Source organism: Pleurodeles waltl, chromosome 1_2 (assembly GCF_031143425.1).
Source record: "Pleurodeles waltl isolate 20211129_DDA chromosome 1_2, aPleWal1.hap1.20221129, whole genome shotgun sequence".
Classification (NCBI taxonomy): Eukaryota; Metazoa; Chordata; class Amphibia; order Caudata; family Salamandridae; genus Pleurodeles; species Pleurodeles waltl.
Window position 1 is genome coordinate 412,445,220 of NC_090437.1, and position 288,358 is coordinate 412,733,577.

The following is a 288,358-nucleotide window of genomic DNA, read 5'->3' on the forward strand; positions in this document are numbered from 1 at the left end:
TGCACTGTCATCAGCTCTGGCAACCTAAGCAAATAGCACATCTACATTTATCATTCCCACCTGGGCTTCTGAAGTACCTGACTGATATAGTCAAAATCACTGTTTCCGACACCGACTGCATCACATTGCCATCCTCAGCCCTATGGTCTCAAACAGGCATTCTGTATAGGTCATATTTTAATAATATAATAATAATAATAATATTTTAACTTCATCAACAAATCATGGTTATTGCTCCATCATGGTGGTGCCTGAGCAGAGGTTTGGTTAAACTTCCTTCAAAGTTGATCATGAGGGGGCAAACGCATGCAGAGCTATGCGATGTCACCACATACAACTGCCTCTACTGGGATCTCCAATGTAAAGCCAGCAATGTCTGACTATATAAATGACCTCCTTACAAATTCAATATATTGTCATTTTTCTTATGTGCATATCCTGAAACCATGGCATTGAAACACCCCTTCAGGAGATGCTTCAAAAACACCCCTTCACCAGGGTCACTGGACTTATGTCTTTAGGCCTTACATGCATTCACTTTTTGTGAAGGCGCATATCTCCTTTGCTGACATCTCTACATGGCTAGCACTTGAAGTCTAAACAGTGTGAACATCAATCCCTTCTTCACTATTTTCTAAAGGCACAGAACTTCCCTGTCTTAAAGTTGGAGATCCACTCAGAGGTCAAAGGCCATAATAAATCCAATCAACTTTGGCACTAATAGTTGAATGTAAATATAAGCAGAACATACAAGATCACTTAAAGCAAACTAGAAAGCCGTAGAAGCAGGCCATACAGACTAGACTTATTTACAAGTATAAACGTAGTCCTCAATTAAAATACATGCCAGTGTGGCATACAGGAATACAGTTAAAAATGCACCTTATTATGCACATGCTAAAAACGAGGATAACTTTGTAAAGAATAGATTCAAATGGACACAATTTGGTATGCTGTGAAATAGCAGCAATCAGATAAACAAAGGCCACTTCAAACTGAATTTACAAAAGCATTAGCAAAGACAGGGACTTGTAAAGCTGAAATGTGCCCTGTGCTCACATCCAAAGCGCCCTTATAGCACATCCGGATGTAATCACAAAGACAACACTAAAGTAATTATAAAGTATACTGTCATTGAAGGGAACCACCTTGTGTGCAGAAACGCGTGTTGTGAAAAAGTAAAAAGCAGTCATTCTGTAAAGATTGGGATAAAGACATGTAGAAGGGTGGGACAAACAGGAGTGTAGCTTCGTGGGGGGTGGAAAGTTACACCCCATACATATGTAGTTTGTGATAAATAGTTGTGTGCAGGTGCTTTCAGTTCGATATGGTGAGGTGTCTTCCAGGACTTTACGTAACATAAATAGTTGTGTGCAGGTGCTTTCACTTCAATATGGTGAGGTGTCTTTCGGATTTCACCAGGACTTTTTACACACAGACAAAAACGCACACACACACAGTTCCTCTCTCTGTTTGGAAATACTTTAAAAATGTTGGTTATTTCACTAAATAATGGCTTTCCCTCACTTTGTTCAACTACCAATACGCATTCCTCCTGCTTTCCACTGCCCCTTAAGCCCCTCTTCTGAGCCCTGCTTGTTGTATAATGTATTTTAACATCATGTGCCAGCGTGATTGTCGGAAAATCTGAAGCTAACACTCTCCCAATCATACTAACCAAGCTACGCCCTTGGGGACAAAGAGTGCCTCCTCGCTAGCAGTCATCATGGGTGCGGTTTGGTTGATGTAGCAAAGAAGATTAAGTCGAGAAGGGAAAGCTCAAGAATTAGCAGTTGTTGGAAGGATAGGACGCATGCTATTTTCGGGGTAAGAACAACTGGATTATGAGTAGGCCGCGGAAGGACAAGATAATAGTGTGACTAAGGGGATGAAGTAAAGAAAGGGATAGCATGCTAGAGAGAATAAAAAGTAATTGTGAGAAAGAAGTCAACAGCTGAAGAGGACGGAGTAGTCTTCATGAGGGCGAACCGAGAGGGCAAAGCAAGGATCTAAATTCAGGATGGAAGAGATTAGCAGTCAGAATAGATAACCCAGGTGAGGAGGGACCAGACATAACTGAAGGACTGTTTTGCATTCCGGGTAACAACAATGCTTGCCAGTACAGGATGAATCAGTTGTGGATGGAGAAAAGATAGAATCTGCAGAGATGAAAAACAGAGAGCGCTGGATTATTTTAGATGTGGCAGCAGTGGATCTTGCAGCAGGTGTGGAGCAAAAGAGAGAAGGTTGAGTACATGAGACAAAGTGAAGTATGAAGGGCTACAGCTCCAAGGGGACCTGGAATTACTAACGGTCCCAGTAAGGGGATGTATAGGGGTGTTAGGGTTGTGTGGACTGTGCTGCAATCAGATCTCAGGGAAGTCAGGAAAAGGCAGCAGTACAGGTGGACAAGAGTTTTTGGACTGAGCATAAGGGTTCCGGAAGTAGGAGGAATCATTTGGATGACAATTATCATAATTATGACAAGTAATTCTTCTGAGGAAAAAATAAGTCAAAAACAAATTAGGCTAATAGATGGGTGCTTCTATTTTCTTTTGTACTTTCAGTCATAGACAACATCAGAGGGGAAATGATGCAAATCTGAGGTGCACCATTGGCACTGGACCAACTCTCAGTTCTCTGATATGAATGGGAGGTTATTTAGGAAATAATTTGATCCTGTGCAACTAAAGCAGAGACTGATTTGATAATGTCACTCCACGTGTGCAGCTGCGCCCATGCATTGTTGTAGGTGAAAGCATGAGAACAGGTACAGTACTGCATTCATCTTGCCATCTGTGGAGAAGGCTATGGTATATAGCTTATGCCAATAAGCTATGGTGTCATCTGAAGTGTCAAACAGTGTCAATGAAGTATATCATTTGGAATACACCCAAGAGTGGTAGAGGAACAACCTGTGGGGATGTGCACTGTGTAACCAGACATTAAATATGGCCTCAGCCTGCAGCAGAGTGCAATCTACAGAAATCAGATATGATTGGGAGCAATTGGTGCCACCGTGGAAGCGCTGCCAGTGGGAATCAAAGGCAAATCTGGTAATCCTAGCAGCACTGCTGATTATCTTTCAAGCTGGAGATTCACCCAAAATTCAGGAAGTCCAAGTATACATTTCAAATCAGGCAAACCTTAAATCAAATGCAGCAATAGTAGTACAGCAAATTACATTTTTCACCAATGAGACTGTTCACACAAACATGGGCAGACAGGAATACAAGCTGAAACACATCTTTTCAAAGCTGCCTTTAATAACTTGTCATCGGCATTTGAAATGGTTTTCCATCATTTACACTGAGCATTCCATCATCCTTTTCTGATACTTGGGGATCAGTGCTCAAATGGTTCAGATCTTATTTTAATGAATGCTACAAAGATGTGAAGTTTAAGAACATTTTCTCATACTTTAACATACTTTAAATAAGTAATTTTGTTATCAAACATAGCTCAGTCCTTACACAAACCCTTTTTAACCTGTAATTCTACCAATGTGGCAATGACATACTGAATTGTGCAGAAATAACAAAAACAGAAACTATATATCAAAAATACAAAGCAGGGTGTCTTTTGGGCAACTAAGGCTGAAAATAATATAGTCATTATCAATAATGACCAAAACGGTAACATTACTAATGACTAGTAAATGTAACTATTTGAAGTTGACCTATGATCCAAACAATTGACAACCCTAAATGACTTGATAACACATGGCAAACTCTCCTTAGGTATACAAGGACACAGAAAATGGAGCATACCATCACCTAAACGTTTTGAAATAAATAAATACTTTTTTGCCTGGTGCAGTCCTATAACAGAGTTGCCAGAGTACCCTAACATGCATGGAGCTGTACTTAAACAAGGATCTAGGAGAAAGCAGGAAAATAGATGCAGTCCTGCATGCATCCTGCCGTCCTTGGAGATGTCTGTGACATACTGATTTGGTTAATTGAATATAGCATCCTTCAAAGTGCCCAACAGAGTCAGGAGTAGTATATTCTTTGGTGTACACTGAGTATAGTAGAGGAACAACTCATGGGAACGGGATTATGTCACCAGCTCACAGATGTCCTGATGCAACATAATTTCTCCTCACCCTCCACTGAATGTTAAGCGACCTCTCTCTATATTTGAATGTATAATCAAAACAACAATACCTATGTAAGACCTTGTTTGGGTGCCTCAGGGCAAGCAGAGGCTATTGGGCCTCAGCCATGGGGCAGAAGTCGTTTGCTCTGATGTTCAGGGATTCATTCTATGGCTATGGATCTGCAAAACAGGGCCAAAGACAGCCCCTTCAGCATTTGAGTCTCAGCTGTAGTAACGGCAAGCAGCCACAAACTTCTACGGGAGGTATTCTGAGGGTGAGTAAGGTCAGAACTCAACAATCAACCAGCAGTGCAATAACTGATTGTCCAACCCAGAGTTTTACTTTAATAAAGAAAAGTACTTTAATAAACATGATAAACTCTAATACTTCGCAGAACAGGCTACAGGTACAATTATTTTACTAGCACTTGAGCTGCTGTGCATTGAGTCTTGGCCTCCCTCTTGTCCTCTCCTGGATGTCCCTCGTTTGTGTAAATAGGAAGGTATCCCCTTCTTGGTTCAAGCTCTCTAGGGAAGGTATCAAAGCTCAGCTGCAGATTATCCCTTTCAATAATACGGCTGCTCAGTTATTTCAAACAGTCCTCATGTTACAGTTCTATCCACAGTGGAGTTGTTTCAGTCCTCCTTGAAAAACCAGTGTGGAACCTACAACATCTCCTTCTTACTCCACCTTCCAGGAGGAAACACACTGGCTGGAGGGCCTTCCTGTGTTTGGGCACAGGCTGCAACAAGTAGCAATGGAGACTGCAGCTCAGAGTCCTAGCAGGTGTGCGTTGATGAAACATGCTTCCGGCTGTTGACAAATACGCTTCTGGGCTTGGGTGGGATTAGGCCGTGGGACTCTGAGGTCTGACTCAGGCAAGCACTTGATGCAGTTCAATTAGCCTTGGGTACAGTATCTCAATTCAGCAGCACAGTCCACTCAGGCACAGTCCTTCGATGCAGTTGTACAGTCCGCTTGGGCACATATTCTGTGATGCAGCTGTACCGTCCGTACAAGCCTAGATTATTTCTGCGGTTCTCTGGAACTGTTCATATGGAGACATTGATCCGCGCCCCTTAGGGTTGCATATCTCTCTCCTCAGTCTTCCTTTTCTGGCAGACCTGCACACAACTGAGGGTCAAGCTGCTTCTATCTCTCCCTAGGCAGTTACACCTACTGCATGGTTGACAGGCTACTTCCCTATGTCTGCAGGCAGGTTGGCTTCTAGATGCTTAAGCTTAAAAAAACAGTATGTTTCTTACAGGCAAAACTTCAGATGACGACTCCTCACTTCTGCGGATCTGGCGGTCAGGCAGATATCACTTCTGGTTGCACTGCAGCCCTCTGATTATTCTGCAGAGTACTCCTTTCCTTGGCAGATCAGAACTTGGAACTAGAGCAACAAGTCAATCAGTGATTCCCACTTGCATACAGTCAAAACAGAAAGGAAATGTGAATTCCCTATCTGCACTTTCAGAACCAGCTTGGGGTGGCTTTAATTTCAAATGCCTTTATAGGCTGCAGTCCATACCCATTCTTTGTATAGAATGAAACTTCTCACCGCAGTATAATCTTCAGCTTGAATTGCCCACAACATCAGCAAAAAAGAGGTGCAAGATTTATGCCCTTGTCTATCAACACCCACAGTAAGCAGTGATCAGGGAAGAGACAAAAGATTGACCCTCACTACAAGGCTCCTTTCCACCTTAGCAACATAGTCTGCAGTCCCACACCGCACCCGTGCCACCTATCAGATGGCTGTGTTACAGGATGACTAATCAGCAGCTCCTTTCAGCAGAAGGCCTAATTGATTTCTAAAGGGACCTTGTCTCCTCACTCTCTTCTTCACTGTCTAGGTCTCCCTTTCTCCAGCTTCAAGAATGCCAGCAATACTACCCAACTCTCTTAAACAACAACTTCATCTCCACCTTGTGCACAAGAATAGGTTAGGGACATCTAAAATGGAACACACAGGCCTCCTTTTTACTGGCTCATTCAAACATTCCATGCATGCACAACACAGTCACATACACGGACATGCATCTCTTACACTTGGGGTGTTAGCACTAGGGTCTGGGTTAGCATACAGAAGCAAAACTTTAAACAAAAGGGCCAGTAGGACTCCACTCTGGTGACACAGATAAAAAAGTCTGGTCACAACTATGGATTCACAAAACACAGTAGACTGCCACCGCCTCTCAAAATGCTACGCCCACAATGGAGAAAGTAGTCCATTATCAGTAAACGAGGGCACTCTTGGTGTGCTCCTCCAGGTCACAGGGCACGTCTAGGACCTAACTCAAGCCAAAGGACAGACTTAGGCATCTGCACACAAACTAGATTAGAGTGAACACAGGGCCAAAAATAACAAGCATTCACTATACAATAGGTCTCACATTTGCGAGAGTTTGAGCTACTGGCGTTGTAAATTAGAATGGCTTTTACCTATGTGTTTTGGTTCGGAGTGTACTGGATGTATGTGGTGTGGAGTGGAATTATGTGGTTTGTATTGGAATTGTTAGTTGTGGAATTGTGTGGGGTGTAGTGTATTTGTGTAGTCGAATTATGCGGCACAGTGAATAGATAGGGGTGAGAGCTGCACAGAATAAACAGAAAGGAAGAAAGAGAGGGATAGGTATTTTGTATTTTACACACAGGGTGACATGATATGCATGGGTTTGAGCATGGACTCAGAGTATGGAGTCTCTGTTTCCGCTGGGATTTCAACCCCACAGAAGCATCTCACAAAATAAACAAGAAACTCCGCTCCAGGCGTGACTTGCCTTCGGCACTGTGGGCTTGACAGTCTTGACTCCACCCTTTGCCATATTCATACCTCCTACCCCGTTTCGCCCATTCCGATCACCCCACCCCTCTCATACACACTCATCTCCACCCAACAGAAACATCCTTTGAGGTAGGAGAAAGCCACAGTAGGTGGGTATTGACTCCAAAACAGCCTTTTGGGCTTAGACGGCTAATAAGCATTGGCAGTGCCAGCAGGTCTGACTTTAAATGACTGCTGTATGGTAATGTGAACCATTAACAGTAAACAGCAAAGGGATAGATATGTATTTGTGTGGAAGCAAATAAATGTAGAATAATACTGGTGTATGTTAAAAGGTCAAGTGACAGTTATACTGTCAAACTACACCTACACATGCATGTAGCTTAACAACTGCCCTCCTCCAAACTGTGCGGCTGACATAGAAAAACAACATAAAATATACTGTTATATAAGACTTTTTATAGCATTTCAAAGTCATGTGTGTGCCCCTGAAATATCAGGTTTAGCCACCTGGATAAATAAACAAAATTATCACACCTGTTTTTTTAATTATATTTTTAATTATACCACCTCCCATGGTACCTTGCTGTGAGTCTGCAAAGTGCTTCAGCGCCTTGCTGGTGGTACTGAATGCTGTATAGAATCAATTAAAATAGCTTATTATTTTCTATGAGTAGCACACACCCTTTACATAGAAATTTACCACTGCAACACTTTGGTGCCAAAATTATGAAATACTGTGTCTGCCGCCAGCTGTATAATGTATTCTCTGTTAGTCCAGAGTTTTTCACGATTTGTTACCAGACATGGGTGTGCATACAAATCAGGCTTTGTTTCTTTCGACTTGTCATGAGAATAAAGTGTGCCTTTAGCAAGCATATATTCCACCCACTCCCACTCCTCTCATTCAAAGCCATTTATCATGTTTCCTTCATGTGCAGAGTTGGTACAGCTCTGATATTGTTGCGTTGTCTGAGCAAGGGCTTTGGACGACAACCCAATCAGCACACAATAATACATCATAAATGGATGAATCGTCTCATTTGCCAGCCTACTGTCTGCCCTGTTCACAGGGAAAGGGTGTGTGAAGCCAGGAACATGATTCCCCGTATGCGCCCAAAGAAAAAGTTTGTTAGTGAGATTTTTATTGCCTTCTCAGATACTTTGTAACTGAAGCAAAGCCAACTGTGCTGTGTATTTTCAGGTTCTGAAACTTGATGCATAAGAGTACTTTTGGGCAGTGTTGAATGATCTGATTGCTGAAACGAGAGAGAGAGAAGAGAGAAGAGATATAGATATGTGTTGTGCTGCATTGATGAGAGAGAGAAAAGGGTGTAAGGATGAATAGCTCACAGGTGAGTTTGTAGGGTGAGAATGAGCTGGTGACTGAGGGAGACCTCTGTGCAGAGCCTCTCCTAGGCCCGAGGAAGGTTTTCCACGTGAGCACCATTGCAGGGGTAGGGTTGTCTCGGGCTGGTGTCATGACCATGTGTCTGCAGTGGGTCTCGTCTGTAAATGTTGTTTCAGGTGGGAGTGGTTGTGAGAGGATTTAATGAGCTCGATCATGCTGCAGACCCAGCTTTTATTTTCTGATTTAAGAAGTCGGAGTTCCCTTAGAAAGCTGTAATGGTTAAAAACATCTCGATCCCCCTCCTTATTACAGCCCCCTCCTCTGCTGCTTTCATCTCGGGAATTTCCATGAGAGGCAATACTGTGCCGCGGAAAGAGCTCAAAAACGGAGTCAAAGCAGCCCGCTCCGATACATTTTGTAATCACAGTAATTGTACGCCCTTTTGCACACAAACCCCAGGGGAGAGGATGTAGCCTAATGGCCTGAGGTGCCGACTTTGGAGCTGGGAAGCCAAGTTAGAGTCTCAGCGTTGGCTCAACATCCTGTCATTTAATCACTTAGGCCCTCATTACAACCCTGGCGGACGGCGGTATTTTGGAGAAAGGTACTGCCAACAGGCTGGCGGTACTCTCCCCAAAATATGACATCGGCGGTCTGGCTCTAGCCAAACCGCCAATGTACCACTCCGTCTGCCAGGGCGGTTAACAGCTGCCGGGCTGGAGACTTCAGTCTCCACCCAGACGGCTGTCACTGTCCTACTCGCGGGATTATGACCCCACAAACTGCCATGGTTTTCTTGGCTTTCTTACCGCCACGAGAACCATGGCGGTAGGCACTATCAGTGCCAGGGAATTCCTTCCCTGACACTGATAAGGGTCTCCCCCGCCCCACCTCCCCCTCCCCAGAGTCGTCCCTTACCCGACCCCCCACGACATACACGCACATTCACACACCAACATACATACATACACACACTCTTACCCACATTCACCCACGCATGCATACATTCACCCACACATCCACACACACTGACATGCATACAAGCACACATGTATTCACACAACACAACTTACACACACACTCACACCCACTCATGCACACACGCATTCCACACGCCACACACCTGCATGCACGCACACACAAAGATACACCCCCAAACACACACAACACCCCCTCCCCTGTCGGAGCACCCGACTTACCTGCTTGTAGGGGGTCTTCTGGAAGGAGACGGGACGTGGCGCTGCTGCCAGCAGAACACCGCCAGGGCGGATCATGGGTCATGATACGGTGTGCGGCGGTCTACTGGCGTGGCGCTGCTGCTGGCAGCAGCGCCAGCTTACCGCCGTCCGCCGCCATGACCGTAGCCGGAATTCCACCAGCCTTCTGGCGGAATTCCGGCTACGGTCATAATATGGAGTACGGTAGGTAGCCGCGACAACAGTGTTTTGGCGGCCGTCGCCACGGCGGTCATTACTGCCAGTGACATAATGAGGGGTCTTAATCTCCTTCTGCCTCCCAAAAATGAATGTCTCCTTGTCTAATGTAACCGGTGCTAAAGCACTCCAATACCTTCAGTTGATGGGCACAAACACCACATAGAAATAGCGACACGCCCAAACAACATACCGCCACGGAGCAAGAAGCAAAAGTAATGAGTAGTGCGTGACAGCAAGGTATTTGGCTGAGTGTGCAATAGTCCATGTAACAGGTGCAGTCTCCAAGGCAGTAACAAAGCAGCCTCAAGGCAGGACAAACACAGACCATTCACTTAACAAACCAAAGGAATTTCGAAAGGCAAGCCAAGGAACTAATGAAAGTGATAGGTGTGGTGAAAGACCACACAAATAGACTACATGTCGAGAGACAGCGCATGCGCGCTGCCTAGGCTCAACCTAAAAACCACAGAGACTACTTAACATGGGGCAGGGTAGAAGAAGATCTTTGACTGTTTGATTCAAATGAATAACCATTTATTGACAGGCTTTAGATATGTATAACTCTCACTAAGACAGGTAGGACCACATCTCTGGTAACTCATGCACAACACCAAAACATTCTCAAATAGAACTACACAACAAATAAAACACTGCCTCCCACAAACTTCCTCTCGAGGTAGTGTGTCATCAGTTCAATAATTCTCTTGGGTGCCTCCACAACTGTTGTGACACTATATAAATGCTGCACTTCGAGGGTGGCTAGATGCCTCCATGTCATGGGGCCACGACTTTTCCATTCCAGGACTTTGCTTTCCTAGTTTATTGATATCAGGTGTGCTGGTCCAAAATGGCTCAATTAAAAGGAACCAAAGTAAACTCCCAGAATACACTTATATGTAAAACCAAAGGTCAGGATGGGAAAGTGGTATCCCAGTCACCTGGATGCATCTGATTGCCCTATGCTATGCAATACACGAAATGGGCATCCAGGTCTTACAGCATCTGATAATGCCACAGTCCACTGCAGACACACAGCTTTTCTACCACCTCTTAACTCTCAGCTTGCCAAGTCCCATGGGCGAGCAGCTTATTCAGTGTAGTTCAGGGTTTTTCCCTTGGATCAAGAAATCTAGTTTTATATGTCTATTACAAATGAAGGACTGCACGTCCCATAACGTAAAGAACAAACCAGGAGCGGATAAGCTTATTGCGCATGGGCCTAGGAAGTGTTCTGCCACATGTTTACCTCTGGCATAACTGCAGCCCATGGCTCTGTATCACGAAAAGACGAACTAAAGGGCTCAGGCTAACGGCTTTCAACGATTGCTATTGTGTGTCTCCAGCGGTTTGCTAACTGTGGGCCGATAAAGGGCCTCGTTGGGTCCAGTTTCTCTTCTTTCCGCGGCACACCCCTTCCCTCCTCGCTCCTCCCGCCTTCCTCCCAGCATGCTCATTTGCATGACGTCAGGCTACCTTTCACCTACTTCCCGGTCGGCTCAGCCGAGAAGGGTTACAATCGTTCAAAGCCTGGTTTGCCAGTGCGCATGCTCGCTTTTTGCCCGCAAGTGACCTCGCTGCAAAGAAGCGTGTCTTGGATGGGAGGATGATGCGCGGGGAATGCGGAGGTGGCGATGACTCGTATGAAGAGCGCGTGCCCGCATTGTAATCGAGAGCGCGACCTGCGCTCCTGGGCGCTGGAAGAACAAAGAGAAGCACTTAGAGGCGCGCGTGTCCTTGGGGGAGCGCGCCTGTCCGTACTGCCCTTTTCATGTTATGGAATAGCAGTATCGTTCAACAAGTAGGACTCTAAACTGTTCTGAACTGGTCCATGCTAGGAAACGCGTCGTTACGATGATTTGCAATACCTTTTTTTCACCTTTTATATACACATGCTTCAAAAGTTGAATGTTGCGCATTGATTCATTTAATTAATTATTCAGGTGTTCCTCAAGTCATTACAAATACAGCTATTAGAAGAGCAGTAGATTAGGTTCAAATGAATGAATTAAAACATTATCCCTTTGTCTGTTTTACTTGTCCTAGTCATAACTACATGAGGGCGTATTCAAGCTCTGCTTTCTGTGGGCAGCACAACAAAACATATACCATTATATGCAGTGGCTAAATATTTTTATTATTACATAATATTTTGAATTTGTATATTGAGAGCTTTCAAAACAGCAGAATTAAAAAAACACATTATCATTGTTATCAACATCTAGTCAATAATGTTTTACAACCGTATGAGTATTTGACCTTATTGTCCCCCTACAGATTTCTTCTAAAAGAACCCCATTAGCGTCTGCCTATGAAATATCATTTGTTTGGTAGGCCTTCTATTCCCTGGATATTTCTAGGAATTGTTCTTCGGATGCACATGCTTGGGCAAAACCTTGGCGAACACATTTTCTCAGAGTAGCTGATGCTGACGTTCCCCCATTATTAATTCTGATGCTTGAATATGTTGTGTTCTTTCCAAGTAAATCAACATTGCTTTTCTTACATTTAATGCTGAAATGAATTTAACATCAGAATAAGAACACTTTCCTGTGTTAAATGAAATTGAGATGGAAATGTTGACAGGAAAAACACTCGTGCAAAGAAAACGTATTACTAAATATCCTAACTCTCCCAATCTCCTTACTGAAGTGATTTCAACCAAAAATGCAACCTTTACTGAAAGTTGTGCCAAAGGTGCTGTTTCCAGTTATGATATTACTGGCGCTGATACCTTGGTGATGACTGTCAGAACCAATGTAATTCCGAACCGAAGGGTTTTGAACTGATATTAATGCCTTTTTACTGGGAACTGACAATACCTCTGGCTTTGTGGATGAATGTGTATGTTAAAAAACACCTCTTCGAGATCTAGATTCATCATAAGATCTCCTTTCTGACACAAGTTGATTCACTGACTGCACGGTTGGCATCTACAATGGGATGTAGGGAATTCATTGTTCAGAGTCTTTACAGCTAGTACCTGTCAGGAATTTTCTCCCGGTTCTTGTTTGCATCATTTATTTATTGCAAGTTTCAACTGAGGGTACATTTCAGTCTTACTGTACATAGGATATAAGTCAGATATAAACTATGGCAACACGTTCCATTTTCCATCTAGCTCCTGATCTGTCCACCAGTCAACTGGGCCTCGGAGAATACACCTAAATCGCAATTTACTCTTATTCAAAATTGGCGGGCAAGGAAAAAGGGAAGATGAGGGGAGTGAAAGGGGTGAGATATATATTCGCCTGAGCAACAATGAGAATATAGGGCGGAGAAGACCTCTAGGAACCAAACACACAAGCAAATGTAAACATAGCCATTGGCCCACTGTTTACACTCAAAGGACCTGATTCACAAAGGGCCTCTGCATTTGTGGTGGAAGCCCCACAGTCGTGGGGGAGTCTCCTCACTCGTGGCAGAATCTTGCAGTGAGATTGCTCAGGCCGAAAGTGTGTAGAACATGTGGTATATGTCAAATGGGACTAATTACCGCATTGAAGACTCATGTAACAGCATCCTATATCAGTGCTCATGAATATAGCATAACAGAAGACATATAGGAGAATATAGCAGTTCATCTTGCAGCCAGACAGGTGTGAAGTTGTCTATAATAAACATAGCTGCAGTGATTGAGATCCTGGGGCGAGACAACGGAAGTAAGATATCATCCACATATAATAATGTCTTAAACTCCCCTAACCCTGAATAGCATGGGAATGCTGCATAGCTGCTGACAAAGGTTCCACAGCAAGTAAGAAGATAGGAGGCATCCTAGCCCAGCGGCACACCTTATAATTATAGTTGGGGACATGAAATCTCAATTGATGTCAGCTATGGGAGAGTAATACAGAAGACGTACATTACAGAGGAAGTCCTCCCCTAACCACATCTTGGATAGAAAAAAGAAATACCCATTTGTCTCAATCAAAAGCTTTTTCAGCATCCAACAAAAGGGCTATCATTCCTCAGGATAATTTTTCATCTGCCACAGTAGATGCCCCGGAGTCTGTAAATGATTGAGGGAGAAATGACATGTCACAAAGCCTACCTGTGACTTATGGGCTAGCTGGGGGATCACTTAGCATAACCAAGTTGCCAGTATTTTGGCTATATTCTTGCGATTCACAGTAATCAAGCAGATCAGGAGATAGCTGGCACAAACCAGTGAATCCTCATTTTCCTTCAGTAAGAGAATGATAGTAGCCATTTTAAACAGTGAGCCAGAACTCTCTGTTTCCCGATATACCTGGTGTAACACTGGTACTAATAGGGCTAACTATTCTATAGAACTGACCAGAGAACCCATCTCCTCTTGGTGAACTGCAAATTTGTAAGGGAGAAATTACATTGGCTATTTCCTATTCAGTGATCTCTCCATTTAGAAGTGCCTGGCCCTCATCTAACAGAATGGGGCGGTGTAGAAAGCTGAGAAAAGCATCAATATGATAGGATGTTGCCTTCTGTTCTGATGTGTATAGGAATGTATAATAAGAGGCAAAGAGACCCACTATGTTGAGAGGATGCAGTAAGCCACTATCAGCATCATGTATAGAAGGAATAGCTACGTGTGATTCTCTCTAAGTAGTTGTCAGTGGCGGCCGGCAGCTTTAGGAGGGAGGGGGGCGGGCGGGGCACACACACACACACACTCATTTTTTCACACACAACACGCACGCATGCACATCCATTAACAACACTCATACCATTCAAACATGCACACACGCATCAAACATTCATTTTAAAACATCACACACACTCATTCTTTCACACACGCACGCACATCCATTATCAACATTCATACCAATCAAACATGCACGCACGCACCAAACATTCAATTTGAAACATCACACACATACACACACGCACACTTATCTTCGGCCTCCAGGTCCCAGTAGGGTTGGGACTGCTGCCTTCCCTCATTGGCTGAACTTAGGTCAGCCAATGAGGGAAGGCAGCAGTCCCAGCCTCGTCACAGAGTGGGATTGGGTCAGTGAGACTGCTGACCCCACCCCACTCTGTGACGAAGTGTCACTAATTGACACTCGCCCTGGGCACTTCAGGGCTTAAACTGGAGTGCCCAGGGAGAGTGTCAATTGGTGATGCTTTCCTCGTCACCCGGGGGGGGCCTCGAGGCACCTTTGCTGGGCTGAGGAGATCACGCCCATAGGAGCTGTCATCTCCTCAGCCCAGCAAAGTTCAGCTCAGGCAGCCAGGAATCTGCGCAAATCGCGCATGTCTGCTCCTGGCTGCCTGACCTGAACATGAAGAGTGTCTGTCAGGCTGACCTTTGTTCAGCCTGACAGACACTCTTCATGGGGGGCAAGAGGTGGGGGGATGTGGCCCTTCCGCCCTAAAGGACGGGCCGCCACTGGTAGTTGTGCATTCAGAAGTCTCCTGCTTTCTCCCCTTAATCATACTGCAGCCGAACCAGAGCTGTCTCAGCTTAATCAGTAAACAATGTGTTTAAGCTTGAGTTGGCTACCTCCGATTATTTTCACAACATTGGAGATGGTGTATCTGTGTAATGCACATTAAGATCTCAGATTTTTGTCTCCAATAGCCATTGATCTGTACGAATTACATTTCATTGAAGCTGCATCCCTCATTATCCTTCCTCTCAATGATTCTTTGCCAGTGGCCAGTAGCACTTTTTGATAAGCTATGGAGTCTTCATTATCATCTAAGTAGGAACACTTGGTGCCTAAGTTGTTCTAAATCTTTGGGACTCTTGTAAGCCAAAGCCTTCATGCACCATCTGGCCGGTGAAGGAACCAGAAGTCCAAGATTTAATAATATTCTTACCAGGTTGTGGTTGTTTAGACCTCCCTCGAGGATGTCAAAGTGTGTTTCATAAGACAATAGTTGCCCTTTGAGCAAGTAATAATCTAGGCATGTTTAAGTGCTATGTGGACAAGAAGAAGGAGGCATACTATACTCCCTGCCTAATGGATGTAACAACCGCCAGACGTCGAGCGGAACATGGTCCCTCCGCAGGTCCTGAAACAGACTCTGTCTGATCTGTTATTTGTTTGTGGTCACCCTGATCTTCCACCCAGTTTTGAACCCAAAAACAATGTATTGAATATGGACCCAAAAATCGCTTTGAATATTGAACTTGTATAATTATTCCTTTCTCCAACAAAGTATTCGCTGCCTTTAAAATAACTTGTTTTTTAAGTTCTGATCTTTAGCAATATTCTGGAGTTATGGCTTTGGTGGAAGCTCTTTTTACTCAATAGAATTGCCATCTTAGACAATGGCTAGGCCCAATTGTCCTTGAACACTTCTTTCCATTCCAGGACCAAATACATTCTTCTTCTCCCTATTTCCATGGTCAAGTAGTCAAGCTTCTGGAGGTTGTTGATGTTGCATGCTTTCTTGAAGCTGGGATGTTTCTGCTTGCTCAGTCCCCAGCTTTGGGCCAGGCCACAAAAGGTGGGATGGCTTTCTTGAATCCTATGAGTATGAAGGATTTTGTTTACAAAGGTGCTGTAATATGTTGTAAAATCTTCTTCAGCTGTTTTTGAACAAGGCTCATTTAACTGTGAACCAAATGTTTAGGGCCTAAAAAGGCAATTGATTCCTTAGGGCCCTTTGGCTTTTGGGATGTGCGTTTATGATGTACAGGGAGTCTTACGCAATCTTCTGTAAGGGATATTGGGCCAGATGTATCATCAAGGCCATTTGAGATTCGGAAATAGCGATTTTTAAGAAATCGCTATTTCCGACTTGCAAAGTGCCATGTATCACATTTGCGAATCGGTAATAGCAATTTCTTAAAAATCGCAAATGCTATTACCGTATCGCAAATTGCGATACCGCCCTATTCGCAGCTATGGGCCTCTTGGCCCATATATGCAAATTTTTACCATTTCCAAAATTGTGATTTCTGAACCAGAAATCGCAATTTGGGAAATGCAAAACCCCAGGGTGCTGGGGGCCTAAGGCCCCCTCTGCTGCACCCCAAAACATTTTTGGGGGACATGTAAGGTGCACACATGCCAAAAGGGCATGTGTGCTTTACATGTACAATTTAAAAATGCATTTTAAATGCATTTTTAAATTTTGCACATGGTTACCACCAATTTCAACTTGGTGGTAATTAGCGATTCCTAAATGCCAAAATCGCATTTAGGAATTGCTTCATACATGTGCTAAGGAATCGCAAATAAGGATTCCTTATTTGCGATTTCTAATTTGGAGAGTCGCAATTTGCGACTCTCTAAACAGGGTCGCACCTTTAAGGAATCGCTATTTTAGCGATTCCTTAAAATTACGTTCAGAATGTATTTCATACATTCTGAAATGGCATTTTGCATTCGCAAACGGGCATTCGCACCGTTTGCGAATGCAAAATGCTTTAATACATCTGGCCCATTGTTTATTCACAAATCTGGGAAAACTACTTTTATCAGTAAATTTACATCCATTTTGCTTTATAGGCCCTATGTACAAAATTTCAATTCACGAACAAGCATGGCAAATTGCACACTGACTTTTTATGAATGGAAAATAAATTGCGAACCTACTTGAATAATAATAGTTCAGTTCATGAAATTCCAAATTTTAGAGGGTCACAACCCAACAGACCTTGTCAATATTAATGAGGCAGGTTGCAAATTGCAGCTCACTGCAATTGGTTGCCATCATAAGGATGGTGCACTGAAGAAGCCAGCAGACCGCGTTTGTAATCGTGTTTAAAACAAAAGTTTTTTTTTTTCATTCAGTCCGTTTTTCTTAAAAGAGACGGGGCAGCATTTAAAAAGAAATGTTTTTTTTTTTTTTTAAGGTTGTTTGAAATTTTGAAGAGGTGTCCCGGATCATTGCCTACTTTCCAACAAACTTTTTTTTACATTGTGACTCTATAATTTTTCAAAGTTTTGCGACTGGACTGTGGCCGCAAAACATTGATAATGATAATGACTCTCCATTTAGAAGGGCTGCAATAAAACATCAAACTTGTAATTTGTGAATCACAAGCTTTGTAACGGAAAAATGGCTTTGTGCATCTGGCCCCATATTTTTAATTTTTTGTGTGGAATGGCAGATCTTCTGACGTTGTCATATTAATTACACTACTCATAAAAATCACCTCCAGAACTACAATGGTCTAACTGAAAATCACACACAACCCTCACATGTTTAACATTTCTTGAAATTGTGATCCTTGCACAAATTTGCCCTTTGCCATGGAGTCCTAATTGTAGTCTAACAACTGTCTTTTTGCTAAGGGCAGTTAAAGGCTGAAGTTACAACCTCTGATATCATACACTGCAAATCAGCTCTGGAGAGTGAAATGATGTCTGTCTGTGTCTTCTTTGCCCTCCAGTTCTGTGTGATGCCTCTTTTAGCTTTTTTGTACGCTTTCTGAGTTCTCTGTTTTTTGCCCACAAGAGACTTTGCTAATGGCAGTGGTTCCTGCTTTGATATATTGAATCTCCTCAGGTCCATGACCATGCATGTGTGCCAAAACCAACTGCATGTACACTCGAATTTCAGGCAATTCAGTAGATTGGGAGCACAGTTTTTGTCAGGTTTCCTTTGGGTGTGTCAGAGACTCTTTCAAGCTCCTCCTACCTCAGCTGGGGTACCTGAGCGCGGGGAGAGCAGCTGCTGCACTTAGAAAATACGTTCATTGTAGGGATACACATAGAAACACAGTGAGTAAATCAGAAATAAATACTCAACGCTTATCTTTTATGGAGACACCAAGGTATCCTGCCTGTAACAAAACCATAGGTAAAGGAGGAGATGTAGAGGTTATGTTATGTGTATTTTTATAGCACACTATCAACTGTGAGGGTATCGTAGTGCATTAGCAGGTGTATGAGGCTAATCTCAGGGTTACTTACATGAGGAGCCAGGTCTTCAACTTCTGCAGGATTCAAGAAGTGAGGAGAAGGTTCTAATGTGGTGTGGAGAGTCATTCCATGCTTTAGGAGCGATGTATGAGGAGGCTTGACCTCCTGGTCTGCTTTTGTATGTGCTTGGGACACATACAAGTGAGAATCCGGCTAAGCCGATCTGCTTGGAGGGTTGGTGGAGATGCACATGGCTGTTCAGGTAGGCTGTGCTTGTGTTGTGAATGGTTTGTATGCATGGGTGAGAGTCTTAAAATGTGTGCGCTTTTGTATCAGAAGTCAGTGTTCCCTCAAGTGTGGTGTGATGCAGGATTGGCATGGGAGGTTAAAAAAGAATCTGGTTGCTATGTTCTATATGGCCTGTAGTCTTTTTGTGAGTTGGTTGGTATTTCCTGCGTAGAAGAAGTTCCCATAGTCCAGTCTGCTGGTGATGAGGGCTTGGGTGACAGTCTTCCTTTTCTAGGTTGGTGGCCATTGGTAGATCTTCTTTAACATCTTTAGTGTATGGAAGTAAGATGTGGCATCGCCATTGACCTGGGGGGACATGTCCTGCTTACTGTTGATGATAATCCTGATGTAGGCTGGTCTGCAAGTGGTTCCATCATTTCTAAGCCACCAGGCAGAGTCTCAAGTTGAGCCTCCTTCTGGAAGATCCCAACTTCATTCTTGTCTGTATTCAACTTGAGGCAGTTCGCCTTCATCCAGGTGGCCACAATGATCATGCAGGTGTTGAAGTTATTCCTTATGCAGGGTGTTTTGTTTGAGATCGACAGCATCAGTTGCGTGTCGTCGGCGTAGGTGAATGTGTTGATGTGTGCTCAGATGACGTCTGCAAGTGGAGTCTTGTAGATGTTGAAGATGTTTGGGCGTGGAGACCTCGAGGTATATTACGAAGGGTTGAGGTGTACTAGTAATAAGTGAAAAGATACTAGAATTACTTTTATGTACGCTTTAAGGGGGATGTGTCTTAAGAGGCATGCCACCTCATGCTGAAAGGACTGGGATGAGGAAGATGGCTAAAGGGGTAATGAATTCTGAAGGGCACTTTCAGTGGCCAGAGTGAGGTGTGCCTCTCAGCTCACGCTCATTGGGAGGGTGTCTCCGCGTGGACCCATCTTCACTCAACACAAGAAACGTGCTCCCATTGACTTCCGTGATATCACCCACACTGTAAGCTTTCTTCACCCTTCTCAACATCCAGAAGGTTGGGAGATGACTGAGGGAAATTATGAATTAGGAAATAGGTGTCGGTGCATTTGTTTCCGTGCACATTTATTGAAAATGTTCCCATCCCTCGGGGCTAACCCTGAAACGGGAAGTCTGCTCACGCGCTACTCACTGCAGGACTTGGTGCACGAGACTGGCTTTCTGCACATCAGCAAGGTCTGTATCGGTTACTGCAGCACGAATGTTTTCCCTTTCTGCTGAGTTGCTGTACCAGCAAATGGTTAAACTGCAGGTTTCACATGCGCCCCTGTGTGCGCTCTCTGTTCTTTCCTGCTCGAAGTGAAATAACTCGCTATTTTCATCCCTGGCAGGACAGTCTCTCTCTCTCTCTCTCATGCTCTGCATCGGGTTACTTTCGGTCAAATGCGCAGGGTGTTATTATGTCGCTCGCTTTGCGCTTCTCCTATTTGAAAAAAAAAAAGAAACCTCAAGCTCACTTTTAAAACGTAAAGAGCAGATTTGGTTTAAGGCTATGTCACGTTGTGACTCAATAACAAGTGAGTTGTGGAAAGCTATTGTGCAGTAATACCATTGTCATTTTATGTTTGTGATTATATCTTTGGATAGTTAAAATCAACAGAATAAACACATTGTAGTTAGATCTTGTTACGAAAGGCATCCTGGCTGGTAAATGTTATGCGTGTCTCATGTAATAATAGTTATTATTGTGCTAACATAGATAACTAAAGCGTTAAGCTTCATTGATTCACGTCTTCAGCCTCGACAGAAGGTGAATACGACTGAATTTGCTCTGATGAGGCAAGAGCCAGGCTCCCCTTTTCTGTCTAACCCATAACCTCTAAGCAAGGCTAGCCAGGTAAAGACAGACACTGATACTTTAGATATTTTAGCGCTGGCAGGCATGGGAGGCCTTCGGGTAGGCATGTGCTCTACAAATATCTAATAATAATACTGCTGGCAAATACTGCCATTGACCATGTGACAAAGGCAAGGCTAGTTCTTGACTGGTAAAATAAATACATTCATAAATAAACAAGCATTAACAAAGCCAATAGATCGCGCCTATGCAAAACCTATTGGCTTTGCCTATGTGTCTTAGCTCTTTTGCACACAAGCGTGGCTGCTGTTTAGCATGACTGAAAGTCAGTGGCTTAGAGGAGAGTGGCATGGAGTGTTGTAGAGTGGAATGGCGAAGAGTAAGTAGAGTGTTGTAGAGTAGAGTGGCAGAGAGAGTTGTGTATTGGAGTGGCACAGTTTTGAATCATGTGGAGTGGCATATACTGGAGTGGCATAGAGTGGACTGGTGTAGGGTGCATTGGCGTAGGGTGTTGCTGAGTATAGTGGCATAGAGTGCAGTGGCATTGAATTCCATGGTGTACAATGCAGCATTATAGAGTGCAGTGGCATAGATTAGAGTGGTGCATAGTAGAGTGGGGTGGCACAGAGTAGAGTGGTGCAGAGTAGAGAGGAGTGGCCTAAAGTGCAATGCCTTCGAGTGCAGTTGTGTAGAGTAGAGTGGCATAGGGTGGTGCAGAGTGGAGTGGCATAGAGCTGAGTGATCCAAAGGACAGGGGCACAGAGTAGAGTTGAGGGGCATATAGTGCAGTGGCATAGTATGGTGCAGAGCACAGTAGCATAGACTGTGCAGAGTAGAGTGCAGTGGCATAGAGTGCAGTGGTGCAGCGTCAAGTAGGGTAGAGTGGAGTAGTGTAGAGTGGCTGTAAGGAAATGCCTCCTTGGCATGGTTACCCCCTGACTTTTTGCCTTTGCTGATGCTATGTCTTGATTTGAAAGTGTGCTGAGGCCTGCTAACCAGGCCCCAGCACCAGTGTTCTTTCCCTAACCTGTACTTTTGTTTTCACAATTGGCACACCCTGGCATCCAGGTAAGTCCCTTGTAACTGGTACCCCTGGTACCAAGGGCCCTGATGCCAGGGAAGTTCTCTAAGGGCTGCAGCATATCTTATGCCACCCTGGGGACCCCTCACTCAGCACAGACACACTGCTTGCCAGCTTGTGTGTGCTAGTGAGGACAAAACGAGTAAGTCGACATGGCACTCCCCTCAGGGTGCCATGCCAACCTCACACTGCCTATGCAGTATAGATAAGTCACCACTCTAGCAGGCCTTACAGCCCTAAGGCAGGGTGCACTATACCATAGGTGAGAGCACCAGTGCAGTAAGCAAAACCTTAGGCATTGTAAGTGCAGGGTAGCCATAAGAGTATATGGTCTGGGAGTCTGTCAAACACGAACTCCACAGCACCATAATGGCTACACTGAAAACTGGGAAGTTTGGTATCAAACTTCTCAGCACAATAAATGCACACTGATGCCAGTGTACATTTTATTGTAAAATACACCCCAGAGGGCACCTTAGAGGTGCCCCCTGAAACCTTAACCAACTACCTGTGTAGGCTGACTGGTTTTAGCAGCCTGCCACACTCGAGACATGTTGCTGGCCACATGGGGAGAGTGCCTTTGTCACTCTGTGGCTAGTAACAAAGCCTGCACTCCCCCTTGCAGGAGCTGTAACACCTGGCGGTGAGCCTCAAAGGCTCACCCCCTTTGTTACAGCACCACAGGGCATTCCAGCTAGTGGAGTTGCCCGCCTCCTCCGGCCACGGCCACACTTTTGGCGGCAAGGCCGGAGGAGATAATGAGAAAAACAAGGAGGAGTCACTGACCAGTCAGGACAACTCCTAAGGCAACCTGAGCTGAAGTGACTCTGACTTTTAGGAATCCTCCATCTTGCAGATGGAGGATAGGAATGTGACCCCTTCCCTTGGGAGGAGGCACAAAGAGGGTGTAGCCACCCTCAGGGCTAGTAGCCATTGGCTACTGCCCTCCCTGACCTAAACACACCCCTAAATTCTGTATTTAGGGGCTCCCCTGAACCTAGGAACTCAGATTCCTGCAACCTAAGAAGAAGAGGACTGCTGAGCTGTAAAACCCTGCAGAGAAGACGGAGACACCAACTGCTATGGCCCCAGCTCTACCGGCCTGTCTCCCCACTTCGAAAAGACACTGCTCCAGCGACGCTTTCCCCAGGACCAGCAACCTCTGAATCCTCAGAGGACTGCCCTGCTCTAGAAGGACCAAGAAACTCCAGAGGACAGCGGCTCTGTTCATCCAAGACTGCAACTTTGTTTCAAAGAAGCAACTTCAAGACAACTGCGTTTCCCGCCGGAAGCGTGAGACATGCTACTCTGCACCCGACGCCCCCGGCTCGACTTGTGGAGAAACAACACTTCAGGGAGGACTCCCCAGCGACTACGAGACCGTGAGTAGCCAGAGTTGCCCCCCCCCGAACCCCCATAGCGACGCCTGCAGAGGGAATCCCGAGGCTCCCCCTGACCGCGACTGCCTGACTCCCAGATCCCGACGCCTGGAAAAGACTCAGCCCCCAGGACCTGAGAGATCAGAACTCCAGTGCAGGAGTGACCCCCAGGAGGCCCTCTCCCTTGCCCAGGTGGTGGCTACCCAGAGGAGCCCCCCCCCTTGCCTGCCTGCATCGCTGAAGAGACCCCTTGGTCTCCCATTGATTCCAATTGAAAACCCGACGTGTGTTTGCACACTGCACCCGGCCGCCCCGTGCTGCTGAGGGTGTACTTTCTGTGCTAACTTGTGTCCCCCCCGGTGCCCTACAAAACCCCCCTGGTCTGCCCTCCGAAGACGCGGGTACTTACCTGCTGGCAGACTGGAACCGGGGCACCCCCTTCTCCATTGAAGCCTATGCGTTTTGGGCACCACTTTGAACACTGCACCTGACCGGCCCTGAGCTGCTGGTGTGGTAACTTTGGGGTTGCTCTGAACCCCCAACGGTGGGCTACCTTGGACCCAAACTTGAACCCCGTAGGTGGTTTACTTACCTGCAAGAACTAACAATTACTTACCTCCCCTAGGAACTGTGAAAATTGCACTGTCTAGTTTAAAAATAGCTATATGTGTTTTATTTGAAAAGTATACATGCTATTGTGATTATTCAAAGTTCCTAAAGTACTTACCTGCATTACCTTTCATGCAAAGTATTACATGTAGAATTTGAACCTGTGGTTCTTAAAATAAACTAAGAAAAGATATTTTTCTATGCAAAAACCTATTGGCCTGGAATTGTCTCTGATTGTGTGTTCCTCATTTATTGCCTGTGTGTATGTACAACAAATGCTTAACACTACTCCTTTGATAAGCCTACTGCTCAACCACACTACCACAAAATAGAGCATTAGTATTATCTCTTTTTGTCACTATCTTACCTCTAAGGGGAACCCTTGGACTCTGTGCATACTATTCCTTACTGTGAAATAGTGTATACAGAGCCAACTTCCTACAGTGGCCTAGAGTTCAATGGCAGAGAGTGCAGAGTAGAGTGTCAGAGTGCAGTGATGTAGAATGGAGTAGAGTGGCTTGAGTGCAGTTGCGTAGAGTACAGTGATGCACAGTAAAATGGAGTGGCATAGAGTGCAGTGATAGAGTTCATTGGCGTAGAATGCAGTGGTTAACAGTAGAGTGGACAAGAGCGCAGTGGCATAGAGAGGAGTGGCACAGAGTGGAGTAGAACGGCGTAGAGTGCAGTGGCACATTGTAGATTGTTTCAGAGCACAGTGAAGTGGCATAGAGTGGAGTGGTGCAGATTAGAGTCCAGTTGCGTAGAGTGGCATAGAGTGTGATGGCGTAATGTGGTCTTGCGTGGCGTAGAGAGCAGTGGCATAGAGTACAAAGATGCAGAATAAAGTGCAGTGGTGTAGAGTGCAGTGACATTGAGTTCATTGGCACAGAGTGCAGTGGCTAAGAGTAGAGTGGAGCAGAGTGCAGTTGCACAGAGTGGAGTGGCTCAGAGTGGAGTAGAGTGGCATAGAGTGCAGTGGAGTACAGTAACTTGTTTCAGAGCAGAGTGAAGTGGGAATGAGTCGAGTGGTGCAGGGTAGAGTTCAGTTACGTAGAGTGGCATAGAGTGTGATGGCGTAAAGGGGTGTAGAGTGCAGTGGTGCAGAGTAGGTTAGAGTGGCATTCAGTGGATTGATGTAGAGTACAGGGGCATAAAGTTGAGTGTTCCAGAGTAAAGTGCTTTGGAGAAGAGTGCAATGGCATAGAGTTGAGTGATACGGGGTCGAGTGGAGAGGCATAGCTTGAAGTACCATAGAGTGCAGTGGCACAGAGTGGAGTGGTACAGAGTTCAGTGGCGATGAGTGGTGTAAAGTGGAGTGGTGCAGAGTAGAGTGCAGTCGTGTGGAGTGGTGGAGAGTAGAGTGGCATAGAGTGGAGTATTCATGGTGTGGTAGCACACTGCCATCACAGACAACACATTTTCAATTGAAATGACCATTACATTTGCACGCACATACAGTTTTACTAATAAAACTATTCAGTGCTCAGACAAAAATGTGTGGAATTCGCATCACCCAGTGCAATGATTTGTTTTATTTGCTTAATCATATTAAAGTATTTTTTTCCAACACACTTCAGAAATAACAAAAAATGTGCTTCATTTGTGTTCCTAATTCTGATATATTCTGAAGTACTTGCACAGTCCATTTAAATGTTGTTGTGTGCTAGAAAAAAACTCCTTTTTACCTGAGTATCCAGCAAGATTGTGCAATAAATCCTCTCACTTAGAAGTCAGAGAAAGAAAAGTAAACAAGCGCCCTCAGAAGAGACATTTGACCTTGGTCTTTGAAAGCATAGTCAATGTGACAAGATAAGAACACGATTTACAGGCCTGTTTATAGAAAGGGAGTACTCAGAAGGATACTGTATATAATATTTGGGCAAGGGAAGGTACAAACAAGTTGGTCAGTGTGAGTAAAGGCCTCTTTTGTCATAGTTAGCCCCCACTTTTTGGATGGTATTTGATGTAGTCTCAAAGTTGTTAGTTCCCAGGGCCCCTGCTAACCAGGTTTCCTGGGGCCAGATCTCTTTCCCTAAAACTGTAGTGATTCATTGGTACAGTTTGCAATACCTTTAGCTGCCACTTTAAGTCTGTACTAAATGGAACTTACGTACCCAGGGCATGGGATAATAAAGGTAGGCCCCTGAGGGTAGCAGCGCAGATTGTGCCACCTGCTAGGGCCAGGCATCCAGAAGCACCCAGCACTGCCTTTGCAGGCTGAGTGTTTGATGCAATCCTAAAAGACAAACTCGACCACACACTGCATGCACTGTAGGTAACTCACCCATCTGGCAGGTCTCCCAGCACTAAGACTGGGTGCAATACATTGTATGTATGGGCATAGATGCATGAGCAATATGCCCTACTGTGTCCTTGCCAAACCTGGGAGATAGCACCCTAGAGGTGCCCCGTGAAAAAGCTAACTACCCTGGCATGATTGCTGGCTGGTCACAACCAGCCTGCCACCACCAGACAAGATTCCGGAACCCTAGGTGAAAGATCCTGCTCTCTGGGTCCCAGAACAAAGCCCTTCCTAGGTGGAGGTGCAAACACAACCTCCCTCAGGAATGTGCATTGCCCTGTAGGCGAGCTTTAAAGGCCTTACCGCCCTTGAAACTCAACCACCGTGTCTGCTGCAAGCAGCAGATGGCCACCCCCATTGCAAACCCCCACTTTTGGCAGGAGCAACGGCGGGAAACCACACAAAGGACAAGAAGAGTGGTCATCCCTAGCTTGCACCATCCATAAGGTGTTACATGCGAGGTGACCCCTCCATTTCATTTTCCTCCATCTCATGAAAAGAAAATAGCCAATCAGGTGTAGTGAAGTGACCTCTGCCCACAGGAAGTTGTCACTTAGTGGGTGTAGCTACCCTGAGGTAAAATTTGACCCATTGGTCACTACTAGGTACTCCCCTAAATGCCCACTAAATACAGTAGTTAGCGTGCATCCCTAGACAAGCAACAAGGAAGAGCCAAGGCTCGGAAACTGAAATCCTGCTGCACCAAGAAAAGGCGCCAAACTCTGTCTGCTGCACCCAGGACTCGACAGTCGCTGCTGAGGAATTTCTTGGACATTGGACAGACTCTACAAACCCCAGAAGACCTCTACTCTTAAAAAATCATCAAAGATCTCCCTCCAAAGTGAAGGGATCACTCTCCTGTCACCCAGGACCAAAGACCCAGTGGTGGCCCCTTTTCTTCACTGACCGGCTGCTGACCAAGGAACTGGATGCATGCCGCAAACAAACCAAATTCCACCCGACGAACCTTGAGGATAAACCCTGCAAGTGTGCTTAGTTTGGTGGCACTGCGCCATCCAGAAGCCAAACTGTGCAATAGCCCTATGTACTAGTCACCTCACGTCGAACACCAAGAAGGACAGTCCACTCTGGACTGTAAATGGGCCAGGAGGAAGCACCAGTCAAGGGACTTAAGAAACCACCAGGATCCCCCACCAGAGTTCCCCTTCTGACCTGCTAGTGACCTTCAAAGCAACCTACCTCCTGCTTCTAAGGGCACCTTTGTGAACAGCTCCTGGCTCACCGATTCCCTCTGCACTCAGCTGCCCTGTGCCCTGCACAGAAGATCCAGCTGTGCCCTAAGATTCCCCAGCCCCTTACGACCTTAAAACTTCAAGGGGACCCACCAGTCTTACCTTTACGTCCACCTGTGGAGTGCTTTTCCAGGAGGTCCCCCGCATGGCCTGTCACCAGCTCCAATGACTTTCTACAGCTGCTTCTGCCGAAACCGGGAGCCGCCCAAACATCTCCAGCTGGTCCATAGTGCCCACCAACGACTTCGACATACCTGCAAAAAGAGACATTGGTAAACACATTGCTTGATATATATGCATTTTCAAAGTATTTTCCCCATTGATTCCGATGGTGAGTAATTACCGGCAAAAAGATATTTTTATTCAAACTTCAAAAATTCATAACTGAAAAAATACTTACCCGATTTTGATCATCTTGGTCTTCAAAAGTTTATAAAAAATCTGAAGTATTCTTGTAAATTGGTCTCTTATTATTTTGTTTGCGTGTGTGGTCTCATTTGTTGATACTGTGAATACAACAAAAGCTTTGCACTTCTCCAAGATTAGCCTAACTGCTCGACCAAGCTACCATAAAAATTAGAGCATTAGGTGGTCTAGTTTTTACTACTGTAAACCAACACAAGGTTGCCTGGACTCTCTGCACAGTGTGCCTAGCTTTGCACAGTACATAGATAGCCAGTCTCCTACAGTTAGCATAAAACAAAGCCAGCAAGTGGAAAGCAAGAAAATGTGAGTTACAAACCACAAAGCCACTGGCAAGCAACGGGCAGAATGCATTCCTAGATCTGTTTTTGGAGTGTTCCCAAGATGTCTTTAGCCTGGTAGGCTGTGACCTAAAAAGCGCAGGTCCCCAATTTTTTTAAGGAGGCATCCAGTGCTGCTGAATGCTGTTGTTTTAATTCTACTCATGCCTCTTTCTTCTAACACCCCTGCTTTCTGTCTCTTTATCATTTTTTCCAGGTTCTTTTTCATCTCTGCTCTCTCTCATTTGTCACTGTATTCCTATTATTCTCATCCTCCTTATGCTTCTCTTTCCTTGCTCTGGTACAAATTTAGACATGGAAAAAAAAGTCTGGTTCCCAGTGTGCACCACCTTTAACCACCGGCACAATTTATGCACTGGTCTCGACTTAATTATTATGTTGTATGAACAGACTTTATAATTTGCATAGTGCAATACAACTGATGCTGTGGTGCCACAGTGCCATTTAAAGCCATCTTCACATGACTCAAAATGCGACTGATTGCTTAGCGGTGGGCATGTATAGAGAATACTATGGCCCTCATTACGACCCTGGTGGTGAGTGATAAAGTGGCGGTAATACCGCCAACAGACTGGCAGTAATTACCACCAAGTTATGACCATGGCGGTGAGAACTCCCATAGACAGCAAATGAACCACACCAACCGCCAGGGCGGAAACAAAACTCACCACGGAGGTAGCAGCCAACAGCCAGGCGGAGGACAAAGTACCGTCTACCACATTAAGACACTGCAAACCGCCACCTTTTCCGGTGCGGTACCAACGGCATCAAAACCCTGGCAGAAACGCATCACAGAAGAGAAAGGACTCACCATCGGAGACACAGGGAAGAAGAACGCCGCCATGGAACCCGAACTGCAAGTTTTCCCGAAGATCTTCTACGTTATGCCCCACCTGGAACACCAACGCCGACGAAGATGATGACGGTGAGTACAGCCACCTAGCACACAAGGGCGGGAGGGAGGAAAACAAGAGTGTCACACACACGCACAACACACACCCGACGCACACACCATACACACATCCAGCTGCACACGAAAAACAATTTGCCCTCGATACACAGCAGAATAATGCAAGGACAACAGGAGTGGACGAAAGTGATTATTTTCAAATCCACATTTTAAAAATATATGGATATGTCAATGAAACAGATATGTACACATGTACACAAAGGGACACTGCCCAGTCCAATGTTCAAAGGCCCCACATGGCCAGAGGGCACAGTCTGAGGCCCAAATCGAATCCTGACTTCATCCAGATAGAACTCTGCAGGGGCATCAGTTTGCAAATGGGCAGGCACCTCAGATGGAAGGCAGGGCACCTCAGCTGGATGCGGTACCAAGCGCACTGGTTCTCCGTGCCCATTGCTCTGTCCTGGGGAGCACAAGGCCACAGTCTCTCAGGTGGGTGACTTGCCCACTGGTTCAGGAGGGGGCAACATGCCCTTTTCTCTGACCTGGGGAGTGCAAGGCCACAGTCTCTCAGGTGGGTGACTTGCCCACTGGTTCAGGAGGGGGCAACATGCCCTTTTCTCTGTCCTGGGTAGTGCAAGGCCACAGTCTCTCAGGGGGGTGACTTGCCCACTTGTTCTGGAGGGGGCTCCATGCCCATCGCTCTGTCCTGGGGAGTGCAAGGCCACAGTCTCTCAGGTGGGTGACTTTTCCACTGGTTATGGCGGGGGCTCTATGCCCATTTCTCTGTCCTGGGGAGTGCCAGGCCACAGTCTCTCAGGTGGGTGACTTGCCCACTGGTTCTGGAGGGGGCCCCTCGTACAGCAGCCCCTGGATGGTGGCCTACACAGTGTCCACTGGCAGTGATGGCTGCAGTGTGTTGGCGGATGGAGGTGTCTCCTGGGAAAGCCTCTGCAGTTGCTGATGGCTGCAGTGTGGTGGTGGATTGAGGTGCCTCCTGGGCAGCCTCTGCAGTTGCTAATGGCTGCAGTGTGGTGGTGGATGAGGTGCCTCCTGGGCAGCCTCTGCAGTTGCTGATGGCTGTCTCCTGGTCAGCCCCTGCAGTTGGTGATGGCTGCACTTCCTCAGCTGGAAGTGGGGGCCAGTGACAGCTGCTGGTGGTGGAGGTGTCACCCTGACAGCCTCCACTGGAGTAGAGGGCTTTGTCTCCTCCATTACACAGGGCGTGGATTGCTTACCCTTCCTGGCAGGGGTGGATGGCTCTTACCCTTCTTGGATGGAGGCGTAGGCTCCTTCCTGTTCCAGCCTGGAGACGCAGGCTCCTTCCCCTCCTTCGAAGGAGGAGCAGACTCCTTCCCCTTCTTCGATGGAGGTGCAGACTCCTTCCCCTTCTTCGATGGAGGTGCAGGCTCCTTCCCCTTCTTGCCTGGAGGTGTGGTATCCTTACCACCATGAGCAGTTGGTGCCACCACTGTCCCAGTGGACTGTTTGGCTGAGGTGCTGGGCTCTGTCTTTGGTACCCTGCTCATACGGGCAGGACGAGGAGGAGAGGGAGGGAAGAAGTCAAGTTGGGCAAGGAAAAGCTTTTTAGGGACGGTGGGGCGGGAGGAGGTAGGAGTGATGGGAGTGGAGGTAGAGGGAGTGGTTGTAGGAGGTGGATGTCTGCATGATTTGGGTGCAGGTGCATGGGCTGTATGCTGATGTGAGGTGGATGGCTGTTGGGTGTGTAAGTGTTTGTGTTCTTGTCCTTTAGGAGGGGGGACAGACAGGGTGGGAGAGGACAGAGGGGAGGCGGGCATGGCTGTTGTGGCGGTGTCTGCTAGTGAGATTTGTGTGCTGCTTGGTGTGATGATGCTGGTGGTGGATGTTGATGTAGTGCATGCCGGTGTGAGTCTGGACATGACTGGGAGGGAGGTGGAGGAGGAGGAAGGGAAGACAGTGGAGGCAGTGAATGTTGTCGTGTCTGCAACTGTATGGTGTTTGCGTGAGTGCTTGGATGATGAAGTGTGGTGCTTGGGTTTGCCTGTGCCACTCTTGGGTGTTGTCTTGTGTGCATGCTCGTCTGTATGTGTGCCTGGGATGGGTTGGGGTTGAGGAGAATGGGACTGGGAAGTGGTAGTTGGAAGGGGGACAGCAGAAACAGGGACAATGGCTGCTATCAGAGAGGAGGCCAGAGCCTGAATCGATCTCTGTTGGGCCGCCAATCCACCGTGAATGTCCTCCAGGAATGCATAGCATTGCTGCATCTGGGATGACAGCCCCAGGATAGCATTCACAACGGTTGATTGCCTTACAGAGATGGATCTCAGGAAGTCAATAGTCTCCTCACTCAGGGCAGCAGGGCTCACTGGGGCAGTTCCTGAGGTGCCTGGGGCGAAGGAGATGCCCACTCTCCTGGGTGAGCGGGCACAGGCAACTCACTGAGGTGCTGCTGGGAGGGCGGTGCTGGTACAAGGTGGCGGCTGTACCTGCAGCTGGGGTGGTCACAGAGGTGTCCGCCACCACCAGGGAACTCCCATCGGAGGAGGTATCTGGGTCTGTGTTGTCTCCTCCAGTCTCTGCCGTGGTTACCTCTGCCAGATAATGCTAATGCACACAAGGACAGGATGACAAATCAAGAAGGGGGGAGAGACAAAGGATACACTGGGTCATTGACTGCACTAACACTACAGTTGGCATACACGTCACCGTCACACACAGGGAACAGGCTTAAGCACTATGCATTGCACTACCAGTGATATGGCAAGTCACTAAGGCAAGATGAGGACCACACACCGCCAACTGCAGCAATGCCCTAGCTGAAATGAACTGCTAACAAGCTAGGTTATCTGTATTTGCCATACAGCCATTACCCTTCAGAGCACCTACACTGCAATGTCTGGCCTGGCCTTAGGGGCACCCACTAACACACATCCACCACCCGGATACCACCCCATAAGCCTAAATATGTAATGATACCCACTGTACTCACCCCCTTGTGGCTGCTGTGATTCCCTCAAGCGCCCATCCAGCTCAGGGTAGGCCACCTCCAGAATGGGGGCCATCAGGGGGGTCAGGGTCCAATGGGCACCCCTTCCTCGCTGGGAGGCCATCCCCGGCTTGGCCTCCGTGGTCTTCCGTGCCCAGCGTCTCAGGTCCTCCCACCGTTTCCGACAGTGGGTGCTCTGCCTGCCATAGACCCCTGGGGTCCGCACTTCCTTGATGATGGCACGCCATACTACCTACTTTTGATGGGCACTGACCTGCAGAGGCAATACAGACAGGAGAACACCATTGAACAAACAGTCCAGCCTGTCACACAAATGGCCCACCAATCCCGTTTCCATCACCATTGCAAATACATGGCCCAGCGCACACCATGTACGCTGCCACAAGACATTCCCCCTGCCCCCCCAGCCCCTTATACGATGCTTGCACACACATCTCTTTATATCCTTCACACATACATCATGCCCAAAGTGTACTCACCTGTTGGTCTGGAGGACCATACAGCTGTCCGTACTTGGGTAGGAGCCCATCCACCAGTCGCTTCAGCTCCTCCGAAGTGAAGGCTGGAGCCCTTTCCCCAGTCACACAGGCCACGGTAGGTTCCCACAGGTCACAACAGCACACGCAGTGCAGGTGTTCTCCTGTCGAAGGTCAGGAAACAAGTGAGGAATCAGATAGAAAATGGCGGTCACGTCCGCAGTGGTCTACATCGTCACCTCCGGTGTAGATCCTTATTGGCCACTGTACTCCATAGAGCCCCATATTATCCAATGAGGAATTGCACGGCGGTGCGTGCACGACCGCATTCCACCATGATGCCCAACATCGGCGAAATTAACTCACTTCCACCTGTCCCTAAATAAGGACTGGCAGTCGCCATTTCAAGGGGGGAGTCATATCGACAATTACTGCTTCACAGATTAGATTGGCACATACTTCGCCATTAACACTGGCCCAATACATAAGTGCACCATGTGGACTGCAGTTGTGGTTTCATTGTTCCCAATTGTGACTGCCTACTCACTCTTGTGTCCCTTAGATTCCTACAGCTGTGGATAAATTGGTGGTGGAGACATACCCCTGTGTACAAACCCCTGGAGGACTTAGCTATACTGGACTGATTTTTTCCATGAATACACATTTTCAACACATTAAATACTAGTAATCGAGTTGTGTTCAAGGGTGTTTATTGTAGTGCTAAGAAATTGAGGGAACAGTGCAATGGAATAGGGTGATGGTGGCGGAAAGTACAGGGTATTGTTCCAGTCTGTTTGTAGCACAGGTACAGTGTCCAAGGGGCCACTGGAAGTTCAAAGTGAACAGGGTGACAGTGTGGGACACAAGGGGGAGAATCAGGAGAGTCTGATTTCCTGGCGGTGGTCTTGGCAAGTGTCTTTGGCTTCTGTCTGGGTCGCAGGGAAAATTTGCGAGGTGGTTCACCTTCTGCAGGGGGAGGGATGCTGGTGGCCTGTGGGTCCTGTAGCAGGGCCTCCTGCCCACTAGCGGAAGTGGAGGGCTGGTCAATGGACTGGTTAGTGGTAGAGGCCCGCTGGTGTGCTGTTGCCTCCCTCATGATGTTGGCCATGTCTGTCAGCACACCTGCTATAGAGATCAGGGTGGTGTTTATGGCCTGCAAGTCCTCCCTGATCCTCTGATACTGTTCCTCCTGCAGCTGCCTGTTCTGCACGTTGTCAAGGATCTGGCCCATCGTGTCCAGGGAATGTTGGTAGGCTCCCAGGATCTCTGAGAGTGCCTCCTGGAGAGTCAGTTCCCTGGGCCTGTCCTCCCCTGGTGCACAGCAGTCCTCCCAGTGTCCCTATTGGCCTGTGGCCCTGAATGGTGTGCCCACTGCCACTGACCCAAGGTCCCTGATTGCCTTGGGTATGAGGAGTGGCCTGGGGTCCCTGTACAGGTGGGCACACTGCTGTTTAATGTGTCATGGGGACAGAGGTGTGGGTACACTGGTTGGGTGCTGCGGTGTGGGATACTGAAGGGGGAGGCTCTGTGGTGGTCTGTGAGTGGGCTTGGGTGACCAGCTGTCCAGTGGGTTCTGATGGGCCAGGTAGGTCATCCAGATCCAGAAGTCCAGAGTTACTGTAATCAACGGAGGCATCTTCAGTTGGGGGACTGGATAGTCGTGGCACCTCCTCTCCACTGACATTGGCTGGGGTGCCTGTGAGGATGTAAGTGATGTATTATACTTCATGTGTATGACATTTGTACATCCCTGGCTTCCCCTCTATCGTTGGTGTTGCCCTGCCACCTTTTGCTTTTGTATGGTGATGTATTGTGGGATTGTTAGCTTCCCTATGCCATGCATGCTTTTGTGATGGGTGTCCATGCAGGGCTGGGAGGGCTGCCCATGCATTGGTATTGCATGCAGGTCCTGGCATTGGGGTTAGTCATATGTGTAGGTGCAGTATGTGGGAGTGGAGTGATGGGAGTGAGGGTGAGGGTGTGAGATGGCATGCAGGTGTGGGGGTGATAAGTAGTAAATGTAGACTTACGAGTGTCCAGTCCTCCAGCTACTCCAGCGAGTCCCTCGGGATGCAGTATTGCCATGACTTGCTTCTCCCATGCTGGGAGCTGTGGTGGAGGAGGTGGGGGTCCATCGTCAAACCTTTGTATGGTCAGCTGGTGCCTTGCTGCTATGGGACATACCTTCTCCCGTAGGTCGTTCCACCTCTTCCTGATGTTGTCCCTTGTTCTTGGGTGCTTTCCCACGGTGTTCACCCTGTCCAAGATCCTCCACTATAGCTCAATCTTCCTTGCAATGGATATCTGCTGTGCCTGTGCTCCAAAGAGCTGTGGCTGTACCCTGGCAATTTCCTCCACCATGACCCTTCACTCCTCATCAGTGAAATGGGGGTGCCTTTGTGGGGACATGGGTGTTGTGTGGGGTGTGTTGGTGAAAGTGTGTTGAGTAATGTGGTGGGGTGTCTCAACATTATGGATCCTCAGACAGCTGAGCAAGACAAATATATAGATTTGACTATTAAAGAGAGGTGTTCACGCATTTGCCTATAGTCCAGCAGTCCTGATTCAAGCACAGGTTTAAACACCGTATCAAGTAGTGGCTGGTGATGCCTAATAGCATTGGCTCTCAAGACTGATGGTGCCACAAGATTTGGCATTAATTACTTAATTAATTAATTAATTATGTTTGAACCAGTTCACAGAGGATAATGTCTAGCCTATACAGCGGGTTGATAACGCCCTGGCAAACTTTCCTCTTTATCTCTACAATTGATCTTGCGAATGACAGTAGGACAGGAGATTGGCAAGGCTCAAGACAGATCTGACTTCCATATGGCAATAAGAATACATTGGAGACATTGCAGAGGCTGTTGAACTAGGGGCCAGATGGGTGGGAGCCATTTGAGTGGCTTGCTTACATGCTAGGTCCCATTTGGAATTCATCTGAATTTTGATGGCCCAGAAAAGCGATGCAAGACTGACTATAAACTTAGAGAAGTTTTATTTTTCTATTTGAGTCTGTGTATCAAGATCTGGTGAAACCTGGAAAGACCAAAATGAAGGGCCTTGAACCTTTGCTAATGCTTTGCCAGCTAATGCTCAGACTTCCTTCAGGGACTTAGGATGGTTTCATTCTACTTGACTAAGTTGCTTAACAAACAGATACTGAAAGAATGGTAATAATTTTACACCTGGTATAATATCATTCAGATGTTGGGACGAAGGTCCTCTTTAGTCATCACATGCTAAAGACTAACCCAGACTTTTATGCACTAAACAGTAAAATGGTTTGGAATTGAGAAATAATGTTTAGTAACAATTTAGAAGTGGTCTGAGATCTGCAGAGACTGCGACCATACCTCTGCTGTACAGAATTATTTGTTCATATTTAACAGTCTTTGCAAAATGAGAGTTGTATATTCTTCAGGTGGTTCATTACTGGTTCACTTTGGAGCATTGTGTGGGCTCCAGATTTCCAATCACAATAGCTAGTCATGGGCTTAAACCAGTCATCCTAAGTTGAAACCAGTCCATTGTGGGTTGTCGCATCAGCTAATTCACCTCCAACTAGATGACTACCTCCCTCCAGGTCATTATGAACACTGTTTCCAGTCCTAAAATTTCATGTGCAAGCCTAATGCATTATAGGTCTTGTAGCCTTGTTTTGCTTCCTTTGAATTAACTAAATGACCAGCAGACCTGAAAATAATGATCTTTCAAGTAAAAAGTTCAAGTCTGGAGGCATTGTCCATAGTGACCTGGAGTCAGGTGGTCACCCAACCTACAATCTGGCAGTTTGAAATCTTTTTTGACTTCCTTAAATTGTCTTGGTGGCTGGGAGGTAGGCCTCTCAGCAATGCATTTTACCCTCATTTGAGTTAATGGATGAAAACTTTCCTAAGGTTCACAATGGAAAGTTTCAATTCAATTAAGGACATCAAGGTGAGGATTATGCTCTTCTTTGTTCACTATATTTTATAATACCAGTCCTATTAAACCAAACAAAACTTAATTTCCCACAAAACATAATTTTCCCACAAAACATAATTTTCCTTCAGTTATAAAAAAAAAAGAAAAGAAAAGAAAGGCAAAATTCAAGAAAACAGTTTAGCTCATATGTGTTCCTTTTAATCATCCAATTTTTAATGACAAATTTAAACCAACGTTCCTTAGGGTTGTTGATTTTTAATGGAGTTAGGGAAGTTTGCTGCTACAGTGGTGTCACAAATCAGCACAGTAGTTCTTTCATGGCGATAAACCAATGGCGGTGTGATCCGCTGCGGTCAAAACTCAACTTCAGGTGGACCATCACACCACATTGGATAGTTTGAATACCCTACACCCGACATACCTACACACTGCACAATACAACACACCACCACACAATCCACAATCCTTTGCAATCCTTTGCTTCTAAAACGCCATTCTGAGACACCGACAGCAGGCAATTACATAGAGAACCCTTACACTATAGGCATACACACACCACATGCATCACACACCACAGACCAGCACAACTACCATGTAACACACATAACGAGCACACACATTTCACAACAACCGTCCATCCCACACAACGCATCACCCACACCCCATCACTCACCCAACACTGCACCCTTACAAACACAGCATCAATTGCCAGGATAGTGGAGTTGTGGCAAAGAATAGTCAACAGGGTCAACTCAGTAGGCAACCATCCACGCACAAGGGAGGACATCAGGAAGAGGTGGAACGACCTACGGGGGAAGGTGTGTTTCATGGCATCATGCCACCAGATCGCCGTGCACAAGACTAGCAGTAGGCCCCCACTCACTCCCCCACAGTTCACATCATGGGAGGAGAAGGTCTTGGACATACTGCATCCTGTCAGCCGGACTGGAATACCTGGGGGACTAGAGTCTGATAAGTACCCACAACATCCATGTCACACAATTGTCGTGTCCTGCATGCTTCCTCACCACCCAAATACTCTCTAATTAACTGAATGTCTCACTACGCCTACCTGCCATTCACTTAATGCCCCTCTCCTGCATGCCACCACCCCACACAGCCCTACTGCCCACACAGCCCTTGGCAAAGGCACGAATACCATAGACAAAACCTATCACTACGACTCTCAGAATGCACTAACCCATCAATGTGAAAAATTGGAATGTGCACTGCACATCACATTTCATGTAGCTATGCCTATTGTACTAGCTACACCAACTAGAATGTATGACTGAGGACCAGTACATGGCAATGACAGCAATGCAAATGCACGCCACAATGGCAAGGAAGGCTAAACACAGCCAGAGCTTAGTGACAAATCCAAATGGCCCCCTATCCTATCCCCAAGCCAGAAATGGACTGACCATGGTTTGGAAAGTAAGATGGCAGACTCGATGCACTACATCCAGAGACAGGACTATTATCCTTGCATACTCACATACTATGTTCCCAATGGGACTCCATGGTGCAATGTGCAGTCATATTGTGTGACATCTACCAAGCATGACTATTCAGTAGGTAACAGAGCTGAACAGCCATGTCAAGTATCAGACAGAAACAGAACACATTCACAGTGCTATATGTACCAAACCTGAATGACAGCACCCAACATGGAGTTTGAACTCATGTCACACACTTGTATATGCCACAAGCTATGCTGTGCAGCATCTGTCATTGTCATTGCAGGGAATCATGAAAAGCCACCGTATGCATCTGACAAAGAGTGAACCATACACACATTTTCTAAACTCAACTCTGTATCTCACATCATCCACAGGTAACCCTGCCAGTGCCACCATGGAGAGGATACCAGACACTGACAGCCCTCCTCAGGTGAAGGCCCCAGTGAGAACAACACAGCTGGATGTCTGGAAAGGGAGAACCTACCTGGCCCATCTGGGATACCTGGTTAGTGAACAACTTCCTGCTCACCCTGCCCACATCAATCCCCCCCAACTCTGTGGCATCTACATCACAGCCAGCCATACACCCCCAAACCTATGTCCCAAGTACTGATCAAACTATTGTGTGCCCCACAGTACAGGGACCTGAGTCTGACCTTCACACCCCAGACAATGATGGTCCTGCTAACACTGGGAGTGGGCACACCATGCCAGGGGGACAGGCACCTGGGGTCAGGGGTTGTGGGAGGGATGCTGTGGGCTCACTCTCCTACTTGCAGGATATCTATGTTGAGAGGAGAGAATGTACAATGAGTGATGCAGTAGGCACATATCTGCAGCACATTGTATTCCAGCTCAAAATTAAAATCTGTAGGGGATGTGTAGCACTGCTGACACATACAATACAGCCTAAGGATATGCAATTATTACTCCCTCATAGCTGCACATTGGCTAACATGTAAGTCGGATAGGACATGTGTGACATATGCCATTGTACATGTGGGGGTGACTGAGCAGTCTGCACTGATCACACACACACATATATATATATATATCTATATAAATATATATATATATAGAGAGAGAGATATATATGTGTGTGTGTAATCTACCTATATTTATCCATCGCTTATGTACATCTGAGTAGCTTAACAGAGCTATCAACATATATACAGCCTCAACATGTCATTGAGTCAAGATTGTCACATTATGTTGCACAACCAAGACGGCACTACATAGGTTACACATATATTTGGGCGAGTAAGTGACTGTTGCACTTAATAAAGCACATCCATCGATTGCATGTGCCCAAAATGACAGGTGCCTGGCCTACTGTAGTGGACAGTTGGAAGTGACCTCAGTCTGCTGGCGGAAGTTGTCATGGTGGTAGGTGGTCGCAACCACCGTGATACTTGTCATTGGTTAACATTGCTGCCTATGGCGGACTAGGTCCAATGGCGATGACTGCCGGTGGTGCCAGTCCTGTACGTGGCCACCATGACTGCCATTTTCTGCAGTCTTGCTCACTTGACTCCTGACACTGTTGCTAGCAAGACCTCCACAAGTGGGCTGCTGTGTACTGCCTCTGGGAGCCATCATGCCACATCCTGCAGGTGATAGAGCCCCTGCCTTCACCCAGGAAGAGCTGGAGAAGCTGGTGGAGGAGGTCCTGCAACTGTATGAACAGCTATATGGGGCACCAGAGGAGCAGGTGAGTCCAATGCCCCAGCCATGTATGATAGGGGTCATGTGTGACATTGAATCAGGCATGTTTACTATTGAGGGAGTACATGAATGCAGATGGCATATAGTGAAGGAGTGTGAGCAGAGAGGATGGGTATGGGTGGACACTTGTTGTGACAAATGTGTAGTGACCACTCCTGTTGGTATGGTGCATGTGCACATAACTTTCTACGTTTGGCTGTGTTATCCATGCCGGTGAACTCCCATCAGAAGATGAGGATCGGGTGTGCCATTGCCAAGCAAGTGCGGACCCTGGGGGTCCATAGCTGATGGAGCACCTATTGTCGCAAGTTGTGGCAGGACCTGAGATGCTGGGCCCGGAAGACTGCGGTGGCCCAGCTTGGAATGTCCTCCCAAGCAGGGAGGGGTGCCCATAGGACCCTACCCCCCTAACGGCCCCCATTTTGGTAGTGGCCTACCCTGAGGTGGATGGGCATTTGAGAGCAGCACAGCAGCCACAAGGGGGTAAGTACTAACTTAATCCTGGTACTTGGCTCTGATTGTATGGTGTTTGCTGCCTCATTGTAGCTTCTATGACAATGTAGTAGGTGCTACATGTATGTAGAGTAGTGGAAATCAGTAGTTCCCACTTTGCCTAAATATTAGATGTAGATGTGACATCATGGTTTGCTATATGTTCAATTAGATCACCTGTATACAGACATCTCTATGACTGCATGTGGAGATGCTCAAATGACAGTGGCACATGTGTGACTCTAACCTGCCATTTCAATAGATGTGAGCTGGTGTGTCACCCTACCCATTAAGCATAACCTGGTCCATCCATCAGCATATGAGTGTTAGTGGCTTTAAGGTGTCTGTTCACTCCCATCTGTGTTGATCACCTATATTTGCTACACAGTGACTCACATTTTTGGTACAGGGGCTACTAATATCTAGTACTGGTACAGGTATAGACTCCATGTGAGGCAGCCATCTCATTTACACCACAGATATGGCTTGTATATGACAGTACATATGGGATTTTAGTTGTATCCCCTTTGTCTGTTCATCTTCATTATATGGGGTATGTGAATGTAGCAATGGAAGGATATTCTCATTTAGTTGTATGAATTGATATATTTGAACTCATCATGCGTTTCCATGAGGTTGACATGTAGGCATTTCACCAGTAACCCAATGGCTTTGTTCTAGAGGTGGTAAGTGCCTAGCAGGGCTTGCCTTTGACAATATGCAATGTCAATGCTACGCGCGCCTATGCCTTACCTATTACAGTGCAGCACTGCTTAGTTGCTGCCTATATCATGCTCAATGGTGACATGGGGGCACTTCTTATGAAGTGGGATAATCATTGCTACCCTTGGCCTAGCTAATGTGTGCACTTTGGACAGGAATAGGTTTAGAATGACTTATGGGGTCAATATGAAAATGTTTTAGTTGTCCCACAGTTTCTAATGCAGCCTTTTGTTTTAATGGGATATGTTGTCAGTTCAATAGCATTTATGTAGGTCCATGTGTGCATCATGTGTACATGTCCATTCCGTGTGACGTGTGTTCTCTGGACTTGGATACAGGAAATCACGTCAGAAATGGTGTGAATGATGTTGGTTTACTCATGTTGTCAAGTCGTGCCACTGTAACTGCATGTCAGGTGGAATGTAGGTGCCATATGATGTATTTTGTGGCTACCTGAAGTTTATTTGTCATGACACTGCAGTCAGTGATTGACTATGGATGTATCATGTTTGCTATGTAGGCCATTGCTGCTGCATATGCATGTATGAAGTGATGTGATGTATCTGTGTGTAGCATTTCTCTGTGATTGTGTATGAGTAATGACATGCCTGTTCTTCAGACATGTATTCCACACATCAGATGTCACCTGAATGGGAGTCCCACTTCTCATGGTGACTTCTGTTAATGTATCCATATTGCCATATATGTACAGAGGGTTTGGCAAGTGTTGTGTGGTCTGTTAAATAGAGTAGTATTCACTATCAATGGACATTACTAATGGAGATGGACTGGCCAGGTGTAGTTTCAGGACATGCCTGAAGTGTTGCGACCAGTCACCTGCTCTTCCTATAGGTGATACGAGTGTGGAGAGGTAGGCTCAAGATTGTGCTAGATATTTCTACTTCAGCCAGGGCATGATGAGCATGATCATTAAGATTACTCCAGTTGTGCTAACTTACTTGGCTTTTGATGTACGTGTGAGGGCTGACATAAAGGGGTGGATAGTAGTAACATGTTGTGACATGATGTAGGATATGTGTATTGCCAACAGAGATGGCCTAGTCAAGTGATGTTTACATACAGTTGTGCATGTTTACATGTGTGTATGTGTCACTCCCTCCCCTCTCTCTGTCACTCCCTCCCTCTCCCTATATTTGTGTACATCAACATCGGCAGATGAGTGAGACAGGGCACTGGTGAGTGTGGATGCTGCTGGCCACAGGACCCGGAGAGCTGAGACCCTCTGACAGCAAGGGACCCAGTGGCCCAGAGGGCGAGAGGAGTGCCACTGGGAGACCGGATCTTCTGACTCATCATCTTCAGATTCCTCCTCCAGTCGACACTCCCTGGTGGTGGCAGACCCTTTTGGGACCACTCCAACACCATCTTTGTCCGCCACCCCCCTTACTACCACCACCCTCCCTGTAGCTCCCCACCCAGTTAGCCGTGCTTGCTCACCCAGGAGGGTGGGCGTCTCCTTCGCTGCAGGCACCTCTGCCCCTGCCCCTGTCAGCCCTGCTGCCCTCAGTGAGGAGGCTATTGACCTGCGGTCAATCTCTGTGGGTCAGTCGACCATTGTGAATGCCATCCAGGGACTAGCAGCTCAAGTCCAACAGAGGAATGCATTCCTGGAGGGCATTCACATGCACTGGCTGGCCTACAGAAATCCTCTCAGGCTCTGGCCTCCGCACTGACAGCAGCCAGTTACCCTTTGTCTCCCGTCCCACCTCCACCTTCCTTTTCCCAATCCCACACGCCTCTTCCCCATCCCAGCCAAAGCACACAGACAGACATGCATGCACCCTCTTCAACATCCAAGGGTTCCTCTGTCAAACACAAGCACCACAAGACCCACCACCAGCATGCACACAAACAACACCCACCTGCAGACACACCAACACCCACAACAGACTCCCCCATCACCCCTACCTTCACAGACACTACACCGGATACATCTGCAGACACCACACCCACATTCACTGATACAGCCACAACTCCAATCCTACCCACAGACAACACTTTAGCAGACCCACAGACATCCACCCCAGTCACCACATCTGCAGACACCACAGACACACCCACATGCAGTACATCCATCATACCTGCACTCACCTCAACAGACAGTCACCCATCCACCACAGCATCTCCTTCCCCCTCCTCCCAAGACACATAAATGCCCACACTCACCCAGCCAACAGACACCCAGCACACACAAGCATTCGTTGGAGGAACATGCACCCAAAACATCCCCAAGACACCTCTCACAACCACTCCCTCTCCCCCCACTCCCAGACCCTTTTGCCATGACCATCCCCATGTGTCAAATAAGTTTTTCCTCTCTTAGTTGAACCTTTTCCCTACTCCTCTCCCACCCCATGTGACTCCCCAAAGATTTGTGGTCCTCCCCGTGTCCAGCCCTTCCACCTCCAAGTCCTCCCCTGGCCCTCCTGCAGGTAACAATGCCCGTGCCAAGAGGTCGACCCCTTCCAAAAGTTCCCAGCCCTACCCTATGCCTCGACCTAAACCTCCCTCTCCCAAGCACAAGCCCAAGGATCCACCTCCCAAACCCAAACCCCCCTCGCCCTCACCCCCATTCCCTGAGGTGCCTGCCTGCCCCCTTGATAACCCTACCTGTGGAGGTTGTACGGCAGTCAGGAGTCAAGTAGGGACACAGGAATGTACCATCTAGGCATGCTGCACATTTTAGACTGGCTGTTGGCCATATGTACTTGTACATAGTTATGTTTTTAATTATTTATTTATTCCCATACATATGGGCCAACCAGTTGTCTATTCAGAGATTACTTTTTTGGCCTGCCTTTCATTCCTTCCAGCTGTTTTGGTCTTGCCTTCATACGTTTGTGTGTGAGTACTTTTGGTGTGTGTGTTGATAGTGCTACCAGTTGTGTGTGGCCACCATGTGTGGGTGTGTGCATTGCATTTGTTCCGCTGTGATGGCTGTGTGTTGTATGATGGGCATGTATGAGGGATATGGATTAATGTTGATATTGTGTGCAGTGATTGGGTTGATGTGTTATTTTGAGTCTTGTGTGCCCTTGTGGGTTGTACTGTGTGTGAGAGTATGTGTTGATTGTTATGTCTGATCCGTTATAATGTTGATGTGCATTGGCGGGATGTGACATATGGCTTGTTGTATGAATGTTTGATAGTGTGTGTTGGTTCTCTGGTGTTGTTAGGTTGTGCTATGTGTATGATTTGTCATGTGGAGGTGTGTATTGTGGATGTATGATGGTGATTTCGAGGTGTAGCAGTTGTGGTATTGTTTAGTTGTATTGTGTGTTGTAGTGTTAGACTGGTCCGGTGCTGTGTATCTGGGTGTTGGTGTGTGTTTAGAAAGTGTGTGTGTATGTGTGTGTGTGTGTGTGTGTTGGCCGTAGTGTGTGTACTATCTATGTGAGAGTGTGTGTGTGTGTGTGTGTGTGTGTATGTGGCTGTCTGTGAGTGTGCGTGTCAATGTGAGAGTATGTGTGTGTGTCGCCATCACCACCCGTTCAGGATATGTCTGTTGTGTGCGTGTCTGTAAGTAGTAAGTGTGTGTATTCACAGTTGCTGTTGTCATCATCGCTGGTTCCGAAGTCGTTGGGTGAGCAGGAGCAGCGGGAAGACGTTCAGTTCAGGTTCCACAGTGGCTCCAGACGGGTATGTGTTCCTGAAGCTGAGTGTCTCCTTTTATAGAGTTGGTTTCTGCCAGGGTTTCTTTGCTGGTGCGACCTCAGCGGGAACTTTGGTGGTGTGCAGCCTCATAATCTGTCTGGCTTGAACATCGTCTCTGCCGTCCTGAAGGTGCCTATCACTGTTTGTGGTAGCCTGACCGCACTGGCGGTGCCGGCGGTGCTTTGGCTGTATTGTGTTGTGAATATCGTCATGGTCATAATTTAGCGGGCTTCTCTGCCAGCCTGTTGGCAGTACGACCGCCAACAAGGCGGTCATGAAACCACCGAACTGGTACTGACCCCCTAAGTCAACTAAACATCAATACCCTTAAACACTAAAAAAGAATAACATAAATTAACAAAACTACAATATGCACATTTACTTAAGATTTCAGAGCAGATGATGGTGACATCAGTATATCATCAAAATTCAGTTAACATTCACATTTTAGAGCTGGGCCATCCTTATAACCAACCCGAATTTGGACTTGCATGTTTGGGACTGAGATAATACATGTGGGCAAAAAACAACAGAGAGACAAAAATAATTTGGAAAAATCATCTAACTAGGGTTACTGTCTATAAAAATATGTTGGTGTAATCATCTAAGTTGAAAAGGAAATACAAAACCACATTTAGTATACATCTTTCCTCATGGGACAGCAGACAGGAATGTTTACTCGAACAGAAAGTTCACCTTCTTGTGACATCAAAAGGCAGCAGCATCAGGACAGTGCAGAATACGGGCTGCACACAGGACAAGTCAGCAGTTCAGAATTGATTTGGGCATATTAGTACTGAACAGCATAAGCAAATGGGGCATACAGAACTAGGAAAACTCATAATATAGAAATCAAATATGGCAGAAGGCTTAGAGAAGGGACAGGAGGTGGAGATGACAGCAGCAGCCTTCGCCAGACATCAGCAAGCTCTGGCAGGCAGTGGCAGACTATCTAAAAACTTTTCAAAAGGGTCTTCCTACCTAGAAATGTTCAAGCATCTCCGATTGGTCTTCCATATGGGCTCATTTTACGCACCTGAATCAGCTTCCAATGGTGGCCGCTAACACCATCAAGGTTGCAACTTTTCTGGATTTTCTCAAAGAAAATACATGATCATCTTGATGAATTCATACAGGTCCAACAAAATATTACATTTTCTAATAGTGTGTAACTTCAGGACCCTTTCCTATGGTATACAGGATGAGCTGAACAATGCTCTTATAAAATTTATTAAAGTTTCCTGTCTTGTTCGACAGCTAGAACAAATATTGTTCTTCGTCTTCAATACAGGCGGACATTCAACATCACGTCAGCAACCTAGAAAATAATTCAGGTCAGAGGGAACAGAATAAGCAAGTAATTTTCCTTTACTGCTCAAAATGAATCTTCAGGCCAAGTCTAGCTAAGAAAGCCTAAATGCACATTAATACAATGAATACATTTATAAAACCTATTGCGCACCTTACATTTGGAATCATATATGGAAAGCAAATTATTTGACTGCAAGAATTATTTACAGCATATTAGAACAGTTTAAAGGTGCATTTATTTTTCTGCACAGATATAACTTGTGTCAATAAATTCATTTAAATGAATATAAATATGAATTATTCATGTTCACTTAATTCTTCAATTCTAATATTCATCTAATAAGAAATACTTTTAACATTAACTCATGTCAGTAACTCACTTGAATATGAATGCACTATATCTTTCATGTTAAAACGTGATGTCAAATACGAATGGAGGCCACATTATCCAACATTATTCAAACTTGCACTATTTATATTTCCATGTTAATTTCTCTGTTAGGCCTTTAGATAAAGGTTTGTAAGTCACCCCATGCTAACTTCTATGCCACTAATATTTTAGTAAAATTTTACTCTATCACCAAGGACTTCCTGATGTCTCTTGCATTGTTGCCTGACTTTGTGTTGGGGAATGTGAATAAAGAATAGGAGGGTGAGCAATGGAACCGGGGACTCCTGTAACATGCCATGGGGGTTCATATGACTCTTCTGCAAAGTGTGGCCGGGACCCCTATCATTTTGATACCCATTAATGTACTTCAAGAACAGTTTCAGTTCAGCCCACCTGAATTCACAGCAAAACGAATGCCCTCTTGTAGAGTCTCAGCCAGGCTAATGGACTCAAGCTTTGCCTCTCTTGGGGTTAGTGATGGCTAAAGACTTGTTCAGGGCGCTACTATCCCTTGTTCTAGGTGCTTATATTCATGGCTAGCCTCCGTTTTACACAGACTATAGATGATGCTCTTGTTTGGGCTTCACTTGTACTATAAGACCTCTAGGCTTTATCCTAAGCCTCTCAAGGTTGAGCACAGAATGGCAAAAAAGGTTATTTATGGTGGTGAAATAAATATCCTCCAAATTTAGGAAATCCACAAAACTCCTGCAGACTGATATATGGCTAACTGATGTGGCAAAACTCACATAAATGAAGAAAAAATCAATTAAACTATGTAGTCAGCTGGAAATGTTCAAACTGATACGGAATTACATTTTGGAACAAAATAAATATTAACCACTTTAATTCCCACTCTATGTTAGTAGTTACTGATCTAAACTGGTTGAATTGTTGTTGCCTCTTACACATAATTTTCACTACTACCTTCCTCCCCACCGCTATTTCTGTGGTGGTTGATTTCCTGCCATAGTGTTTCCATGCCCTCACAAACACAGAGGGACTCCCAAGGTTGTGATGATAGCCCACTCCCAGTAGAGATGGCCCACTATCACAAACAAAGGTGGGGGAAGCATAATACTTATAATAGGCCCTCGTGAAAATAACAAATATTCCCAGATATCAGCTTTTCTACCATCATTGCTAAGATTGTGCTTGATGTTGCATAAGGCGTGGCACTTGATGTATGGTACCCTGTTGGAACCACAGCAAACAGGCAGAAGCATCCCCGCATTCCAGACTTCTAATGAAGAAAACGCCTCCCAATAAATTCTGTTATGGATGTGGCACCGTAAAAGAGTCCCTGTGCTGGAACAAGGAGAGAGAAGTAAACAGTGATAACATTTTTACTAGTCTACTGTATTATGCTGTCAATGCACATGGGCACTGTGTCATTGATGCACCAGAAACGGCCAGTCCCCATAGCCATTAACCATGGTAAATCTTGAGTGAAATAGCAACCATCATTTCACCACCCAAAAAAGTACAGTTAAATTCTATTCCTTCAAACTACAGAATACACATTCTTGTCTTCTTGATCAGCAAAAGGGGCATGTTGATGTCATCCTTAGCTCTTACTTCATGTGCTACAACTGTACCACTGTACGTTTTGGCTATTGGCCTCCCTGGATGTAAAGATACAAGATAAAGAAATATCATTCTGTCGGTTAGGTTAGAAAAGAGTTGGCAAATTGAACAAATTGAACTACATAATTGCTTGGCTATTGCAACCGATAACTACCTAGTTTCCTGCCCGTAGCAACAATGTTGCCCAGAGGGGCACATCTCCAAGCTGAGAAGTGAAGTACACATGGCACCCAAGGTGAGGAGTTTGTATTTTGCTTGTTCGATAGAAATTGAGCACTAATGTTGACACCTTCTAAAAGTTATCTTAACCCGCTACAGTAAGTTTACCCCCTCATCTCATTGTGTCTAGAAGCCTCTGAATTAGTATATTAGTGTGTGATCTGATTCATTGTAGGAAAATGACTGCACCGTAAATGGGGAACCCCTGTCTCCTTTACTCGGTGACCCACAGACCATCTTTTAATAAAAACATTTTTCAGACACAACTGAAACCTGAAGTTGGCGCTCTCTTCCACAGTTAATGTTTATGACTGCATTTTTGCCTTTTGATTTTTAGACGTCTCGGTGGTATGCCATCTACAGATCAATGGTGCATATTTTAGGGCATGGCTGATGGGGCTTCGCCACTTTCCTTCGACATTCAGACAGCTGAGGTGGGGTCTAAATACCAGATAGCAGCTTAGCTAATGCCTGCCACTGACGTGCACACTGCACATGACTGGAGGGCGACTGAGCCATAGCCCACTTTCAGCATGGTGTATGCATCTAAAAAACCTAGCTCCATATTTATACTTTTTTTGCGCTGCATTTGCATTATTTTTTGACACAAAAGCGGTCAAACTCAAAAAAATACAATTATATTTTGTAAGTTTGCGCCGCTTTCGCGTAAAAAAATGACACAAATGCGGTGCGAAAAAAGTATAAATATGTGCCCTAGTTCTGGCAAAACCAACAGTTCTTGCTTTAATGAGCTAATGCAAGGAAACAGACATGCATGCATGCGCACAGACTTTTTCTGCTGTGTCAGTGTGCACCAGCTCTTTTCAGTGACTCCTATGCCTGCAGTGCTGCCCCAGTGCTTATTTTGAGCTGGTGATTGCAGGTGTGGCCTACCAGTACTCATTTTTGGGTACTAGCATATTTATACTTTTTGGTTCAAACTACACTAACACAGTTTTTGCATCAAAAAGATTTGCACCGGCTTGCATCATTCTTGTAGCCGCAGCCAGGCACCATATTTAAGGAATGGTGCAAGCCGTAGCAAAGGGTAGGCTAGCGTAAAAAAAATGACGTTAGCTGGGTGGGGGTGACGGTATGGGAGAAGGGGGTTTTGCACCAAAAAATGACGTTAGGCAGATTAGAGTAAAGAAAAATGACTCTAACCAGCCTAGCATCATTTTCTGATGCAATACCATCTATATCTCATGACTCCTGTCTTAGAAAAGACAGGAGCCATACCCACTAGCCCAACGGCCAGCACAGAGGACCAGGGTCCCCTGGGCATGGCCACTGCACCCAGTGCCATGTAGGGGGGCCCATTTCATGGCACTTAAAAAAAAAAACTTACCTGTACTTATCTATAATTACCTGGGACAGTGTCCCCCATTCTCTGCTGTACCTCTGGTGTGGGTGGGGGTGTCCCTGAGGTCTGGGGAGGGCACCTGTGTAGTTATTCCATATTGTTCCTTCATGGAAATAGGCCCAGGAGTCCCCTAAAGCCTGCCCTGTCCCAGGTCTTAAATGATGGTGCAAAGAAAGCTTTGCACCATTATTTGACCCCTCCTCCCCCTGTGCGTGATTTTAGCACGGGGATAATTATGACACCAAGGCCATAGAGTCATTTTTTGCACGGGAACGCCTACCTTGCATCTCATTGACGCACAGGTAGGTTTCCACGTCCAAAAAATGACTTTAACTCCATAACTTTGACGCTAGACAGGTCTAACGTCAAAGTATAAATATGTACTTAGTTTTGCACCGAAATTGTGTAAAAAAAATGATGGAAATTTGGCGCAAAACAAGTATAAATATGCGCCTTATTTTCTTTGCAATAGACTTGTCTCAAGAGCAAGGGAGAGAAAAAAGCAAACGGGAAAAAGAAGAATGAAGCCACAGATGGAAAACCGTGACATAAGGAGAAAGCGGGTTGAAAAACAACCAGCAAGAGTGAGATAAAGAAGTAGGATGGTGTCTGACAGTGGATTAAAGAGTCATGAGGTGGAATCAAGCCTATGCAGCTTTGGTATTCAGCACTGCCACTTTTAATAGCGCTGGACACGTTCTTCTGAACAAAACCTTGGGCCTGGCACATTTTCTTTACCAAAATAACCCGTGGCTGGACCCAAGCTTGCAGTGCTGTAGGGCACCTGTGCCACAAGCTTAGTAATTAGAAAATTGCATCACCACAAGCTTGGTAAATAAAATCAGGGTAAAGACATAAAAGGCACAGCCAGGCCCTTCCATGTGGCTTTTAATATTTTCATGCTCTCAGAGATTAGATGGAACAGAGATGTGCCTACAAGAATATTGCACAGGTATAGTCAGCAAAATAAGCAAAGTGCAAAACTGCTATGCAAAGTGAAAGCATTTCCCCGCCACTACTAATGAGCCTCTGTGGTGGGTTCCTTGGGGAAGAGGGGATTGTTTGTTTACTTGGAAGACATAACATGAGTTAATAGCTCCTTTACAGACCTCTTTATTTTCTTGAATTCTTCCGAGTAATATGAGGAAACAAAAAAAAAAAAAATATTAGTTAATGTCCTGTTTTGGTGTTTTCTCTTCTTTTTTCGTTTATCTTGTGTTTTTCTGATATTCTCTTTGACTCTGATTGTCATTCGCTATTGTCTTCCTCTTAATTGTCCTTTGTCTCTCCTTTTAGGGATTTCCTCTTTCATCTCTCAGTTCCATGATAATGGTGTCATCATGTAGAGGATCGAGGGGCAAAATGAAACAAACCGTGGAAAAAAAAAACATAAGGTAAGTGGGCTTTGTTTTATACTCGGTATCTCCTATGATTATAATGGTGGGAAAAGAGAGAGTGCTCCAGAGGGAAGTAGGGAAAGCACCGAGAAGAAAGGTATATCCCATGATGGTGGGGAAGAGAGAGAGTAGATATATAAGTTTTTATCACCTCAGTGAAAACAGATTTCTTTGAGAAGTGCCCGTCCTCATTCCTCTTTTCCCGACTTCCCTTTTCCCTTCCTTATTCTCTGGTTATCCCTCCTCCACTCCCTCCTGGTTGTCCCTCGTTCCTCTCCTGCCTCCCCACCTCTGCAAGAGCCCGCTGGTGTTTGGAAGGTATGCACGTACCTGCATAAGCCATGTCCCTCCGGGGACATGGCTGGGTCCTCCGGTCTGTTTGGTGCGTGGTTCCGGGTCTCCGCGTTCCGACACGCCGTTGGCAGCACGCCTCCCTCTACGTCCTTCTTCGTTGTGACCTTGAGCTCTTCTTGATGTGTTCCGTACTGCTCTGTCTCTCCTGCCGCGAGCGTTTCTTTCTGTACCTTGCTCTTGTCGCATCTTCTTGTTGTTAAAAATGCCACATTCTGGATATCCGGGATGCCGGTCTGGTCATCTATTCTCTCTATGGGACCCCCGGGGCACGAATACAACGGCCCTTCGTGCTTTCTGGAGACAGGATTCCGTGACCCTGTCACACACCCTCCCCTATGAGAAGTGCTGATTGAGACCTTGGTCCACGGGGTGTCTGAAGAGATAGCCTGCGGTTGACAGCTGGCAACCTGGAAGGTGTTGAACCTAGAATACAAATGGTTAGAGCTCCATAAACCATTGCAATATCATCGGATCGGTATTTTTATGTCTGGCCAACCAAGTCAGAGGGGCATGATTGGTATAGAGGATAAATGAATGCCCCAACAAATAATATTGAAGGCTTCAAATTGCCCACTTAATTGCCAGCCATTTTCGTTCTATTATTGGGTAATTCTGTTCTCTGGGTAACAATTTTCTGCTTATATACACGATGGGAAAAAGGGCATCTTGTTCAGGTTTTTTCTGGGATAGAACCTCTCCAATGCCGATGTCAGAGGCATTGGTTTGCAAATAAAATGGTTGTTAAAAATCAGGGCATTGCAAAACTGGTTCTATTGTCAAAACTCTTTTTAATGTCTCAGAACTCTGAAGCTGGTGGGGAGCTAACTCTTTGATCTTGGTGGGATTGCCCTTTTTCAGGAGATCAGTCAATGGGGCAGCGAGGGTAGAGTATCTGGGTATGAACCGACGGTAGTATCCCACCATTCCTAAGAAGGAACGTACTTCTCGTTTGGAGGTGGGTTGTGATATTTTCAGGATTGCTTTTACTTTATCTAGTTGGGGTCGTATTTGTCCCTTTCCTTTGTGATACCCTAAATAAGCAATAATATCTCGCGCAAGGTTACATTTTTCCGGATTAGCAGTTAGCCCTGCCTCGAGTCACGTTTGGAAGATCTTGCTTAGATGGTGTAAATGATCCTTCCAAGTATTTCTATACATTACTATATCATCAAGATAGGCTGCTGACATCCTGTGTGTTCTCTTAAGAGTCTGTCCGTTAACCTCTGAAAGGTGGCTGGGGCTCCATACAGTCCGAACGGAAGGACTGTAAATTGATATAAGCCCAAGGGAGTAGAAAAAGCTGTCTTCTCTTGTCGGGGGTGTAAGGGAATCTGCCAGTAACCCTTGGTTAAATCTAACATTGACATGTACTGTGCTTTTCCCAATTGTTCTAATAGTTCATCAACTCGGGGTATAGGATATGTATCACACAGTGAAATTCTGTTCAATTGTCTAAAGTCGATACAAAAACGGATAGAACCATTGTTTTTTGGAACTAGTACTACCGGTGAGCACCAAGGACTTATCGATGGCTCGATAATGCCTGATTGTAACATACTTCGGACTGCCTGTTCTAGTACGTGTCTCCGTGCTTCTGGTATTCAATATGGTCGGAGTCGTATAATTTTACCTTCTTGGGTTTTGATGGTATGATGAATTAGGGACGTTTTTGCTGGTGTTAGGGAAAATAGACTCTGATAACTAAGAAGGACAGACCTTAATTGTTCCTGTTTTTCCTGTGAGAGAGTGGAGTGTACTGGAGGAAGAACCTCAGTGTTTTTCTCTGCCTGTGGGCATAGATTAATTTCGAGAGGTTTCACACTGTTTATAAAGAAACCTGTCTGTATAGTTCCAGATAGGTCGTCTGTGTCCTCCCACTTCTTTAGGAGGTTAATTAGATAGATTTGGGTTTGTTGTGTGCTGTTAGATAGTTCTACCTCATATGTGATGGGACTCACCATTTTTGTTACTTTCTATGGACCCTGCCATTTTGCTAATAACTTATTCTCTGAGCTGGGAAGCAATATTAATACTCTATCCCCGGGTTGGAATGTTCAAAGGGATGTGTTTCCATCGTAATATCTTTTTTGTCTCGTTTGGGCCTCTTCGAGGTGTGTTCTAACATCTTCCCATACACTGTGAATCTGTTCTTTCAAACATTGGGTATAGTCTAGACTATATTTCTCTTCACTTTCAGTTTCCTCCCATTTCTCTGCAGCTGTATCTAATAAAGTCCAGGGTTGTCGTCCAAAAACTAACTCGAAAGGACTGTGGCCTGTGGATGATTGGACATGTGTTCTAATGGCATAAAGTACCAGGGGTAGTTTTTTAACCCAGTCTTTCCCTAAATCAGCTACAATTTTCTTTAAGAGAGTTTTCAGGGTGTGGTTGTATCTCTCTACGAGGCTTTCTGACTGTCTGGGGATGATAGACAGAGGTACGGATGTGGGTTACTCCAAGCATTTGGCAGATTTCTGACATTAATCAGGACATGAATGGTGTCCCTTGATCCGTGAGTAATTCACAGGGAAATCCAATCCTAGAGAAAAACCCAATCATGGCTTGTGCTATATTTTTGGTGGTCATACTACTTAAGGGGATGGCTTCAGGATATCTTGTAGCATAGTCTACTAGAACAAGGATACACATGTTGCCTCTCCAGGATGGAGTCAGGGGTCCCACCAAATCCATGCCTACCCGTGAGAAGGGAACATCTATGATAGGCAGAGGAAAAATAGGTGCTCTTCTGTTTGCCCCTGGGTTAATGAGCTGACATTTTGGGCATGATCAATGTGGAAAAAGACACCTGCCCAATAAAACTGACGTAACACGTACTCTTCTGTCTTTTCTCTACCGAAATGTCCACCCCCTACAAGGCTCTGGGCCAAATGTAAAGCCCGGGTACGATATGCTTGAAGTGCTACTAGCTGTCATTTTTCTTGCTCTTTCTGTTGTATAACCCTATACAACAGTCCATTTTGAACGAGGAAGTAAGGACCCACCTGTCCGGTTTTTCCATTACGGCTGCTTCCCACGCATGTCGTAAGGTAGGGTCCTCTCTTTGGCTGTTCTTAACCCCTTCGCTGCCAGACCTTTTCCCCTCCTGTGCTGAGCCTTTTTTTGGCTATTTGGGGCAGTTCGCGCTTAGGCCCTCATAACTTTTTGTTTACATAAGTTACCCATGCCAAATTTGTGTCCTTTTTTTCCAACATCCTAGGGATTCTAGAGGTACCCAGACTTTGTGGGTTACCCTGAAGGAGACCAATAAATTAGCCAAAATACAGTGAAAATGTTGTTTTTTTTAAAAAAAAGTGCTGCAGAAGGCGGCTCGTGGGTTTTTCCCTGAAAATTGCATCAACAAAGGGTTTGTGGTGGCAGGATCACCATCTTCCCAGCTTTCAGGAACAGGCAGACTTGAAGTGGAAAACCCAATTTTTCAATACAATTTTGATATTTTACTGGGACATACCCCATGTTTACTATTTTTTGTGCTTTCAGCCTCCTTCCAGTTAGTGACCAAAATGGATGAGAAACCAATGCTGGATCCCAGAAAGCTAAACATTTCTGAAAGTAGACGAAAATGCTGAATTCAGCAAGGGGTCATTTGTGTAGATCCTACAAGTGTTTCCTACAGAAAATAACAGCTGAAGTAAAACAATATTGAAATTGAGGTGAATAAAATAGCCATTTTTCTCCACGTTTTACTCTGTAACGTTTTCCTGCGATGTCAGATTTCTGAAAGCAATATACCATTACGTCAGCTGGACTCCTCTGGTTGTAGGGATATATAGGGCTTGTAGGTTCATCAAGAACCCGAGGTACCCAGAGCCAATAAATGAGCTGCACCTTGCAATGGGTTTTTATTCTATACCGGGTATACAGCAATTTATTTGCTGAAATATAAAAAGTGAAAAATAGGTATCAAGAAAACCTTTGTATTTCCAAAATGGCCACAAGATAAGGTGTTGAGAAGCAGTGGTGATTTGCACATCTCTGAATTCCGGGGTGCCCATACTAGCATGTGAATTACAGGGCATTTCACAAATAGATGTCTCTTTTACACACTGCCTTACATTTGGAAGGAAAAAATGTAGAGAAAGACAAGGGGCAAAACACTTGTTTTGCTATTCTGTGTTCCCCCACGTCTCCCGATAAAAATGGTAACTCACTTGTGTGGGTAGGCCTAGCGCTCACAAAAGGAAATGACCCAAAACACAACGTGGAAACATCACATTTTTTCACAGAAAACAGAGGTGTTTTTTACAAAGTGCCTACCTGTGGATTTTGGCCTCTAGCTCAGCCGGTACCTGGGGAAACCTAGCAAACCAGTGCATTTTTGAAAACTAGTCACCTAGGGGAATACAAGATGGGGTGACTTGTGGGGCTCTGATCAGGTTCTGTTACCCAGAATCCTTTGCAAACCTCAAAATTTGGCAAAAATAAAACGTTTTCCTCACATTTCGGTGACAGAAAGTTCTGGAATCTGAGAGGAGCCACAAATTTCATTCCACCCAGCGTTCCCCCAAGTCTCCCGATAAAAATGGTACCTCACTTGTGTGGGTAGGCCTATCGCCCACGAAAGGAAATGGCCTAAAACACAACATGGACACATCACATTTTTTCACAGAAAATAGAGGTGTTTTTTACAAAGTGCCTACCTGTGGATTTTGGCCTCTAGCACAGCCGGCACCTGGGGAAACCTAGCAAACCAGTGCATTTTTTAAAACTAGACACCTAGGAGAATACAAAATGGGGTGACTTGAGGGGCTCTGACCAGGTTCTGTTTCCCAGAATCCTTTGCAAACCTCAAAATTTGGCAAAAAAAACACTTTTTCCTCACGTTTCGGTGACAGATAGTTCTGGAATCTGAGAGGAGCCACAAGTTTCCTTCCACCCAGCGTTCCCCCAAGTCTCCTGATAAAAATGGTACCTCACTTGTGTGGGTAGGCCTAGCTCCCGCAAAAGGAAATGGCCCAAAGCACAACGTGAACACATCACATTTTTTCACAGAAAACAGAGGTGTTTTTTACAAAGTGCCTACCTGTGGGTTTTGGCCTCTAGCTCAGCCGGCACCTGGGGAAACCTAGCAAACCAGCGCATTTGTGAAAACTAGACAACTAGGGGAATCCAAGATGGGGTGACTTGTGGGGCTCTGACCATGTTCTGTTACCCAGAATCCTTTGCAAACCTCAAAATTTGGCGAAACAAAAACTTTTTCCCCACATTTCGGTGACAGAAAGTTCTGGAATCTGAGAGGAGCCACAAATTTCCTTCCACGCAGCTTTCGTCAGAGTCTCCCGATAAAAATGGCACCTCACTTGTGTGGGTAGGCCTAGCGCCCACAAAAGGAAATGGCCCAAAACACAACGTGGACACATCACATTTTTTCACAGAAAACAGAGGTGTTTTTTACAAAGTGCCTACCTGTGGATTTTGGCCTCTTGCTCAGCCGGCACCTGGGGAAACCTAGCAAACCTGTGGATTTTTTAAAACTAGACACCTAAGGGAATACAAGATGGGGTGACTTGTGGGGCTCTGACGAGGTTCTGTTTCCCAGAATCCTTTGCAAACCTCAAAATTTGGCGAAAACAAAACACTTTTTCCTCACGTTTCGGTGACAGAAAGTTCTGGAATCTGAGAGGAGCCACAAGTGTCCTTCTACCCAGCATTCCCCCAAGTCTCCCAATAAAAATGGTACCTCACTTGTGTGGGTAGGCCTAGCACCACGAAAGGAAATGGCCCAAAACACAACGTGGACACATCACATTTTTTCACAGAAAACAGAGGTGTTTTTTACAAAGTGCCTACCTGTGGATTTTGGCCTCCAGCTCAGCCGGCACCTGGGGAAACCTAGCAAACCAGCGCATTTTTGAACACTAGACACCTAGGGGAATCCAAGATGGGGTGACTTGTGGGGCTCTGACCAGGTTCTGTTACCCAGAATTCTTTGCAAACCTCAAAATTTGGCGAAACAAAAACTTTTTCCCCACATTTCGGTGACAGAAAGTTCTGGAATCTGAGAGGAGCCACAAATTTCCTTCCACCCAGCGTTCCTCCAAGTCTCCCGATAAAAATGGCACCTCACTTGTGTGGTTAGGCCTAGCGCCCACAAAAGGAAATGGCCCAAAACACAATGTGGACACATCACATTTTTTCACAGAAAACAGAGGTGTTTTTTACAAAGTGCCTACCTGTGGATTTGGGCTTCTAGCTCAGCCGGCGCCTGGGGAAACGTAGCAAACCAGTGCATTTTTTAAAACTAGACACCTAGGAGAATACAAAATGGGGTGACTTGTGGGGCTCTGACGAGGTTCTGTTTCCCAGAATCCTTTGCAAACCTCAAAATTTGGCAAAAAAAAACACTTTTTACTCACGTTTCGGTGACAGAAAGTTCTGGAATCTGAGAGGAGCCACAAGTTTCCTTCTACCCAGCATTCCCCCAAGTCTCCCAATAACAATGTTTCCTCACTTGTGTGGGTAGGCCTAGCGCCCACGAAAGGAAATGGCCCAAAACACAACGTGGACACATCAAATTATTTCACAGAAAACAGAGGTGTTTTTTTACAAAGTGCCAATCTGTGGATTTTGGCCTCTAGCTCAGCCGGCACCTGGGGAAACCTAACAAACCAGAGCATCTTTTCAAACTAGACACCTAGAGGAATCCAAGATGGGGTGACTTGTGGGGCTCTGACCAGATGCTGTTACGCGGAATCCTTTGCAAACCTCAAAATTTGCCCAAAAAACAATTTTTCCTCTCATTTCGAGAACAGAAACTTCTGGAATCTGAGAGGAGCCACAAATTTCCTTCCACCCAGCGTTCCCCCAAGTCTCCCGATAAAAATGGTACCTCCCTTGTGGGGGTAGGCCTAGCGCCCACAAAAGGAAATGGCCCATAACACAACGTGGACACATCAAATTTTTTCACAGAAAACAGAGGTGTTTTTTTACAAAGTGCCTACCTGTGGATTTTGGCCTCTAACTCAGCCGGAACCTCAGGAAACCTAGCAAACCAGTGCATTTTTGAAAACTAGACACCTAGGGGAATCCAAGATGGGGTGACTTGTGGGGCTCTGACCAGGTGCTGTTACACAGAATCCTTTGCAAACCTCAAAATGTGCCAAAAAAAAAATTTTTCCTCTCATTTCGGTGACAGAAAGTTCTGGAATCTGAGAGGCGCCACAAATTTCCTTCCACCCAGCGTTCCCCCAAGTCTCCCGATGAAAATTGTACCTCACTTGTGGGGGTGGGCCAGGTGCCTGCAACAGAAAAAGGCCAAAAACTAGTTGAGATTGAGGGGATAGCACAGCAAGTTGATAAGCACATATTTTTCTTTTATACATCTTTTAGGCTGACTCTGCTTTGGGGTCCCATGCAAGTGAGGTGTCATTTTACTTGGGGGGCTGAGGGGAACGCTCAGTGGTAGGAAATTTGTGCCCGCAGTGGTGAGCCTACAAAGAAAAGTGAGGAAAATATGATTTTTAATGCATATTTTGAGGTTTGCCGAGGAGTCTGAGTAAGAAAATGATGGGGGATCCAGGCAAGGCACACCTCCTTGGACTCCTTGGGGTGTCTATTTTTAAAACATGTCTGGGTTTGGTAGGTTTCCTTAGATGAAGGCCGCATCCAGGACCAAAATCACAGGTGCCCCCCCAACACAGGTAGTTTTGCAATAGATAATTTTGGTGTATCCACATACTTATGTGATGTTCCAAACACTAAAATTGTGAAAAGAAACGCACTTAGGTTATGTTAAAAAGACCCCTCACCCACTAACTAAGTTGGTGGCATGCTTCATCATTGGGTCCCATCCGAGGCACCTAGCGTGTCACAGGTGGGCTGTGACGCCTGATTACAGTGGAGCAGGTTTTGTCATTTTTACCACACATACTGGTTGGATTTGGCACGAGGGTGAGTGATGGTTCAGTGGATCAAATTTTATTAACAAGAGATTTCACAAAAATGAAATGCACTGTTAATAACTGAAAGGCCAAAAAACTGAACCAATGACTCACAGCTCGTGAGCTCTAAAGCCACGGCAAGGCACCAACCGCCTTACAGTCCATTCACACACCTTTCATATATGACATGTACAAGGCCATTCACACCATCAGCCACGGGCCCAGCACATTACAACACTCGCATCGACAGACTGCGCCACTCAATGGCCCATCACTTACATACGCCCACATGCCTGATACAGCAATCACACCAGCTGATGGGAGTGTGTGGACTGGTGTTTGGCTGGCAGTGTGTTGCAGTAGCCAACAGCAAGTCAATATGTACACCGTCAGCCAAGCGCCACTCAACATACAATGGCATCCCTTTTTTTTTGTTTAAACAAAGAAACCACTTACTAATTAGAAATAATTACAAAACCACAAACACAAAAGCTCTAACTAAGTACATGACAGAAATGCCAACCATGAAACTGAACACATGAAAACACAAAACAGGCATTATACACTCATGGTTGTTCCAAGTAATTCTTCTGGGTGTGGCAATTCTTGAAACAACCACCCACACACAGCCCAGGCTTTGAAGGACAATCTGGGCAGTACATTCAAGTCTCCCTCCGGATACCTCTTTGAAAACACACTCTACATTTCTTAGCTGGAAAGTCTTTTTTGGGTGTGGGAGGAATGTACTCAGCAAAGTGGCGATCTTTCAATCTAGCCACATCCTCCACCACTGCTTCTCTAGGAACTCTGGCCTGTTCCACAACAATAAGGCTCTCTATCACTGACTCCTGAAATTTCACAAATGTCATCTTTGACTCTGGAGACCTATCCTTAAACACAATAAAAGCATTAAAAGTTGCTAAGTGGAAGAGATGAATTGCTAACTTCTTATACCAAACGTAAGACTTACGAATAGCAGTATAAGTTTCTAACCTCTGATTAACCCTATCTACACCTCTGATGTGCTGATTATAATCTAAAATGCACACAGGTTTGCGCACTTCAGCAACCTGGCCCCAAATAGTCACGGGGAAGTACTCTCATCATGGATGGTACTTAGCATGTAGACATCCCTCCTGTCTGAAAATTTCAAAGCTAGCATCTCATCATTCCTCAAGGCACTGCATTGTCCCCTCTCAAGTTTTTTACAGACAAGCTCCCTTGCATAGCCTTTCCGGTTACAACGAATTGTGCCACAAGCAACAGTGTCCACTCTAAACAATTAGTTGAACAACTGCACTCCAGTGTAGAAGTTATCTACATACAAATGGTGACCTTTGTTGAACAGTCGTCTACCAAGTTCCCACACAATTTTCTCAGTAACTCCAAAAGTGGGAGGACAACCAGGGGGGTCAATACTGGAATCCCTACTAGTGTAGACATGAAAACTATACACACATCCTGTACTACTTTCAAACAGCATATACACATTAATTTCATATCGTGCCCTCTTGCTAGGAATGTACTGCCTAAAAACCAAACGACCCTTCAAGAGGACCAAAGACTCGTCCACAGCTATTTCTTTGCCTGGAACATAGATCTCTGAAAACTGATCTACAAAATGATCAAGGACAGGCCTAATCTTAAAAAGAAGGTCAGAATCAGGGTGATCTTGTGGCAAGGCTAATGCATTGTCAACAAAATGCAGCATCCTAAGAAGCAGCAAATACTGATTACGACTCATGGTTGCAGGAAATAAAGCTGTTGCCATCAAGGGACTAGTAGACCGATAAGAAGCCAGTGACGGCTTCCTTATCAACCCCACCAAAACAGACAAGCCCCAAAACCTTTTAATCTCCTCCAAATTTGTGGGAATCCACTGGACAGCTCTAGAGTGTGGCCTAAGTCTAGCAGCGTTGTCCCTCAAATACTTCTCCACATACAAATTAGTCTTCTCAGCAATCTCTTCCAAAAACACATCATCCACAAATAACTCAAAGAAATTGACAGACAAAAAGTTCTCTGTATTGACTCTACACCCCGGGAGACCAGTAAAGGCAGGCAACTCTGACTGCTCCATCTTTGGGGCAACCCAGAGTTCAGGTCTTCTAAAGGGAAATCTTTCAGCCCCAGGTTGCTGCACTATTGGCACATCAGTGTCCTCCTCTAAAACATGCCCTTCATCTGCACTGAGTGTGGCTTCCTCATCAGAAGATTCCTCTCCGACAGAAACTTCCCTGCCAGAATCTCTCACTTCCTCCTCTGCTTCAGATGCAGAGTCTGTCTCATAATCATGATCAGACAATGACTCAAAAAGCATACCAACCACCTGCTGAGCGGTCATCCTGCGGCTAGCCATGATCTTTCCTCCGAAAATTAACTGGATAAATGCACCACCAACAACCAGCCCTGGGTAAGATAAGTAATAAAGTGTAGCTTTATCAGTAAGAGTTATAAACTCAAAAACTATACCGCTCACTTGCCTGAAAAAGCTTGACTCACCAGCAACTACTCTGCACAGACACAGCAATCACCAATGATATCCCACTAAAAAGAAAGAAAGAAAAGCAAATTAGGAATAAGATAACACAAATATCATTGTGCACAAATCTAAGGACAATTTCACGCACAAACCTGCATTTAGTACACCACCTACAAACATGTCATTCATGCATGGCAACAATACTCTTTTGGAGTAAATTGTTTTTACTTACCTAAAACATGCAACTATGCAAACCGCAGGTCAACCACTGCCAAAACTGCAAGGAGCCACTGCAAAAAAAGCAAAAGCTTTGAACTAGAACAAAAAAGAGATTATTTTTTTTAATCACAAATACAAATTCTTTGTCAATAGACAAACACCCAACCATCAAGCATTTAGAAATTGGTGCCTAAGTGGATTCTGCCATGAGGGCAGATGGGCCTACTAAAAAATAGGCCTATCTGCCCCAAGGAGGGCAGAACATACATTTAGTAGTGTGTCCCCATGAGGAGCCGCCCTCCAAACAAAAAAATAAAAACACACACACACACAAACTATCCCTGGTGCCAAAGTGGCTTCTGCCCCCCCCCCCCCCCCCTTGGGGGCAGATGGGCCTAAAAAAAAAATAGGCCCATCTGCCCCCAAGGGGGGCAAAAATGGGCAACAGCTCAATGCATCCCTTGCCCAAGGGGACGCCCCCACCACATAAATAAACATTAAAAAAATCTCTGGAGTTCTAGTGGTTTCTGACCCCCTTGGGGGCAGATCAGCCTAACAATAATAGGCCGATCTGCCCCCCGGGGGGCAGAAATGCCCTTGATACATGTGCCCCCAAAGGGGGGAATCCTTGACTAAGGGGCTGCCCCCCCCATCTCCTAACACACACACACACACAACCACTATCCCTGGTGTCTAAGTGGCTTCTGCCCCCCCCCCTTGGGGGCAGATGGGCCTAAAAAAAATAGGCCTATCTGCCACCTAGGGGGGCAGAAATGGCCAACAGTTCAATGCCCCCCTTGGGGGGGGCGCCCCTTGCCCAAGGGGACACCCCCCACATAAATTAACATACACAAAAAAATCCCTGGCGTTCTACTGGTTTCTGCCCCCATCAGCCTAAAAATAATAGGCTGATCTGCCCTCAAGAGGGGCAGAAATGGCCACAAGAAACATGCCCCTAAATGGGAGCGACCGTTGCCCAAGGGGCCTCTCCCGACACACAAACAGCACAATAAACAACAAAAAAGAAAATCCCTGGCGTCTAGTGGATTCTGCCCCCCTTGGGGACAGATCGGCCTAAAAATAATAGGCCAATCTGCCCCCAAGGCGGGCAGAAATGGCCACAAGAAACATGCCCCCAAATGGGAGCGACCCTTGCCCAAGGGGCCGCTCCCGACACACAAACTGCACAAAAAACAACAAAAAAGAAAATCCCTGGCGTCTCGTGGGCATTCCTGCTGCCCGATCACCATGCCTTTCCTTTCCCCCGGTGCTTCTTTGTTCCAAACCCCCCACCCGCCAGAGGAGAAACTCACCTGTTTCTCCCTCGTCGCACTGGAAGCAAATGGCTTCCAGTGCAACTGGCACCCTGTAATGATCTCAGCGCGCGATCATGCGCTGACATCATTACAGGGGGGTAGGGGGTGGAAGGGAGAGGGCTTCCCCTTCCATCCCTGGCTTAACCCCACAGAGGGAGCGCTAGCGCTCCCTCTAGGCTCTGTGCCCAGGATGTAATGGTTACGTCCTGGGCACACGAGCGCTGTGCCTCAGGACGTAACCATTACGTCCTGGGCACAGAAGGGGTTAAAAGGAGGTAGGGTCGCCAATATTGGGTTCTTATCTACGGGTGAGTTATTGCATAGTATTCTCTTTTGATAGTCTTTCTTCCCTTCTTTTCTTTGTCTCTTACTTTTTTTGACTCGCTCTTTGTCCGGGCTAATGGAGATCTGGGAAAAAGGAGCTTCTGTCCACCATTCCTCTAGTCTGTTTTTATCATGGAGTTTCTAATAACTTAGAGAAATTGTCATAGTCTGTACCTATAATCGCTTCTTCCACTAGATGAGGAAGAACTTCAATTTTTAAATTCCCGATTTGCCCTCCCCACTCAATTGTTATGGTTATCGATGGATACTGTTTCAGATCCCCGTGAATACAACAGATAGAAACATTCTCATCTGGGTTATATAAAGTCTTAGGTACACCCGGAATCGATGAGGGTCCTTGTGAAACGTGTATTTATCAATAGTTCCTTGGTATACCGAGGCAAATCCTTGCCCGTTTAGAGAACTCTCCCTCTAGTTACCCCTATTTCCATGGGTTCAGCTTTGTCCATTTTCTGGGAACAATTCCGGGCTACGTGTCCCTATTCCGCACAGTGAAAGCATTGGGTAACTGATTGGGATTCTTTGTAAGGAGGCTTCTTCTGAACTTTTCAATGGTTTAACCCGGTAGGAGGGGCTAGATAAGCGATTGCTGATTATCGTCCCTTTTCCCTACTTAAACTCAGGAGCCCGGTGAAATGCACAGGATAATTCTATGGCCATTGTGGTGTCTACATTGGGATGTTGCATTATCCAATTTCGGGTTTGTGGGGTTAATGCCTCAAGAAAGTGTTCAAGCAGTATAATTCTAATCACTTTGTCCCTATCTGCACTTATAGGAGCTAGCCATTTGAGTCTTAAGTCCTGAATTTGATAATAGAGAGCTCGTGGATTCTCCATAGGGTCCCATTTTGTTCTCTGAAACTTGATACAATAATATTGTGTGTCATGTCCTACGCGTTCTAAGATACCTTTCTTTATTTCTGGATAGGGGGTATTGCCACCTGGATTTATAGCCTGATAAGCGGCTTGTAATGTTCTCATTAAGAGTGGGGCAATATATTGTCCCCATCTATCCTCCGGCCAGGTGGCTGATGTAGCAACTCGTTCAAAGTTAGTAAAGAACACGTCTGGGTCCTCCCTTTCTTGAAATTTCTGAAGAACGGAACTCAGAACATTAGGATGGACTCGGCTGGAGGCAATGGTATCTGTCAATTTTTGTAATGCCGTTTCGTGAACCAACAGGTTATTGGCTACAATTGTGGCTTGACTTTTCAGAGCATTGTGGAGCTTTTTGTGGTCATTATGTGCCTCCTTCTGCTGCTCCTCCCAAACCAATTGCAGATGTTATTGTCACTCTGCCAATTGGTGAATCATGTCCTCTAACGTAGGTTTGTCTTCCATTTTTGTTATGGTTTATTTCCCCACCCCACTATATATAGGGTATCCCACTTCTGACACCACTGTGGTGGGTTCCTTGGGGAAGAGGGGAATTGTTTGTTTACTTGGAAGACATAACACGAGTTAATAGCTCCTTTACCAACCTCTTTATTTTCTTGAATTCTTCTGAGTAATATGAGGAAACAAAAAAAAAAAAAATAATAATAATTAATGTCCTGTTTTGTGTTTTTCTCTTCTTTGTTTGTTTATCTTGTGTTTTTCTGATATTCTCTTTGACTCCAATTGTCATTCACTATTGTCTTCCTCATAATTGTCCTTTGTCTCTCCTTGTAGGGATTTCCTCTTTCATCTCTCAGTCCCATGATGACGGTGTCGTCATGTAGAGGATCGAGGGACAAAACGAAATAAACCGTGGAAAAAGAAAAAAAAAACAGAAGGTAAGTGGGCTTTGTTTTATATTTGGTATCTCCTATGATTATAGTGGTGGGAGAAGAGAGAGGTGGTTTGAGGAGTGCTCCAGAGGGAAGTAGGGAAAGCACCGAGAAGAAAGATGTATCCCGTGATGGTGGGGAAGAGAGTGGGTAGATATACGTTTTCATCATCTCTGTGAAAACAGATTTCTTTGAGAAGTGCTGGTCCTCATTACTCCTTTCCCGGCCTCCCTTTTCCCTTCCTTATTCTCTGGTTATCCCTCCTCCACTCCCTCCTGGTCGTCCTTCGTCCCTCTCCCACCTCCCCACCTCTGCAAGAGTCCGCCAGTATTTGGGAGGTATGCATGCACCTGCATAAGCCATGTCCCTCCAGGGATGTGGCTGGGTCCTCCAGTCTGTCTGGTGTGTGGTTCCGGATCTCCGCTCTGCACCACGTTCCGACATGCCATTGGCAGTACTCCTCCCTCTTCGTCCTTCTTCGTTGTGACCTTGAGCTCTTCTTGATGTGTTCCGTACTGCTCCGTCTCTCCTGCAGCTAGAGTTTCTTTCTGTCCCTCGCTCTCGTTGCGTCTTCCTGTTGTTAAAAACGCCACATTCCGGATATCCAGGTTGCCGGTCTGGTCATCTATCCTCTCAATGGGACCCCTGGGGCACGAATACAACGGCCCCGTCGTGCTTTCCAGAGACAGGGATACCGCGACCCTGTCACAGCCTCCAATTCTACCTCATACACAATTTGAATGTCCTTTTATAGGTTGTCCACATAGTTTGCTTCACATGAGACTACATGTGACAGAAATTATAGCTCCTATTGCAGGTGCACCCCATTCTCATGAGAAGAATGAAAAGGACCTTTAAAAAATATACAAAGTATGTAAACTTCCAGATGCTGAACTAGTAATTTGTAAAATCTCAATTTGTAGAGCCAAGCATAAGAGTGAGACGAAATATGTCAGAAGCAAGAAAGCAGTGTGTAACGTGACACTGAATAACATGGACACAGAATTTAAAACAAGATGACAGTACATAAGTGAACATAGTGTCAGCTGATACAGTGTTTTGAAACTATTTTCATCCAATTCCTCAATGTTAAACAGATTATTTGGGATTTTCTTTCCAAGTGCAAATGGTTTAGCAGAGTGTTCTAGGCTTCAATTGCCAAATGGACCATCTCACATTACAGAGAAGACCATCATCTTCAGCCACTGTTTGTCGCCTCTTGCAGTTCTGCTAACAATGTTAAACATGTCTTCTAAAATGTATTGACAGCTAAATTGTGGCATAAATCAGGTTGTGTTACCAAAATGTTGTCCATCTATTTCAGGCCATCTCAAGAATGATCAGATAAGATACAAGACTGCAATTGCAACACTCTTTGATAATGGTCTACCAAGCAGCTTGAATGTCAGTACCCATACTTCTTAAGTTTTACTATTTACACACAGACTCAAATATAACTGCTCAGGTGGGTAATAATGTCATAAAAACACCTTCAAAGTAAAAAGCCTTTCTCCTTGACCACCACCACATGTGGTCACACTACTTCCTTCTCTATTGAAACAAGCAAAGATTAACTTCTAGAGACAGAAAGGTTACTTTCAACAATGGTTCTTCAACATTAAAATCTTAGAGTTTACATGCAACCGTCCGGACCTATTTGGCATAATGATTTTTGTTTACCCACTCTCCAATACGAAAGCTGCTGTGTCTCTGGTGTCTCTGGATGAGTTGGCTTGACAGACCACGTAATAAAATGGTAATGGTGGAAATTTTAGCTCCATTAATACTGAGAATTTGATATGTGTATCCACAATATTGGAAGAGTGTACTTGTGATGTATTAACAGATGCATTTGAAAATGTGCAAGGTGAGGAAAGTTATTCTGTGGATGCTAAAATATTTATGGGGTTTACCAGGGAGGTGAGAGCTAAAATAGTCATAGTCGTCATAATATTTGGAAAAAGTGAAACTGAGAACTGTTTGAAAATATTTTTGCAAAAATCCATTGAAAATACCATTTACCTCCTGTGTGTATCCACAATTTGCATAGTCTGCTTTAGCAAGCGCTTCTACTCCTCTGCACCAATGCTATTTGTTTGATTTACTTGTTAAATACAATTATTTTAGCTCTGTCCTGCAACGTGGCACATACATTCACTTCTATTTTTGAATATAGCAATAAGGATTCAAACACATACATCTGTTTGCTCTGACTGATTAACTCTGCCAGACCTACTTTGCAACAAGTCACAGCCAAGAAATCTTGCGTTTAAGCCACAGTTTAAGTACCTTTCTCAATCGGCCCGTCAATAATGCTATGGTCTGCTGCTGGATTCAATGTTGCATGTTTGTTCAAAGGCTCTGTCTTGGAAATGTGTAGGTTAACCCCACTAACCAGGCCACTTGGTACTTGGTATTCAACAAAACCTAGTCTCCTTGGCTTGCTGTGGTAGTATTCGGTAATCTGTGCCTTGCTCGAAGGAGGTGGAGTGAAGGTTGAGAACTGAAGCAAAATAACATAGGGCCAGCGGTGCGACGCCCTTTTGTGGTCACAGAGGGTCATGATTTTTGGGACACCTAAGTTGAACTTTAGGTGCACAAGAACATTTACGAATTGGGGCCATGGCCACTTATAAATAAAACAAATGTGGAACACAGAAGAGGAAGCAGTATGGTGAAGCATCTCCAGAGCAAAACATTTACATTTGATTATTCTGGAGGTGGGCACTTATGAAAGGTGAATAATAAAATGATTGCAAACCATGCAGTTATACACACCAATTTAGGAATACAATTATTCCACAGGGTAGCACCAAAAATACAAAACGCTTTTTGAATATATCTGATGTCCTCTCTTAGGACTGTTTTTACTGGCAACAGCTTCCCAGTGGAGTCATGAAAATCCATTGGATTTAAATGTTTTTATGCTTTAGTAGGGAAGTGGTGGAATAAGTTGAGATCAAGAGTACAAGATCAGTGTTTGCATTATCTAAAAGAGTCCCTTTATGTGAAAAAGAAGAGGTAGGAACATGAAATGTGTGCAGTAAAATGTCCAACATATTGTCATTTTGAATCAGGTGTCAGACTGTCATCACAAACATTCCTAGTTTGATTGCTGAACAATGTTTTTCTATATATATGTTACAAAACTCAATAATGTCAAACGATTAAAACAGTGACATCCGTCTTTAATAATGTATATAAAATGTGATACACAGGGTTGTGAACATGGTAGAACATTTGTCTGTGTACTGATCAATGCATAAATTATATTGGTTTTATGTAAAACATTTCAATAAAATAATCTCAGAGCCATGATTTTTACGACAGATGGTAAGAGTAGCATCTCAATAATTCCTCTTCTGACAATCTCTTCTATTATGTTCTATCTTGGTATAATCTCAGGAAGCTATTTGTATAGACCTGGGGTCACATTATTGCTGATTTTAAATGCAGCATGGGTTGCACAAATAGAGGAGCAATGGGAAAAATGAATCCTGCAGATTTTATTTTATTTGTGTCATGATATGGTAATTAAATTAAATATATATAGCATGAACTTTGAGTAACAAGTATAATTGACAACAAGACTCATGATTCCACACAACAATTTGCTTAGTTTTTCATCAAAAGTATGAATGTCAGCTCAAAAATCATCTGTTGTTTTTCCAGGCACGGTATTTCCCCTGTTCACCAATCGCCCTTCTCTTTGTCACATATGTACCTGCGATCAAATAGCTAGATATTTTTGTTACTAGCATGGCTGTCTTGGTTTTTCTTTAGGAAATATGCTGTTCTCCTTGCTCAGGTTCATGTTAAATACGAATTACTATAGGGCTGACTACATCTTCCTTCCCTAAATTTAGATCTGAGTACTTACATGCAAATTAAAAAATTAGTTTTTCTGGAATTGCTTTTTATTCTTAAGTGCAGCTCATACACACTCACCGTTTTTTTCAGAGATATCTCAATGCCTAAGTGAGTTGAGTAGAAAACATGTTAGTTGGAGAGTATCTTCTCGAAATTGATTTGGTTAATATTATCTCTGTTACTGTGCATCAATCTGTGTATTTCATTTTTTAGGACGGAACTTGAGTTGAATGTGCTCTGCAGTGGTCCATGGTCAGGGAATTTGGTGGGAGAAGAATCTTTATGGGTAAAGACAACCGTCTACTGTTCCACGCATCACATTATGTCTCATGACATCCCTGAATGCAGGAGTTTGCACTTTGTAGCCCTTCAGTGTCAGAGTGTCAGCACAGATGCTCCAAGACCCAAGAAGTCTCGGTGAGAAAAATCACAATGCGTTCCTCTGCCTGTGACAAGTACTTCATCACAACTATAGAAGCTCTTAATTTGTTATGCATAATCAGAGTAAACATGTCATGCATAAGCATACATGTTTTTTTTCTCAGGTTGTTGAAAGTGTGGTGAAACTGGTTGGGAATTAACAATTTGAATCAACTGTCTCTTCTACTTTGTATTGAGCCTGCAGAGCACATGTATGCAGTAAGGTCCGGGGCTACCTCAATCCTTTATACAAAGTCCTCCATTTCAATGTCATCTAGTGAGAACAATATGCATTTTCAAAGCCAGTCTGGTCCCACAGTCTGATGATATCCTGAAGAAGGTTATCTCCTGAAAGAGACATTTACAAAAACTGTAGGATCTGATTATTTTGACTCTGACCCTTGTGCATGTATGCCGGTTGCCACAGACTTAGGCTTCAGAGGTGAAAGAGAAATTATCTCCTGTTGTAAGTTGCTCTGAGCACTTTACTAATAGAATTGCATGTATGTGCTCAAGCCAGTTGATTAGTGATATTACATTTTGACTTCTTAGGGGCTTTCTTCTGTTTTATGCGTAGTGTGTCTATTGGTATTTGCATCACAGCATTGCGAGTAGTGCCTGAAATGCCTCTTTCACTGGATCTCGGCTGTCCAGCAAATGTGTGGCTAATGTGTGATGATAAGAGGGAATCATGTCTACCTTCGAAGGGAATGCAATTCCAGTCTACTTTCCCTCTCTTTGGGTAGAGGATGGAGGGACCTCACAATCTCTCCGTTCCCATGCAAAAGTACCCTTAGTTTCAGGAAAAGACCATGCCAAATGGTCTTAATGTTCATGTTGTTTTAGATAGCTGGACAAACCGGTGCACAATAAGTGGACTGATGAGGATTACATATTGCTCTCCTGACTGAACGATGGGGTTATTAGCATGTGTTCAAACAAATGTAAAACAGTTCCTAAATTACAGGAACATTGGTAAATATAGTTATTTTAGAAGAGCAGACAGCTCCTGGTCCCTATAACTGCAATAAGCCACCTGCACATTGTTTACATAAAGGAGCCATGACTCATTTAGGTGAGTGGTGCTGAGTATGTTGCTGACATTTCCTTCCAAACCCAGGGCAGAAAAAATTGAGTCACTTCTATCTTAATAGAAGCTGAGAGTGATACTTCTCATTTTTAAATTGGTATACGAAGGATTGTGATTGATGACTCTTTAATGTCATGGTGAGCTCCTAAAGCACAGCTCTTTCTACAAAAAGATGCATTATGGGATTAATACATTATTACTGTACTGCTGATGAAAGAAAAGTCTGTTCACTTAGTTCTCATATATTTAATTGTCAGTGACTGAATTATTCCTGTGTGCACTGAAGGTCCTCTTTATAAGTGCCCTTTAATCCTAATATTGCCACTAACAAGAGTTATAAGCACTATCACGATTACAAGACCCATAGGGACACCATGGGCTCAGGTGAAAATCTGACTGAAAATGGAGAAAAACGTGGGAATTGGTGTGGAAACACGATTCCTGCACGTCATTCCACATTAACTTGGGAATAATAATGATTCTGTTCCCCTATTGTACTGATGCCAATGGTCACACCAATTTCGGAGGGGGATGGATAAGAGGTTTTTACTCGCTCACTTGCAATGGGCTTCTAAAAATGGGCTTAAAGAATGAATCACGTTTCCCCCACTGGTCATCACCTATTGCATTCAATGGGATCAATGTCAGACTAGTAGAAATATAGCTATACTCGGGAAAGGGGTAATTGATCAGCTTTTTACTATAATCAAGGTATGTGAAACCTATATTGTCACGTAAACGGTAGAGTGAATACATGAAAAGCTGCATTTCTCAAATGTAAATTTAATCACAAGTTCACAATTTATTGATCTGATACAATGCCTTGACTGTTGTGTTGAGGTTGCTGAATTTTTTCACCCTTTCATGGATAAAATAGGGCTAACACTCCTAATCCCAGCCCTGATACGCCCACACTTTTGGACATATCTTGGGTACCTTGGCCACTATATATGCATCTCTTTCTCAACTTCGCCAGTCCAATCATGTATTGATAGGCCCGTCCATCTGGTGTGATCTTTTCCCCTTCAATTGTGCAAAGTGCTGTCTCAAGGCAAATTGCAACTATTTGTCATCGTGTCAGCGATTCTGGGAATGATATACCCTGGAGCAGAGTAGGATTTGCTGCCACTCCTGACGTCACAAACTTGACTTATATGCATTCATAATCTGACGATATATTGTATGTTTTAACCTTTGACTAATGTAAAGTGGTACATTCAACTTCAATAATGAGGTGCATTCACTGTAGTGTTAGGAAAAATGTACACTGTGTGGCTTAATAAATTAATGTAATCATTTAATATAATTGTATACCCACCCTCATGTTATTTGAATGTCTTTGTGTTTGAAATAATAACAATTTATGTAATGTCTGCATTAATGTTTCATAGTTTAATTTTGAGACATACTTCTCCACCACATCTAAGCTCATGTATTAGTAAAAGTTGGCATTTATTTTGACTGTAACATGAAATCCTATCTGAATAATAAATACGTGCACAAGTATAATGTGAAATTAAATGTGTATTGGTAATTATTATTTATCATTGACGTGACTAGCGCTGAAGTTTTTTAACATGAGAAACTGTTCTTCATTTTCTGCTAACGTGTCATTTTATTGAAATGTTAGTTTAGAAATAGAGGTGATATTGTTTTCCTAATAGAGAGTCTGAACCTTGAAAGAAGAACATGAAGAGACCAGGAGTGAGTAGACTGTCCCTTATTCATACATGTTGCAAAATGCATGTTGCAAATTATGTCTCAAGGACCAAGGACAACTATGTTCTCAGGAGTGGGATGAAAAAAGGAGCTAACGTTGCAAGTTTTATTCTTGGTGAATAGAAGGAATCTAATTTTGTTTTATCTTATTTCTAAGTTTTTGCATTGCTGTGACTGTAATCCTTACATGCCTTATACTGAGGAGATTGAACTTAATTCAGCAGTTCAGCTTGCTGATTTTGATTTTGTACCTTTATAATCTGATTTTGATATGTTCAAATATTGGAGCGATTACTAATTTGTAATAAATCTACTCAACCTGAAGTATCAATTCCTGGTCCTCTTTGTGTACCCAAGCATGTTTTACAGAATTGTAAACATGGATTTTATGCTAACTCCTTTTTCCCCCAGCACTCTGAAAAGATCCAGAAAACAGACCACCACTTCCATGCGCGCGAATAGGGAAATTAGCACCCATCCCTTCTCTGAACTGCTTTATACGTGCAGTCTGTAAAATTTGCTTGCGGTCCCTATCACTAAACATAGGATGGAGGCAAACAACAGTATTTGTTATATACGAGTCCCATACCCATTCACCATCCTAAGCACTCTTTCCAAAATGTTGTTATTCATTGCCATTATCTCATAGCAGTAAGAAACAAAGCTCATTTTCATCCGCTGTGTCCCAATAAAGCCCTATAGCCCACTGCCAAGAGCTGTATGATTGTTACAGGCTCTGCACCCAATTTATAAGCCAGAGCCACAAGCAGAAGAGAGAGGACCTTGAACGATCATTATAGCCAAAGGCAGAAGGGATGTAAGGCTCTTAGAACATTCCTGCCACTGAGGCTAGAATGTTCTAAATTAAAAAGGAATAGACACAAAGGCAGACACTGGCCACTTCATTTTCTTCAATGGAGATCTCAACATTCCAGTATTGTAATTGTGTTCAATGCTCGTTTTGGAATCTTCCTCCTTCATTTTATGTTTATTTATTTACTTAAGATACCATAGATTGAAAAGCCTGCCCCCAATAGTGGACTGGATGGAACCCATATTTTTCATAAATTTTAGATGCGTAACTGTTATTAAAGGAGATATATTCCACCTTAGTGCTCATAGTGATATTACAGATAACTCTTGTGGGCTATTTCTTGTTACTCAGAGGCATCCCTGTTATTCACTGTTACCTATTCGTACTTCTATATATTGTCAGAATAATGACTGGCAAAAACAATTTAAGCATTCCCTTCTGGATCATACTAAGAAGTCAGCTGAACCCACAAGCCAATGGTGTGCTTTTCTAAAACCTTAAATTAGTGATAATTATAAGTGGCAGGTGTTAATCATCTCAATACTTTAGTTAGAGTGGCAATGCTAGAATAGTCTCCAGAAATATTTATATTAGCCACGTTTTGTACTTGTCTGTCAAAAAACAGGCCTAAGGACTGATTTTAAGTTTAGTAGATGGAGTAGTGTCTGTCGAGATACTTTGAACATTACCTCCATCATCTCAGCAGTACTCCACCTGCTAAATTTAGAGGTGATCGTCACAGTGGTTCCTTTCAATGTACAAAACATTTGGTGGACAGGTGCTATGCAAGGTGTGAGGATGAATATTGTGTTTTCTTCATGCCCTTCATCACCTGTTTTTTTCTGGCAGTGACAGAAAGTGAAAAAAATGTATTACATCCTCTACCCTAAACACGGTGTAATGTCCTTCCTTTGATGGTCCCTACTTTGATGGCCCCTACTTTTTTGGGCCATTGGAGGAAGTATGCCAACAAGGACTCTGTCAATGGAATACTTCAGGTCCTTTTGGCTTTTTGTGAATTTGAAATGGAGTACCCTGTCTCCAAACTCTAAATCAGGGCACAAGGCTAACAAGTTACTGTTGTGTCGTATCTGCAGCTAATCATTTGAAGCATTTACAACAATTGTTGTCCATGCTTGGGCGTGGAATGAGTTGCTCGTTCCTGGTATGCACATGTTTTTGTCTTTATCTTTTTAATATAACTGCGACACCACCATCTTTTAGAATTAAGCACATTTACAATAACACTTGTATGCAAAGTACAGTTAAAGGCATTTTAGCTACTGCAATTCAAAGTTTCCATTGTAAAGCAATGCTTTACATGGAACACAATGTTTCTAATGTCTAAGGTATTTTGGCAAAAACGTTAGTTTTGTTCAACCAGTTTTTTATTTAGTATATTAATTTAGTGATGGCCCTTATGAAGTACAATACATTCACCCAAAAGGACCACTAATTTAGTAAGGAGCAGTAGCAGACTCTATGCCACCAATTAAAGCAGAGGCTTTAGGTTTGGAAGTGAGCATACCTTTAGGATAACTACTATGTAAATCATTTCCTTTTATGTTGACCTCACATTGATATCCTGAAAATCTGGCATGGATATTTAGGGATATCTTCTCCAGACTTGCCAAATTATGAACATTTATCACAATGTGAGGAATGGACAGGGCCTTGAAGGCGGACAGGGCTTAGTGTACTTTAAAATAATTGCCCCCCCCGAACAACAACAACAATTATTTTGAGGATGCTGTTGCTGTCCTGGGGAGGTTTCACACCTCCTAATGGATATCAGCTGTGCAGAGCCTCCAAACACGTAGCTGGAAACCTGCTCTCTGCAGGGCTTTTCAGCTAATTGTATGCACACTGTGTAATATTGGCTCCTCACTGAGTGACCGCATGGTTGGAGTTGAAGTTGTGTGATACATGGTGACACTATGGGGGTCATTCTGACCTCGGCGGTAAAAGCCGCTTACCGCCGGTCAGAAGGCCGCCACAATACCGCCGCGGCCGCGGTCAGCCGCCACGGACATTCTGACCCACAACTGCAAAACCTCCGAAAATCCGCCCTCCACTGCAGTCCGCCACATCAGCGGCTAGCGGTAAACTGGAGAAGACCAAACCTCCACCGCCACACCAACAGAAATACGCCCATCCCATTATGACCCGCAAATCGACGCGGCGGTCATTCAACCGCGGTATTCCATTGGCGGTAGACCCCGCCGCGGTCAAAATACACACACCTTTACAAACCCCTACCACTTTGGACAATTTGAAAGGCACACACCTGAAACCCATACACACACCACTCCCACACATCCAATACCATATAAAACACACACCCACATCACCCACAAACCCCTACCAACAAAAACCAGAGACGAAGGAGAGAGAGACACACATCAGAGAATAGATAGCCAGACACACAGAGGCACACCGCAACATCACACACACCACATAGAAGCACAAAGCACCACACACCAACACACACATCATCACATACACCACCCCACACCTCATACACTCCACCCCATGGTACCACAAAGGCACCCACGCTTTTCGGACCAAGAACTCCGGGTCATGGTGGAGGAGATCATAAGAGTGGAACCCCAGCTCTTCGGCTCACAGGTCCAGCACACCACCATAGCGAGGAAGGTGGAGCTCTGGCAGCGGATCGTGGACAGGGTCAACGCGGTGGGACAGCATCCCAGAAATAGAGAGGACATCCGCAAACGATGGAACGACCTACGGGGGAAGGTGCGCTCGATGGTCTCGCGACACAACATCGCAGTGCAGAAGACTGGCGGGGGACCCCCACCCACTCCACCCGAATTCACAACATGGGAGCAGGAGGTACTCAACATCCTGCATCCTGATGGCCTCGCTGGAGTACACGGAGGAATGGACTCTGGTAAGTACAAGGCCAACCACTTCACCCCACCCCCAGCATGCTAACCCCCACCCTCACCCCCAACCCCCCAGCACACATCCTCCCTGAGAATGTCTCCCCAGCACAACCCACCCAACACCAACCCCTGCATGCCACCCCCAAACTATGGACACCCATCACCTAAGCATGACCACTGCACATACCCATCACCCCCCCCCCACAAAACACCCTCACAACACCTCCCCCAAGGGAATGCCAGCACTGGGGGACAAGGGCACCTATAAAGTGCAAGCTAATGCACACACAGAAACAATAACCATACCCTCTTACCCCATTCAGGACCCGAACGACAACACACCGGTCAGGAGGGACCAGAAATGTCCATCCCACCCCCAGAACAGGCCACTAGTGATGACAGCAGCTCTGTCGACCTGGAACCTGACGACCAGCCCAGACCATCGGGGACCTCTGGGCAGTCGGTTCCCCTCACCCAGACACAGGCCACTGCAGACCCAACCCCCTCTGGGAACAACCGCACAGCTCCCACCCAGCGGGCCCATGCCTCTGTCTCTAGGACAGGTCAAGCAGCGGTGTGTCTACCACTACAGGGCCCCCAGGGTAACCCACCAACCCAACAACAACAGGGACCTGGGGGCAGTGGGAGTGGGCACACCGTCCAGGGGACAGAGGCACAGGGAAACAGGGCAACTCGGAGGGCTGCTGTGCGACAGGGGGGGGAGGAGAGGCCCAGGGAACCCACTCTCCAAGAGGCCCTCACCACCATCATGGCTGCCTATCACCACTCACAAGAGACGATGGCGACGGTACTGGCCAGGTTCCAGGAGATCCAGGCACAGCAGGAGCAATGCTACATGGGGTTCAGCGACCAACTAACCAACATCTCAACCGCTATGGGGAGCATAGTCCAGGCCCTGAACCGCATAGAGGACACGTTTCGGGACCATGTGGCATCACACAGGGCCCCTGTCACTACCCAGGAACAGGAACAGCCTACCACCTCCGCCGGCGCTAGTGGACAGGAGGCCCCACCACAACGACAGCCCCCCAGAACCTCACCTCCTGCTGAACAACAACCGCCCCGCAAAAGGAGCCTGAGATAAAAAAAAACGACAGAGTAGGATGTCAAGTCCCCCGCCAGCATCACATACCCCCTGAAGTCCTCCCACTGTCCCACATGGCCACCCTGTCAAACCTTGAACTGCCCCTGCTCCATCCTGCCACAGGCGTATGGACAATGCACCTGTGAGACTGAGAACTGGACTCCGCCATGGACATTACTCCACCCCCACCCATCACTGTTTCACCATCATGTACCAATATCTATGCACTAATAATAAATCACACATTGCACTGAAATCAATCAGGACTCAGGCTGTCTTACTTACAAATGTATGACACATTACATATCAATTACGTATTGTGAACATTGTGAATTACACATACCGAGGTAACTTAGCATTAGTCCATGGGCCAACCAAGCCGAGGTCACGCAGTGGCTCATACAGCACAGAAAAGGGAAGGGAAATTCAAACATCATGTCCATAGGTCTGGGGGGAAACCGACAAAGTTGAGATGCAGGAGGCTTTCAGGAAATGTAAAATGGCATGGGTGATCATTACCTGTGTGCTACTGGAAATACTGTGCTATCACTCTGTCCCTGTTGTCTGTGTCGTCCTCTGAGTCTTCCTCCTCTTCACTCTCCGCAGGCTCCACAGCTACTTCAACACCACCATCTGCACCATCCTCCTGCAGGAAAGGGACCTGACGTCGCAATGCCAGATTGTGAAGCATACAGCAGGCCACGATGATGTGGCACACCTTCTTTGGTGAGTACATCAGGGATCCCCCAGTCATATGCAGGCACCTAAACCTGGCCTTCAGGAGGCCAAAGGTCCTTTCGATGATACTTCTAGTTTGCCCATGGGCCTCATTGTACCGTTCCTCTGCCCTGGTCCGGGGATTCCTTACTGGGGTCAGTAGCCAAGGCAGGTTGGGGTAACCAGAGTCACCTATTAGCCACACACGTTGTCTCTGTAGCTGCTCCATCACATAGGGGATGCTGCTATTTCGCATCACATACGCGTCATGCACTGACCCTGGGAACTTGGCATTTACATGGGAGATGTACTGGTCAGCCAAACAGACCACCTGGACATTCATCGAATGATAACTTTTTCTGTTTCGGTACACCTGCTCATCGTCTTTTGGGGGTACCAAAGCCACATGGGTCCCATCAATGGCACCAATGATGTTGGGGATATGTCCAAGGGCATAGAAATCACCCTTCACTGTAGGCAAGTCACCCTCCTCTGGGAAAATGATGTAGCTCTGCATGAGTTTCATCAGGGCAGACAACACTCTACTCAAAATCTTTGAAAACATAGGCTGAGACATTCCAGATGACATGGCCACTGTGGTCTGGAATGACCCACTTGCCAAAAAATGGAGGACTGACAAAACCTGCACCAGAGGGGGAATCCCTGTGGGTTGGCGGATGGGGGACATCAGGGCTGGCTCCAGCTGGGCACACAGTTCATGGATAGTGGCTCGGTCAAGTCGGTATCGTAGTATGATGTGGCGTTCTTCCATTGTCGACAGGTCCACCAGCGGTCGGTACACGCGAGGATTCCTCCTTCTCATCGCAAGTCCCAGCGGACGGTGCCTAGGAAGGACAACATGGAGCACAGAGTCAGCCAAACCACAGGTACGTACAGACAGCTTGCACAGTTAAAGAATGGCAATGGGTTGAAAGGCGTGTATGTGTGGCAATGCAAGGCCTAGGCCTGTGTGTCGCATTCAAAATTAAGCCATGTAGGCCCTTGAAATGGCGGCTGCCTGACCTGTGAAGTGGGACAATGGGATGTGAGGTCAATGCGCTGGCGGGGCACACCGTGGCGGTAGGCGGTCGAAGACCGCGGCGCAAAGCCGCATTGGTTAACATTGAAGCCTATGGGTTTCAGGAGCCAATGACGAAGTGCGCCGGCGGTCGCGGTACGCACCGCCGCGGGCGTGACCGCCATTTTCTATCTGCTTAATCACTCGAGACCTGATCATCCACAGGAGAGGACCTATACTGCAAGTGCTGCTGTGACCTCGGTCTGGAAGATACAATGGCTGCTGCGACTGGGGAAAGGGCCTCTGCCTTCACGTCTGAAGAGTTGGAGAAGCTCGTGGATAGGGTCCTCCCCAGTATGCGGTACTCTACGGTCCTCCAGACCAACAAGTGAGTACACCGGGTGCACATGGAATGTGCTATGCCTGTGTGGATTGGGGTGGATGTAAGTTGGTGGGGTGGGGGGCGAATGAGGAGTGCAACGCCCGACACATGAGAGCATGTGCCATATGGCAAAGTTGGTGGGGGGGGCCAATCACATCTAACATGCAGGTCATTGATGAATTCCTCCTTTCCACCCTGTACATGTCAAATAGGTCAGCGCCCATCAGAAGATCGAGATTTGGCGTGCCATCGCCAAGGAAGTCCGGAACTTGGGGGTCCACAACAGACGGGGCACCCACTGCCGCAAGAGGTGGGAGGACATCCGCCACGGAACAACGAAGACCGCAGAAACACTGCTGGGGATGGCCTCCCAACCTAGGAGGGGTGCCAGTCGCACCATGACCCCCCTGATGTCCCGGATCCTGGCGGTGGCTTACCCAGAATTGGATGGGCGCTTTAAGACATCACAGCAGACACAAGGGGGTGAGTATCAGCACATTCTCCTATCTTTCTGCGCAGTGGAGGCGTCTGGGTGGGGGAGGAGGGCTGTGGGTGACATTAGGCCAGGGCGCTTTCTGTAGTGTAGTCCTCTCCCTTAGGCATGGCCCTGTGCCCCCGGCCCCCACCTCGGTAGGGTGACAAGTACAGCCATTGAAGGTCCAGCATCTCCCATGTGCGCGTTTGACGTCTCTTGGCCTGTTGTCCTAGTCAGTAGTACTGAGTAGTGTACCCCGAATGCGCGGCTTAGTGCATTAGGCTCCTGTGTCTGTCCTCTCCGCCAACGGTGTTGACATTGCATGCACTCAACCTGGTCTTCTTTTTTCTCCCCCCACCCTTTCTCTTCATCTTCTTGTGCATGTGTGCAATAGCATCATCAGGCGGAGGAGATTTGGCATCGGAGCACGAGGGCACCAGTGATCCGGAGGGCGAGGGGAGCACCACGACGGGGACCGCTGGTGAGAGCAGCGAAAGCGACACGTCCACGGACGGGAGCTCCCTAGTGGTGGCGGCAACATCCGTGCCCCCCGCCTCTACAGGTACAGCCGCCACCCAGCGCACCAGCCCCGCCCTCCCAGCAGCCCCTCAGTCTTCGCTCCGTGCCGGTTCGCCCAGGAAGGCGCGCGTCTCCTTCGCCCCAGGCACCTCAGCCCCTGCCCCTGTTGCCCCTGCTGCCCTCAGTGCGGAGCTCATTGACCTGGTAAGGACGCTCATTGTTGGGCAGACGACCCTTTTGAATGCCATCCAGGGTGTGCAAAGGGAGGTGCAACAGAGCAATGCGTACCTGGAGGGCATTCATTCGGGTCAGGCTGCCCATCAACGAGCGTTCACTGCTCTGGCCTCAGCACTGACGGCAGCCATTGTCCCTGTTTCCAGCCTCCCTCTTCTTACTGCCTCCAGCCTTTCTCTGTCTCCTGTCCCTCAGCCTATCCCATCCACACCATCAGACCAGTCTGCACACACCTCAACACCCAAGAGCAGCTCATCCAAACACAAGCACCACAGATCCCACAAACACTCACCCAAGCAACACCCAGATGCAGACATGCCAACAGCCACTGCCACCCCTGTGTCCCCCTCCTCCTCGTCTCCCTCCTCCCTCCCTGTGACGTCTACACTCACACCTGCATGCACCCCAACATCAGCCAGTGCTTCCATCACCACCTCACCCTCCAGTACAGTCCACACTCGTGCAGTCACCACCCCCACTGCCATTTACACGTCCCCTGTGTCCTCTCCCACTGTGTCTGTCACCCCCTCTTCCAAGACACACAAACGCAGGCAGCCACCCACCCAACAGCCATCCACCTCACGACAGCCTACAGCACCAGCACCTTCACCCAATGACAGCACACCTGACTCTCCTACAACCACCTCCTCTACCTCCACTTCCATCTCCACTTCTCCTACCTTTTACCTTGGCCCTAAAAAACTTTTCCTGGCTAACCTTGACCTCTTTCCCCCCAATGAGCTCCCCCATCCATCTTCAAAGAGTCCCAAGAGCATCGCAGCCACCACCAGCCCAGCTTCGGGTGTCACTGTTGTGCATGGGTTCTGGAGCCCACCCTTTGCCAGCAGTGACACATCCATCAGCAGCAAGGACACGTCCAGCCCCCCCCCCCCGGCAAGAGGACCCGCAAAAACAAGGGCCGCCGTGCGAGGACCGACAGGGCTGCCCCCAAGGAGCAATGTGCGGCCACTTCACCACCCACACCATCTAGGGGAGGCAAGGGCCCGAGAGCCCCATCAAAGGAGCGGAAGGGCAGCAGGAGCGCGGAGAAGGTGGACCCCACATGCCACATCCCAGCTGGGAAGGAGGACACTAAGGAGGCCAGGAGTCCGTCCCCGAAGGGTCCAGAAACGTCACGGTCCGAGGGCGACTGAGCCGGGAGTCCAGGCCAGGTGTGGCTCCCTTGACCTGCTGGATGAGCACCGCTGAACCGGGCCCGCGGGGCAGAAGAGCACCGCTGAACAGGGCCCCGCCGTGGAGATAGGCACCGCTGAACAGGGCCCGCGGTGCAGAAGAGCACCGCTGAACAGGGCCCCGCCGTGGAGATAGGCACCGCTGAACAGGGCCCGCGGTGCAGAAGAGCACCGCTGAACAGGGCCCGCGGGGCAGAAGAGCACTGCTGAACAGGGCCCGCCGGGCAGAAGAGCACCGCTGAACACGGCCCCGCCGTGGAGATAGGCACCGCTGAACAGGGCCCGCGGTGCAGAAGAGCACCGCTGAACAGGGCCCCGCCGTGGAGATAGGCACCGCTGAACAGGGCCCGCGGTGCAGAAGAGCACCGCTGAACAGGGCCCGCGGGGCAGAAGAGCACCGCTGAACAGGGCCCCGCCGTGGAGATAGGCACCGCTGAACAGGGCCCGCGGTGCAGAAGAGCACCGCTGAACAGGGCCCGCGGGGCAGAAGAGCACCGCTGAACAGGGCCGGCGGGGCAGAAGAGCACCGCTGAACAGGGCCCCGCCGTGGAGATAGGCACCGCTGAACAGGGCCCGCGGTGCAGAAGAGCACCGCTGAACAGGGCCCCGCCGTCTCAAGCACCGCTCCGCTGGGCCCTTCATCTCAAGCACCGCTCCGCTGGGCACCGCTGTCTCTCCACCTCTCCGCTGGGCCCTTCTTCTCAAGCACCGCTCCGCTGGGCCCTTCTTCTCAAGCACCGCTCCGCTGGGCCCTTCTTCTCAAGCACCGCTCCGCTGGGCACCGCCGTCTCAAGCACCGCTCCGCTGGGCCCTTCATCTCAAGCACCGCTCCGCTGGGCACCGCTGTCTCTCCACCTCTCTGCTGGGCCCTTCTTCTCAAGCACCGCTCCGCTGGGCACCGCCGTCTCAAGCACCGCTCCGCTGGGCCCTTCATCTCAAGCACCACTCCGCTGGGCACCGCTGTCTCTCCACCTCTCCGCTGGGCCCTTCTTCTCAAGCACCGCTCCGCTGGGCACCGCCGTCTCAAGCACCGCTCCGCTGGGCCCTTCATCTCAAGCACCGCTCTGCTGGGCACCGCCGTCTCAAGCACCGCTCCGCTGGGCACCGCCGTCTCAAGCACCGCTCCGCTGGGCCCTTCTTCTCAAGCACCGCTCCGCTGGGCCCTTCTTCTCAAGCACCGCTCCGCTGGGCACCGCCGTCTCAAGCACCGCTCCGCTGGGCCCTTCATCTCAAGCACCGCTCCGCTGGGCACTGCTGTCTCTCCACCTCTCCGCTGGGCCCTTCTTCTCAAGCACCGCTCCGCTGGGCACCGCCGTCTCAAGCACCGCTCCGCTGGGCCCTTCATCTCAAGCACCGCTCCGCTGGGCACCGCTGTCTCTCCACCTCTCCGCTGGGCCCTTCTTCTCAAGCACCGCTCCGCTGGGCACCGCCGTCTCAAGCACCGCTGCGCTGGGCCCTTCATCTCAAGCACCGCTCCGCTGGGCACCGCCGTCTCAAGCACCGCTCCGCTGGGCACCGCCGTCTCAAGCACCGCTCCGCTGGGCCCTTCTTCTCAAGCACCGCTCCGCTGGGCACCACTGTCTCAATCACTGTTTATGGTTCACTGTGCCCACCATGCCTCCTCCTTGACCAGTGGAGACTGTCATCCACCTGATGGACTGTGGCTTTGCACTCCCCAGGATGGTCCAGTGGGCAGCCCACCCACTGTAGAGACATTGAGAGACTGTGGCTTTGCACTCCCCAGGATGGTCCAGTGGGCAGCCCACCCACTGTAGTGACATTGAGAGACTGTGGCTTTGCACTCCCCAGGATGGTACAGTGGGCAGCCCACCCACTGTAGAGACATTGAGAGACTGTGGCTTTGCACTCCCCAGGATGGTACAGTGGGCAGCCCACCCACTGTAGAGACATTGAGAGACTGTGGCTTTGCACTCCCCAGGATGGTACAGTGGGCAGCCCACCCACTGTAGAGACATTGAGAGACTGTGGCTTTGCACTCCCCAGGATGGTACAGTGGGCAGCCCACCCAATGTAGAGACATTGAGAGACTGTGGCTTTGCACTCCCCAGGATGGTACAGTGGGCATGGTGGCTCCTCGTGGATCTGGCGTCGTGGACTCATGTGGCTGTGGTGCCCCCCCTTCCCTTCCCCCTGAGGTGCCTGTAGTTTTTACATCTGATGCCCCTGCAGTGTTCTCTCCAAAGGACTCAGGTCTCCTGTGTGGGCTTTGCCCTTATTTCTCAAAACTTTGGCCCACGGACATGATGAATTCGTAGGATGTGCAGGACTTGTTACTTCAGTTATACACTGATGTGTATGTCATTAGTTTTGTTGTGAATATCTTTCATGGTTGTACGATAATTTTCAGGAGCTTTTTGGTACATAAATATTTATTCCAAATTTGATTATGTCCTAGCATTTTTCAGGGGTGTTTGGGTGGTGTCACTGTGACTTGTTGCTCTGCATTTGTGTGTACATAGTTGGGGGGGGGTCGCATATGTGTGTGCCCGTAACCTTTCGTCCTCCCCCTCCCGTGTGTCGTAGGTGCAGTACTCACCGTTGTCGTCTGCGCCGGACTTTGTACTCGTGGTAGATGAGAAGGTAGACGAGAGCAGGTAGGATGTTTAATTCGGGTTCCATGCTGTCCTCCTTCCTCCTGGAGTGCGTAGTGGTGAGCGTTTTCCCGTCCGTAGTCTGTTTCCGCCGTGTTGGGAATGCTTTCCAAGTCCTGAATGACTGATTGTGCCTTCAGGGAGATGACTGGGTGGGTCCTACAATGGATTGTTGGTACCATGTATGTATGTATGGATCCTCTAGAAGATTTCTGAAACAGGCCTCAGACTGAATGAGAGACAGTGAGCAGGTCACAGATAAGGTGCCTTTCGGGCAATACCTCCCCAATATGAGGACAGAGGAGGAAAGAGGATCTCCTTTGGCAGGGCCAGAGCGTGAAGTGTCTCTCCAGGAGAAATAACAGCACAACAGAATTTCAGAACAGTAAAAGGTCAGTGTCTTTGGGCCTAAGGACTGAACAACCTAGAGGCACTCTCAGAACCCCTGCACCTCCATTAAATCATTGACTGTATCTTTGACACTGTGCAGATGTCTACTGTGTTTCGGTTTTGATTGCACTTTATGAATAACATGTACATACAATGTCAAGTGACATCTAGGCAAGTTCACTTGGCCCAGCCTGACCTCCAGACCATCTTCACCAGGTACTCACCTTCAGAAAGTAAAGAATTGTTAGAGGGACTCCAAACAATGGCCTGACTCAGACCCATTCTTCAGATAAGCCAGAGGTTCCCCAGCCATGAATTGTAGGCACCCCTCACTTTCAGCAAACCCTTAGGACACTTATGAGGAAAAGATGCTTAAACTGGCTCACATGTCCCCATTTCACCTCACAATATATTTTTTGCTTACCACAAGGGAGGGCAGAGGTTGCCTCAGTCCCCAAGTGAAGAAAATTACTTGGGGACTTTGCTTCCTATATTTACCCAAATAAAACTTGTCCTGTTTGTTGATCAGTTTTTCTGCAGAGCTGCAGTGTATAATGTGCATTGCTTGAGACAACTCATCCTGTAGCCAGTGAGACAATGCTGGGACCCCCCTCTGTTTCAATGTACCCCAGTATCTCTTAGCAAATAATATAGACCAGTCAATGGCACCAAGTCAGTGTGTGCATCTTTACGGGGGAGAAGATTGCTGTACATAGGTATGGTTCCTGGGACCCTGAGTGACATTTTAAACACATATTTCCATTAATGCTGCAAAGTGAGATGTGTGTCTGCTCCTGTACGGGTTACCACCATAAACCAGGTATGCCCCTCAGTGGATGGTTTCCCACTAAAAAGAGCTCTAGATTGGGCTTCCTGCACACACCCATTTTATCTGCTGCACCTTGCCAAGGGCATGTCGGTTTTGGGAAAGAGTTTTTGCACCTCCTGGTTGCTGGCATTCAAACTTAAATAGGACCCCTGTCCACTGTCCTCAAATTCTTTCAAGTGTAAAAACAATTTTGTTCCACCAAAGCTTTGCTGTGTTTTATGGAACTTGGATGGGTTACCTCTGTCTCATTAAATTCTTCTACCCTGACATTTCACTTTAGTTTGAGTCATAGCATGATATTCCAGGCAAAACCAGTTTAACATTTGAAAACCAGTGGTGTACAGAGGAGAGGTGGCTCAAACATTGTGGCTTCCTGGTGGATAACATCTATCCAGTGGATGGGGAACCACTGTCTCATACTGTAGAACTGGTTTGGGGTGATTCTTTTAGATGTCCTTTCCAAGCTGTTTTCCTGACACCGCCTTTGTGAAGGTTGATGCTTCTCACAGCAGATAGCACTGGTGCTGTCTTCATGCTGAAGCACCTAGGACAGAGGCACCAGAGAGGGGGGAGAATTCTGCACCTGGCTGTCATCAGCCCAACTGAAAACGCTATCAATGAAAGACCAGATGTCAGGTGGCACCTAGAGACTTCTTCACCTTTCACAGAACCCAGCACCTTGAAAGACCTATCAGTGGGTCCTTGTAAGCCATAAGGCTCAAACAAATTCTAAAGGCAGTCCTGCCCTCATTCCTCGCTTCTTTGTTTGACTCTCCTCTCCCTGGCTCCAGGAATGCGAGCAATGCACTTCCACTGTCTGGAAGTGCATTCCTTACCATCCATCTTGTACCAGGCTAGATCAGAATTTTCCAAAGTGTATCCTACTGGCCTCCACCATTTGGGTTAACACACATAATGCAAACCACAGCAGTGCCCACTGGACTGGTCCCACAGATCAGTGTGGGGGCAGTTTTTCTTAGCAGTTTGTGGGCCTGTTTTGTGGCCTAAAGGGACATTGTTTTACTGTTGCGTTCCCTGATAAAACCACAGGCATTGACTGCAAAAACAAATTCATGCAATCTCCCCTACTTTGCAAAATACCCATACAGCATGTTTTTATACGTTCAGAATTGAACTGATTTGCAAACATGGGCCACTTTTTATTAGCTATCTGGTTCGCTAATTGGGGTCCACTTTTATTTTGGTGCCCAGGCCTATTTTTTGCCCCAGTCTGACCCTGACTGGGGATGTCAGCACAAGGGTCTGAGCATGCACATAGAACAAACCTTTATACTGGTGGGCCAGTAGGCCTCAACCCAAGTGACCCAGATAAAAACCAACGGGCTAGTTAGATTATTTATTCTCTTAACATTCTCTTACAATCTCCATCTTATTCCTCTGGCAGACCGCTCTGATCAGGAAAGGCTCAACTGACTGCAGTTCCTCGTTTTTAACAGAACTAGGCAAGGGGTATGTTCTTCTCTGTCCGTGTTGCCTTCATCTGGAACCGTTTACTCATGTTTCTCAGAAACATGCCAAACGAAAAAGTTTTCCATAAACAACTGAAAACATATCTTCTCAGCCTCTAACATTATCACTCTGTCTGTATGTACACTACTGCCGGGACACTCCCTGAGTAGCCGTGCACTGTAGAAATTCTATCATTCATTTATTCATTCAACCATAGTATTCTACCACCACTGCTGTACATGCTACACTCTTGACAGGGACTCTAGTCAATTGCCAGTCCTTAGGGCACACCTGGCACGTCCCTCCAGGGTACAGAATAGGTCCTGGAACTCTTGTAATCAGAGATAGGCCTACGCCTCTGCATACATGCTTAAATTAATTTGGTGCCAGAGCCGACATCAGTCAGGATTATAAATGTAAATGCAGTTAGGCATTGGGGCACTGTGGGCATGGGAACACACCCATATAACAGGAAGGGAACATTCTTGCCCCTACAGAGTGCAACCCTAAAACACATCAAGAGACACCACAAGATGAATCATAGCTTGCTTTCGAGGAAACATACAACTTTACCAAGAAGTCTAGGCTGGAAACAAAAATAGTACCTGTGCATTCCCACATCATAGCATTACTGTCTTTAGCTTCTCTTTCAAAACAAATGTGAGAATCAGAGATTTGATGTTGGTCTGCAACAAACCTTTGGAAAATGGGATCTCAAGTGAGGTCTCTTGTAGCCATCAATAATGTAGAATATCTGGGAAGCAAATCATCAGAATACACAGAACTGGATGAACTACAGAGAGTCCTCAACAGCCTCAACCCACATGGAGATCTCTATCATACCCATTGCAACTAACCAGGAGTCCTACTCACAAAGAGCACTGACTCAGCACCACATAACTGAAAACACACAAATGGAGTACGGGGTTCTTCTATTGCGTCGAGGGGTAGACACCTGGTGCACCAATTGTGCCCTAGGTTCCTCGTGGTCTTCTCATGGAGGAAGGGGGTCAGTGTGAAGTGGGAAAGCAGTGGGACTGGAGAAAAAGGGGGGAATTTCCCTTATGGACTACGTGGTCTCACACACTATATAGTGTCATGCTTCATCATATAACCACCTAGCCCCACCCAGGTAGGACAGTGCCACCTGGGCGGACTCAACCTCGCTGTTAAAAGAACAGGAGGGAGTGCGTAAATCAATTCTAGGTCTGGAAAGATTGGGATCCAGCTAATCTAGGGAATAAAAAAACCTATACAGATACCTGTGTGAATTTTTAATAGTAGGGTCTGTTTTGTGTGGTTAAAAGCGTAGATTGGGACACCTTTGTGAGAGCAAGGACTCACAGGGTCACCTATCTAAAGAGTGATAGCCGACATGTTTCTGCCCTCAGTGGTGAGCCTAGGAAGGTCTCGGGGCATTCATCAGGGCAAAGGATCCCTAAGACTCAAACTGTCCGGTAGGTAACAGTTCTAGAAGGTTAAAAAAACGGCCTACCTTGCCAAGGGACTACCTTGAGGAGGCCCTATCCCTAGAGGCTATTGGCCTCTGGTGTCCAGGAGGGGGATATTATATGTGAGGGAATAGCTGTAAGAACAATATTCTCCCACTGTGTCCTTGCCAAACCTGGGACATAGTGAGTGAACAGGGCAGCCATTTTAATACTAATGCTGGACATTGGTCAACACGAGTTTCCCAGCGACACGATGGCCATTCTGAACCCTGGATTGTTTGGTATCAAACAACTCAAAATTATAAATCCATTCTGGTACCAGTATTGAATTTATCCCTAAATGTACCGGGGGTCACCTTAGAGGTGCCCCCTGCAAAGGCTAACTACCCTGGCATGATTGCTGACTGGTCCTATCCAACCTGCCACCTCCAGACACCCAATCTACAAACCTTGGGGGAGTGATCCGTCTCTCTGCTTTGTAGAAAAATGCCCTTCCTGGGTGGAGGTGCTTACACCCCATCCCTCAGGAAGGTGCACTGCCCTGGTAGCGAGCTTCAAATGGCTTACCAGCTTTGAAACTTTACCCCAGGCCTGCTGCTAGCAGCAGATGGTCTCCCCATTTGCAAATCCCCACTTTTGGCAGGAGCAAAGATGGGAAACTACACAAAGGGTAGGAAGAGTGGCCACACCTCGCATGCAACACCCCTAAGGTGCTGCCTGTGAGGTGATTACTCCATTTCATTTCCCTCCATCTTGGATGGAAGGAAAATAGCCAGTCAGGGATTGAGAAGTGACCCTTCCTACAGGAAGTGGTCACTGTAGTGGGTGTAGACACCCAAAGGTCGGTGTCTCATTGGACACTACTTGGTTTCCCCTAAAACGCCCACTAAATTAAATATTTAGTGGGTGTCCCTATACCAGGTAATCAGATTTGATGAACAAAAGAAGACCAGCACCAACAAGATCCAAGACACTAGCACTGTGGACCTGCTGCACAAAGAAAAGGTGCCAAACCTTGCCTGCATCACCAAGGACCCAACAATCGCCACCGAAGAGCTATTGGACAACTGGAAAAACTCTAAAGAACGGAGGACCTCCAGGCTTTAAGAATCGCCCAAGAACTCCCTCCCAAGTGAAGGTATCGTTCTGCAACAGCAAGAAATTAGCAAACCAGTGAAGGTCACTTCACTGACCAGCCACTAACTCACGAACCAGAAGCCACAGCTAGACCCAACAACACACCAACGACTGCGAGGACAAACCCTGTGAGTTTGCATGTTTGGTATTGGTCAGCTAACGTCAGACAACAGGAAAACCAGCCTGCCCGGAGCATAAAAAGGACAAGGAGGAAGCCCCAGTCAAGAGACTTCAGGAACACCCACACCTCCTGCTAGAGTGCCGCCAATGTCCTGCAAACAACCCTTAAACCGACTTACCTCCATCTCCAAGGGGCATCCTAGCGTACAGCTCCTGACTCACTGATTCGTTTTGCACCCAGCCACCCTGTGCCCTGCAATGAAGAACCTGGTGTTCCCTAAGGGTCCCCCACCACTCGCGACCTCGACACTCCAAGGGGGCCTCAAGGAACCATCTTTAAACTTACCTGTACAGTGCTTTTCCAAGTGGTGCCCCACAGTGGCCCTGCACCAGCTCCAGAGATCTTCTCCTGCTGCTCCCGCCGGAACTAGGAGCTGCCCGAACTTCTCCAGCTGGTACAGTGTGCCCACGAGGAGCTCGATCAACCTGCAAAAGAAGAACTTGCTAAACCAGCTGTACAATTTTATATGTATTTTTAAAGGTGATCTGCGACTGATTCCTATGCTGCATAATTGCACACAAAAAGACTATTTTTATTCAACTTCATATCTCAAAAAATGCTTAACTAATTTTGATAATCTTGGTCTTAAAAGTTACATAAAAATCTGAAGTATTTTTATAAATTGGTCTTGAGTTATTCCTTTGGGTGTGTGAGTTGCAATATTGATACTGTTAGTACAACAAATGCTTTGCAGTTCTCCATGATTGGCCTAACTGCTCGACCAAGCTACCTTAACTATTAGAGCATTAGGTGATCTAGTTTATACCCTTGTAAACTAAAGTGTTTTTGCCTGGACCCCCTGGACAGTGTGCCTAGAAAAATACAAATTCTCGGTTTGCTCTTACTCCGCAGGAATTCAGGGCATAACTTCCCATTGACTCCTACAAGGACATGACTATGATCTATTTAAGGCTGCTTTCAACAAAGGCCATGACACTTTATCAAAGGTTTTCTCCACATCCAGATGTATAGCTGATGCGGCAGGAGTTTGTGGAAGGGCCGATTTTGCAATAATGTGGCTGAACGATAGAATATTGTCACTTGCTAATCTCAGTTCGCTGAAACTGGTCTGAGTGGAATGGACTAATTCTGTAATCATGAGGGCGAGAGGGGATGCCAGGATTTAAGCTTAGAGTTTGGCCTCCATATTAATTAATGAGATTGGTCTGAAATTCTTTGAGTTAGAAAGATCTTTACCCTCTTTGGGAAACATCACAATAGTGACATCCCCAGCAGTGCACAAGACCATGCCTGAGGAGGCAAAGTGGTTTCCGGCTTGGTTTCCAAAGGGTCCAAAATTGAGGGTTCAAAGATTTTAGAAAAATCTATGGGAAAGCCATCCAGCCCAGGGGCCTTCCTGAATGGAATGAGTTTAAACATTTTCTTTATCTTGCTACGCTCTATAGTTTATTTAGTTTCATATGATCATCATCAGAAATGGATTTTATTGACAGAGTTTGGAGAAAATTGAGACAATATCCTTCGGAATGAAAACTGAGGCGGAGTATAAGTGGGTATAGAATTTTTGAAACATTTCCAGAATATCGCCTACCCTGGCGTTAGCTAAATGTTAGGGATATTTAGGCCCGTATTTATACTCCGTTTGCGCCGAATTTGCGTCGTTTTTTTCGACGCAAATTCGGCGCAAAACTAACGCCATATTTATACTTTGGCGTTAGACGCGTCTAGCGCCAAAGTATTGGCAAAGAGCGTCATTTTTTAGCGTGAACGCCTTCCTTGCGTTAATGAGATGCAAGGAAGGCGTTCCCGTCTAAAAAAATGACGGCGACGCAAATGCGTCGTATTTATACTCCCGGGCAAAAATCACGCCCGGGAGGTGGCGGGTCAAAAAACCCCGCATTTGCGCCACATTTTAACGCCTGGGTCAGGGTAGGCGTTAAGGGGCCTGTGGGCTCAAAATGAGCCCACAGGTGCCCTCCCCTGCCCCCAGGGACCCCCCCTGCCACCCCTGCCCACCCCAGGAGGACACCCAAGGATGGAGGGACCCACCCCAGGGACATTCAGGTAAGTTCACGTAAGTATAATTTTTGTTATTTTTCAATTTTTTTTGGGTGGCATAGGGGGGCCTTATTTGTGCCCCCCTACATGCCACTATGCCCAATGACCATGCCCAGGGGACATAAGTCCCCTGGGCATGGCCATTGGGCAAGGGGGCATGACTCCTGTCTTTACTAAGACAGGAGTCATTTAAATGGCGTCTGGGCGTCGAAAAAATGGCGCTAATCGGGTTAAGACGATTTTTTAGCGTCAACCCGACTTGCGCCATTTTAAGACGCCCTAGCGCCATTTTCCCCCTACGCCGGCGCTGCCTGGTCTACGTGTTTTTTTTCCACGCACACCAGGCAGCGCCGGTCTGCTTGCGCCGGCTAACGCCATTCCATAAATACGGCGCCCGCATGGCGCTTCGGAATGGCGTTAGACGGCGCTAAATTTTTTGACGCTAAACTGCGTTAGCGCAGTTTAGCGTCAAAAAGTATAAATACGGGCCTTAATGTTAGAAATTATGGTGGGGTTTCTTCTGAATTTTAAGTAGGGGCTAAAGCTTTTACTGCTTCATTTAGGTAAAATATGTCTTTACCTTTCTGCACTTGATCCCATAGATGAGCGTGTTACCTGATTATTTTGTTGTAATCATATTTGAGTTTTTTTTATGTTGTAAGTGCTGAGGGGTCTTTTGAATGTTTGAATATTATTTCCCATGATTTACTTGTGTTTCTTGGAACTATGACTTTTCATTTGGGCTCTAAAAAACATTTCAATGTATCCCAAAGATTGACCGAGGAGGAGAGAGGGGAGACATTGTCCTGTAGAAACTGGGCTAACTCTTTGTGTAGGTTCTGCACGTCTAAATCATTCTCCAGAATTTCAGTGTTTTTATGCAACAAACAATTTTTGGGCTGAGGGGATGAAATCTTAAGAGAAATTGACACAGCAGTGCTATCAGAAATGGTAGTGGGCTCAAGGGAGGACGCTAAGGTGTCTTGTAGGAGTGCATTGTCAACTAAAATGTAGTTGATTCTTGTAACACTGCTGCATGGGGGAGAAAAGAAGCCAGGGTAATTACTGATTGGGATATGGAGCTTCTACACGTCTTCAAGGCCTTGAAAAGTACACAGTGCTCGCATTGCACTATGAGCTATTGGGGTTCTGTATTTAAAGGCCAAATTTGCATCTAGAATAGTATCCATTGGTAGATTAAAGTCTCCCCTCAAAATGAGCAGCAAAGGAAATTTGGCGGACAATTTGGACTAGAATAGAGGGACTTCGATGCAAGGTGCATATATGCTAACTGCTAATATTTATGTATTCCCAGATTGGAGTCGGGTGATCAACCATCTTCCACTGTCATCTTGCCCTGATTGATAGGCAATGATTGAGAGGTCTGAATTCTTGCATACTAAGGTGGCTATGCCAGTTTTCTTAGAGCCTGCGGGAAGCAGGATAGATCATCCACCCCTCCGTGGGCATGGAAAGTACCTCCTTGTGCCCCTTCTTTGTTTCTTGAGAAACACCTGGTCGCCTTACAGTGTGTGGAAATAGAGAAAGACTTCGTTGTACTTCACTGGGTGGTTAAGCCCTTTAGTGTTCAGAGAACTTATTTTCAGAGTAGACATAATTCAATCATACAAGACCATAATGTACTTTTTGGATTAAGATGTAGTTGTGACCTACCTTGTGACCAGACTGCTGAAAACAACAGAAAAAGAATCATGGCTCTGAGGGAAAAAAGGATAGGAGAAGAGATAGAGTGAGGGGGAGGGGAACCAACCTAAGAAACTAAAATCAAATACTCTCCATTTATACTAGGAGAAGAGACTCAAGGAGGCAAGATAAGGTAAGCTGAGCAGTGGGGCTCACGCACAAGGAGAGGCCTTCTACACAATTATAAGCTGAACAAAGGAATTTAGGCAGCCCATTTATATGAGTACAAATGAATATCTAGCTTAGTGCCTCCTGTTTAAACTTGCCCATTTAAATAAATGAGCTGGTGGAACACTAACTGAAAAGTGTGGGTACCGTCCTGATATAGGTATGGGATGAAGAATCAGCCCATACCTACAGTCGTCATGACGTACATACATAGGATAGATTGGATCCCTACCTCAGACCATCAGGCTGCAGGAGCTCAAAGATCTACTAGCACGGAGAAATGCACCATCTAACATATTGTACATGGATCATTTATTACAGCAAGCAAAGTTCAGTGCACTCTTGCTGGTTTCGGCCCGCACCATAAGGTAAGGCACATAGATTATGGTAAAATACCATAATAAAACTGTGGCGCACTAGACAATATCCATAGGAAAGGCAAGGGCTAAATAGTGTTCATTGGGGGTACCTACTGATCTTGGGTACCTGTCTAGCTGAGCGAGTTGCACGAGTGCCACTCAGTAGACCTCAAACAAGCACCCGCACCCACCCAACAGATACTATACAAAATGGCTAGCTAGCCATGACACTCCAAAATGTATTGTAATGTTAACAGCTATAAAGAAATGGAGTACAGATGGAATACAACAGCTTAATGTGTCAGCTAGTATATTTGCATAACAAACAGGGTCAACTGCGCAATCTGGGTATGCAACATGTTAACAGCTTTAGCAGATCAGAAGTAAACCCAGTTGCCACCCCCATGGTCACCTTTGCTTCACAAGGGTTTAAATGAGCTGGGCAATGGAGAATACCAGAAGATAAGCCAAGACCTGGAAACATTCCTGAGACATGACAATACCTGGAGTACGGGCATCAGACTGGATCCAGGGACAGGGCAAACATTGAATTGTCAGATCTCTAATCAGAGATAGGAAGTTGTAGTGAAGGCGCACCTTGTTAATGTTGTTCACCAGGATTATCTTTACTGTCAACCATAACGACTAGCTAACTAACCACAACATCAGCAATTCCAATAAGACATTAATGGAGTTATTAATAAAATACAATATAGCAGTTCATTATAACAACTATTACACCATGCATAACAAACAATCTTACCCATACGGTCCAGGTCTCAAACAAAAGACGTATTTAGTAGTTATAGCTGGTTCGAGTTGGTAACCCCATTGATATCTTTGTTTCACGAAGGGTTTTTAGTATAGCTGTGTGGTACTGTAAGTCAAAACATTAAAACAATCTCAGGCATGAGAGTTAACATTAGGCCAGAACAATTGATGTATGACTTGAACCTCAAGCTAAAGTCAGATTGTAATGGTGAAGAAGGACTTTGTTATCAATGGCAACCGGGCTTATCACTGCCATGAGATTCAAAGATTTTATCAAGGAAAGTTTCCATCTCTGACGGTTCTGGGAAGATACTGGTTTGACCTCTGAAGACGATCCTGAACTTAGACGGACCAACAAACGAGTGTTGATCACTCTGTCTAGCTAGGATTTTCCTCTGTGAAAAGATAAATTTCCTCATGATGACAGTATCTCTACTGAAATCCTGAAAGATGCATGTCCTAGAGCTTCGTAATTGGAAAGGCATGATTTTCCTCATGCTCACAAGGATGAGTTCAGTATATTGATGTCTGAATGGTTTGAAAATGAGCTCCTGAGGTGATGTAGCATTCTTGGGTCTATGGGTGAGTATCCGGTATGAATGCTCCAAGTCAAAGACTCTTTCAAATGAGATTCTGAGAAATGACAGGAGCCAGATTTCAAGAAATTGAATCACTGGAGGGGGCTTCATCCTCCAAGCCCTCAGGGAAGCTGCAAAGTCTCAGGTTGATCCTTCTGTTTCGATCTTCTGATTTCAAGATTCAGCGAGGTTATCTTAGACTCAGTTTTGGTTAGCTGTTTATGTTGTGCAGAGATGCGGGCTTCAGCCGCCCTAGTCCTGCCCTTGACACGTGACATCCTGTGGCTGAGATCTTTAAGGTCCTTCCTAATCCATCCGTATTTGCTTGTGTACTCTGAGCTATATCATGTAGATAATTTAGGTTTTTCAAGGTAGCCTTGAGTGTAGTGGAATTCTCCTGCTTTTCATTTATTGGGAAGTCAGGAAACAGGGTTCCTGTTTTGATCTTATAAGATTGCCCTCCCTTTCCTTCCCCTCTTTTTCTTTGTGGTTTTTCGATTCACCTTGTGATCTTTCAGGTTACGTGTTAAACACCTCCAACAGGTTGGACCAAGTTCGAGTTTGAGATCACAGATGTTGCTTCAAGGTTGTACAAGGTGATTATTAAACAAGAGATATAGTAGCATAGTAGCTTGCTCTGTGAAGGATGCAGCCAACAGTGACCCAAATTGGAACAAAACAGTACATCAGTTGGTTGTGTAGCTTTTGTTAGCCATTTGTAAGTGCCTCAGGCATTCATCCACAATGAAACTGTGCATATGCAAATCCACATACCTTAAGGGGGTGATCGATGACTTTAGATAAAGGGGCGGCTGAGGACAAAATGGATGGCACAAAGAGAGAGTCATCTGGTCTCTGGCCCAGTGATCCCTGAGTGTGAGGGTGCAGACCTCCAGACAGGATTTAAGAGCCTGGGGAAATCACTCCCGCAGGACACTACCCTATCTATGGAGCAATGCACATTTTAGCTGAGTCGACTACTTCCTTCAAGGCCATCTAACCCCACTCTGATGTCAAGCATTGCTTCCAACTCCCTTGGCAGGTCACATCTGCAGCACAGATCTGTTCCATCATCTTTTCACTAGCGCCATGCAGTCAGCCAGGAAGCAAGTCAGGGGAGAAAAGAATGTCTCAGTGGAACCTGCTTACCTGTTTGGTGCTGCCTCTGGGGTCAAGGAGACCGGTACCACATGCAGCCAGGCAACTGGGTGCCACAGAGAGCAGCGCAGTGTAGAGGGCATGGGGGAGCTTAAGAATGAGCTGCCACTTTGCGCTGATGCCAGGCCACGCCCCAATTGCCTCACTTTTTCAGACAATGTAAGGAATCCTTCCATCCTGTTGCACCATGTAACATTTTGGCTAGATTTACATCCTTTTTTGTTTCACCCAGATCCTCTTGTCTAAAAAATATGCATTTTCAGTACTTTGTAATGGCTACTAACCCTGATTCTCCCTCATAGGTTTCCATTGTAAACACAAAAAATAATGTAGCTGTTGTACTTTCAAAGCCCTATTACCCTGAACATCACAGAGCCGAAAGATGGCAAGCTATCTGCCTTATTCAGCTGTCATAAGTAAAGGTCATGTGCACATAAGCAACTTTCATAAAATAAAGTAACTGTTACTAATTTGTGTAGAGTTGTTTGACCATTTTTACACTAAACTAGCACTTGTTTTTTTTTTTTTCATCAGAAAACTTATTTTATTGAGTCACTTTAATTATATTTTCTTTGGGTTTGCAGGTCTAACAACTAAATTTTGCAGATATTGGGTTAGATCTGTGTTTAAATGAATACTACTTTGGTGGAAAAGTACTATTATGACAAACCCACCAGGCAAAAGCCTCAACATCAAATAATGTAAATTACCAGTAGACAGACTACTTGATATTGGTTTAGCATCTTTTGCAATAGCATTGATGTAATGTGAAATGTATAAGGCAGCATACTATGGAAATGTGTAGATATTAACCCTCCTAAATACTAATGCTGAAAATTAGGTTCTGACAATGGTGAAATAAATAACACAAATTGAAAAGGTCTTGGGTTACAGAGTTAATTGTGGGGAAATGCCTGGAATGATGATCCATGAAAATAATCATAAATTGAAAGGAAAAAAAACATTGGCTTGTTATGTGGGAGGCAGACTACATTAATTAAATTATCAAGACATAACAGTTATCATAGAAAAGAAAACAGTGTTGGAAAATAATTTAGAGACTTTCAGAGGAGAATATGATTACTGAGAGAAATTGGGTTGTTGGTTGACTGGGGTGTGAGTCCTGGGTAAGCAGCAACCACAATTCTTGTCAGGTTAAAGCACAAGCAAGCCCCATATTAATCTGTGCTCCCCCTCTGGTAGCTTAGGTCAGAGCAGTCAGGATTAACTTGAAGGCAAGGAGTAAAGTATTTGTGCAACACTTCAAACATTAAAACAGTGAAAACACCACACAAAAAAGGATCCCACACCAGGTTAGAACAATAGAACCTAGCTTTAATTTAATAAACAAAACAGGACCAGAACAACAGAATTCCAATAAGTAGAACTTGAGTTATGATTTTTTTAAAGATTAAACTGTAAAACAGCACTTGGAATCCAAAAGCACCAACCGCAGATATCTGGTTATGCTGGCCTGGGACAAAGTCAAAAGTTCAGACTAACAAGGTTGGAAAATAGGCTGACTCCAGGAACCACTGTTGGGCCCGCTTAACCAAAGTACCTTAAATCATGGTTGTGGAGCTTTGTGTTGGTTCTGAACCATTCAGTCGAGGCAATGGTCGGTTTTGGCCAAAGAACAGAAGATGCATCAGTCCTGCTGGAGCAAACACCTTAGGTCCACTTCCAAAGACCTAGGACTGGGGTGGCATCACTTGGCAGGACAGACTCACAGATGACAGAGTCTAGGTGCAGGAGCTGGGTGGCTGGAGGTCTGTTATGTCCCTAAAACTTCAGATCAGGAAGCCAGCTGAGTAGCCCTTGGAGTCACTCTGGATTATGGTTGGAAAGGCTCAGGTCCAGTCTTTCACATTCCCAGGCAAGAGAGCTGCAGGCACAGGTCAGCAGAGGAGGAGTGGTGCAAACAGCAGTCCAGCACAGTTGCAGGCTTTCAACAGCACAGCTGTCCTTCTTCGTGGCAGAGCATCCACAGTTCCAGAAGTGTACTGAGTTGGTGGTGTCAGAGGTCCATTACGTATACCCATTTGGGCCTTTGAAGTGTGGGAGATTTCAAAGACATGCCTTTGCAGTGCACAGAGCCCCTGCCCTTCCATCCTTGGCTCTAGACTCACTACAAGGGGTTATGCAACCCTATATGTGTGGACAAGACACAGCCTATTCAGGTGTAAGTGAGGCTGTGCCCAGCTCTTCCCTCCCATCCAGTCTTGGATGGCCCATCAAGGGCAATCAGATCATACCCAAACTCCCTTTGGGTGTGACTGTCAAAGAGGAATACACAAAACCCAGCTGTCACCCAACCCCAGACTTCTGATCAGAGTCAGGCTAGCCGTAGGTGCCAAATAGCTAAATCCAACTTTATCATAAGTTGTGATTTTAAATTGTGATTCCAGAGTCACCAAACTCAAAAAGTCTATCTCTTCAAGATTGTGATTTACACTTATAAGATGTGATAAGGTAATAAGGTAATTCCAATGTTAACATATCAGAGAAATAGGACTTACAGTATTGAAAAACATTTTATTTCGCTACCAGGACATGTAAAACTTAAATTTACATGTCCAACCTTTTAAATACACTGCACCCTGCCCTTGGGGCTGTCTATATCCTACCTTTGGAGTGACACATATATATTAAAATGGAAGGTTTGGGCCTGGCAAAAGGTTTATTTTACCAGGTCGATATGCCATTTAAAACTGCACACAAGCTCTGCAGTGGTAGGCCTGAGACAGGTTTAAAGGGCTACTTAAGTGGGTAGCACTATGAGTGCTGCAGGCCACTAGTAGCATTTAATTTACAGGCCCTGGGCACATGTAGTACACTCTACTAGGGACTTATATGTAAATTAAATATGTGAAATGGAGAGAAGCCAATGTTACCATGTTTTAGGGAAAGAGCAGACACACTTTAGCACTGGTTAACAGTGATAAAGTGTGCAGAATCGAGGGCCAGCAAAAATGGGATGTCTGAAGGCAAACAGTTAGGGGAATTCACACCAAGGATTACCAATGGAAATTGATAAACATAGGCTTACAGGTGAAGATGTTCATAATAAAAATAATGTTGTTACGGAATATGATGTATGCTGTGTAACAATATATAAACTGATGGATGGGCAAAAACATGTTAGAGAACTTGATAAAACCTGTTTAGAACTATTATGAAAAGATAAGAAAGATGTTATCTCATTACAAAAGATCCAAACTCCAGTGAGGTAGGATTTATTTTCCCAAATTTAAAAACATACTGAGAATACTTTGTGCTTCAACAAGCATCAAGAATGTTCTGCATATCTAGAGGGGAAATTACTTTATGGATTGTAATCCTTTCATTTAGGTAAACCTTTGAACAATTGAGGCCGCATTTCTCAAGTTTTCTACTGACGAGAACATTGTTCTGTAGTCTAAATCTATTGAGGAAAGGAATTTTACGTAGAGAATGTTGCATAAATTCCTCTAAACTGAGAGGAGCTGGTTTAGGTAAACGTTACAGAAATTGGTTATGAACATCAGGGATAAAGAGTGATAAATGTGCAGGATTCAAGAGAATCCTTTTCTCTGGAACATTTCAGGCAGTGAAAGATATAATATTATGAGGGCAGTTTTGGAATGTATTTGGCAAGGAGATGGTTGGCAATACAAAAATAGATCTTGGTTTGAATCTTTACGGGTTCTAATAATCTTTGTTCTGGATCATGTTTGTGCAGGGATATAGTTCACACAACGATTGATATTTTTTTAATGAAATGGACATGTAAGGAAATGCCTCCTTGGCATGGTTACCCCCTGACTTTTTGCCTTTGCTGATGCTATGTTTTGAATTGAAAGTGTGCTGAGGCCTGCTAACCAGGCACCAGCACCAGTGTTCTTTCCCTAACCTGTACTTTTGTTTTCACAATTGGCACACCCTGGCATCCAGGTAAGTCCCTTGTAACAGGTACCCCTGGTACCAAGGGCCCTGATGCCAGGGAAGGTCTCTAAGGGCTGCAGCATATCTTATGCCACCCTGGGGACCCCTCACTCAGCACAGACACACTGCTTGCCAGCTTGTGTGTGCTGGTGAGGACAAAACGAGTAAGTCGACATGGCACTCCCCTCAGGGTGCCATGCCAACCTCACACTGCCTATGCAGTATAGATAAGTCACCCCTCTAGCAGGCCTTACAGCCCTAAGGCAGGGTGCACTATACCATAGGTGAGGGCACCAGTGCCTGAGCACTGTGCCCCTACAGTGTCTACGCCAAACCTTAGACATTGTAAGTGTAGGGTAGCCATAAGAGTATATGGTCTGGGAGTCTGTCAAACACGAACTCCACAGCACCATAATGGCTACACTGAAGACTGGGAAGTTTGGTATCAAACTTCTCAGGACAATAAATGCACACTGATGCCAGTGTACATTTTAATGTAAAATACACCCCAGAGGGCACCTTAGAGGTGCCCCCTGAAACCTTAACCAACTAACTGTGTAGGCTGGCTGGTTTTAGCAGCCTGCCACACTCGAGACATGTTGCTGGCCACATGGGGAGAGTGCCTTTGTCACTCTGTGGCTAGTAACAAAGCCTGCACTGGGTGGAGATGCTATCACCTACCCCAGGCAGGAGCTGTAACACCTGGCGGTGAGCCTCAAAGGCTCACCCCCTTTGTTCCAGCACCACAGGGCATTCCAGCTAGTGGAGTTGCCTGCCCCCTCCGGCCACAGCCCCACTTTTGGCGGCAAGGCCGGAGGAGATAATGAGAAAAACAAGGAGGAGTCACTGACCAGTCAGGACAGCCCCTAAGGCAACCTGAGCTGAAGTGACTCTGACTTTTAGGAATCCTCCGTCTTGCAGATGGAGGATCCCCCCAATAGGGATAGGAATGTGACCCCCTCCCCTTGGGAGGAGGCACAAAGAGGGTGTACCCACCCTCAGGGCTAGTAGCCATTGGCTACTAACCCCCCAGACCTAAACACGCCCTTAAATCTAGCATTTAAGGGCTCCCCAGAACCTAGGAACTCAGATTCCTGTAACCTAAGAAGAAGATGACTGCTAAGCTGAAAATCGCTGCAGAGAAGACGGAGACACCAACTGCTTTGGCCCCAGCTCTACCAGCCTGTCTCCCCACTTCTAAAGACACTGCTCCAGCGACGCTTTCCCCAGGGACCAGCGACCTCTGAATCCTCAGAGGACTGCCCTGCTCTAGAAGGACCAAGAAACTCCTGAGGGCAGCGGCTCTGTTCATCCAAGACTGCAACTTTGTTTCAAAGGAGCAACTTTACAACGACTGCGTTTCCCACCGGAAGCGTGAGACTTGCTACTCTGCACCCGACGCCCCCGGCTCGACTTGTGGAGAAACAACACTTCAGGGCGACTACGAGACCGTGAGTAGCCAGAGTTGCCCCCCCTGATCCCCCACAGCGACGCCTGCAGAGGGAATCCCGAGGCTCCCCCTGACCGCGACTGCCTGACTCCCAGATCCCGACGCCTGGAAAAGACTGTGCACCCGCAGCCCCCAGTACCTGAAAGATCGGAACTCCAGTGCAGGAGTGACCCCAAGGAGGCCCTCTCCCTTGCCCAGGTGGTGGCTACCCCGAGGAGCCCCCCCCCCTTGCCTGCCTGCATCGCTGAAGAGACCCCTTGGTCTCCCATTGATTTCAACGACAAACCCGACGCGTGTTTGCACACTGCACCCGGCGCCCCCGTGCTGCTGAGGATGTACTTTCTGTGCTAACTTGTGTCCCCCCCGGTGCCCTACAAAACCCCCCTGGTCTGCCCTCCGAAGACGTGGGTACTTACCTGCTGGCAGACTGGAATCGGGGCACCCCCTTCTCCATTGAAGCCTATGCGTTTTGGGCACCACTTTGAACTCTGCACTTGACCGGCCCTGAGCTGCTGGTGTGGTAACTTTGGGGTTGCTTTGAACCCCCAATGGTGGGCTACCTTGGACCCAAACTTGAACCCCGTAGGTGATTTACTTACCTACAAAAACTAACAAACACTTACTCCCCCTAGGAACTGTGAAAATTGCAGTGTCTAGTTTTAAAATAGCTACATGTGATTTATGTGAAAAGTATATAAGCTATTGTGATTATTCAAAGTTCCTAAAGTACCTACCTGCAATACCTTTCATTTGAAGTATTACATGTAAAATTTGAACCTGTGGTTCTTAAAATAAACTAAGAAAAGATATTTTTCTATACAAAATCCAATTGGCCTGGAATTGTCTCTGAGTGTGTGTTCCTCATTTATTGCCTGTGTGTGTACAACAAATGCTTAACACTACTCCTTTGATAAGCCTACTGCTCGACCACACTACCACAAAATAGAGCATTAGTATTATCTCTTTTTGCCACTATCTTACCTCTAAGGGGAACCCTTGGACGCTGTGCATACTATTCCTTACTTTGAAATAGTGCATACAGAGCCAACTTCCTACAGGACATTAGACTCGTCAGAAAACCGAAGTTCAGAAGTAATAGATCAAGAAAATCATAAAGCATTACTAGAACATTAGAATGTTGGCGCTCCATTGAAAACAATGGAGTCCTCTGGGCTTCTAATGGCTGGTAAAAGCCTGGAACTTGAACATTCCAATGGTTGTCTCCCAACAAACAGCTCTGAACAAAGGCCTCACAAGCTCTGTGAGGCCTTTGTTTTATTTATTGGAACATTCTGCCATTTAGTGGCGGAATATACTGGCCATCACCATGATGCATTGGGGCTAAAAGCCGAAAGCCAGAAACACATGTCCAGAGATACAGCACTTGCTGCACCTATTTAAGGTGAAAGACTGTTTGAAAAACTTCTCTATCTTTAAATCAAATGACTGCATTTACCATGATGCATTGGGGCTATTTTATGCTGGAGTGTGAGGCAGTGTGCTCCCTTTTTTTGTGTGTCTAATTGACAGCTCCCGTGAGCCTACGAGCTGACGAGCTCTGGTGATGCACCTGTTCACCTACTGAGTGGTACAAAAACATGTGAAGACGTTCAGCGGCATTTCAAGCAACCCCTTCAGACATATTTTCTCTCTGCTGATGACGGCCGAAAGCCAGAAACACGTGTCCAGTGATACGGCACTTGCTGCACCTACTTAAGGTGAAAGACTTTTTGAAAAGTTTCTCTACCTTTATATCAAATGACTGCATTTACCATGATGCATTGGGGCTATTTTATGCTGGAGTGTTAGGCAGTGTGCTCCCTTTTTTGTGTGTCTATTCAACATATACATAACTCCTCTGGCAACAGCATCGCATCCCATGGAATCAGCGTCATCTCCTACACCAACGACACCCAGCTCATTTTTTCCCTATCAGATGAAACCGTCACCACCAAGAAAAACTTCAACCAATTCATAACCAGCATGTCCGATTGGATGAAAGAAAACTACCTCAAGCTCTAAACTGACAAAACTTAAATGTTGATTTTCAGGAATAAGTGCTCACCAGGAGACTCCCCCTGGTGGGCCGCAAATCTTGAACCCACACCCACCCCAACCGACCACACCATTAATCTCAATATCAAGTCCACTGTCAATATCATCAACTTCTCATGCCTCAACATCCTCTGCATGTTCTGTAAAATGTTCAAATGGCTCCCAGTGCACACAAGACATACCATCTCGCAGGCCCTAATCACAAGTAGACTGAACTATGGCTACGCACTGTACTCCGGCATCTCAACCAACCTTCTTCATAGGCTTCAAACCATCCATATTGCTGCTGGCATACTTGTCCTCTACGTCCCATGCCAATCCCACGCCGTACTACTCCTTAGAGGTCCACTGACTCCTAGTCCAGAAGCACTGCCAGTTCAAACTTCTCACACACACATTTAAGTCACTACACAACACAGGACATGGTCACCTCAATGACCGGTTTCATATCCAGCAACCCACCAGGCAACTTCGCTCACCATCACCCTCGCTCGCACACACCCCGCATCCACAGAAGCAGAATGGGAGGTCAATCATTCTTCTATCAAGCAGCAAAATCCTGAAGACCTACCAAACACATCAGGAGCTCCTCTTCCCTTCCACAAGAAGCTGAAGAACTGGCTATTCAACTAGTCTTCTTGCAGGACCATTGAGACTGCCTGTATTCTGACCCAGCCACACCACATGCCCATACTCACCTACTCAGCGTCTGGTTAGCCTCATGGATGACAAGCAGCCCTCTACAAATCCATCTTACATTACATTATATTACATTACACCTTCTTCTATGCACAGTTTCACAAACCTATTCCAATATCTATTCATGTTTCCTAAACTAACTCAACCCTGACTGCTACCGTAGACCTAATGATAGCGCAAGTATTTTCCATTTTTAATAGCGTTAGTCCTTTGTTCAAATGTTTAAAACAAAAATATGTATCATGGTGCTCTAAAAACAAAATTTGAGGTGACTCCTTTTGACCAAAACTCTATTTCAGTATAAAAGGCATGTGGTAAAGCATAATGTTATATATCCAGTCATTCTAACATTTTGGGCCGCATTTCAAGTTTGCCAGACCACAATCAGAGAAGGATATCGCTCCGGGTTCACGACCAGTTTCCAGGTCCATTGTTTGCCCTGTCCTTCATTCCTCTGCCTGTCAACGCATGGTGATGACATCGCAACAGAGTGCTCTCAAGAGCAGGCAAGCATTAAAAGCAATTCCAATGACAGACACTCTCTCTAGAGCATTCCAAAGGCGGCAGGAAACACTCGGTGGACTTATTGTGAATAAACGAGTGCGCACGGCAATGACAACCCCTCCCATGGATCCCACGCCTGTTGGAAATAAAGAACAAGACACTAAACAAACTACAGAAGTGGAACGTATACTTATGTTCATGTGCAGTATCTCGCCGATGAAACTGAGCTACACGATTTGTGTAGAGCTGCAAGAATGCCGGCCTGCGATAAACAAATACTGGTGAAAAACATAACGAGCTATGCAGCCATTTCAGGAACCCAGGAAAGGGAAGGTTTTAAACAAAGTCACCAAGGACATCCAGCAGTGTGCAAAACAAGAACTGGGCAGGGGATGTGGTTTACCAGACTCATCTGGTGAGGCTTCTTAATAGGATGTGAAACACAGACATCGTGTGAAACAAGTAATATGTAAGAGCCGCATCTCCCTTGCAGAATTCCACTGCAAACTTGTTAGAGAGCGGGAAAAAAACCTTCAGTTTCGCAGAGGACAACTTATTTATGGAAGACTACTACCAGAGTAAACGTTTGAGTTGTTGCAACATTAATGCGAAATTAGACAGCCACACAGGGCAGCCGAAGAAAGGGGGCTCCACATTGTCTGTAGACGGATCGAATATGGGGCGAGAGGGCACCCAAACATTATTTCACTAATGGCACCAAAATCCTTTGTGCTGATGCTGGCGCAGTCAGGGACATCAAGAGAAGTGAATGACCTCATAGGAATATTCTCAAGAAATGCTTTGTAGGGGGAGCTGGAAATGTATGTACGAGGTTTCAGTAGTTCATAATAGAAAGTGGGATCATATATATTCCAGAGAGAGACATTAACTGCCACAGAGTATGAGCTAGTTTAGAAATATGGTGGTATCCCACAAATCATTCTATCTCTATATATTGGATCGTATGCTGACTTTGGAGGCTGGAACTACACCAGAAATATAATAGTCAGGCTGATGAGAATTGTGTTAACATTTCAGATTTTGCTCGGTGTGACCATACAGGGCTCTTAGGTTGCACTTTGATAATTTGGTTGCAGGTGAGACTTACAGTGGTGTGTCTGCATTTCTGAATCTTTCCACAATTTATTCTACCAAAAGTCACATAGTTTAGAATGTACTCGACACTTTGGTAATGATGATATTAGTTTGCAGTGTGAGCGAGCCTAGCCTCATAATGAAACGTGGCTTTGAGTGGTGTGGTAGCTGTAAGGGGGTGGAGGGGCACCTGCAACTACGGCATTCCAAAAGTAAAATATTTATATGACTTAAGATGTACTGAGAGATGAGGTGAGGTGCTGAATTTTCTTTAAGGCATGGAGATGAGATGTAATTGCTTTCACACCATATCAATGTGAGAGATACGTGTGAACCATGAGTTGAGCTTAAACCCAAGTGATTTAGCAGCGCGGGTGGTGAGGGACAGAACCCACCCACATTCAGAGAGGCCTAGCAGCAGGTTTTGATAGAAGTAATTACATTTTCTCTCCATTGAGGAGGACGACGTTCATCATCATCCAGGTTTTAATGTGGGCGAGGCAGTTTCATAAGATGTTAATGTCTAATATTATTAATATTTTCTGATCCAGTTGGGTGTCCTGTTATAATATGCATGATGATATCTGAGTTTTCCAGCATCATCCCTATGTATACCATGTAAAGATTTCTTTCTTATTGTGGAAGCTAGAATTGAACCCTAGGGGACACCACATACTAATTTCAGTTTGCAAAGTATGCTGAACTGTTTTTTCTTATTGCCAGGGGAACAGATATTTCTTAAGGAACTTAGATACACAGTGCATCATATCCCAAGCTCTTTTCATATCCCATTCTGACCCAACCTAAACCACCTGCTTTCATTCCTTCACCACATTTCCCCTTTTATCTCTTTATTACAAACACCCTCCCTCTAACTTCCTCTTCTAACCTTTTTTTTTACATCTTTTTCTCAGTGGAATCCCTATCCTGTTCACATTCTCTCTCTATTTACTGTTTACCAACTCTTTCTCTTACCTTCTCTTCCCTCTTGAATTATTTTTGTTTTCTCTTTTATCTCTCATCATTACCTTCCTTGTCCTACTACACTAATTTTACCTTTCCCATCCATATCCACTCTCTTCTAATCTTTGTCTGTGCTATCTTTATCTCTCGCTTACTCTCTCATGTTCTTGATACCCCTCCTTTCTCCCACACACACATCCCATCACTAACACACTGAGGGAAGCCTGTATTGCTGCTACACAAGCTGGCTATGTACTGAATTTGAGGATGTGTGCACTGTTGCTGCTTGTGCCATGTATTGTACTTTATATGAAAAGAAGCCTGCACTGTTTCTGAAAATGCTAAACGTGTGTGCGCTCCGGCATGTGTGCCTATGTACATATGTAAGTGTGTGTGTTTTTGAGTCTTGTACTTCTCATACTGCTACCAGTCCTTGTAGGAAAGTACTATCTTGCCTGGCATGTTACCCCCATTTTTCACTGTATATACGTTGTTTTAGTTGTATGTGTCACTGGGACCCTGCCAGCCAGGGCCCAGTACTCATAAGTGTGCCCTGACTGTGTTACCTGTGTTATGCCTAACTGTCTCACTGAGGCTCTGCTATCCAGAACCTCAGTGGTTATGCTCTCTCATTTCTTTCCAAGTTGTCACTAACAGGCTAGTGACCAATTTCAACAATTCACATTGGCATACTGGAACACCCTTATAATTCCCTAGTGTATGGTACTAAGGTACCCAGGGTATTGGGGTTCCAGGAGATCCCTATGGGCTGCAGCATTTCTTTTGCCACCCATAGGGAGCTCTGACAATTCTTACACAGGCCTGCCACTGCAGCCTGAGTGAAATAACGTCCATGTTATTTCACAGCCATTTACCACTGGACTTAAGTAACTTATAAGTCACTTATATGTCTAACCTTTAACTGGTAAAGGTTGGGTGCTAAGTTACTTAGTGTGTGGGCACCCTGGCACTAGCCAAGGTGCCCCCACATTGTTCAGGGCAAATTCCCCGGACTTTGTGAGTGTGGGGACACCATTACACGCGTGCACTACACATAGGTCACTACCTATGTGTAGCTTCACAATGGTAACTCCGAATATGGCCATGTAACATGTCTATGATCATGGAATTGCCCCCTCTATGCCATCCTGGCATTGTTGGCACAATACCATGATCCCACGAGTCTCTAGCACAGACCCGGGTACTGCCAAACTGCCTTTTCAGGGGTTTCACTGCAGCTGCTGCTGCTGCCAACCCCTCAGACAGGTTTCTGCCCTCCTGGGGTCCAGCCAGGCTTGGCCCAGGAAGGCAGAACAAAGGACTTCCTCAGAGAGAGAGTGTTACACCCTCTCCCTTTGGAAAAAGGTGTTAAGGCAGGGGAGGAGTAGCCTCCCCCAGCCTCTGGAAATGCTTTCATGGGCACAGATGGTGCCCATTTCTGCATAAGCCAGTCTACACCGGTTCAGGGACCCCTCAGCCCTGCTCTGGCGCGAAACTGGACAAAGGAAAGGAGAGTGACCACTCCCCTGACCTGCACCTCCCCGGGAGGTGCCCAGAGCTCCTCCAGTGTGCTCCAGACCTCTGCCATCTTGGAAACAGAGGTGCTGCTGGCACACTGGACTGCTCTGAGTGGCCAGGGCCAGCAGGTGACGTCAGAGACTCCTTCTGATAGGCTCCTTCAGGTGTTGCTAGCCTATCCTCTCTCCTGAGTAGCCAAACCCTCTTTTCTGGCTATTTAGGGTCTCTGCTTTGGGGAATTCCTTAAATAACGAATGCAAGAGCTCATCAGAGTTCCTCTGCATTTCTCTCTTCACCTTCTGCCAAGGAACGACTGCTGACCGCGCTGGAAGCCTGCAAAACTGCAACAAAGTAGCGAAGACGACTACTGCAACACTGTAACGCTGATCCTGCCGCCTTCTCAACTGTTTTCCTGGTGGTGCATGCTGTGGGGGTAGTCTGCCTCCTCTCTGCACTAGAAGCTCCGACGAAATCTCCTGTGGGTCGACGGAATCGTCCCCCTGCTACCGCAGGCACCAAAGAACTGCATCACCGGTCCTCTGGGTCTCCTCTCAGCACGACGAGCGAGGTTCCTTGAACTCAGCAACTCTGTCCAAGTGACTCCCACAGTCCTTGCCTGCCCACGCCAGACTGCATTGCTGAGAACCGCGTCTTTTGCAGCTACTCCGGCTCCTGTGCACATTTCCAGGAATTACTTTGTGCACAGCCAAGCCTGGGTCCACAGCACTCTAATCTGCATTGCACGACCTCCTGAGTTGTCCTCCGGTGGCGTGGGACTCTCTTGTGCAACTTCGGGTGAGCACTGTTTCACTCCACTTCATAGTGCCTGTTCTGGCACTTCTGCAGGTGCTGCCTGCTTCTGAAAGGGCTCGTTGTCTTGCTGGACGCCCCCTCTGTCGTCTCACGCAATTGGCGACATCCTGGTCCCTCCTGGGCCACAGCAGCATCCAAAAACTCTAAAGTGCAAGGTTGCAGCTAGCAAGGCTTGTTTGCGGTCTTTCGGCGGGAAAATACTTTTGCATGACTCTTCATGACGTGGGACATCCATCCTCCAAAGGGGAAGTTCCTAGCCTTTGTCGTTCCTGCAGAATCCTCAGCTTCTACCTCCCAGTAGTAGCTTCTTTGCACCCACAGCTGGTATTTCCTGGGCATCTGCCCACTCTCGACTTGATTGTGACTTTTGGACTTGGTCCCCTTGTTCCACAGGTACTCTAGTCTGGAAATCCATCATTGTTGCATTGCTGGTGTTGGTCTTTCCTGCAGAATTCCCCTATCACGACTTCTGTGCTCTTTGGGGAACTTTAATGCACTTTGTACTCACTTTTCAGGGTCTTGGGGTGGGTTATTTTTCTAACCCTCACTGTTTTCTTACAGTCTCAGCGACCCTCTACAAGATCACATAGGTTTGGGGTCCATTCGTGGTTCGCATTCCACTTTTAGAGTATATGGTTTGTGTTGCCCCTATCCCTATGTGTCCCCATTGCATCCTATTGTAACTATACATTGTTTGCACTGTTTTCTAGTACTATACTGCATATTTTTGGTATTGTGTACATATATCTTGTGTATATTTGCTATCCTCATACTGAGGGTACTCACTGAGATACTTTGGCATATTGTCATAAAAATAAAGTACCTTTATTTTTAGTATATCTGTGTATTGTGTTTCCTTATGATATTGTGCAAGTGACACTAGTGGTACTGTAGGAGCTTCACTCGTCTCCTAGTTCAGCCTAAGCTGCTCTGGTAAGCTACCATTTTCTATCAGCCTAAGCTGCTAGACACCACTATACACTAATAAGGGATACCTGGGCCTGGTGCAAGGTGTAAGTACCCCTTGGTACTCACTATAAGCCAGTCCAGCCTCATACATTGGTTGTGCAGCAGTGGGATAAGTACTTTGTAACTACTTACCACTTTTGTCATTGTACTTTTCATATGAGAAAAATATACAAAACAAGTTCAGTGTATGTACACCTAACCAAAAAGTTTTGCTTTTCTCCTTTCGCTTCTTTGCTAAAGTGCTGAAAAGTACTTCTAAACTTTCTAAAAAGTTCTTAAAAAGTTTTAAAAGTTTTTTTTTCTGTCTTTCAAAAAGTTCTGAAAAAACTTTTTCTCACTTTTTCTATCACTTAAACACTTTCTAAAATGTCTGGCACAGGCCAAACTGTTGATCTGTCCAAACTTGCTTATGATCACCTTAGCTGGAAAGGAGCAAGGAGTCTCTGCATAGAAAGAGGTTTAAGTGTAGGGAAGAATCCCTCTAGAGAACTATTGGTTAATATGCTTGTTGAACAGGATAAGGCCAGAGGTGGCACTTCTGTTGAGAAATTAGCTGATGGTTCCCAATCTGACCCTGGGGCACCCCTAGCAAAAGATTTAGAAGAGAAACTTCCTAGCCTGCCCATTAGCAGACACCCTAGCATAGCTGGTACTGATGTAGAGTCACATCAGAGTAATAGTGTTGTCTCACATCACAGTAAGAGTATTCCTTCTCATCATAGCAGAAGTGTTGTTTCTGTTAGCCAAGCTGTTACGGTGCCATCTGTTAGGGACAGGTCTCCTTCTGTTCATTCTCACCATACTTCTGTTTCAAGGCATGTCCCACCCACCCACCCTGATGACAGAATGTTAGAAAGGGAGCTCAATAGATTGAGAGTGGAACAATCCAGGCTGAAGCTCAAGAAGCAACAGCTGGATTTAGATAGACAGTCCTTAGAAATTGAAAGAGAAAGACAGAAAATTGGGTTGGAAACCCATGGTGGCAGCAGCAGTATTCCCAATAGTCATCCTGCAAGAGAGCATGATTCTAGGAATCTGCACAAGATAGTTCCCCCTTATAAGGAGGGGGATGACATTAACAAGTGGTTTGCTGCACTTGAGAGGGCCTGTGTTGTACAGGATGTCCCTCAAAGGCAGTGGGCTGCTATCCTATGGCTATCATTTAGTGGAAAGGGTAGAGATAGGCTCCTTACTGTGAAAGAAAGTGAAGCCAATAATTTCAAAGTTCGTAAGAATGCACTCCTAGATGGTTATGGCTTAACCACTGAACAGTACAGGATGAAGTTCAGAGAAACCAAAAAGGAGTCTTCACAAGACTGGGTAGACTTTGTTGACCATTCAGTGAAGGCCTTGGAGGGGTGGTTACATGGCAGTAAAGTTACTGATTATGAAAGGCTGTATAACTTAATCCTGAGAGAGCATATTCTTAATAATTGTGTGTCTGATTTGTTGCACCAGTACCTGGTGGACTCTGATCTGACCTCTCCCCAAGAATTGGGAAAGAAGGCAGACAAATGGGTCAGAACAATGGTGAACAGAAAAGTTCATACAGGGGGTGACAAAGATGGCAAGAAGAAGGATGGTAAGTCTTCTGACAAGGGTGGGGACAAATCTAAAAATGAGTCTTCATCAGGCCCACAAAAACACTCTGGTGGGGGTGGAGGGCCCAAATCCTCTTCAAATCAAAACCAAGAAAAGAAACCATGGTGCTATTTAAGTAAAATAAAAGGCCATTGGACAACAGATCCCAGTTGTCCAAAGAAAAGCACCAAGCCTCCTACCACTACAACCCCTGCTGCTACACCTAGTGTCCCTACTAATAGCAGTGGTGGTGGGAGCAAACCTACTAATAGCCAATCCAAGGGAGTAGCTGGGCTCACTTTTGGTAACTTAGTTGGGGTTGGTCTGCTTAGGGAGACCACAGAGGCTGTGTTTGTCTCTGAGGGGGCTATTGATTTAGCCACCTTGGTTGCTTGTCCCCTTAACATGGATAAGTACAAGCAACTACCCCTAATAAATGGTGTTGAGGTTCAGGCCTACAGGGACACAGGTGCCAGTGTTACAATGGTAATAGAGAAACTGGTCCACCCTGAACAACACCTACTTGGTTACCAGTACCAAGTAACCGATGCTCATAACAACACCCTTAGCCACCCCATGGCTGTTGTGAATCTCAACTGTGGGGGGTTACTGGCCCAAAGAAAGTTGTGGTTGCCTCAGGTTTACCTGTAGACTGTCTATTAGGAAATGATTTAGAGACATCAGCTTGGGCAGAAGTGGAGTTGGAGGCTCATGCAGCAATGCTGGGCATTCCAGGGCATATTTTTGCTTTGACCAGGGCTCAGGCCAAAAAGCAAAAAGGACAGGGCGACTTGGATCCTGGAAGAATGGACCAAGTGCTCCCTAAAGCTAGGGTTAGTAAAGGTAAAACACTACCTACTATCCCTCCCTCTACAGTGGATTCTAATTCTGAGGAAAAATAATTCCCACCCTGTGCAGAACCTATACCAGAGGAGCTGGAAGCAGACACTGCTGAGCTTTTGGGTGAAGGGGGGCCTGCCAGGGAGGAGCTGAGTGTGGCACAGCATACCTGTCCCACACTAGAGGGTCTAAGGCAGCAAGCTGTCAAACAAGCCAATGGCGATGTCAGTGACTCTCACAGAGTTTACTGGGAGGACAACCTCTTGTACACTGAAGCAAGGGATCCAAAACCTGGAGCTGCCAGGAGATTGGTGATTCCTCAGGAGTACAGAAAGTTCCTCTTAACTCTAGCCCACGACATTCCCTTAGCTGGACATTTAGGGCAAATGAAAACTTGGGACAGGCTTGTTCCCTTGTTTCATTGGCCTAGAATGTCAGAGGATACAAAGGAATTTTGTAAGTCCTGTGAAACCTGTCAAGCCAGTGGTAAGACAGGTGGCACTCCAGAGGCACCCCTTATTCCACTGCCTGTGGTTGGGGTTCCCTTTGAAAGGGTAGGGGTTGACATAGTTGGCCCCCTTGACCCTCCTACTGCTTCAGGCAATAGGTTTATCTTGGTGGTAGTGGACCATGCCACCAGATATCCTGAAGCAATTCCTTTAAGGACCACTACAGATCCTGCAGTGGCAAAGGCCCTCCTGGGAATCATTTCCAGGGTGGGCTTCCCAAAAGAGGTGGTATCAGACAGAGGAAGCAATTTCATGTCTGCTTACTTAAAGGCCATGTGGAAGGAGTGTGGTGTGACATACAAGTTCACTACACCCTATCATCCACAAACAAATGGACTGGTGGAGAGATTTAACAAAACTCTCAAAGGCATGATTATGGGACTCCCTGAAAAACTCCGCAGGAGATGGGATATCCTGTTACCTTGCCTCCTTTTTGCTTACAGGGAGGTACCCCAGAAAGGAGTGGGATTCAGCCCCTTTGAACTCCTATTTGGACACCCTGTGAGAGGTCCTCTAATACTTGTTAAGGAGGGTTGGGAACAACCTTTAAAAGCTCCAAAGCAAGACATAGTGGACTATGTACTTGGCCTCAGATCAAGGATGGCTGAGTACATGAAAAAGGCCAGTAAAAACCTTCAGGCCAGCCAAGAGCTCCAAAAGCAATGGCATGACCAGAAGGCTGTTTTGGTTCAGTACCAACCAGGGCAGAAAGTGTGGGTCTTAGAGCCTGTGGCCCCAAGAGCACTCCAAGACAAATGGAGTGGACCCCACATAATTGTTGAAAAGAAGGGTGAAGTGACCTACTTAGTTGACTTAGGCACAGCCAGGAGTCCCCTTAGGGTGCTCCATGTCAATCGCCTAAAACCCTACTATGACAGGGCTGATCTCACCCTGCTCATGGCAACAGATGAGGTACAGGAAGAAGAGAGTGACCCTCTCCCTGATCTCTTCTCCTCCACAGAACAAGATGCTCTAGTGGAAGGTGTAGAACTGGCAGATTGTCTTACTGCTGAGCAAAAAGACCACTGCATAAATCTCCTGGGTCAGTTTTCTGAACTCTTCTCTACTGTGCCAGGTACCACTTCTTGGTGTGAGCACACTATAGATACTGGAGACATCTTACCTGTCAAAAGTAAGATCTATAGGCAGCCTGACCATGTCAGAGACTGCATAAAGCAAGAGGTACAGAAAATGCTTGAACTGGGAGTGGTTGAGCACTCTGAAAGTCCATGGGCCTCTCCTGTGGTAATTGTACCAAAAATAATAGTAAACAGAGGGATAGGGAGGAATAATGGTCCAGTGTACAGCCTCCCTAAGGATATGCAAATAAAGAAAAGTACACTGTTCCAGAAAGAGAGAAAAACAGTAGCGAAAGGAGGGTCCTATTTTCAGGAGCACAAACCTCACACACCCAAATGGGTGTCATGCTTCATCATTCGAATTGCTCCTCGTCAGACTGGCGCTGCAATGTCTGACGGGCACCACCCCGAATGGGGGGGCTCTTTGCCGGAGTTCTTATTTGAGATGATGCCAAGATCCTAAGTGTGTGTGTACAGTTAGGAGATCAGAAGAAAGAAATATAAAATTGACTCACTGAACCTAGAGAAGATGTCTATTTAATAGTCAAAATATAGGACAGAGGCCAAGATTAAAAACCATGAGAGTGAAATAGAGATAATGATCAATCACTCTAGGACAAAAGGGTGGGGAATTTCCACGTCATCCCTTGTGAAGGTCAACATGTTTCGCGTCTCCCAGAGGCCCAAACGGGTCCAGTGACGCTTCTTCAGGACCAAAAAATAGACTAGATGTATCTCCTCTTAGTGAAAAATATGAAAAAACTAATACCTGAAATTGTCAGGGCAATATTCCAGTCACTCACACTAGTATGGGAATGCTAATCCTAACTGTCGGCCTGTGAAATGAGATAAACATAAATGAACAATGGTTAATGATTTCAATACAAATCCACATAATGATGTATTCTTCAACATGGGAATGAGAAACAGTAGTGTCACAAAAGTGGTAAGGCTCGGTGAGTGTGTCAAACACGTGATCCCAAAAAAGGGTAAAAATATCAGAAAAAGCTTACCGTCCCCATTAGGGATCGTGCTACATGGGACTGAGACGGACCAATGGTCAGGTGTATACCTCCTCTAAAGTGGGGGAGTAATGGTACATAAAACCGTTAACGTAACACATGATGATATGTTTATATTGAACACAGAAAGATTATTTCCTAAACATAATCAACAAAAGCGCATAATACTGTAGCACTAATCTCTGATGAGGGAAAATATCCCAAACAGAATACATTAATGCAGAGTCAACACATCAGTACAGAAGCAAGAATCAATGGTAATAAATCCATCATTATCAAATCGTGGTAAGTCTGATATAAACAACCCGTTAGTAGAGGTCATTGTATTGTAAACGTGAAGGGACATAAGGAATGTATGTTGAAAGACGTCATCTCCAAACCGAATGTGGTAAAATGGAGAACGGTCGCTGTTATAATAGTCGGTGAAGCAAAAATAAAAATAAAGCAGACAGCAACAGAAATAATAAAGACCGAACTGCGGTCTCAAGTAGTAAACGGGATCCTGAAAGATAAGGGTCCGACTTGTTTAGATAAATCATGATGTCGATAAAAGGTAGCCCGGGGTGTCCCGTAAGGACTCCGAAAAGGGCAGAGAAATAAACGTACAGAGAACAATGACTCACTGTGAAGGGTTCCTCCTGCCGGGGGGGTGACCTACCCGGGTCCGCATCTCCCGAATGAGTGGAGAGGCTCAGCGGAACCCAGTTAAAAATTGTTCAATGCGGAAGTCAGCGCCCTGCAAAGACGGAACTGTCGTGGTTACGACGTCTGGTCGGGGAAGTCATGGAAATTGAAGAAGGACTCCAGAAAACGGGATCAGCAAAGTAAAGCTAAACATAACAAAAGGACTAAAGTAAAGGTCATGATAAGAGTCCACTATTCTGAACCCAACAACGAGTAGGGAATACGTCTGACATATGAAAAAGATTTATTCAATGAGTAGAGACGCAATGAAAAAAGTACCATAAGAGTATTGAATATGGTAATGTCTGCAAGGAACAAAAAGACCAAAAAGAGTGTCAGTTTTGTACTTTGATATGGAAGAGACAATACGGAGTACTCATAATCAAAGTGAGTCTTATCGGACTAAAGTAGACTAAGGGATATCGTCATTCAGACCAGTTAGATGGGTGTGAAGTTTGTACACCCACCGTTGTTCTAATTCAAAAAGGGCATTGGTATTGTAGGGTGTACTAGTCTGGAGAACAACCCACCACATATCGTCTGGACTATGTCTCGCCTCCAGGAAGTGAATACTTAATTTTGTAGTGGTCCTGCCGCATCTAATGTTGCTGCGATGTTCATTAATGCGGAGTTTGACCGCACGTGTGGTCATCCCACGTATTGTAACTCGCATGGGCAGGTGATCAAATATACGCAGTTGCGTGTATTGCAATTAGTGTGTTTCAAGAGATGCCAAGTGCCTATTGGTTCCAAAGTCAGGTATTTCAATCGTTTAGTCAGAGCACATGCGTTGCAATTTCCGCACGGAAAATGCCCAGCTACTGGAGGAGTGTCCCACAGAAATGACTGTGTCTGAGGTCGGGGCACAGGGGGTGGTCTAGTATGGACTAATATGTCCTTGATGTTAGAGGTGCGTTTGAATGCAAAAAGAGGTTTAGGGATCTGTAAACCTCCACTACACAAAATGGACCACCTCTTGTTTACCATTTTTTTGATGGAATTAGACAAGGGGGTGAAAGTGGACACACAAGTAAGTTTAGTGTCCGTAGTGCGTGGAGAGTGAGTCAGTAGAGAGTCTCTATTACAAAATTTGGCCCGCTTGAAGGCTGCCCTGACTACTGAAGTAGGGTAATGGCGGTTGTCAAGCTTGCCAGACAAGTCTCTGGCCTGTGAGACAAACGTCTGTAAATCGCTACAATTTCGTCTCAGACGGAGGAACTGACTGTATGGTAGATTGTCTCTTAATGCCTTCGGATGATGACTATCATATAGTAAGAGGCTATTACAGTCAGTGGTTTTACAATAGGTGCTGGTATGTAGCTGGCCATCCACTATTGTAATCAGAAGGTCTAGGAAGGGTAGCTCAGTGATAGAGACTGAGGATGTAAAGTTCAAGAAGGGGTCCAGTGTGTTGACCCAGGATGTAAAAAGATCCACCTCTCCTAAGGACCCTTGCCAGACTATCAAAATATCATTGATGTATCTACGCCATAATTTGATGTTATCGTGAAATGGATTGCTGTCTGGCAATATGTGGCGCGACTCAAAATCGAACATGTAGAGGCAGGCGAGACTAGGGGCAAAAGAACTACCCATAGAAGTCCCGTGGATCTGGTGAAAAAGCAGATCCTCAAATTGAAAGAAATTCTCTTTCAAAGCCAGGGATGCGCAATGCATAATAAAATGTGCCGGGGTAGTGAGGGAATGGTCACAAGAGGCAAGGGCTGTTTCAATAACCCGCAGTGTGGCATCTTGAGGGATATTAGTATATAATGCCTCAACGTCCATAGTGATTAAGGCATGGACATGGACAGTGGAGTTGATGGTCTATATCAAATTGAGAACATCCTTCGTGTCTTGCAGGTAGGTAGAGGATGACCGTACAATTGGTTGCAAAAAATGATCGCAAAAAATAGAGAGTGGTTCAAGGACAGAGCCAATGCCAGAGACAATGGGCCGGCCGGGAGGGGGTAACTTGCCTTTATGAATTTTAGGGAGACAATAAAAATATGGGGTACGTGGATTCAAAGTGTCCAGGAACTCGGCTTCTTTGCGCGAGATCCATGTGTTGGAAAGGGCTTCCTCTAACATTCCACGTATCTCTATTTGAAGTCTCTCAGTTGGATCGTTAGTAATCTGGATATAATGAGAAGAATCCCCAAGGAGTCTAAGGCATTCCTGTCGATAGTCGGTGGAATTCATCACGACTATAGCACCCCCTTTGTCTGCAGGTTTGATGACAATGCTCTTGTCGGATGCCAGAGTCTTTAGGGCACATTTTTCAATGTTAGAGGTATTAACGAATTTCTGTTTAGGTTGTAGAGAAGCAATATCACTAAGGACAGCTTTTTCGAAGGCAAGTACTTCGCAAGGAATGGCAGAAGTAGGGGGCGTAAATTTGGAGGGTTTCTTGAGACCGGAGTCCTGAGACTCCTCAGTGTTGGATCTGCCTTCGAAGAAACACCGTAATCTGATTTTCCTGAAAAATTGGGACATCTCACAATGAAGACGAAAGGGGTCTTCTCTAGGGGTGGGTACAAAGCCTAACCCTCTGTTCAAAATCAGTGTCTCTACTGAGGAAAGTTGTCTAGAAGAAAGGTTGACCACTAGGTCCGGCTGGGTGGATTCTTCCCTTGACTGCGGGTTACCATCTGTGGTTCTTCCTGGGCCCAATGGACCCTTCTGCCTCTTCCTCTCCTTCTGCCTCTTCCCCTGCCCCGGCCTCGGCCTAAAAAAGGCAGATAGGGAAGCATAGGACGAGGTTGATAGAAAGGGAAGGGTTGTTGCCATGCAAGTGGTTGTCCTGGAGGATATTGGGGGTAATGATAGAAGGGATGTGTCCCATCATCATCCGTATTCCATCCATCGGATGAAGAGCTATTGCTGTATTTCCGGGTTTTCCTCACTGAGGAGGAGGAATCATCCGAAGAGACAGAATGAGTCTCAGCGGAGAAGTCGTCTGAGATATAGGGATATACTTTTTCTCTACTGAATTCAGAAATATCCTTTTGTAATTTGGTAATCTTCTGTTGGGTTAGAAATTCCTTCGTCTCGTTGAGTTCAGAGTTAATTTCAGATAACCGACACTTGAAAGCAGCAAGAGAGATAGAGGTTTTAAGTGTGCCCTCAAGAAGACTAATCTGTACCAAGATGGATTCTGCTAATCGTTTGGATGTGCTAATGATTAATACCAACCAGTCCCTGGTACATTTCCAGGCGATCTGGGCCCAGTCTTTTCTAAAGGCAAGGTCCTGAAGAAAAATCCTGGGTATATTTGATACTAGGAGACCGTTAGGAGCTATATTCGCTCTCAGATATTCGGTCATTATGGTCCCATGTAGGACCGTCTTGATAAGGTCACGTTTAAGTGTGGAGAGCCTGTCCCACTCTTCCTTCGATGGGCCAGAAGGTCCGGCGCCATCGTTCCCTAAAATCGACGGGGTCTGCAAAATTGCAGAAACAATGTCGTCGTCAAAACTAAGCCCCTGGAAATTATCCATTGCGGGGGTTTAGTTAGGCACAAAGATCCCACAGCTAAGCAGCTGCGCTAGTATAATAGTAAACAGAGGGATAGGGAGGAATAATGGTCCAGTGTACAGCCTCCCTAAGGATATGCAAATAAAGAAAAGTACACTGTTCCAGAAAGAGAGAAAAACAGTAGCGAAAGGAGGGTCCTATTTTCAGGAGCACAAACCTCACACACCCAAATGGGTGTCATGTTTCATCATTGGAATTGCTCCTTGTCAGACTGGCGCTGCAATGTCTGACGGGCACCACCCCGAATGGGGGGGCTCTTTGCCAGAGTTCTTATTTGAGATGATGCCAAGATCCTAAGTGTGTGTGTAAAGTTAGGAGATCAGAAGAAAGAAATATAAAATTGACTCACTGAACCTAGGGAAGACGTCTATTTAATAGTCAAAATATAGGACAGAGGCCAAGATTAAAAACCATGAGAGTGAAATAGAGATAATGATCAATCACTCTAGGACAAAAGGGTGGGGAATTTCCACGTCATCCCTTGTGAAGGTCAACATGTTTCGCGTCTCCCAGAGGCCCAAACGGGTCCAGTGACGCTTCTTCAGGACCAAAAAATAGACTAGATGTATCTCCTCTTAGTGAAAAATATGAAAAAACTAATACCTGAAATTGTCAGGGCAATATTCCAGTCACTCACACTAGTATGGGAATGCTAATCCTAACTGTCGCCCTGTGAAATGAGATAAACATAAATGAACAATGGTTAATGATTTCAATACAAATCCACATAATGATGTATTCTTCAACATGGGAATGAGAAACAGTAGTGTCACAAAAGTGGTAAGGCTCGGTGAGTGTGCCAAACACGTGATCCCAAAAAAGGGTAAAAATATCAGAAAAAGCTTACCGTCCCCATTAGGGATCGTGCTACATGGGACTGAGACGGACCAATGGTCAGGTGTATACCTCCTCTAAAGTGGGGGAGTAATGGTACATAAAACCGTTAATGTAACACATGATGATATGTTTATATTGAACACAGAAAGATTATTTCCTAAACATAATCAACAAAAGCGCATAATACTGTAGCACTAATCTCTGATGAGGGAAAATATCCCAAACAGAATACATTAATGCAGAGTCAACACATCAGTACAGAAGCAAGAATCAATGGTAATAAATCCATCATTATCAAATCGTGGTAAGTCTGATATAAACAACCCGTTAGTAGAGGTCATTGTATTGTAAACGTGAAGGGACATAAGGAATGTATGTTGAAAGACGTCATCTCCAAACCGAATGTGGGAAAATGGAGAACGGTCGCTGGTATAATAGTCGGTGAAGCAAAAATAAAAATAAAGCAGACAGCAACAGAAATAATAAAGACCGAACTGCGGTCTCAAGTAGTAAACGGGATCCTGAAAGATAAGGGTCCGACTTGTTTAGATAAATCATGATGTCGATAAAAGGTAGCCCGGGGCGTCCCGTAAGGACTCCGAAAAGGGCAGAGAAATAAACGTACAGAGAACAATGACTCACTGTGAAGGGTTCCTCCTGCCGGGGGGTGACCTACCCGGGTCCGCATCTCCCGAATGAGTGGAGAGGCTCAGCGGAACCCAGTTAAAAATTGTTCAATGCGGAAGTCAGCGCCCTGCAAAGACGGAACTGTCGTGGTTACGACGTCTGGTCGGGGAAGTCATGGAAATTGAAGAAGGACTCCAGAAAACGGGATCAGCAAAGTAAAGCTAAACATAACAAAAGGACTAAAGTAAAGGTCATGATAAGAGTCCACTATTCTGAACCCAACAACGAGTAGGGAATACGTCTGACATATGAAAAAGATTTATTCAATGAGTAGAGACGCAATGAAAAAAGTACCATAAGAGTATTGAATATGGTAATGTCTGCAAGGAACAAAAAGACCAAAAACCACATTCCAAGGATGGAAAGAAGGAAATTCGGTTTTGTGTTGACTACAGAGGTCTCAACCAGGTAACCAAAACGGATGCTCACCCTATAACCAGGGCAGATGAGCTCATAGATACACTGGCATCTGCCAAGTATCTAAGCACTTTTGATTTGACTGCAGGGTTTTGATTTGACTGCAGGGTATTGGCAGATCAAATTATCAGAAGATGCAAAAACAAAAACTGCATTTTCAACCATTGGAGGCCATTACCAATTCACAGTAATGCCTTTTGGATTGAAAAATGCACCTGCCACTTTTCAAAGGTTGGTGAATACAGTCCTGCAAGGGCTGGAAGCTTTTAGTGCAGCATATCTAGATGATATAGCTGTCTTTAGCTCCAGCTGGGATGATCACCTGGTCCACCTATGGAAAGTTTTGGAGGCCCTGCAAAAGGCAGGCCTCACTATCAAGGCTTCAAAGTGCCAGATAGGGCAGGGAAAGGTGGTTTATCTGGGACACCTGGTTGGTGAAGAACAGATTGTACCACTTCAGGGGAAAATCCAAACTATTATAGATTGGGTTCCCCCCACAACTCAGACTCAAGTGAGAGCTTTTTTAGGCCTCCCTGGGTACTATATGAGGTTCATAAAGAACTATGGCTCCATTGCAGCCCCTCTTAATGACGTCACTTCAAAGAAAATGCCTAAGAAGGAATTATGGACAGCAAACCGTCAGAAAGCTTTTGAGGAGCTGAAGCAGGCCATGTGCTCTGCACCTGTCCTGAAAAGCCCCTGTTACTCCAAGAATTTAATTGTCCAGACTGATGCATCTGAATTAGGGGTAGGGGCAGTCTTATCACAACTTAATTCTGAGGGCCAGGATCAACCTGTTGCTTTTATCAGCAGGAGGTTGACCCCTAGAGAAAAGCTTTGGTCTGCCATAGAGAGGGAGGCCTGTGTTGTGGTCTGGGCACTGAAGAAGTTGAGGCCATACCTCTTTGGCACTCACTTCATTTTTCAGACAGACCACAAACCTCTACTTTGGCTAAAACAAATGAAAGGTGAAAATTCTAAATTGTTGAGGTGGTCCATATCCCTACAGGGAATGGACTATACAGTGGAACATAGACCTGGGAGTACCCACTCCAATGCAGATAAACTCTCCAGATATTTCCACTTAGACAATGAAGACCCATCAGGTAATGACTAGTCTTATTGTCCTTCGTTTGGGGGGGGGTTGTGTAGGAAAGTACCATCTTGCCTGGCATGTTACCCCCATTTTTCACTGTATATATGTTGTTTTAGTTGTATGTGTCACTGGGACCCTGCCAGCCAGGGCCCCAGTGCTCATAAGTGTGCCCTGAATGTGTTACCTGTGTTATGACCAACTGTCTCACTGCTATCCAGAACCTCAGTGGTTATGCTCTCTCATTTCTTTCCAAATTGTCACTAACAGGCTAGTGACCAATTTCACCAATTCACATTGGCATACTGGAACACCCTTATAATTCCCTAGTATATGGTACTTAGGTACCCAGGGTATTGGGGTTCCAGGAGATCCCTATGGGCTGCAGCATTTCTTTTGCCACCCATAGGGAGCTCTGACAATTCTTACACAGGCCTGCCACTGCAGCCTGAGTGAAATAACATCCACGTTATTTCACAGCCATTTACCACTGCGCTTAAGTAACTTATAAGTCACCTATATGTCTAACCTTCACCTGGTAAATGTTGGCTGCTAAGTTACTTAGTGTGTGGGCACCCTGGCACTAGCCAAGGTGCCCCCACATTGTTCAGGGCAAATTTCCCGGACTTTGTGAGTGCGGGGACACCATTACACGCGTGCACTACACATAGGTCACTACCTATGTGTAGCTTCACAATGGTAACTCCGAATATGACCATGTAACATGTCTATGATCATGGAATTGCCCCCTCTATGCCATCCTGGCATTGTTGGCACAATCCCATGATCCCACGGGTCTCTAGCACAGACCCGGGTACAGCCAAACTGCCTTTTCAGGGGTTTCACTGCAGCTGCTGCTGCTGCCAACCCCTCAGACAGGTTTCTGCCCTCCTGGGGTCCAGCCAGGCTTGGCCCAGAAAGGCAGAACAAAGGACTTCCTCAGAGAGAGGGTGTTACACCCTCTCCCTTTGGAAAAAGGTGTTAAGGCAGGGGAGGAGTAGCCTCCCCAGCCTCTGGAAATGCTTTCATGGGCACAGATGGTGCCCATTTCTGAATAAGCCAGTCTAAACCGGTTCAGGGACCCCTCAGCCCTGCTCTGGCGCGAAACTGGACAAAGGAAAGGGGAGTGACCACTCCCCTGACCTGCACCTCCCCTGGGAGGTGCCCAGAGCTCCTCCAGTGTGCTCCAGACCTCTGCCATCTTGGAAACAGAGGTGCTACTGGCACACTGGACTGCTCTGAGTGGCCAGGGCCAGCAGGTGACGTCAGAGACTCCTTCTGATAGGCTCCTTCAGGTGTTGCTAGCCTATCCTCTCTCCTGAGTAGCCATACCTTCTTTTCTGGCTATTTAGGGTCTCTGCTTTGGGGAATTCCATAGATAACGAATGCAAGAGCTCATCAGAGTTCCTCTGCATCTCTCTCTTCACCTTCTGCCAAGGAATCGACTGCTGACCGCGCTGGAAGCCTGCAAAACTGCAACAAAGTAGCGAAGACGACTACTGCAACACTGTAATGCTGATCCTGCCGCCTTCTCGACTGTTTTCCTGGTGGTGCATGCTGTGGGGGTAGTCTGCCTCCTCTCTGCACTAGAAGCTCTGAAGGAATCTCCCGTGGGTCGACGGAATCGTCCCCCTGCTACCGCAGGCACCAAAGAACTGCATCACCAGTCCTCTGGGTCTCCTCTCAGCATGACGAGCGAGGTCCCTTGAACTCAGCAACTCTGTCCAAGTGACTCCCACAGTCCAGTGACTCTTCAGTCCAAGTTTGGTGGAGGTAAGTCCTTGCCTCCCCACGCCAGACTGCATTGCTGGGAACCGCGTCTTTTGCAGCTACTCCAGCTCCTGTGCACTTTTCCAGCATTTCCTTTGTGCACAGCCAAGCCTGGGTCCACGGCACTCTAACCTGCATTGCACGACCTCCTGAGTTGTCCTCCGGTGGTGTGGGACTCTCTTGTGCAACTTCGGATGAGCACCATTTCACTCCACTTTGTAGTGCCTGTTCTGGCACTTCTGTGGGTGCTGCCTGCTTCTGAGAGGGCTCCTTGTCTTGCTGGATGCCCCCTCTGTCAACTCACGCAATTGGCGACATCCTGGTCCCTCCTGGGCCACAGCAGCATCCAAAAACCATAAACCGCAAGCTTGCAGCTAGCAAGGCTTGTTTGCAGTCTTTCAGAGGGAAAACACTTCTGCACAACTCTTCACGATGTGGTACATCCATCCTCCAAAGGGGAAGTTCATAGCTCTTGTCGTTCCTGCAGAATCCTCAGCTTCTACCTCCCAGTAGTAGCTTCTTTGCACCCACAGCTGGCATTTCCTGGGCATCTGCCCACTCTCGACTTGATCGTGACTTTTGGACTTGGTCCCCTTGTTCCACAGGTACTCTAGTCTGGAAATCCATTGTTGTTGCATTGCTGGTGTTGGTCTTTCCTGCAGAATTCCCCTATCACGACTTCTGTGCTCTTTGGGGAACTTTAGTGCACTTTGTACTCACTTTTCAGGGTCTTGGGGTGAGTTATTTTTCTAACCCTCACTGTTTTCTTACAATCCCAGCGACCCTCTACAAGGTCACATAGGTTTGGGGTCCATTCGTGGTTCGCATTCCACTTTTGGAGTATATGGTTTGTGTTGCCCCTATCCCTATGTGTCCCCATTGCATCCTATTGTAACTTTACAATGTTTGCACTGTTTTCTAGTACTATACTGCATATGTTTGGTATTGTTTACATATATCTTGTGTATATTTGCTATCCTCATACTGAGGGTACTCACTGAGATACTTTGGCATATTGTCATAAAAATAAAGTACCTTTATTTTTAGTATATCTGTGTATTGTGTTTCCTTATGATATTGTGCAAGTGACACTAGTGGTACTGTAGGAGCTTCACTCGTCTCCTAGTTCAGCCTAAGCTGCTCTGCTAAGCTACCATTTTCTATCAGCCTAAGCTGCTAGACACCACTATACACTAATAAGGGATACCTGGGCCTGGTGCAAGGTGTAAGTAACCCTTGGTACTCACTATAAGCCAGTCCAGCCTCCTACAGTCCTGAGCCTGTTCTTTGTGTTAGCAAACTGATTGACATAATTTAACATGACCATTGACAAAAAGACAACAAATCTTCAATATTAGAAATGCTTTATAAAATGTTTTTAAACATTAACAATTTTAATGTCCCCCAACAGCAACGCCACAAATCTTCTTCCTCTCCTAAGTGCTGCAGTACCAGGTGAAAAATGGTTTAATTAGGCGCCAACAAACAGTGCAGCAGAATTATATATATGTATATATTTCAGCATTTTCCTATAAATGTATCTCAGTAATCAGCTGTGTGCGCCTGTCCCAGCAAGAAAAAAAACAAGACTTCCTAATGTAATCAGAAGTAAAGCTATACACTTTACAATAAGTCATGTGACTTATATACACTTTGATTTGCTGCTATTTATGTGTTGCTTCTTACATGTGTTCATAGTGATTCTAGGCACTCTCTTGGGTACCGCTGTAGATGTCTTGAACTGAGCGTCTGGAGAACATCACAAATAGGAGGACTAATGTGTGTTTGTTTGTTGTTGTTGTAATTGTATTTATATAGCCCTTACTACCCCTGACAAAGCATCAAAGCACTTTTCAGCAAGTAGCTTGCTACTAGGAACCGAAAAAGGATTAGTGGTGGATTAGTATATGCAAATATGAGTTAATTTGAGAGGTGAACATGCAACTCTGTTAGTGGGGTTGAAAAAGGATAATGGAGGGGATTAAGAGGGATGGGTCTAGAAGGTGTTATTTGGGAGATCATATTAGTAAGATGAGTTGTGAGATGAATCACAGAAGAGATGGCGGAGGGAAGAGTCTCTAGAAATGGATTAGGGAGATCATAGTAATAAAATTAGGCTTGGGATGTCAAAGGAGGGATAGGTGAGGGAAGAATTTAGAAAGGGTTGTTTGGGAGATCATCATAATAAAATGAGGTGTGGTGTGATTCAAGGAGGGACAGAGGAGGGAAGAGTTATTTTGGCGATCATAGTGGTAGGATGAAGTTTGGGATGAGTCAGAGAGTGGAGATAGAGGGCATATTGAGAGAGGTATGCGGTGATGCATAGAGTAGTGCATTGGAGAGAGTCAAAGGTAAAGGTTTTTTTTGCTTCTTCTACAGTAGGTATACAGTAATAACTGTACAGATACTTAAGTTCATAGAGAGGGTACACATGTATAAGGAAGGTAATGTATCAAGATTCAAAATTGTATTTTATCAACCAAGACTTTCAAATGTTGCTGTACATTAAGCTAACTCATTTGTGTATTTTTATAACTATTTTTTAAATTTTATATTTTCCTAAATATTTCAGTAGTGAAGCACCTGTAGATAAAATAGTTATGATAATACTCACATTTTGTGATTGATAAATAACCAGAGGCCTAGAAGCATCTATTTTGAGGTGAGATGCCAATCTGGAGAGGAGTTTCCTTTGTTGAATGCATTTGGTGATTTTGTTCCTGATTAAAAGTGGTCCTTTTCCTTGTATTGCTTTGTGGGTGATACAAAGCAGCTTGAAGGTGGATCCTCTGTCAATGAATAACCAATGTAAGGTCCTCAAGGCAGTGGAAAAGTAGGCTTGTGGCTTTACATTTAAGAATAGTCAGGCAGCAGAATTCTGAATCCGTTATAGTCTTTTCATAGTTGATAAAGATGAGCTGCGGTAGAGGCCATTGGTGTAATCAAGTTTAGATAGTACAATAGAGATAGTAGCCTGGACCTTGTGTGGAAATCCCAGGTGCAGGAACATGTGTTGCAGAGTTTTCATAGTAATGTAGTTTGATCATGCAAATTTGTCCACTTGAGCATTCATTGATAACTTGGAGTCCATGGTAATTCCAAGGTTTCTGACTTCCTTAGAAACTTTAGGCGGTGGTACCAGATTGTCAACCCAGGCTCAGAGAGGGTCATCATTTTTCCAATCGACTTATGTGAGTATTTCAGTTTTGGAAGCATTCATTTTGAGATGGCTCCATGTCATCCACTAATCAACTGCTCTGAGGCAACTGAAGTATTTTGAGTTTCTAATATCTGTGGGGCTTTCTAGCTTAAGGAGTGTGCCATCTGCATAGTCATAGCATGTGAGCTCAAATTAATTGATCATTGTTGTTAATGACTTCATGTAGATTTTGAAAAGCATGGGTTAGATGATAGAGCCTTGTGGGATCCCTGCTTTTCTGATGTACGGTTTGGATGAGAAAGGGGGAGTATAGATGCTTTTTGTTCTGTTTTGAAGATAAGATGTGATCCAGTTGAGAGCAGTCCCCTCTATGCCGGCTTCATAGAGTCTTTGTATCAAAGTGTCATGGTCAGCTGTGTCGAAGGCAGCTGAGAGGTCCAAGAGAAGTATTAGCCTCCAACCTACTGTGTTTTTAAGGTCATCCCATATGGCAATTAGGGCAGATTCTGTGCCTCTGTCTGGACAGAGTCCTGTTTGGTAGTCTGAAAGTAAGGGGATTGTTACATCTGGGCAAATGCTGCTCTTTCAATCTGTTTGCCCAGGGAAGGCCCATTTGTAATCAGTCTGTAGTTGTTAGGGTCATGTGTATCCAGGTTTGTTTTCTTTAATAATAGGGGAGTATTCCTTTTTTAGGTCTTCAGAAAAGATTTGCTTAGTTAAAGAATTCCTGACGATTATTCTTACTGATGTGGCAGCAGAGGTAGTTAAAAGAATGTTCTTGAAGATTTGTGGTGGACAAGGGTCAGAAGGGCAGCCAGCTGGCCTGTTTGGTTTGTCCAGATCCATAAATTCACTTTGTGATATTTGTTTGAAGGAATACAGAGGCTGGGTTAGCCTACTCTTGGAGGGGAGCTTTGGAAATGGGTTGGTGCTGGTGGTTTTCCTTTGTCTTAAATTGGAGTCCAACATGTCAGCTTTGGTTCTGTAATGATTTGCAGTTTGTTAGTAAATTCTTGAGTAATAGGACGAGTTCCTTCTGTACATTTAAGTTTACGAAAATTGGTGAGAATTTTATTAAATTCTCTATTTGCACATTTATCATTTTGAATTCTATATGAATGGTACCTTTTTTAAATGTTTTGATTGTTGACTTGTATAGTCTGTTAAGGTTCTGTAGGTGAGGTTTTTCTTGAATGCTGTATGTTCTGAGCCAGGTGTGGTACAGCTTTCTAATCTGTTGTGTTATCTTTTTTAGTCCTGTATTTCTCCAAGGTGCTTGTTTTCTTAGGCCCTGTTTTGTTGTTCTTTGTGGTTGTTAGACATTGTGTTAACAATAAAGTGCAGGAAATAATCAATACACGCTGGAAAATACTTAACATCAATGAGGAGTATGCTCCCCTCCCTACACCTATGTTTGCCTTTAAGAGGAACTCAAACTTAAGAGACAAACTGGTTCAAGCCAAAATTCATGAGAGGTAATGAATTCATTCAGAAAAGCATAACGGGAACTAATCTTGTTTTAGGTAGGTCTGTGGAGAATGCAATGCCTGTGCTCAAGCCATGGTATCTGACACCTTTCAGTACAATAAGAAAACTGTTTGTTTAAGGACCATGACCAATTGTTGACGTTCCAATGTGGTATACTGTACTGTGTGCCCTTGTCACTTAGGATATGTGGCTGAGGCAGGAAGACAATTCAGAGTACGATTCAGTGAACACAAGTAAGTGATTAAGAATCAGAGATTTCAAGCCCCCTTAGTTGACCACTGTATAGAGAAGGGCCATCGGGAAAGTGAAGTGAGATAGATCATTCTTGAGAAAGTTATAGGATCTTATATTGATATTGACAGATAAAGTAGAAAAAGAGAAGTCTTTTGGATTTATTTTTTGGACATAGTGCACCAAGGAATCAACAATAGAATTCCTTGGGAAAATCCATTCCTTTTAGACATCTACTCTGTCTCCGTCATTTTTCCTCCCTCAGAATAATATTGTAATAGACACTTATGATTTCTTTTCAGATCAAGATCCCTTGCAACCATTCGGTGGGGGTTTCACGTTATTGACAGTTGGGGATTACACATATCTCTGTGGTCTGGTTATCATCTTTACTTATGTTAATAAAGTCTACTTAAACTTTGTAGCTTTAGGGGCCTGACTAAATGATACTTCCTTATTAGGATGTGGGGTTTTCTTATTCTTGTTTTTGCCTGAGGAACTCCCCCAATATGGCGTATGTATTTGTTATTCTATGGGTTGACTTCGGTTAAGTTTGTTGTTGTACACTGCATTTCTCCACTCCGGGGTATAGACATCCACGGTAGCTGGGGACTAGATACACTTCCTTGTGTCTGATTATAAGGTCTGCTTTATTTTTGCAACGTGGGGTTCCATATCATATATTTCTTAATTAGTATGGGGTGCCCTCTCTTCTCTTTGCTTTCCGTTAAAGTAAACAGTCCAATATGGTGGCCGCAGATTTCTGCCCTTATGCTGGCTCTAGTGAAGTCCATCGTCCAATAAAGAATCTCTCCGCCCAGGAGTACAGGCATTTCCGGGTGGTGTCCGCGAGGCTTTGGCATCTATCTGCCTTGATGTTTATGCGGAGTGCTTCTGTTTCCCTCCTCGTATTTCACATGTGGGAGGACCATTATGGCAGGCTTTTGAGAAACTCCGCCGACTTCAAATAAGCTGTCGGAATTTAATAGGTAAGGAAATAATGGGACGTGCTGAGAGATATCCCTGGGACCCAGCTGAAATATAGAGGCCGTTTATTTATCTGATGAAGCGATTTTACACTGATAGTGCATCCATTTTAAACAGTCTTTTCCATATGTTTCCATTCCACCAAAGGATCTTCTCCTCTAAGACGATGACTGAGGAGGAACCGTGTACGCTGTGAGGGTCTGGAGCCCAGCAATTTCTCTATGTATTTGTAATAAACCTGCACTTTAGACACCTTCACCCACTATTTAGGGGAATATAGCAATGTAATCTGCCAGTAGCACTTTGGTTATCTTCAGATCATATTGCACTAGGCCATAGGTCATATACACGAGTAAAAGTTTCTTTGGGAAGTACTTTGATGTAGAGTTGAGTAGCAATAAGTACTGGCATGAGATAAAGCACCAGATCATAGACAATGCATGTCTATGTGCATGTAGACACACTTCTGGACACTTACCCACCGAGTGGCTTTTTCTGCATGACGATATGGATCACCCGTGAGGATGGAACCACTATATATAGATTTTATATTCTTTCTTTTTCTTTTTCTTTTCCATTTTCTCTTTCTTTTTTCTTTCCTTTTTTCCTTTGTTGTCAAGCCATTAGTTATAATGTGAATACTTTACATTGCAGGTATAGGGTGTATGAGTGTTATAGCCTCTCCTGGGATGACTCTATATTTATAATTGTTTTGTGCCCTGAAGAAGGTGAGTGACCCCTTGTGGTCAATTGTCACTGAAACGCACGTCAGCACCATTATTAAGGACAAAGACGCTCTATCGGACTTTAACCTTCCTTCATAAACATTTTCTGTGACCTATGACTTATGGATATCAGCCTTCATCAACAAATAATCAATGATCATGGTGTAAATGCATCACACCAGGAGTAGAGAAACTCTCCTGATTGTGTATTCTCTGAACATTGAGGACTTGTAACCAATTGATACTGTTGAAAACATATAAGGATCATTTCGGTCTACTTGCTTTGGAGGTGTTTTTGTTTTTTCTTCCTCCTTGGGGGGTCCTTGAACTGGCTTCAGATTGCCTTACATATGTTGTCCTTTTTCTTTTTAAACAGTGTGACTGTGATTGTGTGAATGTGAGTCTTTTTATTTTATTCCCTTTCCCCAGAAGTCCTAGGACTATCTGTATTAACCACCTGAATACAATATTGAAATAAATGAGATTATAATTGGAAAATAAAATTGATATGAAACATATAGATATGTATGCATACTAAGGGGCATATTTATACTCTGTTTGCGCCGAATGTGTGTCAGAAATCTTGATGCACATTCAGTGCAAACCTTGCCCCATAGTTATACTTTGCCGCCCGACCCCGCGGATGTCAAAATTCCTCCATGTGCGTCATTTTTTGGATGCAGGAAACCGCCTTGCGTTAATGACATGCAAGGTAGGCGTTCCCGCCCAAAAAATGACTTTAAGGCCTGTGTGCCTTATTTATACTCTCGCGTCATTTTGACGCACAGGAGGAGGCGGGCCTTAAAATCGGTGCCCAGCCTGATGTGCGCTGTTTTTTAACGCCTGGTTGAGGGCAGGCGTTAAGGGACCTGCGGGCTCACTTCCATGGTCTCTGACCATGGTAGCAGTCCACAGATGCCCTTCCCTGCCCCCAGGGACACCCCCTGCCACCCTCACCCACCCCTGGAGGACACCCATGGATGGGGAACCCATCCCAGGTAAGTACAGGTAAGTTCAGGTAAGTATTATTTTTTTTAAAGTGGCATAGGGGGGCCTAATTTAGGCCCCCCTACATGCCACTGTGCCCAATGACCATGCCCAGGAGAGAGAAGTCCCCTGGGCATGGCCATTGGGCAAGGGGGCATGACTCCTGTCTTTGCTAAGACAGGAGTCATTTCAATGGGGGTTGTGCGCCAAAAAATGGCGCAAGTCCTGTTTGAGCCATGATTTTGGACTCAAACCTGACTTGCACCATTTTTTGACGCACAACCCCCTTTTTCCCCTAACGTCAATCCTTAAATATGGCACCCGCATGGTGCGTCCGAATGGCATTAGCCTGCTGTAAATTTTTTGCCGCAAACCAGCGCCAGCGCTGGTTTGCGTTAAAAAGTATAAATATGGGCCTAAGATTTTTGGCTTGATGAGTTGCTTTCATTATATTTGGGGATTCTGTTTTCTTGGAACCATTAGTGAAGGTGGATTATTTGCATTTTGTAGGATATCAACAACTTCCTATTGCCACTCATAAAGTTTTGAATGGAATGTATTGCGTCAAATCTATGTTAATGTTAGTTGTGTTTCTAAGTTTTCAAAATTGAGTTTGTTCCGTGGTCGATAGGTGGATGCATGTAAGGTGGTCTCAGGTGAGTTGTTTTGCGGTGTTCTTATGTTGAAATCCAGCAAATGGGAGTCTGACCATGTGACTCGAGTTATCCTTTGAAAGGTAACTAGTTCTGGATTTGCAAAAATGACATCTAGGATGTGTCCAGCGAAGTGTGTGAGTTTATGTACGATCTGATGTAGGATCATTGTGACTAGGCCAGTGATGATAGTTTTTGATGGGTATATTGGGTTTGTCAAACCAAATGTTTAGGTCACCAAGAATGAATAGGTTGGAGTGTAATGTTGTAAGAGTTGAGACTGTACCTAGGAATGTGTTTGGGAAAAATGCATTGCCAGGTGGCGTCTGTAAAAGTGAAGGTAATTACAGGAGGAAGTTGGAGTAGGGTTGCATCTGATGATGAGGACCTCACAACCTTGAATGGAAATGTTGTCAGCTTTGGTGAGATTTACTGTTTGCTTGAATCTAACAGCTTGACCACTTCCTCTTTTGCCTATACAATTTAGTTTGAAAGTATAGGGGAACGGTTTCATGTGATACTGGGTCCATGTCATCTCCCAACCATGATTCAATTATGAAGAGTAGGTCAGGTTATGTATCATTGAGTAGGTCGCAGCTGTCATGCTTCTTTTTCAAGAATAATCAAGCATTTATTAGTAGGCAGTTTAGAGATTGTGTTTTGGTGGTGGTGTGACTTTGTTGTGTAGAAGAGTGAGCATTATGTTTTGAACTTGTAGCAGGGTTTACATTACTGCTGGCACTAGCTGTTTGAAGATAGCAATAGTTTTATTTTTCTGTACCGTATTCCTTGTCAGGCAGGCTTAGAAGGCATCTTGATGGGTCTGCATTTGTAGGTGGTGAAGATGGTGGTTGAGAGTGAGTTGGTGAGCTATGTTGTTTTTGTAGCGTAGCCTTGTTGTGTAATAGACATGGAGATGTGAAGTTGTGAAAAGTGGCATGTTGTTTCTTTTGTTTGCATCTGTGGAAGATGGAAGGTGTATGTGTTAGGGGTAGAGGAGGAGCATGTGGGTCATGTTTTAAGGCTCTAAATTGTGCAATGGCTGAGAGCCTGTTGAATGAGAGTTGTTGTATTAACATATTTGTATTAGGCATTGGTAAGGAGAGAAAATGTGGTAGTAAAGATGGTTTAGGATATGTATTATTTGTGTAGTTAGGAGGGTTGAAGTGGGTGTATCCTTCTAATTTGTGATAGAATGTATTATGTAAAAGTGTGTGAGATTTTGATTTGTGGGTGTGTGTGTTATGTTTTGTTTTTGGAGGTAGCTATAGGAGATATTGATGTAGTGATTTTCTGGGAAGGATTTATATAAAAAGTACTGTTGGTGAGTGGAAGTTGAATGGTAATGTGGGTGGTGGTGTGTTTTGAAGAAGAGTGTATATGGTGTGCGAGAAGGGATGGACAAAAGAAATGAATGTTTCTGTTAGATTTGATAGCTGGAAGAGGTAATATTTGTGGTAGATTGGAGGGTAAGGATTGTTTGGGTGTGTTTTTTTTTGGTAAAAAGACGAGAAGGCTGTTGGTGGATGATATGATGGAGGGCTGAGTATTGGTTTGGTGGTGACAGAAAGGGGTCTGTTAGGACCTACTAGAGAGTAGAGCGATGTTTTGTATGAACAGGGAGTGTGTGCCTGGGTGGATTAAAGTTATGTGCAATGTGGCTTTGTGTTGCATTAGTGATGTGTGGATTAGTTATTGGTAAATGACAGAGTGGTGTTTTGTGTGATAGTCAAGGTGCCCTTGCGTGGTAGTTGGGGTAGAAGGGTGTATAGGTGTGGTTTGTGGGGTTTTGCAGTGGTTGTTGAGACAATGAAATATAGATAGGGTTTTTTGTAGTAAATACGTAGAGTGCGTTTGCTGAGAGTGTATTATTATGTTTGAGGATCTTGATGAGTTAAGGTGGTGGCTGGTGAATGTCAAAAAGGTAAGCATTTCTGGCCCTAGGCCTGGCCTGGCCCAAACAGGCAACTGCCCTTGCCCTCTCCGATGTTAGCCTCAATGCCCAGGTCGAAATGGCCTGTGCCCCAAAGTTAAATAACCATAGGTTAGTTGGACTTTGGCCAATGGGAACTCTAGCTAATCAGGACCCTAGCCCTAATCCATAGGACCAATAGGAGACCTTGCCCTTCCAATCAATCACAGCCCTAGCAACCAATCAAAAGCTAAGCCCTATGTCCAATAGAAACTCTAGCTCTAGAAACTAATCTGGACTTCAAACCAATCAGCCAAACAAAATCTAACCTAATCCCTAAATTAAATAGAAACCCTAGCCCTACAACCCCAAGCCCTAAGTCCAATTGAAACCCTAGCTCTAAGAACCAATCAAAATCCCAGATCTACAGACCGATCAGAACTCTAATCCGGAGCCCTAAATCCACTAGAAAACATAACCCTGGGAACTCATCAGAGGCCAGACGCAACAACCAATAAGAAACTTATATTATCTATAAGGGGCATGTGACCTTAAGCACAAGCTGGTGGGCAGGGGGCATGTGGCTGCTCCTGAAGTCAGAATCTCTTGGACACAGACAGGTAAAATCCACACTTTGCAGGTCCTGTTCAACCCGGCAGGTAAGGTTCAAATCTAAAGCCCCTAAAAATACTGTTTTTTTGCTCCCTCAAACTACATACACTTTCCAAGCACAGCTTAAACCATAAACTAGATTAAGCAGTCTCTTGTACACACTCTGGTTAGCCTCTAAGGTGTAGTTTGCCTTTATACCTTGTAAAAACAGGGGAGAGGTGTATTGCCTTCTACAGGTTCTAGCACAGTTCAAGGGACAACTAGGATAGAAATTTAAACAGTCACTGGTAGAAAAAAAAAGCAGTTTTAAAAGTAGAAATTGCACAGAAACCAAGGGCTTGATTTAAACAAGAAAGGGTAGAGGAAATAACAGTTTTAAAGTTTAAAGAATACACAGTACAAAGTCTATGTTCTTGCCACCTTCTTTGTCTTTTGCTGACTGGGCTGTTTGGGGCACAGAGAAGCTGGGGCTACAAAATGGAAGTGGCTGTCCGGGGGTTCCCTTCACAAACCTTAAGGGCCTGTACAGGTATGGGAGGATAGCTCAGGGTTGCTTGGTAGATAAAAGGGCCAATCAGGAAAGCACAGGCTGGTGGGCAGGGAGCTGCTCCTGAAGTCAGACTCTCCTTGGATACAGACAGGCTCAATCCACACTTTGCACATCCTGTTTAAACCTGCAGGTAAAGCACATATATAAAGGCACTAAAAACACTGCTTTTTGCTCACTTAAACAAATCACTTTTCTCAGCCAAAAACGAGTGCTACATGCAACTCTCTAAATCCAGTTTAAACCATAAAGCAGATTAGATAGGTCCCTAAACAAACTCTGGTTAGCCTCTAAGGTGTAGTTTGTCTTTTTAACTTGTAAAAACGGCAGGGGGGGGGGGATTACCTTCTAGAGGCCGTAGCACAGATATGGCAATAGAAGCAACAGAAAAAGAAATGAATGCTTTCACTGAATCCCAGCCATCAAAAACATTATCTAACAGTTCCTGGTACAGTAGCAGCAAGACTCGAGGCAACAGAAAAATCCTGAAAAACACAACCAGGGTGTGTTCTTAAAACAGTGTTAATACAGAGGTTGAATATGGCTCTCCTCTGGGTCTATATTGAAATTGAGACTTTTAAAAAGACTAGTTAAGAAAACCTACATCTTAAAGGTAATATCAGAGCCTCCTATTATGGTATTTTACAGCATGTCCACAACTATCATAGAAATGTTGAGCAATTGCTGTGCAATAAAACACACAACTGTAGAATCCTAGACAAACCTCCAGATCTAAGAATGTTTTCCTTTTAACATCAGCCAATGAACCCTTAGAAGCCTTAGCAGCCTTAAGAGACTGGCCACTTAAGCGTGAACACAAATGCAACCAATGTATCAAAGGGAGGGGAAAAAACAGGACAGTGAATTTTAAAACCTAATGAGTTTTACTGTATGTCTTGCAAAGGGTGTCAGTCCACAATTTTCAATGATTCAGGAAAAGGGGATATTTAATACTTCATGAATTACGTCTGGCACCAGCAAATGAGACCTCAAGGTCAGTGAAGGCTTTTGCCTCTGCTCCCCTGTTCGAGGACCGCCTTCCATATTTAAAGATCCCCACCATACAGGTGTGCTGCACATCCAAATCAGCCGACAGCTTCCTTTATCCTGTTTACATTAGTACTGCTGTAAGGCTGGTCAACAGAACTTGTAGAGATTTTTCCTCTGGCTTTTTTAAGGTTCTTTCTTGAAATCCACATCTGGTGTACTGTTCTATTTAACTTTCTGCATGACACACGGGACCCAGAGTGACCCAAAGCTACTGTTGATGCTAGCAGTATTTTGCTTTGATTCCCCCCATCCTGATGAAGACCTACTTATTCATTACATTAGTAAATTTATTCTGGAATTCATTTTGCAGACAGCTTGTTCAATCACAGGGCAGCCCAGCTTTCCCTGACCGTTATGACTATATATTTGTTTCTGAAAATCACGTTGATCACTTTGTACTAATAGTCTTTATGTTTACCATTGTTTTGAGCCTTGCATCATAATCGCACCTTATCGCTAGGGCACCTAAATCCATCTTGAATAATGTACCGTATACAAATCACCAAGGCAAATAAATGTTCTGGAAAAAAGTCTCTTTCGAGTCTGCCTTTACTTTGCAATTAACCCAAATCATTTACTGAATGATGTTGGCTTTCTTTTCACATATAATGTATATGGACGTGTCCTAGTACCATTCTGCCCTGGTTTGTAATTGAAAGGAGTAGTTATGGTCAAGGAATGCGGCACTATGCGTGTTACATATGCATAGTGCAGCATTTTAGACATTTATAAAAACGAGTTACAGAATGTGTACATTCATCTTAGCACTTTATGTTCGTTTGTCAATAATTCTTGCAAACTCAATGTAATTCTTCAACCATATGTGCCTACAATCAAGACTTCAAAGTCAAATCTGCTTCCTATTTGAATTGCACTATTAAGACTAGCTATAGAATCATTAACTGATAGATAGGCAGTTACTAGAGACTTTAAAACACTGAAGGTGTGGTATTAAGTAAATACTGGACTAATTCAGCTGAAAAGGAAAAGGCCTAATAGTAAAAATTGTTCATCAAGGAGTGAAGTATTTGGAGACGAGAAACTCTGTGAGTGGTGGTCTGATTTCTTTTTTCTACTATCTCCCTTTCTCCAAGTTAACATGACAACCATTTATATCCATATTCCTGTTCCCATACACTTCAAATATTTCTTGTTTCTTGATTTTGTGCTACTCTTCTGCTGCTGGATCAGCCCTGACAGTTAGTGGAGACACGATGAGCGGGCACCTGCGTATCATGGACCCCAAATCAACCTTGATGTTGGCTGGATTCATTAATGCACTTATTGTGAGAAACTGGCACTTTCTTGCAGTACCTCCCCTAGCCCACACTTTTTGCCTGGCTTCCGATGCAACTTGGACTGGCGTGCACTGAGATCTTGCTAACCAGGTTCCCAGTGCAAGTGTTCTTTCCCAAAACATTGCAAAGGTGATTGGATATACCTTTAGCTACCGCTATAAGTCCCAAGCAAAAGGTACTTAGGTACCCAGGGCATGGGTTACTATGAATAGGCCCAAGAGGGCAACAGCACTGATTGTTCCACCCTCTTGGGCCACGCATCCAGATGCCCCCAGCACTCCCATTGCAGGCTGTGTGTACTGGTGAAAACTCAAAACACAAACTCCACATGGCACACTGCCTGTGTGCTCTGTCCACCGCACACTGCATGCACTATGGATAAAACACCCCTCTGACAGGCCTTCCAGCCCGAAGGCAGGGTGCACCATATTATATGTGAGGGCATAGCTGCATGAGCAATATACCCCCATTGTGTCCTTGCCAACCTTGGGACATAGTGAGTGAGCAGGGCAGCCATTTTAATACATGTGCTGGACATTGGTCAAAATGGGTTTCCCAGCTACATGATGGCCACTCTGAACCCTGGGTTGTTTGGTATCAAACAACTCAGAATGATAAATACAACCTGGTACCAGTATTGGATGTATCCCTAAATATACTCAGGAGTCACCTTAGAGGTACCCCCTGCACAAACTAACTACCCTGGCATGGATTCAGACTGGTTCTATCCAGCCAGCCACCTCCACGCACCCAATCTACAATCCTTGAGGATAGATCTGAGTCTCTGGTTTGTATAACTATGCCCTCCAGGGTGGAGGTGGTAATACCCCCTCCCTCAGGAAAGGGCACTGCCCTGCTGGTGAGCTTCAAAGGGCTTACTGCCCTTAAGGCTCGACTCCCAGGCCTGCTGCTAGCAGCAGATGTCCTCCCCTGTTGCAAACACCCACATTTAGCGGGAGCAACAGTGGGAAAATCACACAAAGGGTGGGAGAAGTGGCACCACCTGGCCTGCTCCACCCCTAAGGTGTTGCCTGCGAGGTGGACACTCCATTTCATATTCCTCCACCTTAGATGGAGGTAAATAGCCAATTAGGGACAGGAAAGTGACCCTTCCAAAGGAACTGTTCATTATAGTGGGTGTAGCCACCCAAAGGTAAGTGTCCCATTGGCCACTACCAGGATCCCCCTAAAATGCCCACAAAATACAGTATTTAGTGGGCACCCCTACACCAGATAATCAGATTCGAAGGATACAAAGAAGACCAGCACAAAGATCATCCAAGGCACAAGAACTGTGGACGTGCTGCACAAAGAAAAGGCTGCTGGACAACTGGACTGACCTCAAGAAACCCCGAGGACCTCCAAGCTTTACCAATTGCCCAAGAACCTCCTCCAGAGTGGAGGTACCACTCTGCAACAAAGAAGAAACCAGCAACCCAGTGAGTTTCACTTCATTGACCGGCCACTAACTCCTGAACTGGAAATAGCAGCTGGACCCAACACCACACCAATGACCAATTGGCACACCCTGCAAGCGTACCACGTTTGGTGTACTGTGCCCTTCAGTGGCCGAACTGTACCAATACACTGAGAACTGGTCAGCTGACATCATACACCAAGAGAACCAGTCCGCCTGGGACTGAAAAAGGACCAGGAGGAAGCCACAGTTGATGGACTTCAGGAACACCACAGACTTCCCACCAGAGTGCCCTTGTTGTCTTGCAAGCGACTCTTAACGTGACTTACCTCCAGATCCAAAGGGCATCTTTGTGCACAGATCCTGGCTCACCAATTCGCTCTGCACCTGACTGCCCTGTGTCCTGCAACAAAGCACCTGCTGTGCCCTAAGTATCCCTCACCCCATACAACTTCGACACTCCAAGGGGACCCTAAGGAACCACCTCTAAACTTACCTGCACAGACCTTTTCCAAGTGGTCTCCCACAGTGGCCCTGCACCAGCTCCAGAGAGCCCAAGGAACCACCTCTAAACGTGCCTGCACAGACCTTTTCGAAGTGGCCCCGGCAGTGGTCCTGCACCAGCGCCAGAGACTTTTCCCGCTGCTCCTGCCGGAACCGGGAGCCACCCAAATTTCTCCAGCTGGCACAGTGTGCCCACCAATGAACTCAACTAACCTGCAAAAGAAGAACTTGGTAAAGTAACTGTGTGATTTTATATGTATTTTTAAAGGTGACTTTCAATTGATTCCAATGGTGTGTAATAAAGCACAAGAACACTACTTTTGTTAAACTTCAAAATCCATATCTCCAAAAGTACTTAACCATTGGTCAGTATGCTGTATAGGGTAATATCTAAGATGCAAAAACAATTAACATGAACAAAATAGGAAAAAAACAAAAATCCTTAAAATGCACTTAAAAAATCAAACATAAGAGCTGTCTGAGGAAGTAATAAAGAGGGTGAGGTGGAAGGCTAAACAACCATAGAATTCTGTTATCAGTACACAACTAAAGAAAAATGATGGTTAGATTGTTATCAGTTCACAACTAAAGAAAAATGATTATTAGATTTGTTTTCCTACAATAATAATTGAAAATGTCCAAGGAGAAAATGTATGCACCATCACAGGTCTAATAAAAATGATAAAGACATGTGGCATTGACTAAAACCACAGTCAAGAAACCATACCCGTTGTCATTAACCCCTATGTTCACCAAAAGTGTTCTCTAAGAGACATCTCACCTAGTGTGAGTGAGAAGGCCTCCCTGCCCAAGTTCCAGGTGATGCTCTTTGGTCTGCACAACTCTTTCACAGCTTTTCCCTATTTATTTTTTGAAGTGCCTTGAGGGTGCCTGGACATTTTTGCCCTTGCTGCATCGATCATGTTTTGATTTATTCCCACTCCACAGAAAAAGATGTTGCATAGGTTTGGTCAGTGGGGAAATGTTTACACAGGCGGTATGCCAAGCTAGAAAGTGTTATTTACACCCACTGCAGTTGAACGCATCATTATTTTCCTGGTTGCGGTCGGATGGCTTCCAAAAAAGATGCAACCCATTCTTGTCTGGCCTTCACCAGTCAACGTGAAAGCTATACAGTATTTTCAGGGGTTTTACAGATTTTTTTTGGTGCTTTACTGAGGACTTTGCCTCATTGTAAGTCCTATTATATTGCACCTGCAGAAAGGGGCTACCTTTAGTTGGTGAAGAGGGAACTTCTTTCTCACATCGAAAAAACTGTTGTCTTTAACCCCTGCTCTTCACCTTTCAGGAGCCGAGCAATCACATTTGTTGCCTGCTGACGCCTGTAATTTGGGTTAGGTTCGGTCCGATTCATATTTTCCCCCAATACAATTCATTTGCACCCAATCCCCTCTTTTGATTGAATATATTCTTGCAAAAGTCATTTATTTAATTGATGACAAACTGGCCAAATTTTACAGCCGTCCACATAAGATCTCCAAAGACTAGACATTTTGAGGGAAGAAAAAGGCACGTTTCCGAAAGCTCAAATTAGCTTCTATGTAGATGAAACAATACTGATCAGTGCATCTACTGCAAACTTTAACAAACAAGTGTTTTGCTGTACACATATTGGTCTGCTATTCTTCTGTGCATGAGGTGCTTTTGAAAAACTCAAAAAGTGAATTTTATGTCATCAGATTAATGGAGTGTTTGGGCCATCTTCAATAAATCATTTGGTGAAGGGTCTTTTTTCATCTAAAGGAAAAATGTAAGAAGTTAGCTCTCAACCACATCAACATTAAAGGATTTTATTACAAGTTAACAGGTTGATAGAAACAAAACTCAAAAACATGCTGTAAAGATACAAAATAACTACGGGCTAACCAAACCCCCAGGCAATGAAACTTGCCCACAGCTGCTTTAAAAATAGACCACACACTGATCTGTTGGAACTGCCCCTTGGGCACTGCCTGATTGTCCTATAGGCCAGGCCGATCGTGGCTGCAACTTAAAGCCGTGTTCAGAATCCTGCAAACAGTGCACTTGATCGTCAGTGCATCAGATACCAAGGCTGCATCCTCTTGAGCCCTCCTCATGCTTCCTTGAAACACCACTTGACACTCACTACTCATTTATCTCAGTTTTGCAGGTTATTTTTTATCCCTGCCTTCTTTGTCATGGTTTTTCCATCTTTCTCTTTGTCCATCTTTCCACTTTGTTATTTTTTTTCTCTTTTGCTCTCAGGAAATGTCTGATGCACAAAACTAAGTGCCAGACCCCAAGAACGAGTGCCGATACCCCCTACTGGCAACCACTGGCTCAAACTTAGCACTACTTGGAGCATTTTAACAGGAAGTCTGAGAGTCACCCTGTAGAGTGACTACAGAAGACATATAATGCTAAGCTGGATCATACTTTGACTGACTTCTGGTACCTAATTAGGAGGTCTTTGGGCCAAGGATATCCTCATCAAGCAAGAAAGCACTTTTGTGGAACAAGCAGTTTCCTCTCCTGAAGGGTACATTTCATGTTCTGGTTCATTTAGAAACAGGAACTAAATCTATGACACCTTTGATTAAAATATTGGAAGTTAGGATACCACAACATTGGCCCCCAAAGCAGATCAATTAGAGCGAACATGAAAATAGCTTTCTTTTTAAGGTCTGGCGTTTGCAAAGACCTTTGATTTTACTAAAATTGCTTATATGGTATACTTACTTAAAGGGGCTTTCAGCCACATCTCTCCTTCCATTGGTCTGTTGCTGTGTCATCCACATTCTGTTTCCGCTCACTGCAGCATACAGAATAGGGCAATGGGTTAGCCTATTAAGCCACTTGGTAACTTCTGTTTGTGTGACTGCATTTTGCTCTTTCACAATGTGCACATCCATGCACAAGTTAGTTCCCATCACTGCCAGTGATTTTGTTTTTACTTTGTAATAACTTTGGTGTTGCCTTTGTGTTTAGAGCCTGGTGTGACAGCAGGACTCTTTTATTGGAAACGCAGGCATATTCCATCTTTATAAGTTCCTCTAGACTGCCAATGCTGTTCTATATTCCTTTTGGATTGACGTTTGTTTATCTGACAGCTGATGTCACTAGTTTGAAAATGTTATGGAAAAGAGAGTCTTTTGAAAGACAACAGTAATGCAACAGACAGAAGCTTAAAATAACTCTAAATATATTCTCATGAGTGTGCTCTATCTTTGCAGCCCTGTCTTTCTGCCTTCCTTATTCCCTTTCTTTCGTTCTTTGACTTTCCTTGTTTCTTGCCTTTTCTCTTTCTTTATCGCCTTCTTTCGTTCTTTCTTTCATCATTCTTTCCTTCATTCCTTCTTTTTTCTTTCTTTCTCTCCTGTTTTCCTTGTTTCTTTACTTTTTCTTTCTTTCTCTTTCTTTCTTTTGTCCTTCCTTCTTTTTCATTTTTTTCTTTCTTTTGTGCTTCTTACTTTCCTTCTTTCTTGCTTCTTTCTCAAAAGCTAACTTCACTATGAGTTACATCATACTTCACTTTCACAAGCAGCACATTCACACAGAAAGTAGTTCCATTCTGTGCCAGAGAGTACTTTGGTAATGCGTGTTTTTTGCCTTAAATCAATGTGTTTTTTTCAGATTGATAAAGGACCAGTGGCTTGCTGAACAACAAAGGTTTGCAAAAACCAGGACAAAACAAGAATTGCCAAAAGACCTGCGGCCAAGGCGAGACCTTTTGGCTTTGGCATTGTTTGTTTGTTATCAAGTCATAGGACTTCAGGAATCGAGCCCTAGTGGCCTCGTGCCTATGCACAAACTGAAATATGGCTCGAATATTACGCAAGAGGGCCATACCATTCTACACCCACACGGGTGGAGGGTCCGGGGCAGGTGAATCTTAGACTTTGCTTGATTCTAAAAATCAGAAGAAAATGCTTTAAGGTAGAACTGATGCCTCTAAAGGTCAAAGAAGGGGAAAGTCAATGGAAGTATTGGAAGTGGATGTTATATACAACCCCTGCCACCACACAGATTGTACCTTGTCACCTATAAAGCCCTTCTTTTCACAGGCCTCTAAATATATGAAGAAGCCACGCCCCTCCCATGGTCTTCAAGTACTGTTGCGCAATGGCGGAAAGAGGGCGAGAGGTGCTGCCAGAGAGGCCACACCTGCAGGTCAGAAAAGGAACCATATTAGGTGTAGACGGACATATCTTTGCACTGCGTCCCGTGGGCTCAGCATCTTCCTCAGTGCACGCCCACATTTCAGCAGGAGCAGCTCTTTTCAGAAAAGGCGGGATCTTTTTTAAACACACCGAAAAAGACATTTCAGTGAAAGCAGAGGTACCACAGGGGCTACTGTTGTAGCTTTTTACCCATTCTAAATGTTTCTTGCTAAAAATTGGAACGACGGTAACTGATTGTGTTGTGTCGTTCTGTTCATTGTTTCTTTTTACACTTCTGATTGTTAACTTTTTACCATTCGATGCAAGGCTGTCTGCCTAATCCCTTCTTCCTTCGCTACATATTCGACTCTTCCCCAGTCAGCCATCCTCAAACTCTAACACTAAAAATAGTTTTTGCACTGCTAGACTCAAAAATATGTATGTTTTATGTAGGGAGACCTTTTATTAGACAAGAAAAATAAATATTGAAAATAATTTACAATTATATTAAATTATAAAAGACAATACAAAGAGCTATAGATATAAAACAGATCACCCCAGTTGCAGCTCACACTGGTCTCTTTGTGGAAGCGAAGAACATATGAAAGTCTGCTGGCCCGTTAGTGGCTTGGGCTGTAATAAATCAATGCCTCCACTGTAAGAACTAAAATTAAACTAAGCTCAGAAATTGGAGGCTACGTGCACACACTGCCCGGGTTGAAAGAGGGCGCGTCCTCTGTTGCGTACACGTAAAACAGGGTGAAAAGGGCCAAGGTGCACTTCTGCCACCACTGATGATGCTAAATGCTAATGACTTCAGCAGTGGAAAAGCAGCTCACAGGTGCCAGTCTCCTTCTCATCTTGGCCAAGCTTCCTAGACACCCTGTCTGGGGAGAGAGGAGAAACTATCATTCCCGAAATCCTGTCCATGCTGCGCTTTCCTGAGGCGTTTACCTTCAGCCCCTGCAGCTCACAAAGATGCCCCTGCCTGAGGTCTGTGGAGACAGACAAGGTGCTCCACCTACTCCTGATCCCATCCTGCCGGACTCAGGCCATGTAGCAGATAGGCTTAAGTACCGATATACCCCGCGAACCAATCGTGTGATCTTGTGCATGTATGTGTTGTGCTCGTCTGCCTCATACAGGTTTCCTGGGCATTGAATGCCATTGGCCGGAACATAATGGTGGCTATCTGTGGGCACAATGGCATTAACTGTCATGCGATTGGGAATCTGCATTTATGATGGCAAGCGATGCCATATGGTATGGCACCTTAGTACAGGATGACTTTTCTTGATATATAATGGGCATTTGTGCACTTGATGACATAGGGATGTGATAAGGTACCCATAAATATAATGGCATTGGCTTGTATTTGATGGCTACCTAAGCAATGTGGGTACCTGAGCACTCATGGGCATTGCCTGGCACACAGTGGTGTACCTGGGCAGGACAGTTATGATTGGCATAAGATAGAGTGACCAAGCACATGATGGCAAAAACTAAAGTATGATGGGGAACCCGTGCACATTACTAATGTATTCATTGACCATTTGTAACACACTTATCTGGGAGATGCACCTGCTTCAGACTATGTAGTGTTAATGAGAAACTGCAGAGGGGAGGAAAGGTAATACAGTAACACAGAAAGCATAATATGACCATTTATATCTTGTTTTTTTCTGATGCTGAGAGAATTGTGCTTATCTCTATAGAATAGGGAACCTGTACGAAAATCACACACCGTAGTGTCTTTGCTGGCAGAATCTTGAGATACCAGGGGTGTTGGTTTACATTTGAGTGACCTTGGCAGAGATAAGGATGGACTTTCTCATGAGGAATCTTTGGGGTGGTACAGGAGAGTTGAAAGTAGTGCATAGTTCCTCAGGCAGCCAACGCTGATCCTTTGGAGATTTACTTGTGGGAGAGAGCGGTTTGAAAGTTAGCATGAGTCATGTTACTTTTTTTTTGTATGGACTGGATCTTGTAGGTATAAGTGGCAATGAGTGAGATGGAGATGACGTAATCGACTCGCATATGTTTGGGTATGTTAGCACATGGTGGCTTCAGTGACATCATACGGATTTTCTGATGACCGGGACAATATATATCTGTAGGGCCCCTTTTTGGGGGAGCTTTGCAGTTATTATCCCTTTTTAGCTCTTTCCAATGTTTGCAATTCCGAACCTGCTTGTTACTCCAATTGTAGTAAAACACTCTGAGAGTGACTTGGTAAATGTGTAGTGGCCTCGGCCATAATATTAAAGTAAGACATGTGCACATAGTTCTTTAAAATGTAACTTTAAATGCTGAATATTTGTAATCACAATTATACCCCCCTTCACCACTGATGTTTTTGCTATAACAGTTCAAATCAAAGTTCTTGTCTGAGAATTTTTACTATTCCATTGGTAAAAATTTGATAACCTTTTGCTAATTTCTCTTCCCCTGTCTTGACCCTCTTCTCCTCTTCAGATGTGTGCACTCCTCTGGTCAGACAGTTATATGTGACCATACTGAGTAAGAGAAATGGACCAGGGCAGGGTAGAAGAGAATTACAGGGACATGAACAGAATACTATACCAAGAGATGCAAAGTAGAGGGAGAAGTGGTTAGCTATAGAGATGACGTAGAAAGATGTATAAGGCAGGGAGAGAAGTAAGGAAAATAAAGAAAGATGAGTTACCCAGAAGGAAAATAAGGAAAGGTAGAAACAGAATGATCCAGGTAGAGAAAAAGAGGTAGAAAAATGGAGGAGAGAGGTGGATATAGGTGGAAGGAAATGTAGAGAGAAGCAGGAGAGTATAGTATTCTAAGGGGGAAGTAGAGATAGAGGTATTGTAGAAAACGTTGAGTTAGCAAAAGGTAAAGGCAGTGTGCGGTAGATGTAGACAGAGAAGTTTAAGAAAAAACTAAGAGATGAAAGGTAGAAAGAGGGCAAAAGGAGACGAGATATAGAAAAATGGGTCAGATGCAGAAAATAGTGGAGGAAAGTAGAGATGGGGTGATGGATAGAAGGAGAAAGGTGGTGTAGAGCAGTGGTTCCCAACCTTTTGACTTCTGTGGACCACCACTTTATCATTCCTGGAACCCAGGGACCCCCACTGAACATTATTGGAATCCGGGGACCCCCACTGGGTCATTACTGAAAGCTGGGGACCTAATCTGTTAATATTATTTAATTTTCTAAGTGGTTGCGGACCCCCTGAGTAAACCTCATGGAAACCCAGGGGTCCACGGACCACAGGTTGGGAACCACTGGTGCAGAGGGCAAAGAGGACGTTGATAGAATTGAGAAATAGAGAAAGAGTGGTGAGGCTTCTACAGAGGTAGAGTTGTGAGAAAGAAATAGAGGAAGTGATGGTGAGCTAGAGAGATCTATACAGAAAGAGGATGAGAGTGATAGTTGAGGTGGACGGGGTGAGTTGCAATTGAGGAGGTCTGCAGTGAGATATGTGTTGGTGAGAGGCAGAGGCAAAGGAGTTCAGGATAGAGAAAAAAAGGCAAATATATAAATATAGCCAGAAAGGAGCGTGATATTTACAGAGATGAAAGAAAAGAACCAGAGGTGTAATGCGAGAAAGAGGAGGTGGAGCGGCAAGGAGGTGAACTAATGATGAGGTATTTTTAGAGGTTAGGTAGTGAGAGAGATACGGTATAGAGAGGTGAGGTAGTGAAGGAAATTTGAGGAAAGGAGAGAAATGAAATAAAGAAATGAGGCAGAGTGATGACTTAGTAAAGAGCTGAGCGAGAAGTAGAGAGAGATAAGGCAGAATAGACATAAAGAGGGAGATAAGTGATATAAATATAAAGGTTGTATGAGGAGTGAAATAGATGGAGGAGAGATACAGGGCAGGGTCAGATGTACAATGTGCAGTGGGGTACAGAGAAAGAGATTAGGCAGGGAGAGGGGATCAAGTGTGATTGATGTAGATATAGGCACAGAGTAAGAGAGAGGAGCACAATCATGAGAGAGAGGTAGAGATGAAGCTGAGTCAGATATTTTGGGTACATTGAGAGACAAGTGAGATACTGAGAGCTAGGCTAGGGTGGGAGGATGAAGGTACACAGAGAAGTGAAGATGAAGAGCAAGAGGTTAAGAAACAGGGTTAAGGGAGATGAAGCAAGATAAAATAAGGACAAAGAAATGACACGGAACAACTGAGAAAAGCCAACTACTGCCTGAGAGTGCAGGAGTTACGGTTGGACAGGCAAGGCATGCACACAAAAGGGCAGTTTTGTGTTTTAGTGCAATGCAGGGCAGCCACCAAAGCTACTTTTGCGCCCAACTTTTGTAACGTGGTGGAGAGGTGTGTGTGCTGTCTAGCGCTGGATGGCACACCCTTCCAGTATGAAATCCTATGCTAGCGGCTGCTTCAATGGGTTGCTATGTTTTGATGCAAAGTGTGGTCTGGCTATCTTTAGTAGATTTGTCTTTGCGTCAAAATGAAAAAAAAAATAAAAAAACTATTGGTGCTTGCCCTAATCCACCCACGTAATGCCTTCTTGATTTAAAATGGTACAAATCAGTGCAAAGCCTTATTACAGGTAAAAAAGGGACAACTTTCCAGAGAAAAATGCCTTTGGAGCTGAAATGTGAATACTTTGCAATAGTTTGGTTGCTTTGTGTCACTTTGTATTACTTTTCCCCGGTGTAAATCCTCAGTAAAAATAGCCCTAAATTTCAGTTAAATATGCTAGGATTTGAAATTAAAAAAGACTGTTGAGCAACGTTACTGTGGCAGGAATTTCAATTGTCTACTCACCTTACCGGGGGGGGGGGGGGGGGGGGGGGAGGGGAGGCTGAAATGTGGGGGCCCTCGGCAATTACCACTTTGCCCATGCCTTAAAACGTTGCTGGATGGCTTGTAAATGGATTTGTGGACAGGTGATGGCATTGGTTAGCATATGTTGGTGTATATTTGGACACACAATGGCTGCCGTTTTATGGGATACTAGTGCTTGTAATGAAAAGGACTGACATCAGAAGAGGTACTTGGTCATATGATGCAGCGGCTTCCATATCTGTATTAAGAAATCTAATTTGGCAACAAAATGAGTTTTATTCTGAAAATGACAAGCTTATATTAGAGGATAACTCAAAGTTTGTGATTAGGGACATAAGTCTTTTATCTTAAATAAATGGCAGATTCATATTTAGTGACAAAATGTGCTCACTTATTGAAAGTGACAAGCTGATACTTTGGGCAAAAATGTGTGCACTTCCAAAATATTATATCTGAGTGACAATTCTGAGACACTGTGTTTCTGCTGTATTGGGATATTTCCTTGATCTCAAATGGTGTTTTCTAGCTTCTTTGTGGGGTATGGAGTTCCCTGGATGTATTTGTTTATATACTAAAAACATATGTGACTGCTGGCAGTGACCTGAACCCATATGATTGGTGTGACTTAAGAGGCATATGATTGCTATCTTAGCATGCAAGGGTTTTGTAAGATGGCAGCAGCCATTCTACCTGAGCATGCAAGGTACATCTAGCATTAGGGATAGCTCAGCTGTCAAAGGCATGTAATTATGTGGTCTGCCTAATGTTTGACTTTCCATTCTGTCACTTACTGCTAGATTCGCAGTCATATTATATGATCAAAAATCTACTTGGGAGGGGGGCAGGATAGGGAAATGAATGAAAGCGGAAAGTAGAAATCAAGGAAAATTAGTTTACTTTTTGAATAATTATGTAGCGGTATTTGAACAGCTTGTCCAACCTGATTTTAATCAATTCATTAGGAAATTGTACAGCCAAATGCAGTGTTTGGTTCCCTCTATCAAAAAGTTTCTATGGAGACAAATGCCCTGGGTTTTTCTTGAAGAATGTTTCATATGTGATCTTAATCTCCACAGATCTGCTGTTTGGAGCTCATCATCAGCAGCATCTGACCAAGATTACAAAGAGTAAGTGTTTGCATCACTTGACCTAGCCTTTTTGCCTCTTCTGACTTGTAACATTGTGTCCTGATTCCTGCCGCCTTGTCTGGTTCTTGTACGCAGTAACCTTTATGACATTATTGTTTAAATATAAAGTAGCAAACTGAAAGAACACTCAGCAGTCCTGAGCAGACAAAGGGCCTCTCTTGTTTCTCTGGAGTTCGCAGCCATTGGTAATTCCCAGCTGGCGGAGGAGGGTGGCACACATGCCTCTGGGTGCACTGAAGTAACCTGCTGAGTGCCCTGTTATTTACTTAGAGGGTTTATGAACTGGAGCGCTGCTGAGAATGCAAAGCTGCGGTTAGAGACGCTCATCTAGTGACCCAGAGTGGACACTGTTTTCAAATTCCTCCAAACCCCCCCTCCCCAGCGCCCTTTCCCTGATTTCAGCAGGAAGTGTCGCTAGCAGTCGCTGCTGATTGAAAATGTACCTGCTTTCTGACAGTGGGACTTTTATAGACTGGACCAGTGGTGATCCAAGCACTAAAAACCTGGATGATATAGAAGGTGTGTGTGCTGGAAGAGGTCATGAGCACTTTTGCGGACAGAAAAGCATGTTTTATTTTTTGCATATTTTAAAACAAGGATGATCACATCTTGAAAGTTTTGTATTAGTTCCAAAAAAGACAGCCAGAATACGAAAAATTGATTATTCCATGACAGCATTTTCTTTATAAAAAAATATTGTTTTTAATATAACAAGTTAACTGGTATATAAACAATAAAATAGCAATTCAAATACTGAATGTCACGAGTACAGTCACATCTCTTAATCACTGTTTTCCAGCTAACAACAACGAAAAGTTACAATTTTACTTAAACATCTTGTCTTTGGTAGATCACAACATTTTAATATTTTGTCAATATCTGATGATCTTTGTGAAATAGATAAGGTTTATGAATTTGAGAAACCATTATTATTAAATACTGAATTTGTAGGCCACTTCTCTAACAATAGAAGTAACAAGCTATTTTTCCGATTTGTGGCATATACATTCATTTCCTCTTACCTCCTTTCAGTAATACTTCTAACATTGCTGTCAATATATAGGACATCAGCTTTATACCTTACTCGGCTACCCAACATGAAAGCATGTATCTATTTTTGTGTCTGGCCTTTACGACAGCTTTGTTGCCTTTCAGACTATTGTCTATCCCCCCAAAAAATCATACATAACAGATAGAGGGGCTTTTGGCTAGTGGGGCATTTGCTTGTTAAATCTGTATTCATATTTTCTTTCCGCCCACAAATGCACATAGCATGGGACAATAGGTTAACCCACTTTATCCATTGGCTCCCATCACTTTGAATGACTGCACAAAGCCTGTGTGCATTGCTCATATCCCCCTAAAACTAGTTATTTTCTCATCAGTGACAAACTTGGTTCAAAGCGTATTTTATTTTATTCATTTATATTATATTGACTTTTTATTTATATTATTTTTTATACCAGCTATTTATTTTGTCTACAGTTTGGATGTCCAGTTAGATGGTGGTTTCTTTTGTTTTCTTCTTAAAGTTGAATTTTAAGTGACACTGTACCATTGTAACTGCATGCCATTTAAGTGTTTGGTTAGGTAGATTTATAGTCTTGACTCCCTCAAAAATAATAATAATAATAGCAATACTGGTGCTACTACTACTACTACTACTGATAATAATAATAATAGTAATACTGCTACTACTAATAATAATATTAAAATTAATAATGATAATAATAATAATAATAATAATAATATGGTAAAATAAATGGCACAACTAAAATGTGTATTATTTAAAAGTCATTACTAATAACACAGTCATATTAGTGAATGTTTTTTACTTTGAATTTTTTTCATCGCAAACATATATGTATTTTGTGGCATATGCTTACAATATTTTTTTTGTTTAAAACTAACCATCATACCAACCTGCCAAGGACACACCTATTGGTTTTGTCAATGCTTGTTGTGAAATTGGTTCTGAGCTTTGCTCAAGGGGTTCTATTATCATTGTTCTTTTTTTTTTTTTTATGTCTGCATAAGCCTGAACTGCTTTTCCTCCCTCTGTTTCTCCTTCCCTCTATGTGTAGTATCGTACTTTCAAGCTCTGCCCAACACCAAGGCCCTTTCCCAGAGTCTGATCTCTGGGGCTCTCGTTTAAACTTCTATTAGAAGGCACCAGCACAGGTCTATATAACTAGCTCTAGTTTTCAATTTTTGTCATCTACAAAACATACCCAGTGGACATGGGCTCTACAGGCCTGTCCTCCCCATCACTCCTTCCGATATCTGTGTTCCAAGCAGTCAGCAATTTTCGGGCAGGACCAGATTATATAATAAAGCCCTGATGCTGTATTCACTTGTTGAGGAGTAAGATGCATTTTATAAAAAGTACTTAATTTCAAAATCTTAATCCTTGCATTCTTAGAATGTTTTCGAGCAGAGCTCAGCATCAGTTTAGTTTTCCTATGTAAGTCCTCATTGATATTACTAAACCAGATGTCTTGCAGTCTCTCTACAACAGCATTAACAAGTACTTGGTATAGCACTGTCACTGTTTTTTTCCCAGTTGGTAATTGTGCAACATTTCTTTACTATGGCCCATATTTATACTTCCTTTGCGCCGAATTAGCGTAATTTTTTTTACACTACTTCGGCGCAAACTTAACACCATATTTATATTTTGACGCTAGACCCATCTAACATCAAAATATCCCAGTGTGCGTAATTTTCTGGATGCGTGAAACCGCCTTGCGTCAATGAGATGCAAGGTAGGCATCCCCGTCTAAAAAATGACTTAAACACCTGTGTGCCATATTTATCCAACCGGGCAAAAATGGCACACGGATAGGAGACGGAGACGGAAAATGGCGCAAATTCCGATTTGTGTCAAAATGTAATGCTTGGGTCAGGGCAGGCATTAAAATGGGGCAAATATACCACTACTTAAGGAAAACTCACACAAGCAACACCAGAGCTCAAAAAGGAAGACATGGAGGTGTTATTCATCCAGCATGCACAAAGATGCAGAGCACAGGAGCAACAGCAGCAGCTAGCACCACACCAACAGGGACACCAAAGGCAGCGCAGAAGGCAGGAGAGGATATTGAGGACCAGGACAACCATTCAGGGCCTCAGGGAACATGACATCATCCAGAGGTACAGACTAAACTGATGCCATCATCTCCCTCAGACCCCGCCACATCAGCTTCTCCAACACACAGCAGAAGCAGCAGGAGACCTAACAGGGTTTCTATCAAATTCATGGCTTCTCGCAAGTGCTTGGTGCCATTGACTGCACACATATCAGGATTTTGCCACCTGCTGCAACACACACTCCATCAATGTGCAGGCCATTGTGGATCACCGTGGATTGTTCACCAACATCATGGCAAAGTATCCTGGGAGTGTACATGATTCATTCATCTTCCGTCACAGCACCATCAATCAGCACTTCCAGGATGACGATATGGCAATGGCCTACTTGTTGGTAAGTACAGAAACCTAGTCATTTACACACAGCAACCCTGTAGGACACACAACACATACACCACTACAATGACATGTGGCCAGGAAGACACTAAAGTTGTGACACTGGTAGTCATGCTTGATATCCTGACCCAATGGGATACATACCTATGGACAAATGACAGATGCAAATAAAAGAGATGCCACTCCAGAGCCACACAGGACTTGGAAGATGAATCTTTCTATATCACATCAATAACACTCAATCCCTCACCCTTCCAAGCAATAAGTCCTGTGTAAGGGGTGTGTAATGTGTGTTGCCGCAGGTCAAACACCATGAGACACATTGCATGATGACGCAGACTTTAATGAAGGTGACATGGAATTATTGAGGCAGTACCAACATCTCACATCACTCCTGGGGTGACATTGCCAGCTAGCAATAAGGAAGTGGACTGTGCTATGAAAACATGTTGATGTGACACTAATATAAAGTGCACACTGCTACACATACTGAATGAGACAATTCCCCATATACATAACAGATGTACAGGGAGATGGACCTTCCTACACTAAAACCTTCACCCCCACAACCAAGTTAGCCAGCTTACCTGGAGCAAGTTCAGTAGTGTAGGTTTACGTTTGCACATGAGCCAACTCAGTGAAGGCACAAAAATAGGTTTGCATAGAACTTGTCACACATGGGATAATTGTGCATTATCAATTGTGAACACTTCAGTGCTGCAAACTTATGGCGATGTGTTGTGCACTGCCACCTAGCCAAATCAAAGGACCTCAGATTTGCATTTCACCTGCAATTATATATGTCAAATTGGATGGGATGTTCACGCCATATAGTGCAACCGTGTTCTTTCACGTTACATAATGCATGGGAGATAGACACTGAACAGCAAGTTTCGAAACATACCACTGATATAAGTTCAATCAGCCAAACACCAGTTTTGATAGTAAACAACCCAATGCTGAAATAACATCACAGAAGCCTAGGATCCCACACAATACCACAAACACTGATGAGTCACAGATGACACAAGATAAGAACTGCCATGCAAGGTGATAATCAAGGTGCAACTAACAACCAAGTACGTACCCTCATTTTCTCTTTCAGCTGATCAGGGTTACGGGATCCAGACATGGATCATGACCCCAATTGCCAACCCAAGCACAGCAGCAGAGTGTGCCTATAATGAGGCACATCATAGGACACGCACCATAGTTGAGAGGACGTTTGGTATCCTGAAGTCCAGATTCAGGTGCCTGGACATCACCACAGGCAGACTCCTATATTTCCTTGAAATGGTCTGCAAGATCATTTTGACCTTTGCCATCCTGCACAACATTTGTGTAAGAAGAAACATTCCCCTCTATGAACCAGACCCACAAATGCCTGAAGAGGAGTAAGAGGAGGATGCTGTCCGTGAAAATGAGGGGGAACATCCAAACACAGCTGCTGGATTGCGTCGCAGACAACACATCATACTAAAATTCTTCTAACTATAGTCACCATCACCACTTTGTTATCATATGTCATTAAACACCTCACTTCATCACTCAATCACGCTCTGGGTAATTTTTTATGCATCACATGATCCCTAGGAATCATAATCAAAGTTTAGCCTCATAGAGCATTGCAGAAATAAAGATTAGGATACTGAAAAAGCCACATCACATTTGATGGGTATGGATTTACAGCCAACATCACACACAGTGTAAATTACATATATCCTGTCTATTTCACATTTGAAGGGCAATATCAGAGGATCAGAACTATGAGACACATCCATGTTGCCAACATGGTCCATTGCAGCACATGACAAACAACTAAGACACCATCAATCATAAGGTAAAAAAGTGTTACATACATGAGGCAGTGGATGTGCTATTGCATTGGTAACAGGAATGTATGACCAGACCCTTGACAGCAGTAGGTGTGACATCAGCTATCTCTGCAAGGAGCATGTGTGAGAAGAAGTCCATCTAAGCTGAAAATGGATAGCACGAATGCCCCAGGTATGACAAGCAGTGCTCACAAGACATGCCCTCCACAGTCTATCCCAGGTAATAAGTACTGCCACTGCCATGTGTTAAGTCTCTCCCCACCATTCTCTAAGGGGCCCTGTAAATGCACTATCTGTACCCTGAGAATCTTCATCTACACACACCCAGACTCCCATTTTGACTCCTGTGTGCTTCCCTCTTCAGCATGGCATGCCATAGTCATACTTCATCAGTCTGCATGGACTTCAGGTCCGATAATGCACTGCCTGGTAGTCAGTAACACCTGTAATCAGCTGTCCATTGCTTCCCATGTGAAAGGTCCAGTTGGCCCTTTGAACTTGATTCTCAACTCCAGGACTTGTGAGAGACTGTAGCTGCACACACCTGGGAGCACTTCCATGCAGACCAGCCATTTGAACTTGCCCTGCCATTGCTGCTGCCTGGAACTGCTTAGAAGCTGCCATTTTCTGAATTTTCTTGTTGTGCATTGGCGTACTGATCACTTGTGTACCAGAGCCTTGGGGGATTGTGTAACGTTGCAGACCACAGCACAAACTGTTTTTAGTTCCCACAGTGTTGTTCCAGCTTTTCCCCCAGTCAGAGTCTGCTCACAGTGTATTTGCCTTGTTCATATTTGTTCCTGACAGAGCCCGCATCCTGTAAGCCTGACTGCTTCCTGTCTCTGCGTTAACCATAGAGGTTCCCTGTGGCTACATTTGTCTCATAGTTGCTTTCCATGCCCTCTCTTTAATCCCGGGGTATTGTGTCTGGCACGTCTACGATGAATCGTCAATTAGATAGTATAGTTTAATCAGTTTACTTTTTGAATTGTGTTCTGGGACATGTATTCAAATTGCCTAATCCAGCCCCCATCCCTTGTCTGGTTTTGCATGTATTCATTATTGCCAAACATTGACAGTGTGCTATGACTGAATGCATGGATTCGGTACGGTGCCTCCAGCACAACAAACAAGGGTTGCCTATGTGTATGTAAGGACAAAACATGTTTGTGCCCTGACGCTCCACACACAGATTCACTTCTGCCGCCACCTTTTGATGGTGCTTGCGTGGTGACTAGCTGTGAGATTAATCAGCACAGAGGCACTGATGTTCCCTATTGCAGTGGGAATTTTTAAGCACACATGTTGTGATGAAAGCTGCCTGTTTCCTATTACTGATCCATAAAGTTTTTAAGGACACCAAGGTTGCCCTGTTGTCAGCCTTATTAAAGTTCTGCAGAGCCATAGCTGGACTGTCCCTATGTGTGTCGTTAGTTGATCTTTGGTTTAGGTCAAATCTGCTTTGAAGGATACTCTGTTAATTCACGGAATGGCTCCACAGGCTCATGACTAGACCTGCATGTAACTGTCACAACATGGAGGCCAATACTGACACAGGGTACACATGGCCACACACTTGAACTAGACACCTTTGTGCAATGAACCACTGGAAATATGTGAACACATGCAGCATGGTCTGCTGGTCCTCCACAGCTACAGGAGAAACATAGGTGATTTCCACGACTCAAACTGTGGTGTACATAACAATTTTAGGATTGGATTTGAGACTCTTTGTCACAAACACTGTACCTACGTACCTAGCATGTTTAAATGCCTGACTCATGGGTAGTATACAGACAAGTGACCATGAGGTGGTATTCAACATTTCATAAAATGTGATGGGTTACATTTCTGACATAGCCATTATCAATTGCCCTCTATCTATCCTGTGTATAGTTTGTCATGGGAAATGTTTTGTCCCCAAAAGTCAAGAAAGTACGCACAGCATAAGACACAACAGATATAACAAACACATATCATGACTGATGTACCTCAATGAATGGTATCTGATGGTTATACACAATTATAACACATTCATGCATGCACATTATGCTAAAATGTTCTTCTGACGTTCACACAGAGGCACAACAACAATTTAAATAGCCAATTCACAGACATAAACACACAGGCCATGAGTCTATTTGTTTAATAGCATAGCCTTGCTATCCTCTAGTGATGCAACACCTGCTCAAACTAGGAAATACCATTTGTTTTCCAAAAGTTTGTGTTGCGTCAGTTAAGAGAGCTAATCCGGCACAACAACATTAGTATTATGGTCTGCAGTAGTGTGGTCTGCCACATGTGCCCAAACACTAGAACACACACTGCAGGTCATACCGTCCTATCTTTGTATAGTTATAGGCTGCTTGTATGTTAAAAAATGAAAAATGACACAAACACAGTTATAGACAGATTTTTTTAGGCAAAAGCATAAAAAAGACACCTTATGAGTCAAAATATGACGCATATGCGTTAAAAATGATGCTCACACCCATAATACATCGATTGGTCCCTAGCGTTGATTCCAGCACCGCACCCCATGAAATCAGTTATCCATTGAAAAAGTACTGATCCTTGAATGAGGGGGAATTTTTACGCATATGAATCAAAAAATATTGAAGCAAAGCCCGTAAGCGTCATAAAATTTCACGCAATATGATAAAAACGCACCACATTTGAGACAGGAAGTGATGTAATAGGATAACCTGTTTACTGAAATGGTACAGTGGGTGTACTTTCACTTTCACTTTGCAGTCTCTGATTATTCTAGACTGTGTGGCTGTGTATTGAGTTGTGTCTTTGAATATTGTGCTTTTGTCTCCTGTGTGCTATTGCCATTGTATTCTGTTGTTTTTGTAAGTGCCTGTGTTAATCAGCGTAAGTGTGTTTTTGTCACTTTTTGAGATTAGATTTGTCTTTGTACTGTTGGGTGTGTGTTAGTGGGTATTGTTAGTTGGGGTATTGTTGGGCTGTTTGTGGGTTCTTTCAGTTTTCTTTCCATACCTCCTGTCCCTGTTTTTCCCTCTTTACCCTTTCCTATCTTTATTGTTTTTGAGATGTTTGGAAGGCCACGTCTGGGGAGAATGGGTGAGGAGGAGCTGGGAGCTTTTGTGTGGCTGGTGTGCCACTTCCTTCCCCTGATGTTGGAGGCTGGTGGCAGGGTGATACAGGGGTATCACACAGAGGCTAGGAGGCTCAGGTGGGCACAGGTGCTGTTCCACCTAAGAAGACTCTTCAACAGCCAGCGCAACGACCACCAATTAATCGTTGTGCTGACCTGGTGGCCCGAGAGCAGGACCTGCTGGACCACCTGGGTGTGGTGATTGGTGGCCCTGTTGGTGAGTATAAATTATACTAAAGTGTACAGTACAATGCTCTGTAGTGACAGTAGCAGATTTTGTGACATGCTGCATGCAATGTTTGTGGACATGTGGAATGCAAGTTGAACAAACAGTGGTCCTGATTTATACAATTTTTGCTACGCATTACCGTCATTTGTTGACGCAAAAGCTGCACAAACTTACAAAAGACAACTTTATCTTGTAAATTAGTGCTGCGTTGGCGTCAATAGATGATGGTAATGCGGCAAAAATTACTTTATGATTCAGGGCCTGTGAGTGTACCAGGAATGGGATGCATTTCACATGATAATACAAGGAACCAATGTAGTCCCCATTTTTTTAAACCATGTCTGAACAGTATTCATGGCCATATGTACAAAGATCTTCCTAACCTCTGTTAATATCTTAGGCCGATAATTCGACTTTGTTTGTGCAGCATTTAAATTATTTCTGGATGCCAAAGTATAGCACACTTGCTAATATCAAAATATTTTGTGCTACTTTCCATAGCTGTAGCGTAAACAACTGAAGCAAATAGTACACATAAAAAGTGGCCGAACCTAATTGTGCCTGGATGCTACCAGATTGCAGTAGCACTAAACAGGTTAATCTTGTGGCTTTTCGGAGTAGGCATAGAAATTGTATCATTGACTAGCATGGCCCAAGAACATTTTTGCCTTGGGCACAATTGCTGGTACAGAGCTGGTGCATTTTCCATCTGTGTGACTTTATAGCCAAACTATTTTCTAAAGTGAATGGGTCTTCATGGGGTCCCTGCTCTTTGTGAATGCATGGTCACAAACAACTTATTTGCATGATGTTGTGCAAGGGACCACTGACTGCTTCCATCATACATTTAAAGTGACAAAATAGTTTGTTATTTTACGTTTTTTACACCCCTGCTGATATAGTGCAGCATATGTACAATTATTAACTTCTCAGTCTGAAGGCTATCACAGACATGGTGGTATGCTAAGATCAGCAGGCCAGCATTCCTGTGAGTGCCGCCATTCCAAAGGTGCTTTCAAATAGAGACCTACCTCATCAAGATTGCAGAAGTAGGACATTTTCGAACCCATGTTTTAATTAGCGGACAGTGTCAGTTCTGTTGTATTACCACAGATCACCCAACTCGACAATTCTAAGTTAATGAATGTGGCAAACTGTGAATTACAATACCTGATATAGGTACACAGGGACCAGAGTAACACATTTCAGGTGCAATGACTACACCTTTGCCCATGCATTATGTCACGGATGATCAAATTAGACACTGACAGAATACATCTTTTTGTTCTTTTGATTTAGATAAATGGCCAATCCATGTTTAAGGTAACATTGTCATCAAGTAACACACAGGATCCCTGCTATCATGTTGTCATAGGAGGCATATACGGCTCTGGGTACACTGCCAATGTGGCATATGTAACCTACATACAACAGAGGCACACATATAATGGGCCACTGAAAGCACATTAATTCCTGAACGAAACACAACCCACATGAGCATCACACAGTAAATCATTGTCCCTTGATGCACAAGCCACAATACCTGAGTCACTGGTATTGCAGTGCACCAGGAATGTGGCTTTGCATGTCTCTCATAATAACAAATGATGAAATGGAGTGCCCTCTAGAAATAATTAAGCACAAAATTGAGTCTACATGTTTGGCACCATATGATTGCTAGGGCCAGTGCATGTGTGCATATGTGTGTCTATCACTCACTGAAGTGACAGTGTCAATGCATATTTGCATGACTATGTCTGTTGGTGTGTCTACATGCCTGATGTGCTGCTCTATCATATAAAATGTCACACCCGGTAATTTTTTGATCCAAGTTTTGTACAGAGAGCAGACATTGAGCACATATCACCCTTCCATGTTTTACAGGTGGAACTGCACCATATACAACTGGTGAAGTGGCTCGATTTGTGGACCCAGACAGTAAGTGTTAATATGTTTGCCCTGTGTGGTGTTTGAAGCTTTTGTGTGATTGACTCCTGTGTGTTGGACTCATTTCAAGGTATGATGTGCTGGCACATGATCTGATATGTGACTTGACTGGAGGTTGACATTTTGTTCCATTTTCACATTGGACATTCTGTGGCGGAGATTCATATATTGGGAGTCGAGTGCTGCGCTATAGGCATGGGCTGGTGAACAGGGTGATTTGTTGCTACATGTATGCCAATGATTAATTTGGAGGTGGCCAGTGAAATGATTTATTCAGCAAGTCATACCCTGATTCACACAGACCAGTGATGCCAAAGTCTTACCCACAGACTTGAGCATCCTTGTTAAGTAATGAACATGTAGGACTGTATGGTTGACTTTCCGGCAGCATCTAGCTCCACATGTTGTGCTCCATTTACGTGGCACTTGAGTGAAATGTCATAGGCATGCATGCAGGTCAAGGCCAGGTGGGTGCTTGCATCAACGTGCATGATTTCAGAAAGGTGTGAAACAAGGAAGAGAGGGACCGGGAGATTATTTGGTCCAGTGTACAGTCTCCCAGTAATCTAATATACACTAGGTACACTGTTCCACATATACTCAAGTAGCCTAGGGCACCAGAGGTGTCAGGAGCAAAAGCCCTCAAGCATCACAATGGATGACTAGCATCATCACGTGGAATTGCTCCTCGCCAGGCCTGCGCTGCAACGCCAGACGGGCTCCCCTTGAAAAGGGGAGCACTCAGCCGTCCTGTTCTGATGATAATCAGACAGTTATGCCTATATTCAGGCACCAGCAAACGCTCGGAGAGAAAAAGAATGTGAAACTTAAATTGGTTATTCATCCTAAGAATTGTTTCATAACTTTAATCAATATACTAAGATGAAGACCAAGATTAAAATCAAAAGAAAGTAATCAACTGAGTGTTGATGCTCACTTACTTTCAAAGAGCAAAAAGATAACGGGGTCTGTAATTTTAACAGTACCCACAATTCGGGGTCGACATGTTTCGCGTCGTGTGGTCCTACAGGATCCGGTGACGCTTCATCAGGACCAAAAGAACATTTTATATCATTTCTTCTCCAATTAAAACGAAAAAAGTGACGAAAAATGAATATATATACCGGTCACTTACACTTCAAGTAAACTGGCTACGTCACTGTCAGGTCGCCCTAGGGGACAGAGAAGGGTTTATTCAAAACAAAAATTAATATATACGTACACCTGATAATATCTATTGTTGTGAATATCATGGTGTAGGTGTGCTATTCTCATAACGTGGATCAAGCAGTCATTATGTAGAGAAATGGGCTTACCATCCCCCAATCAGGAAAAGGCTCCTTAAGAGGCACGTTTCGGGGACTTGGAAACACTACCTATTGGTATATATAAATTGACAACCAGCACAAAATTACCATGTAATTAAAATATAACCATCATATCAGTAGCACCATGCGCTCTATTGTGGGTGCGCAATATTAGTGGTACTTGGTTGGTGCTGATAACATACATGGGTAACACAGTAACTTGGTGCGTAAGTTGTATTAGTAAAAAAACATATTTAATGCAAATGCTCCATAAAAGTTAATACAAGTCAGTGCAAAACAGCAAAAGTGCCACACAGATAAAAGCAGATATCAAAGAAAAGTGCTCACAATAGTGTGTCCAAAAATTATTGATATATTTCTCTATTTCAGAATGCCCGTTATAGCGAAATAGTAATGTCACTTCGGAAAGTATTAAGGCGCACGATGTGCCCAAAGAAAAATAAAGTTAAGTAATACGTTGGGCAGTCGTATCTTAGCTTGATACGAAACCACGGCTCTACTCACGGTTGTTCGCCAGGTCCGTTACTAAGGATCTACCCTCCGACACGGCGTCTCGCACATGTGGAGTGCGAGCGCCGTCGGAGCTCTAAAAGACGCCGCCGACCCGGAAACGCCTCTGTTTCCAACGGGCTCGCGCGTCTACAGTGGTGGAAAGGGAGGAAGGACTCCCATATCCATGATCAACATAAAAGAGGGACTAACAGTGTCGTGTAAACAAAGCACTGAAAGCTTGTTGAACAACCGTAACTTTATTTTTCTTTGGTCACATCGTGCGCCTTAATACTTTCCGAAGTGACATTACTATTTTGCTATAACGGGCATTCTTAAATAGAGAAATATATCAATAATTTTTGGACACACTATTGTGAGCACTTTTCTTTGATATCTGCTTTTATCTGTGTGGCACTTTTGCTGTTTTGCACTGACTTGTATTAACTTTTATGGAGCATTTGCATTAAATATGTTTTTTTACTAATACAACTTACGCACCAAGTTACTGTGTTACCCATGTATGTTATCAGCACCAACCAAGTACCACTAATATTGCGCACCCACAATAGAGCGCATGGTGCTACCGATATGATTGTTATATTTTAATTACATGGTAATTTTGTGCTGGTTGTCAATTTATATTTACCAATAGGTAGTGTTTCCAAGTCCCCGAAACGTGCCTCTTAAGGAGCCTTTTCCTGATTGGGGGATGGCAAGCCCATTTCTCTACATAATGACTGCTTGATCCACGTTATGAGAATAGCACACCTACACCATGATAATCACAACAATAGATATTATCAGGTGTACGTATATATTAATTTTTGTTTTGAATAAACCCTTCTCTGTCCCCTAGGGCGACCTGACAGTGACGTAGCCAGTTTACTTGAAGTGTAAGTGACCGGTATATATATTCATTTTTCGTCACTTTTTTCGTTTTAATTGGAGAAGAAATTATATAAAATGTTCTTTTGGTCCTGATGAAGCGTCACCGGATCCTGTAGGACCACACGACGCGAAACATGTCGACCCCGAATTGTGGGTACTGTTAAAATTACAGACCCCGTTATCTTTTTGCTCTTTGAAAGTAAGTGAGCATCAACACTCAGTTTATTACTTTCTTTTGATTTTAATCTTGGTCTTCATCTTAGTATATTGATTAAAGTTATGAAACAATTCTTAGGATGAATAACCAATTTTAGTTTCACATTCTTTTTCTCTCTGAGCATTTGCTGGTGCCTGAATATAGGCATAACTGTCTGATTATCATCAGAACAGGACGGCTGAGTGCTCCCCTTTTCAAGGGGAGCCCGTCAGGCGTTGCAGCGCCGGCCTGGCGAAGAGCAATTCCCAATGATGATGCTAGTCATCCATTGTGATGCTTGAGGGCTTTTGCTCCTGACACCTCTGGTGCCCTAGGCTACTTGAGTATATGTGGAACAGTGTACCTGATTTCAGAAAGGTGTCAGTGAGATGTAGTGATGTAGACAATTGCCCACATTTAGAACATTAGTGTGGATGTGATTGTCCAATGTTTAAGTCACTCCTAATTGGCAGCCCTCCTTACCTGTGGTGGACTGACTAAACCCATGGGCAGCTGTCCAAAGCTTCCTGGCTGTCCTTGATGTTTGAAAGTATGTGTTGCATTTCCATCCCCCCCCAGGCACAGGGTTAGGGCTAGGAAATATGTGTTCCCAGGTATGATGATCCCTGTGTAGAAGACAGGCCTGTAATTCAAACATTTATGTGTTCCAAACTACAATGCCCCCTCATGATTGCCAACTGCGTACCGTCCAGCCAGTTCCATTTACAAATCACAGGTCTTGTGGGCCTTGATTGTCATCCAGAAGATAGTCATTAGTTGGCCTGGCACATGTGGAGTACTTGCAGCATTTGTTATGTGACTAATAGCAATACAAAGATGCACAGATCATTTCATTAAGTCCACACCTTGTTGTGCATTGCTGTGATGTTAGATAGTAGATGTGTAGGCTGCATTGGCATGTCATTCCTCAGGGGCATTCTATCATCTGTACTGTGATTTGGACTGCATGTGCTATTTTTGATGAAGTATTAGAATATCATCTGTAGATGTATCACACAATGATGTCACTAATGTTTGGCTTTCTCTATTTTTACAGCGGCCAACATGAATGCCCAAGAGATAAGGGAATTCCAGAGGCGGGCAGTGCGTTACCACCACATACTAGATGTGGAGGCTGGTTTCGCAATACGGCACGTCGTTATCGCTATGAGAGAGCCACAGGGGCCTGGAGGGCATTTGCCTAAAGGGGGGACAGCATTGCCCACAAAAGCCACCACAGCTCAGACCACAGTGGCCCCAAGGATGACAGCCACTGTAGCAGGTCCCTCAACTTCATCTGCTCCAGGCCCACAAGCAGCACCTCCTGCACCTCCCCCTCCAACCATGGCACCGGCACCAGCAATGGCATCCACAAGTGGTACACAGACAACCCCAGCTGCTGTGATAGACAATCAGGACATACAGACACTGAAACTTGACATGCAACGAATGTTGCGCAGGATGAACAGGCTGCAGCAGGAGGTGTCCTGCAATAGCAGGAGACTGCGGTGTATCAAAAAGATCCTGCGGAGGGCCAATTTGTAAAAAATGGATCCTCACCCATGATTCCCTCCCCTCCCTCCTCTTTCCTCGTTCTTATCTTTAGTGGGTTTAGGGGGCTTAGTGTTAGGTTAGAGTAGGCTGTTAGTTTAGTTAATAAAAGTGGGTTGGGGTGGAGGGGGTTATATTATTACTTGTTTTTTTGTGGGTGGGTGGGTGGTGGATGATGTTGGTGTTTATGTGTATAACAAAAATATTTAAAAAAATATCTTTGTTTAGGATGAGTTAGTATGTGTTTAGGTTAGTATATGGTGTCCTACATGTGTCCTGTCATATAAGGGGGGAGAGGGCTGATGTTTAGAGTGTTTAGTTAAATGTGATAAGTAATTATAGTAGTTGGAATCTTGGGCACTGTGGGACGTCTGCCTGCAGCTTAATGTTCATGTGAACCCTGATAAGCTGAGTGATGGTATAATGTTATGTAGTTCTGTATACATGACTCACACCTATCATTTCTTACATTGTACTCTCAGGTTACATAACTGTCCATACACTCATACACATTCATTCCTGCTGTATGGTGTGTGTGTGTGATTAAAGTTTATAGTCAGATGTCACATACATAAAGATTGTCTTGAAGGGAATGTTGGCCACATTGAGTTTCAGCTTATACATACTTTTAAGCTGACTTTTTCTGTTCTACACGGCATTATACTGTTTGTTCTCATTTCACTTCAGAAATAAGCCTAAGGAAGCACAGATGATGATAAAATCCAGACTCCAGTGCATAGTTATCAGCCCACATTCTTTCTACACTGTTTTATTGACATTGTATGGCCATTGACATGTTACATACATCACATATCTCCTACACAGTTGATGGGCCACATTACACAGAGACAAAGTGGTTGTGTAAGTGCAATTTATTTTAAAGTGCTGTAGTGCAATATTTACATAGTCCAGGATTGCAAATCCATTAGTGTGATGCCTTCTATTGTGATGCAACACAAGTGCAATGGTGAGGGACATGTCATTGGACATGCTGGGGTGAAGTGTCATTCAGTGCAGAGGTACATGACTTGCCAATGAGGTAGTGAGAGACAATTGCAGTGCATAGTGGTAAGGTAAACAGTGTGCTGGAGAACAGTGTATGTTACCAACTGTAGCAAGACTGGCATGTTAACAAGCACAGGACATAGGATATCAGTGCCCATGTGGCATGAGCATGTGCTACCGGGTACTCCTACGGGTGAAGGTGATCTGTTCCACGTCTTCATCCTCTGATATGTGTGTCGTCTCCTCTGCCTTTGGTGGTGGTGGGTTTGAAGGGACAACACACACTTCAGTGTTTGAAGACGTGGACTCTGAATTCCGGGTAGCTGCCAACTGTGGGGCTATTAAGGGCATTACTGGAGCAAGGAAGAGCTGCTGGTTCTTGAGTATAGCAGCTACACCACTGTGGTAGGCAGCCAGGTCAGCCCTGAGGGGGTCATGATTGAATTTGTGCAGGCAGTGAAAGGTTTGGGATGCCAGGTGTTGTGGCAACTCCCTAACTGCTGTGGTGAAATCCCTCACACGTTGTAGTCCTTGCAGGAGGGATTGTAGCACTTGCATGGCTGCTGACTGTTCTGCAGATGACATCATGCACATGCACACCCCCTCAAGGCTGGCTGCCATATTTTGCATCCCCACCTGCACCTCCTTGGACAGCTCCCGCTGTACTCCCACTACTGTCCTCTCAAAGGTGGTACCAGTGTCCTTAGAGACCTCACCTGGGTTGGAGCTGGCAGGTCGTACTATTGGGGTGGTGGGTGGGTCCTCTGTGATGGCTGATGCATCTGTGCTCCTCCTTGCGACTGAAGGTGGGGTCTTAAGGGTTCCAAGGACATCTTGGAAGATCTGCTGGTTAATGTTTGTTAGCTCGTCATCCATGTCATCAGGGAAGTCCAGTACAAGCATATCCACAGGAGAGCCATCGTCCTCTGCAATGAGATATTGTACATTTAGTGTGTCTGTGTTGTGGCCGTTGTAATGTGACGTTACTCATTTCCTATTATTGAGACATTGCAATCTTGGTTCCTGTTCATTGTTCCTGTCATTAATATTTGCATTCTCACAGGCCTATGCCCCACCTGCATGTCACATGTAGTGTGTGCAGTTTGGTGAGTTGTCTGCATCACATCATCTAGGTGTAGGTTCTGTCCAAATTGTCTGTTGCCACCTTCTTGTCCTACTCAGCCCTCCATCTACTTCCATTAGCATGGTGAGGCCTTGCACTGGCTGTGGGTGTTCTGATGCCACTTGCACCACACTTAACAATATGGAACTGACCCAGTCTCAGATATTTCACATACACCTATATGTTGCTGAAACCAAGCACATACTATGTATAGCATTGGTATGGCACAATACAGGTGTCAGCGTTGGTAGTGTGTAATGTTGATGTTGGGGAATGTGTGCTACATTGGATTTCACTGATGGGCCTGGCAGTGTTCCATTTCCTTTTATGACTGTGCAGGTGTGTTTAACTAGCTGGACACATATGTCCTCCACCTTAATGCTGTTGTCTTAGCAGTATGACATTTGGGATGTTGCAAGATGGCATTGCAGCTATTGTAACACCGGCACGGGGTAGACCCTCGAATGGGCAGCATGGGTATGACATTACTGCTGTGTACTTCATAATGTAAGTAACAATACCTGATGTGTATAGTGCCTATAGACATGAGCATTTGACAGGATTTACACTTTGGTAGGAATTAAAGGGGATTGATAATGTTGTCATCCTGAACCCTCTATTTTGGGTGTGTTTGATCCATGGGCACCTAACTGCCATTAGCTACTTGACCTGCACACACAGCACAGGTGGTAGCGGCAACTGTTGTCAATGATAAATACCACTTACGGATTTGGCCTTAGACTGGAAATTGAGCCCTAGTTCATGTTGTGACAATACCAGCTGTTGTGTGACAGCAGCCTAGTTTTACATTGTACCCTACCCTCCTGGACTGGCTTTGCCTTTCCAACATCCTTGGCATGGCAGAGTACCCCCATGCAAAGTTTGTTGGTGTAGTGTTATGCTGTGCCCCTGGTTTCCCCTGCATAGCCCATGCACCTGTGCCGTGCACCTTTGCCCTTTCCATTGCCTGAATTTGAGGGCTGACATGCATTGTGTAGTAGGTATGTCCTCCCCATGATAACAGTTACAATTTAGGCATTTGTGGCTCCCATACAACTTACCCTGGATCTGTGTTGTTTCCTGGTAGTCTGCGCTGTCCTGTCCTTGAATCCCTGTGACGATCTCCTCTGGGATGACGGCTGCCACAATCTCCTCCAACTGCTTTCAGTCATGCCAGCGTTTCTTGCACCCAGTGACTGTTCTCCGTACTTCTGCCACACTGTTTATCTTGTCCACAATTTGTTGCCAAATTGCCTATCTCCTCCCAATTGGCAATTTTGAGGTGACAAAAAATTGATGCTGGTGTTCAGTCACCTCTTTCACCAGTATTTCATGCTCCTCTGCAATGAAACAACACTTCCTTTTCTTCTTCTCCCTCTCCTGGATCTTGTCTGGGTCCTCCTGACTGGTTCCTGGTCGATTGGGGTCTTCCTGGGGTCTCTCCTGCCTTCTGGGATTCTTTTTGGGGCTCCTTAGCACATTTTGATGTGTTTGCGCCGCTTTTTGATGCAATTCCAGGGAAAAATGGTGCCTATCTGGTTTGCGACATCGTAAACTGGATTAAAGTAATTTTCGCCACGTTAACGTCATTTTCCTTTACAACGTGGCACAATGGTTAGAGTAAAAAAAAAAGACTCTAACACGTGGTTTGCGACACGGGGCGTCAAAGTATAAATTTGATGCCCGTGTGGCGCAAAGAAGTGGCGTTAGCTAGCGTTAACATTTTTGACGCAAAACTGCGTCGGCACAGTTTTGTGTCAAAAAGTATAAATATGGCCCTATGTTTGTTGGTGGTTACAAATTGTCCACCCCCTCTAACATATGTGTAGAACCCCAGCTATCATTTTATTTTCTATTTATTTTTTTCTATCATTTTATATGTAAAAAATTGTTCAGCTGGTATTTCATCTATGTCTATATCAGTTCCTGAAATGTCATCAATGTTTTAACGTTGTACATGTCCTCAAGTATCTTAAAGCCTCCCTCATCCCAGACTTGAAGTCTGCATCCTCATTCTAGTCCATGTAGTCCCTACAGGCTACAAATTAAAAGTCAAAAGCCCAGATTTTCTTGTGCCCTTTAGTGACCCCCCCGTAACGCCACTATGAGTGCGCCATATTTAAAATACAGTGCACCAAGGCGTTAATCAGGGAGACTAGAGTCATAATTTTTTACCCTAGTCCGATGCTTTGCAGGACTAGCGTAAAAAATTTTGACACTAATCCTGCAAAGCACCCAGTGGGCCACTTGAACACAATGGGAGCCTCTTTTTAACACCGACACTTAGTAGGCGTTAAAAAAAGCCAATGAAAATGGTGCAAAGGAACCTCATAGATTCCTTTGCACCATTTTTACGCCCCCCAGTGCCGGAACAACCCCTTGCATACATTATGTCTGGCACAGGCATAATGTGGTGCAAGGGTTACCAAATGGCGCAATTCGAGCATTGCGCCACTTAGTAAGTATGGCACAGGGAAAATGCCACATTAGCGTCACCTCAGTGTAAAAAAAATTATCCTATGGCGGTGCTAAGGTGGTGCTAGGGGCTCTTAAATATGCCCCAAAGAGAGCGCATACAGTCCTCTCTGCCAGCTTCATCAATAGTCTGCCCCAACAATGACTGGCCATCCGTAGTAGTCTGATCAGAATTTTTGTGTGGCTTTTTGATTTAAAAAACAGAGGCATCTCTCCACAAACTCCCTGTCAATGTAAAAGAGGTACTAGAGATATCGCTTTCCAGAGAAGAACTTGAAAGTTACCTTAAAGACATGCAGAGAGGCAAAATTCTGGACACAGGCAGAATCGCTCCACCTCTCTATTATTAGACAAAGTCTTAGAAGTATGCAGTGAAGCACCACAGACTGCCCACTTACCGGAGGCACTGAGAGAAGCCTTGGTATTTGTAGGGCCAAAACTGGAAAAGAGCCACACAGATAGTACAGTATACAGACCTTTATTAATGCTCAGTACAGACATGAACATTATTAATAAGGCCATAGCAGAAATAATTTTGAAGACAATCACCACACTTATCAGTTATGATCTATTAGGATTTATTCGGCATAGGAGCATAAAAATGTCACAGGTGGTGTCATTATATGCTGATGATACCCTTGAGTTTTTTTGAGGCTCTATGAGTGCCTCAACACACATGCTCGAAATCCTAGATGAATTCAGGCAGATGTCGAGCCTGCTTACCAGGTGGTCCAATTCAAGATTGTTTCCTCTGGGCTTTTTGAACAGATGATTGCTGCCTCAGTTAGGCTTTCTGCCTGAATTGTGACTCCCGTGGCTAACCAAGACCCTAAAATATTTGGAAATCAAGATTACCAATGAAAAGTTGACATACATCTCTCACAATGTCTGCATGGTCCTCCATATCATATACAAATCTGAGCAAATCTCCTATTGTTCTTCACAACCTTTGTAGCTTTAGTTCAAATTATAGTTCTCCTAGAAGTCTATATATTTTCCAACCTGAGATGTGCCTGCTGCCCAGATAACCATTCTGGAAAATATCATGTTGATCTGCCTTATAAGTGTATGCTATCATCCTAGGATTACATTAAGGTCCCTTACACTCTGTGTGGTTGCAACGATTCTGCCATCCCTCCATCTGGTGGTACTTACATGGGCTATATGTGGTTCAGCTGTTACACTAGAATATGGAAGAACCCTTTTCAGCACCTTGCCTTTCCAACTCCACATTTCATCCTGTTCAAAGTTTCCACACCACCTTACTAATGCAGCATGGTCCCTGAAGCCTTTTCTGTCTCCAAACTCAGCCACAATCACGTCCTGGTAGTGGTGCTCTATTCTTTCTCTCTTGATTCCTAGCTTCCACTGCCTTTCTGACCCTAATATATTTGCTTTCTGGTCCATACTCTGAGTCCTCCCTCAACTGGAACCCAAGCAACCCAAGACCAGTTTCTCCCTGACTGGGGGTCATCAGTTGGGTGCAGCTTGGTTCCAATGGCACAGTGAGCAATGGGCCCACATCTGGGCAACCCCTGCTACTTAGATTGTTACATCAAACACACAAAAGGTGATGGTAGGAATGCTTCCAACAAACTAACCACTGACAATTACACAGGGTAGCATTCCAGCCCACTGTTCTTTTGCCCACCATGCCACCTCAGTTTGAACCCAACCGTATGTAAATCAGTCTTGACCCTACTCCAATAGGAACAGACCAGTTCCAGTTCAGGGAGTGGCTGATCTGGCAGTTCAGGAAGAACTGTTCCCACTGAAGCAGGGTTAAGACAGATTTGCATATGGCTAAGTCCAAACTGAGGTGGCAAGGTGTGCAGAATAACAATTGACTGGGAAGCGACCTAAAGTGATTACCAGTGGCTGAGATTTATTCATGCATTCCATCCACCACTTTTTTGTTTACTTTATTGAGTTGCTTCTCACTGACCCTGACACTACAAAAAACATTCAATCCATGCTTGAGCCAGAAAATAAATCCATAGTCAGTCCAGTCAAAACTCCAGCTGAAGTTATAAAACTTCACATTAAGAAAGTAGTATGACTCTTCATGACCTCAAGTATTCACATTCTGAAATGCGCACATTCCATTAAGACCTACAGTCCAACTGTATGGTTCAAGACCTGTTAATTAATTAGCACTGTATTGAGTGTTGTCGGAAACTGTGGCTCAATGCACAGATGATCTTGATGTAACAAAGAGCAGTGTGTCATCTGAGGCAAAGATGAAAAAGCCAGGTTATCTACAGGTTCACTGAAAGATACACGTGAGATACTAGAAGTATGTCTTGTCATTGAAGAAATACAGCCTGTTATTATAGACTCTTCAAACAGAGAACAGCCTTGCATCTCAGTGACAGATGTACAAAGAGCTTTGAAACATGAAGAAGTGCCTGGTCTGCAAGAAGAAAGCTATTGCTCAATTACAATAGAAACTTCGGAATCAACTTTTGTTTCCAATCTGTTTGCTTAGAAAGAGCCCCTCTTTGACACTTTTCAAGAGAATCCATCTGATGGGAAGCTAGGTATCTAAAAGATACCTGTTTCTCTGTTGCCTACACTCTTAACAATAACCTAGTCACCGAGATGTTCTTCACTCTGAATTCCATGAGATTCCCTGAGGGCAGTCTGGCCATCTCGTATCCACTAACTCCACCACCTGTAACCTTTTTGAAGTACAGTCCTGGCTCTGCAAGTGCATGCTCTCAGACTCCGGTGAGTCATCCTGAAAACAATCTGTATGTCGATCAGTTGGTCCCTCTGACCTCATTCTGGGGTTTCAATAACAGTAAAAACTCAGAGGGAAAGAGTCTTGAAATCATAAGGGGCACTACTGATCACTGACATTCGGAAAAGTAGAGTCCTGGTTAATCAACATCTTCCATGTTCATGTTCCAAACTACAGTCACAGTACCTGCCTTCCTCCGTCAGACTATTTAAAAGATTTTGACTTTATGTCTTGTTTGGATTCTGCCTTGCACACGGGGTGGACCTTTGTGGGAGGATACTGTCAGAATTCTGCCATTGCTATCAGGTGGGGTCCTCAAAGGCCTCTGGGGTCCAGCTGTTACAAAGGATATGGCAGAATTCTTTCCAACACCTTGTTTTTCCAGGTCCATATAACATCCCAATCAAAGTTTCTGCTCCACTTTCCTGATGCATCATGGTACGTGTAGTTATTTCTGTCTCCAAACACTGCCCTGGCCACATCCTGGTGGTGACGCTCTATCCACTCACTTGATTCCTGAATCCCACATCCTTTCTGACTCTTTTATATCTGCTTCCTGGACTTTTCTTTCTCTGGGCTCTGATATGTTCTTTGTTCTTGGCTTTTCCGGTTTCCTGTCTTGTGTTTCATTGCTTTGCTAGTCTTCCTCCTTTCAAGTCCCAGTTCAGTCTTCCCTTCTGTGGTGGTTCCCTGGTTTCTTGCACCTGGTTTATTCATTGCACCTTGCTCTCTCCCTTACACCTGTGCTCATCCCTTGATCCTCCTGCTGTTTCAGCCATGTGAGCCCAGAGTGCAGTAGCTCACTAATGACCTTGCCACTGAGTCTACTTGGGCTTTGTTTGATCCTGCTACTTATTCCAGGCTTGACTTTTGATATCTGTTTCCATTGTCATTTGATTTCAAGTTCCTGTTCTGTACAGTTATTTGTATCTATTACCTGTCTCTTGTTCTTCCTGCCACTTTGCCTCTGTGTTTGGCTTGCTCCGAATTGGCTGCACACATTCAGACCTGTTTTGTCTATGCAGATTCCTTGTCTTGTGTTGTGTGTTCCTGTTCTGACTGGATATACCTATCATGTCCTAGTTAGTGTGCAGATTACCAGTATTCACAGCTCCATGTATTCCAGTCCTGCCCTTTACCCTTGTTTCAGCCCATCTTTTCCCAGATTCAAGTTCCTGTTTCTGTGTACCTTTCGCCGTTCCCCTTTGTATTTTGTGTGTTTTATAATTATCCTGATTTTCATTGCTTCCAAGGGTGCCAGAGAGAACCACCTAGGGGTCCTTCACTGTTGGAGCTCTGCAGGTGTCTTCCTGAACTCTGTGAGAATGATCTGCTCCTTGACTTGTTCTAGAATCTTTTTTCACCTCACAGAGAGATCACTCCTGAGGAGCAGACAAACAACCATTATTGATATTTCATATATTGCCTCTCTCCTTACCCTTCCTTCGGTTTTTAGTTGTGTTATCGTCATACCTCATCTAAATTGTGTCAATCGGCATTAATGTTTATATTAAATATTTGTTCCTTTTTCCAGAAAAAATTGGTAAAATTGCGAAAGTTCCACACTTCCAGTATCTTGGCTTTAGTTTTTCATCTGATGGCAGCTGGGTCTTCTGGTCATGATTGGGTGTCATGATTGAAATACAAAGCTAACCTGTTGTACTGCTTTAACAGGGAGTCTGGGAGCTGCCTGGGGGAGGAATATATTGGTAGACTGAGTCATGCTATGACTTCTGATCCAAATTCGGAAGGCTCTGGGGAACTTTGGGCCAAATAAAACCCCATTAAGTAAGATACTCTTGCATGAACGTGTAGACGCCTCTTCTGAATGGTACATCTACGTCTTTGGTCCAGCTGGAAACAGGTTAAAAAGCAGTGACATCTCTGATGAAATTAGTTGATGGTAATATACCATCTCAAAATTGTCCCTCCAAACAGCTCATTGGTGGCAGACACGAAAATAGCACCCCTCGGTTAGCAGTTTGTCAAGAGAATTTCATTTATTTGGGTCAGTCCTGTCTATGCAGGAGGCATGCAGATGAGTGGTTCCTGAACACAAACCAAGAGAGGGTGTCTCTAGATTATTATGCAACAGGGCCATACATTCCACACCCAAATTGGCGAAGGGATCAGGGCAGGTGAGTATCTTAGCATGTGTATGTTTGTAAACATCAGGAGAACGTATTTGGAGGTTCTCCCGAAGCTGCTAATCATCAAAGAAGAGGAGGGTCCTTAGAAGTGCATGTTTTATGCACACGCCTCCACCACAGGGTGAATCTTGACATCTAAGAAAAGCTTCCTTACAGAGCTGTCTATAGGAATAATTACAAAACAAACACCAAATAAGGAAGCAAAGCAACCTATGGCACTTACATTCCTCGCGCAAAGGCTGAAAGAGGGCGAGAGGTGTTGCCACAGAGGCAACAGTTGCAGGGCAGAAAAGGAACCATATTAGATGTAGACGGGCATTTCTTTGCACTGCGCCTCTTGGATTCGGCGTCGCCCTCAGTGCACGCACACATTTCAGCAGAAGCAGCTCTTTACAGAAAAGACGGGATATTTTGTAAATACACCGAAAAATGCACTTCAGTGAAGCAGAGGTCGAACCGGGTCTGCGCGTGCGAGTTAAAGAAGCAACATAGGTTTGTTGCTTTCCTCCATTTTAAATGTTTCTTGCTAAAAACTGGAACAGTAACTTATTGTGGTGTTTAGTTCTGTTCATTGTTTCTTCGTGCACTTTCTTCTTGTTAGCTTGTTACCATTTGCTGCCAGGATGTCTGCCTCACCTTTTCTTTGCTACGTATCCTACTCCCCAGTCAGCCATCCTCAAACCGTTAACGCCAAAAATATGTTTTTTGCACTGTTAACCGAAAAAAAGTTTCTGTGTGTTCAAGGTCGCGATACCTTTATTAGATAAGAAGAATAGTTATTAAAAAAACATTACAAAATATTAAAATAACATTTGACATGAAAATAATTACAGATATTAAATAGACCACTAGATTTGGAGCTCACACTGGTCAATGGAAGTGATCTGGCTTGTTAGAGGCTTGGAACCTAATACCACCAATCACACGTGCCTCCAGTGGAAGAATTAAGGGGCATATTTATACTCTGTTTGCACCAAATTAGTGTCATTTTTTTTTACTCTAATTCGGTGCAAAACTAACTCCATATTTATACTTTGGTGCTAGACCCCTCTAGCACCAAATTTATGGAGTTAAAGTCATTTTTTGAAAGTGGAGTCCTACTTTGCCTTAATGAGATTCAAGGTAGGCGTTCCCGTGCAAAAAATGACTCTATGGCCTTAACACCATATTTAGGGGCATATTTATACTCTGCGGCGTATTTATACTCTGTTTGCACCGAATTAGTGTCATTTTTTAAAACTCTAATTCGGTGCAAAACTAACTCCATATTTATACTTTGGTGCTAGACCCATCTAGCACCAAGGCCCTTATTTAAACTTTTTTTGCACTGCATTAACGTCATTTTATGACACAAAAGTGGCGCAAACTTACAAAATATTGGCCCTTATTTATACTTTTTGCTGCAAAACTGCACTAACTCAGTTTTGCACCAAAAAGTTGAGCACCGGCTTGCACCATTTCTGTGCACCAGCCGGGCACCATATTTATGGAATGGTGCAAGCCGGTGCAAAGGGTAGGCTAGAGTTTAAAAAAATGACTTTAGTCGGGTGGGGCTGGCAGTATAGAAGAAGAGGGTTTAGCACCAAAAAATGGCTTTAGGCAGGTTAGAGTAAAAATAAATGACTCTAACCAGATTAGCGTCCTTTTATGGTGCTAAACCTACCATGCCACATGACTCCTGCCTTAGGAAAGGCAGGAGTCATGCCCACCACCCAGTGGCCAGCACAGAGGACAGGGGTCCCCTGGGCATGGCCATTGCACCCGGTGCCATATATGGGGGCCCATTTCAGGGCCCCCTATGGCACTTTCAAAAATAAAATGCACTTACCTGTACTTACCTGGGATGGGGTCCCCCATCCTCGCAGTCCCTCTAGTGTGGGTGGGGGTGCCCCTAGGGCCTAGGGAGGGCACCTCTGGGCTTATTCCATGGTGTTCCACCACGGAAATAGGGCCACAGGTCCTCTAAGACCTGCCCTGACCTAGGTCTTAAAAAATGGGGCAAAGCAAGCTTTGCCCCATTTTTTGACCCTTCCTCCCTCCTTTGCACCATTTTTACATGGGAGTATAAATATGGGGTTAAGGCCATAGAGTCATTTTTTTGCACGGGAACGCCTACCTTGCATCTCATTAAGGCAAGGTAGGTTTCCACTTCCAAAAAATGACTTTAACTCCATAAATTTGGTGCTAGACGGGTCTAGCACCAAAGTATAAATATGGAGTTAGTTTTGCACTGAATTAGAGTAAAAAAAAAATGACGCTAATTCATTGCAAACAGAGTATAAATACGCCCCTTAGCGTCAAAAAATGATGCTAATCTGCTCAGAATCATTTATTTTGACTCAAAACTGCCTAATGTAATTTTTTTTTTAAGCTAGCCTACCCTTTGCACCGGCTTGCACCATTCCATAAATATGGTGCCCAGCTGGTGCTAAAAAATGGTGCAAGCCGGTGCAAAACTTTTTGGGGCAAAACTGACTTAGTGCAGTTTTGCACCAAAAAGTATAAATAAGGCCCTAAAAGTATACTAAGTGCAGTAATTTACATGCACACAATGCTTGGGTGGAAACAGTATAATTGTACCAGTGGGTGAAAAATGCAAAGGTTTTTACTAGCTCTAATGATGGCAAACGTTGGTGCCCTCAGAATTGGAAAAGCAGTACCCAGGTGCCGGTCCCCTTCTCATCTTGGCCAAGCTTCCTAGACACCCTGTCTGGGGACCGAGGAGAAACTATCATTCAGGAAATCCTGTCCATGCTGAGCTTTCCTGAGGCGTTCACCTTCAGCCCCTGCAGCTCACAAAGATGCCCCTGCCTGAGGTCTGTGGAGACAGACAAGGTGCTCTACCTACTCCTGATCCCATCCTGCCGGACTCAGGTCATGCAGCAGATAGGCTTAAGTACCGATATACCCCGCGACCCAATCGTGTGATCTTGTGCATGTATGTATTGTGCTCGTCTGCCTCATACAGGTTTCCTGAGCATTGACTGCAGTTGGCTGGAACATGACGGTGGCTATCTGTGCGCAAAATGGCAGTAACTGCGGAGACAGACAAGGTGCCCTATCTACTCCTGATCCCATCCTGCCGGACTCAGGTCATGCAGCAGATAGGACGAAGGGAGGATGTTGCCTGTCAGTAAAGATGAGCAGGGAAGCAAGTGTGAGATCATGTGCATGTTTTGCTTGGATGATCCATATGGGATACATGGGCATTAAAGCCATTGGCTAGAACATGATGCTGGATGTCTGCATGCACAGTGACAATGCCTGCCATACAATGTGGTGTCTGCGTATATGATGGCAAAGAATGGCATATGGAGGGTACCTAAGTACAAGATTACATTGCCTAAGATATAATGGGCACGTGTGCACATGATGATATATTAACATATGCTGGAATGTGATTTGGTTCCCCGGAATATAATGGCATTGGCTGGCACACCATGGTTACTAAAGCAATAGGGTACCGGACCACTCATGGGCATTTTCTGTCATGCAGCAAATTAACTGGGCAGGATAACTGTGATGGTCATATGATAAAGTGACCAAGCATATGATAGCCAAAACCATAATATGGTGGGGTTCCCAGGCACATTAGTAATGCATCCATTGGGCCTTCGTAAAACTTATCTGGTGGGATGCACCTGTTTCTCACTATGTAGTGTTTCTGAGGAGCTGCAGAGGGATGGAAAGGTAATACAATAACACAAAAAGCATAAGATGGCCAGGTAGATCTTGGTTTTTCTGAAGCTGAGAGAATTCCATGGAGTAGGAGGCCCTATCTGAAAAATGCATCTCATCTTGTCTGCTGGCAAAACCTGGAGCTACCAGAGGTGTTGGTTTATGTGCTATCTAAGCTTATAAGGTATTTCTAGCATTGGGGATAGCTCAGATGTCAAAGGCCTGGGATTGTGAGGTCTTCCTAATGTTTGACTTCCCAATCTGCTCCTTCTCGATAGAGTCGCAATCATATTATATGATCAAGAAACTACTTGGGAGAGGGGCAGCATTGGAAAATGCATGGAAGCAGAAGGTAACAATCAAGGGCAATTGTTTTACTTTTTGAATAATTATGTACAGTGTTATTTGAACAACTTGTCTAACCTGCTTTTAGTCAATTTGTCGGGAAATTGTACAGTCGTATGCAGTGTTCGGTTCCATTTATCAAAAGTGTCTATAACAGCAAAATGCCCTGGGTTTTCCTTGAAGAAGGTTTCATATGCGATCTTAATCTCCACAGTTCTGCCTATTTGAAGCTCATCAGCAACCACCATCTGACCAAGAATATTACAAAGAGTAAGGGGCATATTTATAATCCCCTAGCGCCACCTTGCGCCACATTAGCGTCATAAAATTTTACGTTAATGTGGCCCAACAAGGCCAAAATCCCCACGCTGTATTTACAGAGTGCTGCAATGCAAGGCATTGCGCCACCCTGTAAGCCTTTGCGCTAAATGATGCCTGCGCCAGGCATAATGAATGCAAAGGGGGCGTTCCCCCATTAGGGGAGCCGGAAAGCATTTTTTACGGCTCTTTTCACGTCTGCTCAGAGCAGACGTTGGAAAGGGGCTTCCGTTATTTAGAATGGGCCCCTATGTACTCTGCAGGAGTAGCGCCAACATTTTGCAGAGTACATCAATAGCATCACATTGAATGACGCTATTGCCCCCTACCCTGCACCATGGTGCGCCATATTTTAAACATGGTGCACACATGGTGGCGGTAGGGGAGCGCTAAGGGGCGCAGGGAAAGTGGCGCTCACTTTCTGTAAATCTGCCCCTAAGTGTTTGCATCACTTGACCTAGCCTGCTTGCCTCCTCTGACTTGTAACATTGTGTCCTGATTCCTGCCGCCTTGTCTGGTTCTTGGACGCTGTAACTTTTATTACATTATTGTTGAAATATAAAGTAGCAAACTGAAAGAACACTCAGCAGTCCTGGGCAGACAAAGGGCCTCTCTTGTTTCTCTGGAGTTCGCAGCCATTGGTAATTCCCAGCTGGTGGAGGAGGGTGGCAAACATGCCTCTGGGTGCACTGAAGTAACCTGCTGAGTGCCCTTTTATTTACTGAGAGGGTTTATGAACTGGAGCGCTGCTGAGAATGCAAAGCTGCGGTTAGAGACGCTCATCTAGTGACCCAGAGTGGACATTGTTTTCTTTTTTGTTTATTGCATACTTTAAAGCAAGGATAACCACATTTTTTTTTATATTAGATCCAAAGTGATAGCCAGAATGGGAAAAGCTGATTATCATAGAACAGTATATATATATTTTTTGTAATCGTGTTTTAATATACCACGTTAACTGGTGAATGAACAATAAGAAAGCAAATGCAAATGCTCAATGTTACTAGTAAAGTCATATGCCTTTATGATTGTGATCCCCCTTAACATATTTCTTTTCAATTAATGAAAACTAAAAGTTTCAAGGTCCCTTAATCATGTCATTTGTAGATCTGCGCTTATATTCCATGAGCAGATACTTCTAATATTCTGTCAATATCTGCTGGTCTTCATGAAATCGGTAAGGTCGAGGGATTTGAGAACCCAGTTTTATTACATATTATATCGTAGGCCTCTTTTGTGGAACAGTAGTCATCTAAATAGATCTGAAGGGTTATTTTTTGATTTGTGGAATATAAGTTAAATCACTCTTATTTTTAAGGCCTGGTCTTTGAGACAGCTTAGATGCCGAAAAACATATTTAATACATAGAGGGGCGTTTGCTTACTGGGCTTCATCCATTCGCTTGCTAAACTACCATTCACACATTCCTCCCACCCACAACACTATGTTCTATAGTGCAATGGGTTAGCCCACTCTACCCATTGGTTCCCATCACTTTGAATTACTGCAAAAAGTCTATGCACATTGTTAGTATCCGTCTAAAAGTAGTTCTTTTCCATTCAGCAACAAACCTGGTTCAAACTGTGTTTTGTTTCATTTATTTAGAGTTACGTTTAATATCAGCTATGTATTTTGTTTACACTTCAGAGGGCCATTTTGATGGTGGTGTATTTTATCTACTTTTCAAAGTTGCTGTTTAAGTGTCATTGTAACTGTGTGGCATTTATGTGTTTATTTAGGTGGTGATATATTCTTGACTCTTTGACAAATAATAGAATTAATAATAATGATAATAATAATAAGAAGAAGAAGAAGAAGAAGAAGAAGAAGAAGAAGAAGAAGAAGAAGAAAAAGAAATACTATTAATGGTAACAATAATAATGAAATGCATGGCACAACTAAAAAGTGTGTTATTTAAAAAATGTCACTAATTACAGTCATATTAGAAAGTGTGTTATTTAAAAAATGTCACTAATTACGGTCCTATTAGAGAATGCTTTTTTTATTACAGACATAAGGCTGCACCTTTCCTTTTATTTAATGGTATATGCTCACAATAATACTTTTTTAAATAATTAATCATCTCACTAGCCTGCCTAGGCCACACCTGTTGGCTTTGTCAATCCTTCTGCCAGAGTGGTTCTGGCCTTTGCTCTGGGGTTCTATTGTAAATGATATTTTCTGTGAATGCCTGCACGAGCCTGAACTGCTTTCCCTCCCTCTGTTTCTCCTTCTCTCCATGTGCAGTATTGTACTTTCAAGCTCTGCCCAGTACACCACGTCCCTTTCCCAGCATCTGATCTCTGGGGCTCTCGTTTAAACTTCTATTAGCAAGCGCCAGAAGAGATCTGTACAACTAACTCTGCTGTTCCATTTTTTCAGTCTAGATAACATCCCTTCGTGTTCCCAGCAGTCAGCAGTTTTCGGGCAGGACCCGATTATATGATAAAACTCTCCGCCTGTTTCCCATCATTTTGGGCATGTGGTGTTCATGTTGGGGGACGTTGCATTTTCGTGTTCAGGAGTAACATGCATTCTATGAAAAATATTTAATTTCAAAAGATTAAACCCTGTACTTCGAGAAAGATTAGAAGTAGAACTGAGTATCAGTTAACAATCTTCCTATGTTAAGTTCTTAATAACAGCACTAGTCCAGATGCCTCACAGTCTACCCGCAGCAGCATTCATATTAATTGGTGCTTGGTATAGCGCTGTCACAACTTTCTACCCATTTGCTAATGAGAGAAATAATTGCAGCACTATATTGGTTGATGGATCCGAATTGCCCACCCTGCCTCCAAAATAAGTGTAGCGCCCCAGCTAGCATTCTATATGTGAGATATTGTCCAGCTGGTATTTCATCTGTCTTTACCCGTTTTTGAATTGTCACTAACATTTCAGCATTGTACATGTCCCCAGGTATCTTAACAACAGCCTCATCCCAGGCTTGCAGTCTGCATCCCCATTCTAATCCTTGAAGCCCCAGTAGGCTACGTAATAAAGACCTGAGAGCATATGCACTCCTCTTGGACATCATCATCAATAATGTGCCCCATCAATGACTGCCCGTTCTTTCTTAGCAGTCTGTTCAACTTTCCTGTCTCGCTTTTTGATTTTAAAAACAGAGGTATCTCTCCCCAAACTCCCTGTGACTAGAGATACAGCTCTCTGGAGAAGAACTGGAAAGTTCCCTTAACTATATGCAGAGTGGCAAATCCCTTGGCACGGACAGACTCCCAGCAGAATCGATCCACTGCTCTTGTTAGACAAACTTTTAAAGTACTTACTTTTAGTAAAGCCATACCAGAAAATACTTTGATGGTAATTCCCACACTAATACTGAGGACGTATACATGATGGATTCCCTAAACAGAGAGAAGGCCTTTGGCACGGTGTGGTAGGTGTCCATGTTCCTAGTTCTGGAGATATTTCACTTTGGCCAATATATAATGGGCTTTATCTGGTTAGATGGTTGGAACTATCTCAGAAATATGGAAAATGTGCTGATGGAAATGCAAGGGCTGCCTACCCTCACTACTCTTTTTTGTTCTAGCCACGGGCATATATCTTGAGGGCAAATTTGGAGAACTGGAACATCAAAATGTTGTACATGGTGTAATTTTATGCTGATGATACCTTTGTTTATTTACCAGTGGCATACCACGCAAGCTTGAAATACTAGATTAATTCAGCAATATGTCGAGCACATTTACTAATTGGTCCACATTAAGGTTGTTCCCCTGGGCTTGTTGACTTGTCGAACAGAGGGCTCCATGCTGCGTTGGAACTCCTGTGGTTGAGTAAGACCCTGAGATATCTGGAAATCAAGATTCCCAATGACAAGGTGACAGACATCTCTCACAGTGTCAGAAGGGTCCTCCATGGCAAAGACAAATATGGTCAAAACTCCCTCTGTCATCCACTACCTGCACTGTATTAGTGAAAATGATAGTTCTCCCTAGACGTCTATATACCCTCTAGGGAGTGATGTGCTTGCTGCCCAGATATATATTTTTTAAATAGATAGCATGTTGGCCTCCCTTGCCCTAGGATAACCATAAATACCCTCAAACTGTGTGACTGTCAGACTTCTACCATCATGAGGTACTCATGAGGGCCCTATTAGGCCCAGCTGTTAAACCAGAATATGACAGGACTCGTTCCAGCACCTTGCATTCCCAGCTTTACATTTCATCGTAATCAAGGCTTCCGCATCCCACTCCTGATGCATCCTGGTCTCTGTGATCCTTTTATGCCTCCATACCCTGCCCGGGTTACACCCTGGATGAGGTGCTCTATTCTCTCTCTTGATCCCTGCGCATCCCACGGCCTTTCTGATCCTTACATGTATATGTGCATTCTAGATCTTTCTTTATCTGGGTTCCAATCCATACTCCGTTTATGGCTTTCCTGTTTCCTATCTTGCACTTATTGGCTTTGCTTGTCTTCCTCTTTCGAATTCCCAGTTCATCCTTCCCTTCAGTGGTGGTTCCCTGATTCCTTGCAACTGATTTATCCCTGGCACATGGCTCTCTCCCTGCGCTTAGGCTCTTCCCTTGAGGCTCCAGCTATTTCAGCGCTGTGAGCCCAGAATGCAGCGGCTCCCAAATGACCTTGCTGTTGAATCTCCTTGCTCTCTGTTTGATCCTTTTACTATATTCCAACCTTGCATTTCGATTTCTGTTGTTGCATTCAATGTTCCTGTTCTGAATAGGTTTTTGCCTCTGTTGCCTATCTGTTGATCTTCTTGCCTCTTTGTTCCAGTGTTTGCCTTATTCCTAGTTCTCACTGCAAACATCTCGACCTGTCTTGTGTATGCAGATTCCTTGTCTTGTGCTGTGTGTTCCTGTTCTTGCTGCATATTCCTGTCCTGGTTAGTGTGTAAATTACCGGTATCCGCAGTTCCATGTATTCAAGTCCTGTTCCTGGCCCTTTTCCAGTCCAGTTTTCCCTGAGCCCAGTTCCTGTTTCTGTGTAACGTCCTCCGTTCCCATTTGACTTCTTGTGTGTTATATTATTATCCTGATTTTCATTGTTTCCAAGGCGATAGTTAGACTCCAAGGCTTGTGCCTTTGGCAGAGAGAACCAACCAGCCCTCCTTCGCTATGGGTATCTCACTGAATCCTGTGAGATTAATTTGCTTCTTGCCTTGCTGTAAGATATTTCTACCTCACAAGAGAGAGCACTTCTGAGGAGCAGATAAACTATAATTTATGATAGTTTTTCTATCATTTCCATGCTCAGCCGTCCCTTGGTTTGTATTAGTGTTATCTTCATAGTTTCCACTGCAGACCTCCCAATTCCCTGTTCACTGCATGTTCCAAACTGCTTCAGCCCTCGGCGCCTGTCTTGCCTTCCTCATAGCCTTTGGGTACTCTATTGTTTAGATGTTTTACGCCTCCTGTGGAAATTCTTAGGCCCTGCAGTCAGCAAACACTCCTGTTACTTTGCCCTGTCCCAAACTTCGCTAGACTCCCTGGCAATGACTGAATGTTTTAGCCCTCACTGGGACTGAATGGTGATTCTTTGCATCTCAGTTACAGCACTCACCTGCTCTGGCTACACAAGAGTCCTCTTTGTGGATGGATGCTATTGCCTCATTGACATTGAACCGAGACCTCTATTCATGCTGCTGAGGCAGATGAGCCTTGGAATTCCCAAACGTATCTTTTTTGATGTCCAGGATTTGGAACTGGTGACCACAAAGGTGCTAAGGGTTCCATTCTGGCATAGGCAGGAATTTGGTTCTTTCTCCCTTTTCACAAATTGTAATTGGGAGGCCAGAATTTCAGGATAGGTCCAGGTGAATGCTGTGGAACAGATTTGTTTAGAAACAAGGGCTCTTATCAAATGATATCTGTGTACTCAATGTAAAGAAACACAATTGTATTAATACTGCACTGTAGGACGACTGAAAGGGAGCCACACTTCAAATAAAAAGACACAAACCCTCTCGTAATACGATTAAAATTATATTTACATGACAAATCATAAGAGTATCAGAACATAAAGGTGTATAACGTGTCCAAAAATAACGCAGAAGCACAAACAAAAATAAAAAAATAAACCCCAGACCGTGATCATTCAATATATCAATATATTGCAAAATAAGGTTTCCAAAGTTTAGAAAACGTGGCCTAAAACAAACAATTGTCCATATATATAACTCGATTAATGCAAAGGGTTACAATCTTTGGTTCATTCAAGTACAGTTTTGACCCTCTGGGAGATGAGGGATCTCATAAGGATGAACAATTACACAGGACACCTAATCGAAAGAAACCAACAACGATGTGAAAGCACCACTGTTGTATAATCAAATATGTACTCACAAGGGGGACTTGGCACCCAGAGTGAATGTCTTCAAGATGGGTTCGCAGTACTCTTCGATGAGGCAAGAATCACCTGATGATGGACCATATAGTCATGCTGTTCAAGGTACATATCCAAGATAATGGTGTACTGAATGTGGGCATCTAGATAAGCACAAAAATGTATTTGATCCTAAGCTGAAGGTGGGGATGTATAAACGGATTAATCTCGAGGTTTGCCAATGAATCAAGGGCAAGGACCACTCTGGCTAACAAATACACATAGGACTGGGTGGCTGAATAATTAAGTACGGTAGGCCTGTGTTAGTTTGCACAATGGCAAAGAATAAAGGCGTGCTGCAATGAATCGGCCCAGCTGCTTAGATGAAGATGCTCGTAGGAATGGATGACATTCTACTGATATTGAAAGAGGCTTGATTTCACTTTTAAGTGAGGGTAAGGCCCTTTCTGTTTTACGCTAGGTGACAAGTACAGCTCAACTAACATGGAAGTGATTCCTGGGAAGACCTCCAGACTCACATATTTTAGATGTTGTTCACAAACAAACACAAGGTGTGCTCTGATTTGTGCAATATAAAGAAGACTCTTGAATAAACGCCCAACCTCACCCTTAAATATACCGTATATATGGAGAATTGACTGAAGAATAAAGTTTACAGATAGAATAGCTAGCCTACCACAAGATAGTGTCAAGCAAAGCAAGATTCTCTTTAGCATGGTGTAAGATGTTGCATACAGCCTCTCTCAACCCATTGATATTAAGTAAAAGGTATCCAAGAAGATCGAGCAGTTGCCCAAGATGTAGACGTAGAGTATGAAGAGTTCATGTTTGCAGACTATTGGTAACGCGAAATTATTAACCTTAGCGGTGTGGCATGAGGTATAGTCACTCAATTTCAAAAGCATTGCATATTCGGTCTACTTCCTAGGCCAAAGCAAGAAACGATCCAAGTTAGATTTGTAGCCTTGTTCCTGCTATTCAGCAAGAGGTGAATAATGATCCAGTGGATGCAGCCAAATGACCCACTATCTGTCTGTGACACAAATGAGTGGTTGACTGCAGAGGAGATCTGAATGTCTTGAGTGAGAACAGACCTTTAGTGAGAATGACACAGAGTTTGTATATGCATGTAACAACTTGCTAGTTCTGGCACTGAATTATATCTATATATATATATACATCTCAAAAGTGTCCTGCTATTCTTCCTGTGCTCGCCTAGCGAGGTGGGTGCTCAGAAAATGGGCACAGGACCCATTCAATATATGCTTCACATAAGATTCAAACGATAGCACTCCATGCAGTTTGCTGGCCTTTATTTAAATCAAGAATTCCATATCAATCCAAATATCTCAAAAATCACAGATTTAGGGGCAAATCCCATGTGTATATATATATATATATATATATATATATATATATAATAATATTTCAGTCTGTTGTGATCAAATGTATTGTAGCGTTGTGATATTTATGATGTCTAATAAACTCAATACAAATTGCATTTTAAAAAAACATAAGCAACAGTTCACCGTTTAAACCGCCTGCTAGGACATAATCAGCTTCCTGCAAAGGTGTAACTAACTGGCCACTCATTTTGATTGCAATATAATTAGGGCCATAATCAGGGACTCTCAATCTACCCGAGTCAGAGCTTACATAGGACTGCTCTGGATCTGCCAGACCACCAAATTTATGTGAGAAGTAAGTATTTAGTTGCCAAACCAGCTCATTAGCTAGCTGCACAGTCGAGTTAGTGAGGAAGTTTAATAGTGATGGTAATACTACAATTTTTGCCAAAGCTCTTCTGCCTATGTTGACAAGGAAGGAATTCTCGAAAAAGGCTATATTGCCTCCTAATTCTGCCCCATCCCTTCTAATTTTGCTTTCAATATTGTCAGGGTCAGCATTGTAAACTTGCACCCCTACATAGCAGATTGTATATTGTTGGAAAAGGCCCTCTCTGCAGGGTCACCCCCAAACGTTTGCTTTCCTCCTCCTACTTGTTGCTGGATTTTTGCTTTGTTGGCCTTAGGACTCTGTACACTTTATTACTGCTAACCAGTGCTAAGGTGTTGTGCTCGCACCTTAAAACATAATCAAATTGGCTTATTCCAAATTGGAATATACTTTTAAGACTCTTGTAGAGTGGTATACCATACACCCAGGGCCTGTAAATTAAATGATGCCAGCGGGCCTGCAACACCTATTGTGCCAACCACCCAAGTAGCCCTCTAAAACATGTCCCAGGCCTGCCATTGCAGCCTGAATGCAATGTCACACTGCCATGTCGACTTGGCATTTAGAACCTCTTGCCAAAGCTTAAACTCCACTTTTATCATATGTTAGTCCCCTTAGGTAGCCCATAAGGGAGGGTGCTGAGTAATTAAAAGGTAGGACATGTACAAGTTTTACATGTTCTGGTGGTGAGAAACTCCCAAATTAGTTTTTCACTAAGGTAACGCCTACCCCTCCCACAGGATAACACTGAGAATTCCTTATTACAATTAATAAGATGTAATTCATTAAATGAGAGAAGGTAGATATCTTATGTTTGGTACCTCTGGAATGGTAATGATAAACTCTCTTTAACAGTAAAGTCAGATTTATCATTTCAATTTTGAAAATGCCACTTTTAGAAAGTTGGCATTTTCTTGTCCTTAGTCCTCTGTGCCTGCAGCCTGTCTTAAGTCACATGACTGATTGTAGTTGACAGTTAGAACTTTGTGAATTCCTCCTAGACAGTTGTGCAGTAATGGGAATAGCAGCGCCTGAATGACTTAATGCAGGGGGTGGAGCTGATCATAGCCCGCTTCACCTGAATAGGCTGTGCCCTGTCTCCTCACAATAGGCTTAACAACCTGTATTGTCACTACAGCTAGCTTGGAGCCAGGGCAGGAGAGGCAGGAAACTACTAGAACTTCAAAGAACCTTTCTAGAAGTGTCTACCACCTTCTATGGTCACAGCACCAGGATATAAAAATAGGGCTCCCAGACCCAGTCTTCATCTCACCACTGGACTGGCATAAGGACTCTCAGAGGACTGCTGCTGCTGTGACCTGCTGTGCACTTTGTCAGACTGTTGCTGTACCTGGAGGGAATGTTTTGCTTCCTGGAGCCAGCCCTGAACCCTACAGAGGCCAGTCCTACTGTTGAGCACTGCAGGTTCACCTGCACCCAGTGCTTCTAGAAGGGACTCCAAAGGCTAGTTTTCTGGCCTCCTGTTCAGAGCCACAGGAACATAACTGGCTCCTACCATCTTGAACCCTCACCTGGACCCAGCCTGAGTGAGTCCTGAACCCCCAAGAAGTCTCCATCCACTCTTGGACCCTTGGTTGTGGTGCTAAATGTGCCTAGATGGCCAATTTCAAAAATTGAGAACTTAGACATAATTTGTCCAAAAAGTGCACTGAGAACCAGGAGGAGACCAGGGCCAACCTGCTCACCTATCCGCCCAAGGTACATCACTGGTCGGATTTACCTTGCAGCTTGTCCGGCAGCAGCAAATCTGGTTCAGCAGTCCTTTTTCACAGGGGTATCCTACCTTGTGTAATCGTTTCCTGCTACAGCCTTCTGCTTTGTCCTGCATGAGATTTTCAGCTTCCTTTCAGCGACTAAGTCCAAAGGTAAACATTTTCTGAGGTTTATAGGAGACTACATTCTGTTCATTGCAGCCCTGCTTAGGAGAGTAAAGGATTAATGTTCCCTTAGTTAAAGGAGAGAGTAAGCCCATTAAGTTTGCAGAGGAATACATGTTTCTACATTTCAATAGTGATATGTCTATGAATGCATGTTAACATTCTACAGGCTGCCCCCCTGCTATCAGGCATTTTCTTGCAGCAAGACCTGTGATCGCCTTTCTAATCTCCTAAACCATCAATGGGGTTTCTAAATGTTCTGTTTGATCTGGTAGGAAAGGGACTATGTGTGTCCCTCCAGGTTCCAGGTCAGTCATAAAACATTTAAGAAGTATTTGGTTTATATTGGGTTGCATGCGGATTACTTCTCTGTCTAGGTTGCAGACACGTTATTGGTGATCCTGCTGATTCGGGCTTGATAAACCAAGCCAGATGTCTCCCAGTTTTTGTCCTTGCTACAGTTCTTAGCTAATTAAGTTCAGAAGTCTAAGCAGCTCATATGTTCTAGTATTTGAGGGCATTTCTCCCTTGCCTTCGCGAGTTCCTATCACTTCTGTATGCTGCAAGATGTATCAAGCTCCAGTACATTGCAGTGATTTTCTATCCTCTAGTTCTCTACAGACCCTATATGTGTTTCTAACACAGTGGCCCCTAATCAACAATTTAAAGGTGCCAGTTGCTGTTAATTCATTTTATTAAATGAAAAGGCAGATGTAACCTCCAATACTGGTGCTAAACAAAGTGTCCTCCAGCGTGGAGCAGTTCACGTCTCTGAGGCACCCAGTTAATCCCTAGCAGCAAGGGATTAAGATCTGATACTGTCTTGCATAGGTACTCCACTTGAACTACAGGTGTATGTAGCTGTCTAGAGCAGTAGAACTTGTTTTGTCTGACATGCAAATCATGGATGTTTGAAAACAAATATTCAATAGTTACTGAATAATACAGCTTGCAGTAGTCATCCAGGTCCCAGTTAATCAACATTTCCTTTAGTGCTGTTGTGACTCGCACCTCTAGCTAGGTAGGTATCAAGGGATGTGAACTGACCATGATAACATTGCATTCACTTTTATAGACTCCTACCAGTAACATAGGTATATGATCCAATACAGCTAAGCATTTTGATAGCAATTCAAAGAACCCAGACCGGTCAGCATTAGGTGCATATACACTTGCCAAAAATATTCCATTCTGTTAGAAATTGGGTTTCTGGTTGACAGTCAGTTTACACCCTGTCCAAGTAGGGACCCTCACGCGAGTCACTGCAAAGGAGATACAAAGCTCAGATAACTCCTGTTCACCCCCTTGGTAGCTTGGCACTAGCAGCCAGGCTTATCTCAGAGGCAATGTGATAAGTAGTTGTACCAACACACACATTAGCACAGTGAAAACACTACAAAAGGACTGCAAACCAGTTTAGGAAAATAGCCAGTTTTTATCTAAATCAAACAAGACCAAAACGACAAAAATCCAACATACAGAAGGAAAGATATCACATTTTAAAGTAAAAAGAGTCTTAATCCATAAGAATCAATGGATGTGTTGTTTTAACACAAAGTACTGGTAAGCATCAAAAATAAAGCTGCAGGGGTGAGGGTGCGTCAGAAAAGCAAGCAATATGTTGATTCCTTACTCGCAAGTGAGGCTGTGCATTGATTCTTAGATTTACGGGTGAGCAGCTTCGGGTCCATGTGGTGAGGTTAAAGATTTGACATCCGGGAACGATACGTGGAAAATCCAGATGCACAGCAGCAAAGAATTTGCACTGAGCTGACGATGCATCGACTTCACCTGTGCTACGTCAATTTTGTAGCTGCTGCGTAGGCGCTGTGTCGATTGTATTGCCGCTTGGCTCCGGTGCATGGATTTTCACTCAGGTTCTGCCAGCTTCTCCTTCCAGGGGCCCAGGGACTGGATGTGGCATCACTTGGCAAGTCAGGGGGTCTCAGCAAAAGAGCCCAGGTGCTGGCAGATGAAGTCTTTGATATCCCTGAGACTTTTTAACAGGAGGCAAGCTCAGTCCAAGCCCTTGGAGCAACTTCACCAGCAGGATACACAGCAAAGTCCAGTCTTTGTCCTCTTTAAGGCAGCAGCAGCAACTGCAGGCCAACCCAGCAAAGCACACACAGCAAATGGGCAGTACTCCTCCTCACAGGTTTTCAGCTCTTCTCCTTGGCAGAGGTTCCTCTTGATCCAGAAGTATTCTAAAAACCTGGGGTTTTGGGTCCATTACTTATACTAATTTCTGCCTTTAAAGTAGGCAAACTTCAAAGGAAAGTCTTTGTAGTGAACACGTCCCTGCCTCTTTCTTGCCCTGCCCCAGCCACACTCTAGGGGGTTGAAGACTGTTTTGTGAGGGGACAGACACAACCCTTTTAAGTGCAGTTGACAGTTTCTCCCTCCCACTCTAGCCCATGAAGACTAATCAAGATATGCAGGACACACTTCAGCTCCCTTTGTGTCACTTTCTAGAGTGAATTCACAAAAAGCCCACCGGTCAGTCTGACCCAGATGTGGATTCAGCAGCCAAGCAAAGGCACAGAATGGTTAAGCAAGAAAATGCCCACTTTCTAAAAGTGGCATTTTCAAACAGACAATATAAAAATCAACTTTACAAAAAGATGTATTTCTAAAGTTCAGAGACCCCAAACTCAACATCTACATCTGCTCCCAATGGGAAACTGCACTTAAAAGATATTTAAATGCAATCTCCATGTTAACCTATGGGAGAGACAGGCTGTGCAATTGTGAAAAACTAATTTGGCAGTATTTCACTACCTGGACATGTAACACCTCAATACATGTCCTGCCTTTTAAGGACACTGTACCCTGCCCACGGAGCTACCTATAGCCTACTTTAGGTGTGACTTACATGTAGTAAAAGGAAAGGTATGGGCCTGCACACACAGACATTGCAATTGCAGCTCTGAGACATGTTTACAGGGCTACCCATGTGGGTGGTACAATCAGTGCTGCAGGCCCACTAGTAGCATTTGATTTACAGGTCCTGGGGACACATAGTGCACTCAACTTGGGACTTACCGGTAAATCAGATATGGCAATCATAGATAACCAATCATAATCACAATTTACACAGGGCGCACTTGTACTTTAGCACTGGTCAGCAGTGGTAAAGTGCTCAGAGTACCAAAATCCAGCAACAACGAAATCCAGCACAGTAAAAAATACAGGAATCTAAGGCAAAAAGACAGGGGAAACCACACCAAGGATGCAAGGTCTAACACTCATATCTAATTTAACTTCTGCTATTACATTTTGACGTTCCTGATGTATTTGGATTCTATAAGCAGTTAAGGTCACCTTAATCTTATCCGACTATGTGAGTCACCGTTGGTTTAATGTGGGAATATACTTAATATATTTTAGCAGCAAAAATCATACCTCTTACTTTCCATGTTAGAAACAACCATGTATAGGGCCATAAGCATTTAATAGAGAATAAGTCACCCCACTCCCAGAGCCCAAATATTCAATGAAGAGTATGCCATATACCAACATGCACTATCTTTCTTGTATATGACTAAGCCAAAAGGTATTGTTATCATATGTTGTAGTTTCTTCTCTTCAACCAATAAAATACAACTCACCAATTATCACATTTCCAGCCACCATTACATGGAGGCAAGTGCTAGAAGTGGTGAAGGGGCCGCTAAGTGATGCCCCACTGGCTGTACCTCACTGCAATGAAAAAACATTAGTCAAATAACAATCATAGGAAAATTGCAGCCAGTTATATATTCTATTGAAATGAGATATAGATATTATTTAATCAGAAGTATCAAAGATGTTCAGATTAAGTCATATGAGGACTGGGGGTAATTTTCAGTGTTTTTTGTTTTTCCGGCAACTGTTGTGAGGCCGATTCAAGGTGTGGAGTCAGAATTTGACTTAGTTGAGCTCTTTATTGAGCTCATGTCCAGGCTCGCACTTACTGGTGCCACTGCCACATTTCTTCCTACATGTACCTGAGCTTAAGAGGGCTTCCTGGCGTGCTGTTATGTCAATCAAATGCATTATCAACAAAATTTGGGGTGTTGCACAAAGGTCAAAGATGGGCCCATTCGACTTGCCCCATGGTCCTTGGCCTAGACACATGCATTTTAAGATCCCTGAAATAAAATGCGCACCCCCACAATTGGTGCTTCACCACATGAAATGTTGAGCTTTGTTGCTGTAGTGCTGCAGTACAGTCAGGGAAAAGCATGACCTTGCTGTTTTCAATCATGAAATTACCAGCCCTTGGTAGGGTCACCTCTTTGTCTCCGTAATTCAAAACTCTTGCAACTTTGGACCCTGGGGTCGACTCCTGGTAGTGAGTGTCGATGTAGGGAGGCTGACAGGCACCATATGTAGAAATTATAGAGTTCCTATAATGCTACTCCTGGTTCAAGCCACCATTCAGTGAAGGCTACAATAAAGCCCTTGGTGTAATCATTTTCCTATGGTTCATAATTGCTTTATGGACTGTAGTTTCATACTCCAACCAGATGTAGCTTCACTTTGAAGACTCTTAACCCCTGATACAGTAAGGTCTACTTACAATGCAGTTGTCTTGTGGGTCATAATCTAAAATGCAGATAGATAAGTTTATTAAGGGATTAATCACATACTGACGTCTAGCACATACAGGTAGAATGTGCAGGTCTTTTTCCGTACATCAAAGTACACATCCAATTCAAATGCTCCCTCGACTGCTCTTTTCTATTTTCAAGTAACCTATGACCTAATAGTATATTCTATGATCTCTAAAGCAGCCAAGCTCAATTTACAATAGTTCTTTTGCCCCAGGGGCACTTCTTTACTGTCTTCAAAACAGGTCTTGCAGCCTCCTTCTCTGGTGTGCGTGGTTCACCTTGACTTGCCCCAACTGCTGGCTCCCTGGGAAATGCCTGAGGACTCCACTTCAGAGCCAATACCAGGCCACACCAAATGTGCCTCAAGGCCTAATCCTGAGTTCCTGGGATGGCATTGAGTCTGAGAACACCCATTGGTGGTTTGCTTACTTACTGTCACAGGTTTTTATGTTTGGAGAGTCACTGGGAGCAGATGGGCCTCATCCTCACCCCTTCTTTTATGACAACATCCTTGGCTTTGGGGGCTCGAACCATCCAACTGAGAAAGGTTCTAGCATAGGCATCATCCTCACCTCTTGAAGGATGCTCTTTGTTGTAGACATGTGCCCCACAGAATTGTGTCCTTTAGTCTATGCAGCCTCTAGATAGTATCTGGGGGCTGGAAGGATATAGGAGGTTCTGCAGAGTCTTCACATTGCAAAATAGCCTCATGCTTCTGGAATGTAGACAGTTTGGCCATTGGGAGTTTGCCACCATTGTTGGTAGCATCCAAGATCCTTTTGCCTGGTGATGTGACCAGAATAGTAGGACCTAAGCTGCTTGCCCATCTTAATACCCATTAAGCACCGGGCTTGATCAACATTATGGATTGGTATCAGACATTAAATAAATAGGGGCAGATCCAGGCTATTCTCTCCTGTTGGTCTGGCTAGTAAAATGGTAGACATGATTACTTGGAAAATCTCAGAATGTGTGTGCATGAGATACCTATAATGGTTTTATGCCAGAGTTAGTGAGTCTGAAAACAACTTGTCATCAATATCAAGGCACTATTAAAAGTGTTAATCCTTGCCCTAAACTCTCCAACTCTTGTTTTAAGGACTTGACAACCAGAAAGGCCTTTTGGGTACCATACCAAAAACTTCCATTGGGCTTAGAGGCCACCGACTGATTCCACTGTTTTCCTTTTTTGTTACTCATATTTGCTTGCTTCTTATTCAGTGTACCTCCTCTGGAGCATAGCCTATTTACCATGCTTTTGATTGGCTGACTTGTATCCATCTACTGCTCACTTTTATGGAACTACTTTTTGTCTTTTTCATTAGGTACTCCATAAAGTTGCATGTGCTATCTAGCTCCCTCCTTCATGTGATTCTCTCCCCACCCAAAGCCACTTCCCTGCAGGTTGCTCATTGCCTCATGTGCTGCTCTCCCACTTGTTTGCCTCTACCACCTGCCCCCACTCTCTGCATTGTTGTCTTCCTTGTGTGCTGCTTCTTTCCCATCCTTAGCTTTATTTTTATTTTATGCCCCACCCATGCCCCACTCCGTATTGCTTCTGCCATCCCCCAATTGCTACCCTACCCATAGTGGGCATTACAAATGCAACTTTAGAAAAAAAATTAAGGTTGCATTTTTTTTGGGGGTGGAGGGCAACACCTGCTGTTTGCTGCTAGTTGCTTGCTAAATCAAAAACGCCTTTGTGCACATAAAATGTATTTATTTCTTTTACCAATCTGTGTGTCGTCTGCCATCTTAGATAGGTCAATTAAAAAATGTCACATCTGTCAGTGTGCATGCATTGTGATGCATGCACGCACCTACATTATAACATGTGCTCCTTAATTTCATGCTTTTCTGATGCTTTACAGCATTGGTAAAGCCAAAACCTACAGTTTTTTTCCATTTATACATATTGTTTTATTCAGAGCACTTTACAAGAAGACTAGTATATAATACACATTTTTAGACATGGGGAGTATAAGTAATTTGCCCAGAATCACAAGATGTTGAGCCAAGGCTTTGCACCTGTTTTCTCAGTTCCAAGATTAGCAGCTCTTGCCATTAGGCCACATTTCATTTACTCTTTCAGGCCATGAAAGAAAAATGGATGAAAAATTCTGTCTGAGAACTGTTTAAGCTGTAAGCAAACAGTGGGTGGTATAATGCGCCACTGACAGAATTGGTCCTAACAAAAATGCAATCATAGACGAGAACCAAATCAGTGAATTTACTACAGCAGAATAATCGGTATGTTGAAGAAGAGGAATGGCAGGACTAAAATAGAGGAACTCAGTACTGTGCTAACTGGTGCCAGCATAGTTGTGGAGCAAAGAGGTCCATGATTGCTGGTAGGTGTATAGCAACAGAGCATGAAGTACAACCAAGGCTTTGACTAAACTAGAGAGCATGCATAGGTCACCAAATGGGAAAGTGTGTAAAGCAAGTTGAAGCTTTTACTCTCCTGTGCCACCACACTCCAAAAATACAGGCATCTTATGGAACTTGTGTCCACCAATGTCCACGCAGAGAATTCCACTGAACCACAATTCTCACTCCTCCTGCATGTTGGATGGCCTTGTGCATTCAAACTAGGTCCTGTCAATCCCAGACAGGGGGCATTGTACTAAACAGGACAAAGTGGAAAGCTGATCCTTCGGGTGGGTGATAGTGTGGTCATAGTCTGCATCTTGTTTAGGACACCAATCATGACATTCTAGGAGCTGACAAAGGCAAAACACAATATCTGAGGTATACTCAGCTAGCAAAGGCTGTGTGCCTGACATGGAAGGTGTTCTCAATACTACCTCACACAAACACTATAGTGGGACTTAGCAAGAGCGAGAGGGTTGGTTAAATCTCTTTATAAGGCCTTTCCTGTAACACTTCGGCAATTGAAATAAAAGAGTAAGTAGTTAGAGTGTTTAGTTGTTGATTCTATGGACATGTCTGTTTTTGAAGGATGTTTCATTCAAAGCTGAATTCAAACTGATACAAATCAACATGTTGTACAACAACATATCCCTGGTATCACAGCTCCCTTCTGTGTGGTATGTACCTAGGGGCATATTTACAAGTCCGTGCCTCACCTGTGCATCACTTTTTGTGACGCACTGGCAATGCATAGTGCAGACCCATATCTACAAGGTCACGCAAAGCCACTTTGCATGGCTTTTCATGGCCTTGTAGATATGGTGTAAGACAAAGTAAGACAACGCAAAGCAAGTCCCTGTGTTTTCTTGCAACACCCATGGGTTTTGACGCATTCTGAGATTTACAAGAACCTGTAAACCTGGAATTGCGACAAAACTCTACGCCTCCCCAGGGCAGGCGCAACAAGGAGAGATATCTTAAAAGTATAGAAATTCACTTTAAAAAAAACAAATGTTGCAGGGATGTTATAGCTATGATCACATTTTAAACATACAAAACCATAGAAATTCACCAGTTAGAGTTACCTCAAGTAACTATAACTCGTGCCCTAAGGTAACTATAATTTGATCCCCCAACATGCACAGTTTTTTCATAAAAAATGTTACTGCAAATATTACATTGATATTATCAATGATATTATCAAAGATGTCATGACTCATGAGTGCGGTAATTTCTGAGGCAATTAGCAGTGGATGGCGAGGGCATGAGTTTGTTACTGTTGCCTTTCTGTGCAAAGTAGTCTGTATTTGATTATCATTTATATAGCTCTCTGTATCTAAGAAAGTGACCCTGGTTTTTTCAAGCTGATACGTGAACAACAGTTTTATTGGATTGTTGTTGAGTTGTTCAAAATACTGTTTGAATTCCATTTCCCATACAATGAAGAGATTGTCTATAAAACAAAGCTAAATCACAATTTTCTGAACAAACATTTCATTTTGTTCTGACAGGCAATTTGTTGCACGAACCAGCCATTGACAAAAATTTGGGGGAAATGAAAAGCCCATGGCTGTGCCCTTTAATTGGAGACATAACTGTTTGTCAGAAAGAAACAAAATATCAGTCAAACATATTCCAATCATCTCCAAAAGCATGGTTTTCTGCTGATACAACTGAATATTGCATTGCTGTAGGAAGTATTCACAAGCTTTCATCCCTTCTTCATGTTCAATATTGGTATACGGTGCAGTTATGTCCATTGTAATTAGTTTGTAACCTTTGTGCCATGGGCCCCCATCCAGATGTTTTAAAAGATCTCCTGTATCTCTTAAATAGGAATACAAATGTTGTACTAATGGGGCTAAGGAATGGTCTATTTAGTTCGACATTGGTTCTAATAAAGAACCCCTAGATTACACTATCGGCGGATTGCTTGTTACTTTGGGTAGGAAGTATAGTGTAGGTATTACTGGATGCTCAACAAACATATTTACACTCATCTGCATCCATCAGTCCCTGATTCTCCCAAGTTTTTTTGTAACTCCATTTGAAGTGGTTTGGTTGGATCCATCTCTATATTTTATAGCATGTTGTATCTGACAGTTAACGTGCTGCTTTTTTTTTTGTAACTGTCCTTGGTAAGGATTACTATATTTTCACTTTTGTCCTCCAGGTTAATCACAATTGTGTCATCCATTTGCAAGTTATTTAATGCTTGTTTTTCTTCCTTTGTCAGATTATCTTTGTAATTGTTGAACTGAATTCTATATGGATCATGAATCACCACGTCCGCATATTGATCAAACTTGTTACCTGGTGGCAGTGTAGGGTAAAATACCGATTTGGGCTTCATTGTCGACAGGCCCGCTCCTGAGGGGGATTTAATATCTGTGATTGCCTTCAGTCCTTCTTTATCACTTGCTGTCAAATCATTTGAGGGCCCCCATTGTACATGTGGCTTTCTGTTTGATGTTTTAGCCTCCATAAATATTTTTTTGTTTTTCAATTTTCGTATATATTTATACAGATCTATTCTCATTTGAGCAATGTCTATATGAGTCCTGGGACAAAAATTCAAACCTTTTCTCAAAAGGGAAATCTCTGCTGTTGTCAGTTCCCGTGTACAGAGGTTGATCACATTTAATTCTTGAATGTCTTTGTTCTCTGGCCCCAAATGTTTCTTGCCCTTGCCTCGTTGTCCTCTTCTTGTTTGCTTCTTTTGCTGCTTTGCCCTCTGCCGCTTCCTCTGCTCCTTGAGGAAATTGCATTTCTGTCTTTATTTTGTTGTGTTAAGGTGAGGCGCATTTCCTTTAAAAGGGTTAGTTTATTGGATGATCGTCCAGTATTACCCTCTGTGTCACTCAAATCAGTATCTGTGGTGAGTGAATCTCTCTCCGAAAGTGATCTGATCCTTGCCACATCACAATATTCCTTTTGTCGAATTGTATTTTATCTTTTGGCAAACGTAAAAATGTGCTCCTCCTCATAATCCAATTTGTCCCTCTGGAATGTATTTTGTTTACGTATTTTAACTGTTTCCTCATGTATCTCTATGTTTGCTGCTACACGTATATACATTTTCTTTTCACTGAAAAAATTTGAGGTTCAGGTGACGTCATAGTTAGGTTAAAATTTCAGTAACAACATAACGTTTTAAACTCAAATTCACTACTTATAGTTATCTCTAGTAACTGTAACTCGTGCCCTAAGGTAAATGTAACTTCCACCCCTCCAAACACAGTCTTCTCATCAATGATATAAGTTCAAATGTTGCAGTAATAATATCAATGATGTCATAGAACATGTTGTGAGTGATATAAAATGTGGGGTAAATAGCTGCCTATCCACTTTGACCTAGAGGGACACCATCCCCCAGGCCTTTGTGTTTTTTTTAAGGGGGGGAGGCACACAGTCCCTTCCTCAAGCCATTTTGGGTAACCGGGACCCCATATCTAGTGGCCTTTTTTTTTTATTAGGAAGAGGAGAGCACATAGCCTCCCTTCCGGAGCCACTTTGGGCCCAGGGACCCAAAGGGCTTTTTTTTTTAATTACCATTAGCGTTTTGCACGTCTCCCCTCCCCGAGCCAATAGTGACTCCAGGAACCCATCCCCCAAGACCAAAAATATATATTTTAAGGGGAGGGAGTCCCTTGACCCCATCCTCATGCCACTATGGGTCCCAGGCACCTTATTCGCTGGGGTTTTCTTTTATTATAAAGGTAAACAGGGGTGAGTGCCCCCCCCCATGCTGCTGTGGTCTCCTGGAAACACATCCCCCAGTGCCATCTTTCATTATAAAGGGAGGGAAACACAACCCACCACCCCATTCTCATAAGGGCCCCAGGGACCCAATCCTTCAGGGCCTTTTGTTTTTTAAATAGGGGAGGGGGCTGTGGATCCATCCCCGGGGCCTTTGATGTTTTAAGGTGGGTGTTCCAGTGCCCACTTGGGGCACCCACCAAACACTATGTTAGGAGCTTTGGTCAGAACCCCAGCTGGCACCATACAGGCTGTTGGTGGTAGCCGGCACTTAGGGGGTCATTCTAACCCTGGCGGTCCAAGACTGCCAGGGCTAAAATGACAGGGGCACCACCAACAGGCTGGCGGTGCCCCACAGGGCATTCTGACCGCGGCGGTTCTGCCGCGGTCAGAAGTGGAAAACCGTCAGTCTCCCGCCGGTTTTCCGCTGCCCAAATGAATCCTCCATGGCGGCGGAGCAAGCTGCGCCGCCATGGAGGATTCTGACAGCCCATACCGCCATCCTGTTCCTGGCGGTTCTCCCGCCAGGAACAGGATGGCGGTATGGGGTGTCGCGGGGCCCCTGGGGGCCCCTGCAGTGCCCATGCCAATGGCATGGGCACTGCAGGGGCCCCCGTAAGAGGGCCCCAAAAAGAATTTCAGTGTCTGCTTTGCAGACACTGAAATTCGCGACGGGTGCAACTGCACCCGTCGCACCTTCCCACTCCGCCGGCTCAATTCTGAGCCGGCGTCCTCGTGGGAAGGGTGTTTTGCACTGGGCTGGCGGGCAGCCTTTTAGCGGTCGCCCGCCAGCCCAGTGCAAAACCCAAAATACCCTCAGCGGTCTTTCGACCGCGGAGCGGTATTTTGGAGGGGGAAGTCTGGCGGGCGGCCTCTCCGCCCGCCAGACTTAGAATCACCCCCTTAGTCTTTGTTCTTGCCTGGCGGGGACGTTGTTTTTAACTGTGCTGCATAAGATCTGTTGCTGAGACACAAGGATTGATGTAGGATATTCTGTACATGAGGAGATACACATAGGATTGTTGGGCTTAGCCACACCAGCATTGGCAATCTGTATGCCTAGAGAAGTGTACAAAATACAAAGGAGAGTCTGTGCACATGGAATTGGATGTGAGTTTGTTGAAGTAATCCATATCTGAGTTGAATCCCCAGTGAACGCAGCCTAGCATGTATTCATATCAGAAGCACCCCGTCCATAGGGGTTGCAGGGCCATGCCCCCCACCTTTTTCCTGGCAAGAAGCGTGTCTGACAGGCTGAACAAAGGTGAGCCTGACAGACACTCTTCTTGATCAGGTCAGGCAGACAGGAGCTAGACATGTGCATGCCCCTGGCTGCCGCAACTGAACTTTGCCAGGCTGAGTATTTCACAGCGATGCTGGTATGACCTCCTCAGCCTGGCAAAAAGTGCCTTGGATCCTCCCCCTTATGATGAGGGGGAGCATGACTGATTGCCTCGGATCTAGGTGCTTCAGTTTTAAGCCCTGAAGTACCCAGGGCCGAGTGTCAATCAGTGACACCTCGTCACAGAGTGGGGTAGGGTCAGCAGTCTCACTGACTCCATCCTACCCTGTGTCGAATGAGGGACTGCTGCCTTCCCTCATTGACTGTCTTTAGCTCCCTCTCTACAGTGAAGTTACGTTTTATATGTTTTTATGTTTGATGCGTGCATGTATGTATGCATATAAGTATAGTTGTTAGTGAGTGTTGTGAATGTGTGTATGTGTGTTTATGTGTGTGTGTGCTTGTGTGAATGCATGGATGTGAGTGAGTGTATGTGTGTGAGTGTGTGTGTGTGTGTGTGTGTGTGTGTGTGTGCGTGCGTGTGTGTGGCCCCTCGGCCCTCTTTATTGTCTGAAGAATAGTGGGCACTGCGCACACCCTACTAATTAGAATGATAGTGCATGACATGCAATACAGCCAGTCACTATGTGGCACAAGCCACAGGATGCTGTGGCACGATTCATAGGGTGGCTTGATGTATTAAAAGCCCTGCCATCATTCATACTGTACATATGATGTAGGACCTGCCATTGGTGTTGAAACGAAGATCCCATCCATCTAACAGAGAACAAATGGATTTTTGCTCAAAACACGAACTGTGCATGTGTGATGGACTAAGTGAGGACCACCACTGAGCAACACCTACCCATTCTGGTCTTGTGCACTGGGTTGCTTGTTTGTGTGAGTGCTATTGTTGTTGCTGTTTTCAACCAGTATTGTCATTCTTATGAAGCCACATCCTGATGAGATGACTGTTGCAAAGGTGGCAGGACAAGGTTATGCTCTTCAGGCCTCAGTATTGTGTAATAACCGAACCTGGCCTTGTCTTCGTGTTGTGTTCTAGTACCGATTCAAGTCTTGAAGTTTCACATGCCAGTGAAGAGAATGGAACATAGTTTACTTATTATGACACTTCAATACCCTTGCATTGGTGTCTCAGAGAGTGTGAAGACAGAAGATTTTTATTAGGAAAATAAAGTTGCTAGTTCTGAAAAGATAAGGGTGCCCGTCCAAGTCTGAAGAGCTCGACATGGTCATTTACGAGAAGCATCACATATGGAGGAGTTGTGCTTTCACTTCCTAAGGGTTTTTGCATGTGGTGTAAGAAAGCTCTGAAAAAAAGATACTGCTATTATAATTGCAATGTCTGTGTACATTGCAATTGTGGTTCTGCTGTGTGAGTGCTAGTAATGTGGGTATTTATTAATATTGTGTGTTTGGTATTTTGGTATTTTAGGGTATATTGTTGGACTATTAATACAAGAAATGTCTCCTTTTGCATATGCTTACATATGGCATGAACTAATACTTCTAATTTTTGCAAGTACTTAATGTAATGTGTTCCTTCACCAGGTGGTACTTATGTGTCAGTAAGGAAGGTAAAGAATGGGAAAGAGTAATGAATATATGTGGTGTATATATGCATCAGTGTACTTAAATGAGGTTAGTGTAATAACCACAATGAAAGTGGTAGTGTGTGAATTATTTGTGTAACAAGAGAATTACATTTTCAGTGTGCCTGAGTAAGTATAGACTACTGAATAACTGGGTGAAAGGTTCCCCGGTGCTGGGTATAAGTTAATGTGTATTTAAATAAAGTATCATTGTAAGAGGAGAGAAGTTTAAAGACCTAAGAGTTGGGAAGGGAGAGTCTTTTTGCATGTCTTTATTTATTATTTTCTTAATTAAAAACATATATAAACAAAATTCTTAATTTACAACATAGTAGAAATCAGAATGCTAATATAGCAAACATAATATTCTATAATTAACCACATCAGTGAAGTATTTATACAAGAAAATAACACTGATTGCCTGATTGCTGGTCGAGCAAATAGCAGTAGAACATTTACTAAAATCTAATATATAAAATGTCAAAATATAAAATCATACATAAGTAATTGTGATAATGGGGATGTTTTTTCACCACGGGGTACAGAGTGACATCAAGTAAACAAGAGAGTGAAGTATTGTGCTCATCTCTAATCTTATGTTGCCTTTGCCCATATGCCCACAATTCGTCTGCCTGTTTCTAGCATCTATGCAGGGTCCTAAGAGTAACGAGAGAGCCATATATAATATATAAAAACAATGTTTAAAAATGTGGCTTCCTGCCAACCACTCCCACCACCCTAAATATACCCACCCCTCCCCCAAGTGAAAAAATAAATACCTGGACATGCACAACCCTCTGAAAAAAACACACCCTTTTCCAAATCCAATGTATAAAATAACTCCTGGTCTCCTACCACCTCCCACTCCACTCTAAGAAGCCCCTGCTTCCTCCCATAGAAAAAATACCTGGCCTCCAGCCACGCGGCTCGCCACTTTCTGCAACCCCCACCCTCATCAAAATGGAAAACAAAATGCATGGCCTCTTGCCACCCACCCCCACCACCCTCTGCCCCACCCCACCCCCCTCAACCCAAAGCCACACTACCTGCTCTCACATTGAGAGTGGGGAGCTGGTGCCAAGCTGACAGCAGGTCTGTGAGAGCAGTATATCGGAGCAATTCCATTTTCCTCTCAGCACAGGTCGACAGAGACCCACGCTGACAGATGAAAAGGCAGTTGGTGCAAACACAGCAATGCCCACATTCTCCCATAGCTCTCAGGTGTGTAGAGACTTGGTACAGGCATGAGAAGGGTGTTGAGACCACCTACTGCCATTGCAATAGCGCACTTTGGTCTCTGCAGGGTGCGATGGAGGAATAAAGGGTGAAACGAGGGCTCACCTTAGATGATGGCATAATAGTGACTAATAACTTTGGTTAGCCACTGTTGTGACTTCACTGCAGAGAATGACCATATTGCTCACGATAAAGGCTTACAGTGGAAGCCATACACAACAAAGTTAGAACAGACAGCAATGGTAATTACTTACTGTGCTTGATTAGGAACCTAGTTACTGAAACAGTAACTCTGCAAGAGGAAATCAACAAAACCTGGTAATACCAGTGGCACTTGCCCTGAAGTGTACCTAGCAAGCTTTCAAAACAGCTAGCCTGACTTCCTTCGGTGAGATTAGACAGCGACCATGCCCTGAGAAATATTTGGAAAAATGTGGTTGAATATTGTGTTTTACAATGCAAAGTTCACATCCATTTGCAAAAAATCATAGGTCCTCAAGGGTCTCTGATGAACTTCTACAATACTGTCATGATGTCTCAAAAAAGTATTACCCTTCGCAATGGTCTGAGAGGGCTCAACTTCCTCAATAAATCTTAAGAAAATAGTAGCAAAATCTTCCATTATTTAGCAGATCTTTTTGTTCAGCAAATTTTCAGTCACTTTTACTTTAAAGTTCTTTTAATTTTTACATAGTGCACTTTCCAAGGGGATTCTCAATCTTATTTTATGGAAAGGAGTTTTGGTTGATAATATCTCACTCTCTAGGTGTTGGAAGCTGAATAGGCTTTGACTTTGTGTCCCGAGCTTTACTCCTCCTCTCAGCTCCGGGTACTAACCTGGAGAAAAGTGGGCTCTGCGCACAGCCTAAAAATTAGAATGATAGTTCATAACATGCAATACAGCCAATCACTTTGTGCCATGACCCACAGGGTGCTGTGACATGGCCCACATGGTACTGTCTGCATTAAAAGCCCTGCCATCATTCACACTGTAGGTATGATGTAGGACCTGCCATTGGTGTTGAAACGCTAATCCCAGTCATCTAACAGAACACTAATAGATTTTTGCTCAAAACACAAACTGTGCATTTGTGGTGGGCCAAGTGTGGACCACTGAACCATCTCACATGCACACCCCGTGACTCAAAGACCTTTATCTATAGGGTACTGCACAATGGCAGGCCCTCAGAGTCAAAGAGAAAAAGACTGTTGGGCCACTGCCCGAACACAGAAATGAGCAAGCTGCAACCATGCTACACTGGTGAAAAATAGAAATGTCTTCAAATAGCTCCTCAGCAGAAAAAAAACAATCAATCAGGCTGAGACTGAGAGGAGAAATTAAACCGGATTATAAGGAGTTAAATGCATAGACTGAGCCATAACACTGAAGAAGCCAGGGAAATAATACAGATAAATCTATTTGGAGGTTTACGCAATTTCTGATTCTGATTGTACAAGGGACAGATGAAGAGATGGTGAGAGCAGTAGAAGATATTGAGTGTTCAAACAAATGAGCCATTAATACACATCCTGTATTGCAGCGAGCAAGTAACTGAATAAAAGGAGCCTCACCCACACTTCAGGCATCCCCATGCCCCTGGGGCATTTAGGGAAGAGGATTTCCCTTAGAAATGCTATGAAAGCAGCGGGATAAACAGTTCATTTTTATAAAATAATTCACCAAAGACATCATCTAAAAATCAATAAATCACATAGTGAAATCCGACCTGGCATTCATGAAATATTCCTATATGGGCCAAGACATTAGTATTGATATAGCTGATACTGTGTCGCATTAACCTCTGAAGCCAATTTGCATTAATTTGATCTTCAAAAAGAAAAGACAAAGAAAATTCCCTACTATATTTCTGCAAATGTAACCTGAATTCATACGGGTGTTTGAACCCAATGTCAGCCCGATATTAGGATCAACTATGTCATTCCTAAAACATTCTATTTGTTCAGACATGATTATGCAGATAAGGGTTTGTGTCTGTGTTTCATTATGACATTCTAAAGCCAATATTTATTTAGAACAGCGGTTCTTAACCTGTGAAGACCCCTGGCGGTTCATGAAGTCTACTCAGGGGTCCGCAACAGCTTAGAAAATTAAAAAATATTAACAGGTAAATAAAGTGAACATGAATAAATAAGCAGAATGCACAATTGAAAATGTTAAAACATCCTGAAAATGTGAAGGAATTTTAAAATGAAAGGTAAAAATGAAGGTAGTATCCTCAAATTGATTCCTTGGAGCAGTGTAAGTGCGTCAAACAGAATATAGTACGGATGATGAGTGGCCTCAGTTGAAATTAGGAAAGCTCCAACTTTCCCATTCAAATTTAGATTTATTTGGATTTGTGAATAAATTAAAATATTCTCCCCATTTGTATTTTTGATGGATAAATGCTTACTTCTGTATTTTTATGTAACTTTTTGCGGTTTAAATTATCGAAAATGTTTAATCAGGGGTTACCGGCTTTCAGTAATCACTCAATAGAGGTCCCCTGATTCCAATAATGATTCAGTGAGGGCCCTTGGGTTTCAGTAATGATTAAGTGGGGGTCCACAGAAGTCAAAAGCATAAGAATCACTGATTTGGAGCATTCGTACTGACTTACATTAAATCTGAAAACAATTTTGGTTTGAGTTGCTTTGGCAGAAATAAACCTAAGAACTTAAACAATATTGATAGGTTTGTTGCATTTTGAACAACACATGTTTTACCACAATTCATGAAGATCTGTTCCTGTTATTGCTTTCAGCACAATGGCCTTTTTCAAACAGAGTGACGCCCAATACAGAACATTTTAGTGAGGTGTTTGCATAAATGCTGGACTGGGAAGAAAATGAGAAAAAGAGCAGAACATGTGCAATCAATGAATCTAAAAATCACCTTAGCTTTAGGACAGCTGGATTCATGACAAAACAATCGCAATGTCTCTGCAGGCTTTGGAAAACCAAAGCATGAGTTGAAAAGCAGAGATTATCTCAGAGTAGTGAGGGATAAACAAAGTCAGGAGTGGAGAGACTGTTCAAAAAGGGTTTGTGGTTCAGTTGAAAACAGCAATTTTCTACCAGGGTCTTCTTTACTCCTTCTACTTCTGAATATGGATCTAGTGCACTTGGGATTGTGGGTGTTTGAACATCAATTAGTCAATTTAGGAGACTAACAACATGGAACCCGATATACACCCCAAATGGGTATGTTTATTCAAAGGTTGCAAGCCAACACCTATTACCGCGTAGAACTGAGTCGCAGAAGTAGTTTAAAGTTAAGCCCATCTTCTTGAGCGTTGGTAAATGTTGAGCTCAGTTCACAAAATGCCCTTAAAAAGGTTGCAGGTTTAATCCTAGAGGGTTTCTGCCATCATTGTAATACAATTCTTACTTTTGGGGAATGCAAAATGATTTGAAGAGTATACCTAGATATCTACACAGATTGTAGGTTTCCTTAAGTAGTCAAACACATAACTATAAACATAGAAATGTTACATGTGTAGATTTTTGGCACTTGGCAATGTAATGCAAACGTGGATTTGCATGTTTTCTCTACAGTGCACTGAATTACAGTGGAGTTTGTTCCTCATTCCCACCATGAAAACAGATTTACTCTTTCCCCTGATAGAAATACATTTGCAAGTATTTTCATGGCGGAAAACTGCATGCACATTGTTGGCCAATACCCTTGTTTATGAATACCTGTATAAATCTAAGGATATTCACCAGCATTTGCAGATGACCGAGTCAAAAAAACCTACAAACCAGTCATGCACACTACGTTTGCTCATACGGAAATTCCAACACATCAGGGAAAGCTGTTTGATTGCTGTGTAAGCAAATCACATTTGCAAGGCCAGAACCCCTCACAAATGACATTTTCTGTAACCTTAAGTAGTATTTGTAGGAGCAAAGACAACTGGAAAACATGTTCATCTTTTAAAGCTCTGTTTTTCTTCTCAAAGGACTTGGTTTGTAATTGTTTGCCAAAAAGAAATCGCCTGTGATGAAATTCGAAATAAAAGCTGTAGTAGACAATATAATTCGGTTTGTAAGTTGTGTGGTGGGCTTTTTTCAACTAGACTCAAATAATTGTACTAGTTCAGAGAGAGAACATCTCTGAAACCAAAATTGATGTGTTTAAATTCTTTCAAAACCCCATCCAATATTATTTTCTGTACTGACAGACAAAATCCAATAAAATCAATCACCAATATAAATGAGAGCAAGCCCTTAGTTTGTACATGTTGCTTTTTGGGTTTAGCAAAAAAGGAACAATTGAGCAAGAAATCTGCCGTACAAATTTTACCGGATTAGGCATTTTACTCTAGAAGAGTTTCCTGGTATGTAACAGTGTTCACTGTGGCCTCATTCACAAGCCCATCTGTGTGTGTAAGTCTAGCAAACGTGATAATAGCCTTTCATGTGTCAGAAAAGGTGGTCTAAAGCTCAAACAAATATTAATTTATTCAATTCAATCCACTCATAGAAGCAAGGAGTCCATGTTTCAGGGTGGGAATGCATGCCATACCAGCAGTGTACTTATTTGCTCATATTCACAAATGTTTTTTCCCACACATTAAGGGGCAGATTTATGAGCAGTGGTGCTCCACCTAGTGCAGCACCACTTTTCTTGCATCCCATAGCGCCTCCCCAATGCCACCATGTGTGCGCCATCTTTAATACACGCAGCACCATGGTGGTAGTTAGGGAACTAGCGTCAGAATTTTTTATGCTAGATTGGCGCTTTGCAGGATGAGCATCAAAAATTGACACTAATCCCGCAAAGCAGGCGTCAAAAGTGTCAAAAAATTACACAAAGAAATCTTTGGCATGCCCCCTTTGCATACATTATGCCTGGCGCAGGCATAATGTAGGGCACTGCATTGCGCCAATTTCTAAGTCTGGCGCTGCGATTTTGGCCTTGTTGGGCCACATTAGCGTACAAGAAATTGTGCTAATATGATGCAAGAAGGCGCTAGGGGCTCTTAAATCTGCCCCTAGGTGCTTTAAATGGACAGGTACTCAGAGGTACTGAGCACCTGCACTTGTTTAATTTGAAAGGGAGAGTACCTGCACTTTTTAGTGGGTGCTCAATACTTGTAATGGGATAGTATAATGCCTTCTCAACAGCACACAGGTGCTATGGGACAGTGAATACCCACACTTCTATAATTCCATTTGAACATGTTCCTTCTCTAGCCTGAATGGTTATATGTATGTTCCTGTCAAGGGCTATAGTTTGTCATTTTACAAAACAATTTTCACTCTTTCACCTACAAGGTCTTGGTTGCTCCATAATAGCTAAACTCCAAATAAATGGCTGGTATGTTTTTTCTAAGAAAGGGGGGAACCCTAGCTGGGGTCAGTTTCCCCAGTGCAGTAACCAGCTAAGTAGACCATGATCATAAGAAATACGATAAAGGGGCCTGCAGAGCTGATCAAGGCTGCCAGTTTACTGAAAATAATACAGTGTGGGTCCAACTCTCACACATCTTCAAACACCACACGGCTACGACCTAAGGGCCAGATGTACGTACCTTTTTTCTTATTGCTAACTGCCTGATTCGCATAATTGGGCCATTTGCGACAAGAAAAAAGCATTTTGGTATGTACAGATCCTATTCTGTAATTCGGTAATCTATTTACCAAATCGCAAAATTGGTTTGAGAGTCGCAATTAGGAAGGGGTGTACCCTTCCTAATTGTGAGTCGCAGTGCGATGTAAGATTGTTTTGTGACAGTGAATGTGGACACAAAACAATCACAGTTAGCAGCAATTTCAAATTGGTGCTAACCCATTCGCAAACAGGAAGGGGTCCCCAAAGGACCCCTTCCCCTATGTAAATGGCAGCAAAAATATTTTTTCAGAGCAGGCAGTGGTCCCACGGACCACTTCCTGCTCGGAAAAAATTAAAAGAAAACTTTTAATTTTTGTTTTTGAAATGCATAGGTTTTTCTTTAATGAAAATGGCTGCATTTTTTTTTTTAAACTGCTTTATTTCACAGACATGGTTGTCTACTGTCCTCAGCAGGCCTCCATCCCTGTGAGGATGGCCATTCCCAATAGAGTCGCAAAAATTGCCACCTACCTCATGAATATTTATGAGGTATGTCATTTGCGATCCCATTGGGAATCGTAAACAGTGTAATTGACACTGTTGTACATCAGGTTTTGCTACTCGCAAAAGTCGAAAAACCTAATATTGGTACATGTGGCCCTAAGTTCCATAAAAAGATAACTGCACCTCTGTGGTCATCAGGCATGACATGGAAACACGTTGCACATAGGATCAACAAACAAAGATAACATCTTTCCAACCACACACCCTACACGGCGTAGTTTGCCAGACATATAGGCAAGCACTTCAGTGCTCTATATAGGTGCAATATGCACTACAGGGAGTGCAGAATTATTAGGCAAATGAGTATTTTGACCACATCATCCTCTTTATGCATGTTGTCTCACTCCAAGCTGTATAGGCTCGAAAGCCTACTACCAATTAAGCATATTAGGTGATGTGCATCTCTGTAATGAGAAGGGGTGTGGTCTAATGACATCAACACCCTATATCAGGTGTGCATAATTATTAGGCAACTTCCTTTCCTTTGGCAAAATGGGTCAAAAGAAGGACTTGACAGGTTCAGAAAAGTCAAAAATAGTGAGATATCTTGCAGAGGGATGCAGCACTCTTAAAATTGCAAAGCTTCTGAAGCGTGATCATCGAACAATCAAGCGTTTCATTCAAAATAGTCAACAGGGTCGCAAGAAGCGTGTGGAAAAACCAAGGCGCAAAATAACTGCCCATGAACTGAGAAAAGTCAAGCGTGCAGCTGCCACGATGCCACTTGCCACCAGTTTGGCCATATTTCAGAGCTGCAACATCACTGGAGTGCCCAAAAGCACAAGGTGTGCAATACTCAGAGACATGGCCAAGGTAAGAAAGGCTGAAAGACGACCACCACTGAACAAGACACACAAGCTGAAACGTCAAGACTGGGCCAAGAAATATCTCAAGACTGATTTTTCTAAGGTTTTATGGACTGATGAAATGAGAGTGAGTCTTGAAGGGCCAGATGGATGGGCCCGTGGCTGGATTGGTAAAGGGCAGAGAGCTCCAGTCCGACTCAGACGCCAGCAAGGTGGAGGTGGAGTACTGGTTTGGGCTGGTATCATCAAAGATGAGCTTGTGGGGCCTTTTCGGGTTGAGGATGGAGTCAAGCTCAACTCCCAGTCCTACTGCCAGTTCCTGGAAGACACCTTCTTCAAGCAGTGGTACAGGAAGAAGTCTGCATCCTTCAAGAAAAACATGATTTTCATGCAGGACAATGCTCCATCACACGCGTCCAAGTACTCCACAGCGTGGCTGGCAAGAAAGGGTATAAAAGAAGGAAATCTAATGACATGGCCTCCTTGTTCACCTGATCTGAACCCCATTGAGAACCTGTGGTCCATCATCAAATGTGAGATTTACAAGGAGGGAAAACAGTACACCTCTCTGAACAGTGTCTGGGAGGCTGTGGTTGCTGCTGCACGCAATGTTGATGGTGAACAGATCAAAACACTGACAGAATCCATGGATGGCAGGCTTTTGAGTGTCCTTGCAAAGAAAGGTGGCTATATTGGTCACTGATTTGTTTTTGTTTTGTTTTTGAATGTCAGAAATGTATATTTGTGAATGTTGAGATGTTATATTGGTTTCACTGGTAATAATAAATAATTGAAATGGGTATATATTTGTTTTTTGTTAAGTTGCCTAATAATTATGCACAGTGATAGTCACCTGCACACACAGATATCCCCCTAACATAGCTAAAATTAAAAACAAACTAAAAACTACTTCCAAAAATATTCAGTTTTGATATTAATGAGTTTTTTGGGTTCATTGAGAACATGGTTGTTGTTCAATAATAAAATTAATCCTCAAAAATACAACTTGCCTAATAATTCTGCACTCCCTGTATATATATGTTGCAGTACAATACAATTTAAAGTCTCGTGGTCGCAGCTGAAGCATTACGTAAGTAGTAAACTCTAACCAAAAGAGCGTGGTATATTTTTTTAAATACAAAGTTCTTCATGGAAAATGTGGTGTTTGTTAAATTTCTATGACACATGTAAGTTGAGTTATAAGTAAAAACTTGTTATATTTCTTTTGTAATGGTTTATGATCTACTTTTTTGTTTTCACCATACCACAGAAGTGATGAAATAGCGCACGTTTTGCACAGATATTTGTACTTGCGCAAAACTTCAGTAGTCACATTTGCTAATATTATAGTTCTTAATCATTGTTTAGACAACGCCTGCACAGACGAAGTAAAACAACTTTCCTAAGCTCAGACGCTAATTCAGAGGTAACTCTTGGTCATATGAACGTGTGACTCGGAGCGTACCCCGTGCTTTCTCGATTAAAGCACACCTCCTCTACTGTGAAACGGATTAGCTTCTTTATTTTGACACGTTCCCAAGAAACCTTTGTTTGCCTGCTCACGAGGCAAACAAAAAAACACTGACTGAAGTAACCAGTCACTGACTGGGAAAGCTTGTGACAGTGCAGTGGAGTTGCGTTTATACCATTTCTTGCCTGTCCTCCGATAACAGCTAACAAGTCCCAATGAGTCACTGCTGCTGACCTGACCCTTAGCTGACTTGACAACAATTTTAAGCTGGCCGCGTTTCCTTTATCCGGTTACAGGTCAAAGGGCATTGGCAGGGGGGAAAAGATAGAGCGATGCTTGGGCTAAGCACGGCTTTTCTATCTGCAGACGGAACTTCTGCTGGCCGGTTACTTGAGCTTGTTCAGACAGAAGGCTTGGAACGGCCCGCGACGTCATGGCTGGCTCCTTATTATGTTTTATTTTTTCGGCAGGCTGCCAAAATGGAGGAAGTGTTCCAGAAGGCGGCAGGTGACTTTTTTTTGCACAATGTAAATAAAATATTGTCAGACGCGCTGATCTGTTTTCGGTTGCTTATGAGTTGGAGCACTGCAGCTATTTGTGTGAAGTCAAAATGGCCTAAAAATTCAAGGCGCACTTGGCAAAGCCATTTTCAGCATATAAATATGCGGCAGAAAATGACCGCTTTTACGCCTGTTAGGTATTCACAAAACAATACCTCTTACGCGTAAACAGTTCTGCCGCACTGGCATGCCTGTTAAGAACAAGAGGACGTGAGGGTGGCATTGACATTTCTGATAAGATACGTGCTGCGCACAGCTTGCAGATGACACACTGTCTAGAGACCAAGAGACAAACAAGTCTTCACCGTTGCTCATGGTATTGTCAGATTTGGGGGACATATCCAGCAGGGGAGGCTCCTCCTCAATGGCAGAGGAGCGTCGCCCCCCTGGCCAAGAGACAGGAGATGAAAAATAAAACGATAGTTGACTAGTGTTTTATTTTTCATCTTCTGGCTCAGCCAGCGGCGGGGGTGGGAGGGGAGGAGGAGAGAGAGCAACTAAGTGCGCATGTGTGTTTGGCCGGTCGTCTCAGGCCGGCCAAACACACGTGCACTTAGGTTGTTCCAGCCTGTGTTGAACATCTGGGCTGGAGAAACTGCACAGACGCCAGGGCTATGTCTGAGCAGCAATCCGAGCCGCTCAGACCCATCCTGGCACTGCTTTCATGCTATGTTTAGCATGAAAACAGCGCGAGGACTGCTGGGGAGCCTGTGCTGGTGGCCCAGCGCATGCTGGGATACCAACCATCAGAAGCAGAGAAGTGAGGCAGCACGAGTTGGTGGGAAAGAAATGTTTTATTTTTTTATTGTTTCCCCCATTGTCCCCCCCAACCCTTTGACATTTGCTGTGGCCGCCGCTGATATCCAGTCTCAAAGTCAACTGAGATAAATCCTGTGTGTTGTCATTAATAGGGCCAATCGTCACCAACCGCCCGTCCTATATTGGGGATTCACTGAGATGGGAACCGGAAACCTTTAAATAACTCTGTGTTGAGATATACCGCAAGGATGATAAATTGAGGGGTGGCAAATTAGATAAATGTGTTTCTGGAATTAGGGGGTTGAAGCTGTTCCGGATTTGGCTCCCACTGTCTCCCCTGGGCAGGGTAGCAATAGTCAAGATGATTGTGTTACCCAGGTTGGTGTATTTTTTCCTGGTACTTCCATTGGATATCCTGAGTTCCTTTTTTCGAGGTCTTAAATCCATCTCATCTGGACTGATCTGAGCCCAACAAAGAAGGTAAATGTCCATAGATAAAGTAATATGCCCATTAGACGCAAGAGGGATCGGAGTACCAAACTTAGAAATATACTACCTAGCTGCCCAGTTGTTGTGATGGCACAGTGGCAGGCGGTGGAGATCGACTCTGAACATATGGACCTCATAAATATTACCAGGCACACTGACTTATTACAAGTGACACACATAAGATTGGGACCTGAATATCCCAGATCCTTCCCCACAGTTAGGTCATGCTGAAATAAATACATCTGCATATGTGATCTAGTTCCCCATATTAACCACACCTTTCACTATGGAAGACATATGAATTAGCAGTGGTGACCAGGGTACACTCCACTCAAGGCTGGATACTGAATAATGTCACTGTGCTGGGGAATTTGTAGGAAAATGTTGGACTAGTTCCATTTCAGGTCCTCGTAAACAATTATGGTCCTGATAGTGACCAGTTCCTCACATATAATGCCATGGTTGCGGTGATTAAAACGGCATGGAATATTGGCATGACCGAGGTCTGACTTATTGTTGTACTTTACTCAAACATGGCACACAGTGCAACGTGGTGATATGCATGCACTGAGCTCTAGCTCCCATTTTGTATGTCCCGACGAGCAGGCTCAAGGCGACCTGGGAGCAGCAATTGGGGTAGGACATACATCCCAAAAAGTGGGTGTAGATCCAAGTATATACCAAAACATTGAAAAAGAATCCACACTTTAAATGTAGCCAGCTCAATTACCTACACTATACCTACCTCTCTCCAGCATGTATAGGTGTGATATCCCCCTAGGGGTGTCAGCCTTCCCTAGAGGCAGCACCATAAAGCAGATATTTTCCATCTAGTGTGGCACTGTCCAGTAGTAAAACAATATTGAACAGCACTGATTTATGTGTCCAGATATGTTGATTTAGCATTGCTGATAGGTAAACGTAATATTGCACTTCAGCCCTCACAATACACAATGGTTGCAGGCCAAGGAGAGATGAACGGTTATGAAGATACAGGTTTGACCTTTTTGCAATAGGCTGAGACGGGGAGAGGCAGCAGTCATGAACTGTGGCATCATATTCCTGGTGATAAAAGCCAAAACAAATGAGATGCCCCTGTAACAGGCCTTGATCATATATCGCTTGATAATGTAATATACTGACCACACCAGATGAACTACGGAAGGGAGGTAGATGTGAGGAAAGCTTAACAGGATGCAGCACAGGCGGGTCTGAAAGGGATGTGAGAAGAGGCATTGTACATATATGATGATAATACATGTATAACAACAATGCATCTGACATTGATATTTGCAGCAACATGAAAAGTGATCAAGTTCTGAAACATTTCCTCTCGGTAAGTCTAATGCTTTGTCTTTTATAGTTTAGACCTCTTCACTTTGTAAAGGTATGTCGATCACGAAAAACACATTCATGGTAATATAAAACAAGATAATATGAAGAGGTCCCAGCTGAGGGATGGGGTAAAATGTCTGATAAGTGAGCCAATATATTGAAGGAGACAGAGAAAGGAATTATGAAAACATTCAAACTGCACATAAAGAGCAGCCAAAAGAGCAAACAGGGAAGAGCAATGTAAGAAAATAAAAATAGAGTGAGAATAGAATATGGCGTAGATGGAAATTGGAAAGGAGGAAGGCAAGAAGTAAAGAAGTTGGGAAGAAAGGGATTAAGGAAGCAAAGGGAAAGGAAGGAACGAACCAAAAACTGAAAGAGAGGTGAGGAGAGGAAAGGTCAAAAGAACAAGCAATACAGTGTTAAAGGAGGGATGTATGAAAGGATCAGTTGATGAAAGGATTGATGGGAAAAGGGTGAAATTGATTGGATGAATTGATAGGTGGATGGAAGGATGAACAGAAGAGTGAAAGACAAATGGATGGAAGAGCGAAAGTATGGGTGGGACGATCAATTGATGTGTGAACAAAATGATCATTGGATTAGAGGGTTGCTGAAAGACTGGATGGAAGGATGAGTAAATAGGTGCATTAAAGGTGTGTGAACAGATGAATGGATAGCTAAAAACATCAAAGGATGGCGAGGTATAATGGTGGGAGTATGGATCTATAGATGGGCGGATGTAAAGGTGAAGGGAAATGTTCTAGGAAGAGTAGGGCTTACATGCTCCCCGGCTTGATGTCATTTAAGGTTTGATTCACAGTGCGGGTATTTTAGGTTTCTCACAACTTCTATGAACCAGGGGCAGGTCTAACTACCTCTGAAGCAGTAACAGCTTCTCCTTTCAGTCAAGCTGTCTCGACACAGTATTTTGAAAAGTGAGCCTATGCTGGGGGTTTACAACAGTTTATGTCAAGTGGTTAGAAAAACGTTTAGAAAGCGCTTTTCCACTTACTGAACGAGTGACTATTTTGCAGCACACGACAGTAATTGTTCCCAAGATCGCCACAAATCAGTTTCTTTTTAGCCAAAGCTCTTTCTACAGATAATATTTAGTTCTAGTTTTACCCTAACCCATTTGCAGTAGTAGTTAGCGTGTGTCTTTGTTTCTAAGCCTGCATCTGGTGCAGCACCATATTTAGGTCCGACCCTTGAGGCAGCTTTACGTGTATCATCAGATTGTTGTTTATATTTTTTAAAATAACATACATTTTATACATACATGGAAGGGCTTTGGTCAGTGGGCTTTATCCATTAGTTTGTTAAACCGTCATTCATATTTGACTCCACCCACCACAGCATTGTGCATGGGGCAGTGCAGTCAGTCCACTTTTGTCAATGGCTCCCTTCAGTCTGAGTGACTGCACAAAGCCTGTGACACTGTTTACGTGACTAAAACAAATCTTTAATTATACTACTGTAGCTGGCTGTAATTTGAGTGCTTGGGTAAGTGGTGTTTACTTCTCAAAAAATAATGATAAAATTCATATTGCAACTAAAGGGCTTGCTATTCAAACATAAAAAGAAGCCACATCAGTCATTAAAAAAAACATTTTTATTGCAAGCAAGTGGCAACCATTTTTAGTTGGCAGTATGTTTTCCTTTGTGCCCTTTTTAGGGTCGAGCCTGCGTTGCATGCGCTCGCGCATGCGTATCGCAGCGAGACGCTTTAGTTATTAGAAAAGGGCTCGGAGCCCTGTCGACGTCACGTCAGTGTGTTTGATTGGTTCGTGGGCTTGCCTAGTAAAATCTGCTTGCTTTCATTAGTGGAAGGCATGTACACGTCATGCCTTTTCCGGTAGCTAGCTCTCCTCGAGCTCAGCGACCAAGTACAGAAAACATGCGAGGCTCGCTGTTTTCTGTCGGATCGTGGACTACTTTTTCTCTATTTTCCTAGCGCGATTTCGCTTGGCAGAAGTCGAGCGCTTTACACAGTTAATTTCACTTTTTCGGGTTACGTACATAAAAGCACTTTTGCCATAGATGAAAACTCGGGTTAGGAGTTTACAACACGATCAGCTCTAACATGAGCAAACGCGAGACCTGTTGCATTGCAAATGCTTGTTATTTTTGTGGTACATGCTTAGTAAAAAAAAATGCACCAGATTGCCAATGGTTGTTTGTCTGGCAGTCAGTAATTCCCATTTAAAGGAGCAATATATGTTCACCTCTGCTTCTTTAGAAATGTCACTTTTGCTCTCTCTCCACATCAGACCCTTGAGCTGCTCTATCTGAGTGTCTAGTGAAATTCTGTATCCAAGAACATTTTCCTTGAATGTGGTTTGGCCTCCTCCGGTACCCTGAGAACTATGACATTAAGAAAGAGAGAGTCATCCTATTGGCTGCAATTGGTCAATTTCTGCGGAACTATACTTTTTATCTTGCTCTTAATTGTTTGCTGGTGGATTTGACTGTTTAGAGAAAAGAGTTTTCTCTAACTGTGAATCGCTGAGCATGTGTAGTAACCGTACGACGACTACAGACACCCGGGGCGTGGGAGGGGGACACAACTAAGCCATGGACGCTGGTACTCTTAGCTGGACAGATAATGGCCTGGTTGCTGTGCAAGTCGCGACTTTAAACACCACAGTGATGTGTCTTAGTATTTAATCATAACAGTAACCTTCCAGTCAATACATCAAAATGTAGCGCAAAAACAAAAAAATCCTTGAAAAAATACAATTTCGAATTAAAAAAATTGTTGATCAATCGAAAATACTTTTTGCTGTTGATGGCTTATCTTAATTTCAAATGAGCACTTTAGATTTTACATGTTTCGACATATGAACAAAAAAATACCTGCAAAAAAATATACAACTCTTTTCTTTGTTTCTGTATTAGTTATGTCCGGAGGCTAATCTAAATATTATGAACTGGCAACATCGATACAAGAGAACAGGTGTGCTCCAGAGCTTCTGTTAATTCTGTGCCTTGAATTTTGAAAGTCACAGCACTTTTTGGAATTACGTGTAGCACTAAATAAAGCAAAGTAATAGATCGGTGAAATGTAACGCAACGACTACTTGTGTCTCAGTGCTGAAAGCTAATCAAAAGACTGTCACTGGCAAGTGTATGTGTCCCAAACTAAGCAGAGCCATTGGATCCATGGGAGAAATTAAAGGGAAAAAAACAGTAGTCAACCACTTTTGAAGGCTTCTGAAGTTGGAAGTGATATTTTACTTGGAGTCCGATGTAAAAGAAAACAGGCACTCGGGAAAGTGCATAAAGTCTAACATGTTAGTGCAAAAATAGTCAGGGAGCATCAAAATAGTGTAAGTGGAAATTGCCATTTCAAAGGACCATAACTTTGCCCCCTGGTCAGCTGGAACATGTTATACTAAATTCCATTCCGTTTCAGCACTAAATATACCTACTTTTTGTCAAAGCAATTGAATGGAGGAAAGAAAACTGGTGCCACTGAAAGTACAGATAGAAACTAATGAGCAAGTGCCGGGCTGTTCACATGATAAGAATGTGAGAAGATAACTGAGGCAGATACAGACATCTAGAGTAATAAGCATTGTCACAGCCAATCGGTCTCGCCTTTGGGATCTGCTGGTTGTGCCAAGGGTTTTAGCGATTTGTTACTTAATCTGCATTGCATAGTTTATATCATAAGGGTATCGGTTCTGAAAGGCTGAGCTGCCAGGATTTCCAGTGCTTCTGTGGTACACGTGAGCAGAGTTGCATTTAAGTGTTTTGGTGGGTTCTGGCTGTTGGCGGGTATTAATAATGTGGCACGACTGAGAGCTCTGGAGCTGATGCTGAAGGCAGTATAAGTGGGCTATTACAATGTTCAGAATACATCCTCATCCAGTCATTGGCCTCCCTCCATTGCACACTTGGGGATGGCCACATGTGTCCCATTTAAAATTAACAATTTTACTTATTTACAGCAAAATCGTTGGTGCTACTCATTTATATCAAACTACTAACAAACACTCACAAAGCCAATAGGCTTGGCTTGTTTTAGGTACACCTTTGTTGTTTAATATGCCTAGATACAATAGCAGAAAACCTTACAAAAAGGCACTTAAATGTTGGTCTGGCAGCATGCAGTGTAAAGCACAGGATTAAAGTTGACATATATTAAGTCACACTCCTAATTACATAGGCCACAGCCGTTTTAGGGACCCTCTCCAATCCTTTTCATCCCACCTAAAGCACTCTGGTCCACAATAGGTGTTTGATAGCTAAAGGTTGTCTTGTGAGGAAGACCTAAAAATTGTGATGTTGAAAAACAGAGGAGCAGAAACAAGGAGCTTTGCTCCTCTGCGGCACTGAATCTGCAGCATCTCTGGGTGGGCCGGAGTGCAGCTGGTGGTAAGTGTAAGTGGTGGAAGTTGTGCACTTCAGTGAAAGAAAGCTGAGGGCCTGCCCTCCACCACCGTGACAACCCAGACTTTATTTGAAGGTCACAGGGCTTTTAGTGCCATTGCGCTCCTTCAGAAGTGGATCTGAAGTGGTGGTTCCCCGGCGAGGTGATCTAGAAGTGTTGGAAGTCATTTGCTCCGTGGTGAAGCAGATCCTCAGCTTCTCTAGGAGACAACTGCGAAGGAAAAAACACAGGCGAGAGACAGCAACATTGAGCGCTCAGAAGAAAAATGGAATGCAGGGAGACAGAATTACGGAGGACAGGGTTGCGGAAGCAAAAGGACGGTGAAATAAACAATACAGGGGTCTGGGTGAAGGAAGCAGCAAAGGAGTTTGTAGGGTGGGAAGCAAATGGGAAGACAAAGCAATGTGGAGGTGGGGAACAAAAAGTAAACTGTCGAGAGAGAAATGGGAGAAGGCATGGAAGAAGAACACAATTTGGAGCATGGATGGGGAGAGAAATACACTCTGGAGACTGCTGAAAACATGCACTCTTGTGAAGGGCCTAAAAAAAGGAGCACCTAAACATGAACAGTGGAAGGACAGAAGTAATGCGGTTAATGCATCCATGCTCCAGGGGAGGGCAAACACAAGAAGAGGAAGGAAAGTCCACACAAGCTTACGAATAATAAGCAGGCAAATGAGAGTGACTATGAAGGCAACCAATGCAATGGTAAGCAATGGGCGGATTGTAAGCCTATTGTAAGGTAACAATGTGCCAGATGTAGCAAAGGTTTTTACCCATTCTGTGTCTATGGGAAAAAGTGTTCGTACATATGGCCCAATATGTCTTGCAACAGATAGCACATGCACTGTCTAATAGGCAAGACCTAAAAAAGCTAACTTCACTGGTTTCTGCAGTTCTTTCTGCATTGTGCCAACTTCAGAACGAGTATACATTTACTAGAACAATTAATCTAAATGTACATTGTCCAATACGGCAAAACAAAATAGAATGCAGTTAAAATATGTGTAAATGTGCAATAATGCTAAAGCACAAAGGTGTATGAAATTTAATGTCCTCACTGATAAGTTGCAGTTTTTGACTTTTTGACTCATAGCTTTTTTTGCTGATGCACCAGGGTTGTAGCCAACACTGGTGCAGCAGGTGCCGTGGTACTGGGGCCCAGAGGCTGGAACTGCCACTAAATCACAAGCATTGTTGTATTCTACTCCCCAAATAACAGTCTGTATGCCCATCTACCTTGCTTGCAGTAGGCCACAGGGAACCTATGCTACACCACTGTGAAGTATTAGAGTTATCTACATGCTCTATACGTCAAACATTGCTTAGCCTATTCATTGTTATCTATGTAAAATGTTCTCACAATAGTTTTTTAAATTCTGTCGAAAAGAGGTCACTTGCAGGATCAGAGTGGAGGGCAGATGTGTTTATTCACGTGTGCACACACATGTGTATCCCACCACACAAAGGCATTGAATTAAGCCAATACAAAGTGAGGATTGTGTAGTAAGCTTAGGACACTTTAACGGGTTACACGTCCACTTGCACCTCACTATGAAACATTCTTTAGTTATTGCTGAATCGCTCTTACTAGATCAGGGCGGATTAAAAATTAAAAATCACCTTTAGTCAAACTTGGATCATGCAAAACAATATCCGTTGCTTCATTGCAAAACTGCACTACAAAATGGCACTATATTACGACAATGAGTATATAAAGTAGACAAAAGACAGAGATAATTTATAAAATCATTAACTGTATGGAGTTTGGATGGACATGGAAAATTGTAAAGCTCCGACGGACATAATGAATTTCTGCCTTTTTGCATTTTATATTTGGACTGAGCAGATAATGTCTGTCTCAATACAATGCCCTGTGATTTTTGTAATAAGTGTGTGGCTATATTTGTGTATGAATAAAGTATATCTCCCACTTTTCATTAGCTCTTGACAAAAAGGAATGACACATGCTCCCATGTGTTTTTTTAAATGATGATATTCCAAAGATTAAGGCCTAATCATTGTGAGGTAAAGTGTGAGTGGATTTACAGTTTTAAAGCTAAAAAGTGTATTCTTTTTTACTATACTCTAGGAAGACATATGTTTTGGTTTTGTTTGTGTTCAATGTACCTGCTTTCCATTTGTGCATACCATTACTCATGATCTATCTTCCTTGTCTCAGTCGTTATGATGTTGAGATGCCCCACCTCCCATAGAGAGTGTTTAACCAAAGATGGAAAGTCAAAGTTAGTCTCCTTTTTATGAATATATTCATGATTCTGATAAAAAAACCTCCTCCTCCTCTCCGCCCATCCACCTGTATGTTTTCTGTCTCCCTGGAAAGAAGGTATATGTTTGTAGCACCTTTGATTGGTTGCTTTTGTTGGCTGAGGTCCGTTTCACCGGGTGACTGGTGAATTGGTGCAATGTTCTGTGACGTGCTCCCTGCTCAGGTGCTTGTCTGCGCCAGGGAGAGCCCACCATGCTGCGGACGGGGCATGAGGAGGCTGCACAATGTTCTCGCTCAAAGCCCTTGTTCAAATGTATAAAAATATGTGCACCACCGGCAAAGTAGCACTAGGTGTCTATATGTCAAATATCATGTGAAGGGATTTGGGGGCAATTCTACCAACATTTTGCATTGGGTTTGAGTCATGAAATTGACACAAACCTGTACAAAATGTTTTTTCTATTATTTACTTTCCAGCGAAAAACTTGTTTGTGCAACCGCCCATCCTTTTTGTCGCAAAGCCCTATCTACCAAAAATGTGAGCCTTTAAAGCCAGGTTTAAAAAGGAGAAATGTTGTCATTTCTCCTTTCTTTTCCTACTTTGCATGCATGCTTCACTGTGCAGCACATTTACAAAGAAGGAACATTTTAGAAGTTGTCTAGGCCTAGTATTTTGTAATGGAAGTGTACCCTTCCAGTACAAAACCTAAGCCAGACCCTTGTACCCACCCTTGCACTAAGGCGCAAAGGTGTGTGCGTGGCGCACAGCAGCTGAAATTAGCGCTGGCACTAGGGAAAGGGAAGGAGAGAGTCATATCTCTGCAGATATGGTGCTCTCCTGCTCCCTCCTCGCGCAACGCAGCACAGATTTTTTTGGCTGCTATGCTGCGTTGCTGGGAAGGATTGTAAATCTGCCCCATAGTCTTTAGCCAACTACTAAATAAACAGGAACGCTGCTGCTCAGCGTGGTACAAGTTCCTAAAACATGGAGCCAAGAAAGGCTCTTGACAAGCACCACAATGTGTAGTTTCTGGAGGAGGAGGAGAAGATGCTGTATATTCCAAACCTGAATTAGAGGCAAAGATGAAACAGGCAAGGAACTCTGCTCTCATTGAGCCACAGACTAAAAGGGGAACATTCTCAAACATTTTGCGCTCAAAATGTTCTTTCCTGATTCACTTACCAGGGCAAACTTGTTTTGCCCTCAAAAGTACCCAAAAGTAACGCAAAGCTGAGAAAAACACTACTTTGTATTACTTTGCGTCAAGGTGCCATTACATGGGTGGTACATGAGTGTTCCCATACAACAACCCATGCTTTTTGACACTAAACCCCATATACTAGCATTAGTAGATAGGGTTTAGCTCCACAAGTTGACACTGCTGAAAAGCGGGCTTTAAAATGAGATTTGTTTTCATTTCTCCTTTCTTTTCAGACTTTGCATGTGTGCTCCACTGTACAGCACAAATACAAAGTATCTTGACTAGCCATGGTATTTTGTATAGGAAGGGTACCCTTCCTGTACTAAACCTATGGTAGACTCAGGTACACACCCTAGCACTATGGTGCTAAGGTGTGTGCCTGGCACACAGCAGCTGAAATCAGCGTTGGCGCTAGGGAGAGGGGAGGAGAGAGACTTATCTCTGTGAATATGGCGCTCTCCTGCTCGCTCCCTGTTACGCAGCGCAGTGCGTTCCATGACACATTTGAGAATCTGGGCCAAAGAATGTTCTCTGATGAGGATCAGGACAGTGGTCACAGAGGAAAATATGCACAAGGTGCTCAGCTGCATGACCCTTTAGTGCGCATTAGAGAAGTGCTGGGATTTAGACAGAAAGCCCAGGAAGAGACCTAATTTTACACCTAGTATAGCAGTGCAGTGTTTGATGATGTCATTAAAAGCATTTATGTAAAGAATGTAAAGTCACTGGTAAGGCTAACATTCCTTGTTTCTTTAATAAAAGGTATCTGAGATTAAAAGACAATTTTCCACAAATTCCTAAAGATAATACCTTGTCATTTTCAATGGTATCATCCTCATCCCTGGCCTCAGAGGACTCTGCTCTTCCAGATGACAGTGAGGTGGAAGACTCTCTTTAAAGGGCTCATGCACTCTCACATTTTCCTTCCTTTTGAGAGCCAGTACTTATGCAGCATATTTTACACAGGCACTGTTGAAGGATTTCCAGACTATCTATGACAGTTCGCAAGAGGGAACTGGCCCTGGGTCTGTCCTAGTGACTATGGAACTTGACAATATTTCTTTAGGATGTCACATTTGGCACATTGTGTTCTGCAGTGTCCTTACCAGGAGTAGCAATCGCAGGCAGACGCCAGTTATGGCTGAGGCTTTCGAAACTGGATGCAGGCCAAGTATATCTAACTCAGAAGCTTCGTTTTACAGGTCCTAAGTTGTTTAGGGAAGACCTTAATGATATGGTTTGAAAGTCAGTGGAGGACAAGAACATTTTGAAACTTGAGGAAAGGTGCAAGCTGCACATTGTAGTCTGCAAGCACAGTCTTGAGATAATAGTTGAGGTTGGGAGATACAGCTGCTCTGGTACCCCAATCCATAAGCACAGCCTTGTAATACCTCCCAAAATGTGGTAGGGATAACCCTCCATCCTCAACTGACAGATAGAATTTCGAGCTGAGCCCAAGGTTTTCTATTAGCCCATATAAACTGACGAAGCATCGTATCAAGATCATTAAATAATTTTTGGGGGATTTTGATGATCATACTTGAAAAAACAAACAAAAAAAGAGGAAGAATCATCATTTTGACCAATGCCACGTGTCCAATAATTGACATGAAGAAGCTTGACATTTCTGCAACAGTCCTTCTGCATTCTTAAAGGTAGATAGGTAGTTCAACAAAAAAAGATCAGAGAAGTTGTGAGATACATATATACCTAAATGCCTGATGGGACGAGAAAAATTAAATTGGGCCCCCATGTCTGGAGGAAGAATATCATCTGTGGCATTGGATAACAAAGGTTCAGACTTAGAGTGATTGATCTTATACCCCCCTAGATCTGAAAATACCTTTATTTTCGCAAAACCCTATCAATATTTGAGAACTCGGCTGAAAGAAAGAGAATCATATTGTCAGCAAACAGCTTCAATTTGGACGCATGAGGGACGGGAGGAACAATAGAATTATCTTGGCACAGAGCCGCAGCTAAAGGTTCAATAAAAAAGTGCAAAAAGCATTGGAGAGAGGGGGCATCCCTGGATAAACTGCCTGGAAAAGCTGAACCTATTTAGGATCCTGAACAATACTTCACATTGAACCAAATCAAACTCATTCTCAGCATCCAGCATCATAATGGCGGCTGGCTTAATTTTGCGGGAGTAATAATCAATGGCCTGCATTAAGAAGTTGGTATTGGTTGCTAAAAGCCTACCCGGCAGAAAGCCACACTGATCTTCATGAATTAATCCTTGTGCCACGGACACCGTTCTTTGTGCCAGGATCTTTGCTAGAAGTTTATAATAAAAATTAAGTAAACTAATCTGACAATAAGAATCTGGTTTCTCAGACGGCCTATCTTTTTAAAAAAAGCTAACAACTGTGGCCCTTGTAAAAGAAACTGGGACCTCTAACCCCTGGAGCATATAGTTAAAAAGATTAGCCAGAAACTGGACTAGCTTTTCCTAGAAGAGCTATATAGACTTCGGCTGGGAGGCCATCTTCCCCACAAGCCTTCCCACTTGATGCGTCCATAATCGCCTCTTTAACTTGAAGAAGGAAAATATGTATTAAAAGTCTCACCTGAGATGCCTCGTCTTGCATTGGTAGGTCAAGCGCATCAAGATATTGATTTATTGACTGGACATTAGTTGGAAGGGAGGAGGCATATATTTTTTAAAGAATGGGATTAAAAAAAACTTTCAACATCTTCAGAATGGTTAACATGTATACCCTGCTCCTCATCAAATATGGTCTTGATAGTGTCCTTATAAGACTTTTTTTTCAAAGACCAGTCCCAAAATTCCCCCACATGTTTGTTCTCTTTGTAGAATCGCTGGGAACTAGTGTGTTGATTAACTATCTCACAAGATATATAATAGTCCTTTAGTTTATCCTGTGCCTCTTTCAATCTAAAAACTACCTCTGGTTCATGGGAAGTCTGATAGGTTCTTTGTGCTCGATTAAGTTCCTGTTGAAGCTCTGTCACATTTTCCTTGGCTAATTTGGCCTTATAAGATGTATAAGATATTGTTTCCCCTCTGATATGAGCCTTGAGAGCTTCCCAGATAAAAAATAAGGAAGCTGAGCCTTTGTTGATCTTTAAAAAGTCAGTGACCAATGCTTTGAGAGTCTGAACCCACCCTTCATCAACCAGAAGAGATTTATCAAAACTCCAGTGTGGACGAGCACTCATCTCGCCAGGCAAGCTTACTTTAACCTGGGGAGCAGAATGATCAGAGAAGGAATCGGCAAGAACAGAAGTGCCACACCTCGCCAAAAAGAAAGAGGTTAATATAAAGTTAATTCTAGAGGCTGTAATCAGAGATAATTTTGCCCAGCCACTGAGTTTCATTCTTGCATGAAGTGGGCATCTGACTGTCCGGAATGGCATTGAAATCCCCACCAATCATAAAAAGTCCAGGAAGTGTAAACAGAACATTATAAAGACTCTGAATAGGCTAGGATCGTCTTCAATCAGACCATAAAAGCTCACTAAATGGGTATGGTGGTTCGAGATGATAGTGCTAATTATTAACCATCGTGCCTGAGGGTCTCTATGTATCTAATAAACCACCTCGGTAAATTAATGCGTCACTAGTATGGCCACCCCTTGAACCGTGGCAGAAGGGGATGCATAATACGCATGAGCGATACATTTGGGAAGTTTTGGCTGGTTTCCTTGACACTTTACATGTGTCTCCTGCAAAAGAAAAATCTGAGATTGCGATGCTCGTAGCCATCTAAGTATAGCAGAAAACTTTACCGGATTATTAGTCCCATTTATATTACATGAGATAACCTTTAGCTTACTCCCAGATCCTGTTCTACTCTTCTGTATCATCTCCAGACAAAATTACTGCCCTAAACTGGCCAATTCTCCATACTGCTTTTTTTCACCTGCTCTTTTCCCCCACCCTAGTGAAAGAACCCACCCCACCAGAAGGGGGATGACTCCTCCCCTCACCAAAAGGGCCCAACCCGTCCTGACCCCGACTCCACCACCCTGTGATACCCTATCCTCCCCTATGCCCTTCCCCCAACCCAAGAATAGCTTAAGCCATGGGAAGGCAGCAGTTACATATCAAAAACACAAATATCATCTGCTCACACACAGCCATTACTTTCTTAATGATTGCAAAAAATCCTTTGCCTGCTGCAGGCCCTGAAAAACATGAGCCTGTCCCTTATGAAAGACTTTAAGTTTGGCGAATTGCACAATGCCCATAGGGGCTCCAAGCTTCTATAAATCATCAATGAGTCCGACAAATTCTTGACACCATCGTGCGGAAGCAATAGATATGTCAGAAAAGACACAAAAACCGAAATTATCACCAGAGTTAAAGTTTTTTATTCTTATAGCCTGGGACAAAATTTGATCCTTGATCCTGTAGTCCCCAAAGTAAAAAATATGGTACGTGGAATTTGCGGCACGCTTGATGGAAAGGTCATCCTTGGCCACGGCTTTGTCAGGAAGGATGCATTTGTAAATGAGGTCAAAGATCGCTTTAGTCACTGATAATCAGTGCTTTAAATGGGCCGGTACTCACAGGTACTGAGTACCAGCACTTCTTATTTTTCTCACTCCGAGTACCGGCACTTCTCTGCTGCCAAGGAGAGTACCGGTACTCATGAATGGTAGGCTCATTAGCTGCTACTGCTGGTGAGCACTAGGCTGTCAGAGCTGAACCTGCCTCTGACAGCAAAGGTGCTTCTGTAGCCCTAAACTGACCCCCACTGAGCTATTCAGCAGGGATTTTGTGCCTAATGCCTGGGCATTCACCATCAGGCTGTGTTTGACAGAACAGGGTCCATTCAGTAAAATATTATACTGGACATCAAAATACTTTTTGGAAAGCGTTATGCAAAATAGATTCTTTTTTACAATTCTGCAGACTCTAATTAAAGTATGTAGTGTAGAACAGGCTGCCACTGGGGGAACTGCGTCCAGATGTACAAAGGTTTTTAGAGGTCAGAAATAGCCCGATTCTTAAATGTAGATATATTTACCACAGCTTATCACCCATAAGGGTCTCCAGGCGCTGTCCATGGGCACAGGGAGATTAAGTGATTTACCCAGAATCACAGGACGTTGCACTGACGCCAAGGCTCAAACCCAAACCCCCAGCTCCCAAGGCGGTCACTCTGACCGCTGCGCTACATCCTCTCCCGATTCGGCAGAATCATGCCATTTGTGACCGCTAAAAACCTTTTTGGAATGTACACATCCTATTTTGCAATTCAGTAACCTATTACCAAATGTCAAAATAGGAATTGCGTTTCTGTTTTAGGAAGGGGAATATTAAGGCTATCCCTTCCCAATAGCGATTCGCAGGGGGATGTAAGAATGTTTTGCAACTGAAATGTGGTTGCAAATCATTTGCAGTTTACCATGAACTTCAGGTTGGTGGTAACTCATTCGCAAATGGGGTCCCCTTTCCCATTTGTGAATGTGGGTGCAAATGTTTTCTAAGAGCAGTGGTCTCACGGACCACTGCCTACTCTTAAAAATTTTTAAAGAAATCTTTTCAGTTTTTGTTTTCAAACGCATCTTGTTTTCCTTTAAGGAAAATGGGCTGCATTTAAAAAATAAAACCAGCTTAACCCAGCAGACCACCATCCCTGTGATTTTTGGCCATTCCAAAATTGCGACCCACCTCATGAATATTGATGAGGTAAGTCAATTTGTAACCCACTGGGAATCGCTAAATGTTTCTGAGACACAATAGTACATCACTGTTGTCACCAACAGATTTTGTTGTACATCTGGCCCAAAGTGCTTCTTGGAAATGTACAAGAGATGTTTAGTGCCAGACTTCCCGCTTTGCCTCCTTCTGATACAACAATCTCAAAATCTTTTGTCCAAATGGTAGGCCATGGGTTTTTGCTAATGCTGGGAGGAATATGAATTTCCCCAGGGCGTACATGCGCAATACATGGCAGTACCGCATCACACATTTTCCAAAGTTCCTCGTGTGGTGAAGGCGTTCCGTCCCACCACACTGGTCTTTTTCACAAACTCCCATTTACACCAAGGATCTAAGTGATAAATACAATGAGTCAATGTACAGGTGGACTAATTGCATCAAATAATGGAAACATACTTATGTGGCTTTGGTTGATTTCGTAGATTTTCTAGCAAAAGACAAAGTTTGAAAAGTATACGAAACATTTGACATAAATGCTTGGGCAGACTCTCAATGACTGAGCAGACTCCAAGTGGTTTTGAGAGAACAGTGGGTTTGTGCACAGCTGTTTAAGCAGCAAAGGGCATTGTAAAGTGACAGGGAGAAGATGCTGTTCCTTGGTACACAAAATGGAAGTTAAAATGAGATTGGGCAGTGTGTAGGATATACTTAACTGCAGTTTCATCAACGAACATCACCCGGGAAGTGCGAGCCTCAACCCGGCCCATGATACACAAGGCACCATATTGATGCCGCCCAGTGTGTCACACCAAATGCTGCTTGTCACTGATGCTCAGCTACCATTCACTGAGGGTCTCATCAGAATTACAAGTTGTGGGGTAAAACTCTATTTCTTAGGGGCTCTCAAAAATCAGCTTGTGATCCTGTAATATTTCTCTGTCCATCCCGTCTCGATTTAACAATGCTCTCATTGTACATTCAATAATGACCTCATGGTGACAGGTTTAAATACTATAGAAAATATAATAAATGCATGTGTTTATGTGTCTGTGACCCCCCTTAGTCTAAAAACACCTAAGGAGGGGTGGGTCACCCTACAGGGTCTGGTCCACCATCAACCCCCTCACCAGCCCCAGTTCTAATTGTTATGGACAGATAGCCCTCACCCACGTAATTGTGGCATGCTTCATCATCGGCCTGTCTGTCCCGCCCGGTTAAGATAGTACTAACCTGACGGCCTCGACCTAACCCCAGGAAAAGAGCCACTTTTCCTAGGTAAGGGAGTTCAAATTAAAGTATATCCTGGTAGTGTAGGGAACCAGTCTTTATTAAAGCTACCTCTGTGTTCATCCGGGATGTCTCCTGTATTGTAGATTACACAGGGCAGGGTTAAAATACTAGCTGCCTGAAAAAGGCAGAGCAGCTTCTGGTGACTGTATCTGGGTCGTCAAGGAGACCCCTATACCTACACTATTCCTTTTGCCAACATGTTTCGGTCCCTACTAGGAAACCCCTACCTGGAGTACTAACCTCTTCCAGGTCAAGGATTCTGGGCCCTTGTCAGGGCTAAATTTTCATTGAGGTCCCTACTGTTAGTCTACATGTCAAACGTACATGCAACAGGTAAGACTGTCTCTCACTTTGTCCTCTCCACGTCACCTAGAAAAAGACACAAAGTAGAAGTGGTTTGAATTTATTGATAAGACCACCCTTTCACTTAACGCACTCCCTCGTGAATCACACTGTATTCATCATGATAAAGATCACACAGTGAAAAACAAAGAGCACTCTATGAGAATAACATGCATAAAACATGACTGTATTCATGCTTGTACTATTGCTGTGAACGCACTGCACTCTGGGACACCAAATCATTGTGGGTCCCACACTTACCCTGCAACAGTCAGGGACAGGCATCATCTGTTACTAAAGTGTGGAGCCTCACCTGTAGTCACACTGGGAATTATGAGGACCACACATGTATTGTCATAACAGAGGCACACTTTCTAATCCCATTATCAGGTGCCACAAGTATCTCCCCAGCACTTCCCCTATGTAATCTGCAAGGGTAATCTCTGGCATGTATCCACATACCGTTTATTGCATGCCCATGCAGATTTTCAAATCTTGTATTTGCCCATTCATAGCTATTTACAAAGTCACAGGCCACATTCTCTGTTATACAGTGTAAGCCCCCAATGGGCCGTTCTGTTAGTCAGCTACTGCAGTGCCAATGTTTAATGCAATATCACTCCCAATATGGCTAGCCTCTTTGCCACTGTGTATTGTAGTCTTAGTTGTCATGTACATACATGCATACACACGGGCCCTCATGGGCAGTGTGAGATCATTGCAGGTGACCCTGTGTTCAGATACCACACAGGTGTTGAGTAATCTTGCACTCTTATTGTCATCTTTAGGGCCCCCAGGGGAGCAGCCTTGCTGTTATGTCTGTTTTTTCAGGGAGAAGTAAGACACATACCCTCCTATTCATTGCATCCAAATATGTGCTGAAGGCCCCCCGCGGACACACTTAGGCCCATATTTATGCTTTTTGCGCAAAACTGCGCTAAATTTAGTTTTGTGGCAAAACGTTTAGGGCCAGCTTGCGTCATTTAACAATGCCAGCGGGGCGCCGTATTTATTGAATGTCGCAAGCCGGTGGTAAACTTGGACTAGCATCTTAGAAGAAGAAGGAAAGGAGGTGGTTGTGCATCAGAAAATGACGCTAGCCTGGTTAGAGGCAAAAAAAATGCCTCTAACCAGACTAGCACCATTTCCTGGCGCACAACCACCAAAAACATGACTCCTGTCTTAGGAAAGACAGGAGTCATGCCCACCACCTCAATGTCCAGCACATGGGACAAGTGTCCCCTGTGCCATGCAGGGGGGCCCAAGTTAGGGCCCCCGGTGGCGAAAGAAATAGTTAAAAAATACTTACCCTGACTTACCTGAGACGGGGTCCCCCATCCTTCGGTGTCCTTCTGGTGGGGGTGGGGGGGTTCCTGGGGCTTGGGGAGGGCACCTGTGGACCAATTCCATGATATTTAACCAAAATGGGTTCACAGGTCCCATAACGCCTGGTCTGACCCAGGCGTTAAATAATGGTGCAAGGGAAGCTTTGCACCATTATTTAGCCCCTCCTCCCACCCATGCGCCATTTTAGCACGAGGGATAAATATGGGGCTATGGAGATAGCACCATTTTTTAGATAGGAACACCTACCTTGCATCTCTTTGACGCAAGGTAGGTGCACACATCCCAAAAATGGTGCAAACTCCTATATTTTGACATTAGACGTGTCTAACATCAAAATATAAATATAGATTTAGGTTTGCGACGACTTTGCGTTAAAAAAATGATGCAAATTTGGTGCAGACAGAATATAAATGTGCCCCTAATTTTTATAAGCCATGCATGTGATCCAAAAAATGATGGCCATAAAGTTTAACATTACTGCTCACTCCTGATGCATCTCACGTGTAAGTCACATTCATAATGGCCCCAGCCCCTCAACCTGTTCCTTACTTCTCCAAGGTACTGACTTCGAGATTACACTTACGACTTTCCCTTCAGTGCCGCCGTGCCTGCCATGCTTGCACTGACAGGGGCGTTTATTAAATGCTCCCTACAACGTGCAAGTCCATACCTGACTCCACCTAGGTCGGGGTCAAGTCATTGAAATGTTATGTGTGCGCTTGCAGGTGGCGTGGACATACCCTGAATCATGAGGGATGTAGTTCTGTGGGGCAGTCGGCATCCGAAGTCTAAAAGATGTTGCTAATAGCTCACAGTGCTTCATTTTTATGTGGTAATTGTACTCAAATTGGGCAACTTAGAATTACTATTATCTGCTCGTAACCTCTGATAGTATAACAACACAGGTTGCTTCACACACCATGATCAGCTCATAAGCACAAGTTGTTGTGGTTGTTTGTCCATTTTCACCTGCTGTCAATATTATAGATTGAAGGTTATTTTCTAAAAGAAATGTGTCCAGCTCCTATTTGCTTCGTCCACATAGGAAGACGGGCTATGTCCCTTATTGTTGTATTCCATGTATGGTTTTGCACCATGAATACATATATGGACTTGAAAAAGAGAAAAGATACATTGTCTATTGGCTGCAGATAATATGATTGTTTGGTTTGTGCCATAGTGTAGTGTGCCTATCATGTCTCTAACTACATAATCCCCAAGCACATAACTCTTGTTGTCAGCAATACCTAGTATTGGTGAGTTATAAGAGCAACATATCATATTATTTCATGGAACCAAAAGTTAATTGACTCTCCCATCTCTGGGACGTAATCCCTAATTCCATATGGGGTTGTATTTGATCCGTCACCCATGTTATGGTAGTCGTAATTACGTGATATGATGTCCTGTACATCTACTGTGCCTTGGCTATAGTGCCTATTGATGTGATCAGACACCCTCGTCATCCTTGTTGGAGTTCAGGCATTTCACTGTTGCCATTATTACACCCTTGTTATACCTCTCTTGAAGAACGGGGAGCACGCCTGAATGAAATCCAGTGTAAAGATACTGCCAATAGTGAAATGTGAGTAGTAGAGTGTTTATCTGGCATTCAACTGTGACCAAGGTATATCATCATTTAGTCCTTCCTTGTCACTTTGTAGTCTATACACCCATCTTTGTTCCATCCTAAACATGGTCCGTGACAGGTCTCTCCCACCTTGCTCTTTTTGTTCAGTAACATACCAAACAAAACCATCTGTTTTGTGGCCCGTCTCTTGAAATGATTCATTAGCCTAGATGTAGGTTTTTTGTATCTGAGCATCCTCCTGTGCTCGTTGATGCATTTCCTAACTGGTCTAGTTGTCATTCCTACATACTGCTGTCCACATGTGCAGATGATTACAAATACCACATTTGTGCTATTGCAGCTAGTAAAGCTACATTCCATGATCTTTCAAGACCCAAGTCCAATTTTTTCTTCCTTTTCGTCAAGTGACAGACATTACATTTGTTGCAAGGAAAATGGATGGTTACCCGTGGGAGACCCCAAAGGGTCTCTTGACTTGTCATTCCATTGGTTGGTAATGTTTTGTGTGCACCAGGCTGTAACGCAGGCTAGTAGGGGAGAACATAGGCTTCTCCAAATCCAGACTCCTTGACTTCAGGAACCTCCAATGCTTACTGATTATTTTCTTCATCATATTAGACAGGGGCTATATGTAGTGACACATATCAAATTTTTCTTGGGTTCCTTGATGCGTGTTTCCAGTAGTGATTCTCTGTTGCTGTTATGTGTTATTTTTTCTGCTTTTTCACAATCTTGTGGGGGTAACCCCTATCTCTCAGTTTAGTTTCTAGGAGCTTGGCTTATTTCTTATAATCTTTTATTTCTGTGCAATTCATACAGAAATGTGGGAACCGTCCCACTGGTAGTTTCTCCTGCAGGCTTCTGGGATGGAAGCTACTGTTTCTTAAAAAGTTGTTCCTATCTGTTGGTTTATAGTACACTTCTGTGTGTAGTGTACCCTTTGTGGCCTGGATCTTAAGATCTAGGAAATGTAATTCCTTGTTAATCACAGTGCATTTGAATCTCAGGAAGGGGTCTACACTGTTGAGCCATCGTACAAATTTGTCGCCCTATAGTGCCATATCTTGCCATATCACGAACACATCATCAATATATCTTTTCCATATTTTGATCCCACTATAAAAAGTATTCTCCTGTTTTAAGATACAGCACCTCTCTAGATGGTATACATACAGGCATGCTAGACTAGGCACAAACGTACTACCCATAGATGTCCCAAGTATTTGGAAACAAAATTCCCTTTCAAACTCAAAGTAGTTACCTGCAAGTGCCAAGTGTGCACAGTCTAAGATGAAGTCTTTTGGTGTAATGTAATCCTAAGGTATCTCTTGTAGGATAGCATCTACTACTTTTGGAGTGTCTTCTTGCGGGATGCTTGTGTATAATGCCTCCACATCTAACCTATTAGAAATTCACTCCCTGGGTCAAAGCTCATACCACCCAGGAGATTTAGTACTTCCTTGGTATCGTTGAGGTATGTGGGGGTGCTTTGGACTAGCGGTCTCAGGAACCTGACACAGAATTTCGTAATGGGTTCCAGGGCCAAGCCTATCCCTGAAACTATAGGGTGGCTAGGTGGCAGGGTAACCCCTTTGTGAACTTCTATGAGAATATAAAAATAAGGGCTCTTAGGCTTGGAGTTCGTCAGGGACTAAGCTTCTTTGTCAGTAATCCATCCATTCCCTAAGCCCTTGTTCACCAGGAACTTTATCTCCTCCAACACATTTGGGGTGGGATCCCTTGCTAGTCTCTTGTAGTTCCTTTCTTGGTTTAATAGTTTCAGACACTTCTGTCTGTATAGATCACTTGTTAAGAGTGTCGGCCTGTTTGATGGCGATGCTAGTTCCCTTATGGCTTGTCTCTCTTTTCTTGATACGTTCTGATATTGGTGGTGTTGTGTTGCTGCTAGTTTATCCACAATTTTTCCTACAGCTTCTTCAAATGCCTGGACACCTGCCGGCATCATATGTGACAGAGAATTGAAGGTAGACCTCACTCTTAACCCTGTATTCTCATCAACCTCTTCAGTGGTGTTCGTCTGAGCCTTAAAAAATATCTTCAAACCTATGGCTCTAAAGAAGCTTGCCAGTTATTCCATTAGTTTGAAGATATCTATTTTAGGACAAACCCTAATCCTTTGTTTAGAACCATAATTTGAGAATCTGTGAGATTCCTCTCACTAAGATTAATTAAAAAAAATTCTTCACACATCAGTCCCTGGTGGTGCTAGAAGGCTCTCCTCATGGGGTTCCACGTGACTCTTTGCCTCTCTATTTTGTGTAATTGATCTCTCTTTGTCGGCCTTCCTTCTTCCCAGTAGCTCTGGAAGAGAGAAGAGGAATGTCGGACTACGTAGGGCCTTTCTGTAATGGCACCCGATGGTGTACTAATCAAAGGACAACACATGCTGGTCATCTTTATAATGACAACCTTTTATACTTAATAATGACATTGTGGGTGCCCCATAAATTAAAGCTCAGTTGTATATTTTAATTGCATTCATATCATGCTTACAACCCCAGATAGGTCATTGACATGTGAACAGCACGCTACTGTAGAACTCAAGGTTAGCAGTTAAGTTAGTGGTTCCGAGTTTGGTGGCCCACTCTTCTGTTCTCAGAGGAAACCCTTCCATGCTTCGCCTCAGTTGTGGTGAAATAGGAGGAAATTAGATGTGATTGATAATGGGGCTGAAGGGTATGTTAATTTGTGCAAATGATCAGTGGGATGAATAGATATGGTAGACGAGAATCAAGTTAGTGATTAAGCAATAGTCCATGCTAAGGTTGCCCCTTACCAACCAGGACCTCTCTGGCTGACCAGGAACTTGAAACCTTTGTCAGTGCAGTAGGCCATGGCAGAAGAGTCCTGGAATCTACAGCACAAGTGTCAACCAAAGTTTAGCTAGCAAGTCAGCGTATGTGTTTCTGTCTACCCACCACTGCATATGACAGCTGCCAAATATTTCTGTGTTGTCTTTCCTGAATTCCTAACCAACAGCACTGTGCAAAGGAAGAAAGATATGTTAGTTGAAAAAACTAGATGAGGTAAAAGAGGCTTAAAGGAAAAGGGTTCATCTGTCAGTTATGCGTGTGTCTTTTTTGTCTGAGGGATATTTGTATTATACCTTGGAGGGTTGAACAGCCACTGCAAAAGGTTCACCTACCCTTTCACGTTTCTGACATACAACTATGTTTGGTGAAAGTAACTGCCCTAACAAAGTACCCTATTTCAAGACATTAAGCATACTGGATGGTGATATTTAATGCCATATATGTTCATAGGTTGGTTTGCTACAAGATTTTTTATTTGTACATCAATCCTCAAACAAATAAGCAGCTGTCTGTGCACTAAGGTTGAAATACATACTGATTGCCTCCTCATTATTGTTACCACACCCACAGAATATGGTAACTGTTTCTGCCCACAGAGACATGGACATTTATGGTCAGATGCAGAAAGCTTTGTTGTGCTCGCAAACTGCGGGATTCACAGAATCAGGCAGTTTGCGACTGCAAAAAAGCCTTTTCCTATGTACAAAACCTATTTTGCAACTCAGTAACCTATTACCGAATTGCAAAATGGGTCTGCGATTCGGTATTAGGAAGAGGTGTGTTGAGGGTGTCCCTTCCTAATAGCGACTTGCAGTGGGATGTGAGAAAGGTTTGCTAAGGAAATGCCATCGCAAAACATTTGCAGTTTACCACCAACTTTAAGTTGGTGGTAACCATTTGCTATTGGGAAGGGGTCCCCAAGGGACCCATTCCCCTTTGTGAATGTGGGTGCAAACATTTTTTCAGAGCAGGCAGAGGTCTCAGGGTCTCTTAAAAAATGAAAAGAAAACTTTCATTTTACTTTTTGAAACACATGCATTTTCCTTTAAGAAAAACGAGCTGCATAAAAAAAAAATGCTTTATTTAAAAAACACTCATGGACATGGTGGTCTGCTGACCCCAGCAGGCCACCATCCCTGTGATTGTGGCAATTCCCAATGGTCGCAAGTTGCATCCTACCTCATGAATATTGATGAGGTAGCGCCATTTGTGACCCACTTGGAATCGCTAATTATCCCTGTGACACATTAGTACATTGCTGTTTGCAATTTCCTAATTGTGAATCGCAAATATTCACAATTAGGAAATCACAAATACAAAGCTACGTACATCTGGCCCTTGGTCCTTCATTTCTCAGTACTAGAAAGACCTGTGGCTGCTTACAATGGATGGAATCAGAATACCTTTCAAGGATGTCAATTCCACAAGAAGGCCACAGGTTTACTTCTCATTTATGAGTGAGGCTACTAATTATATTCATTTTTCCTCCACTTGCCTTCCCCATTCCGTTGAGATTCTTACTTTCTATCAATCTGTTTACATATTACAGTAGAGTCTGCGTCTTTAATTCGCTGGGCATTTTACTCTCAGCCCAATTAGTGGCACCCCGGCTCCGTTACTGGTTACTATGTCCCAAGAGGTAGCCAGGAGACTCATTGTAATATACGTTTGTTCTTCCATAGTCATTTTAAACCTGTTGTGAAGGGCTGAGCTGGCTTTACTTTCTAAGTGTCCCCTGCCTGTTGGAAGCACACCATTATTTCTCAGCCTTTCCTGCAGGCTGAGGGTAATGTGTGAATACTGGTCGGCATGAAGCAGTATTTTACAAGTCCCAGAGAGCACAGATGGCGCAATAACCATGGACAGAAGATATTGTGGGCCATATTGCATTAAAGTGAACACAAACAGTGCTGACTTAAAATGAGTGTATGCCATAGGTTTATGCAGACCAGTGTCTTAAATGGTGGAAAAGCTGGTGCAGCTGCACCTTATTGTTGTTTGTCGCTGGACATTTAGATTATTAAATCTCAGAATAGCTCAACCACCTTTGGTAGAAATGCCTAACTAAAGCATCCTAATGAATTCTTTTGTACAGTCATCAGTCTCTGTCTTTGGTATAGGTAAAGGCGTCCAACATTCCTTCGTCATAATATGGTCCATAAACCCAACCACTACGCTATCCCAGTTTGTGACCAGGCTTTGCAATCAACAGTGCCATCAGCTCTACTTCTGATTTATGCGGCCTTTTATTATGAAATTCAACTTCAGACAACACTTAATTCATTCCTGGGTGAACCATGTTACATTATGTGAAGCAGTCTCTATATATTGGGACTTCCAGAGTTTAAGAAAGATTCTTAAAATGTCTGTCCTTCATTATAGTCTTTTGATTACATGTTAACAAACAAGGCGCAACCCAAGCTCCACAAACAGACAGTGGCTCGGCACAAATCACAGCAAAGAGAGAACCAATGTCTAGTTCACATAGAAAATACAAAATGAGGATGAAATGACAGAGTAAAAAACATACATGTTATATTTATTCTTTGCAGCATAATTTACTTTTCACCAAACTTTATTGGATTTATATGAGGTAACTTTCATAACACATAGTTTAACTGGTACCTTTTTTCACTGAAGCCAAACTTCAATTGAATATTCTTGTGCAAGGACATCCAGGAGTTGTTACTAAGATAACCATGTATCAAAACTGGGATTATTTTGACAAATTTTTGGGATTGTGTCTGAGAGAAATTTTTCAGAGATCGAAATGGCTGATTGCCTCTCCTTTCACAAAAGCCATGTGAACATACCTTCGAGGTTGATTCATTTTTATCTTATTCATGAAGAAAACTTTCCCAATAAATATATTGGTTTCAACAGAGAACCTCTGATCTTTTTTTGAACAGTGCATTAAATCTTAATTTCAAAGATCTTGAATGTTCAATTAGTGTATCAATTTCAATATATAGAGATGAATACCCTGATTCACCTCTTGGCCCTATGTCTACTCCTTCCAGCATCTCACCTGGCATATTCACAAAGAGTTGATCTGTCGAAGAATATCATTCTTATTCAGTGTGATGACCAAGTCTCCATGTATCAACTAAACCATTACTCACAATTATTTTCACAAACGTCTTATGCACGAACTTCCAAAGTCTTAAACTACCTTATTTTTACATATAAGTCACCCCTAAGGTGTGCCCTGTGTGTCCCTAGGGTTGCGTGCCATGTAACTATAAGCAGGGACCTTATAAAAATAGTTTTATAAGCCCTGGTAAGGTAAAATAGCCCTATGTGTTTTTTCCTCACTGTAGTGAATGGCTTGAATAGGCAAAAATCAGGAGACTTTATTTTAATTAATAAAGTCCAGTTAAGTGTCAGATACCTTGAGTTTGGTATCAAATGGATTGTTCTAATAAATCCCACAACTTACAATTGTTGGATTTATTATAACTAGTTCATGTAAGGAGTTTTAAAAATCTACCTGAAAGTTGCCAACTTCAGCTCTGTAGTGCCCTTCTCTGACTGGACAGCCTCTGGGAGCCTGGCCAGGCTGTCTTGATGAGGGGTGAAGTGGCCTGGGCTGAACACAAAGGATGTGCCTGGGGGAGGAGATCTGCGTCGGCAGATGGGGAAGCAGGAAGAGGGGAGGGTGGCCAAACTGGTCTTCAGAGGCAGGGAAGGACATTTGGAGCAGCCCAGCTCCTCCCTCACATACTGCAACCCCAGACAATTAGGTGCCTCTTGATTAGATTGGGAGAGGGCAGGAGAGGGGTGTGTTTAGGATTTTTAGCCACTCCAGTCGGTGGGGTCAGCCAGCTCTAATCTCCAAAAATCCCTTTCATCCATGGTGGATTTTTGAGGAATGTTGCCCCCTGGGATTGATTTTTGCCGCACTTCCCAGGAAGTGGTGATCAAAGGGTGAAAGGGGCCTGCCTGTAATTGGATATCCAGGACCTCCTGTTTTTCACATAGGAGCAAGGATAAATATGGCAGAGCTGCACCCACACCTCAGATCCCTACAAGGAATAAGACAAAGAAGAAGAAGGACTGCCCTGCTGGACCCCTGACCTGCACCTGGACACTGCACTCTGTAGGACTGCACCAGCTGCACACTTGGGCTTTACCAATAAAAGGACTTTGCCTGTCTTCTATTGCTTCAAGAAGAGACTCCCTGTTTGCTACAGGTACAAAGTAGCTGCCCAGAGTCCCCTGCATCACGTCCTGCAAGCAGAGCCTAGCTGACCAGTGTCCAGTGGCCATTTGAGGACTGTGACCAGGTGCATTCTGGGAATTGTAGTCCCAACTTCCAAGGAGCAACTCAGAGCTTCTGGAACCTTGGATCAAGTTGTGAACACCTCAAGGACCCAAAAAGCACCTCTGGAAAAGGATACATAAGTTTGGAGACGTTTGGAGCAACTCCATTGGTTGAAAAGGTGCATTGTGGGAGTTGTAGTCCCAGACCTCAAGAGGCATACCAGAGCCTCTGGAACCTTGGCTGGTGCTTGGAACACTTTCCTGAATCAAGAAACACTTCTGAAAGTAAGTGTGACAGTGTTACCTTGTGGGTGGCCTGAACTCTGGAATTTGTCCCTTTCTAGCGTGACCTTTTTTACCTCTTTGAGCGCTAGTTGCTTCTATGTGCTAGAAAACATAAATTCTTAAAAAATTTATATCTCCGGTTCCCGTTATCCGATTTTAATCATTTTGGTGTCATTTTAAAGATAAAAATATTGGCCCTCATTACAACATTGGCGTTAAATCCCACTTACCGCCGTGCAGAAGACTGCCAACACACCGCTGTGGCGGTGGAAATCCCCTACAGCTATTACGACCCACTGGCCAGAATCTGCCAAAATCCAGACACCCACACAAGTCCGCCACACCAAAGGTCAGTGCTAAACTGGCGATAACAAAACCGACACCGTCACGGCAACAGGAATACGCCCACACTATCACGACCCACGAATCCACGTGGAGGTCCTTCAACCGCGGTATTCCATTGGTGGCACACACCGCCGCGCTCAAAATACACACACATTTACAAAACACAACCACATTGGACAATTCGAAATACATACACCTGATACACATACACACACCACTCCCACACACCCAATACAATATAAAACACACACCCACATCACCCACAAACCCCCACGACAAAAACTGAGAATGAAGCACAGAGAGAGACACCACCATCAACAAACTAGCATGCACAGGCACACAACACCATCATTCACACAACATCCATTGAAAAAAATACCAGAGCACAACAAAAGGTAGTCAAAACAATAAATGGCAAAGTCCATAAAGAAATTCTTCTTCTTCTTCTTCCAAACGAGTAATGTTTATTACTGGTGAGAATGAAAAATACACAAAACAGCTAACACGTGTTTCGTCCAAAGGACTTTTTCAAGGCTGTAAAGTTAAAGATTAAAAGCCAAATGTAATAATGTGGATACAATACATAACATTGACATAAAAAGTACAAGAAATATTAAGAAAAAGTATATATGGTATGGTAAAAGTATGGAAGAAAAGACGAAATGACGAGAGGTGGTGGAAAATAGGAAAGAAAAAAGGCAAGACCAGAGATCCACTAAGTAAATCGGAGGACCCTTCATGCAGAGGAGAGTGTCTCTATCACGTACATAAGTGCCCATGTGTGTCAAGTGAAACTGTGGACCTACATGTAGAGAAGTTGCCCAAAAAATAGACACCATAGTTCAGTGCACGTATAACCATTTATATTAGTAGAGTGCAGCGTTACCAGTAATTAACATATTTATACATGCGTGAAAAGTGAAAGCAAAAAAGGATGATAAAGCTAACAAGAAGAAGCAAACATACCAAATTATACTGCATGTGGATGAAACCATATGCATAAGAGTTGAAATGTCAAAGTCCAACGAAGAGAAAGTGGCGTTCACAAGTAGAGATGGAACAGCAAATCACTGTAACGTCGTTTCACGAGAAGAGTCTCAGGGCATCACTATAAGAGAAACATGATCTAAAGTGGAAGGCCATGATAAGCCCACAAGGAACTAGGAGATACAAATTATCATTACTTTTTGGAAAAAAAAAGTGGCCTACGCTAAGGTAATAAACGTCCAAACAAGCATGAAGAAATATCTGTTCTAAGGAGTGATCAAAATAGGTGCGGAGCCAGCAACCCACTTATTCTTTTTTAATTTATTGAAGGGAGAATAAAACTCGCAAAGTTAGCAATACTAAATAAGAGGATATGGTGCTAATAGTCAAGCATAACAAAGTTATGAAAAAAGAGTAAAAAAAGGCTAAATAGGCATATGGTATTGAAAAATATAATTCGTAATAAAGTAAATCATAAAGACAACGCCGAGTAGCGTCCCGTGGTTCCCATTGAGAACCTGCAGAATATTTTCAATACCATATGCCTATTTAGCCTTTTTTTACTCTTTTTTCATAACTTTGTTATGGCTTGACTATTAGCACCATATCCTCTTATTTAGTATTGCTATGTTTGTGAGTCTGTGCTTTCACAAATGTGTATTTGCTATAACTAAGGAAAATAGCAATGTCCATTGTATTGTCAACATACCTATGTCACACAGCTCTAGTCCATGAGGTAATATAGCAGAGGTCACACAGTGGGGCCCACATCTGTGAAATGGAAATGCAAAGTGACAAGTCAGGGTCCATACACTGGGTGAAAGTGAGACATATGATAGGTCTAACAATTGTATGAGATTTAGGAGGCAGTGATGTCTTCTTACCTGTGTCTCACTGGAAGTATTGCTGGAAAACGTTGTTTCTGTTGTCGATATCCTCTTCTTCTGCCTCCTCTTCTTCACTGTCCACAGGCTCCACAGCTGCCACAAGACCTCCTTCTGGACCATCCTCCTGCATAAAAGGCACCTGTCGTCGCAAAGCCAGGTTGTGCAGCATACAGAATGCCACGATGATCTGGCACACCTTCTTTGGTGAGTAGTAGAGAGAACCACCTGTCATATGGAGGCACCGGAATCTGGCCTTCAGGAGGCCGAAGGTTCTTCCGATCACTCTCCTAGTTCACCCATGTGCCTCATTGTAGCGTTCCTCTGCCCTTGTCCTGAGATTTCTCACTGGGGTCAGTAGCCATGACAGGTTGGGGTAACCAGAGTCACCTGCAAATGTTGAGGGACAACTGTTAGACACACACTAACCCTTAGGGACAACCCCAGACCCAGACAATCATTCACACAGTATAGGGTCCTTGTCCTCACCTATAAGCCACACACTGTGCCTCTGGAGTTGCCCATCACATAAGGGATGCTACTATTCCTCAAAATGTAAGTGTCATGCACTGAGCCTGGAAACTTGGCATTCACATGGGAGATGTACTGGTCGACAAACACACCACCTGCACATTCATCGAATAGTAGCTCTTCCTGTTTCTGTGCACCTGTTCACTCCTGCGGGGGGTACCAATGCCACATGTGTCCCATCAATGGCACCTGTGATGTTGGGGATATGTCCCAGGGCATAAAAGTCACCTTTCACTGTGGGCAAATCCTCCACCTGAGGGAAAACGATGTAGCTGCGCATGTGTTTCAGCAGGGCAGACAACACTCTGGACAACACGTTGGAAAACATAGGCTGGGACATCCCTGATGCAAAGGCCACTGTTGTTTGAAAAGACCCACTTGCCAGGAAATGGAGTATTGACAGGACCTGCACTAGAGGGGGCATTCCTGCGGGATGGCGGATAGCTGAAATCAGGTCTGGCTCCAACTGGGCACACAGTGCCTTGATTGTGGCACGATCAAGTCTGTAAGTGATAATTATGTGTCTGTCTTCCATTGTCGACAGGTCCACCAGCGGTCTGTACACTGGAGGATGCCGCCATCACCTCACCTGCCCCAGCGGACGTGCCCTATGGACGAGAACAGCGAGCACAGAGTCAGCCAACACTGAGGTATTAAAAAAGAATTTATTGCACACATTTGTCAATCTGCAATGTGCCCATCACTGTGTGTATTCAAGGCCTAGATAGGTGTGACGCATTTAAAATTAATGCCATGTGGCCCCCCCAAAATGGCGGCTGCCTGACCTGTAATGTGGGATGTGAGGTAACTGCGCTGGCGTTGTACAACGTCGCGGTAGGCGGTCGAAGACCGCGGCGCAATCCTGCATTGGTTAACATTGGACCCTATGGGTCCCAGGAGCCAATGACGATGAACGCCGGCGGTGACGGTACGCACCGCCGCGGACGTGACCGCCATTTTCTCTCTGTTCACTCACTTGATATCTGACCTTTCGACAGGAGAGGACCTACACTGCAAATGCTGCTGTGACCTCAGTCTGGAAGCGACGGTGACTCGTGTCTGGGGAAAGGGCCCCTGCCTTCACTTCGGAGGAGTTGGAGAAGTTAGTGGATGGGGTCCTCCCCCAGTACACGCTGCTCTACGGTCCTCCAGACAAACAGGTGAGTACACTGTGAGCATGCTGTATGGGCAATGCCTGTTTGGAGTGGTGTGGATGGAAGATACGGGGGAGGGACTGAGGCCTTCATGAGCGGACGGTGAGTGTATGTGCGTCAGGGCAAGGGTGGGAACGTGGGTCAATGACTGTGACGGTTCAGACGGTTAAAGATTATCTTTTTCCCCTGTACTATTCCTCTAGGTCAGCGCCCACCAGAAGAAGGATATTTGGCGTGCCATCGCCAAGGACGTCCGGACCCTGGGGGTCCACAACAGACAGAGCACCCACTGCCGGAAAAGATGGGAGAACATTCACCGCTGGAGCAAGAAGACGGCGGAGGCCCAGCTGGGGATGGCCTCCCAACATGGGAGGGGTGCCCGTCGCACCATGCCCCCCCTGATGTTCCGGATCCTGGCGGTGGCGTATTCGGAGTTGGATGGGCGCTTGAGGGCATCACAGCAGCCACAAGGGTGTGAGTACATTCACATCCATCTGACTCTGCACGCATTACGAGGTGTCTGGGTGGGGGAGGTGGGCTGTGGGTTCTCCTAGGCCAGGGCAAGTTTTGTAGGCAAGGTCCCTTCGTGAGGCAGGCTATGTGGCACCCCAACCCCACCAGTGATAAGAGCCATCTACACCTAGTCAGGCTCCTGTGACTTCCATGTGTGCAGCAATCGGGCATAGGCCTTGTACCCCATGTCCCTGTGATTAATTAGGGAACTCTAAGTGCATGGTGTAGTGCAGAGGGCTGCTGTGTCTGTAGTGTCCGCCAACAGTAGCGGTATTGCATGCACTGACCATGTCTTTCTTCTGTCTCCCCCCACACTTTTTGTGGTCTCCCTGTTATTGTGTGCATTAGCATCATCAGACAGAGGAGCAGTGCCACTGGAGCAGGAGGGAGCTGCATCCCACATGGCCCTGGAGGGCGAGACAACGGAGACTGAAGCCACCAGTGGGACGGAGGACAAGGGGAGCTCCGCGGTGGAGACAGGAGGTGACATCAGCGACAGCGACTCCTCCTCTGATGGGAGCTCCCTTGCAGTGGGGGGCCCCTCTGTGCCCCCTGCATCAACAGGTACAGCCACCACCAGCACCTACCAGCACCGCCCTCCCAGCAGCACCTCAGCGTGTGTCCCGTGGCCGCTCACCCAGGAGGTTGGGCATCTCCTTCGCCCCAGGCACCTCAGGCCCTGCCCCAGTCAGCCCTGCTGCCCTCAGTGAGGAGGCTATTGACCTCCTGAGATCCCTCACTGTTGGGCAGTCTACCATTCTAAATGCCATCCAGGGTGTAGAGAGGCAGTTGCAACAAACAAATGCATACCTGGAGGGCATTCATTCTGGCCAGGCAGCCCAACAGCGAGCATTTCAGGCTCCGGCCTCTGCACTGATGGCAGCCATTGTCCCTGTGTCCAGCCTCCCCCCTCAAACTTCCTCCACCCAGACCCAATCCCCTGTACCTCAGCCTATCCCAAGCACACCATCAGACCAGCATGCACACACATCAACACACAAGGGTGGCTCAGGCAAACATAAGCACCACACATCTCACAGGCACTCACACAAGCATCATACCCATGCACACATGCCAACATCCACTGCCTCCACTGTGTCCCCCTCCTCCACGTCTCCCTCCTCCCTCCCTGTCTCGTTTCCACTCACACCTGCATGCACTACATCTTCAGCCACTACCTCCATCACCAGCACACCCATCACCACGCACCGCTCACGTGCAGTCACCACCCCCACTACTATTCACACATCCCCAGTGTCCTCTACCAGTGTTTCTGTGAGCCCTCCTCCCAAAGTACACAAACGCAGCCACACACCCACCCAACAGCCATCCACCTCACAACAGCCTCCAGCCCATGCACCTTCACCCAAAGTCAGCAAACGTACACCTCCTACATCCACTACCTCTTCCTCCACTCTCAAACCCCCTCCATCTACCCGTCCCAGTGTGTCTAAAAAGCTTTTCCTATCAAATGTTGACCTCTTCCCTACACCTCCCCCCCGTCCGTCCCGTAGTGCCCGCCTTTCCTGGTCCCAACCCAGCACCTCAGCCACCACATCACCGGGCACAGTGCTGCCAGCAATAGCGGGATCTTGGAGTGCGCCAAGCAACAGGGCTGCCAGTGTCCCACGGAGCGAGGGCAAGGACATTCCGCCACCTCCAAAAGTAAAAAAGTTGCCCACATCCCAGAGGGAGAAGGCAAAAACACCTGCCACCTAGGGCTCAGGCAAAACAAAAGTGGAAAGTGGCAAGACAGCTGCGCCACCATCCAAGGTGGGGAAGGGCCAGAAAATCAAGGGCAGGTCCACGTCGACGCCAACCTGCACGGCGGAAAAGACCGCCACTAGCACCACCACCTGCACCGCCGCCGCCACAGAGACCGCCGCCAGCACCGCAGACACTGAGGCCGCCACCAGCACCTCAGTCACTGAGCCCACCACCAGCACCGCAGTCTCTGAGCCCGCCACCAGCACCACCGCCACAAAGACCGCCACCAGCACCGTAGCCACAAAGACGGCCGCCAGCACCAATTCCACAGAGGCCGCCACCAGCACAGATTCCACAGAGGCCGACGCAAGCACCGCCGTGACTGACACCGCCGCCAGCACTGCCAGCAGCCCCGCGACATCCTGAGCCAGTGGCACCACCGCAGACATGGCTGCCATCCCCAGTGGTCAGTCGTCCGAGGCTGGTGGTCAGTTCCAGGAGCCTGGGCAGCTTGCATGTTGCACCACCGTCAGTGGAGTGTCACATCCACTACCTCAGTCCTTGGCAGGATGAAGCACTCTGGGCAGAAAGCCGCCTCCAGAACCAGTGGAGTATCACATCCACTACCTCAGTCCTTGGCAGGATGAAGCACTCTTGGCAGAAAGCCCCCTCCAGAACCAGTGGAGAATCACATCCACTACCTCAGTCCTTGGCAGGATGAAGCACTCTGGGCTCAAAGCCCCCTCCAGAACCAGTGGAGTATCACATCCACTACCTCAGTCCTTGGCAGGATGAAGCACTCTGGGCACAAAGCCCCCTCCAGAACCAGTGGAGACTGTTGTCCACTTGAGAGACTGTGGCTTTACACTCCCCAGGATAAAGCAGTGGGCAAACCACCCACTGGAGAGACTTGAGAGACTGTGGCTTTGCACTCCCCAGGATAAAGCAGTGGGCAAACCACCCACTGGAGAGACTTGAGAGACTGTGGCTTTGCACTCCCCAGGATACATCAATTGGCATGGACCCCCCTCATGGAGCTGGTGTTGTGCACTCATCCGGCTGAGGTTGGCCTTCCTTCCTTCTTTCCTTTTCTCTCTCTGTCCTGTTGCAGGCTTTCTACTTGGGAGTGTTCTATCTTTTGTTTTCTTGTTTATTCTCTTAAGTAACAATAAATTGGGGCTTCGAAAATAAAGACTTGTGTGAGCCCCTGTTTTCCCCTTTGTGCTCGATGCCTTTCATTAAACGTTTACTTTAATGCCTACAGATTTCTTTTATTATCGAGAAAACAAACAATAAAATGTCACTCAGACCGTGTTGCGGTCCTTCATTATATGGGCTATTGTTTTAGCAAAGAAATTAAGGGAAAAACATGTACTAAAGCAAAACACAAAAAAAAAAAAATATTCCCCACCAAAAGCATCCCGTTCTTTCCTCTCCCGCCTCCCTCCCGTCCCGTACCTGGTTAGGCCACGCTCTCCAGAGTGTGGCCGGGTTCAACAAATGTTGCTGCCTCCAGGTTCCCCTTCCGGAATATGGCAGTCGGCTGTGGTCATCTCCGTCGGCGTTCCTGGCGTTGGTCTCCGGTGAGATCCCTCTTCGAGCGGTCGCGCCACCTCCTGTTTGCTTTGGGCCATTTAAAGGACCAGCCGAGTCTTCCGTGTCCTCGTCTCCTTAAGGCCTGGATAATACTTCTGGGTTGGCTAAGCCGACACCGGAAGTCCCCCTGGGGCCGGCAGAATCCAAGAACCTACCCCCGGGGCACCTAGGGGCGTCTTCCACTGAGGACGCCCCGTCACAGGGTGGTTTTTCCAGGCCTGAAAACACGATAAGTGATTGTGATAGTCACCATAGAGCAGTAGTTAAAGGATTGGTTGGCTTAATGAAAAAGCAGAACATTAGCACTTCAGTCTTATCTGCAAAGACCTAGTCAAAAGATGTCCTGGATTAAACTAAAATTTAAGAAAGAGCGCTGCAGTTAGTGTATCTCACTTGCGTTGCTTGCATATATGTGCATGCTGTGCAGCAGTGATCAGACTACCTGTAGTTAATCCATGATAATGTTAAAGTTGTCAACCAGTGCATGACACAGTACTGTTCAACGCCAGCTGGAAAGACTGGGAATCCTATTGAGCCACAACGTACGTCAGTGTGTCATACCACTTGTGAATCTATGTGTGTGTTATTTATTATATGTGATATTGGCGCTCTTCATCTACCTTTGCATTAAAGAACCAAAGAAGTAACCAGGTTGCTGATTTGATGTCCCCAATTACTTACTAAGCAGACAGGCCAAAGTGCTGCTTAATTTCACTGTGATCTATGTATTGATGACATGCACCACAGCTCTAGTATTGTACTGTACATTAAAGAGTTAAACTCCTTGTAGTTTTGGATTATCTTTTGTTACAGTTTTTAAATAGCAAGAACCTGGCCCGAGGACATTAGATCGCTTTACAAAACAACCAGATATTTTTTTTTCCTTTCAAGCAGGGGTGATTAAGAGATTTGCCCAGTATCACAAGATGTTGTTCAGAGTCCGGGAAATGGGCCTGGCTTCCCAGCTGAGTTTGGCAGCTCCACCATTAGACCACAACTCCTCCTCTTCAGATTTAGAGGTGTTGTTATGACCGCATGCTGTGCAACAATGACTTATGAATTTGATTTTGCCTGTGACATTAAGAGCATCATTTACAAGCCCCTAGCGGCACACTGCACCACCAGGCAACATTTTTTTTAGATGCTCTGGTGGAGCAGTGTGCTGGCCCATATTTCTGAGGGCAGGCAAATCTACCTTGTGTGGCGTTTCATGGCCTTGTAAATATGGCCCCCCTTCCATGCATAACTCTGCATGAAAGGGGCATTCCATGGGTGTTGCTGTGGGTGTTCCTGAGCAACACCCATGGAGTCTGACGCATTCCAAGATTCACAAGGCCGGGAATGCGTCAGATTCCTAAGCCATCTCAGGGGTGGCCCTTCCTGCACATATCAAATCATCCCTGGAACTCAGACACCCTTACATTATGGCGCAAGGGGGCCTGCGTTGGTGCTAGGCAGTAGTTTGTGCACCAGTGCAGAGGAAAGTACAGGGATGCCTCATAGTGCTCTTAATACAACACATCCCTGCACTTTCAATATGACGCCACACTGTGTAATTTCTTTGTAAATGAGCCCCTACGTTTTTTCCCCTTCCCTCTTTCCCCCACACGCTTGCACCACTACTGTATTGCAACACTGCTCAACAAGCTTGAGAGCCCTTTGCGGAATTCACATCGCATCACATTGTTTTTCCCCTGTGAATTTCAACGGAGGGTCTTTGTGTACCTCAAACAAGCCTATAAGTGCAGAAGGCATGCAACAACTCACCATGGAAGTGATCACAAGCTACCAAACACTAAAATGTATGTACTTGATTTTGATCCTTGTTGCCCTCCCAGCCTATCATTGCCTCTATATGTTTATTTTATGAGTAACTTTAAGAGTGGTTTAATACTCATGCTTCCTCCAGTGTGTATCATTTCCTCTTAGGTTAAAAATGTGTAAGTTTGAGAATTGGCTGGAATTGTTGCTATACCGTTCCCTCCTTGATCATGAAATCACAACAGTAACAGAGAATTGGAAGCGGAGGAGAACTATGCAGAATATTTTGAGGACATTTTAATCATTATTATTTTAAGCATTGTTCGTGGTGTGGTAACCAAAAAATACTACAATTAAACCTGTAAGCTGTTTTACATACATAAGTTAATTAGTAGACAGAATAGGAAAAAGGAGAGCGAAAGAGACACTGTTGAATGTTTGGCATAAACAGCACCTAGGATGGACATGCAAATTAATACATGTGTACTATAAATGCTTACACATATGATTCCAAACAACTGGAAATTCATACTGTTAGAAATGTGTTCTCTAGCTGGTAGTTGGTTTGCACCCTGACCAAGTAGGGGCCCTTACTCTAGTCCGGTAAAGGGAGATAACCCCGCTCAGATAACCCCTGCTCACCCCCTTGGTACCTTGGCACAAGCAGTCAGGCTTATCTCAGAAGCAATGAGTAAAGCATTTGCACATAACACACCATTTTTAGAAAAATAGCCAATATGTATCTGTGTAAAACAAAAACAAAATGAGAAAAATACAACATACAGTAATAAAAATATGAATACAGCAAGAATTACCTTAAAAATACAGTTTCTTGAAGTTGATAGCTCCGTCTGGAACCATCACGACATTGTGAACAACAAATCCAACACTTGAGGACGGCCGCGACGTCGCGGGCCAGCTACGGTGTTGGGAAGACCGGCAAACAGTACCTTGGAAATGTAGGGCATCGTGCTTCTCACGATGATATCCAGAGTGCGATGTTGCAGGCGCCAATTCCAGAGGCCAATGCGGGGGTCGACAGGGCCTTGAAGTCACACACATTGCAGATCATATTCCGGGCTGATGTCGAAATCAGCAGCTCTGGCATGGATGGCTTTGGGGCTGTGGTGCGAAACGGGATGATGCAACGGGTGGTGCCCACAGGTCACAGTGTAGGCAGCAGTTTGGTGACGGCATCCTGCAACATCGGTGAGACCAGGGGTGCGGTGTGAAGCGGGTCAGTGTGACGTGCTGTATCTCCAGGCCATGGTGTAGGAAGTGTCATTGCTGAAGCGCTGTCGTCAGTAGGCCCAAGGCGGTGGCGCGGCACGGGATGGGCTCTGTGCAGCACCCATGAGTCACGGTGCAGACAGGGGTATCTGTTGACGACACTGGAGTTGATGGCGCTGGCATTGGTGGACGAGGGCTGCGGTGCAGAATGGGATGGTGCTCTGTGTACCTCACAAGCACTGTCCTCAGGCCACGGTGCAGTCAGCGGCGTTGGTGTCAGCATGGCGCAGCATCATCGGGGATGCCAAGGCTGTGGTGTGAGCAAGGCAATGCGGAGTGCGGGGATACAGGTCACGGTGTAAGCAGGGGCTCGGTGACAGCATCAGGTGGCGGCATCGGTGAGACCATGGTTGTGATGCGCAGTGAGACACCGCTCTGTGTGGCGTTAGGTCACGGTGCAGTCATCAGTGGCGTTATCTGCATTGTGGTGAATTTTCTTCTGTTGTAGCACAAAACACACAGTTCCCAGTGCTGTAAGTAGATGAAGATGAAATCCTTGATATCCCTGAGACATCCAACAGGAGGCAAGCTCTACTCCAAGCCCTTAGAGAAACTTTACAAGTAAGATACCCAGCAAAGGCCAGTCTTTGTCCTCTTTAAGGCTGAATCAGCAACTGCAGGTCAACCCAGCAAAGCACACACAGCAAAGGGGCAGTACTTCTCCTCCAGTTTTTCAGCTCTTCTCATTGGCAGAGATTCCTCTTGATCCAGAAGCATTTTAAAAGTCTGGGGTTTTGGGACTACTACTTATACCAGTTCTGGCCTTTGAAGTCAGCATACTTCAAAGGGAAGTGTCTGTTGTTCACAAGAACCTGCCTTGCCCAGGCCTGGCTCCAGATGCACTCCAGGGGGTCGGAGACTGCATTGTGTGAGGACGGGCACAGGCCTTTCAGGTGTAAGTGTCAGCTCCTCCCACCCCACTCTAGCCTAGAAGACTCATCAGGTTATGCAGGCTACACCACAGCTCCCTTTGTGTCACTGTCTAGAGGGAATTCACAACAGCCCAACTGTCAGTCTGACCCAGACGTGGAAAACACAAGCAGGCAGAGGCACAGAATGGTTTAAGCAAGAAAATGCCCACTTTCTAAATGTGGCATTTTCAAACAGACAATCTAAAAACTAGCTCTACCAAAAGGTGTACTTTTAAATTGTGAGTTCAGAGACCAGAACCTCCATATCCCCATCTGCTCCCAATGGAATGGGAAGCTGCACTTTTATTTAAAGGCAGTTCCCATGTTGACCTATGAGAGTGATAGGCCTTGCAATAGTGAAAAACAAATGTGGCTATACTATCAGGACATGTAAAACACATCAGTACATGTCCTACCTTTAACATGCACTGCACCCTGCCCATGGGGCCTACCTTAGGGGTGACTTACATGTAGTAAAAGAGGTTTGGGAATGACTTGCCAGGTCGAATTGGCAGTGAAAGACTGCACACACAGAAAATGTAGGTGGCACAAACAGTGCTGCAGGCCCACTAGTGGTATTTGATTTACATGCCTTGGGCACACATAGTGCACTTTACCGAGCCCTTACCAGTAAATCAAATATACCAATCATCGATAAACCAGTCACCACTACAATTTACATAGGGAGCACTTGTACTTTAGCACTGATCCACAGTGGTAAAGTGCGCAGAGACAATAAACCAGCAAAAACATATCTGAAAAAATAGAAGGAAGAAGGCAAAATGTTTTGGGATAACCCTGCAAAAAGCGCCATTTCCAACACATACCATCGGCTGTGCCACTGAAAATCAGCCAAACCCTGCTTCTAAGAGAGCAGCCCAGCCTGAGGTCCTCATTTCGAAGAGTCCTGCGCTGCCGGAGCATCACTTTTTATGACGATCTAGTGGCGCATGCCTCTCGATCATATCTATCACGTGACTCAAAGCCACCCTGCATGGCTTTGCATGGCCTCATAGATATGGGGTAAGGCAAGGCAGTGCAAAGCACTGCCTTGCATTACTCTACATCAAGGAGGTATTCCAGAGGCATTGCAGTGGGTTTTCCCACTCAACACCCATGGGTTTTGACACATTCCGAGATTTACAAGGATCTGTAAACCCGGGAATGGGTCAAAACTGTGCGCCTCCCCAGGGGAGGCATACAGAGGAGAAATAACTTTATTTCTCCTTGGTGTTTCCTTTTTCTATGTGTACTGCATCCTGCAGCACACATAGAAAAAGCGAAACACCTCCATTGGTCTCTTCCTGGACAAAAACTATTGTGCCAACAATGCAGGCACCATTGCACCATGGTGCAAGGGTACCTGTGTTGGTGCCAGACATCAATTTGTGCGCACGCAGAAAGGACAGGAATGTGCGCATATCATTAATATGATGCTTTCCTGCCCTTTCATTTTGATGCAGGGCAGCACAGCAAGAGGCCTTGTGGCGCTGCCTGTGCCAAAAAGTTGTAAATGAGATTTACTAAAAAGTGGTGCAGTGTGGTGCTGCGCCAAAATTGCCAGCTCCGCCCTGCATCACTGTAGAAACGCAGGGATGCGCCATATTTACTAGAATACGGCGCACCCCTGCGTTTCCTCCTGTGCTAGCACTAAATTGAGCTGCCTAGTGCTAACGCAGGCATCCTTGCACCATAGTGCAAGGATGTCTGCATTGAGGGGTTTGATTGTTTATCACATAAACAATCACTAATGGCGATTTGGCACCACTGCAGAATGCATCACACACAGAAGTCCAAAGTGTCATGTTGAAATTATTGTTTATGTGCAGGAAGGGACACATTCCTCACACAAACAATCATTTCTGGCATTGTGCTCTTTTAATGCGTGCTGCAGAATGCAGCACATATATAAAAAGCAAAAAACGAGGAAGAATAAAAGTATTCCCTCTCGTTGAGCCATGCTAACGCCACCTCTGGGGTGGCATTAGATTTTGGCATGCCTCAGGTTTACGAAAACTCATAAATTTGAGGCAGCATCAAAATGCAATGGGTGCTGCTGTGGCACGCCCACAGCAACACCCATTGCAACCCCTTCCACGCAAAGTGCTGCGTGTGAAGGAGCCTTATTTACAAGGTGGTGTTAAGCCACAAAAAGTGGCTTAATGCCCCCTTGTAAATACGGCACAGGGCATTGCGCCACCGGAGCGTCACGAAAAATGACACTCCGGTGGCAATAGGGGCTCTTAAATATGCTCCTAAATCTTTAGCTCATGTCCTCCTTCGCAGAAAAATTCAAACATTCTTTAATGTTCTTCAAAACTGTTCTGTCACCTTCTGTGGTCTCTGCGCTTCAAACAGTGGAATATGCAGGAAACATAAGACTGGAAATCTTGGAAGAAAAGATGTAACTTCATCACATCACAGATTTCAGAAAATGTGGCTTTGTTTTTCTACAGAAATCAAAACTGTTGATTGTTTTTGTTATTATATTTCGGATAAAGTACCCTCTACATAATAAGGATATTGCAAATCACCAAGGAGTTCTGTGACCATGTTGAGGAATGAGGCCAAAAGCATCTTTCATTTTTAAGGTCAGGGAACTTAGAGCATAAATAATATGTAAAATGTACATTGAGGAGAACCTGATGAGAAGGTTTATCGGATACTTCAAGCCTCCTGCATCTTCAAGCCTCTTCTTTGTATCTGAAAAGAATTGACACTCAGTAAATAAGATGGCAATCAAGAGCAGGAGCCCACTCCATTTGATCCTTGCTTTGCTGGACGAAATGAAGGCTGCATTAGTTTTTACCAACTCGAGCCGAAGGGGGCATACCCTCCTATGAGAGTGTTAAAGGGAGATGGGAGACAAATCGCATTTCATATGGTGTACTGTCCCTACGAGTATCAGGTCATACATTCTGGAGTCTGCAAATACTTCTGCTGCTTTTTTGTTTTATTTTGTTTTATCAACAATGTTCTTTGGGATTTCCTGGAAATGTGTACAGTAGAACAAGTCAATGCCATTCTTATCTATTCACGCAGCTTGATTGACAAATACCACATGTACGTGGAATTCTATAGCACTTGAGATAAAACTAGCTGCATGTCAATTTAGACAAATGCTTTTTTCATGCCACAGCAGTTTAGGTTCCTGTGTTTTACCATGTCTCTATGGACTCAAAAAGACTGATGATTTTCTGTGGAACAAACACCTCTAATTGAAAAAAAAATTGCAAAGTTTTGTATTATTCACTATTACACCGATTACTGTTTCTTAGTGAAAAAATACTGCCCAAGATAAAGCTCCGATCTGACTCCAGCAGAACCTGTAGGCACTTCACCTGTGTCAGATAGCACATGGCAAACGGTCTGCTCAGTCTTCATAATTGAAATAGCACTCTCTCCTTGTGTTGGCGCACTTTGGGCTGCCTTGCGCCACGCTCACACCCTTGCACAACAGTGCAAAGGTATGTGTGAGTTGTCTAGTATAGCGTTTGTGCTAAAAGGTGACCCTACCGGTACAAAATACTACTCTTAGGCATAGCTTAAAACTTTTTTCAAATGTGTATGTGTGCTGTACTCCTGTCTTTGGGCACAAAGCCATGTTTGCCTTTTATAATAATAGATAAGGCTTTGCGTAAAAAACCATAGGTGGTTGCATTGGGGCATACTTGCATCACCCAGAGAACACTCTTTGATGCAATGTAGCACAGACTACTTTATACTTGATACTGTATGGAGTATTTCCAGTGTAAAACAAATTTTGCACTGAAAAAGAAATTGGCACTTTTATCATTGCAAAGCAGTTGCAGAGTGTTAGTAAATTTGGGCCCCAGTTATTATCAAAGTAAGGTACATATTTTTTGTTTCCCGTTTCTGGGATGCACTGAGTAACCTGTTAGGCACACCTCTCTATTTTGTGACCTCACAGGAAATGTCACCCAGGCTCCTATTGACTAATCACTTCTGCTGAGTCTCATTCAATCATAGATGACTGATAACAACATCTGTCTGAACACAAACAATGGGGCAGATTTAAGAAAAGTGGTGCTGCATCCAATGCAGCGCCACTTTTCTTGCGCCCCTAAGCACCACACAACACCACCATGTGTGTGCAGAATTTAAGATGCAGCACACCATGGTGGTGATTAAGGAACTAGCAGCAATATTTTTGACGCTTTTTGGTGTTTTGCAGAATTAGCATCTAAAATGTTGACGCTAGTCCTGAAAGCACATTGAAGCCCATTATAAATAATGGTATGCCTCCTTTTAATGTCTGCTGTATGCAGGCGTTAAAAATGCAGCAAAAAATGATGCAAATAAATCTTTTAGATTTCTTTGTGCCATTTTTTTGCCTCTCCCAATGGGGGAGCACCCCCTTGCATCCATTAAGACTGGCACAGGCACAATGTGGCGCAAGGGGTAACAAAGTGGTGCAATGCATTTGTATATTTTTGTAAATCTGGTGTAGCGATTTTGACCTAATTGGGCCGCATTAGCATAAAATAAATGATGCTAATGTGGCGCAAGGAGGTGCTAGATCCTCCTAAATCTGGCCCAATGTGTTTCTGACTCTAGTTGTCCTCAGAACCACAGCTTCTCTCCCTGCCTCGAGACCTAACTTTTTTTGTTGTTGCTTAGATGCAGTGCCTTTCATGCCCAAAAATGTGAAAGCCTTCGCATCATATTGGACTTGCTGCTTTTCTTCAAAGTACAACTACATTCTCCTATTTATTTTCTTAATTTTGTTAGCTCTTAGCATTGGCACATACACCTAGAAATTAATTCATCCAAAACTGAACAACTGCAGAGCTCTTCTAAATGGCTTAGCACTAATAAAGTAAATTTAAAACTTTCAAAATTCTATGACAAGATCAGTGTCTGACAATGGCACACAAGAGTACATGTAAGATACCCAGAATGCCCTCATTCGCTCCCCGTCAAGGACAGATACCAGTTGTGGGTGTCAACACTGATAAATAAGGCTTTCCAAAGGACGACCCTGCACTAACCCCTAATCCACAAAGTATTATCCACGCATTATGTCAATAAGACTTACAAAAATCTCTACGCTCTTCTAACCTGCCTGTCATTGGCCATGTCCATATAAATATTCCACCGTTCATAGGGGATGATCTGCAGTATATGGATCAGTTCTCCTGAACTCACTTCCATCAAATACATAAAGTATAGCTGACAATTCCTTTTTGTCTGAGAGTTTGACTTATTGCCACAGATGTGGTTGTTTAGAGAGGCCTCCTCCAATTTGTGGTCCACTGGGCTACCCGTTCCTTCTGAAGAGTGACAATGAGCTTGGTCTACTAATAACAGTCTTAATTTTAATAGGACTTTTAGTCTGGCGCCCATCTTCATCTTTACCCGCTCATCCCAGGTTTCCTGGGAAATGCAGTCCCAGGGAGCCACAGAGCTCTCCTGAAGGGAGAAAGCTGAGGGATGCTGGCAACCAATCTCCAAGAGACTGCAACATAATGCAGACCTCACCCGAGTTTTCTTGCTTGCTGGGTAGACATAGGTGATCAGCCAAGATGTGTTGCATGAGTCTACGTACAGTGCAACACAGTTATCTCAGTAGCAAGGAAGGACGAATGTCCAACCAAGGCTGTATGCTGCACACAACATTTTATAATGTCTCATTATGTAATGGTGGTCGCCAATGAGTAGTTCTAGTTAGGATTACATTTCCGTAGGAAAATCATTTTTTGGCCTTCTTTTAACTTTGGCGCAGTTTGATGACTCTTCACAAACCTTTCCCAAAAATGTTCTTATCCACCTCAGCTTCCAAAAAGACGTCTTCCACATTAATGTTTCCATAAGAAAATTACACACACTTGCAGCGAAAAAGGCTGAATGGGGTTGCTCTAACTTTGGCAGAAAGCAAGCTATCGGTCCAGAAAGCATGCTTTTTGTGTAATTCCATTCAGTAGTTTTAGCAAAATTAAGGTTAAAAATATATAGATATTTCACGCTGTGAAGTATCCGCTGAGCCAACATATCTAGAGATAAGATCTGATTGGCTTCCACCATATACAGAATAAACTGCTTACAAGGCTGAAATCAAATGCTTTCACCAGCAAATAAGAGACACCAAGAAAAAAACACTAGTGGACAGGGCCATAAATGTGGACGTAGCCCATCCCGGACAGTCAGAAGCCAGAAATCACTTATCACCACTGATGTCAGTGTTTAATTTGAGCCTGTGGTTTTTGGACCTCGGCACCAATACTTACACGACTTGTGACAGCTGCACCAGTTGATTATTAATTAAAAAGAACTAATACATGTCACCTAAGCCATTCTTATAGCTTTGGGGGGCTCAAACAGCCTGAATTGTCATGGTTGTAGCAATTAGATGGTTAGAAGCTGTGAAGGTACCATCCTTGCCATGCTGGCAGTGACAATTGGTGGTGCAAGTTGCTGTTGCCTCCTGACAGGGGCCTTTACACTTGTTTTTTAATAAATTAGGCACTGGTGGATGTGCAGCCAAGAAGACCTGGACTGAAAGGTTTCATATGTCGGCCGAACTCCGGAGAGTTGTCAGAGTGTGGAATGCTTGTCAAAGACAGACACTAACTCTCACCAAAGGATATCTCTGTGCCTGCTGTGTCCGGAAGGTAGCCTAGCCACAGCTGGATTCCTACTGGTTCAAAGAGAACTTTGAGGGATTCTTATCATATGACCTAAGTCACCCATCTTAGCAGTGGACCGAGGAATAACCCCAGGAAGACCATCATCGACTGTACAGCATCCAGAGCATCTTTCACCATCTTCAGCATCCTGCACCCTCATCAGGAACATTCCATTGAAGTCTATGGCTGTGTCTTCATGAAAAGTATGTAACTGGACATGAGACTGCTTTGGTGACCAGGTAACTGTTCAAATACTCCTTTTTGGCCCCCTGACCTTCTCCCTGTCAGAATTGGTTGTCCAACTCAGGATGGGGAAGCCGAGCACAACTCTTTCAAAATGTTCCAGACCCTTCAATCAAATGTTTAACAATGTACATCTCTGGAACCCTCTAGTGGATTTTGCTCATCTTGGTGTCTAAAAATTCATAAAATTATATTCCATGTTTATAAATTTGTGTCAAATTGCTTTCGTGTTGCGTGACTTTCTTGCTTCATTAGTGCTTCTAAATGCTTTAACTAGTTTCTTAGTTTAAACATTGCTGCTCGAAGCCACAAGAACACAGGGTTGAGCTAGAAATTTTACTAACCAGCCTTTACACGGTAAATACACCACAATCCTCACATTGGTGCCTAGTGATGGGGGCGAGGAGTTTTGTTTAGCTGTACCAGACAATGAATAAGTTAGTAACCAACGTAAATTTGCCAAATTGATGCTGAGAAAATGTTTCAAAGGGTGTTGCCGAGTTCTGAATACCCAAGGCACTCTTTTCCTGGAATTTACCGACTTACAGTAAAAGGTCAGAAAGTTGTACAAAAGTCACAAAAAGTTTGGTAAAAGCTGATTCTCAAAAGGATGGAAAATATGGAAATCGACTTGGTCATCATGCCCAAACTTAAAGTCAATGATCTATGTGTGCTGTGCACGGACAGGATGTTAAGTCTAAGGATCACTGCCAAGAAAGAAGACATAGGTAAAGGCCCTCAGAGCCTGGGAGGATGTCAGAAACGCTCGAGCCCAACTTGCAGAGGAGGTCATCCCTGACAGTGGGGATGGGGATGCTCGCAGAGGTCTTTTTGATAAAGAAGGTAAGGGTGGTTAACAAGAGTGTGGCCCGCAGTTTTCTCGAGGCATGTCTTCACATATGGGTGTGAGAAGAGTTCCCTTTCAGTGAGGGGCACCAAGGACCTAGAGGACCAGCTTACCCTCTTGGAGATCCAAGAGAGGAAGCTGACCCTAGATGAAGGAAAACTGGTCCTGGAGGAGAAGAGTCAAGCTGGAACTGATGTCCTGGCACATGCTGGCAGTAGTGAAAACACAGATAAATACCCTGAGTTGACAAAAGGTATTGTGCCAAGGTATGTTGAGGGTATGTTGAGGGGGGATGATATGGACAAATGGCTAGCATCTTATGAGAGGGCTTTGTGGAACAGAAGGATGGGTACCTGCCATTCAGGATCCGTGTTGTGGGAGCTGATTCTAACAGTAAGGAAGGGATAGACTGCTGACACCAGAAGATGATGTGTCAGATGTGTCAGAGTCATATTCACATATGAAAAGGAGCTGGGAAAGATAGTTGATGAATTGTTACACACTAGGGTGCTCAAGAAATCCAAAAGTGGTGATCAATCACAAGAAAGGAGGACAGCCCCTCCTTCAAGGGAAAGATGGGGCCAAACATAAAATGTCAGATACTCCCAAAGAGTCCAAATAAGATATCCAAACAAGGGAACCCAGAGTCACATTGCTTTCAAAGGGTAGGGGTGGGGGTCCCTAGACAAAATATTTGATCCTACAAAGGCTGGGGTGAGCTATGCCTGTAAACAACCAGGGCACATGAGAGGAGCTGCTGTGTGTACCAATATGTTACCCACTGGTGACCAACTCAAAGGCATTACAAGGGTGAGGAGAAAATGAACCCCTTGCTCACCGGTCTGCCAGTTTGGAAAAATACAGACAGTAGCAGTAGCCAAGAATAAGTGGTGTTGAAATCTAGGCCCTTAGGGACACATTTGCCAGCATCACCATGGCTGTGACCAAGCTGGTTTCCCCAGGGAAAATCACCCTGTTGAAGTGCACCAGAAACACAATGGTATAAAGTTGCATCTCATAACTGTGGTAGACTTTGAGTGTGGGGGTACTGGCTCTAAGAAAGTAATTGTGTCCCCTGCCATCCCAGTGGAGTGCCTGCTGGGTAATGACCTTCAAACCTATGCCTGGGAAGAGGTGGAAAGAAGGACTCATGCATTATTGCTGGGTCTCCCTGAGTGGGTATGTGTCTCCACTAGAGCACAGTGGCCATAAGGGAGCCTGAGAATTGTCCCAAAACCCAGGTTCCAAGAGGAAGGGCTGGAGGTCTGGCAACACCACTTCCCAAAGTCCACACCCAGAAGTAGCCAAACCTTAACGGAGATATTCGCCTCATCTGGCAGAAATTCAAGGAGTAGGTTGACCCTCCAGAGAGTACTTGAGCCAGGGGCAAAAGTCTTGTCCCATTCTTGAGGGCCTGAGGCAGCTGGCTGGCATTTAGGAGGGAGAAGATGTCAGTGGAACCCAAAAGGTGTACTGGGAGTAAGGAATCCTGTTGAGAGAGACCACAAACCAAGACAACCAAAAGAGTGGTGGCCCCACAACAGTACAGAGAACTCCTCCTTAACCTGGCCCATGACATCCTCTTTGCTGGATATCTGGGGCAGACCAAGACCTGGGAAAGAATGGTCAACCATTTCTACTGGCCCCAAATGTCTGAAAAAATAAAGGAGGTTTGTTGCTCCTGTGTCACCTGTCAAGCCAGGTGGCAAGCCATTGACTTTCATGATACTACTGCCTGTGGTTGGTACTCCGTTTGAGAGGGTGGAGATCGTTATTATTTTTTCCCCAGCCCCACCTACTGCCTCTAGCAATATGATCATCCTGGTGGTAGTGGACCATGCTACTAGATACCCTGAAGCTATTCTACTTCAGGTGCGGCTCCTCCGCTAGGGTGGAGGAGAGTCTCCCCCCCACCACCAGAAGCAGCAACAGCTGCAAACCTTTTACCAAAAGAAATGTGTGGTGCCACAGACTTCGATGAGCACTGAGGAGGAGTGTACAGCACTCCCCCTCACTGCGCATGTATTAATGGCCGGCCATTTCTGTGTTGCCGGGCTGGATAGAGCAGGCAGAGGATCCTAGATTGCCTGGGTGCGTCTTGGCTGGGTGCTCCCAGTCAATCCAAACGCCGATTTGAGCATTATCAGGATTGGCCGCAGGGCAGGCTGGGAGTCTGTGCATGCAGCCTGTCTGCGCAAGAGACGAGCAGCATGGTGGTGACGGGGCGGCCGCAATGATTCCGTTTTTTTTTATTAATCCCCCTACCCACGCACTTGCCACCCGCCCATCTTTGGCACAGAAAGGCGCTCGTGTTCCCCTTACAACAGTTACTGTTCCTGCAGTAGCTACAGCCCTACTTGGAATCTTCACAAGAGTTGGGTTCCTTAAGGATGGCATTTCAGATTTTATTGAACAAACTTTTATTGACACATTGAAAAACAGACATGATAAAATGGTAAGCAGAATTATGTATACAGACAGTGGGTGAGAGGGCAAGTACGCACCTTTCTGGGGCAGGGGTGGGCCGTGCACCCTCCGCCCACCTGGGTAGCTCAGTATCTGCTTTAGTGTGACTTAAATAGTATCAAATGTGAACCAAACACAAGGAGAAAACAAAAGAGGTGAAGAAAGCAACATCCCCTGCCCCTTTGAAACTCCTTGGGTAGCTGGTATAAGGATTACCACCAAGTAGGAAGGGTGTAAGGAAGCAGACCCATGGTTGAGCAAAAGAAGATGGAGAGGGTCATGCTTGTAGCCAGGCAGATGGGGGCACCAATGGATACAGGGGCCTGGTGCTCCCACCATGGGTATGAGTAAAAGGCAGGGGGTGGGTAACTCCAGTCATGGCCTACGGCTCAGGGGAGTAATCGCCCAACTAGGGCATTAGGTCACAGAGGATTAGGTCCCAGTGATCTGCTATGGGGAAGTTATGGAGGCTTGGTTGTTCCTCTCTATGTAGAGCAGTGCTCTCCGTCTGCACCTACTTGGACACCTCAGCACATCAAAGCGGGATGGAGTTGGGAGAGGTAGATTTCCATTGCATCACTATGACTCTTTTGACCAAGAGGAGCACCAGATCGTGCTGTGGCCCAAGAGGCAGTATTGGGCAGTGGTCAGGCATCCCTACTTGTGGCTTCCGCTATGTCTGCAGTGCTGTGTCCCAAAAATTCTCTAAGTGCCGAAGGCCCGTAATATGTGTATCATGTCTGCCGGCTCCACTTTGCATCTCAGGCTTTCATCTCAAGCATTGGGAAAACTGCAATGGTGCTGATGGGGGGTAAGTTAGGCCCTGTGGAAGAGGCAGAACTGGATGTATTTAAATCGAAAATTGCAGGGGATTCTGCTGTGGTACTCTATCACTCTAGGTAATCAGAGTCATGTAACAGCTGTCCCAGTGAGTCCTCCACCTCCAGAACGCAAGCATGTGTGTGCTGTCAGTGACTCCTTCACGAATACTTTATAGATCCAGGTATCAGATGTAATGTGTGTAGCAGGGGATGCAAGATAGTTGCTCCCAGAAAACCCTGCTGCAGGCATTCTTGGGCCATGCTTAGGAGCAAGGGGAGGGAGCCCTCGCCTGGACCCCAGGTAGGAGAAGCGGCGCAGAGAGGCCCCTCTGGACTCCCGCAAGGGGGAATCTCTGTTTTGTTTGTGTGATAGCCCTTCAGCCTTCGGGCCACACATTGAAGCTGGGTGGCCAAGTAGTAGCCAGTGAAATTTGGGGCACCCATACCTCCCCCAGCAGAAAGGAACTGTAACATACGTAGTGCTACTCTTCGTCTCCCGAACTCCCAGACCAAGTCCAAAAGAATAGAGTCAAGCAACTTAGAGTGGACCCTGGAATTGTGATCGGGATATTGACAATGTGATATAGCAGTTTGGGGAGCATCATCATTTTAGATAGGGCCAACTGACATCTGACTGAGAGTTGATGGGAAGCCCAGAAGGATTTCTGTGAATGCAAAGATTGCAGTGTCCTACCAATGTCTCCTTCCCAAAGGTCACCTGTCTTGTGATAGATTTGAATCAGCAGGTGTTTGAAGGATTGCTGGCCTATGTCAGGGTCCCAGCGCTAACAAGGACCGGCCACTGGCGAAGGTCCTCCAACAGAGGGAACACAAGGGATTTTGTGTCATTGATTTTGAGGACCGACAGCTCTGCAAAGGTGACAAAGGCTGCAACTAGGTCCACCAGATCGCTGTAGGTGTCTCAGAGATAAATTACATGTCTGCGTAGAGGAAGACAACATGTGTGTGGATATCCAAAGGGATTCCGCAGCCATAACCTCTGGCATGGAGCTGCAATGCAAGCGGCTCTAGCACTGACACAAACAGCAGGGAGGAGACGGGGCAGCCCTGCCAGATGCATCTTTGCATAGAGTGCAAGTCCAAGATGTTACGGCCTGTTCTGGTTCTGGTGGAGGGATTTTGTATATAAGAGGTGGATCCATCAAAGCATCTGTGGGCCAAACTCAAAGCACCAGAGGGCCCAAAACATATATTCCCATCATAGCGTATCAAAAGCCTTTTCCAGATCTAGAGGCAGGCATGCCACATAGGACCACTTTAGAGGAGGGCTATCCATTATAATATAAAGGTGTCAGATGCTCAGCAAGCTATCACTTTGGGGGCCAAAGCCATTCTGGTCCTCATGGACCATGCCAGGGAGGAGGATGTAGGCCACGAGGATCTTATAGTCCGAAGAGAGGAGGAATATTAGTCTATAAAAAGAAGGGAATGTAGGGTCAGGCCATGTTTCAGTATCAGCACGATTTGAGAATTCCCATAGTGAGGAAGGAAGGTGGCGCCTATCCTTTGATGCCTGAAACATCCACAGTTATCGCAGCATCAGGGAGGCCGCATATGTTGTTTAGGCCAATAGTGCCCAGCAACTGGACCATAGCAAGGGGCTGATAGCTTTCTTCGCCTCTTGTTCTGTAGTGGGGCCCTCAAGGATTTCTTGGAGGTCTACGGGTATTTGTGGCAGTAGGATGTTTACCAGAGCATGGAAACCTGCCACCGGTGTTGCGGCAGCATTGAGCTGTAGAGGACGGGATAGTATATGCAGAAAACTTTACTGATCACTGACTGGATATCCTGTATTGTGCCTGTAGGATACTGTAACCTGTGTTTTGGGGTCCCAGGGGGATGGGGTGTCACTACGCAAGCTAAGAGCCTGCCAGGGCTGTCCGTCCCCACATGAATATGAGCCATATAAGGCATCCAATCTAGCAATCTGAGGCGCTCTAGCAGGGTGGAGTCTGCCTTTCTCACCTCATCCAGTTTCCCTTCATGGGCTGGTTCACCCACACTTCCTGCTAATGGGGGCCCAAACTTGCCTCCGCATCCACCAGATGGTGGTCGAGGGCCTAATGGGTGCCCACTACTGCCCTGGTGTACGCCCCTTGGAGAGCTGCCTTAAAGGCATCCCAATCCACAAGAAAGGAGGTAGCCGAGGCCATGTTGTATCAGAAATAGGAGGTGATGGTGTCATGAATGGTGGATTTGAATGTTGGGTCCTCTAACCATCGGTTTGCTGCCTTCACATGGATACAGGGCTAGGCACTCTCTCCCAGGAGACAACCATGTAAAGAAAATTATGTTCTGAAGAATACCTATGTCCAGCTGCATAACGGTAACTCCGAACATAGGCATGTTTTGGTATTGAACATGTTGGAATCATACCCCCATGCTTTTGCAAGCATTGGTTGTATGACTCCATGCACGCTGGGGGCTCCTTAGAGGATCCCAGTATTGCCATTACAGCCTTCTGAGGGTTTCCAGGCAGTCCAAGCTGCTGCCACCTCCCAGACAGGTCTCTGCCCTCCTGTTGCTTGAGAAGCTCAAGCCCAGGAAAGCAGAACAAAGGATTTCACCCTCTCCGTTTGGAAATAGATGTTACAGGCCTGGGAGGTGTAGCCTCCCAGGCCACTGGCAATGCTTTGAAGGGCACATTAGGTGCCCTCCTTGCATAAATGAGTCTACACCCGTTCAGGGACCCACAGTCCCTGCTCAGGGGTGAAATTGGAGAAAGGAAAGGGGAGTGACTATTCACCTGTCTATCACCACCGCAGGGGTGGTGCTCAGAGCTCCTCCAGAGGATCCCTGGGTTTTGTCCCATCTTGGATTCAAGGTTGGCAGGGAACTCTTGGAGCATCTGAGTGGCCAGTGCCAGCAGGTGATGTCAGTGCCCTCTCATGATAGGTGGTCACCCAGCTAGGTGACCAAACCACTTTCAGGGCTATTTAGGGTCTTTCTCTTGGGTGGTTCCTCAGATTCGGATTGCAAGACTCCAGCACGAATCCTCCGCAACCTCCACTTTGACTTCTGACCGAAGAAACTGCATATGGACGCTCCAGGACCCGACAAGCTGCAACAAAGAAGCAAGACGCCTCCTGCAAAACTTTATCCCCTCTCCTTCAAGCAACTACAACATTTCCCCGGTTGTGCATCCTCTGAGGACAGCCCGTCTTCAGCCTGCATCAGAAGGAAGAAGGAATCTCCCTTGGAGTGAAAGAGTCACTCCCCTGCTTCTGCAGGCACCACCTGAAACGACAAACTGCTGCGTGGATCCCCTCTCCTTTTGAGCTGCATGGATCCTGCATCATGTATGGTAGACTGAAGTGGTCTGGATGGTCCTCTCTTCCAGCTGTCCAACTTGGGTGGAGTTAAGCCCTTGCCTGCCCACGCAGGACAGTACCCCTGTGGACCGCGTCCTTTGCAGCTGCCAAAGCTTGTTGGCATCTTTTCAACAAGATCTTCAGGCATCCTGAAGCTCCAGCCCCCAGCGCTCGGTCCTGTGACGCACAGCTCCCTGAGTGGTTCTCTGGCAGCGAGGGAGCCTTTTTTGTACTGCTGTGTGGGCCTCTTCCTTGACTTTTGTGTCCCCCGTCCTGTGGGACTCCTCTGGGTGCTGCCTGGTCTTCTGTGGGCTCTCTGTGTTGCTGAGGGCCCCCTCTGATTCCCCTTCCTGGGTAGAGTCCACCTGGTCCTTCCTGGTCCTTGGCAGCTCCACTTTCTGCTAACCGCGAGTTTTGCATGTGCCAAGGCTTGTTAGTGGAATCCGGAGATGCAAATCCAACTGCAATCCTCCTTCCACCGTGGGACATCACCTGCATCCTCCAGGAAATCGATTTTGCCTTCTTGGGTGCAGTACTGACTCTCTTTCTTCACCATCAACTCACCTCTTGCACCTTCAGTGTAGTGGGTAGGGGCTCCTGCACTTCCTGGACTCCGCTGTGCTTCTTGGACTTGGTCCCCTTCTTCCACAGGTCCTCTTGTTCAGGAATCCATTGTTGGTGTCTTGCAGTCTATTCTGGGTTTTGCATTATTCTTCTTTCCTTCTAAGTGGGTGTTCTGGGGAATTTACAGTGATTTACTTTTGCTTTCCTGGTCGCTGGGGTGGGTTGTGGTACTTACCTTTGGGCTTTCCCAGTACTCCCAGTGTGACAATGTGATATAGCAGTTTGGGGAGCATCATCATTTTAGATAGGGCCAACTGACATCTGACTGAGAGTTGAAGGGAAGCCCAGAAGGATTTCTGTGAATGCAAAGATTGCAGTGTCCTACCAATGTCTCCTTCCCAAAGGTCACCTGTCTTGTGATAGATTTGAATCAGCAGGTGTTTGAAGGATTGCTGGCCTATGTCAGGCTCCCAGCGCTAACAAGGACCGGCCACTGGGGAAGGTACTCCAACAGAGGGAACACAAGGGATTTTGTGTCATTGATTTTGAGGACCGACAGCTCTGCAAAGGTGACAAAGACTGCAACTAGGTCCACCAGATCGCTGTAGGTGTCTCAGAGATAAATTACATGTCTGCGTAGAGGGAGACAACATGTGTGTGGATATCCAAAGGGATTCCGCAGCCATAACCTCTGGCATGGAGCTGCAATGCAAGCGGCTCTAGCACTGACACAAACAGCAGGGAGGAGACGGGGCAGCCCTGCCAGATGCATCTTTGCATAGAGTGCAAGTCCAAGAAGTTACGGCCTGTTCTGGTTCTGGTGGAGGGATTTTGTATATAAGAGGTGGATCCATCAAAGCATCTGTGGGCCAAACTCAAAGCACCAGAGGGCCCAAAACATATATTCCCATCATAGCGTATCAAAAGCCTTTTCCAGATCTAGAGGCAGGCATGCCACATAGGACCACTTTAGAGGAGGGCTATCCATTATAATATAAAGGTGTCAGATGCTCAGCAAGCTATCACTTTGGGGGCCAAAGCCATTCTGGTCCTCATGGACCATGCCAGGGAGGAGGATGTAGGCCACGAGGATCTTATAGTCCGAAGAGAGGAGGAATATTAGTCTATAAAAAGAAGGGAATGTAGGGTCAGGCCATGTTTCAGTATCAGCACGATTTGAGAATTCCCATAGTGAGGAAGGAAGGTGGCGCCTATCCTTTGATGCCTGAAACATCCACAGTTATCGCAGCATCAGGGAGGCCGCATATGTTGTTTAGGCCAATAGTGCCCAGCAACTGGACCATAGCAAGGGGCTGATAGCTTTCTTCGCCTCTTGTTCTGTAGTGGGGCCCTCAGGGATTTCTTGGAGGTCTACGGGTATTTGTGGCAGTAGGATGTTTACCAGAGCATGGAAACCTGCCACCGGTGTTGCGGCAGCATTGAGCTGTAGAGGACGGGATAGTATATGCAGAAAACTTTACTGATCACTGACAGGATATCCTGTATTGTGCCTGTAGGATACTGTAACCTGTGTTTTGGGGTCCCAGGGGGATGGGGTGTCACTACGCAAGCTAAGAGCCTGCCAGGGCTGTCCGTCCCCACATGAATATGGGCCATATAAGGCATCCAATCTAGCAATCTGAGGCGCTCTAGCAGGGTGGAGTCTGCCTTCCTCACCTCATCCAGTTTCCCTTCATGGGCTGGTTCACCCACACTTCCTGCTAATGGGGGCCCAAACCTGCCTCCGCATCCACCAGATGGTGGTCGAGGGCCTAATGGGTGCCCACTACTGTCCTGGTGTACGCCCCTTGGAGAGCTGCCTTAAAGGCATCCCAATCCACAAGAAAGGAGGTAGCCGAGGCCATGTTGTATCAGAAATAGGAGGTGATGGTGTCATGAATGGTGGATTTGAATGTTGGGTCCTCTAACCATCGGTTTGCTGCCTTCACATGGATACAGGTCTAGGCACTCTCTCCCAGGAGACAACCATGTAAAGAAAATTATGTTCTGAAGAATACGTATGTCCAGCTGCATAACGGTAACTCCGAACATAGGCATGTTTTGGTATTGAACATGTTGGAATCATACCCCCATGCTTTTGCAAGCATTGGTTGTATGACCCTATGCACGCTGGGGGCTCCTTAGAGGATCCCAGTATTGCCATTACAGCCTTCTGAGGGTTTCCAGGCAGTCCAAGCTGCTGCCACCTCCCAGACAGGTCTCTGCCCTCCTGTTGCTTGAGAAGCTCAAGCCCAGGAAAGCAGAACAAAGGATTTCACCCTCTCCGTTTGGAAATAGATGTTACAGGCCTGGGAGGTTTAGCCTCCCAGGCCACTGGCAATGCTTTGAAGGGCACATTAGGTGCCCTCCTTGCATAAATGAGTCTACACCCGTTCAGGGACCCACAGTCCCTGCTCTGGGGTGAAATTGGAGAAAGGAAAGGGGAGTGTCTATTCACCTGTCTATCACCACCGCAGGGGTGGTGCTCAGAGCTCCTCCAGAGGATCCCTGGGTTTTGTCCCATCTTGGATTCAAGGTTGGCAGGGAACTCTTGGAGCATCTGAGTGGCCAGTGCCAGCAGGTGATGTCAGTGCCCTCTCCTGATAGGTGGTCACCCAGCTAGGTGACCAACCCACTTTCAGGGCTATTTAGGGTCTCTCTCTTGGGTGGTTCCTCAGATTCGGATTGCAAGACTCCAGCATGAATCCTCCGCAACCTCCACTTTGACTTCTGACCGAAGAAACTGCATATGGACGCTCCAGGACCCGACAAGCTGCAACAAAGAAGCAAGACGCCTCCTGCAACACTGTATCCCCTCTCCTTCAAGCAACTACAACATTTCCCCGGTTGTGCATCCTCTGAGGACAGCCCGTCTTCAGCCTGCATCAGAAGGAAGAAGGAATCTCCCTTGGAGTGAAAGAGTCACTCCCCTGCTTCTGCAGGCACCACCTGAAACGACAAACTGCTGCATGGATCCCCTCTCCTGTTGAGCTGCATGGATCCTGCATCATGGATGGTAGACTGAAGTGGTCTGGATGGTCCTCTCTTCCAGCTGTCCAACTTGAGTGGAGTTAAGCCCTTGCCTGCCCACGCAGGACAGTACCCCTGTGGACCGCGTCCTTTGCAGCTGCCAAAGCTTGTTGGCATCTTTTCCACAAGATCTTCAGGCATTCTGAAGCTCCAGCCCCCAGCGCTCGGTCCTGTGACGCACAGCTCCTTGAGTGGTTCTCTGGCAGCGTGGGAGCCTTTTTTGTACTGCTGTGTGGGCCTCTTCCTTGACTTTTGTGTCCCCCGTCCTGTGGGACTCCTCTGGGTGCTGCCTGATCTTCTGTGGGCTCTCTGTGTTGCTGAGGGCCCCCTCTGATTCCCCTTCCTAGGTAGAGTCCACCTGGTCCTTCCTGGTCCTTGGCAGCTCCACTTTCTGCTAACCGCGAGTTTTGCATGTGCCAAGACTTGTTAGTGGAATCCGGAGACGCAAATCCAACTGCAATCCTCCTTCCACCGTGGGACATCACCTGCATCCTCCAGGAAATCGATTTTGCCTTCTTGGGTGCAGTACTGACTCTCTTTCTTCACCATCAACTCACCTCTTGCACCTTCAGTGTAGTGGGTAGGGGCTCCTGCACTTCCTGGACTCCGCTGTGCTTCTTGGACTTGGTCCCCTTCTTCCACAGGTCCTCTTGTTCAGGAATCCATTGTTGGTGTCTTGCAGTCTATTCTGGGTTTTGCATTATTCTTCTTTCCTTCTAAGTGGGTGTTCTGGGGAATTTACAGTGATTTACTTTTGCTTTCCTGGTCGCTGGGGTGGGTTGTGGTACTTACCTTTGGGCTTTCCCAGTACTCCCAGCTCCCCTCTATAAACTCCGCTCACCGAGGTTGGGGACCAACTTTCGCATTCCATTTTTTTAGTGTATGGTTTGTGCTCCCCCTAGGGCTAGTTCTCTCTATTGTGATTTTCACTAATTGCACTATTTTCTAAATGTTTTTATGCCTCTTTCTGCATACTAGTGTATGTGATTTGTTTATTACTTACCCCCTAGGGGTGTATAGCCTCTATGGTATTTTTGGTATTTGTGTCACCAAAATAAAGGCCATCATTATGTCCCTAGAAGTCTTCGACCACCAGGGTTAATGTGGCAGTAGTACCACCAACAGGCTGGCAGAACATACCGCCACATCATGAGATTGGCGGGTTGGTATATCACCATGGCGGTATGAGCCGCCTGGCCGGGAATGTGAATCCTGAGCCCGATGGCCGACAGAGTACCGCCCCTGGTATTCTGAGCCAGCCTACCGCCATGTTTTCAGTGGCGTTAGCAACGCCACGAAAATCATGGTGGTAGGCCCTACTGGTGACAGGGAATTCCTGTCTCCCACACCCCCAACACACACTTGACACCCCCCACCCCTCCCAGTAGGGCCCCCACCCACCTCAATACACACACTAACCCCCCCAACCCCAACATTCAGATACATCCCCACACTCCCATACACACACTAAGCCCCCCCACCCCTCTGATTCATCCACACAGCCCCCCACCCCTCATAAATGCACACAGACATGCACCACGCATACACCCATCAACTTACACTCATCCATATATGCATTCACACATACACTGGCATACATGCATTCATACACGTATTCATACACACATTGGCATACACGCATTTTTCCGGACATACACACACACACATGCACAACAGGCTCCCTCCACTGTCAGACGATCACCTTACCTGCTTCAGGGAGGTAGTCCGACAGGGAACGGGAATGGGCACTGCTACCACCAGCACCGCCCCGCCAGCTGAACACCGCCAGGCTGTATCACAGGCCATGATATAGCTGGTGGCATTCAACTGGCGTGGCAGTGCTGGTGGTAGCAGCGCCAGCTTACCACCGTCCGCCAGTCTGATGACTGCTGGATTTCCACCCTTCTTGTGGCGGAAGTCTGGAAGTGCTCATAGTCTGGCGGACGGATTGTAGCCGCAGTGGTAGTGTTTTAGCACCCGTCACTGTGGCTGTAGGTGGCTTTTACCGCCAATGTCTAAATGACGGGTCATTTCCCGCCACAAGAAGGGCCGTTTACTTCACACTCTTTTCTGCCACTATTGAGAGTATATGCTGTTCTGATGGCTGTTCTCTTGTACCTGTAGCTTCTGCAAGCACTGGCTGTGTATTCTCCCTTGGGTCATCACACCTGAACTGAAATTGTATATCATTACCTTTCTTTACAGCGGGTAGCAGTTCTGTTTCTTGCACTTGATCATTTTTGCATTCAGCTGCCTTTAGTGTTTTGTATCAATGACAGCTATGTGTTACGGCACGCCGCAGTATTTTCTTCTTTCAGCCTTACCAACAGATTATGGTGGGCTGTTCAGATGTTCTCCTCTGCATGGCCTTCCATTTTTTTAGGTCCATAGATGGGCTAGAGCGGGGCTTGTACTCCACTCACACACCAACTCTGAATTGCTTCTCATCGATTTGGGCTCATGTGCCACGCAAAAGCTGTCATTGCAAACTCTCAGGGAGAGCAGTCTCTGTTCTTTGGGGCACGGATCCCCTACTCATCATCAGTTTAGAATCCTCCCCATCCCAGGAGAATGTAAATGACCACACCACACACATAGGTGGTCATTACAACCCTGGCGGTCGGTGTTAAAGCGGCGGTAAAACAGCCAACAGGGTGTGAAAAAAAAATGGAATTACGACCGTGGCGGAAATCGCCAACATAGACAGCCACTTTAACACTCCGACCGCCAAGGCGGTACAAACAAACACCGCAGCGGTAACCTCAAACAGACAGGCGGGGGACAATTTACCACCCACAGAATTACAACAAGCCAATCCACCACCTTTTCCGGGGCGGATTCACCGCGAACAAAAACACGGCGGAAACAGGACTTGGAAGGGGAAACGCTCACCTCTACACATCCCACGAGGAACCAGGACGCCATGGAACCAGAACTTCAGATTCTACCAGCCTTTATCTTCCTGCTCCTCTACCAGGAGCACAAACACCGGCGGCGAAGACCAGGGTGAGTACTGCACCTACGACACAGCAGAGGGGGGAAGGAAAAAACAGTGACACACACATGCAACACCCAACACTCCCACCCCGACCCTCACCCACGACAACACACACACTAATACATCATGATACATTACCGTTACACCCCCCCAATCCCACCTGGAAGAATGCAAGGACATAAGGAAATGAGTTGAATGATTGTAATATATCCAAAGACAGTAATCAAAAATATATACACATATAAAGATATTCACACTATAAACAAATATATACACCAAGAATACAAGTCCAAGGTATTCCACAATCATAGTCCGTGGACCACTGGGCCCAAAAGGCATGAGCGAGGCCCACACTCAATACCCGAACAAGACGGAGAGAACGCTGCTGGAGCATCAGATAGAAATAAAACAGGCACCTCAGGGGGAAGGGAAGGGGGGGCACCTCAGCCGGATGAGTGCACAACGCCAGATCCGCAAGGAGGCTCCATGCCCACTGTTCAGTCCTGGGGAGTGCAAAGCCACAGTCTCTCAAGTATCTACAGTGGGTGGTTTGCCCACTGTTCAATCCTGGGGAGTGCAAAGCCACAGTCTCTCAAGTCTCTACAGTGGGTGGTTTGCCCACTGTTCAATCCTGGAGAGTGCAAAGCCACAGTCTCTCAAGTAGATTCTCCACTGGGTTCTGGAGGGGGCATTGTGCCCAGAGTGCTTCATCCTGCCAAGGACTGAGGTAGTGGATGTCTTTCTCCACTGGTTCTGGAGGGGGCTTTGTGCCCAGAGTGCTTCATCCTGCCAAGGACTGTGTGAGTGGATGTGATACTCCACTGGTTCTGGATGGGGCATTGTGCCCAGAGTGCTTCATCCTGCCAAGGACTGAGGTAGTGGATGTCTTTCTCCACTGGTTCTGGGGGGGCTTTGTGCCCAGAGTGCTTCATCCTGCCAAGGACTGTGTGAGTGGATGTGATACTCCACTGGTTCTGGAGGGGGCATTGTGCACAGAGTGCTTCGTTCTGCCAAGGACTGAGGTAGTGGATGTCTTTCTCCACTGGTTCTGGAGGGGGCTTTGTGCCCAGAGTGCTTCATTCTGCCAAGCACTGAGGTAGTGGATGTCTTTCTCCACTGGTACTGGAGGGGGCATTGTGCCCAGAGTGCTTCATCCTGCCAAGGACTGAGGTAGTGGATGTGATACTCCACTGGTTCTGGAGGGGGCATTGTGCCCAGAGTGCTTCATCCTGCCAAGGACTGAGGTAGTGGATGTCTTTCTCCACTGGTTCAGGAGGGGGCTTTGTGCCCAGAGTGCTTCATCCGGAAAAGTACTGTGTGAGTGGATGTGATACTCCACTGGTTCTGGAGGGGGCATTCTGCCCAGAGTGCTTCATCCAGCTCGTGGCGGCCTCAGTAGCGTTGGAATCTTTGGCGCTCACTGGCCTGCAGTGCTGGTGGCGGCGGTGTCCTGGGCAGCGGTGCTGGTGGCGGTGGTGTCCTGGCAGCGGTGCTGGTGGCGGTGGTGTCCTGGTCAGCGGTGCTGGTGGCGGCGGTGTCCTAGGCAGCTGTGCTGGTGGCGGCGGTGTCCTGGGCAGCGGTGCTGGTGGCGTTGGTGTCCTGGGCAGCGGTGCTGGTGGCGGTCTTGTCCGCCATGCAGATTTTCCCAGACTTGCCGGTTTTACTGTGCCCCTTCCCCACCTTGGATGATGGCGCAGCTGTCTCCACACTCCCAACTGTATCCCTGGGAGCGGCTTTGGTGGCTGATTTCTTTCCTCTCTCCCCTCGGGCCTGGCCAACTTTTTGTGCTTACAGGTGGGGGTCTGTCTGTGCTCTGGCTCCTTGCCACACTGGCTGCCCTGCTGCCAGGCGCACTCCAGAAGCCAGTTACCACTGGCACCACTGGTTCCGCAGATTTTGTGGCTGAGGTGCTGGGTTGGGACCTGGAGAGGCGGGCCCTAGGAGACTGAAGGGGTGGGGGAGGTGAGGGGAAGAGGTCAAGGTTGGACAGGAAAAGTTTTTGGGGAACACTGGGACGGGTAGATGGAGGGGGTTTGGGAGTGGAGGAAGAGGTAGTGGTTGTAGGAGGTGTACGTTTGCTGACTTTGGGTGAAGATCCATGGGCTGGAGGCTGTCGTGAGGTGGATGGCTGTTGGGTGGGTGTGTGGCTGCGTTTGTGTAGTTTGGGAGGAGGGCTCACAGACACACTGGTAGAGGACACAGGGGATATGTGAATGGTAGTGGGGTGGTGAGCGGGGTGTGGTGGTGGGTGTGCTGGTGATGGACGTAGTGGCTGAAGATGTAGTGCATGCAGGTGTGAGTGGAGACGAGGCAGGGAGGGAGGAGGGAGACGTGGAGGAGGGGGACACAGTGGAGGCAGTGGACGTTGGTGTGTCTGCATGTGTATGATGTTGCTTGAGTGCCTGTGGGATGTGTGGTGCTTATGTTTGCCAGAGCTTCCCTTGTGTGTTGAGGTGAGTGCATGCTGGTCTGATGGTGTGCTTGGGATAGGCTGAGGTACAGGGGCTTGTGTCTCAGTGGAGGAAGTTGGAGGGGGGAGGCTAGAGACAGGGACAATGGCTGCCATCAGTGCTGAGGCCAGAGTCTGAAAAGCTTGCTGATGGGCTGCCTGACCAGAATGAATGCCCTCCAGGTATGCATTGGTATGTTGCAACTGCCTCTCTACACCCTGGATGGCATTCACAATGGTAGACTGCCCAACAGTGAGGGACCTGAGGAGGTCAATGGCCTCCTCACTGAGGGCAGCAGGGGTGACAGGGGCAGGGGCTGAGGTGCCTGAGGTGAAGGAGATGCCCACCGTCCTGGGTGAGCGGGCACAGGACACATGCTGAGGGGCTGTTGGGAGGGCGGTGCTGGTAGGGGGGGTGGCGGCTGTACCTGTAGATGCGGGGCACAGATGGGCCCGCCACCGCAAGGGAGCTCCCATCACAGGAGGAGTCCATATGGCTAGTCTCAGCTCCTTTCCCTGCCGTGGAGCTCCCCTCGCCCTCCGTCCCACTGGTGAATTCAGACACCGTTGTGTCGCCCTCCAGGGCCATGTGGGATGCAGCTCCCTCCTGCTCCGGTGCCACTGCTTCTCCACCTGATGATGCTAATGCACACAAGAACAGGGAGACCACAAAAAGGGGGGGAGAAAGAAGAAAGACATGTTGAGTGCATGCAATACCGCTACCGTTGGCGGACACTACAGGCACAGAAGCCCCCTACACTACGCCGTGCACTTGGAGTTCCCTAATCAATCCCAGGGACATGGGTTACAAGTCTATGCCCGATTGCTGCACACATGGATATCACAGGAGCCTGACTAGGTGTAGTTGGCACTGTACACAGGTGGGGTGTGGTGCCACAGGGCCTGCCTTAAGAAGGGACCTTGCCTACTAAACTTGCCCTAGCCCAGGGGAACCCCCATCCCACCTCCCCCACCCAGACACCTACAATGCGCACTGAATCAGCAGAATGAGAGTGTACTCACTCCCTTGTGGCTGCTGTGATGCCCTCAAGCGCCCATCCAACTCCAGGTACGCCACCGCCAGGATCCTGAAAATCAGGGGGGTCATGGTGCGACGGGCACCCCTCCCACGTTGGGAAGCCATCCCCAGCTGGGCCTCCGCCATCTTCTTGCTCCAGCGGCGAATGTCCTCCCATCTTTTCCGGCAGTGGGTGCTCCGTCTGTGGTAGACCCCCAGGGTCCGGACTTCCTTGGCGATGGCATGCCAAATGTCTTTCTTCTGGTGGGCACTGACCTACAGGAATGGTACAGGGGGAAAGGAGAAGATATTACCGTCCGCACCGTCACAGTCATTGGCCCGCATCTCTACCCTTGCCATGACGCACATGCACTCACCGTCATTTCATGCACGCCTTATTCTCACCCCCCCATCTTTCATCCACACCACTCCACACAGGCATTGCCCATACAGCATGCTCACAGTGTACTTACCTTTTTGTCTGGAGGACCGTAGAGTAGCGTGTACTGTGGGAGGACCCCATCCACTAGTTTCTCCAACTCCTCCATGCTGAAGGCAGGGGTCCTGTCCCCAGACACACGAGCCATTGTCTCTTCCAGACTGAGGTTACAGCAGCACTTGCAGTGTTGGTCCTCTCCTGTCGAAGATCAGGTATCAAGTGATTGAACAGAGAGAAAATGGCGGTCATGTCTGCGGCTGTGCGTACCGTCACCTCCGGCGTACATCGTCATTGGCTCCTGGGACCCATAGGGTCCAATGATAACCAATGCAGGATTGCGCCGCGGTCTTCGACCGCCTACTGCGACGGTGTACAACGCTAGCGCAGTTACCTCATATCCCCTTGTCTCACTTTACAGATCAGGCAGCCGCCATTTCAGGGGGCCACATGGCATTACTTTTAAATGCGTCACACATATACATGCATATGTCGATTTGCTTTTCCAATTAAGCTGTGTTTACGTACCTCAGAGTTGGTTGACTCTCTGCTCCCTGTTCCTCTCCGTAGGCACCGTCCGCTGGGGCAGGTGAGAAGATGGCGGCATCCTCCGGTGTACAGACCGCTGGTGGACCTGTCGACAATGGAGGAGCGACATGTGATCCTACCACAATCCTGGAACTGTGTGCCCAGTTGGAGCCAGACCTGATGTCAGCTATCCCCCATTCCACAGGAATCCCCCTCAAGTGCAGGTGCTGTCAGTACTCCATTTCCTAGCAAGTGGGTCTTTTCAAACTACAGTGGGCATAGCATCAGGGATGTCCCAGTCTATGTTTCCCAACGTGTTGTCCAGAGTGTTGTCTGCCCTGCTGAAACACATGCGGAGCTACATCGTTTTCCCTCAGGTGGAGGATTTGCCTACAGTGAAAGGTGATTTCTATGCCCTGGGACATATCCCCAACATCATAGGTGCCATTGATATGACACATATGGCCTAGGTCCCTTCACGCAGGAGTGAACAGGTGTACATAAACCGGAATACTTTCCATTCTATGAATGTGCAGATGGTGTGTTTGGCAGACCAGTACATCTCCCATGTGAATGCCAAATTTCCTGGCTCAGTGCATGACGCTTATATTCTACAGAATAGCAGCATCCCTTATGTGATGGGGCAACTCCAGAGGCACCGTGTGTGGCTATTAGGTGAGGACATGGACCCAATACAGTGTGACTAGGTGTCTGGGTCTGGGGATGTCCCTATGAGTTAGTGTGTGTCTAACTGTTGTCCCTCGACATTGCAGGTGACTCTGGTTACCCCAACCGGTCATGGCTACTGACCCCAGTGAGGAATCCCAAGACAACGGCAGAGGAACGCTACAATGAGGCCCATGGGCAAACTAGGAGGATTATAGAGCGGACCTTTGGCCTCCTGAAGGCCAGGTTCAGATGCGTCCATATGACAGGTGGTTCCCTATTCTACTCACCAAAGGAGGTGTGCCAGATCATTGTAGCCTGCTGCATGCTTCACAACTTGGCTTTGTGACGACAGGTGCCTTTTCTGCAGGAGGATGGTCCAGATGGAGGTGTTGTGGCAGCTGTGGAGCCTGTGGACAGTGAAGACGAGGAAGCAGAAGAAGAGGACATAGACAACAGGAACACGGTGATCCTGCAATACTTCCAGTGAGACAAAGGTAAGAAGACAAGACTGGCTGCTACATCTGATTTAATTCTACTACCTCTCATCTGTCTGTCATTTTCACCCAGTGTATGGTCATTGAGTTGTCACTTTCCCTTTCGATTTCACAGATGTGGGTCCCACTGTGTGACATCTGCTTTGTTTATGCATGGACTAGAGCTGTGTGACATAGGTATGATGACAATAGAATGGACATTGCTATTTACCTCAGTTATTGCACATACACAATTGTGAAAGCACAGACTGACTCCAGATTGTTTTGTGATTTAAGGGTGTTTTTTTAAGTGCTAAATAGTGGAGGGGGTTGTAAAATGGTCAGGGGTGATGATTGAGGAATGTCCATGGCAGAGTCCAGTCTATTAGTCTCACAGGCGCATTGTCCAAAGGGGCATGGGAAGTGGAGCTGGGGCAGTTTAAGTATGGACAGGGTGACAAAGTGGGACAGAAGGATGACAATCAGGGTGGTCTCATTTCTTGGCGGGGGTCTTGGCATTGTTCTCTGTCTTTGTCCTGGATCTCAGGGACCGCTTGCGGGGTGGTTCTCAATCTGCAGCGGGTGGGGTGCTGGTGTGGTGGTCCTGTGGCGGTGCCTCCTTTCCACTAGTGCCGGCGGAGGTGGTGGGCAGTTCATCATCCAGGCTAGTGTCAGGGGCCCCTTGTTATGCCACAGTGCCCTCCTGGTGTTGAGTTCCTTCAGCACCCCTACAATGGTGCCCAGGGTAGAATTGATGGATTTGAGTTCCTCCCTGATCCCCAAATACTGTTCCTCCAGCAGCTGCTGGGTCTCCTGAAACTTGGCCAGTACCGTTGCCATCGTCTCCTGGGAATGGTGGTAGTCTCCCATGATGTTGGAGAGGGCCTTGTGGAGAGTGGTTTCCCTGGGCCTGTCCTCCCCTTGTCGCACAGCAGCCCTCCCAGTTCCCCTGTTTCCCTGGGCCTCTGTCCCCTGAACCGTGTGCCCACTACCACTGCCCCCAGGTCCCTGGTGTTGTTGGGGTGGTGGGTTAGCCTGGGTTCCCTGTAGTGGTGGACACACTGCTGATTGACGTGTCCTGGGAACAGAGGTATGGGCCCGCTGGGTGGGTGGGTGCTGTGCTGATGTTTTCAGAGGGGGGAAGCTCTGTAGTGGCCTGTGCCAGTGTGAGGGGAACCGACTGTCCCCAGGTCCCAGATGGTCCGGGCTGGTCATCTAGATCCAGTTGGACAGGGTGTAAAGGCATTATTATTGCATCTGTGTGTGCTATGGTGTGCAATAGGTGGGTGATCCTGTACCCCAGTGCTAGCATTCCTGTGTAGGACCTTGTGTGATAATGGTTTAGGGGGGTGTATGGGTATGTGCAGTGGCCATGCTTTGGTGATTGGTGTCCATGCTTTGGTGTTACATGCAGGGCTTGGGTTTGGGATGTGTGGTTTGTGATATTGGGACATATGTGAGGAGTTGGAGTGATGGGGGTGAGGGCGAGGGTGGGGGTATGTGATAGTATGCAGGTGGGTGGGGGATGAAGTAGTTAAAGGTTTGACTTACCAGAGTCTATTCCTCCTGCTACTCCTGCGAGGCCCTCAGGATGCAGTATAGCCAAGACCTGCTCCTCCCATGTTGTTAGTTCTGGGGGAGGAGGTGGCGGTCCGCCGCCAGTTCTCTGAACTGCAAGGTGGTGTCTTGAGACCACGGAACGCACCTTCCCCCGTAGGTCGTTCCACCTCTTCCTGATGTCATCCCTAGTTCTTGGGTGCTGTCCCACTGCGTTGACCCTTTCCACGATTCTTTGCCTTAGCTCCATCTTCCTAGCTATGGTGGTGTGCTGCACCTGTGATCCGAATAGCTGTGGTTCTTTGCGGTGCCATGGGGTGGTGTGGGTGATGTGTGGGGTGGTGTGTGTTGTGATGTGTGGGGTGATATTTAGAGGTGTGTTGTGCGAGGTGCTTGAATGTTGTCTGAGTGATTGTGTTGAGTGCCTGTGGATGCTACTTTGTAGATGGTGGTGTCTCTCTCTGGCCTTCAGTCGCAATTGTTGACGTAAGGGTTTGTGGGTAATGTGGGTGTGTGTTTTATATTGTATTGGGTGTGTGGGATTGGTGTATGTATGTGTATCAGGTGTGTGCATTTGCAATTGTCCAATGTGGTAGTGTTTTGTAAATGTGTGTGTATTTTGAGCGCAGTGGTGTGTACCGCCAATGGAATACCGCGGTTGAAAGACCGCCACGTGGGTCGTGACAGTGTGGGCGTATTCCTGTTGGCGTGACAATGTTGGTTTTGTTATCGCCAGTTTATCACTGACCTTTGGTGTAGCGGACTTGTGTGTGTGTCTGGATTTTGGCAGATTCCGAGTTGTGGGTCATAATGACCGTGGCGGAATTCCGCGGCCGCGGCAGTGTGTTGGCAGTCTTCTGCACGGCGGTAAGCAGCTTTTACTGCCAATGTTGTAATGACCCCCATAGTTCTTAAACAGACATCTTTATTTCTCAGCATACGATCACACACTGCTTTTGGATCATAACCATTAATAACCACACCCTATCACCTCCCAGCAAGTTGTGTAATTCTGCTCTGGAGCCTGCCTAGAACCACAAGGATCCTAGGACACATACAGCCAAATTTTTTGCACCCCTTAGCACCCCCTTAATGCTACGATGTGTTCACCATATCTTGTTGTGGCATAATACTTGAGGATAACAGTGCTGTAGATGTACACTGAGTACAAAACAGTGCCTGTAATGGTAAATAACATGGATGACCTTGGGTTCCATCTTGGGAAGCCCAGGCCTGCCAGGTGAAAACATGATGTGTAGAGGACTCCCCTAGACAGATTTGTATATTCTTGCATTCCTATAGGCGAGGTGAGACATACACCGGATGATGGGAGAGCCAAGCTCTCTCTGAGCATTTCAAAGGGTTCTTTAATTCAATGAGAGTTCAAAAGGAAGGGACCTGGACAAATCTCAGGAAGAGAGAGATAGGGCTGAAAAGAGAATCATAAAGAGTAGGGATGAGGGCCCAAGATGTAACCTTTTGATACACATATCACTGTGGCTGATGTCCAGGAGTGGACTCAGGTCACTCTCAGGAATCTTGTTGCGAAACCTCATGACCCAGACACTTAATTACAGTAGGGAAGTCTGAGACCCCAAAACTTTGTCATTTGCTTAGGAGCCAGATGGACTGTGTGAGAGGAGGAAGAGATGAAAGACTTCTTCCTGTGACCAGGACTAATAGTTTTCATTCCCTGAATGCGTTCATCAGTGAATAGGGAATAACATCAAACCTGTTGCACTAGAGGTGGGAGGATAGGGAGTGACCTGACAACTACTAGAGCTCCAACTTCAGGGGGGGGGGTGTTATTACTTTTGAATCTTGTTTGAATGTATAGAGGTAGAACTAAAGTACTTCCCTTTTTGTAAAAATAAGTATGTGACTGGACATTGATTTAATGTTACACTGCCTGTATGTGGATTTATGAGTCATGTTCACTGATCTGTGTCTGCACGACCCCGAAGGAGCCTTGACTGCTCGTCCTATGCTACCCAACTGAGAGTCAGGTGCAGAAGGGGGCGCTTGGCCCAGTTGAGCTGCACCTATAATAGGGTGGGACCCGGGACATTGAGAGTAAAAGGCCTCAACCACCACGGTTGGGCCAAGTAACTCCTGCTTGCCACATTGCCCTCTGAATCGGGTTCTGACAGTTGGCGGCAAGTGGTAGCATGCCTAACATTTAGGAGCCAAAATATACAGAAGTGCCATTGGCCATTTCTAATTTGCATCAGTGCTGCATTCTCCAGTCATAAAAACAGAAACACATATCATTTCTGGTGTAAGTGTCCAGTAACATGATGAATGTTTGCACCAGTATGAGCGTGTCCATCAGAAATGTGCAACACTACTGCATGGATTCTAAAAATACCTATGAAATAAAATGTGTACTAGTCACTGTCATAAATAAAAGTAAGCGCATAGCACACCCATTAGCAGAAATAACATCATCAGCAAACAATTAGTTACAATAAAAAAATAAAGCTAGGACAAAGGTATTCTTAAATAAATTTTTGTTTTCATGAGAATGAGATAAGTCTCTCAAATTTCTATTTCATAATACATGTAACATCAAAGAGTCAAAGCCCAAATGTCCCAAGCCTGGGTTGCACGCCCAGAACTTGCCTCCAATTCACGTTGCCAAAATCAATTTCCTCCAGGAGGAGCATCTATTGGGCAGAGAGCAGGCACCTCAATTATCTGACTTTGGGGGGTCTTTGGGTTTGGGAGTGGTAGGTTTTGATTTAGTAGAGGTGGGTTTGGGTTTAGAAGGGGTTTGGTTGGGAGGTGAAAAGCATGGGTTGGGTTGTAGAAGGGGTGACAAGATGTTTGAGAGGGGTGTATTAATGTTTCGGAGGGGTGGTTTGGGATGTCGAAGGGGTGCGTTTGGGTGTGGAAGGGGTGGCGAGACATTTGGAAAGGGTGGATTTACTTTGGGAAGGGTGGATTAGGATGTGGAAGGGACAGGGCAAAGGAAAGGTCATCTTGGGGAAAAGGGTTAATATGGGTGGCAGGGATTTGGCTTTGAGAGGTGGAGGGGGTGGTAGTGTCTGATGTGCCTGTGTCTGTTGATGGTGCTGGTGCCTGTGGGTCTGGTGTGTGTGGTGTACGTGTTGGTTTGTATCTCTTACTGCGTGTCTGTTGTTTGGGTGATTGTGGGTGTTCGTGTACAGTATGTGTAATGGACAATGTATGTGTGTGTGTGGTTGTGGTGCCTGGTAATGTGCTGGTGCTTTTGTGTGTGTATTGGTGGGTGTGGATGATTGTGTCATAGTGGGTGTGGTATCTGTGGGTATGCTTGTGATGGTGGGGTGTGTGGTGTCTTTATGTTGTGTGTGTGTGTGTGTGCTTCTGTGTCTTAAACCAGCTTCAAGGCTCTCAACTTGACTTCTTTATTGTGGTGAGAGTGGTGGCTGCAGGTGTAGGGGTAGTGGGACTGGATGCTTGTGTCATAGTGGGTATGGTGTTTGTATGTGTAGTAGTTGCAGGTGTGGATGTTTGTGTTGTGGTGGGTGTGGTGTCTACAGCTGTGGTGGTGTGGATGTTTGTGTTGTGGTAGGTGTGGTGTCGTCCGATGTGGTGTCTGCAGCTGTGGTGCTGACGGGTGTGGACATTTGTGTCGTGGTGGGTATGATGTCTGTGGGTATGCTTGTGGTGGTTGTGAGGGATTGTGGTGTCTGTGTTTCTTGATGTGTTTGTGTTTATGTGTGGATGTGCTGCTTGTGTGGGTTTAAGTGGGTATGTGCAAAGGAGTGAGTGTGCTCTGGAGAGGGCTGGGAAGACGTATTTGTGATGGGAAGGAATGGGAGTTGGGGCAGGAGGTTGAGATGGGTGGGACCTGTGGTCACTGAGGAGGCCAGATCCTGGAATGATCTCTGTAGCCAGACATGGCACTGTGAATGCCAACCAGGTAAGTTAGCATCTGTGTCATCTGCTCACTAAGCCCCTGGATGGCATTCAGTAGTACAGTCTGGCCTACAGAGATAGTCCGCAATAGGTCAATATCCTCCTCATTGAGTGCAGTTTGGAAGACAGGGGCTGGGGGAGGTGCCTGCAGCAAAGGTGACGCCACCCCTTTTAGGGGGTGCTATGGCCAACTGGTGGGCATAAGAGGGGGGGTAGAGATGGAAACGTGGATGGTGGACAACGATGCAGATGGAATTGTCACACTAGGGTCTGCCACCCCTAGGGACTGGTCTTCTGTGGAAGCTTACGGAGACGAGGCAGAGTCACTGGTGGCCTCTGTGCCAGTCCCCTCACACTCTGTGGCACTGGGTCACTCAGTGCTGGTGTTATTTGTACTGGAACCACAGTACCCGGCTTTTTCCCCACAGACGTGGCCACTGTCACCTTCACTTTACCCAGATGATGATAAAAAGTATATATGTGTAGATAGACTTAAACATGAACCTTGCTAACACAGCATTTGCCAAGTCTACATATTAAACCAGCTTTAAGGCTCTCATACTTGACTTCTTTATTATCAGGATATCATGCATGTAGGGAAGAATCACACAAACCATTTTTTCACAGTCTAGAAATTCCATATGTTAGCTCCCATTTCATGAATGCCTTTTTTCTGCCATCTACATTTATTTCTCTGCATGACAAATGGCTTCAGCAGCATGAGTAAATACACAGGCCTGAGGAAATTCCTGATCCACTTCAGTACACAGGAAAAACATATCCACATTTTCAAAACCGTCATGTTTTGGACCTGATATTGACTCATCAAGATGGGATACCCCAACTTCTATGTGGTGTAATATTCCATCTGCAAATATCCTTTTAAGTGTCACTTTTCTCACCATCATTGATGTCTCATCTGGATATAACTAAGGACACTTAAATGTCATTTCGGGTACATGTAACTGTCACCAATGTAGACACATTTCTGTCTGTTTCAAGCAATACAGTTTGGCAAAAGAATTCATGTTGGTTGACACAGACTGGCTTACGTGCACATTTGTGAAGGACTAAGGCTTCATGACAATCTGCAGCTGTCTAAATGAACTGACTTGAATCTCGCAGTTGAAACATATTTCTAACAGATTTCAGATAAGGAATGATGCCATTGTACACGTTTCCAGCCCTTTTGGAGCAGATGCTCATGATGATATTGTGATTGTACCAACTTACCAATGTAAAGTCTGAAACATTAACTATATCTAAGTGCTTACTATACAATGTCAGCAGTAATAGGGCCTACATTACCTACTCACAGTTGTGATGGGGCATCACATTTGACCCAATCATCAAACGGGACAAGTTTGGTACAAATGTCCCTCATACCATGGAGATAATGCAGGCACCCCATTTTTTTACATGCAGCCACATGTCTGCTCAAAAGAGTACTTGGCTTCTGATGAGGAATCTAGTGACAACCTTTATCATAAAACAATACACCAAACACAGCATCAGACATTGTCTAAAAAACTTACACCTCCAGAAATCCTCGTCTGCGCTGGATGTGCGTCAACCATCATGTTGATGCCAAACAACATTGCTAAAAACTAAAAGAGTTAAATACCAAGATTAGCTATATAGAATAACTCACCCCTTGATGCTGCTGTTGGGCCTCAACTGCCCATCAAGCTCTGGGTAGGCCACCACAAGGATGCAGCTATTAAGGGTGCATGCGCTTGCCTCATTAGGAGGCCTGGCTGATCTGGACTCCTATGACTTTCTGGTCCAGCATCAGATGTCCTCCCACCTCTTCCTGCAATGCAGGCTGCACCACTTATGGGACCCCAGGGTCCGCGCCTTCTTCACAATGGACTTCCATGTGTCCTGCTTTTGTTGGGCATTGACCTATATGGATGAGAGTAAATAACAACTAAATATTTTTTGAGTGATTTTGTTTGTCTGTAGTGCAGTGACACAATTTTGTTGCATCTCTCACATGCTTTGCAAGAACAGTCAGTACAGATTATTTACATTCAAAAGTTCCTAGGAAACACTAATTTACAGTGATGGGTAGAGTACCCTCAATACTTTCTTTCACCTCATGTTACGAATCCAAGACACAAACATCATCTAGGCCATGGCTATGGAGCCTTTCCTGTAGTGAGACCCGTCCTGATTAGTCCAAATCATTGTGAGCTACCAAAGTGTAAACTATCTATACATTATTTGCAAATAACCCCACATACAGCTACATTGTCTTCATGCCTTTTCTTCTAAGAGTCAGATAGGGTTTGCACCACATACAGTGACTAAGGACAGTATGGGAGGGCTGCCATGTGTCAGTGAGAGCATGGTTTTGGGTGATGTCTGGACAAGTGTGTGTGTAGTAATGGGACCTACTTGTATGGCTGATTTAGAGCCTGTGCTATTTACAGTGGCAGCACAGGAAATACCTTTCCCCAGATCTAGCACCATGACAAGTTTAAAACATATGATACCCCTAGTCCAAAATATGGGCTGTAAATTCACTTGAAAGAACAGCATCAGGCAAGTTCATACCTTTGAAGATTTGTCTTGCACTTTACATGTCTCTCATTTTAACATGGGCTGTACGTTTCCACTTATATAGTAGGACAGTGTCTACTAGCCACTGGAAGTAAGGGGCCTGCAGTTTGTCTAATGGAATCTGGAGTTATTGGTAACATGAACTGGAAATTGAGCTTATTCTTTCAGGTGACTTTTCATTTCAATGTACAGATAATTCTAACATTGTCATACAACATTCTGTACCCAGCTAAATCATTCAGTTCACTACACTACAATAACAACACTTCACTCATAAACAAAAAGGGACAAATTAGCCTGTGTATAAAGGAGGAACAAGTTACTTTACAAGCACTTCCCACTCAAACAGAGGGACAGGACGTCACTGATGAGTAGCTCCAATTCCTCAGGGGAGAAGGCAACAGCCCTGTCGCCTGCTTTACCTGGCATCCTGGCTCCCACAGATCAGTAACAGCAGCAAAAGTCGAGTAGGTATTGTTGGCTACAGTCTTAGAAGGAAAGTGAGCTTTTTTTCCAGATGCCACATACAAGTACACGGCGTACGCATTCAACTACCAAGACAGACACAGGCATCGGCTTTCATGCATAGCCATCACACATTTTAGCCTATTGCAGTGTCTACTGTGGAGTGTTCCACCTACAATTCAGTCAACTTCTGCCAACTGCCATCAGATAGCCAATGTCCTGATGGCAAGGACAGTCACCTGCCATTTTAGGATATGAAGCTATGCATTTTTTAAATGTTTGTGTATCACCAGCACTCAAAATGGTGGCTACTTTATATATCAAATCTCAGATACATATAACACTGTTTTTTACAAAATATGACACATTAAAAAGTGAACTGTTACTGTGTTTGACATTGATAGTGTCGCAGTATATGTTCTACTTCTGTTGACGGTAATCGCAAAAAAAAAAAATGCAAATAATACATTTTCAATATATTATTTACACAGTATTTGTAAAACAAATGTCAGACATGTAAAACAAAATTGATTTGCAGTTGCAAAAATGTTTTCAAATTATGGAAACATATATGACACAATAAGATCACTAATCTAACCAAGGCATAAGATGTGTGTTGATTGCGAAAGTCTGGTTTGACAATTTTACATGATAGTTTGTTTTCCTTACATGCAGACACATGAACCCAGGTATGGGTAGAAAAAGATGTCCTCAAGTCTTCAGACCATTTCCAGACCTTGCCACTATGGAGGAATAAAAAAGTTCAGGTTAAATAGGCAAACTATGCTAGATTTGTGTCAGCAGCTAGAGACTGATCTCCTTCCTCACAGTAGGAATACAACCGCAATAACACCAATAGTGAAACGCATGGCAGAACTTCACTTTTTGGCAACTGGATCTTTACAATACAAAGTGGCAGTATCTGTAGGAATATCACAGCCAAATTTCAGTGGTGTGCTACAACACGTCCAAGCTACAATGATGAGACAGCTTCATTCACTTTCCAAGAGCTC